A 271,238-nucleotide genomic window follows, 5' to 3' on the forward strand; every position below is an offset into this window, starting at 1 on the left:
CAGCATGAAGGAGCAGGTGCCAATGAAATTGGAAGGGACTTCATCATCGTGCTCTCGCCTATCAAGTCCCCTCACGTCATTTCATGAAAAATAAATGGGTGCATTTAAAAACTGGTGAGCCGTTCTTTGACCTCCATGTTTCCTGTTCTGATTGTCTTTGTGTGTGTGTGTGTGTGTGTGTGTGTGTGTGTGTGTGGTGTGTGTGTGTGTGTGTGTGTGTGCGTGCGCTAGGGAGACAATGTGTGTGTGTGTGTGGCTATGTGAGGACACAATGGTGAGCAGTATGGATCAGTATTAAGCTGAAAAACTGGTGGGCCAGCTGCCATCGCTGCATTACGGGCTCTTCAATCTCTCGGTGTGGTCACAAGACAAGGTCAGAGGTTCTCTGGTGTGTCCCCCACCCCCAGAGCGTGTGAATGATGGACCCCTCGTGCCCAGCCAGTTTTAGCAGTGGATTACTGTTTCAAAGAGCTGATACACTGCAGCTTTTTCATCTCAATGTGGGGTGGAAGGTGAGGCTTTAAAATGAAGTTTGACTGGTTTATGAGCTCCGTGTTGTACAGTTACGAAGTGCGGTAAGTACCAGAATCTCTGCATGAGTGTGTCCAGATCCTCTGCCTGCCTTCCTTCTCTCCATTATCACGACAAGCCCGCTGGACGCCTCTGATCTCTGTTTTGGTCCAATCATCAAAAACCTGAAGTATTTAGGTCAGACTTTAGCCTAGCAAAGAGACAAGAGGAGAAAAATAACTGTGAGAAAAATAGAAAGTACACATACCATTAATGCCCTCTGTTCAGAGAGTCTCTCAAAGCAAAAACACCGCCAGATGCAGCCGCACAGCAGACAAAAAGCAGGCTAGTTATTTGTCCTAAAATCTTTGTGCTGTGATGTTATAATGTGTGTTTTTTTTTGTGTAGTGCATGTGGGGCCTTTGTATGTTTTTTTTGGTGTCTTGCTCACTCCTCTGTGTTAAGATGTAAGTCTAGTCTTAATCTCCTTGTAGCTGAGTATCAGGCTGGTGCTAAGACATTGATTGGGCTTCCTCCTTAATTGATACCACTGGAGGACCGCCCGCCAGGGAAATGTGGTTTCTGTGTGTGTGTGTGTGTGTGTGTGTGTGTGTGTGTATGTGTGTGTGTGTGTGTGTGTATGTGGAGTTTCTGGTGTTTTAGAAGCTAGAAGCGAATTCCCCGGTGACCTCGATGAAACAGAGCGCTCACCTATCCTTATCGAATCCTAATCTTGAAATACATGTGCACACCAGTGAGTAAGATGGCTTCTTATCCAACATCGTTAGGGCTCCAGATAGGGTTTCAGGACAAGCCAATGAGTACAGCAGCCCAGCATGATAACTTGGCACAAGAAATTGTATGAGTGTCATCATTAATTCCTCCAAACACTCACACACTTACACATATTGCACCCTTATAACAAGTGGTAAATAAATAGAAAAAACAAGTTTCACAGTAAGGTGTAATGTCCACACATGCCACCAGAATACCTTAACTGGCAGTTAGCACTGATTCTACAAGTACACTATATCCTTGTAATAATAACTTTATTAGTTATTATTACAATGTGATAATAACTGACAATAGAGTTACAAAATGCTTTGCAGTTCAGATTAAAGCTTCACGTTGAAGATAAATGAACATGTAAAAAAAATACTAACTATTCTAACTATGTGTTTTCTTTTTATTGTTCTTTGTTTTTAATTGCAGTGCTTTTCTTGTAACGTGTATGCTTTTTTGTTTCCAGTTTGGAATGTGGTGCTTTTTGGCTATTGTAAAGACTTTTGAGACTCTAGTGGGTTAAAAGTGTTGTATAAGTAAACAATGCATGCTTGCTTTCTATGGATGGGTACATTCCTATCCCGGAAGACTTCACTCCCATCAGGATAGGAATGTTTCATCAAAGGACGAAGGTGAAACTGTTCCTTCTAAAGGCATGAACACACCACCAAAATGTCCACACAACACGACAAAGATGACCAATCCCCTCCCTGCAGGGGTGAAGTGACTGTTAGCATTCACCTTTAATTTGTAACCCATTTGCATTTATGTTATCACACACAGGCTTCTCCTTTAAAATCAAGTATTGAGTAATTAGATTTATGTGTATAAAAAAAGAATAATTAATTTGCAGCTTTACTCCTTGTCCATGAACTCAGCAGTATAGATTGAATTGCACACATTCAGTCTATACATTGCTGAAAGTATTTTCCCCAATGAATTATGGATGTTATTTGAAAATGTTCAGTGTTCTTAAATGTCATCATTAAGCAGAACAAGGAGCAGCATCGCCAGCTCATATCCACAGAGGAGAGCGAAAATGTGTTTTTGTCTCTGCAGAGTTTGTGTGCGTGTGAAGAAAAAGATAAAAGATCCAGATCTATTCTATAGCTTGCATTATTCCTTTGTGTATTTGTGAGTCAGAGGGAGGAGGGTGGGGGGAGGAGAGACAATTCTTATGTGCATTGGAGGCAGCCAGAAGCTAGTGTGTATCTAAAGGCGTTCAGAGCAGGGATGATCAGAGGTTGCGAGCCCAACACATTCATCAGGGCTCTCCACAGGGACAGAAGTTAAGGCATGCCACTGAGACGAATAAAAATGCTGCGGACCAAAAAGAAATGAAATAATTTATTCCAGGAATGGAGTGGAGGGGATTTGGAGACAAGTGTGTGTGGAAGGGGAAGGGCAAGGGAATGGATTAAGGCTGCGTTCAGTGTCTGCATGAGATAGAGGCTAGCGCTGTGGCCCTGCACTTTTTCCTATTCCACACACTGCTCTGAAAGGAAATTCAATTGCCACTTTCCCTCACTTTCTGCTGGGTTTGTGGGACAGAGAGAAAGGGAGAGAGGGATGGACTCAATGACTGAATGCAAAGTAAAAGCACGCATATAGAGTAATTTGCAAGGTGGGGGAATTTACAGAAAGATGAAAAGGCATCTCGAGCTTTATTAAAGACATGACAATGCTCTATGGCCCTTGCACATTACTCTACCAAACCCCTTCTCCAGTGTTTGTTTATCGCATGTAACCAGCCCCCCATCATGCAATTTTACGCTCAATTTTATAGCATATACTCTCACCAGTACTATACAATTTAGTGGTTTCTTAACAACTGTTGAATGCAGCACTGTGTGGAAATTTCAGCTTATTCCCTGTGGCTCAAGATCTGTTTGTTTAATGACATCTATGCCAGATGGAGGAACTTACCAGTCACACTGAGAGAAAACAACAGAACTGGATATTTAAGAAGAAAGAAAAATAAAGCAACAAAAACAATAAAACTGAATGTGAATTGGTGAACAAGGCAAAGAAAATATTTTACCAGAGGATCAGCCCTCAAATACTGCAAGGTGTTTGAGGGCTGATCCTCTGTCATGTGGCCTGCATGAACATGCCAAATTCAATTTCAGGTAGAGTATACTGCCAGTCTAAACCACTCCTCTGAGACACTAAGCCTTCTCACTACTCCTCAATCTCTCACTGCTTGTGGTATTCCCCCATCTTGGATATACATTATGGCATGCCTATGTTTCAGTAGAAATAACTGTCTTGCTGCAGAACATATCAAAGATATCCAAACCTGTAGTCTATGTAATAAACTGCAGTTTGAATTAGCTGAGGTTAGATTCCAGTCATTTATTTGCCTGTGTGTCTGCAAGTGCTGAAAGGAGGTTGGGTTGTTAACGTCCTCCTTCTGGCATTGATTAAACCCCCAAAAACTCATTACATATTCTTTTCCATAAAATTATCCTTTCACGGGGGTGGTTGTGGCTCAGGTGGTCAAGCACGTTGTCCACTAATACTAGGGTTAGCGTTTTGGTCCCTGACCATTGGGAGGCACTGGCTTGTGTTAGTGTGTGGGGGGGGAGTGTGAATGGGTAAATGAGAAATATATTTTAAAGAGCTATAAAAGCATGGCTTATTCACAATTTAAAAAGCTTTAATTGCAACAATAATCTTTTGCTTCATGAAGTATAGTGTGTCTATATTATGGCAGCCTCTGTTTCTGCATTGTAAAGCTCCACGGTTGTGTGGTGTGCAGTTTTAAAGTGCTTTGTAAAACCTAGTTAAGGTTATAAAGAGCTACAGCAGAGCTGAAATTGAAAAAAAAAAATACATAGACGTTATGAGCTCTGGAGCTGACTAATGGCCACTAATAATACATTGCTTGTGCTGAAAAGTTCATTCTGCAGGTTAATACTGATTCACTAGCTTTGTTACAAGTGAAACCTGAGGCGGACTGAATTGGATGCAAACCCCTGAGACTGAAAAAGGATGCAGTGTGAAAAATTTGCAGTTCCCAGAGTAACCGCTCGAGGCTGGCTCCAAAAGCAGGTGCAGATCTGATATCTCCTCTTCGTGTTGTTCCCACATCATTTTAATAATGTTGGTCCAGGATTAATATTGCAACTGAAAAGTCACATTGTTGTGATGTCATAGCTTTGAAATGTGGAGGACAAAGAAAAAAATGCCTTTGCTTATATAAAACTCAGTTCTGGAACAAATGGTAAGTATTTAGGTGTTTTCTTCATTCTTTTATAAAATATAATAAATATATTATACTAACTTAGGTTTGCTGTTATTATTAGCTAAATTTTGGTTACCCGTGTTGGTTTGCTAGTGATTGTTTTTTATAGCAATAGCTAATTGGCTAATGCTAACTCAATGGTCAGACAATATCACTGGTCAGTAGCAATGCTGATCTTGGACGAGCTTTATTAAGATGATGGGTATATTAGATCAGATTTGTCATTTTGTCCTGCAGTTTTTGGGTTATCCTCGGGGGAAATTTTAGACGCAGTTCTATTTTTTGGTTTTCCTTTAAAATAGTTTTTCACGGGCCAAAATGAGCATTCCACCTAATGTCAACAATATTGCTAGCATTAGCTGATAACGTACCAGCTCTAACCTCTTACTCCTGCTTTCACAAAGAACACAATGGCTGTGGAGAAATACGTCAGCCAATTGTCAGCTTAATATAATGCAATTTCATTAGTGAGAGTTTGGTGATGGCATGTTCACTAAAGCTTTTACTTTTACTTTTGGCTGCTGCCTTCTCACAACAGGTCGCCATAGCAGGTAGTTTCAGCTTACTCAGACATCCTACCCGATGCAACCCATAAGGTGATTTGTGTCACCGGCTGGTATTGAACCAGCAACCTTTTGCTTGCTAAGTAGATGTACATGACTACATGAGTTTACATAATTCTCTAACTGTTCTAAAATTCACGGTTGTGTATCCTAGCTGTCACAGGGTGAAAGAAAGGGTGCTCCCTGGGCAGGTTACAGAACAGGGAGCGAGTCATTCAAACTCACATTTACACCTGCAGACATTTCATCACAACTAGGGTTGCCAACTCCCTGAAAAATAAATAAGGGACACCTCGTGGCCAGGGCCGGGCAACCCAGTTGTCTTCACCCTTCCCAGTGTGGTAGCTCTTTTTTTTGTGTGTGAAATTATTTTTTTAACCATTTGACTTGAATTTGATTTAAGCAGATGCATATTCTTTGTGATATGACCATATGGGAAACAAATGATCATTTAGCCATTTATTTTTAGCTCAAAATGACAACATTAACACAGTAAAACAGGTCTCTTTCTTAAACAGAAGCCTGTCATGCTTAACTTTTGAGAATATAAGTAAATCTTTCTTTAAAAGAACTCTGCCCTGCTTAACTTAAAATTATATAAATTAATAGAAAGCAATACAACAAAAATATTCTTGTAACAGTGCACATATAGTGCATTTAGTACAATTGGCTTCAGTTGAGGTATTATTTCAGCTTTTCTAATGCTAATCAGCTGCTCCTGTTTGTAAACCCGCTTGTTCCCATGATTACGCATCATAACTCATCATCATTATTAATCTATGTATTACTTTTATGTATTAGTGATCTATTTGTTGTAATCATCTATCCTTGCAGTTGTTTATTACACAAAATAAATTATATTATCACACTTCTGGCCACATAGCGCTGATATTCACTGCACATGCCCATATTAACCTTAACCAGAGGGTTTAAAAAATAAACCAGTGTTTACATACCATATCTGCTTCTGCCGTGGCCTGGTGGACAAAAAAATGGTTAAGGGTTCCCCGAGCTTTCACGCCCCTCATGTTCTTCATGTGCCCACCACTAGAAGCATGCCTATGGAAAAAGTGCGCCGGCACACAGTGCAGTGCGCTTTATAGGTGTTATCGTGCATGTTCCCAGCCCAGTGGTTTCCTTTTCCCATTCCTCCCTGTATTTATTCTTATTGTATTCTAATTTTTGCGTCATAACTTTTGCACTGTCCACTTCCTGCTGTGACAAAACAAATTTCCCACGTGTGGGACTAATAAAGCTTATCTTATCTTATCTTTCGCAGCCTTTTTTTCTTTCTCTGGGCGAACAAACATTGCTGCTCTAATGCTGGGCTTACACTGTGCGATTTTTGGCCCATTTTGAGACGATTTATGAGTCGTGCGACCGATTTGGTGATCGGCCCGATTTTGGCCTTCATCGTGCGTCGTGTAGTATACGTGGGGTAACGAGAAGCGATTAACACCTCGAGCAGCTCCCGATCATCAATCGCTCGTGAGCCGCTCACACTGCTCACGCGCAAACAGGTAAACGTCGGTGAAAAAGATGGAGCAGCTCGGCTGTGCGGCGTGTGATCTGGACACAAGCGATGGAGGCACAACTTGTAGAACTTTGGAAAGCTCATCCGAGCCTTTTCGATGTGGCCTCACAAAATGATCACGACCACAACAACCGTGAAAATAGTTGGATTTACATTGCTGCTTAATCACAGCTGCCTGATCAATGTTTTTCATTAGCAATTTAGCAAAGTTGATGGTGGTGTGCGTGTCTGTGTGAGTGAAAGACAGAGGGAGAGCGAGCGACAGATTTTCTGTTATAACCTTCATGTTATGGAGGCACAGTGTGAGCACTCAGGTCGCATCAGAGCATCGGGCCGTATAGTGTGAGACCTGCATCGTGACCTACCAACTTCTAACCCCTGCGAGTCAATCGTGCAGTTTGAGCAGGAGCTGAATAACGTGACTGAAAAAATCGCACAGTGTCTGCCCAGCTTTAGGTGTACTGTCGTCCGAGACTTGCACCGCCGTGTCGGCGTTTGTTTCCCTGTTGGCCATGCTTCTTGTTGTGGTCATCTGTTGTCTTCCGGTATTTTCTCCGTAAGCGACCTTTCCTCGACCAATGAGATGAGCGGTAATCTGAATTGTCATACTCGAATTGTCATAAGTGTGCTGTCAGCTCATTGGTCACAAAGCAGGAGAGGGGCTGGGAATTGTGTTTTCAAACAAAGCGTTAATTCCATTAAAAGTTATAGACTACTTTTGATTCTCACTGGATTACGGGACAAAGTGCGTCCCTTATTAGCTCAATACGGGACGTGTACTTTTGTTTCTAAATACGGGACGATTCCGTTTTTTAAGGGACGGTTGGCAACCCTAATCACAACCCCCTGTTAACCTAACGTGCACATCTTTGGACAAGGGGAGGAAGCCGGAGTACCCAAAGAGGACCCAAACAGGCAAACTCCACACAAACGCCAGCCGGATTCCAGATTTGAACCAGGAACGCTCTTGCTGGGAGGCAACAGTACTAACCGTTGCACAACTGGGCTTCCCCGTAACATAACTCACCCCTAATGTTTTTTTATTAAAAATACTAATTGGTAAAAATTATGTTATAATATTCAAACAATTCACCACCTGGCACACACGTGAATTATTTTCTCCAATCCATGTTTCTCCCTGCTTTCACTTGGAACTAGGAAATCAAATTCATTTCCTAGAAATCTTGTAATCCCTAAATGACAAATCTTACAGAACTGGCTTGGCGACAAATTTCTTGCCAGTGGAAAGTAAAAACAACTCTTGTATGAACACGCTCCTTGTGGGTAGGAAGAATCTTAAGTAGAGTTTGTTAGGCTTATTGTGTTGGCTGTTAATCTGCAGGCCAGCCATGTTTGTTTATCACTTGTCTTCTGGGTTGGATTTTCAATAAAACAGCCACAGATGTTGGATCTTCCTAACAGCACATAAATGCAAAACAGTGGTATTCAGATGCAGTGCTTACTTATCTAGTATAATTACCATACTCAAATACTACATTAACAAGTCCTCGATTGAAAATGTTTTAAAAAAGCATCATGACAGTGGCATGTGTGAAATATTAAATGTAAAAGTACTCAGTGAAGGAAATATACAAAAAACAAACAAGCATATTAATGCATAAAAAAATAAAGTGTCAAATGCTGACAGCTGGAGTCATGCACGCGTTCTGGCATGAAAAATGGTGATATGATGACAACATTTCCAATTAATATTTTGCCATTCATTTAAGGAATTAATACCCGAATCTTTTTTTTAACATATGCTATTAGTTTATTAAAAACAGAAGCAAATGTGAGAACATCTTTGGAGAAAATAATCTTAAATGATAACTCTTATTCACCTTTACAATATTTCATCGGGCATTCAGTCACCATTTCTGATGTTACCACTAAATAAACAGTGCAATGCAAAAGTCTTGCAAAAATTGATCCAACCCTCATTTATTTATATCTTGCTAGGAAAATGGAAAACGGATGTTGCAATCTACTGAAATGTGCAAACATCCATGGAAATACAGAATTTAAGGCAAAAACAAATTTTGTACAATACTAACGAGTTGAAAGTCAATATTTGGTGTGACCGTCTTTATTCTCCAACACAGCCTGAACTCCTTCAGGCAGCTTTCTTATAATTTCTTTAATTAGTCTTCAGGAATAGTTTTTCAGGCTTCCTGAAGGACATTCAAAACTCATTTTTGGATGTTTGCTGCCTTTTCTTCCATTATAGGTCAACATGATGCCTCAATAAGGTTGAGGTCTGGGCTTTGGGGAGACAAGTCCATGACTGATAGTGCTCCACTGTTTGTGTTTGGCATTATTTTCACGTCATTTTCATTACCAATTAGACACTTTCCAGATGGTATTGCCTGATGGGTCAGCATCTGATGCTACTTTTCTGTGTTCATAATTCAATCAGTTTTAACAAGATCTCCAACACCAGTGGCTGAAAAGCAGCTCCAAACCATGACTGAGCCTCCACCGTGTTTCACAGATGGCTGTAGACACTCACTGCTGCACCTCTGTCATGACCTTTGTACATATTGATGACAGTTTGAACCATCACTTTTTGATTTTCAACTCAGTTCTTGTGTAGTTTGGCATACCTCAGTGTTTTCTCCCTGTTTGCCTTCCTTAAAAACGGCTCCTTTACAGCCACCTTTCCCTTCCACTGAGACCATTTGTCATGAGGCTTCAGTGAACAGTAGCTGGATCAACTGAAGGATCAGATGCTTCTCTCAGCTCCTGTGTCAGGTCTTTGCTGGATTTTTTTTACACTATTTCTTAAGGACGTTACTTTGCAGTACTACTACTATAGATACAGGCCTGCTAATTCTTTTGTTCTCTACTCGTCTAATTTCCTGATATTTTCCTAATATTTTAAGGGCATGATATGCCAAGTTCAGCAAATAGCTCTCTTGAAACCACTTTGTTGGTACAAAGTATTATTTTATGCCTGTCAAACAGTCTTATTTTCAGCATTTTCTATAGATTTGACCATTATTAAGTCTAATCTAATCTATGACTGAATGATTCATAGGTTAGTGTTAAGTGGTTTAAAAAACAGGATTGGACTGAAAAGTGACCAAGGTTTGAAAGACCTTCATAAAGCCTGGAGAACTACTCAAGACCACTTTAACTATGTACAGGAAAGTCTGGCTCCTTAGAAGCAAGATAAAAAGAGATAAAGGGGAGCTCGAGACTTTTGCACAGCACTACATTTAGTAAATCTCTAGCTTAGAAGAAAAATTTTTCTAAAAATTTAAAGACTTTTGTGTCATGGTGGAAATATACATTTCAAATAATGTGTTTATGCACATCTATGCACAGCTTGACGTTTGTAGTTATTTCTATCCCATAACAGTTCTGTATATTATTCCGTACTTCGACTTTTTGCAAATGAAAACAGACAGCATACTGATGACTTAATAAAATGCACTGTGTTAAATTAATTACCCAACAGAATATAAAGAAATATATATTAGCTTCTCATTAGCAAACAACAGGAAAATGCTGCTCACACTTTAATTACATAAGTGATGATGTAATGTGTAATACATAGTAAGGCACTTTAAATGCGTTTTTAGCACTGGATCTTTGATATTTTACATCTGTTTTGTCACAATATGTTTTATTTATGCAATAAATACATAAACTAGTATTTTTTATGTTGTATCAGGAAAACTTTGCCTAATTAAGGACCCAAATACTTCCTTCACCACAGATGTTTTTAAACTGATAAACTGTAGACATGGACAGAAACAGAAAGAACACAATACATATAAGGTGGGACAACAAGTAAGAACTGACTTACTGGGTTGTGTCTGATGTGTGCACGTGAGCATTTCTGTGTACATGCTTGCGCCCCACAGTATTTGACAAGGAGTCTCATCTGAGGGAGGAGGAAGAAGGGACAAGAAAATAAGTAAGCTGGTACTATTACTGCCATCTTTGTCATCTCCATCATAATTACAAATGACCTTGTCACGTCAGTCGGGGGAGGAAGTACGTCAGCCACCAGCAGAAACGGTTAACCATGCCTGGTGAACAATAGCTCTTGAGTTGTCTTTATCTCTTAAGATAATCACCATTGGTATGTTTCCTGTTCTTTTACTGACATATTTTACATGTATATAGCCTCGCAACTGCTAGATGACCGACAAAAGATATTCTGTTTTTGTGGCTCAGGTGGTAGTTTGATCCCTGGCTCCTTCAGCCTTTGTGTTGTTTTATCCTTGAACAAGATACACTAAATCTAATGAATCTTGAAGGTTTAAAAGTGCTTAGGCAAAGAAAAAAAACACGTTTTTGTTAAGGAGTGAATGAGCCTTGTAGTAAGAAAGCACGTTAAAAGCTTAAATTGAGTAGAAAAGCACTGTGTAAGAGTCCATTTTCTTTATTTTTTACATCAAAGCAGCTGACCCATGGATTCACAATAGTTTGGGTTTCCTAATCGGACAGATTGATAATCAATTGTTATGGGAAGAGCCTGACCTAGTGGGTTTGATCCATTTCAAACCTCTAAAGAGGTTTGTAAAATGTTTTTACCATTATGAAAGTAAGAAATGTCCATTTTTAAATAGTTTTTGAAGAAAACAAATAGAATTTAAGGAGGAATCTTGTCATGGAGTCCACCATACTGAAGGCAATTTCATCCTTGCTCTTCTCTGCATCTGTACACAAACTATATGTGTATTTGTTTGTGTTTTTGCAAGAGAGAGAGACTGTAAGAGAACGAGGGAGAGAAAACCTTACTGTTTGATTGTTAGCTCAGAGCTAAACAGATGCGTAAATAGAGATAGGAGAACCTAGTCACATCAGATTACAGCAAACAGCAAAAATCAAACTGTCTCTCACACTCTCACTCTCCAGCACACAAACACACATATGCAGTCAAAACAAACAGACATCAGCAAAGCAATGTGCCTCGATTGTGCATCCAGCCTTTATTCGTCACAAGCGGAGAATGTGTTCCTATACTGTAACTATCCAGTGAACACATTCAGAAAGCGTGGGTCTTTGTTTGCTACAGAAGCATGCCGACGCGCATTGAGGAATAAATACAGTGATGATGCATACCATCACATGCCTCATAAACCCTAATGTTACCACTCGAACATCTCCGTAGACCCCAGGCAAAACGGAGAGCCCACCACAGGGACAGGGGGAAAGAGCGAGAGAGAGAGGAGCGCACGAGCGAGCTGTGATGATGAATTGATTGATGAATGCAAATGAAGATGAATGCATGTGGCAAATACAGATAACAAGAGGAATATGAAGAGCACAGCAGCTGGTTCACCTCCCCCCCCCCCCCGTAGCAGAAAATAGGAATAGCTGATATGTATCTAGCCTATTAATACCATGACAGTGACAGTGAACGCACCACTAAACCAGATATGGCTCTCTTATCGCAAATCGTATGGCCTAGGAACAGTGGCCACCAGTCTTTCTATACCATCTGGAGCCTAATCACTGGGATGGGACAAACAGATCAGCTTCATCGCCTAACATCCTAACCTTTATTGCCATATGGAACGTGCCCTTAAACTGACTACACATCAGTGTGCATGTAGATTAACGAGCAGTGGTTTATGTTCCTAATTGTTTGTCCCCAGCGCAGCATCGCTCCATCACAAAACATACCGAGTGGAAACAACGTGGTGGGCACTGGTGTGCGTGGAGGTGGACTGCGCATGCTTGTGTTTGTGGACTTAGCTTTATGATATCAGCAGATGTCTCACAGAAGTATCTGTCAGTATTTGCAGATTAATCAGTTAGTAATCACCATAAGTGGGAAGATAATAAATAAAACTAACTTAATTGCCATCCAGGTAATTTGGATGAACATGTGTCTCTTTTCCTAATTTTACGTGTAGAAAATCAGCTTCTTCACCACCAAAATAAAAATCGAATTTTTCTTTTATTTCAACAGCAGCGAAATTAGTTTTGTGTTTATTTCCCAAATTTTTATCTCTGAGTTTTCTGTCTCGGTGTCAAGAGGTAATGTTTTTCCTAATGAAGTTTAGTCTGTGTGAAAACATTTTGCAGCTCCTAATGACGACACAGCTTCTGGAAATAGATTCTGTCTCAACATTTTTCTTTCGCTCTCTTTTTTAAAATGTTGTGATTAACAAAAAATAGATTTTTCTGTTTGGAATATTTTTGGATTTTTTTTTTTTTTGGAACTTACATCTTGAGATAATAAAAAAACACTTTACCAACAAAATCTTTTTTTCATGCACATTTGTGATGATGACTGTGTGATGCAGTATCTTTAAGACTGATTGCTCAAAGTCTGATAAAGGACTTTGAGCCTCTAGACATTTGTCTGAGTCTGCATCTGCACAACTGCAGTTTGTGTGCACACAGATAATTTTCAAATTGATGATGACTCAATTGGAAGCGAGGAGTACCTTCATTTACTAAGCTGCAATACTCGAATACATCAATACAAAGAGACTCCTTCTCTCTTTCTGTGGTTTCTTTTACATGCATGTCTACTTTTTTCCCCACAATCTCAAAGTCTGCTGGAAAGGTTAAACTCCTATCACAGCACCATTTCCAGAGCGATCTGAGACTAACTATTGATTAATGCTGATTTGACATTACACACAGATGAGGACAACACCACCTTCTACATTTAACAAATTAATTTTTGGGAGAGAGAGGACTGTAAATAAAAGAGGGAGTAATTTAGTTTATTATTTACCCCACTGTTTCATTTGCATTTCTCTTTGCAAACGGTTGTGAAAAGTTACTTTAATATAAATGTGTAATTTCAGCTCTCAGGCCTAACTCGGCTGCAGCGTTATGATCCTACTGCATGCGTCTTGATCCTCCGCAAGCCGCTCACACATGGTCGCTGACATGCTACTGTAGTAAATTTCTCATTCACATGCACGCTTGCGCACGCGCGCACACACATTTAAACACACACTCCATGCAATGCAAAGACGCACCAGGCAGGATGACACTCACATGTGGATCCACAAACGCTGGTGTGGCGCCTCCGTTTTGCTTGGAGAAGCAGAAAGAGGCGATAGGAGGCAGGAGGGAGGGGGAAAAAAAGGCAGGACGGCGAGGGAGGGATGCAGGGAGGCAGCCGGTGATGGATGGATGGAGGGAGGGAGAGAGGGAGGGGAAATGCGGAGGGACGCAAGGGAGGTGGCGATGGTGGTGGTGGGGCAATGAGAGGGCTGAGTGGTTCTAGTAAATATTTATATTGCATTATGATACGCGCGACAGTGAAAGAGGGAGACGGGGAAGGCAGAGAAAGGGGGGATATATAGAGCGTCCATCCCTTTATTAATTTTATTCCGGACCGCTAAGTTTAGCATTCAACACGTGTCGCCAGTGATGGAGAGAGGGAGGGAGGGGGGGAGAAATCGAGAGAGAAAGGGGGGAGAGAGAGAGGTTGACGGTTGCTAGGTGACGGGGCGCATATACTGAATTTTAACAAAAGATCGGGGAAAGAGGGAGAGCTGGAGAGGGAGAGAGAGAGAGAGGAGAGGAGAGAGGGAGGGAGAGGAAAAGAGAGAGATCGGAGAAATTGAATACATGTAGAACATATATATATTTAGATATATATTTTCACAGCGCGCGTGTCTGTGTGTGTGTGAGTGTGTGTGTGAGTGTGTGAGTGTGTGTGTGTGGCGGCGGCGGCGGCGGCGAGAGGGGGACACCCGCAAAACGGATACCTCAAAAAGGAAGGATGTGAAAAAGGATGGAGGGACCCAGGAAAAGAGGGGGGACAGGCTGCTGAAAAACAGTAAGTACATTTATTTTAATGATATTTGCAATGCGGAGGCATCTTTTCTTTTTCTTTTTTTTTCGCTGCTTCACTCCACGCACACAGACTCTGTGCTGCTGCTTAGATTAATTGCGGCTCGGGCAGTGAGAGGGTGCTACGCGTCATTGAGACGGGGATAGCGGGCTCGGGTGTCGGCATGTCGGGTGCGGACGCCGGTGATGGAGAGATGGATGGATGGATGGAGATGTGGAAACGGCCGGCGCACCGGGGCTTTGACCCCTCTGTCATTGCTGCGCCTGAGAACTCACAAGCACCTTAACGCATATGTTCCTTACAGCAGATGGGATAGGTAGTCTAATGACACACACAGACACACACGCACACACAGTTTACCGGTAGTTCAATTAATCATATGGACTAAACCTTTAGGCTATGATTTTGTCTGCCAGGAAATTTCTGTGCATTATTAATAAAGACAGAGTTTGGGTTCCGTTTAAGTCTTCAAACACCGGCGCTGGCTGCAGTTTCCCCCTCACTTTGCTGCGGATGTATTAATTGAGGCGATCATATCTGTTGATGCTCATTTTGTCGGGCTGCGTGGTCAGTGTCAGTGCGTGCTTGTGTTTGTGTGTGAGTGAGCGCGTCTGCTCGCTCGTCTTGCACAGCTATAGCGCTAAGCCCGCAAGATTGCCGATCAGTTTTGCCTCTTGATCTATTTATATCCCGATACGCTGAATATTTGGGCGTATGGCAGCGCGCAGTTATCCCTCTGTTGCCACCGAGGAATCTTCCCCCAACAGGCTGACTTGCCTCAAACATTCTCAGACAGCTGGAACAGGCGGTTTTTTCCTCTCTCTCTGCTTTTTTTTTTTTCTTTCTTTGCCCAGCTGCGTAAAGGAGTATGTGAGAGATTTCACTCTGTATGTACATTTTCTGCACCTCTTTGGGTGCCCAAATAACTTTTGTTTTTGCCTTATGGTACTTTAATAGAGTGAATAACAGGCACAACCAACACCATCATCATCATCATCGGTCATTTTCTAGAAAAAAAAATAGGCCTTGGCCCAAAGAGACCACCAATGGAGAAGCTCATGCTGTTGACCTGTAAAACGGAGAGGCACAGTGTTGCTTCTATTACAGATTTGCTGCAGTGTTTGAGAGTGGCAATGCATTGTGAGGCCAACATTTATCCAGATGGAAATTGGAATTAATGTGTTTGTTTTCCCCTGTTTCTGTGGGGTGTTTGGTCTCCCCCCCCCCCCCGCCGCCCTCACCCCTTCACTCTCTCAGCTGAATTCTGTAGCTGATATCCATTTCAATCAGCTCTTTCACCCACAGGTGACGTGCTCGGTACAGTTTATCACTTTGCCTCACAAACCCTGTGAAATCTACGCACAGGCGTACTGCAGCAGTGTGCTGCCTGCACTGCTGCCCGTAAAGTGTTGCTTTCAGTGTCAGTAGAGCCCCCCTTCTCTGACGATCTGTCGTACAGTTGCCCAGAGAGAGCTGTACTGTACCAGCTGTGAGTAGGGGCAGGCAGGAGGGGAGGGAACGAGGATGAGAGAGACAGCAGGTGTGGAGGGGCAGAGAGAGGAAGACAAGGATGAGAGGTGTGAGGACAAGGGGGAGGGGGGTGGAGGAGGGATGTGAGCGGGAGAACTGGGCGAGAGATTGGGAAGGCAGGAAAACGAGGTGGAGAGTAAGAGAAGGAGTTGGTTGGAACTGAATCTCGGGGGGGGGGGGGGGGGGTGTAGTTGGAAAAGCACATGAGAAGAGATGAGGAGAAGCAATAGAGTCAACATTTGTGTGCTTGTTTTCTTCAGCCCATGCTCTTCATCAATTTCATCTCATTGATTCTTAGCTTAGCTCAGTCCCTGCTTCGTTTGTCTCCCCCCAGTCCCCCGTTCCCTATCGCCTCCATCCTTTCCATCAAAACTCTCACCTCTGCAACCTGTAACTTCCGCTGCAAGGTTTCCTGTTCCTTTTCCCCCCTTCCTTCTGCCCGCCCTTATATCATTTGCTCAACGCAACGTTAGTGGATGGTTTCCTCAATTCTGCCGCCCACCCAAACCCCTCTCCCAGCGTCTGCACACGTGGCACCCAGTGTTCTTTTTAAGGTAAAGCTCGTTAGCACAGAACATCAATTAGTCTTTAACGAGATCAGAGGCCGCTGTTTTGGAGCGATTACTGTACTCTCCTCTCTCAGTCTTCTCCTTTGGACACTTCTTTGGGTTGTATTGATAAACGTGTTGCATATTCACTTTGGCCTGCAGCAGTGCAGCTCAGAATTTAATACATGTGGTTGGGAGTGGGCTGTGAGATGTCCTTTTTTGATGAATTATCTGACTGTCTTGTGCTATTTTCATTTGAAAACCCTTCGTTGGCTTACTCACAGCAATAAATAAATCAAACTCATTAAGGACAAATCTGTATTTTCCTAAGATAACACCTCTGACTGGTGCTCATTAAACAAATCCATATAATTTCAGGAAAGAATGCCCTCCATTGAAATCAGCAGGGAACACAATTTATCAAACTGACTCTTCTCTACAGTTTAAATTGATCTAAAGTGTAAAATTGGATACTACAGTCGTCAAGCTTTTAATGCCTAAAATCACTTAAAACATTTTTTTTATTAATGATACAGGTGTTTAGAAATTAAATGATGTTCTGTTATGGCTTAAAAAAGAAACTGCCACTCAACACAAGACTTACAACTAAAAGTAAATTTAATAAATCTGAATCTTTTCAGGAAGTGCCATTGTGAAATTCTGCATAGTTATAGCTGAGATAATAAATTAACTGCCTGCACAAAAAATAATAAGACATCTTAAAATTTCTATCATTTTAGACCTTTTAAAGCAAAAACACATTTTTAAAAAATCCAAAATGTTCTCGCTTCAGCTTGTCCAGTGTCTTTTCTTCCTTCATTGAAATTCTGGGTATTTAAAGACAGTAACACACGTCACACTGGACAGGGAAGTTTATAAATCGTTAATGAAGGAGTCAGGCTTCATTAATGAAGCTACAAATAGGTACATTTAGTAGAGGATGCTTATTTATGGTTTTATTTCTAGCAAAATTTTTACATTTCCATTTAAAATCAGGAAAAAAGAGGAGTATAGTAGTAATTCTAATATATTCAAATTTAATCTGCGTCTGCTAATCAGATTTAACAAAACAACCTTTTTGGTAAAATCAGTGCAGGTACCTCAAATTTCTGCTGATTAGCTCCGTTACAGCTGCCAAGCTATCAGTGACAACTCAACCAATCTACTAGTAATTAGCTATACAAGTAACATTATGATGCACTTGATTGTGACAAGTGTGAGGAAAAAAACAAAAATCATCTGGTTAACCATGTTTTAGAGAGCGACGTCTCCCAGAATAAGGTATTTGGATAAACGTGTAAATGAATTAGTAGCTGTTGATGGAAGTGGTGCAAATATAGCTTTCAATATGATTTAAAATAACTGGAAAATCCAATACAGTAGTACAGTATCAAATCCTTTATGCTGATAGAGCTACATTTAGTAGAGTGACTTCAGAGGTGCATTCAAATACCTGGACTATATCACCTGTATAGTCACCTAACAAACAGATGGGAAGTAGAATCAAATGGACAGGTGGACAGGCTGGCTGACAGACACACTGATAAACAAAATCACACAGACACACACAAAACTGAGGGACATTTAGCGTGCACTCCTTGCACAGTGTTGTCTAACAGGTGTGTGCACACACTCAAGCAGGCATGCACACACACACAAACCTGAGCCAGAGCCCCGCGGCTTGTTTTGGGAATACAAGTCTGGAGGCAGAAAGCAGGCACACAGCTTCACATGGCTGCATGCAATACACAGGCACACAAACTCTCAAAAAGTACATTCAGGGAGAGACCCATGGGTATGCAGTCAGACACACACGCACACACACACACCAAAGCATACCCCAGAAATACACACAAAAGGAATACTGGCACTCAAACAGACACAAACACACAGTTTTGGATGAGAGAGGACCTTGGCCACGAGATGCGCACATTTATACACTGTATATATACACTTGTGTGCACACTGCATTGAGACACATGCGCACACACTGACAGACACAAAGAGGAAAGGCAGGACGAAGAAAAGTAATGAAAGAAAATAAAGAGATGTGCAGGAATGTTTTGCGGAGCGCAGCGTTTTGCAGCAATGTGGTGCGGTCCTTCATGATGATGGATGGGGCAGGAAATGACAGCATAAGTGGTTATTAAAAAGAGGAAATGGGGGCATTTATAAAAAACTACGTTAGGCTGTGTCTGCAGTCCATGTCTCAAGTCATCCCGAGCTATTGTGTCATGCCTTCGGATCTGTGAGTCTTCCCCGAGCTGCATGCGGAGCGAGCTTTGTTAAAACTCAATGTCATTCTCCTTTCAAAGAACTCAGGAGCTGGCATTTATAGTAGACTTTGTACAGTGTGCGATTTACAAGGTGCAGGTCCCAGGTGCGAAGTCAAACTTGTTTTATTGTCTTATCACTTCATATAAAAATAGCTTTGCACTATTTTTATGTTAAGTTTGAATGTGAAATTCCTCCATAAACAGGTGCCAACCATACAGCTGCTGAAAATGCAAATATGTGTGTTTGCACCTGAGTGGAATTTGCACAGTGTGTTATCTACAGTACAACAAGGAGGGGAAGACAAGGAAGGAAGAGGGAATGTCAGCGCAGAGATGGAGAAAAGGCTCTGATGAAGATAGTTTGATGTTGCTGTGCTGTTTTAATGTGCCTCATCTCTGCATAAATAGCTCCAGCTTCTAAAACTGGCCTTGTGATTTGAGACAGTTCTACAGACTCTCTCCTGCTTTTTTTTTCGTTTTTTTGACACTGAAAAGAGTGAAATGTACAACGTGCACAGATGCTGTTAGCCTAACTCAGGATTACAATTAATTTGTTTTCATTTCAGGTTGCGATTTTTCATTATTCCTCCCGAATATTTTCTCACATCGAAGTCCTCTTTAGTCTATCTCTAAAGGTAATTAGGACCGAATGCCTTCTATTCAATTATGTAATTGCAATTTGAATCTGATGTGTCAAACGAGCCAATAAACCACCGTGTCCTTAAGCTACCCTTGTTCGGACTCATCAGGGCGATTGTTATTTGATCTGTCCTGTGGTGAACTGTGGCATATACTCTATAAAAGACTGCAGCTTTGGGAAAAGAGGGACACTTGTTCACACATTTTGCATGGAGCAGTATAGGAGACGGAAAGGAAATCAATTCTTGGCACTATATGCTCCATGTCATCTACACCCAAATATTAAGTCAGCTTTTTGCAGCTCCTATCATGAACTGTCCGGGGCAATGTCACTTTGTGAAGACTAGTTTTTGTGAGTATGTGTGTGGATCAGTGTTCACTGTTATGCTGTCGTTAGCTTTTAATTTGACTCAGTATCATCACTGACTCGACAAAGATGAATCATCAGTCATATGTTAGTCATGCCATAATGGTGGAAAAAGTGGGTAATGCGATTTTTATTAGAACCTTTCCACTCAGACCAGATGAATCACATTAAGACTAGTTTTTCTTTTTCTTGTTTGATTGATTGATTGGTAATTTATTTCAACATGTGAACAATATACAAGTACATTTAGAAAAGAAATGAGAGAAAAAAAAATATACTATACAAATTACATACAAAAAAACATTCTGATTAATTTACATGTTGAAAGGGAGTGGGAAGAAGTATACACTTATTTAATCCCACCCCTGTCCCATAAATTATCAGTGAATATTTAGTCAGCTTCCTTACTGATATAATTTGTAATAAAAATAGTGAACAGATTTCTGATATACTATATACTATAATATCATGTAACCAGTATGTAACAAAATATATAAACAATGGGCAAATCAGAAGATTTCAGGAACGACAGGAGCCCAGAGGATGGGTAACCACAATGAAAACACAACTGCAAATGATGAAGCAATAGTTCAACTGTATTTGAAATTTGTGCACTGTATTGCCTTTACAATAACAACCAAAATTGTGTGTGCGCGCACAGATACCCAAAATAAAAAAGAAAAGAATGTTAGACCCGGGTCTTTTAAAGTGTCAATAGGATCCAGATCAGGCCTGTTTGGTGATCTGGTGAGTTATTGGTGTGAGTTCAGTCCACGATCGATGTATGGTTTGCACTGTTTTGTCCTACCACAGTTCAGGCAACCAGACTTCAAGATTCAATTCCAAATGGGCTGTGGCTCGCCATCCATTGCAATGGAAAATTATTCCTCTTCTGCGGATTTCCACAAAGTCTGTAATCCAATGTTCTCCGAGGAGTCTCGGCTCCTTTCTCCAACTCAAAAAACCTGACCTAAGAGTGAGGTCAGAATTACTTCAAATGAACACGGTTCACACTTAACTAACACTTCTGTTTAAAGTATAAATCATGAACAAAATGTGTTTCAATTTCTAATGTTGTACAACTAATCAAATTCTAAACGTTTTCATTACATGGCAATGTAGCTATCACCAATCATTAAAGCAATTCACACTGCTCATTAAAAGCAGCAAACTCAATATACTCTGCTCACGGTCAAGTAACAACAGTGATGAATAAAAGTAACACAATAAAACATTTCAATACAACAGATAGACATACTGTTTTTTCCTTAACCTAACAACAGCTAATAAGTTCTCAACTAACACTTAACAACGGGAGTGAGCGTTTAGCACACTCGCTAGCTACTTGCATAGTACCGTCACCATTAGCGTTTGTTTTTTGAAGCGAACAACATTAACATTTCAGGATGCCGATCAGCGGCTATAACAGTTTCGTTACTCACCAGTGCAAAGCACTTCGTATTCATAAAACTAGCTTCGGCTATCCAAATCTGGCGGCTAATCAAGCAGACACCAACAGCTTCGCTGTTTCAACAGCTACCACGTTTTCCCCACAGGTACTGCTATGGCGCGTGTGGTCTAAGCAGCCTTAGCAGCGCAACCAAACATGAAAAACAAGGCGGGACAAACAATCCCATTGGTTGGACTGCATTTGTATCCAGGTCAAAAAATAACCTTTGAGAAACAAAATAAATCAATAAATAACACAAATAATGCAATTCCATACAAAATAATTTGGATTTTTTCTTTAGAGTCTCTCTCCAATCATGAGTGCTTTTAACTGAACAAAATAAAACACCTTTAATAATAATTACAATAAACAGTCTCTAATTCCATCTGTTTGCCACTGGGCTACACTCTCCCCTCCTAAATTCATGCAAGTCCCTTTGCATGGGAGATGGCTGTGACCTCACCACTTGAGAGAGTGGCTCCTGGTAAGTTCCAACCTCCTTACTCTCTTGCAAAGCATCAGTAAAAGCTAAGCTCAAGCCTTGGAATAAGGATTGCACAATAGATATCAGTGGATTACCCAACTGGGTGTACTGCAGTCTTTCTGGCGGACCTCTATTCCTCACTGAACGTCGAAGAGTGTCCGTTTTATCACCTTCCACGCTCTGTTGTGAATCTTCTTTGTTAAAGGCCTCAGGCTCACTGTCAGAGTCTTCTCTGCTTAGAAGAACATCTCCCTGAAAGGTGGATGTGTCTGCTAAGTCATTTCCACTTCCAGGTACATCAGCAGCTGAGCGTTTTTCACTCACGGCATCCAAGGCAGTATCCTCCAAAATGATTTCTGCATTTCCATGAGACAAGTCTTCTTTGACTACCGTATCATTAACAGCTAAGCAGTCTTCAGTTAAATTTATCTGTGCTGCCTCACCATCATCGGTGTCAGGGGATGATTTTGGAATCTCGTACAATGTGGTGAATCGAATGGTTTCTCTGGGACGCCTCTCACGAAACCAAACGGTATCCTCCTCTGTCTCAGAAGGTTCAGTCTCATCATACTGTTTAGCTGATTGCCGTGTTACAGGCTTGCGTGTGGAGTTTGTCATAACAGGCTTCTCCTTAGTGGGTGTGACAAAACCACAAGGGAGTAGGAGATCTCGATGGACAGTTCGCCAAGGAGCGTCTCTGTTCTCAGGTTTTATTGTGTAAACTGGGAGATCTCCCGCCTGCTTTACCACCACATAAACATCTGACTCCCACTTATCAGCAAGCTTATGTTTCCCTCTTAGGCGTACAGCACGCACTAAAACTCTGTCTCCTTCTTCCAATTTAGAAGCGGTTACACGCAAGTCAAATCTGGTCTTATTCTTGTCAGCAATTTTTGCTGCGTTTTGTGCCGCGATCCTGTAACTCTCTTCCAGACGTGACTTCAAACTTTGCACATATTGCGAATGTGACTTGTAGCCGTCGTCTCTGAGGGGAAGACCAAAAGCCAGGTCAATGGGCAATCTGGGTTTACGGCCATACATTAATTCATAAGGTGAGTACCCTGTAACGTCGTTCTTTGTACAATTGTACGCATGAACCAATGGTTTCACAAAGCTATGCCACTGTGATTTGTCCTTGTTTTCCAATGTGCCAAGCATGCTCAACAGCGTCCTATTAAAACGCTCTACAGGGTTTCCCCTAGGATGGTAGGGCGTAGTACGAATCTTGTGAACACCCAGGATGTTGCATAGTTCTTTGATGATGTGTGACTCAAAGTCAGGCCCTTGGTCACTATGCAAACGTTCAGGAATGCCGTAATGGACAATGAAATTATCCCACAGGCACTTGGCAACTGTTTGAGCTTTCTGATTGTGAGTTGGGACGGCAATGGCATACTTAGTAAAGTGGTCTGTAAGTATGAGGACGTCCTTAATATTGCTCCTATCAGGCTCAATGGACAAAAAGTCCATACAAACAAGCTCAAGAGGTCTGGTGGACTTTATGGTGACCAAAGGAGCAGCTTTTTCAGGAAGGGATTTTCTCAGAACACAGCGATCACAGGTTTTAACCTTTTTCTCAACATCTGCAGCCATCCTTGGCCAGTAAAACCTTGTTCTCACCAGGTCGAGAGTGCGTTCAATCCCTAAGTGGCCCATATCATCATGGAGGCTATGGAGGACTGTGTCTCGAAACTGCTCTGGAAGAACAAGTTGCCAGGTTACACAACCTCCATCTTGTCGTGTTCGGTACAGTATTTGATTGTGTAGCTCAAGGCGACTGAATTCTCTGATTAGTAAGGGAATATCGGGCAGTTGCTTTCTAACGGTGGGTGGAACCTTGTCCCCAGTCTCGAGTTGAGCTATAATTTCCCTCAAACACGGGTCAGCTCGTTGTTCTGCCCTTAGCTGCTCTACTGGCATATGGGGAATAACTGGTAACCCACCACACTGATCTTCATTCACAAACTCATCTGGTATAGCAGATACAGACATGGCCAAAGAGTCTACCAGGGTGAAAGCACAATCCATCTCTTTGTTTTCACTTGGGCTACAGCCAATGAGGTGCCTCTCACAGATAGCTGGGACCACGTCTGGGCCAAGAGTGACTCCTTGACCAGACAGATGTGTTTCAGTGAACCGCTGTATACGTTCCTGCTCTTTTTGTGAAACTGTGTCATTGAGCAGTTCTCCATGTGGTCGTCTTGAAAGACCGTCTGCATCAGAATTTAACTTTCCAGCTCTGTACTGAAGCTGGAAGTTAAACGTGGAGAGTGCTGCTAGCCAACGATAGCTCATTGCATCCAACTTGGCTGTAGACAGAACATATGTTAAGGGATTGCTGTCAGTTACAACCATGAATTGGCTACCATAGAGGTAATCAGAAAATTTTTCTGTAACTGCCCACTTGAGAGCTAAAAACTCTAGTTTGTGGGCAGGGTAGCGAGACTCACTCTTGGACAAACCTCGGCTAGCATATGCTATTACTCTCATCTGCCCCTCCTGCTCCTGATACAAAGCAGCACCCAACCCCATAGTGCTGGCATCCGTATGGAGAGTGTAGGGCAACTTGGGGTCAGCAAAACCCAAGATCGGAGCAGTAGTTAGCTTTTCAATGATCGCTCGGAAAGCTTGTTCACACTCTGGAGTCCATCGCTCACCAAAGGGTTTTTTCGGATCATGATACTGAGGAGTGTTAGCTTTGGGCTTGGTACCTTTGCGAAGGGGTGGGTAACCTGAGGTCAGATTGGTGAGGGGCTTCACTAGGTTAGAATAGCTTTTAATGAAGCGTCTGTAATACCCTGCAAAACCAAGAAAAGACCTCAGTTCTTTCAGATCAGTAGGCACTGGCCAAGTTTGCAGAGCCTTCACTTTTTCAGGGTCAGTCTCCACCCCATTACGAGACACAACATGTCCCAAGTACCTCACTGATGTCTGAAAAAAATTTACATTTCTCAGGGGATAATTTCAACCCGTACTCTTTCAGACGGTTGAGAACTTTGATCAGTCGGGTCTCATGTTCTTCCAGCGTTTTAGAGAAAACAATGATGTCATCAAGGAAGACAAGAACCTCCTTCAGGTTCATATCCCCCATGCATTTCTCCATGAGACGCTGAAATGTGCTTGGAGCGTTCGTAATGCCCTGCGGCATACGGTTAAACTCCCAAAATCCAATGGGACAAACGAAAGCTGTCTTCGGTTTGTCAGCCTCTTCAACCTCAATCTGGTAGTAACCAGATTTTAAGTCGAGGACAGAAAACCACTGGGAACCAGTCAGCGTGGAGAAAGTCTCCTCCAAGTTTGGGAGTGCATAAGCATCCTTCACTGTTTGCAGATTGAGCTTCCTGTAATCAACACAGAGACGCACATCCCCATTCTTCTTCCTCACCACCACTATGGGAGAAGAGAAGGGTGATGTGGACTCCCTGATCACACCTGCCTGTTGAAGTTCTAGCAAGTGCTTTCGGACAGCTTCCAGATCATTTGGGTGTATGGGGCGTGCCCTGTGCTTAAATGGAGTCTCATCAGATAGCTTGATTTGGTGTTTTACCTGATTAGTTCTCCCAAAGTCAATGTCATTTTGCGCGAAGACCTCCGGCATATTGGCAAGTTTTTGTGCTACTCTCTCTCTCCACTCAGCACTTATGGGTGAGTCCTCGAAGTTGAAGTTGAGGCCTAGCTTCTGCTTGGTGCTAGAATCTGGTGTCACCACACAATGCTCATGTGAGAGAACACGATGAAATGCACTGATTTCCCCAATCACACACTTCTGGGGAATAACAACATCATGATCCAGCTCATTAGTCATTACGACTGGCACTTTATATGGCGCTTTCTGGGGCAAGTCAATGAGGCAAGGTTTAACTAACACCCCACCTGGCAGTGCTGACAAGGAGGGATGTTCTAAGAGGACAGATTTCTCAGTGGTATGACTGTTTACATCAATGAACCCCTCTAACACTACGGTTTGTCCTGCTGGAACTAGCTGGGGGTCTTTTCCGAGCGAGGTGACCAGACCAAGGCGGTTATCCTTGCACTGCCTGTGTCGCAGCCCCAAAATCTTTAGCACTGCTTTGTAACCATATTGTGATGGTTCATACTCTTCAGGACAGGTATCACGATGGAGTTCGTAAAGTAGATCTAGTGTGTTAGTACCTATCAAAACTAGTGGCTGGGGGACTGTACGAACATCTGGAACCACCAATGCTAGTGTGGGGACTTCAACCTCAGCACCTAAAAACTCTTTGGGGAATACAACATTAATCTCAATGTAGCCTAGATAAGGCACAGATTGGCCATTGGCTCCTTCAACCTCCAAAAGCTCAAAGAGAGGCCGGATCTCATGTTGTGACAGGTTCTGATTGTAAAACGACTGGGGAACAGTGGTGACTTGAGAGCCTGTATCCATTAAGCAGCTAACACAATTGCCCTCTATTTGAACCTGTGCTGTAGTTTTCGCCCCTATTAAACCTTTGGGTAATTTGAAATTACCACGCTCAGCATTCAATGTTAACATGGCACCCTTCTTAGTGGTCACTTTAGGCTTCTTATCAGCGGGACGTGTTTGACCCGTTGCAGTCCCCATCTGTCCCACGACAGGGACTGAATTCAGTTTAACGAAGGTGTGTTTCGGTGTTGGCTTTCCCATAACTGCTGACGGATTCTCAGTTCCTTTCTTTTAGCAGCTACCAGGGCAGGATTTGGATCTGACTCACAGGTGGCCACAATATGACCATCCTCCCCACAACGGAAACAGTACCACGGTTTTGGCTTTACAGTTAAAGCGCTGTGTGGAGGGGGCCCTGGTTCAGTCTTTGCATGGTCAGGTTTTTTAGTTTCATCTTTCTGCATGTGTTCTTTCTTAGAAGCAGTGGGTTTTCTTTGTTTCATGAGTGCTGTCAATTGACTCTTCAAGTCAGCAACTTGCTTCTTTAACTTACTTAGGTCACTTGATTCAGATTCAGCTTGTGTTTCGCTTGTTTCCTGAACACTCTGTCTATGGGAGACAACCTTAGGTTTGGTAGTACCAAGGTGCCGTTTCATTCTACTAGTTTTTGTTTCTTGCCTACTTTCTGCAGTACGCAGCAGCAACAAAAGCTCAGCGAGTGATGGGGGTTGTCGATCCTTAAGTTCTAGCTGCAAGACAGCAAGCAAGTCATGATTCCAACAACCCCTGTAAAATTGTTTCAGGAGGTGTTTGTCGACCTCTTGTGGCTGTACACCTCCCCTGCGTACAGTACGGTTCAATGCCACCTGCAGGCGATGCAGGTAAGCTGAGGGTTTTTCTCCAGGATCTTGCAACGTGTTCATGAACCTCACCAACAATTCCTCCCCATCCTCAACTGTGCCAAAGGCAGATTCCAATAATTGCAGGTAGGTAGATGGTGGCGCTTCAGGTCCAAGATGTCGAACTACATCTGAAGCAGGAATGAGGAGGCTCTCGAGAATTTTATGAGTCTTCTCCAAGTCAGAAACAGAAGTGTCCTCCATCATTAAATCAACATGAGAGCGCCAAGTATCATAATCAGCTTCATTATATGGCCGGGGAATCTTCCCAGAAAAAGCTCTCAGTCTCAAGGTGGAATGGGTACGTGACATCTTATCATCACTCTTTACAATGTGTTCAACCACAATTCTCTGTACGTCTGGTGGGTTAAGCTCACCAGGATTTACAGTCAGGGATCTCTTGGTTCCAGAGCTTAAAGTCGGTGTGCGATATTCATCATCAGCGTGGCCAAGCTTAGGACAGACTGAAATACCAGCTGATTCAATAAAAGTAGCAGGGGTCTGGCTGGGCCTGTCAGTATGATCAACTTCCTCTATTTCAACCTCAGTACTGAGTGCAACACTTTCTTCGGCGACACCCACAGACTTTTCAATTTTTGTCATCACCTCTCTCAGTACCTCTTCAAAATCTTTCCCACTTAGCTTGGCTATTCCTCGCAGTTCACTCAGGTAAGTATCTGTGACACTCCCCCCAACTCTCTGGGAATAAACATCTGTCAAAGCATGTACAGAAAATACTACATCAGGATTGGCAGCTGAGGGGTGGACATAGGGCAACAAGGGTCCTAATGTTTGCACTGCTACTCCTGAGTTATACTCCACTATCTGATCCTTGTTGAATTCAGATACTTGATCATCAATGGTGAGGACCCTACTAATAGAGCCGTACTGCTTTAAGAACTCAAAAATCTCTTCATCCTTTTCTGATCCTGTTACCCCACGCACTATGACAGCATTTGGGACCTTAATACCTAATTTTTCAACAAAATCCATCTTTTGGTGCGACAGACGGTCTTACCAAAAGCTCAATCACACAAAATATGCTTCACTATCGTCACCCATTAATTCAAGGCTCCTGGCTGGCTCGCCACTTTTACACTGTAACCAGTATGTAACAAAATATATAAACAATGGGCAAATCAGAAGATTTCAGGAACGACAGGAGCCCAGAGGATGGGTAACCACAATGAAAACACAACTGCAAATGATGAAGCAATAGTTCAACTGTATTTGAAATTTGTGCACTGTATTGCCTTTACAATAACAACCAAAATTGTGTGTGCGCGCACAGATACCCAAAATAAAAAAGAAAAGAATGTTAGACCCGGGTCTTTTAAAGTGTCAATAGGATCCAGATCAGGCCTGTTTGGTGATCTGGTGAGTTATTGGTGTGAGTTCAGTCCACGATCGATGTATGGTTTGCACTGTTTTGTCCTACCACAGTTCAGGCAACCAGACTTCAAGATTCAATTCCAAATGGGCTGTGGCTCGCCATCCATTGCAATGGAAAATTATTCCTCTTCTGCGGATTTCCACAAAGTCTGTAATCCAATGTTCTCCGAGGAGTCTCGGCTCCTTTCTCCAACTCAAAAAACCTGACCTAAGAGTGAGGTCAGAATTACTTCAAATGAACACGGTTCACACTTAACTAACACTTCTGTTTAAAGTATAAATCATGAACAAAATGTGTTTCAATTTCTAATGTTGTACAACTAATCAAATTCTAAACGTTTTCATTACATGGCAATGTAGCTATCACCAATCATTAAAGCAATTCACACTGCTCATTAAAAGCAGCAAACTCAATATACTCTGCTCACGGTCAAGTAACAACAGTGATGAATAAAAGTAACACAATAAAACATTTCAATACAACAGATAGACATACTGTTTTTTCCTTAACCTAACAACAGCTAATAAGTTCTCAACTAACACTTAACAACGGGAGTGAGCGTTTAGCACACTCGCTAGCTACTTGCATAGTACCGTCACCATTAGCGTTTGTTTTTTGAAGCGAACAACATTAACATTTCAGGATGCCGATCAGCGGCTATAACAGTTTCGTTACTCACCAGTGCAAAGCACTTCGTATTCATAAAACTAGCTTCGGCTATCCAAATCTGGCGGCTAATCAAGCAGACACCAACAGCTTCGCTGTTTCAACAGCTACCACGTTTTCCCCACAGGTACTGCTATGGCGCGTGTGGTCTAAGCAGCCTTAGCAGCGCAACCAAACATGAAAAACAAGGCGGGACAAACAATCCCATTGGTTGGACTGCATTTGTATCCAGGTCAAAAAATAACCTTTGAGAAACAAAATAAATCAATAAATAACACAAATAATGCAATTCCATACAAAATAATTTGGATTTTTTCTTTAGAGTCTCTCTCCAATCATGAGTGCTTTTAACTGAACAAAATAAAACACCTTTAATAATAATTACAATAAACAGTCTCTAATTCCATCTGTTTGCCACTGGGCTACAATCACATCATGAATTTTTTGTTTGTTTGTTTTTAAATAGAGACATTCACTTAATTTAAATATTTTCCTTTTCTTTATAGATCGAGAAGATCATATTTTTATAACTCTTTTTGAACAGTTTTATGTTTGGACATTGCTTTAATTCCATATTCAGTTTGTTCCATAGTTTCACTCCTTGAACAGAAACACAAAAGCCTTTTCTTGTAGTACGTACCTTCATTGTTTTGAAGTTACAAAAACCCCTTAAATTATAACTTCCTTCTTTCAAAAAAAACATACTCTGAATATTACCTGGCAGTTCTTTATTTTTTGCTTTGAATAGAATTTGTGCTGTTTGGAATTTCACTATATTGTCAATTTTCAATATTTCAGACTGCAAAAATAGTGAGTTTGTATGTTCCCTATAACCTGCATTGTGGATGATTCGAATTGCTTTCTTTTGAAGAGTAAAAAGTGAATGTAATGTGGTTTTATAGTTATTGCCCCAGACCTCTGCACAATAGCTTAAGTATGGTGAAACCAGTGAACAGTAGAGAATATGAAGTGATGTTCTGTCGAATACCTGTTTTGCCTTGTTTAGTACTGCAATGCTTCGTGATACTTTGGAATGAATATATCTTACGTGAGCTCTCCAGTTAAGTTTTTCATCTATTATTACCCCCAGAAATTTATTTTCACTGACTCTTTCAATATCAACACCATTTATTTGAATCTTTGCATTTGTATTTAAACTACTATTTCCAAATAACATAAGTTTAGATTTATTCAAATTTAATGATAATTTGTTTTTATCAAGCCAGAACTTCACTTTACTTATTTCATTAGTCATATCCTCCAATAAATTCTGCAGATCATCACCAGAGCAAAAAATGTTTGTATCGTCAGCAAAGAGAACCATTTTTAATACTTTGGACACTTTACAGATGTCGTTAATGTACAAGTTGAAGAATTTTGGACCCAAAACTGACCCTTGGGGTACACCACAAGCAATGTCCATACATAAGGAGCAACCACCATTTATTTTCACAAACTGCTTTCTGTCACTTAAATAACTCCGGACCCAATCTAAAACTACCCCTCTGACACCATAACGTTCCAGTTTTCTTATTAATATATCATGATCTATAGTGTCAAATGCCTTTGTCAAGTCTATGAATAACCCAGCCACATATTGCTTTTTGTCTATTGAATCTAATAGTGCCGATGATGTTGATCTGCTTGATCTGAATCCGTACTGACTCTCAGTGAGTAGTTTATGTTTATCTATAAATTTTTCCAGTCTGTTTTTAAACAGTTTTTCAAGAACTTTTGAGAATTGAGGTAGTAAAGAGACAGGCCTGTAGTTTGTGAAATGGTGTTTGTTTCCAGATTTGTATAGAGGTATAACTTTTGCTATTTTCATTCTGTCTGGAAATCGACCAGTTTGAAATGATAAATTACAGATGTATGTAAATGGTTTTATAATAGCCTCAATGACTCTTTTAACCACTATCATATCAATATCATTACAATCCAAAGATTTGTGATTTTTACATTTTTTGACAATTTCAAGAATTTCATTTTCATCAACGGCTGTGAGAAACATAGAATATGGATTTCTGTCAATCAGTGTATCGGGTTTTTCCTGTGCTTTCCCAGGATGAGTGATTGTTCTTGCTAAATTTGGTCCAGCAGTTACAAAGAATTCATTGAGACTATTTGCCACAACATCCATATTGTATTCTTCATGGTCATTACAAATGAAATACTTGGGATAGTTCTTTTGTCCAGTCCCACATTTTATAACACTGTTCAGGATTTCCCATAATCTTTTATTATTATTTCTATTTATATCTAATTGCTTCTTATAGTATTCCTTTTTACTAAATCTAAGTATATTAGTTAACCTATTTTTATATCTTTTGTATCTGATTTCAGCATCTTTAGTTCTCGTTCTTAAGAACTCTCTGTATAGAGCATTTTTCTTTATACATGCATTTTGCAGACCTTTTGTTATCCATGGACAGTCCCTATATTTCTGTTTCCTACTATATTGCTTTATTGGACAGTTGGTATTGTACAGTAATGTAAATATTCTAAGGAATTTATTATAAGCACTATTAACGTCCTGTTCCTGATATACTTCACCCCAGTTTTCCTTCAATAAATCTTTTTTAAATGCATTCATTCTTTCTTCTGTTCTTACTCGTCTGTACTCTTTTTTACTGTCCATTTTATTGATCTTGTAATTCCTATCATAGATTGTAAAAATTGGAAGATGGTCACTTATGTCGTTAATCAGGAGTCCACTTACAGTCTTATTTTCAATGTCATTTGCAAAAATGTTGTCTATGAGAGTTGCACAATGTGATGTAATCCTGGTAGGTCTAGTAATTTTAGGGAATAGATTCATACAGTGCATTGTGTTTATAAATTCCTCAGTGGTTTTATGTTTATTTGGGTTTAGCAAATCAATATTGAAGTCTCCACAAATGAAAACTTTTTTGCGAGCTATTTCAATAAATGTTTCTTCTATCCAGTCTTTAAATGTCTCAATACTACTACCTGGAGCTCTGTATATACAGCTAATGATTACATTTTTACTTTTTTCTTTACAAATTTCAACTGTAATACATTCTAGTACATTATCAATCACCATCGTCATCTTTTCCACCACATTAAATTTCAAGGATTTGTCCACATACAAGGCCACTCCTCCTCCTCCTTTGTTTCGCCTAGTTATAAATGTGAATTCATAACCCTCCAGTTCAAAGTCTGTTCCTTTTTCCATATTGATCCAAGTTTCTGATAAGGCAATGACACTAAATGGATGTGAAAACTGGTTAAGATATTCTTTGATATGACTAAAATTAGCATAGAGACTTCTACAGTTGTGATAAAACACACTTTCACGTGAATGCTGTTTTAACACCTAGAGGGTGTTGAAGACACTCCCCAGTGGCAGTGGCCTCCTCCAGAAGGATAAAGTGCTCTGCCACAACACTAAGGGTCAGAGTTACTAAATTGGGCAACATAGCGCAATCCCCAAATAGCACTGATAGATGTGGTTAGCTTTACAGGTTATTCACAAATGTTGTCCTGTTTTCTAATCAGACGTGCGGTCAATTAATTTCAATACCAAAAATAAGCTTTAACTATTGGTGCAATTAGGGTCATCCGCACAAACCTCTGAGTTCCCACCTTTTACACACAATCTTGTCACTGCGCTCTCTTTATAATACAGAGAGTGCTTCTTTTTGTATATCTGGCACTCAGAGTGGTCAGGATTGTTGTGAGGAACATGTTGAAGAGCCCAAGGCACTAACCCGAACTCCAAACTCTCCAAATACCCAATCTGATCAAGCATCAGTGGGATGTGCCATCTCTGGGTCCCATCTTTCAGTTGTGTTTTGCTGGCATGATAAAAACCTGCATGATATTGGCTGAAACTTTATTGTTGTGGGTTAATGGTGTTATTTATTTACATGTAAATTAGGCCCTGTCACACAGGTCTTGAGAGTCACACAGATCACTAGGAAAAAATGTATATTCCCTGACTGTTTGGTGAATAATTGCTGAAAGCTGATGGCAGTCACTGTGAAATCGATTGCTGAAGCCAAACGCCCAGTCGCTAGGTGAAACTGGTCAGAAAGAAGAATATGGTGCACCACAGAAAACATCACTGCGATCGCTTTGCTCACTTGCAGGTTGCTCGTACTTTGCAAAGTCCGAGCTGACTTCCAAGCTACTCATCGAGTGCTTGTGCAAAGTGAGACGTAAACTGCAAATGAAGACTATTTGCTTTCTAAGTCAACGTTGTGCCTTTTGAAACATGTCGGTTGCAGCAAAAGGGGTTGCCTTTCACTTTTGCAAGCTTTACCTGCACGGTGAGTGATTGCAGACAAGTCGCACTGTGCACATGATGGGCTGCTGTGGCAGAGACCAAAGCCACCACAGGGAAGTTTTTTCCTTCTTGGGGTTTTTTCTCCTCTAATAACAAAAGCACAGCTGTCAGAAATTTTTGATATCTCATGACATGAACCGTTTTCTCACTGCTTATAATTGCATTCTGTAAACGATAATATGAAATCTGCTGAAAAAGCTGTGGCCATCTCAGCCCACTGAGCACATCTCTGATGAGATACCACAGCTTCATATGTCAGGATTTTAAAAAAATGGAGAAGACAGACATTTCATATTTGTTACTGTGAAGCAAACATCATAGCATTAGTGAACTCCAAGGGTGAAGAGAACACAGCGGGGCTCTGACATCCCCTTCACTAACCTCTCACCACCTCTTATTATTGAAAATCACCCTGAGTCCTGATTCAGGCTTCTGCGGTAGGTAGGCAGGTAACTTTTGCAGTTAGTGAGGTTTGGTTAATTGGTGATTCTAAACTGGTCATAGGTTTGAATGCGGGTGTGAATGGATGTGTGTCTCTCTGAGTTGCGACAGACCGGTGATCTGTCCAGGGTGTACCCTGCCTCTCGCCCAGTGGCAGCTAGGATAGGCTCCAGGCCCCCTGTGACCATGATAAGGATAAGCGGAAGAGAAGGGATAGATGGATGGATTCCGGTGTTGGGTTCAGAGGGGTTTGCGGTTACGTCGTAGGTTGCGGCATAGATTTCCCACTGAAGCTATAAATCAGACCCTGAAAACGTTTGCTGGTCTCGATCTTTATATTCTTCTCCCCTTGCTGGTTAGGGTTGCTCTGTCTGCGTCGGAGTACATTTCCTGATCCACCAATGTTCAGACGATAGGCTGACAGAAGTGTTGCTAACACCTTTGGTTATGAGCGTGGGTGGAGCCAGATGTGCTGTGAATGCAGCTCAGACCTGCATCCAATATTGTTACGCGGCTTCAAATTCATGCAGAAGGAATCCAGCTTGATTCAGCAACATTTGGCACCTTCCTTGGAATGAGACGAGCTTAATATTTCTCCCACTTTAAATTTTCCTAAACATTTGGACGCCTGTGTAAGTGTCACAGACGAGCTATACACAGTCACCCGTACGTGCAAACCTTGAGCACGCTCGCCTGCTTGTGCAACTGTGTGCGTTGGCACTTGCCTGTGTGTGACCTTGTACAAAGACACAATAGTTATCAGTGAAGGTTTCCCACACCGGTTTAATCTGTTTATCCCCAGAATAAGATTGTGAATCATTACTATGCAGAGCCAGGTGCTTTTTTCTGCTGTGAGTCTTGAGCAGCTTCCTAGTTTGTAGTTGTTAAAGAATGTTTCACCTTACAGGTCCTGAAGGGCTGCTGTGTCGGCTGCTTTTCATCTTGCTCTTTTAATTAGTGACTGATTTAGATCTGGCTAGGTGATCCCAGTGTCTGGCCAATCAATGAGGGAATTAATGGAAGCAAAGCAACAGTGTGGCTTTGCGACTACTGGTTCGAGTTAGAGTGGGAAAATAATCTGTTTAGCTTCAATCCTTAAAAACGTGGTATTTGTTCAATGCTTTAATGCGATGCCACTAAATGGCGAATATTCCGAGGCTTATGTCGACTGCCTCATCACGTATGCTGTGACTCCTCCATCCATTTTGTTCCTAATTTCAGTCTCAGTGCTTGTTAAAAACATCAATCAGTCAAGCATTTCATTCATGAATGTACAGTATGTTATGTAAATGCTCAGTATGAATGCATTTTTATTATTAGATGCATTGATAGTGCTCTAATATTGAAGCTATTTTCCCTAGACCGAAAGCCCTCGGAGTTTCTGGATGCAGGTTGTGCAGTGAGAATTTATTCCTTTTAAAAACAAACGTAATAAGATAATCCCCCAGGCTGTGCGTTGTAAGCACATCTTAAGAGATTTGAGGGGGGGGGGAGGAACTACAAAAACAATTTATATGTACATTAGAAGGAGTAAATTATATGATATCATAGTCAACCTGGGAAAAGAAGGGAGGGCCAGGCACCAGCACTGCAGTCCTTTGCTGCCTTTTGTGTTGGGAAAATGAAATACCTTTGCTCCTTTTACCAGCATTAGCACTGGACATATAAGCTATGTAGTCTCCCTACAAAACCATTTTTCATTCATTCAAGTAAAGCTAGTATAGGCCATTTAGACTTATTGAAATAATGCTTTGTAAGGTACAAATTCCAGCTGCAAGCTCCCCAGACGCTGGCCTTTCCACATGAAAGTTTATGACCTCGCTGGTATTTATGTCTGAAAACTCATGAGAGTAGTAGATCATTTGTTGCCGATGTTTACTGAATGGATGTGTTGGTTGTGAGTTTGAGGGAGGGAGAAGATAAAATAGAGAATAGAGAATATTTCTGTTCATCATTCATACACAAATTGATTTTGTTTATGCAGACTGTGCAGCTCAAAGCACTCTGTGTGTGAGCTTGAAATGCCCCGAGGATTAAATGAATGACGGGGTTAAAAGATAACACATACACACACACACACACACACACACAAGATAGTTGTGTTTTCATCACTTCTTAGGACATAGCACTGACTTATTTGCTGTACATGTACCCTTAACCTAAACCTAAGTACTACTTGGACAAAACATAATTCTTAAACTAAGGATTTATGTTAGGAGGACATGCTTTTTATCCCGAAAAGTGAGGCAGGATCTTCAAAATATGACCATGTAAACAGATTTATGTGCCTGTAGCTTGACTTATAATACACACACACACACACACACACACACACACACACACACACACACACACACACACACACACACACACACACACACACACACACACACACACAAAACCAAAGAGAGAGAGGGGGAAAGCAAGAGAGTGTGGATAATTTAAGATGCCTAGGCTTTATTACAGAGAAAAATTAAAGGCCATGAATTTTATCAGCTGATTTTTCCTCTCAGGTTACGTGAGTTCATTTTTTTCTGAGCATTACAGCAATTACCCGGCATGTGCAGGTTCATAATAAGCAAAATCAAAAGGCATTCTCCACTTAGGTAATTATACACTCTGTCCTGAATGGTGCGAGTTAGAAAGATGAGATGTGGATAATGTCAAATATTTCAATAATGATCATCCGTAATGGATGTGATTTTCCCGTCACTGCTTTGTGTGTCTGGTGTGCCAGAAACCACAGAGACATTTTCCTTTTTGTTAAAAAACGAGGTCAGTGAATTGTTAGTGCAACACTGAGGCAGGGTCCAAGGTCAGCTTCATCTCATTTCCATCAATCCATAGAGGGACGAGAAACAAGGAGTGTTCTCCCATTCAAGTAATGAAAGTTATCCCCTCAATGTACAGAAGTGGAGCCCAATTAATTGACACTGTCTCTTGGCAGGAGAGTTTAATCCGAAACGTAAAAAAAAAGAAGAAGAAAAAAGCCTGAATTAAAGGCAAGATCCTCTGAACCTCGGAGTGAGGTGCATTTTGTACGACCACATGGAAGCTTGAAATGTCAGAATAAAATGCCGTCTTGCTGTGAAGAAACATCAAAGTGAGATGTCAAGGTGACTGTTTCATTTTGTTCTTCCAAAGGGTTACGAAATATGAAAAGGACATGTGGAGACTACCTGCCAGAAACAAATGTTTGGCATGAAGAGCCAAGGGGAGATTTTGCTTTCCCATCTCACATAGTGCTGCAGCTTATATGAAATAATATCATATACAGTATATAAATTTGCATTTTGTGGGAAGACAAAGTAGAGCGGCGGCCTTGAGACTTAATATCGAAGAGTTTCTTTTTATTTGATAAAGAGGCAAACTCGATTTATTTCGCATCTTCTATATCACCTAACCTTAAATTTAAACAATCCATATGCAAAGCTGTCTCATAACAGAAGCAACATATTGTGATTTGTCTTTCCTCTTTGAGGACCTGCTGAGCTGATAGATGCCTGTGTGATTTTTTTTCCTTGAATGGCTTATGATAGTCACAGCTCTGCAAGTCCAAGCAGGGCAGCTGTGGCTGCAGCAAGCTTTACTACTGCTGTTTACAGCCATGCAGTAGAAACACACAGAGCACTGTACGCCCTACTGCTGCACGCTGAGCTTCTTGTCGATCACTCTGCACACTATGCACAATGGGAACAAGAGCCGCTCGCCTGCCTGGTGGCTCTTCTACTCGACAGGGATCAAAGAGAAAGAGAGCGATAGGGACGGAGAGAAATGGGAGAGAGGAAGTAAGTGAGGGAGGGAGGGGAGGAAGCAGAGAGTGAAAGAAGCGCAGGACAAAGACGTGCGTGAAGGGAAAGAATGGGGAGCGATAGAGGAAAACAGAGGGAAAGGAGAGAGGGCAGGAGAGTCGGTTACAGTGGCATGCTGCAGAGTGAGGTGGTAGAGAGACTGAATGAATGAATGAATGAATGAATGAATGAGAGGATGAATGAACGAGTAAAACACCAAAAAATCCAAACGTGACTTAGTGAGACAGACTGAGTGAGGGAGTGTGTGTGTGTGTGTGTGTGTGTGTTAAGTGAGAGTGCATGAGTGAGTGGATGAACAAGTGCAGCAGGACAGAGAGGGAGGGGGGAAGGGAAAGAGAGAGAGAGAGAGGGTGCGATATTGGGAAGGGGGGAAAGAGAGGGAGAGAGGATCTGTTCCGTCAGAGAGGACACACTCCAGTGGCTGTGATTGAAGTATGGGCCAATTAACACGAGGAGCATTGAGCTCCAGCTGCACTCTTCTCTTCATTCCTCCGCTCCCACACACTGCCATATTATCCCCCACAACACACACACACATTGATACACTCACATATATGCACACTATGGACACCACACTGTGCTGGCACTTTATCTTATCTTTTAGTACAGTAGAGCTATGTACCAAAGAAAATTATTGAGGCTACACATGGCCGTTTTCTCAAGTACACTGTCGGGCTTAAATGTGGACAAATGAAAAAAAAGGAGATGAATTGAGTCTTCATCTTCATGAATGTGTGTTTCTTAACCTAGGCACTTAGAGCGAGAAGCTGCAATCTCTTCTAATAGAGTATAGCACAGTATTTATTAGATTGCATATATTTCAGATATGTTTTCTTGTGTGTGTTGGCTGTGGAAAATGGCCTAAGCTGATTCAGTGCAGCTCGTGCCACAGGCAGCTGAGAGCAGGTCCATTACTCTGCGTGACAGCAAGGAATGAGCAGCAGAGCCTCATTGTGGGCTAAACACAACGCTGAACACCGCACTTCCGCAACTCCACACTGCACAAACTCCAGACTACTCAAACTCCCATCCCCGCTCACGTTTCCCAGCAGATCCGATGCAGCGCGCGGTCTGGCACGCTGCCTCCATTGGAGTTCAGTGTGAAAGGGGCTCTGAGAAGTGTGGATGCCAGCAACTGACATCTACCCAAGAGCTCCCCACCTCTCTCAGGACGTGCTCTTCTACAGTCACCGCAGGCGCTCGAGCATACAGGAGAAGGGGGAGTAGGTGATCTTAAACATTGTGATTGTTTCCCTACCATCGCACTGACACCAAGAATCAATTTCATTTTTGTGTTCAGAGGCTATACAAGTTTTTTGGTCCCTTTAGCTTTGGCAGGAGTAATATAGGCTTCGCTGTTCTCCTTTATAGAAGGATGTACTGTACCTTCAAAGCTGATTTGCCTTCCGCTGCACAAAGCTGCAAACCTATTTTGATATTTCACAGACCAGGGAGAGAGTTTTCGCATAAGCTGCACATACACTCGCCATTAATTCCTATAAGTAATGATTTGAAATGGCAGCAAGCGCATTATGCAGAGTAAATCAAATGTTTAAGCAGAAATATGATAAGATGTGTTTTGATTGTGAAGTACTGGCTGGCAATTTTGGAAGAGAAAGACGAGACTGGCTTGCCTGTGTGAATGTTTTCTCTCTCATCTTCTTGATTAGCTGTCTCTGTCGGCCTAAGAATATGCTCTGCTCTTAAGTACCCGGTAAATATTCCTGAAGGTGTTTTTAGTTTGCTTCTAAGAGTCACTGGCATGTACGCTGGCTGTCTATGGTGCTGTAAATGCCACTTTCTTTGTTTAAAAAGACAAACTAAACAGCCTCAGCAGAAAAAAATTATAATAATTAAACTGTAGCTACAGTAAGCGGCTTATTACAAGATTGATTGACAAACGGAGAGATCAACACTGCACAGTGCACATAGTTTTAATGGAGCCGCTGATGTAATGATTTAGAGAGCTTATAATGATTGAGGGGCCGTGATGAATTTAAAGTTGTGGTTAGGTAAAAAAATAAAAAATAAAAAAAATCAAAGGAAGCACTTTTCCATAAATTCAGATTTTCCGTTACATATTTATTGCATCTGCAGATGACAGACAAGGTCCAGGCAGTTCACCTAATAACGCACACGTGTTTAAGAAACGACTCTACAATAATAGATAACTTGCCTTTAATGACTTTCAGTAAGAAACAGAAATCTATACACCTTTTGATTAAGTGATCCCACGTAAAGCAATCCCTGGATTGTGGGCAGCCTCTTGCCAAGTACATTTGGAGTATCCAGCGCTTGTCTGGAGGAAGCTCCAGGGGACTGAAGAGGATGGTTTTTAAAATTAGGGGGGGCATACTAAAATGGAAGAGAATAAAAAGCATTTTAACTAAAGATTAATTTACGTTAGAAAATCAAATGGAACTGTAATCTCTCACTCGTTCTCTCCCACTCCTTCTCATTCCTCGTGTGTGTGTTAAATGTAAGCCTGCTTTTTTTATTCAGTCTGCAAAATTTCACAGATCGTAGGAAAATAATGAACTTATAGTAAGATATATTTAAATGAGGATTTATTTATAATTAACTTTATTGAAGCACGCCCCAGTGAGATGTTGCAATTTGCACTTTTGATAACGGGCAGAGTGTGCTGTAAGAAATGTGGATGCTGAATGTAGTAATGCGCTGTTCGCGCTTCCAGCGAGGCTCACCGAAGGTGGAATAGCACACACTGGTTGTGCAGTGCAACGTAAACACCTCGTGAGACTGAAATACGGTGACAGCCCTAACAGTTATTGGCTGTGAGCTCGGCACCGTAGAATACATCTTCTCCAAATGAAATGATGTACTGTATTCCTGCAGTTCCATCTCTGGCGTTCTCATTTTCTACCTTTCTGCCCGTCTCCGTATGTCCTTTCCTACCGCAGCTTCCTTACATCAAAAAACACAGAAACCAAACCAAAAAAAGAGGAAAAAAACCCAACAAAGCCCTGTTTTCCTACCTCTCCTCTTCATTATTAGCTCCTCCTTTTCCCTTTCTTCTACTAACAAGTTTGTCTCCCCCTATCTCTCCACATCTCCATCTCTTTTTCTCACCCATTTCTATCAGCCTCCCTTATTCACCCTCTCATCCCACTCTCGCTCTCTCTCATTCTTCCTTTTTCTCTCTACTTCCCCACCACACACACCCTGTCACTCAAAACAGAAGGTTTGGCAGTACATTTGCCTAGGCCAGACACGTATACACATCCCAGTGATCAATATTTCTTTTCCTGCTACTCTCCCCTGTCATATTTTACACCACCTCCAACCTCCCCACCCACCTTCGCCCTCCCCTCTCCCCCGCCACCGTGTGGCCTGCTCCTCCACACAGTCTCTCGCTCAGTACATCCTAAGTCATATGCTCCGAATATTTACAGTACTTTTCATTCCTATTCATTGCACAGCTCTCTCTTGTGGCTGCTCCCTATCTTGCATTCCTCCGGTCCTTCTTTTTCTTCACTGCTGTCTTTTTTTATCCAAAAGACTGATCAGGGTCAAAGAATCGGCAGACTGTGACAAAGAGAGGCGAGTCGGATGAAGACAGAGCAAACAACATAGAGGGGAGGATAGGCCAAACAGAGGCACAGAGAGTTACTGTAGAGAGAAGATTATGTCAGAAGGCCCCTGCTAATCAATGCAACTGTGCCTGGTACCTGAAGCCATGAAAAACTGGGAGAAGAGACGGGAATGTAAAAACGGCAGAGCACAAGAGAGTGGGCTGAAAGTGAGGAGGACGTGGGGAAAGGGATGGAGGAGGGAGGGAAGGAGGGCAGCTGGCACCAGGAGCAAATTGAAAATGATTTGCTGTGTTTTTTCTCTTTTTTTTAGTGAGAGTGTGCGTGTGTGCACATATTAACCCTGCTATCTCCCAGGTAGTCATTATCTTTCTGTGTGGCTGTTTGCGTGGATGTGAGCGCGTACAGCCATGCATACTGCATTAACCCTCATATCTCTCTATCATTAAGGTGCTCTACAGGCGCAGTGCTGCTATGAATTTATCTCAGGAATGTTTGTGTGGCTTCAAACGCTTGCATGCTTGTGTATGCGCGTGGACGCGGTTGCGCGTGAGGGCGAGTGTGTTTACAGTTATCTTAATTGTTGTTATCATTCATGCAGCACAATAACCACCTCCGCCCCAATCTTTGTCTCTGTCTGCTATTAACTCTCTCTCCCTCTCACCCACCTTTTCTCTAACGGCCAGTTTCTATTTTTCCTCTTATTGTTTCTCCTCAGCCTGCAGCCTAAATAGCACCCATTTCATCTTCTCTCTGTCTTCCTTTCTTCTCCGTCCTTCATTGTTTTGTTTTTTTTTCTTATCCTGCATCTTTCGTCCAGTATTTTCTTCAACCAAGACTAACTTTCATTACCTCATGATTGGATTCAGAATTTGTTTCCCAGTTGACTGTATGAAGTCTCTGATCACTTTCTCTCTCTTTTTCTCCCCCGTTCTTTCTTCTACAACTCTTACTTAGTGTGTCCTTCTTACCCTCTTCTTTTCTTCAGTTTTTCTTTATTCTCTAATTTGATTTGATGTCCTCTGTATTGGACATGATAGAAAAGTCTAACTTAATGTCTTCGCTCTTGCTTTTTTCCTTCTTCTTCACCTCCCTTTTTTTCTTCTCCTTGCTGTCTCTCTTTCTTTCAGGCACCCTCTCTTAGTGCGATATATATCTGCCTCCCCCCCTCGGCAGGTTGCCATGGTCGCCATACCTACTCTCTCTCTCCTATTGGTCCTGGCAGAGTGGGCAGGTCTGGTGGACGCCTCCCCCCACCTCCTGCTCCGGCCGAGTCCGCGGGAGCGTGATGCAGGGGCCATGATGAACTTCAACATCGCCGTGATCCACGCCGGTGCGACAGTGCAGGCGGAGGCGGCGGTGGCGGGGCCTGGGGGAAGGGTGCTCTATCCCGGCTTTGGCCGGGTCTACGGCTCCCTGGGGGAGAGCGTGGTCACCCAGTGGGGCTCTGCTAACGTCATCTGGCTACAGGTTAGACACTGTCTCCTCTATCTAGTGCTTGTTCAGCTTTACTTGAAGGAGGGGAATAACAATGACGATCCATTATTCATAATCACTCATTATTTTAGCTGAATAGGCAGCACATTGCTGCTGTGTGTATAGGCCCTGCTGAATGAGCAGGGAGCTCTGCTCCTTGACCACAACTTGTATGAGGAGCCAGACATGCCATGAATACTACAGACACCTTCTTTGTGACTAAGGCAAAGTCAAGACACACTGACCCACTCTCTTTTTCTCTCTGTCTGTCTTCGTTCCTCCCTTCATCTTGCAGGTGAATGACAGTAGTCCTAAGACAGTACTGTCCCAGCTGTGTGAGCTGCTGGCGGCGCGGCCCCTGCAGGGTCTGGTTTATGAAGAGGAGAGGCCCCCTCGCACAGCTTGGGGACCTTTGGCCCCCATGCTGGAGTTTGTCTCTGCACAAACAGGACTGCCCATAGTGGCTGTAGGAGGGGGAGCGGGGCTGGGGAGGATGCCACAGGTAGGAGGAGGGAGGTTGTAATTGGGGTAGGTGAGGAGGTGTTTGCGACTTGAGTGTGTGTGAGATGAAGTTAGGAGAGAATTAAAAAAATATATATATATATGTATGTATACAAGAGGCCAGTGTCCCAGATTGTGTAGCTGCAATTGTGAGAAAAAGCAGGTAAAACAATCTTAGTATGATGTGTCGCACACTGAAGCATCTCGGATTGACGGGATTTTTAATGGACTATAAAGGGAAAACTGCTATCCCCATAACAACAATGTCACAACTTTGCACATCCTGTTTGTGAAGAAAAGGTGCCAGGGAAGTGCCTGCGGGATGGAGGGCAAGCTGAAGGTCAGGGTCACTGATCTGCAGAAACTTTACAGTGTTTGATCTGTAAATGGCACCAACTGGGGCTATTGCTATGCCTGTGATGTTTTGGGGAGGGAAGCAGTGAGTAGACACGAGTGTGTATGTCAGTGAGTAAGGATGTGTCTGCAGACTGTACATTTTTTTTGAATTACATGATTGTGTATGCATCAGAGAAAACTAGTGCCAAATTTCATCACCAAACAAGGGGGGGAAGAAATAAAAAGCAGTGCATTTGTGCTTACAAATAACTGTTTTAACCATTTACTCTTGAGGAATTAAATTGTAGCACTTTGATGAACTTCCTTTGAAGCTGTACCCTCGCCTAATCCTCATTCCCTCCCACCTCCTGCACAGACTTTTTAGAAACACTCCCTTCTGGATGTCATAGGAGAATTCGTGCAACAATCCAAGCTGTTTTAGCCCTGCGGCGGAGCGATTGCTGCTGCTCTGTAACAACTACAAGCCCCGTGATGCCTCGATGTTGTGCATAAAGATGGAGCAGTCCAGGGCATTGTAGTTCTTTTTAGTGAAAATGTTGTTTGTTAGTTACTCATGCTAGTGCAGCTACAGTTTAGACACAGAGGGGGAATTTTAAAGTGAGATTTTTAACCACATCTGCCACTATCTTCCCCAAATTAGGAATCAGGTTCCGTCTTTCTCCAGTTCAGCTCCTCTACCGCACTCCAATTAGAAGTCATCTTTGAGGTGTTGGAGGAGTACGACTGGACCTCCTTTTCCGTGGTGTCCACGCGCCACCACGGCTACCGGGATTTCCTGTCTGTGGTGGAGGGCCTAACGGACGGCTCGTTCATCGGATGGGAGAAGAAGAGCGTGGTGATCCTGAACGTGACCGACGACCCTGGGGGGGCACGCACACGCAGGCTGCTGAAGGAGAACGAGGCGCAGGTGAGACAGGGGGGAGGGAGGAGGGAGAGGGGGAGGAAAGGGGAGGAAGTGCTGCAACTATCATTGGGGGCCCCCCTTTCTGACAGGTGGCTTCCCAGCTTTTTCCTTCCTTCTTCATCTCTCCCTCTGTCCCTTCACGTCTCTCTCTCCCCTCTCTCCTCTATCCCTCTGTTCTTCTCTTCCCCTCCCGTCTTGCCAAAGCATAAAGAGTTCATCGGTACAACGAAAAACCACGAGTCGGTCTGACTTTGCCGACTGGCTTTTGTGTAGCATTGTATGTTCTGTGGTGATGCGGAGCGCTGAAGAAATCCAGCACTTATCATACAGTTTTCACCCGTTTTCCTTTTAAGAAGCTTTAAGGTTAAAAAAGTTGCCAAATGTCTTATGTCGTGTTCTTTTTTTTTGGTGTTTTCGGCCTGTCATACTCGTTACTGTATGAATAGAAACTGGATTGTAAAAAAAAAAAGAAGATAAACAGGACTGTTCATCGTCTTAAAAAAACAATATTTAGCCGCACAGAATGAGTTTGTAATGAGCGATCAGTTAGTGCGCAGCTGCTTGTTGGAAGAAAATGACCGTAACCGATTTTCTTTTTTTCCTTTTTCTAATTCATAATTCATCCATTAACAAGCTGATGCTACACAATTGCTTCCCATTATGTAACTCTCACTCTCTTTATTTTGGCTTAAACTTAAACTGGCTTTAACTTAAAATATCCAAATATTACAAGAAAATCAATCAATTCTAAAGCTTATGCTTCAAATTTTCTTTGACTTATTAATCTTGACCAGGATGATTTGTGGTTTTGCTTTGTACTTCTGACACGTTTCATTCCTTTGTACTGTATGCTTGCCCCTTCTTACCTTCTTTCATACATCCACTTTCATCACACTGTCTTTCACTCACATTTTTTTATACCACCAACCTCTCTTAAGCCCCCTTTTAACCCCCATGATCCTCCTGTTCAGATTTGTTACTAATGTCCGTGTTCTTATGCCTACCCCACCTCCCCTTCAAAGCTCCCTTTCTCCCTCTCTGCCTCCCCTCCTGTGCTTCTTTGCCTGGAGACAAGCTCAGTCTCCTCTGCCGCTTTGCTTTTCACCCCCATCTCTGTATGGCTACCACTCATTCAGTTGCACATCCCTCCTGCTGCACGTCTTCCTGGCCACAGACTCTGCTTACCGTTGGCTCGGTTTAGTCTGGGTCTCAATGTCATCGCTAATGTCCCAGAATGGCTACTGCAGCTCTGCGTGTGTGTGTGTGCGCGTGTGCATTTGTGTCTGTAAGTGTGTGCATGTGTATTGGATTCCTTAGGCTCCACTCAGCTGGTGTCACTGTTAATCTAACATACCGCCTGCGGCGAGTTGCCTATACGGAGAGCTTGCTTTTTAACCTTGCTTTTCATGACAGCTCCCTTGTTTTAGCTTTTCTCTATTGCTAATAAATGCTCGTGATTGGCTAGTGATGTATGTGTTTGCATTGCGTGCTCTCTTCTCTCTCTCTCTCTCTCTCTCTTTCTCTGCGCTACATTTATGATAATGTCTTCCACATTGTAGATGGCCCCTTGCAGGTCTGGGTCAATTTCAGCTCGGCTCTCTCGCTGTCTTTCATTTGTCCCATTCCTCTTCTAGCTTCTGCTTTGTCAGTGTTTCTTCTGCTCCTTCTGTCTTCATCTCGCTCTTTTTGTCTGTTTTGTGTTTCTCATCCTCATTTCCTATCTTTAGATATTGTGTGTCTTTTTTTAACAGCTGATTTCATCCTTCCTTCTCAATTAAGTCTCCCAATCTCTGTCTTCCACCCTCTGTCTCCCTCCTCCTCCTCCTCCTCTGTCACTCTCATTCCCTGCCTAATTCACTGGAGGTTTATTGGCATACGGGCAGGATTGTTTTGCCAAGCCATTACAGTTCAAAATTCAATGAAGGCGCAATTCTCAAAATGTGCTTTCAGTCTGTTTCCCTGACACCCCCTCCTATTGCATGAAAGAGTTGTCTTTCTCTTTTTTGCCCTTCAATTCTGCTTTGTCTCTTTTTTTCAAGCTGTAGTTTTATTTTTGGTTTCCTCATTTATTCTAAACACTTCACTTCTTTTTTGGTATTTGCCCTCACCTTCTTTCTCTGACTTCCTGCTTCCAGATGCTACTTCCTCTCTCCACTTCCTTCTCTCTCCAGTTTCCCAGTAACCCCTTAAAAACCCTGTCAATTTCAACCCTCCTTACCTCAGCATTTGCAGCAGGGCGCTCATCCCATGTCACTTCTGTCTAGCTTTAATATTTTTTTCTCTCTTTCTTCCCAGCCCCACTCAATCATCCAAACCCTTCTTTCACAAACATCTCTTATCTCTCCAGGCACTGATTTCACCAAAATATCATCCTTTGCTTTTCTTCTCTAACCCTCCTTCCCCCCTTTTTGATCTCCAAGGACTGACTATTCTCTGACTATCCTCCTCATCCGCTCACTTTGCCCTGGTTGTCTCCCGTTGTCTTTCTCTATCCTGTTTTTTAATAACATGTCAGAGCTTAACCTCTTCCCCCTTGTTTTCCCTCAGGTGTGTTTGGACTTTAACCGCCACCCCTCCTCCTCCTCCTCTTCTAGATCCCCACCTCTTCCTTGCCGCTTCTCTGCTCCACCGCTTAGAGTTGTTTGATTTTTTTTCCTTTCCTTGTTTTACTTCTGTTTTTATTAACCATAAATGTAACTTGTTTCATTAGGCCTAAGCTCATCAAGCACTGACCTTTACTGCTACGCACCTCTTAGCACACATCACATGCTGCCCTGCAGTCTTCCCTCTTTTTAGAGCGCCTGCATCCCTCTTGAAGTCTAACACCCGACTTCCATGCACCTTATCACATCAGCTTACAGCTATCGCTCCTCTTACCTCATCCAGCATCCTTGTTATTTGCTGATATGGCCTTTTTATCAAACCTCCTCCCCTCCCATTCAGGTACACCTCTTCTCCGGCTCTATCTTTCTCCCCTTACTTCTCCCACCCTCTGTCTCTCTCCACGTCTCCCCTTTCCCCTCCTTATCTCACTAGTGTGTATGTGTGTGTGTGTCTCCCCTCGTCCCTGTTCCCTCCCTGCCTTCCTGCTGTCCTCCAGGTACGTTTGCTGTACTGCTCCCAGGAGGAGGCTGAGCTGGTTTTCCGAGCTGCCTGGGCCGCAGGTCAAGCCGGAGCCTCGCACATGTGGTTTGCTGTGGGACCAGCCCTCTCCGGTTTGGGCATGGAAAACCTGCCCCGGGCTTTATTTGCTGTACGGCCTCAGGGCTGGAGGGACGAGCCCCGCCGAAGGATCGCTCGCGGTGTGTCGGTGCTGACTCATGGGGCAGTGGCAATGCGAAAGGAATACGGAACCACGGGCGGGCCAAACTTTGTCACCAACTGCATGACGGATGCCAATCAGACCCAGAGGCTGCGAGGCAGGATGAGGTGAGAGAGATATCGGGGAAAGAGTGAAGCTCTAGAGAAATGAGGAGGGAAGGAGGAGAAATATTAGGTTGGAGGGTAAAACACAGCTGGCAAGCTCCAGACAAAATCTTTGAAATAGGAAGGAACAGAAATAGAGATGGAACATGGTTTAGTCTATGAAAGGAGGTCTGGTTCTTCGCCAGAATGAGCTGGAAGATATATGGGTGGAGCTGGTAAATTCAGTGTCAGAGAGCAGGCACAAAAGGGATATCTGAATTTGGAGCTGGCTATCATCCATGCAAAATAGATGTTGTTGGTGCGTGTAGTTGTGAGTTGGCGAAATTACCACAGCATCTGTAGCAAGCAGACCATGTCTCATGTATATTAATGAACTAGCTTTAATATATTCCTCGTAGGCTGTACAAACGCACAAGCAGCACACTCTTAACAGGTATCTCAGGTGGCTGTGGTTACCCCGGTTCATATATAACACCAGTCATTCTCACTCTATGTGCACATTGAACACAATATTGTATGGAGAGAGTACTCTAAGTAGTTTTCAAACATGAAATTGATTAGTTTATTTGCTGTAATTTTTTTGTAAATGATCCTCAGCACAAACGGTGAGGCAATTATTGGGAAATGATTAATGGATTCTCCTCTGTTTGTTTATAAATTATGTCTAGGAACAGAGCAGAAAGATGTTTTCGTTTCTATTTTTTTTGCACTGCTACCTGCTGTTCACTGTCTGCAACTACAAGCTGCTGTTCCATATGAAGCTTTCTGTCATGCATTACAGAAAAAAAAAAGAAAAGCTCTCATATTTTGTGTTTTGAAGCCAGCAAGATGACATAAGGAGACAATTAGAAAGCCTGTCCTGCGTGATTACCAGACAAACTATAGAGCCCGCAGCCGATGCCGAGAGCAGCAGTTGTTTGACTTCAAAGATCCTGACAATTCTGTGTGTCTGATCATTCGTCTGTACATTTGATTAACAGACAAGCCCTGACTGTCACCACAGAGGATCTGTGATTTAGTTTCAAGTGAGAGCAGGGCAGGCATTCTGTTGCATCAAACACAAGTGACGTTTCTTTTCTCCTCATATCTTTAAGATGAATGTTAATTCATTCGCTGATATTATGCGCTTTCTGTCCTCTCCCCTTCTGCCGCTCTTCAATGCAGATATTTCAGCAACATCACGCTTGGTGGTCGAGATTACTCTTTTAATAGTGACGGTTACCTGGCCAACCCCTTCCTGGACGTCATCTCGTGGACACCTGGACGTGGATGGGAAGATGTAAGGACATGACATAACTTCTTTGAATCTTTTATTTGCAGATTTATTGAGGTGTAAAAGGATAATTAGTTTTTTGTTGACAGTCTTGAGACTACAAGTAGGGAACAAAACAAAAGCTCTTAGCTGCTGACCCCCAGAGCAACCTTTTTTTGCTGATTTGAGCAAAATGAATAATATCTCTACAGTATGCGAGCAAGTAGAAGAGATTCATGTTCGAGTAATAGGCACATAAACTTGACAGTGAAGATATGCAGGTCACAAAGGTGCATGCTCATGTGAAGTTCAGGATTTCGCTGTTGGTGCCTCAGGAGAGAGAAGCTGGCTGCTGCTGCTGACCATCTGACTGCGCTTTGTGAATGTGCACACTTGCTGTACTCTGCCTGTTTGGTTAATGCTGCTTATTCAGTTCATTTCATGGTTACAGTGCATTCACGTAATACCACAAACAAGATTGCACACACACACACACGCACGAACGGACACACTTATTACTCTGTAATGATCGGAGCATTGACAAACATCTAATCATCCTCAAGTTTGATGATTATAATTTTTTGAATTCACCTATTAAGCAAAACATGCACGCTCTCCAGCTTCTAAAATGAAATTTCCTGCTTTTTTATATATATATATATCACTTTAAACTGAACATTTCTCATGTTTTTTTGTTTGGTTTTCTTTGGTTTGACCAATAAGCAACAATGGCCTCCCCCCATGACCACAGGGAGGCCATATTATTTGATAATTTTACTGAAATTGCTTCAAAAGGCACCAATAGAGCTCCAGTTTAGCGACTTGAATTAGCTGTTTTGAAGTTGTTGGAAAGGGGCATGGAAACATAGCGCCATGGGAGTTTATGAGGATTGACTTGAGTGGCCGCTGGTGGCAAAGGTTTTATTCTTGGACTCTAAAGGAGCAGTGTTGCATGATTCATGTTTCAAAATAATCCCTATTTATCTTCAACATGGTCTGCAGTCCCACAGTTCATCCACTGTCTGAAACAAGCTGCTTTAGCTCCCTTTCCTTTAAGCCATCGTTCTGTTTGCCCCATAAAGAACAGACACTGATGAGCACCACCTCGTTCACTTGCTGGTGTGTCGGCTCGGGAAACAAACTGTAAACCTACCAAAAAATACCAATTCCATTCCACAAAAAACTGTAACTTTGCAAATCCGTTCCCAGCTGTTAGTTTATATTTGAGCATGAATCTAATGAAAATTAAGATTGGACTGCAGCAAAAACATTTCAGTATTTAATCATGAGCTCCTTTTTTGGAATAAATAAATGGACTCACCTGACACTTTATTAGTTACATCTTTCTGGTGCCAGGTGTGTTGGCTCTTGAACTGTTTTAATACTTTGTGGCATAGATTCATCAAAGTGCTGGAACCATTTCTCTGAGATTTTGCTTCATGTTATGATGATGTTGCTGCAGATTGGATGTGCATTCATGAGCTCACATTCCTATTGGATTGAGATCGTCATATTCAAGAATCTACTTTGGAGATTATTTAAGCTTTGGGACGTAGCTTGTTATCAGAAGATGGGCACACTGTGCTCCCCATGGTCAGCAACAATACTCAGGTAGGCTGTGGTGTTTAAATGATCCTCAGTTGGCGTCCAACCCTTGCCAAGAGAGTATCCCCTATATTCTCACACCACCAAAGGCCTGAACCATTGGTACAAGGCAGGATGGGTCCAATGCTTTCATGTTGTTTATGCCAAATTGTGACGCTACCACCCAAACGTGGCAATCAAAACTCATCAGAGCAGTCTTCTATTGTCTAATTTTGATGAGAATGTGTAAATTGTAGCGTCACTTTCCTGTTGTTAGCTGACAGGAGTGGTCTTCTGCTGCTGTAGCCCATCTGCTCCAAGGTTCAGTCTGTTGTATCTTCAGATGTGCTGTTCTGCATATTTTGGTTGTAGCAAGTAGGTACTTGAGTTACTGTTGCCTTCCTATTAGCCCGAAGCAGTTTGGCCATTCTCCTCTGACCTCTGGCATCAACGAGGTATTTTCACCCAGAGAACTGCTGCTCACTGGATATATTTTCTCTTTTTTTGGACTATTCTCTGTAAACCCTAGAGATGTTTGTGTGGGAAATCCCAGTAGATGAGCAGTTTCTGCTCACCAGCCTTTCTGGCACCAACAACCATGACACATTCAAAGTCACTCAAGTCACTTTTCTTCCTCATTCTGATGCTTAGTTTAAATTCCAGCAGGTCGTCTCGACCATGCCTACGTCCCTAAATGCACTGAGATACTGTCATGTGATTGGCTGATTAGATATTTGCAGGAGTTGTTGAGCTAGTGTACCCTAATAAAGTGGATAGTGAGTGTATGTAGCTGATGACTGATGTTTCTATGTGTCTGCATACGATCATACTTGAGATTGAACATTTTTATACACGTAGTAACAGCTGCAATTATAGAATTATCAGAATTATAAGGTTCAGTAAAGCTACACTGAAATATTCCCATTGTTTTTACAGAAAGTATATTAACAGGCTATTCAGTATGATCATTAAGATCAACATTTCAGTGATATGTTAATTATATCTCGCCATTCTCACTCACTATTCCCCTAGATGAAACGCTTTGTCTTTTATCTTTAATGAAGCTAAAATCCAGCTGTATACTGAGCTTTGTGAACAAACAAAGCTCAGTATACAGTCTGTGCAACTTTTGTCTGTTGATGGCCTTAAAAAAAGAAACGACATCTTAAGTTAAATGTAAAGTATTCTAGCTGATGAATTATTTTTTTTTATTTATTTATTTTTTTTGCTTAACCTCCAAAACTCATGAGTACTTCAGAGTGGTGAACAAACTTTTCAAGTTAGACTAGAACTGTGTGCCCGACAGGAGTGTAATTAAAATATCCTCAATCTTTAATGTCATCCAGGTCCTAGAGTAGAAGAAATTGACTGTTTAGAGCAATCCTAATAGTGTTTATATATGTGTAAATTTATATATGTATAAGAGAAAATAAGTAGAACTATAAGAGAATTTTATTCAAATGAAAATGCAGTTAAACATGTTTATTTACTTTATTCTTTGTCCATTCACAGAAATCGATTTCTTGATGTTGTTTAGACTAATAGTTGCTGATTTGTTTTTTTTTTTTTCTAAAATAAAGTGAAAATCAGACTTAAATAGTCCTGAAGGTTTCTGGGCTTCATCTGCATCTGATTGTAGCCTCACCATTGTTTTGTGTGCACATCTACCGAGCACCTGTACGCCTGGCGTGTCATGCATATTCTATAAAACAGCATTTGTTCAGGAATCCTTAATACGAAGCCTTGTCACCTGTTGGGGATGTTTTCCCTTTAATGCGCTGGGATTTTCCCCTCGTCAGTGTCAGAGGAGAGAGAGCGAGGCTCATTTTCACACACACACACACCTGCCTTTCTTTCCCACACTGCACATGCATAAAGACACAAAAATCTCAGAACATTAATTCTGCGACTGGATTCAATTCTGCACAAATACAAACAGCAATGCACCAACATACGCTTACACACAACCGCAAATACACACATTGGTGTTTCTCAGCCTCCTGCTGGTTTTAACAGCCCACCAGAGTCCAGTCTCAGCATGTCGTAACATGCTGACTCCTGCCATATCCCTCAAATCCCTTTCAATTAGAAGCTCCTGCGCTGGTCCTTCGACTCTGTGCAAACGCAGGGTGCGAAACTCGCCCACATACACACATGCTTAGAGCTCACATGCAGACATCTACATATGTGCACACAAATGAGAGAGCATAGAGTATGCCTACACCCTTCTTGCACAATCCTTATTACACACACACACACACCCTCAATAAGGATAAGACGCCTGCATCTGCCTATTATGCACATCCACGCTGTTGGCTCTCCCTGAATATTTAATGTTCTCTTTACAATGACTGCACCATTACCTAGAGCATGGGAGCACCCAGCTTAGTACGCTGAAACACTGCAGACTAGTACTGAAGGTTGTCCAGCTTTTGCGCGGCTCGTTTCACATATGAGAAAAGCACAGAGAGACAGATTACTAGAATGAACCTTTATTAATGACAATCAGAACTGCTAAAGAAGAAGGTTTGAGTTTAAAGTGGCTCCCAGTTCCCGAACTTATGAATATATTCAGCAATTTTCATTTTTTACGTTTTTTGGCTGGTCTTTTTCGGACATTTGCGCTTTTGCCTTTTGGGGATGTTTCTTGTAGAAAGTAATGTGTTCTCCCATAAGCTTTGTCTGTTTTCTCTGCGTTTCCTGAGTGTGTTTTGATTGAACGTCTGCTGTGGAGCCTTGGTCGAAGTGCTGTCGAAATACAGTCATTGTTGTCACCGCCTCCTCTTCTCTGCCAGTGCTCGCATTATACAGACAGGAAGGCGGCACAAAGCTGTCAAACTTTACAGTACTGGCCTGCTAAAGCACTCACATTTTCATTTCTTATCTTTTTTTATGTGACTGTGTGTGTGTGTGTGTGTGTGTGTGTGTGTGTGTGTGTGTGTGTGTGTGTGCGCGCGCGCGCGCGTGTGTATGTGTGTGCATTTAACGGCATATCTTCTTGTTTGTGCATGTGTTTACAGTTTCCATGTGCACTTTCTATTATGTTGTGTCTTTTTCACTTGTCACGACACTGTGATGTGACTTTTATTGGGTGATCACGCCGAGAATTGTCAAGAGAGGCCGGTAGAGGAAGTTTCACAAATAAACTCACTGTTCCTGGGTGTGGTTCATCCTTGTGCTGCTTAAGAAGTGTGAATATCCCAGGCACCCAGGCAGAGGCATCCAGTCCATCCCGGCTGCATTGCTATAAATAATGCTAAGAGAAGGAGACAACGATGATACTAGTGAAAAGATGCTTGATAGACATTTTCAGGTCGATAGAGGACAGAACAATCTGGTCTCATAGCTTCATGTAAGATTATCAAAACAAAAATAAAATGTTAGGGCCAGTTTTTTTTTTAAATTAAAAAAAGTCAAATGAAAGCATAACTTTGGCTCCAGGCTGTTAAATGTCCAAAATGTCTATGGATTTAAGCTCAGCACAGTTAGCCCCATCTCAGTAAAGCCCTCCTTCTATTTGAAACTTAATGGCACCTCTGATTGAAGTCAAGTTTTTAACCTTGTTCATATGGTGTTTTATTTAGTCATTCATTTATTTTTGGTAGTCGGATCATGAGTAAAATAAATAAATAAAAAATCCAGTCAGAGTTGAGGCTGGACATGCAACAAACCGATCGAAACCAGTCCTGTGAACTTGCTGCATCTGGCTAATTTATCAGAGCAAAGTTTGTATAACATCAGAAAGACACTATATTAACTGATAAATGACATCGTGAAGGGTGATACTGTTTAAGGGCATGTGTGAGTCTTCTGCTCACCACAAGTGTCTCACCTGTCCTCCTCCTATGCTCTGCTTTACAAACAGACAACAGACACACAAGGAATGTAGCAGAGAAAAGACAGGTGAAGTAAGGATAACGTTACTTAAGTCGTCAACAAGCTTCCCAAGAAGAGTTAATCCATCAAAATGCTTTATTTGTGATTGCAAACTTGTTTAGTTTTAACACTAAGCCTTAGCATCATGTAGTGTACTCCTGGAACTGGATGCAAACCTTGGTTTTGTCTTTCCTCTGAAACACAGAAACAACATGTGCTTTGGACATCCTGATTTATAAATTAAGCACATTTTACTCTACTAAACAACTCTAACAAAAAATGGACTTTGGCTGTGTAAACCACGATGTATTTAATAAGAGAATTTGTAAGGCAGATGCAGAGGGTGAGTGGAGAGGGTCTGCAGGCAGTTAGCTGAGGAATGATGTTAATTAAATAAGTTAAAAGCACAGAGTTGCATCTAAGGCATTTTAAGACATGAAGGCTTTATTTTCAGGGGGGAAATGAAATTTGTCATTTTAATGAACAGAGGTGAGTTTTGGCAGATTTAATCAATGCCAGGAGATGGATTTTAATTGGTTCATTCTACTCAGAACCATTACCATGAATAATGTTCTTATTTAGTTTAATGTCTGATTTGACAAACATATGTGAGTAACAGCTGCACCCTTTGCACAACCACAGATTGGCCACATGACAGTGAATATTAAAGGCTCGGTTTTCTAAAACAGAGTGAGTAAGCGCAGCATCCAAGTTATTAACAGTAAATATGATTACAGCCTTTTACAAAGTGCTACCTTTATGACCCCCTTTAAGATTCAGTTTTTATTGAGACTGTCAAACAGATCTTCATTGTAGCTGCAATCATCTGGTGCCACTATTTTGTGTGGTTGCTGCATTGGATTGTTTTTTCTGTCTTTTTTTTTTTCTATTTATGTAATACAAGGATTTCAGAAAACATCCAAGCCAACAAAAACTACAGATATAAGTGTATTTAATAAACATGTCTCTGTTGAAGGGCTTTCTGAGATCGTTTTTATGCTCTGCCCTTTGGTTGTGATAGGTACTCTATTACTTCATACAAGCATACATACAGTTAGGTCCATAATTTGTTGGACAGAGATAACTTCTGCAAACCACAGCAGTGGATCCAGCCATCGATATGTGATGGAAGTGGAGACTTTGAGCTTTAATTCAAGGGGTTTTTGTGAAGAACACTGGGCAGAGTGGACCCAATCGCAGGACTTAGAGTGGTGAACTCGAGTGCATTTATTAACAGTGAAATAACTGTGATACATACAGATAGTGATCAGCAAGTTCTCTATAGAACTTGGCTGCCAGCATGCAGTTGAGTCCTATAGAGTCTTGCTAATGACCTACTAATTTTATTCAGGTGTGTTGCAGCAGGGACACGTTTAAAAGTTTCAGGACACCAGCCCTCGAGGACTGGAGTTTGACACCCCTGATATAGAGGCTTCTGAGGACAACGCTGGGAGAGCGTTGCCCATAGTGAGACTCTGAAGCGAATGTTTGAAAGAGACATTCTGGTTTTTATTCCAGTCTATGTTTGGGTTATGGCATCTCGACCAGGTGTGACTAACTTCGAGAGGAGTGAGAGGGGCCTCAAGAAGACAGACAAAGTTGTTTTGAGTTGTTGCCAGAGAGAATGAGAGGATGATTTAAGATGATTTCTGCTGGAAACATGAGCCTGAACATGAGGTAGGGTTGAGCCATTTCACTGCTCGCTCGCCAGTATCCCTACTACTACTTGCGAGCGTGGTCTTTTGGGCACACAGGACAGGCATAAATGAAATGTCCTTTCACTCCAAAATAAAGGCACTCGCCAGCTGAGAGCTGTTCTGTGAGGGAGAGTCGGCCTGTGCAAGTTGCACGGGTTGTTCCTCATTGTTTTCACTAACACTCCATTCCTGGCAGCAGGTGCGTTCAGCCAGAGGCAAACCGCAATGAGTCCCGTCCATGAACACAGACACAGAAACTCAAGCACGAGGAGAAACAGGAGGACTGAGGGGGACAGTTTTACAAACATTTTGCATTAATTTTTTAGCAGTTACAGCCATTTTTATATAAAATGAATTGTTGACTGTTTTTAATACTTGGGGAAAAAACCCAGTAGATTCTCAACATTTTTATCAAAACTCTATAGTAAGTGTTCACATAAAATTATATTTGTAGTACCACCTGTGCCTTTAGACACTTTTATAATGAACTAGTCTCTTTCAATAGTAGTTCTCACAAACTACTGAATGTAAAGGCGCCATCTTGTTAAAACACAGCTAGAGTTCAGCTTCTTGCTGTAAAAAAAAACTTTTTTTTTTACAAACCTCTCTACCACATGTGCTCAACTGTTGACCTGCAGAAGAAGAACGCCACCTACGTTACTGTTACTGTGCCGCGTGCATAATTGTGAGCATTTATTTTAGTCTGGAGGTAAATATTATAAACTTCAGATAGCGTATTATTTCTTTCTTTTAAAAAAATTATTTTTTAAATGGCATATTATTTCTAAGCCCCTCAGCCAATACTTATTTTTGACCAACATTTCAGTATGATTTTTTGTTGTGTTTGTGTTTGTTTTTTAAATATTAAGGTGCTCTAAAAACCACTGCTGAGAAAAGACATGCAGAAACTATTTTACTGTGAATTAGTCTGTGTGTGGAAATGTGACCATTTGGTCCTAAAACACTGCAGTCCGCTCTGCTCACTGTTAAAAACAACGTGGCTGTGTGTGTGTACCAATATGTGCACCTCAATGTGCGTAACTTGTACTGGGATTCTTCCTCTGTGATCAAGTTACCAGTATGATTGAGGATGACAAATATATGGGACTGGGATCTAATAATAATTTGCAGTTAATTATGCCTCAATGAATAGTCCCAATTTTTTGCCCTCTAAAAGAGAACAACAAATACATGGACAGCCACAAAAACATCTCTGTTCAGTTGGAAAATCAACACTGCCCCCCTTTAGTAAATACCAGCAGCAGCTTTTTAAACAGCTGTAGCGCAGACCATTATTAAATCTCGTCTTAAACTGCATAAACAGTATTTTCTGAATGAGAAGTCCTTTCCATGCCCCTCCTCAAGCCAGCTAGACATCAGAGAGATATCTCGGGAAAGTCCAGGAAAGAAGCAAAGCAGACCAATAACTGGAAGTTAATAACAATTCATGATCTGACAGGAATGAAACTCGGTCGTGAATTTCAGAGAAAGGTACAGCCACAGTGTTCAGTCAGACACTGAAAACTTCACAGTGCTACTGGGAAACGTCCACAGGTGCATAAAACACAGCCTAACAGAAATACTCTGAATTTCTAATGCAGATTATATGCACATGGACACACATAAATTTATAAAGTAAATGGGAAAGAGAGTGAGTCTAACAAAGTTCTCTGAAATATTTTGTTACTTGTTAAGGTTGATTCAACCCTCCTGGCCAATCAGAATCCAGACTTAATTTGAGATAACTCATGAATGAACTGGAATACTGCCATCTTACACCTCTTGCTTCTCTGCCAAGGTCACACATTTTTATCAGCCTTTCAACCAGATGCCCAGATACAAGATTAAAATCAGCCCTTGCTTCCAACTTTCTTGCAGATCGGTGAAAAAGACAACCCCAGAAATGGGCCTGAAAAAAGCCTTAAAGATAGCAGCGGTTTGAGCCAAATTATCTTCTGAGATTAGTGAACATTCTGTTTCCAAAAATGGTTACACAAACTGATTCTGTTACACATTTGGAAAACGCTCGTTTGAATTACTTGAAACATTAATCCAAGTTAATTTAGCTATTACTTTCTAACAAGTCTTGAGACAATGTGAATATGACCTGTCTAAGTTTTTTCTAATGCTTTTTAATCTATATGGGAAAGATTACGTGCTTATTTATCATTACAACTAAAGGTCTTTTGCACTAGAGTACTGCACTTCCTCTAATGTTTCTCTTGTCTGTTCCCCTAGGTAGGCTGGTGGGAGAATGGCGTGCTGAGGTTACGGTACCCAGCCTGGTCCCGCTACGGGCCATTCCTTAAACCACCCGATGATGCCCAGCACCTGCGTGTTGTCACACTGGAAGAAAGGCCATTTGTCATTGTAGAGCTTGCAGACCCTGCATCTGGAACCTGCATCCGTGACTCAGTTCCCTGCAGACGACCCCTTAATGCCAGGTTTGAAAGCCTTGAAAGGAAGAGGGAGAAATGTAAAAGAAATAACTCACGTATTTTTTTATGTATGTGATGTGATTATCTTTTCCATACCTTATTTTTGGACACTTTCATTTCAAAGATGGTGGTACTTTGGGAAAAGAAATAACGGAGGGTAATCTAATTGAAAGGAGTACTAGAGACTGCTTTATTTACTAGTGTTTGGAATGGAGTTCCTAAGCTCTCATGATGCCATCCAATTGAGGTGACATCAGTCACCTATCAAAACTGTGGTCTCTTCACTCCCTGGCCGTAATCAATAACAGACTGCTCTCCAGAGGATCAGTGGAATGACTCAGGGGTCTGGAATCAGATATGACCACAGTGGAGCTTTATGGTTCATCAGCTTCTGAAGGAATGACAGCACCTATCCTGCACAGGTCGATCAAACCTGTCAACAAGTGCTTGGCCACAGTACTCCGTTTTTGTGACCATATCCAACTGTCTTCCTTTCCTTTCCTTACCTTTCCTTAAAGATTTTCACCTTTAAAGTTTTACTATGATTATTTTTTGCTATTATCTTTTACTCTCTATGCTGTGTCTTTTTCATAGTGCCATCCATGAGGGTGTGGCTCCAATGAAGCAGTGCTGCAAGGGTTTCTGCATTGACATCCTCAAGAGATTGGCCAAAATAGTCGGCTTCACCTACGATCTTTACTTAGTGACCAATGGGAAACATGGGAAGAAAATTGATGGGGTTTGGAACGGCATGATTGGAGAGGCAAGTCTTTGTGAGTGTGTGTGTCTGTAAGCCCGTGGAAGCTCCCGGTTCTGCCTGTCTGCCTTTGTGAGCAATGTGTTCTCAATGTCGCTCCCGTATCACTTGTGCATGTGTGAAAAGGGTGTATGTGTGTGTGTGTGTGTGCCTCTGCATATTTGAGTTGCATTTTCGGTCAAGTAGTAGCATTCCTCAGTGTGTGGTCTCGCGTCCTGGGTGACCAGTTAAACGCTAAGTGTCACATCAATCGCTGTGAGAGTTATGGCCACTTAACCACTGCTAGCAATCAGACAGCTGTCATTTATTACACACTGCAGCAGGCGTGCACACACACACACACACACACACAAAACAGAACGCATACTGTATTAGAGAGAAAATAACTCACGGTTAAACAAATTAGAAGGACAAGCATAATGTGTAACACATGCAGTGAGCTCACTCTCCTACAAACGCGTCCCGACAGTGTGTTATCTGCAGAGACACATCCTTAGTCACAAACGCGCACACACAAACACACACTCTGTCAGATACCCCCTAGCTGGTAGTCCTTGATATTTTCGTGGTAATATAGTTCATCATCCACCATCAAGTAAAGATACAGAGATGCTGGCAAGAAAATGAAAAAAAAAAAAAAAGAAGCATGCACAGACAGACAGAAAAGCATGCACACATCCTCACACACCAGCCGAGATCGATACGGGAGCTGCTGTTTCATTGAAGCGCCCTGCTGTTTCTATCTTTGTCCCAGAGGGAACTTGCCAAACGCCAGTTGTCACAGGTTCCAAAACAGTTCCACTGCGCTCTCCTGCTCTATCATTTATAACTTGAGCCCGTCTGTCGAATCTATTTTTTACATGCAAAAGGGCAAGCGAATTTTGTTTTCTCAAACTAATGTCTGTCTTTTGATCAGATGTTCCAAAGCCGGCCATTCTTTGATCAGGTAATCCAGAGACTTGGCAAAGTTGAGAGGAGGGTGCTTTGCTTTCCACTTCGCTTCATTTTTCTGCTGATTTGCTCTGAAGAGCGAATGTGCCATGTCTAATGTAGATTAACATTTCACTCATACAATCAGCGGACACAGCGGTTTTCAGGTTTTTGCTAGATGGTGGCAGGGTTGAGAAGCGTCCTAACTCATTTTGTATGCTAAAGGGATGCTGAAGAGACACGTGTTCAGTATTTGTACAAGACCGAGTTTCTCATGCAGGCAAGTTTAATGATGTACAAAGGGTCAAGGTGTGACTTGTCAGCACCTTACCTGAAAACCTTCTGGACCGAAAAGGATGGGCTTTGTCTAGCTGTAACAGGTACACGATTTACTCATAATTACAGCCGATTTATTTCTTAGCGGTGCTGTTTGTCCCCCTTTAGGTGGTGTACAAGCGGGCGGATATGGCCATTGGCTCGCTGACTATCAATGAGGAGAGGTCAGAAGTTGTGGATTTCTCCGTGCCCTTTGTGGAGACGGGGATCAGTGTCATGGTCTCCCGTAGCAATGGGACTGTATCGCCATCAGCTTTCTTAGGTAAGAGGCTGTGTTTGTGGGCGGCGTGTAGCTGATGTACAGAATCTAATCTAATTGTGGAGCGCTGAGTTTGCATAACACGCCCCAGCCTTTGGTTGCTAGTTCTTTACATCAAGATTAGCCATTAGTTTTTCTTAGGTTCACGTCTTCTTAACTTTTACTTTCACTCCGTCAGCAGACTCCAGGCTCCAGCGGGAGAATAGTGTTATGGGCCTATAGACTGCATTGAGATGATTGTAAAAAAAAAAAAGAAGAAGAAGAAAGAGAAGAGAGTGTGTTTATGGGCTTTTGGAGAATATATTTGCTCCAGTGGTTTTTATTTCTCTGCATATATAGTCTCCATTATGGGCTAGATTTATGAAACATTCTTGTTTCTTATACTGATAATGACAGTTACAGTAATTTAATAATGCAATAAGAGTACAAAAAAGTGCATGTTTTTGTTTTTTTCCACAGAGCCCTACAGTCCAGCGGTGTGGGTGATGATGTTTGTCATGTGCCTGACCGTCGTGGCTGTGACTGTCTTTATTTTTGAGTTCTTCAGCCCCGTAGGCTACAACCGCAGTCTCCAGACCGGCAAGAGTGAGTGATGAGTCCAAGCTGTCTGTGTTTAATGCATCTCTGTGAAGTCCATCACTGTTGCCAAATGGATCAAAAGAAGAAACATTAAACACACTCCTGGAAAACTGGTTCAAAAAAAAAAAAAAAATCTTAGTCACAATGATCTTATGAAAGCATCTGATTGTTTTTTTTTGTTTTTCGCTGTCTCGTTAGTTAGCTGTTGCATTAGATGGGGAAAAAATCGATGTGTATTTTGAATCAGCTGCCATGAATCTTTAGCTGTGAGTGTAGCAAAGAGGAAATTATACCTACAGTATACTGAACTCCTTCCAAGTATTCTCAATACCGAAGAAGCCATTTATTATTCAGCAGCATAGTTTGTACCCCTGTGATATTCAGTATGCCTGATGCCTTGGTCCAATACCCAGCCTGGCTCGCCTCTTTTACTGCATGATTGCTGTGTTCTACATAAATTTACTCCTCTGTCATCCTCCCATATATCCCTCTTATTCACTCTCGCCTCTCTTCTTCCTGCCTCCTTTATTCCCGCTGTGTAAAGGCAGGAGTGTTTGAGTCCTTTTGAATAGTGTTTTTGCACCAGGTGGTTTGTTTGATCGTGTAGCAAATGAATTGATATCTGCCATCTACGTAACGTATAGGCGCCACCTTATGAGGTTTGTTGTCAAAAGAAAATCTGCAAGGTTTCCTTTTTCATATGCTCCGAGGCTGTTTTTCATTCAGACGCGTTTAATCTGAGTCAGCCACGTCATTTACAGATGCCTGTGAATACACTTGTTCTGAGTACTGGCTGGATCACTTCCTAGAAGTAAATATAGTGTTACAACTGCTCTTTTTAAACTGAAAGATCTTCTTTTTAATTTCTTCTTTTCTTCCTTATCTTTCTGGACAGAGGCTGGAGGGTCTACTTTCACTATAGGAAAGTCTGTCTGGCTTTTGTGGGCCATTGTCTTTAACAACTCTGTGCCAGTGGAGAACCCAAGAGGAACCACAAGCAAGATCATGGTGCTGATTTGGGCCTTCTTTGCTGTCATTTTTCTGGCCTCCTACACTGCTAACCTGGCTGCCTTCATGATCCAGGAGGAGTACATTGACACAGTGTCAGGCCTCTCGGACAAGAAGGTACTTCATGGCTTGAATACTGATTAAGCAGAAAAAGCAGAAGGAGAATTAAAGTCTTAGAGTGAGCTAAATCCCATGCATTTGAATGTTAAATTGATTAAAGCACAGGAATTTAGAAATGAATAAAATCTCATTTAACAGAACTCAATTACCACAGTTCTCGAATACTTAAAAGACAGTCCTAAATACTAATTTAAGTCCACAGACTGCTCTCTTTTCAAAGATTTGACTGTGCATGGAGTGTTGTAAGTTAGTCTGGAGAGTGGACAGAAATAGGTCAGACAGATTGGTGCACAGCCTGGTGTGTCTCATGCCCCTTCCGTCTCCCTCCCTCGTCTCCCTTTGCTCTGCTAGTTTCAGCATCCCGAGGAGCAGTATCCACCTCTGAAGTTTGGCACGGTGCCCAACGGTAGCACAGAAAAAAACATCCGCTCCAACTACCCAGACATGCACCAGTACATGGGAAAATACAACCAGAAAGGAGTGGAGGATGCCATACTGAACCTCAAAACCGGGTCTGTCTGCCATGAACCTTTACCTTTGTCTTACTCCACTCCTCTCTCACTCCTTCATCCATCCGTAACTGCCTATCTAAATAGAGTAGCAGGGACTTTGGGTAAAAGGAGGTGCGCAGCCTGTCCATCACAGGGTTAACGTGGAACGACACATCCACACCTGCAGCCAATTAAAAATCACTCACATGCTTGTCTTTGGGCTGTAAAAGGAAACCAGAGTACCTTAAGATACCCCACTCAACAAGCAGACTGGAACCCAGAGCCTTCGTTTTGTGAAGTGACATCCACTGGGCCAACATGCCACCTGGTTTGCACATGCGCTCATTTTTGTAAAATGTCCTCAAATTTAACATAAAATCATTTGCCTAAGACTTTAAGGGGACAACAGATAAATCAATATATATTATTACATATCAAAGCAAGTATACAGTGCTCTGAAAAAGGTTTTGCCCGCTTTTTTCTTTTTGTATATTTGTCACACTACATATTTGAGATCATCAGACAAAGTTTAATATGGGCAAAGACAACCCGAGTCGATGCAAAATTCAGTTTTTGAATAAAGATTTAATTTCTTAAGTGATTTTTCAGCCTACCTCATTTTGTCAGAGAGGCTGAACTTAAAGGATTTCTTGATTCAACAGGTCTAGCAGTTATCAGGCCTGGGTGTGGCTAGTGAAATCCAATCCAGCTTTCTAAATATGTGGTTAATCACAGCTATTTTTATAATTTAACAAGGGAGGAAATTACTTTTCCACAGAAGCTCAGGCAGGTTTGAATCACTTTTTTCTCCGATTCAAAAAAGCACTGTGTCACAATCTAAAGAAACAGCTGGGAAACAAAGTCACTGACATCTATCAGTCTGTAAAGGATTGCACCACCATTTCTAACCACTGCGAACCACAGTGAGAGCCATTATCCACAAATGGAGAAAACCTGGAATGGTGGTAAAGCTTCAATGGTGAAAAATGGCATCTGTGTGAGAGATCCTAGCAAAAACTACTGTTTGAAAAATATTCTGTGGACTGATGAAGAAAAAGTTAAACTTTCTGGAAGGCTTGTATCCTGTTACATCTGGTGTAAAACTAACACAGCATTTCATAAAAAGAACATCACACCAACATTCAGGCATGGTGGTGGGAGTGTGATGGTCTGAGGCTGCTTTGTTGCTTCAGGACGACTTGCTGTCATTGAAAGAACCACAAAATCCTGAAGGAAAATATAAGGCACACTTAGATTATGCAGCAGGAGAATAATGGGAAACACACTAGCAAATCAACCTCTGAATACCTCAGAAAAAGGTTTTGTTGTGGCCCAGTCAAAGTCCAGACTTAAATCAGATTGAGATGCTTTGGCACAACCTTAAATCCTTCCAGTGTGGCTGAATGAAAACACTTCTATAAAGAAGAGTGGGCCAACGTTCCTCCACAGTGAAGTGAAAGACTCATTGCCAGTTATCGCAAACTCTTGATTGCATTTCTTGCTGCCAAAGGTGGCACAACCAGTTATCAGGTTTAGGACGCAATTACTTTTTCACACAGGGCCAGGTAGACTTGGATGGCTTTTTTCCCTTAATAAATGAAAACCTCCATTTTGTGTTTATTCAGGTTATCTTTGTCTAATGTGATATTGTGCTAAATATTGTCTAAAATTAAAATGAGTTGGATGCTCTGAAACATTTAAATATGCTAAATATGCAAAAAATAAGCAAAGATGAAGGGGGTAAATACTTGCCCGGTATACTTAACTTGATTTTCTCGATCTTTTTCACTGCACTTAGATTAAGCTTAGATATATATTATATAATGAAAATATTCTACCACATGGGATATTCAGCAGCTGTTGTTTATCTTTAAATCTCACAAAAAAAAAAAGGCCAAATCAGTTTGTTTCCTCAAGACGATAAAAAACAAACCAAGCTTTTTTTTCTCCAATTAGTGAAATCTTTTAGTTAATGTTATGTCAGGATCATAGAAAGCATGGAAGGCAGGAGACCAGCAGCAAGATCCTTTACAGAGCAAAACAGGCATCAGTAGCCATGGATGACATTTATTAATTCAGAATGTCACGAGTGGCATGAAATGGAGGAGGTGGTTTGCAAAGTGGTTTGCAGAGAAAGCAGCACTTCTGTGCAGGTTGAAGCATCTCAGATAGCGTGTCCCAAATTTGCCAGTGAGATGTGCAGCAGGCCAAACAGCTGTGCTATCAGCTGATGGGAGTTTGAGCTGGAATCAGTGGCCTGCGTTTGCATAAATGCAGGTTCCTCCTTGACCTGGGAAGCTGCAGTTGACATTCAACAAATCCGTGTGTTTGAAACGCCTCTGGCACGTTTGTTTGCGTCGGACGGAATGGAAATAGTTGCAGCAATGAACGACAGCAGATGTGGCCCGCTGTCACTGTTTGCTCCGGGTTTTTAATGTTCTCAGTCTCACACCAGCAGGCCATCACACACTCATTCTTTTCAACTCCAGCTAACGTTTCACATCTTTTGTCACACTTCATGCTTTCCCGCAAAGAGTCTCTCACCTTTACTCTTTCCCTTTCTCTCTCCACCTTTGCCGCTATCTCCACCCACGCACGCAGTGCAAACAGCATTTCCCTCTTCAGTTTCTAGTAGAATCTCTATCACCCGTCATGTGTTGGATAATCCCAGTTTACTTTATCCTAAGCTTCTGTCACCCCCCTCCCCCATCAGCCCCCACTGAATCTTGCCTTGACACCACAATTATAACTCAGTGTTAACATGCAAAAGAATGAGGAACACCTGCTTTTCTCCAGCAGCTTTCTCTTCTGCTCCTCGGTACTTATCTTTCCCTTCTCCTCTTCATCTGCCCTCCTATGTCGCCATGTCTTTTCTTCCTCCTCCTTTTTTTCTTTTGGTCCATTCTTTCCCCTCCCAGTGTGCTTTCTCAGTGTGTCTGTATTTAAACTTTATAATCCTCATCACTCTCTAGCTCTATCCCATGTCTTTTCCCCCCTGAAGTGTGTAAATCTCTCCCCCCTCTCTCTCACTCCCTGTCACAACGCTCTCCGCACCGTATAAATCCCCATCCTCCTCGTCCCCTCCGCTGCCTCCACCACCATCCCGCTCCCTCTTACCCACACATCTTTTCCTGATCTCTGCCTTATTTTATTCTCCTTGTGTTTTCACTCTTTCCGCCGAACCTGCTTTACTATTCCACTCTTCTTCCCTTTTCTTGTCATGATTTAACTTTTTATGCCCTCTCTATCATTCTGTGCGCCTGTCTGCTATATATTTTTGCACCCTAACTCCCTTCCCAGGTACATTGCGGCGCTATACCTTTATATCCCCTCTCTTGCCTCAGTCAGTCTCTCCATCCCTTTGCTCTTGTCTCCCATTAAATGATGAATGAATTCTCCCTTCATCCCTTTACAGGAAACTGGATGCCTTTATTTATGACGCTGCAGTACTGAACTATATGGCTCGGAAGGACGAAGGTTGTAAGGTGAGGACTTTTTACTCACACGTATGTGCATGCGGCATGCATTCACCTCGGTGGGTTTCTCAAGTTCTGCTCGTTGTCCTCTCTTTCAAGGTGATGACCATAGGCTCGGGGAAGGTTTTTGCCACCACAGGCTACGGTATCGCCCTGCACAAAAACTCACGCTGGAAACGTCCTCTTGACCTGGCCCTGCTGCAGCTGGTGGGAGATGGTGAGGACTGTGAGGAGGGGAGGGGTTCAGATGAAAATAATTAGGACAATGCAGGAGCAAAGAGAAGGTTACAGTAAAAATGAAAAGGATAGAGAAACGAGCCACAGAGTAGCACAAGAGTGTGGGGTGGATGGAGGACCCAGGGGGTAGATGAATGAGAGGATGTGGAGTGGTGGACGGGGGGAGTGTAAGGTGTGTGGAGAGGCTGAAGGCTCTAAGGTGTTTTGATTGTGACACAGGGAATAAGAGTGCGTAGGAGAGGGCCGATGGCACTTTTAAAGAGGTTTGCACATCTCTTTATTGGCCAGAGGAGAGGAGGAGAAACAACAGAGCAAGAAGAAAATTGTTTTGTTTGTTTGTTTCTTAGCAAAAATGACTTGATTGTGTTGATGTCTGCCTCCCCCACTGTCTCGCTACTCTCGTACAAACCTGTCTGAATTTCTCTGGCTTTCCTTTTCTCCCTGTTTGAAAAGCTAACAGAAAAAAAAAAGATTTACTTGTGTGAGTCACTGTTGTAAAAAAAAAAAGAAAAAAGAAAGTCACAACTTGTGTGGTGGTGACAGATTTATACCTATTGCAGATTAGCTGAAACTGACATACAAAGTGAGGAAGTGTGGCAAAAAAGTGAAAAGAAACACCTGAAAATGCTCTGAATAGGAAAGTAAAACGAGGTATAAAAAACAACTATCATTAAATAGAGATGTTATTAGTGCGCTTTGTCTACTTTACACACTCGTGATTAGCACATGAGAATCTGTTTTTAGTCGTCGGTACACTAATGCTTGATTGTCATTTTACACAGTCCGCCACACACGTTTATTGTCTCAGTCGGATGCCGCTTGTTTGGCTTTTTCTCGTGTTTTAAATCAGCTTTGCTTATGGCGTGGCGGACAAAGCCCTTTAGCTGTTTCTGGCATGCAGACGCTTTAGCTGCTTACACACTGATAATGCCAATTTGGTGCCAAGATCTATTAAATAAGACTGGCGTCTGGAGCTGAATAGCTGGACCTGGAAAAGGATGCGAGTGTGTGTGTGTGTGTGTGTGTTAGCTAGAAAAATAGGGAGCCCAGACAGCCTTGACATGCAGTGTTTGTCATTTCTTTTAATTCTTGATAGATTTCCTTGTCCTTGCTTATGTTCATTGTAGCACAAACCCTTAACAGCTGTGCACGCTGGATGGATCTAGTTACAGGGTGGTGTTGAATGTTGAGAATTGTAGTTGTAGGAAGGCATTATTGGAGTGGATTACTAAGGAAGAGGATTAGTTTGTTTGGATGCGGAGAGCAGCAGGGGGTGGGGGGTTGGGGGGCTCGCATTCAGCGTGCCCTCAAAGGCTGCATCTCAACAATCGCCCTGCGGCTCAAGGACTCAGCGTCGCACCTTCAGCGGGGCTAAGTCGTGTCACAGTGTTACATCATTATTGTACCATGCTGTGTTTGAGTGCTATCATTTTTTTTTTACAACTGAATTAGAGGATAGCAGAGCACCCGAGATACTTTCCACTGCTTTCTCCAATGTGAGCACATTGTTCTCCTTGTTGTCACCTCTTGTGATTCATACCACAGCTTTAAGAGCTGGTCCATTGATCTCACTACAACGTTTTTTCGTGATAAATCAAAACTGCTGAGTAACAAGATTTCCCTTTCCCCTTCTTATCAGATCCACTCCTGTATTTTGCATAGTATCATGATTTTGATTCTAATAATATATTATTCAGTGAGTAGATATTAAAAATGTGAGAAGCTGGGTTTTTAGCTCTTGGCTGGCAGATTTTTAATTTTTTTCCCCCCCAGAAATCTTGCAATGAATGCAGAGAGGTTTGTCGTGTTGCGATAAAAGCATGGGATTGTACGGGTCATGGTTTGCTGCTCAACAGCTGTGGAGCTCAGTGTCTCTGGACATGTCTGGCATGATGCCCCATCTGGCACAGTGCAAAATGCAAATGTACACTTGCACATTTACATATGCACACTCGCCCACACACTTAGACACACACACACAAATACGTTTTTCTCTTATTAAATAATGTCTTTGTGGTGCGCTGCCAGCTCCGTGTTTGCGGTCTCGCCAGCTCTACCTGACCTGACCTGCCAGAAACGACATAGGTAGAGTGGGTTTGACACACCTGTCAGATTTGGCAGACCTGAGCTGGCTGTGACTTAGAGGCAGAGACAACCGCCATCATAAAGGTCTAAGGGAGAGAAGAAACATGCACATTGAAAAAAGAGTCCAATTCATGAGGGAGACGAAGAAGCACAAGATGAATCACTCGGAGTCAAATGGCAGCGGAGCCAGGAAATGAGAGCGAGAGATCGGAGAAAGCATTCAGCTGAGACTTGTGAAGTACAGGACACTTGTGGGACTACCTGTTTATCTGCACCCTCAAGTAAGATATTTGATGTTTCCAAATCGGGCTCCTGTTTGGACACACAACTGCCACTGAAGGTCAATAATTCCAATGAATTCTCCACAGTGGGGACTACATTATAGAGTTAAAAACAGACATTGTGTCTAAAAAAGTGTGAGCATAAGATAAGACAGTGAGTTGTTACCTTAAACTGCCAGCGGGCTGCAGTAGCAGTGTGTCCATCTGTTGATGTAGCTGGACGCTACGGCCTGTTGGCTGATGATGTTCTACAGGAGACACATTAACCAGTTCACACAGATGACTGCATCAGCTTCATCTAAGCTACGCGAGCAGGGCTAATGATGGCACAAATGAAAAGGCAAAAGGTTGAGTTTTCGAAGAGAAGTGCAGTGTTACGACTAGATGTGTGACTTGTCAGCTTTTAAACTCTGCTCTTGCTTTTCATTTGAAATAGTTCAGAGAGTGCAGTGTGCAGTGAAGGCAACTTCATACCTGGTTATCGCAGCACTGCTCATCGGGCCGTTGTTATTAGTGCGACAGAAAGCTCTCATTATGACTTCTGTTAGTCATGATATAACTCTAACATGAATCATGCGCCGCATCTTGTAAATGATCAGCACTATGGTTACACCAGTAACCCCTGTAGCCAGTCACACATTTAGCCTGGAAACTCAGATTTGTTAAGAAAAGATATAGTTATGGGTAAAAAGTTGGTTCTCGGTTGGTTATTAGATGGGGATCTTAAAACCCCCAGAGCTTACCACCTGGGTGAGAATCCTGACCATCCCTCCAGCACAATTAACTGATTATGATCTTCTCTCCCCATCTCTGCCATTTTCTATCAAATCTCTCTCTTCACATTTTTCCTCTTTTTCTCTCCTCCCATCCTCTTCAAGCTGAGGAGCGTTCCACTGTTTGTCATGATGACACAATCTCACACAGCCCTCCATCTCTGTTTTCCTTCTTGCAGCCCTCTCTAACTCTGTCTGTCTCATTCTCCCTGACACGTTCGTGGACGGAGAGAGAATGCCATTCCTCCTCTCTCTTTCTAAGGCTCCCTCATTACCGCTCTTACACTTTTCCATGCTCGCTCAACCTATCCAGCCATCTCACTGTGGCTCCTGGTCTCTCTTCTCTTCTCCTCATTTACTCTGGGTTACAATGTTGAGATTAGGTTGTCGATGCCATTTTGCTTCTCAGTGCTTCTTCATTGTTTTGGACCCTCTCCCCCTCTCTGTCTCAGTCCCCTTTCTCTTTGTTGTTTTGGACTCTGTTCTTTGTATTGCTGACCTCTGACCTTGAAGTGTCACCTTGGATAATGGGCAAAAAACAAGCCTACAGACCTGTACTTCAGTGCTTATCTATCTATCTATCTATCTATCTATCTATCTATCTATCTATCTATCTATCTATCTATCTATCTATCTATCTATCTATCTATCTATCTATCTATCTATCTATCTATCTATCTATCTATCTATCTATCTATCTATCTATCTATCTATCTATCTGTCTATCTGTCTATCTGTCTGTCTGTCTGTCTCCTTAAACTAACTAAAATCCTATTGTCTCTTTCCCTTCATTCCCTCTACTTTCACTCGCTACCCCCCTTCTCTTCTATCCTTTATCCTCATCCTTCCCTTCCAGATGAGATTGAGATGCTGGAGCGCCTCTGGCTGTCAGGTATCTGCCATAATGACAAAATTGAGGTGATGAGCAGTAAACTGGACATTGACAACATGGCTGGGGTCTTCTACATGCTGCTGGTGGCTATGGGCCTCAGCCTGCTGGTGTTTGCCTGGGAACACTTAGTGTACTGGAAGCTGCGCCACTGCATGGCCACTAGTTCTGGAAAATTGGACTTTCTCTTGGCAATCAGCAGGGTAAGTGTTTTCCCCTTCGTGTGTTGGATTTTTTCTTAATGTGCAAACATGTTAAATTTCTCACTGTTTTGAAGACATTCTGGCTGTCAATGTGTTTTATGTCCATGTGTCGACGGCCATTTTCACCCTGAAAACCTCTTTTTGTGCTAAATCTGGCAACATGATGGTAGACAGAAGGCTGTGCTTGTCACCATCTGAACACACATGTGTAAGCATGATCCTGTGTGTGACCTTTCCTGTTACTAAGCGTGAGTGTTAGAAATTGTGAGCTTTGGGGTCATTTCAATTCCCCTCTGTCAATTCAGGAGATTAATTGAAATTCAATTCTGCTCACATACTGGATATCCTCTTCCTCTGACAGTGACCTTGACAGAAACAACCGACTCCATGTATGTAATTATTGTAGCTTCACTGACAAATTATCCATTTCCCACTACTGTGGTCTCAGTTTATGCATTTATGAATGCATTTTATTAACCGTGCTGCGCACAGCTGTACTTATAAATAGTAATGAATGTAAAACTGAAAACGGCAAATTTGCATTTCTTTAAAACACCGTAAGTTTATGGATAGCGTTTTATTCTTACGCGCTCCATTCTTATTCTGTTCTGCTCTTCCTCGCTCCTTCATTATCTTTAATGTAAGCTACATATACAGTAAAATACTGTGCCTTTTGTAACTTTTGTAGCTGTCACTTTTAGGGGGTTTAGTCAAACAGTTTGCAATGTAAACTGCCATCGTTCTTGAGGTCCTCACCCACAGGAGCATTTCCAGGATTTTAGAGTAAAGCAGCAAAAGCAAATTAGAATATTTAATCAGAAATAAAATCAGTGTAGCAAATTGGCACAGAAAACACTGGGCATGATTTTCAGACTGCACCCCTGTGTGCAATTACAGATTTGTTAAGTGAAAAGTGATGATGCACAAGTTTTAAAATATAATTTTGTGTTAGATAATTGTTTTGCAAAATGTGGGAAAAAGTATTAAGACTTTTATTAATAAAAGTTATAATCCTACTTAAGTTTTATAATCAAAATATATCGAAAGTACTGAAAGTAGTAAAGCTCATTATGTAGAATGGCACTTTTCAGATTACTACATATGTATCTATATATGTATTACTGGATCACATTTATTGATCATTTATGTGTGTATATATCTCACTGATTTTCCAACTGCTGATGATTTTAATTACTTTTATATATGATTGAACTTACTTAATATGGCTGATGTAAAATTGCAATTGATTTGCAAAATAATAAGAAACTAAAGGTTTAAAATAAATGATATGAACTACAAAGTAAACTATTTGGATCCAAAATATAGTAGAGTAAAAGCAGAAAGTAGCATAACATAGAAATAGTTAAGTACAATTACAATAAACCTTTAGTAAAGTACTTGAGCAAATGTAGTCATTTCCATTCTGCCTGGATCTGTCCATGCTGTTATCCAGTGGTGTTGGGCATTATAAGATTAACAGCACTCTAGTCAAGTGACATTGGAGGGGAGCTTTATTGCTTGTTACACCCCGGCCTAGGCAACCAGAGTGCAACACAAAAAAAAAGTAAAAATAAAGAAAAAAAAAACACACAAAAAACCCCCACTAAAGCTCACCACCAAAATCCCAAAACGAAAGTATCGACAAATCTATTTACAGCTATTTACAACAAACTATTTATTTACAACAAAACACCAAACTATTTACAACACGGGGGAGATCGCGACCATGACACACTGAAACACAAGGCTTAAATACATAGAAGGGGCAATCAGGGAATGGACAACAGGAGGGAAACACAGCTGGGGCAAATTAGACCTGACGAGACAGGGAAACGTAAACTGAAAACACTAAGATAACACAGACTTTCAAAGTAAAACAGGAAACACATAACAGTCACGCCAAAAGCAACACACCGACAACACCAAAACGTAACAGTTCCCCCCACCCAAAAATCAAACATTTAACACCAAGTGAAAAGTTTTGATCCAGACAGACGAAGCCGATGAAGGCTGGAGCGGTCCCACTGACCCTCCAGCGAAGGCGGATGAAGGCTGGAGCGGTCCCACGGACCCTCCAGCGACGACAAAGGCTGGGGCGGTCCCACGGACCCTCCCCTCAGCGAAGGCAGACGAAGCTGATGAAGGCTGGAGCGGTCCCACTGACCCTCCAGCAGACGACGAAGGCTGGAGCGGTCCCTCGGACCCTCCAGCGAAGGCGGATGAAGGCTGGAGCGGTCCCACGGACCCTCCAGCGACGACAAAGGCTGGGGTGGTCCCACGGACCCTCCCCTCAGCGAAGGCAGACGAAGCTGATGAAGGCTGGAGCAGTCCCACTGACCCTCCAGCAGACGACGAAGGCTGGAGCAGTCCCACGGACCCTCCAGCGAAGGCGGATGAAGGCTGGAGCGGTCCCACGGACCCTCCAGCGACGACAAAGGCTGGGGCGGTCCCACGGACCATCCAGCAGAAGGCAATCCCGGACGAGCCCCCATATGTTACACCCCGGCCTAGGCAACCGGAGTGCAACACAAAAAAAAGTAAAAATAAAGAAAAAAAAACACACAAAAAACCCCCACTAAAGCTCACCACCAAAATCCCAAAACGAAAGTATCGACAAATCTATTTACAGCTATTTACAACAAACTATTTATTTACAACAAAACACCAAACTATTTACAACACGGGGGAGATCGCGACCATGACACACTGAAACACAAGGCTTAAATACATAGAAGGGGCAATCAGGGAATGGACAACAGGAGGGAAACACAGCTGGGGCAAATTAGACCTGACGAGACAGGGAAACGTAAACTGAAAACACTAAGATAACACAGACTTTCAAAGTAAAACAGGAAACACATAACAGTCACGCCAAAAGCAACACACCGACAACACCAAAACGTAACATGCTATTATAGCGGCATGATAAGACACTGAAAAGAAGCAATGTAAAAGTGGAATGCAGAGCGTGGATGTAAACGCTGAAGTGGGTTATGGGACAGGCTACCCCCAGGAGGCTTTTGTGACAGCCATGGTGGAGAAATGGAACGCTCACTTGATCAATGAGCTGCTAAGCTACCAGCTGTTAGCTATTGGAATGTTAGCCAAGCTTTCTGGTGAAATTCACAGTTAACAGTTTAACATATTTTTGCGGTGTTGTGGCAAGCATGTTGGTACAATAAGAATTGAGAAATAGCTTATCTGGGTGTTGAATGGAATGCTAATTAGCCATGTGGAGCTGTGGCGTTTAATACCTGATTAAAGCATTGCTAATCTAGTGACAGCTTAAATGTTTAAAGATGCTTCAGGTGAGGAGGTATGAAACAAACCGTGAATTTAAAAAACTGTTACATCCCTAATATACTTACATTTATTCCCTCTTCAAAGCAAGATTTAATTAATTATGTCCTGATATTTATTTGGGAGAATACATTTGATTCTTTAGCCTTTTAAGTGACTAGTTTTGTATTTGTTCTCTCTTTGTCTTAGGGCATGTACAGCTGCTGTAGCTTTGAGGATGAAACAGCAACAGGTGGAGCTAAAAGTCTGCCAACGCATCACCACACAGCAATGGTTACAGTTCCGTCACAGTCACATGTTGTCTCAACGTCTTTGACCAACCCAGCAATTGCAATGGCGCAACAGCAGCAACAACCGCAACCGCAGCAACCGCAGCCCGTGTACAAAACACCTCTACCGGGCTCTCCTCCCACCGTGGTGCATTCTGGGACAGCACTGGGTCCAGCTAACACACCGATAGCTGGTGCGCCCCTACCTTGCTCCACCTTCCTGCCACGACCAGACCGCAGACTGGCTGTGGTGGATCGTTGGAGGCTGCCCAAATCTGCTACAGCCACCAACCCAATGGCTGTAAGGGGGGGTATCAGTGACATGGGACCCTTTGCTCAGAAAGTCCCACCAAACTGGGCTTCCACTGCTGGAGGGGCTGGGGGACTTGATGGTTATAAGCGTTACTATGGTCCCATTGACCCTGAGGGACTGGGGCCCTGCATGGAGCAGCAGGCAGGGTCCCAGACCCCCAAGACTATGCCCAGGGGCCACCCTCAGCCCCCTCCAGCCAGTGTGGCCTTCTACTCAGAGAAGGGCATCGACCATGGGGTGGGGAAGAAGGTGGTAGGAGGTGGCAGCGGGGGTCAGGGGAAAGGGGCTGTTAAACCTCTGGGCACTCCCAGACTGCCTCCTAAGAGTCAGGCACCTCTACCTCCTACACCCCCGCTGCCACACCCCTCCCCCCCTCTCCCCTCATCCTTCTTGAGGAAACGAAGGCCCAAGAAGCCCAAAGAGTCCGGGGGGCCACTATATGAGAACATTCTGCCCCTAGGGCGGAGGGGAGGAGCACGAGATGGTGTGAGGGAGGGAGTAGGGAGGAGGGCACGCCCCCTCTCTCCCCCACTCTCACTTCCTGTACCGGTACCCCTCAGCCCCTCCTATACCCCTCCTTCTCCCTCTGCATCCTTGCACTATACATCCTCGTCCTCTTCGTCAACCACATCATCCACATCCACGTCGTCATCTGCCTCATCTTCTCGCTCCACCTCTCCTACTTACTCTTACAGCTCCTCCAGGAGCACACGGGACAGAACTGGAGGAATAGATGGAGAGGATGATGATGACGATGAGGAGCTGACAGAAGAGTCAAGCCTCCTCCTTGGGAGGGGAAGAGAGAGGGAGCGCTCAATCATCCGGCCTCGTTCTCTCAGTCACGGCCGCCTGCCACCACCCATACCCCCCAGGAAACCACGCACGTCCTGGGGTGACAGAGAAAGGGAACGAGGGAGAGAAAGAGGTGGGAGCCAACTGTCTCAGCTCCAAGAGTGGTGGGCAAGCTGGAGTGAGAGAGAGAGGAGTGGAGCAGGTGGAGATGCTGAGCGGCAAAAAAGGGAAAAGAAGAGAAGAAAAGAGAAGGAAAAGGAGAAGAAGAAAAAGAAAAAGAACAAAAAGAGGAAAAAGCGAGAAGAAAGGGAAAGAGAGCGAGAGAGAGAAAGGAAGCGTAGAAAAGTAAAAAAGAGGAAGAAGAAGGCCCTTAAAACAAAGAAAAGGAAGAAATCAACAGGGGGAAAGCGGTCTGAGACAGAGGAGGGTGATATAGAGGCAGACAGGGAAGGAGAGGCAGAGGGAGAGAGGGAAGGAGGAATACAAGACTACTCTTCATTTTCTGCGCAGTATCGGAGCACATTTGGGGAAAAGGGGCGCGATTCATGGGAAGGAGATAGGGAGAGATGTAGAAGAGAAGGAGGAGATGAGGGCAATGGCAGGGAAGAGGAGGACAGTGGAAGAAGCAGGGATAGGCGCCCTAAATCCTCACACTCTCATTCAAGGCATCGTACACCCAGTAAGCGCTATCCTAACCTGAACAAGCTCCCTGCGTCCGTCAAATTTTGGGTAAATGGAAGAGGAGGTGACTCTAATGCTCCTCCAATATCCCTCCATCCGCTTCTTCCGTCCTCTAAGCGGCGAAGAAGTGGGGGGATGGATAGAGATGATAGCGGCAGGCTTGGAGAACGGCGTCCTTTGTTAATGTGTTATGAAAAAGAGAAAGCACACACAAGAGAAGGGCTATCCTTCCATGAGTGGGACTCTGAAGACGACGATGATGATGATGAGGAGGAGGAGGAAGAGGAGGAGAGGGATAGAGTGAGGGAACGGGTGGAGGGCAGGGGAAGGAGGGCAGGTAGGGGGGCCGTCTCTGAGTCAGAGAGGGACAGGGCCAGGGCAGAGGACAGTTACTCAGATGAGGGCTCGTCGGGGGAGTTTGGCCGTTTTGAAAGATACTGGGAGGGAGGTTCAGGGGGAAGTGTCACTGGGATAGGGGGCATAGGAGGAGGAGGCTGGTTCTTTGGTACCTACCCCTCCAGAGAGAAAGGGGGCAGTGTCAACAGTCGAGATGATTCATTACTAGGAACTAGAGCAGAAGGCTGGATTGGAGCTGATTTCTGGGGATCGGGACCAGGTGTTGGTTGGGGTTCTGGGGGAGGGAGTGGGGGTTTGGGTTCGCAGTGGCCACCACCTCCAGCAGCCTTCCCTCCACCTCGACGATACTGGTCTATGGACAAAATTCCTGTGAAGGGTGAGAAAAAGTGGAAGAGTGGAGGAGGGAAGAACAAGGGACGATCTAGGGAAAGGGAGGAAGAAGCGCCACGGGCGACCATGTGTTCCTGTAGCCTTTACCCCCAACCCCATCCTTATCCACATCCCCACAGCCGCTCACACACCTCCCATTCCAAGAGAGGATCCACAGCACTTTCCCATAGCCAGGAAGAGCTTCTCCCCCACTGCCACAGCTTCAGCGGTGTCTCTCGTCCTAAGCCGCTGCCCCCCAAACCCGATTCCAGCCAGGCCAAATCAGGCAGCCAATCTAACCTCAGCCTTAGCACACAGCCCACAGACCATCCGCCTCAGCCCTCACCGTCACCACCACAGCAGCCGTCCATGTCTCCCACGTCCCTCCCGATGCCCATCCCACCTCCACCCTCCTCATCCTCTGTCTCGCCACCAGCAGGGGTAGGGATGGAAGGCCAGGCCCAGGCTCCGGCTTCAGCCAGTGCCAAACTCCAATATCAGAGACTGCGCTCTGTGCCACAGCCACGGAGGTTCTACTCTCCCCACCTGCCACTCAAAGCCAAGAGCCTGTGCTCACGTCGAGGGTCGGCCCACTTCTCTAGCCTGGAGAGCGAGGTATGACAGGGGGAGAGGAGAGAGGGAGACGTGAGAGCGAGCACCACTGCTGTTGAGAACCGTGGTGCCATGGCAGCTGGAGCCAGGGATGACGTCGGAGATATGGCTGCCCAGGTGACCACAGGTAATCAATTAGCAACTACCACTGCTGGAGCTGATACGGACAGTAGCTCTATTGTTAACACGAGCCAGTGTGAGAGCAACACTGCTGCCACCCGCTCCATTGTACACGTTCTAGTGAGGGCGACAGTGAGACGCCATACCAGGGTGAGCTATGTGCGCCTGGATGGTTCCCACGATGATGATGAGAGTGAAGGCGAGGCTGCATCTCCGGGGACAGCAGCCCCAGAACTTCTTCTCTGCTCAGAAATGAGCTTTGTGATGTCATCTTCGGTTCTCCTCCCCTCCCCGAGTCACAACTGTGGATAACAGTAGTCTCCAACCTGTGAGTAATGATGTCATGTTTGTACACACACACACACGCACGAACACACACACATACACAGATAAAATGCTCAAAACGTCTCCCTCCCTCTGGCTTTGAGAACACACCTCGGTGGGATGAGGAAAGACCCACCTTCTCCAAAAAGATGCCAGAATAGTTGTTGTGTCTGGCTTCCTCTCCTGTCTGGCTTTTGGCTTTTGAACTGGACTGGAGGACTGCTTGTCATGTGTTGGAGAGACCACTCCTTCCTCTTCCCTTTTGTAAATCAGATGATATGAAAAGCAATGCAGTCACCTCTCTCATGCACTGTCTGCCTGATCACCTTTCACTGGGCAGTGAGGACAGTGCTACTTATTTGCCCTTTGACCTCATGACACCATCAGACCCATCTAGCTCTACCCCAGGACCATCTACGTGATGTCATGTTTTACTAGAAACCCTTTTAACCAATCAGAGAGAAAAGGAACAACTTCTCCTCTTCCCTGTTGGAGCTTGTAATGCTTGAACACAGTTGAGTATCAGCATATTTGAATAACAAACTGGAGATCAAAAAGAGAAATAACAATAAGAACAAAAAAGACATGTAGCAGATTTTCTTTCATGTCTGTCTTTTCTTTTCTTATTCAGACTTTTCTCCCCATGCCCTCTTTTTTATTCTATCAATATCTGATTGTGTTAGTGTTTTAATAAAGAGGAGGCTGGATGTGGCTAGTGTTGGAAGTGGGAATGATTCAACAGCTGTGCCAAATTTAAGTGAAGAGCTTTTAAGTAAAATTGGTTTGCAAGTTATCCGTCTTCACAGATGAAATCCCATTTTTTATTTCCACATGCAAACTGCGCATAATTCACCCTCATGGAAGTGGATCAAGAGGATGATTGGTGCAATATCTGTAATTGGCACTAGATGGCTGCATAATATTCAAATAAGCTTATGAGACAATTGTGCAGGAGGCAGGAGTTGGAAGCAGGAGTTGTAAGTACATGATACGGAGGAAGGGTTGTTTAGCTATAAACTTTATTACTTTTATGAAAGTGGCCAGTCAGGATTTATTCTGAGGAGCCGAGGAGAGTTAAAAAAAAAAGTGCAGTGCATTGGAAAAAGCTCTCTTAGGATGTGATTTTATGTTGCTACTCTATTGTACCTTGGCAGAGTTTGTAGGTGATGGATTATAAGAAGCACAATTCCTCATTATATATTTTTTTCAAACACGTGTGCCACACTTGTGCATGCACAATCTCCAGGTACCATATTTTGTTGGTGTAACTATTCACTTAATGTTGAAGTCATGTTGCTATAACGGAGAATAAAATCCACTGTAACCAGTGTTTAAGTACCACGACACTTGTGCTGAGGAAACTGCCCGCTGTGGCTGTTTCCTTTTGGCAAACAAGACTGAACGATATATATACTGTGAACGTTTTGAGGTGCACCTACACTAGCTGACACTTCACTGAATGCAGTCAGTGATAACTCGCGTTATCAAGATTATCAGATGACTGTTTGACTCTGAGCAATATTCCCACCTCCAATGTGACATGGATGCAATAGCACATCTTTTTGCATCGGACACATTCAAGTTTTAACTCTATTTTAAAATGTTCCATTCGTTCAATTATTTTCTTATCGGTAAGACAAATTTCATCTAACCTGGTCAGATACGATTGTGATCAGGTCTGTACGTCCAAAGCACCAGGCTGTAGCTGACCAGTATGACTATTTAAAAAATGTGTTTCAGAGAGGGTAGTGTTGTGTAGCATTGCACCTTCTGTGAGCTGTGCAAAAAGCCATCTACTGTGTAAACTGTGCCAATAATGCAGTGCATAGACTCTGTATTTTCATAATCCACCTCATCTCTCACGCTAAGACCAGCCACAGCCCAGCTCTTCTTCTGTCGTAGTTGAATGTAGCTTTGACATGATGTAGCAAAAGAACACCTACTTTTAGACTTTGTAGCTTTTCGTTTTGTTTTTCTTTTTTTGGATGCTGTTGATAAGGGTTAGAAGGAGGGAGGGGGTTGACCTGCTATGTCATGGGCTGTGCGTTGTGTTTGTGCATGTCGTCACAGATCGAAGGGTTAGTCGACCTTCTTGTATCCCCCTTTTTAACTCCTTTGCCTTGCAGTGAGGCCAGACTGTACCTTTTATCTGCACATGGATTGCTTTTTTTCTAAGTCTGCGTGGGGCAATTTTTAAAAACAATCTGTCGCTGTTTTTAGAGAAATGCTTTTGCCGTTTCCCATTCTTTGGAAAGCCCCGGAATCATTGCATGTTTAGCTGAATGAAACCTCAAAGATTTGTGGTGGGAGGGTTGTGTAGTTCAGTTTTAGCTAATGCTTAGGACCCAGGACAGCCACCTTTCAGTGAGATAGCAAGCTCGCTCTACTCTGCACCCCAACAGTGGAAAACACGTCAACAGTGCGACTGCTTCCTGCACACTAGAACAAGGTTCTTTCCAACCAATCAACAGGGTTTAAACCTGGTATGTCATTGAGCATTATTGATTTCTATTGAGGCGCTAATACTTAAGTCTGTGACTGCATGAACAGAAGTGACTCTTAAAAACCCTCTGGCTTATTTTGTTTTACTTATTTTATTTTATGCTGAGAAAAAAAAGAATATATTAAAAATATACTATGTTTTTGAGAATGTACCATGTTATACTGTGATTTAACTGAGATATTTTATTGTATTCAATTATCATTTGAATTCTATCATTTATCTATAAAGAAATATATATGTACAAATAAATATATACATATATATACATACAGGTATATATATATATTAGTTAAGTTTGGTATATTTGGAGGAAGTGTTAGATGAAATAGTTTTAAATGTTTTAGCTTTGTAGCGATCCTAGACACTGAAATCATTTTTGAATTTTGATTCCTCCTATATGACTGTGAAGACATTAGTGCCTGTGACAAAAAAGACAAGTAAAAGTCGAAACTCTCTATTCATCTGTATCTACTATAGCTATCAGTCTGTCACTCCTCTACAGTACTACCTAACATGACTTTTTTGGCATTCGCTGCTTTTACACATCAGTATGTTTCTCCCACACAGTCTGCTGTCTCTTTTGCTTTTTACTGCTCTCCTCTGCAGTTCCTTCTCCTGTTTTTTATTAACAAGCTATGAACACTCTCCACCTCTCCTCTTTTAAAGCCGCATCTCATGGTGATCACATCTCTTTGTTAATTAACCCATCCATTGACCTTTGTTTTTGTTTCCTTTGATCACCTTCTTGTTTTTTTTTTTTGTTAAATCAGCTCATTACTCTGTCTCTCACTTAGCAAAAAACAGAGACCAGTAGATACTGTGTTCTTGCTCCTTTTGACTGATTGTTGATGATGATGATCAATTAATTGATTGATAAAAAATAATTAATGAACAATGTTGCTATTACTGATGTGACTGAAGTGTGTATCTGACGACCACACCACTGTAGTGAGTCTGGGCTGTACCACACCACCAGGGAGCAAATGGGGCCACAGTTGCTATGGTGTTGCCATGGCATTTTCATGGCGTTGCCATGGTGTCCTCTGCACCGCCACCACCTGGTGCCTGCTGGGTAATATAGCATAATGTCCTTCACTTTCCCCAAAGTAATGGTCATAGTTCCGCTGTGCTTCCCTCTGCATAGCTTAAGACCTTAAGATATAGGACTTGGAATATTTAAAAAGGGGCAGCATGGTGGTGACATGTCTGCTGTTAATGCTGATCTAGACTGGACTGGTTTGGCTCGAAATGGCTATGAGTGTCAATACTGAGTTGATCACCTAATCTTTAAATCATCTGTGTGTGCTGCTCAGCATGTTCTCCCTTCACCTTCATATCACTTATAGCCTGAAACCAGTCGGGATCCAGATGTGGCTCCACACTGCAAGCCTCGGTGCTCAGTTTGAATTTCTTGTTCACATCTGCCATTTCTTCTTCTTTTTTTTCTTCTTTTTTTGCTTGTTTAAATTAGTTTTTGACCCCTGTATGAATAACCTGCATGGTAGAAAGAACAAATCCAAGGGCATTACAAGCAGAATGTTGCTGTAAATATAGAGACCATTGAACACAGCGATTAGAGCATCGTTAATAGGCTGATGAGCAGTGGAAGCTAGCAAATTTGTGAGCAGATGTTAACAAGGGCTAGGATGAGAAGAAAGAGACTTCTCAGTTCTGACATTTTTGATGCAGCGCCACTTCTGTAAAAAGAAGTGTGTGGAAGCTAGAAAAATGCACCATGCCAAGAAGGGGCAGGTGCTAGGTTGAAAACAGGCATACAGCAAAGGAAAAAAATCAACAGCTTGCACACTGCAGGGCTCCAGTTTTACCTATTTATTGCACCACAAAGAATGCCACATTTCCAACCACTGCTTTTCATCAGAACTCTTCAGCAGTGGTGCTTAAATGTCACATTCTTTGTGATGCAATAAATAGGTAAAAATGGAGCCCTGCCGTGTTTCTTTCCTTGCAAGTGCAGTTGAAGCCAGCAATGGTGGGATTATGAGGTGAATAGCCTCAGTGAAACAGATTTGGTCAAAAAAAAATTAAGGATATTTTTTTTTGATAAACTATATAGCAGTGTACCTCCATCCCAACACAGTGAAGTAGAAAAGTGTGTCATTTCAAATTCACTGTTCAGACTGAGTAAAAGTAAAAATCAGATTTGTATCCAATTTAGCAAAACGCGGAGTGGTCAAAATTAGAATTGAAAAGATAGGACTGCATGCAAGTTGTGCAGACACACACGCACACACGAGCACACACACACACACATACACAAATCCACACACAAATCAGATCTAAATCTGAGCAGAAAAACAACAAAGATCAGAACACCTTTGCCTGCAGTCTGAATGTAGCCTTTGTCTGCAATTTCATATTCCTGATTTAAAAGGTTTTTGTGTTATGGTGACATATATGCACGTGTATCATGTGCATAAATGATCAAAAGCATTATTTCGAAATTTTCCTGTTCCCGCTTCACTCAAGCAACAATCTTCATCTTCTCCTAACCCTCACTGCAAATGAATCATTGCCTCAAGTAGTCTGATGATGTCACACAGGTAGATGTCTGGCTTTGAAAACGCTCAACACACACTAACACACCCTGTAACTTATTTCTTAAAAGTGTCTTTTTTGCAAATTTAGCTACCCTGTGGAGGTTAAGTACATTCACAATGACTGTTCTGCTTGTTTTAAGCTGTCGGTCTCTTGAGTTTTCTGTATAGCCCTGCACTCTGCTTTGCTCTCTAATCCTTCAATTCTTGTGTTGAATAGCCAAGTTCAATTTGTTTTACTTGCTCTTCCTTTGATTTACCCCGCTGGCTTAATCTGCTTTGATTAATCAGATTTTCCGTTTGTTCAAAATGCATGCATTCAACAGTCCAGTCCAGCCTAGTACAGTGTGCTGTAGTGCCTGAGTTTGTAAGAGATCTTGGTGCAGCCTCAAGCTTATTCCCTCTGTCTATTGGCCCGTGACCTGGGAACTAATACGTGTGGCGCTCCAGAATTCAAACAGGGTCCTCATTGGCTGAATCGGCCATGAATTATATCACGGAAATACCGGAGTGTCACACGTTAACACTCGTCAGGTCTAGGGTCTGCATGTCGCTCTGTGAAAAGCTTATCCTACCACAGTGACAGGGCACATATACCCACAGCAGCCAGTGCGTGTGTGTGTGTGTGCATGTGTGTGTTTTCGACATTGTACAAGGCCCAGTTTTGCTCTAGTAACCTTGCCAACACTACAGGCCTACTTATGGGTTGCTAAGGCGGGTTGCTAGTTGGGTGATGTCGCTCCTAGCCCAGACTGGTCTGGTCTATGCCCTAATTTAAACGTGTTAGTTTATTTGACATTGTCTGTCTGGGGTGGGGCTGGAGGGTCAGTGCTGCACTTACTTCCTGAGAATTGCTTCATAAAATATGATTCTCTTTAATTAATGCCAGTGGTGCTGTGTTTCCTTCCAATTCTGTTGTCTCGAATGCGCTCATAAATAAGGGCCGCTGAGATTGTGTTTGTGGAGCGTGGCATGTCTGTGTGAGTGTGTTTTAGCTTGTGACAGTATTTTCCATACAAGCTATTACTCAGTCAGAACTCCTTCAAAGTAAATTTATGGAGAGCTCAAAGAGTAGTTTCTTTGGCATTCTATCAGGCTGTCCTGCCAGAGTGTGCGTGCGTGTGTTTGTATATGTGTGTGTGTGCATGTGCATGCTCTGTAGCATATTTTTCCTCAGAGTTTTCTCAGCTCCTGTCAGACTTCTGCTTTGATCTGGCCAGAGTTGACCTAACATAATCCACTTCTTTTGCCCTCAAAAAGAGGAACACACCTAACACACTGCCTTAACCCACAACTTCAGGCTACAGAGTACAAATCAGAGCCGCCTGACCAGCTCAGGACCTGCTAAAACACACAAACAAATGTGTTTTCGATGATCAGAATAGAATTTCACACACAACAGACCTTTTCCCTAATGTAAATTTCTAGGATGTCAGCTGTAGACTCTTGTAGCATGTTTGTATTGGAAGACCACTGTTTAAACTGCATGGACTGAAGTCATTATCACGAATAGTGAATATAGAAAACACAAAGTTATATGAAACTGACTTTGAAATTGTCATCATCACCATTTCTTAAAAATCTCTTATCTAGTTGCCACTGCTGAAAATATATTAAAAGATATGGCACAGCCAAGCGAGAAAAAAACATCTAAATATTACCTGACACATGATATTCGATAAGAGCGTTGAGGGGGTCTTAAATATGTTTTGTTCAGCTCCCCGTGCGCCTGTGATCTCCTAATTAGCCGTGCTTTGTTAGTGTGATGGGCTAATGGCTAATTGCATTGTGAGGCCTCTGTGTGTACATGCAGTAATGACTTAACGCTCTAATAAGATTGAGTTACAGGCAGTTGGATCATTGTGTCCCCAAGCACTGATCTGAGGTCAGTGTTATGCTTTTCTCTCTAATGACTATGATGGGAGAGTAGATGGGGATAAACTGTTCCATGATCTCCCATGTGATACTTCTATCAATTGCATTGTGTCTCATCATTTATCTTAGAGTCGTGTGCAGTTGGATGCCAGCAGTGATGTAGTTTCCCACTGAGCGCTTTTGTGAATGTCAAATACGGGAATACAAATTTTATTTGATTAAGTATACATTATATTAAGTGCATGCTGCTCAACTCTGCTTTTCTCTGGAAGTTTTATAGTAAAAACAGTAGTGTGCAAAAGTCTTGAGCCACTCCTAATCTCTTTATATTTGCCTTCCAAGGAGCCAGATTTTCTTGTAATTTTTAAAAGTGCAAGGGTTCAAGTCTTTCTGGAGTTCTGTCAAAGTTTTTCTTTTGACATTGGCTGCTTTTTTTTTCTTCTTAATTTCAGTCCAGTCTTTCTGTCTGACCATTTTCATTGGAATGTTTTTTGGTTAAACCACGACACTGACCTATGAACAGTGTTGGGGAGTAACAGAATACATGCACCGGCGTTACGTATTTAAAATACAGAATATGAGTAACTGTATTCTGTTACAGTTACCGTTTAAAAAGGTGGTATTCAGAATACAGTTACTTTGTTGAAATAAATGGATTACACGGCGGTTTATTCCTGTTTCATATGTTAGGCTGTGCCCTCTCTATTTTTGGTAATTTCACGCCGTTGGAAACCCAAGTAAAACACGCACTAAGAGGCTCTAATGTCTGTGTCTCAATCTCGCGGCCCATGTCACCTCTACTTGCGGCCCGCATAATGACGTGACGAAATATTTGTAAAAATTATTATTCAAAAAATGATTTAATATGAAGGCAATAGGCAGAGTCTTACAGGCATAGCCCTAAAGAATGTAGCTTCATGGGCAGTGTAGCCCAGTTGTAAGTGAGCTATTAAGACTCGACTGTATACACTTTGTTCGTGTTTTTCTCCGAAACAGTAAATTTCGTTGGAGCAGCCTTTCAACGCCTCTCTCTGTCTCTCACTAGCAAAGTTGACCCAGACAGCAGAGCAAAGCTAGTTTTCGGCTACGAGCCCAACACCAACCCAACGTATTAGTCAGAGGTCCCTTTACTACAGTTCGGAGCCAGGGACCTGTTTTCTATACGAGATCACTGCAAAAATTGCAGCCTTACCTAATGTCCACCCTACTGTTACTCATTTTATATTAAGAATTAAAAATCTAGTTGGTATTGGTATCCGGTTGTTCAGTCTGACGTCACTAGCCGTGTCTGGACCTAAACTCCGCTGCAGGTCCATATATCAAACGATCACTATGGCATTACTGAGAGTTGAAAAACTGTCTAAAGTCTTTCATCTTTAATAAAATGATCAGCGTTCTGCTCTACCAGGTGTAACAATTGAATTTAACATCCAGGCATCCATGAAAACGGAATTTATGACATTTAACGGAGTTAGAAGTTAGCAGGGAGTTAGCTCGCTAATTTTCTATCTAAATACAATATAGCATGTCCTGACTGCTGGGTTTTGGAAACAAATTAAAACGTACAGCTCTGTTATCATTTCCAACATAAATGAAGACAGAAAACTAAACAGCAGTGACGTTTGTAGGGTTACTGAAGTTGGGCTAGCTGGTATTTAATGATGTGCTACGTGACCGCTAGCGACACAGCTATGTTAGCATAATATAAACAAGCTAACTTTTTTTCCACTCGATAAAAGTTAACGTGAGTATTCTCGGTGGTCAGGAACAAATGTAATCGCATGGCAGGATGCTGTAAAAGGACCAAACTTCAGCCAGGAGAACAACTGAGATAATCCATCCATAATATGAGGTTAGTCATTCATATACTGCTGCATGGGCTGGGCTGTAGTTACATCCTAAGATTTTAAAAACTGAGCTTAAATAAATGATTAGCGGTAATAAAAGCCGAGGGAGGTCAACAGTGATCACTGACTGTTTTAGGAGCTTTTTGAGATTAAATAAAAGAAAATACATAACATTAAACATGTTAACAACACAAAAGCCATATTAAACGCAGACTACTTTAGGCCCGGAAGTAGGATTCGTCACGTCATCACTTAACAATCGGATGGCAAGTATTCTTCAGTAATCACACAGCAATAGTACATTCATGTAGTTGTAAAAAAGTAAACCAAAATATTCAGAATACGTTACTGTCATTGAGTAACGTAAAGGAATACATTACAAAATACATTTGAGGGCATGTCTTCTGTAATCTGTAGTGGAATACATTTTAAAAGTTCCCAACACTGCGTATGAATTATTCAAGCCTGTAAAAGGCACCTAACTCAAGGATGTGTTGTGTCTACACATAAGAGACAACACCTAATTTGTTCCCATTTCTTTCGTTAAATCAATGAACACTGAAAAGATAGCAGAGTTAAACAGGCAGAAAAATAGTAATTTTGTATCAGCAAGGTGATTTCCAGAGAGAAAAAACTGAAAAAACTGAGGAAAATGTAAAAGGAAACTGAAAAGTAGAGTACAAAAGATGTGGCAGGCCTAAGACTATCTACAGTAGATGAACAGTGTCTGAACGTCATGTCTGCAAGAAAGGAAAATAATAAAGAAGTGGACTGAAAATGTGTGACAACAAGTCTTATGGAGCGATGAATCCAAATGAGAAATTTCTGGTTTCCTTATCGTCTGTATATAGGAGGTACAACTGTGAGTATCTACAGACATCTGTAAAACAGTGGTGTTGGAGATCTTGTCAAAATTGATGGGATGATGAACGCAGAAAAGTACCATCAGATTTTGATCCACCATGCAATACCATTTATAAAGCTTCTGATTGGCAGCGTCTTCATTTTTCAGTAGGACAGTGATCCTAAAGACACGGCCAATGCTTTACGAGCATAGCTGGATAGAAAAACACACAGTGGAACTATCAGTCATGGATTGGTCTCCCTAGAGCACACCCCCCCCCCCCCCCCCCACACACACACACACACACACCCTTAAAATTATTGAAGCAGTGCGAAATCAATTTGACAGAGAACCAAACAAAAGGCAGCCAAGTTTCGAAGAACAGTTTTTAATTTTGTTTAAGAATCCTGGAGAACTATTCCTGAAGACTGCTTAAAGAAATTACAAGAAAGATGCCTAAGACAGTTCAGGCTGTGATGAAGAATAAAGGTAATAATTTGAAGTACTTGCTTTCAAGCTTGTTGGGCTCCATTTTTAAAAAGCATAATGTCTCCTTTCATTGCTTTGCAGATGACCTAAAGATATATTTGCCTATAAAACCAACAGCCATGTTTCTATTCAGACACTAGTAAACAGTCGCAGAGATGTACAATCCTGGTTGGAGATAAACTTCTTTAATCTGAACAAAAGAAAAACAGAAATTGTATTTGGGTAACCCGACCTCTTAGATGGATATGACAGCGCCATCGGTCTTTTAGCTTTTTTGCAAAGAAACTTGGTGTGAGTTGACAGTGCTTTAAAATTTGATGTTAAGACAAGTTTCTTTCAACTAAGGCTTCTCAGTAAGGTGAAGGTCTGCCTCCTGCCACATGACTTTGAGAGATCACACTATAATTTACTTTTTGTCTAAACTATTGTAACACTTTATATGTTGGCTCTGATATGTCCTTACTTTGTCGCCTGCAAGCTGTTCAAAATACAACAGCTGGCCTTTCGACTGGAAAGACATGGTGTGATCACATCACACGTATACTGGGCTCCTTACACTGGCTTCCAGTCCATTCCAGTTTTATTACTTGTTTTTAAGAGTCTTAATGGTTTGGAGCCACCTTACTTAACAGAACTTTTGAAATCCTACCAGAGTACCAGAGTACCAAGGTTAAACTAGCTGCTCCCAGTCTCTCAGTCATTTTAAAACTCTTTTAAAAACGTATTTGTTGCTTTCAGGTCTAGTTGAGCATAATACCCTGGCTTTGATTATCCAATCAGTCTTATTTACTTGTTTTATTCGGTTTTTTAGTTTATTTTTATTTTTAATTTAGTAACTGTTTTCTATGGTGTACGTTTTGTATATTTTGCACTTTGGTCAACGAAGGTTGTTTAAAACATGCTATATAAATAAAGTTTCTTTGACTTGACTTATAAACTCTGTTTTTGCCTTATATACTGCTTATGTTTCAATAGATAATCGGACCTATTTCACGTTTTCCTCGCAAAATATAAAGAAATGAGAAGTGGCTCAAGAATTTTGCGCAGTACTGTAGTTTGGGTTAATCTGCTGAAGAATAACTAAACCCAACCCAACCCCCAATTTTCCCATCTTCTCCTCCACACACCACCACCCTAGCGCACCCAACCTCAGGTATTCAAACACATACAGTATGATGACACACACATTGATGAAGGGTGTGCGGGAATTGAAGGAGTGTTCTGCGTCCCTGCTGAGGTGCAGCAGATTGATCCTGTACTGATCTGCCACCGGCTCCCTGGGGATTTGTAACGCATGTCTGCAGCGCAGGGCTTAACACTCGCTCGCTCTCTTTCTGTCTTTGTCGCTATCATTCTGCCTCTGTCTAGCGTTGTGTCTTGCTAAGCAGTGCAGTGGCTCCATGCTCCTACACCTCTCCAATCTCCATCTTTCTCACTATTCTGCCAGTAACAGGTTTCCTTCATCTTGTGTTTTGATCTTCTTTTGATTCTGTTTCCTCCGACTGACTCCGTCATTTCATTTATATTCTGCTTTCTCTAGTTTATCCCTTCCTTAAAATATTTCTAACCAGTGTGTTCCTGCACTATTTGATTGAATTCCTACATTGTTTCTTCTAATCTTTTATTGTCTGTTGCACATGCCATATGCATTTTTGTATAATTATACATATTGATATGTATACATTATTATATAATTTCTTATCTTCTTTTTGTCTTTATATCTATATCCATGCGTATCTCACACACTTCACTCAGACAGCATATGTGGAAAGAGTGCTCTGTTTCTTTTTTATCATGTATGCTCCGCCACAGGGTTCTACAACTCATCAGCTTGATCTCTGAAGTTGAAAAAACATCCAAGCATCCTTTCATCTTGCTCTTTTTTTCCCCAGCTACACAGCCAATTTCTCGCTTCTTCCACACGAGCCACACCGAGCTACATCCGGGGACAAATGGGCTAACTGACCCACAGCTAAAACCAATGTTTGTTTATGTGTGTGACAGAGAGTAAGAGAGAGACAACATGTGCACAAATGTGTGTTTGTATGTTTGCACTTCCTTTATTTTGGCCATCCCAAGCAGTGTTTGTTGCAATCTGTGGCTATTTGATTAGTTTTAATGGTAATGAGAACAGAGGGTGTTTACACAATAATGCACATGCAATTTTTTATGCAAATTTTCTCATTTATTCGCATCTCTGCGGATAGTCCGTCTCAAACCATTAGAGTAAACCACAGCAACGTGTATTTTCTGTTGTTCTGCATTGTGCTCATGCTGACACAGATTACCCAAGATGATGTTTTTTGTTTGTTTTTTTTTCTCAATGAAGTGCTTGTTCTAAGAATAGTCCAAAAAAACGGCCATCACAATGGCAGATTGCTGGAGGTGATGTGTTAAAAGCCTCTTTTTAGTTCAGCCTACTATCCCGAAGTTATAGATATTATATTTACATAAAGATAAAACAGAGGAGAGCAGGGTAGTACATTTGAGTAGCCTTAAGAGAATATGAGGCTTTAAAAAAAACACTGAATGAATCATCTTGTTTAAAAAAAGTAATTTTCTATGAATGAACTGAACAATTAATAGAATAATCATTTCAGCTCTAATCTGAGCGCCGGCGCTGTTCACCCTATTTAAATTGTATTTTCTTGATTCGTCTCTAAAGTCAGTGTTTCAGTGCTGACAGTCCTTAAGAGGGAGCATTCACATCAACAGCAATGCAAGTTTGCTGTCTTGTGCAGCTAGTATGTGTGCAACAACATTAACACCGCATCTAGGACACAATAATTATTCGTATTACATCCTTATTTGCCACTGCTTGTGTGTGTGTGTGTGTGTGTGTGTGCGTAGTGCCGCCTGCCCAAAGGGAATTCATCCTAGAAAACTGGGATGAAGATTAAGATATCCTCAGACTTTACCTTGTTCTCCACATGCCTCATTATCCAATCGCCCCTCTTACCCTCAAACCCCTGCCCTCCTGCTTTCATCCTTCCCCTTGAGCGCATTTTGTTCACAACCTTCTTTTCCTCCTTGTAGCAGTAAGGAAGGTTTTGCAGCCCAAAAGCTGAGGCTTTGAGTTCTTGTTAGTTTTTTTTTCTTTTGCACATACCCAGTGGAGACAAGGTCTGCCAATGGTGAATGTTTTATATATCAAAATTAAAAAATGGTCAAGGTAGAAAGAAGTTTAAAGTTCACAAAGTCCTTATTTTAAAGTAATGGTATAATACATAACTACAGGTATATGAAAGAAGTTCATCATACAGATGTCTGTACCGCTCAGTATTCCCAACAAAACAGCTACAAGAAAAGTGAACTTACATTTACGCGAATGCTCATGTTCCTCTGTTGCTGTTGGATGTGTAAATAAAAAACTATTAGTTAACACAATCAGACATCAGGGTCAAGCTCACTGCCTGAGTGTTTCTAAAAGTTTCTAAAACATTTGTAAATCATATGCATTTATACAATCATTCAAGTTAAGCAAGAGCCATTACATATGGTTTCCCTCTGCATATGGTAATGCACAGTTACACATCAGTGGAAAGCATTATGCTGAAGCAGCATGCTAGAATGTGCTAAAACAAAATAGGAAAGCAGTTTGTTGCGCTACAGGCATACAAAGGAAAAACAGTGGTTGGTTGGAGATTAAAAAATCTAGTTACCTTTAAAAATGGCTTCTGCAAAGATGTGGACCAGGTCGGCCACCACTCACGTCTTCAGAAGTGATTTTAGTGCATCAGGACAGATTAAATGGCAATGAGATTATTAACTATTTTATAAACTATGATTATAAATTAGATGGCAATTTTTTTGCAAAGCAGTGGTTGCAGTCAGTTTTGTAAATATTTAGAGACAGGTTGGATCCCATCAGGCAGCCTCTGCACACACCTTGCAATTGAGAATAATCACCCAGAAGTTAAGGGTCTTGCACGTTCAGTCTCCGGGCAACTGCTGCAAATACTTGCAAACAGTCACTGAATGTCAAAAGATTCTGTGCAATCATCAGGCAACCACATTTTTCTCAGTCATAAGGAGGTCCTGTCCCATTTTTACTCTAGTGGGCCCGAGACATTAGTGTTGTATTTAAATCGATGGATAGATTCTTTGTATCTGAGAAATGAAGCCAGTGTGCAAAAGCCAACCTTGCATTCTTTTTAGCTTCCTAGCTGAGGACTTGTAGGTGGTCTGGATACTCCTTTGAGCATCATTTTTTGTATATGCAGTTGTAGTAGTCTGAGAGTCAGTAGGACGTACTCAGCATTTGAAATTGGTCCAGTGAGAACAGGAACAGTGCTCTGGTGGTGTCGCCTCAGTGTAACCGTGGTGACCAAGGAGCTGTCAGACAAGACTCAAACTTCTGGTTTAAGGCTGTGCAGTTGTGCCATCCACCACCCCCTTCTAACGTGGGCATAGACTGTAGGTTTTCTTTCTTCCTCACATGTAAAAAGGAAACTACAGGGAAAATGACACTAAGTGGAAATATGACTAGAAGCATTCCCTGACCACACATCAGCTTGTGATAAGATGGAAGAGAGCATGTGTTAGCAGATGGCAACTCCTGTGATTTCTAAAAAGTCTAATTGTATAGAAGTCTACGGCTCACTTGATTTAATAGGTCAGTAAACACGTTCCTATTACAGTTATGGTTTCAGATGCTAGTTTAAAGTCTTTTTTAATACACCATGAGGTTCATTTTCTAAGTTATGGCCGTATTTAGAGGAAAATAAAAAAGAAGGATTTGCTTTAGGGCAAGGCATACTTTATGAGTGTGCAGTCTTCTCAGCTCCTTGGTCATATCCACCCCACACTTGCTTATTTGGTTTCAAAACACCAAGATGGTGAACGCCTGAAATTCAATATTTCAAAATGGGATCCCACAGCTTGAGTCCATCTTTAATCAAGCTATGACAGAGACAGACTTCCTGGAACTACACCGGTTCAGCAGAGTTGTAATGAAAATCATAACTTGTAAACGACTGCACAAAGTGATGTAATATTAAAGACATTAATACCTGACACCTCTTACACGCTTAGATGTTTGATTTGCTCAAATGCCTCTGTTTAGGCGTGCGGTTTTCCACTTTGCAGCATTTCACATTGCACTGAGAGTCAGGTCAGGAGTAAAACAAATATGGAGAGCAGGCTTATTTGTTTCAGGACTGAGAGTTTTGTAGGCCATGTTGACAGACCCTAATCGCCTGCCAAATGTCTCATCTGACTGGCGTGGAGGTTTGTTGCTCTCTTTGAAAAACACAGCGGACCACACTTCATTAAAAAAGCAAATAGAAGCCAATACTGGCAAACAGAGCCAATTTGATTCTGAAGAGACAAATTTAACAGGCAGATATGATTACCTCAGACACCACTTCTCCCCTGATTCCACAAACAACAGTTAGGCAAGTCAATTTACCTTAATTTCATTGGAGAAAGCCAGCCAGCCAGCAAGGTTGAAGTCGGTGCTTGATACGACTGAGCACTCGTTAGATGATAATGGATGCATGTAATTGGTAAAGTGCTGATTGCTCCCCCCTCAAAAAGATTCTATCGGAGGAGAATTTTCTGTTTCATTAAGCCATGGTCAGAAATAATGAGATGGCCATCTGTAGACTGTGAGAGAAAAAGAGTGAGTAGGGACTAGTGGTTGGTCATAACTGAGACAGGTTTTTTGTGGTGTCTTCAGCCTTCTGTTTTTTTCCATTGTCAGATATATTTTTCCTTTTGGCTTCAGTTCTTTCTGTGTCTATAGCATTTCCCTTTGCTGTTAATCATGCAGGCCGAATCAGTGTGTTTTGCACACTTCCACGTGTATATGTCTTTTTGGTTTACAGCCTTAATGCATCATTGGCTGGCTGCACACCAGCTCACTTTTATGGCCCGGGATCAAACACGCACACATGCTTCAATGGGCATGCAAAAGCACACTGATACAGACACTTTTAGAGCCATAAGTGCTTACTCATCATGCCGCATGGAGAGAACGCATTGGGAGCCATTTATGTTTTGTTTTCCAATGCATTTATTACTGAAGAGTGCATGGTCTGCTGCTTATATTTTTGTGCCCCTGTGTCTTTCTCTCACTGCGCAAGGACATCTTTCTCATTTAGTTGTGACAACAGAACAAGAACATGACTCATCCAAGATAAGACCAATGAAGACTGGGAGTCTTATGGGCCAGAAAATGAAGACAGCAAAGGCAGTTCTATAGAGAAAAAGCAAAGGAAAGCCCCCTCCCTATCATTTCCAATCAGCTGCTGGTTCTGCATGACTAATGCTGAAATGACATATATCATTGTCAGATAGGGCATGTTCACACAGCTGTTATTTTTTTTCACCAAAAATGACTGACTCTAACACACACGCACACCTTATGCACGCTAGCTCACTATTATCTTGCTGGCTGACACCATTTTGCTCTCTAACAATCTTGCTAATTATAATTGTTAATTAATTCTCTGCCAGTGTCCTCATCAGGAGACTAATAACCTACATTTCCATTAATTAGACCTTCAACCCTTCGCTCCCTCTCTCAGTCTCTCTGTCCCACTCCAATCCACCCCTCCATCCTCTGCCTCTGATCCTGCCTGCTGCTCTCTTCTCCCAGGATCATCCGTGGACCACACATGGCCTGCACACATACATGCACACATAAACTGTGATTAATTGTGTCTGTGTGCGCTTGCATTAGTAGCATTGTGATGACAAACGTTTGTTCTTGCTGTCGCTTCATGAGCTTTCAACCTGTGAAAGGGATTGTGATTTTAAAGTTAAACTAATGAATTATGAAAATGTGTTTATTTACTTCTGAGTGACAGTCAGGTGTAAAGATCATTGCAATCTCTCATGAATGACTTCTAAATATAGCCTGGCTCTTGTTGACATCTCAGCACATCCAAAGATCATAATGAGCATTGCACTGCTAACCATGGCACGTAGTCTCCAAAAACAGCGGCATCATTCTTACACTATGATTGCTGCATGAATGCTATTTACAAAGACTTGCTGAGAGCTCAGTAGTGCAGATTGGTAGCTTTTGTTACTGTCTAAGCCACAGGTGTCGAACTCCAGGCCTCAAGGGCCGGTGTCCTGGAGGTTTTAGATGTGTCCTTGATCCAACACAGCTGATTTAAATGGCTAAATTACCTCTTCAACATGTCTTGATGTTCTCCAGAGGCCTGGTAATGAACTAATCATGTGATTCAGGTGTGTTAACCCAGGGTGAGATCTAAAACCTGCAGGACACCGGCCCTCGAGGCCTGGAGTTCGACACCCCTGGTCTAAGCACAGTAAGAAGGTCCTGGGTTTAAATCCAGTCTGGGTCTTAGTCTTGATCCCTGACTTTGTGTGGGTTCTCTCTGGTTACTCTGCCCTTCTCCCACTGTCTGAGCATGGCTGGTGGTTACCCACTGTTTTGTCTTTTTGGAAAGCTAACCAGCTCTTTGTTCCAGCTCCATATTTGCTAAACGGACATGAGATGTCATTGTTCTCATCTGGCAAGAAAGTGAAAAGGCACATTTGCAAATATCTTATATTCTAGTCTTACTTTTATAAGTAGAGGCCATTTATCTGAATTTGACGTGCTGGAGCACACCCTGGCCCTTCTGGGCTGTGGTATAGACAAATCACCCCTTCTGGTCATTTGTCTATAAATTTGTTCCCCTTCTTTTTGAGGTTATAAAGCTCTCTCAAAGGTATCAGGGGATCTACCAGGCCCATAGCAGCCACCGCCAATCCATAATGATCTCTGGCCTAGGTTGTTTATTCATTATCAAGAAATTTGTATATGAAGCTCTTGGAGGGGCAGGAGCGTGTGTGGTGCAGTGATCAGCCTAGCAAGAAGGTCCTGTGTTCAAATCTTGATTGAATGTGAGTGTGAATGGTTGTCTGTCTCTATGTGTTAGCGCGTCTACCGTTTGGCACAGGGCAAACACTCCTTTTTCCTTATGACATCTGGGATAGGCTCCAGCCCAACTGCAACCCTAAATTGGATAAGCAGAAGAAAATGGATGGATGCTTCTACTACAAATCTGGAAGCATTTAGTTCTTTGGACTCTTACCGGGTCTCAATAAATATGTGTCCCTATAGAAAAGGTAAGAAGCTACTGCTCGGCTGTGTATGCAGCAATAGGTTGCATCTGCTGTTGTAGTTTGGACTGTAAGGCTTTGTGTTTTTATGGGCCATGTGTGTCTCACTATCTGCCTGTCCTTTGAATGCCCACAAACTGTAGAGGCGGCAGACAAAAAGTCCCACTCTCATGGAGACTACTCTTCCCATCAGGCTTAGCTGACCTGGTTTCAGTGCAGAGCGGAGCAGTGTTACTATATCGCCACTCTACTCCTGATCTCAGAACGCTGATGTGAAAAGCCCGAAACTGAGCCGTAGCAGCATGGACTAACAGGGTTGTTTGTTTTGCAGGCCTGTTGATCCTTCAGTCAGCTGGATCGGCAGCAAACTTGAGTTTGTTTCCACTTTTAGCTACGCTCAGCCATTTCTCAGAAGCTCTGCGTTTTTCTTTCAGACTGAATCCTCTCTCTCCATCTGGCACAAGAGGAAGTGAGAGACAGTTGGCACTTGCTTGTCCATACTGTATTTGTGGTGCTAAAATGGCATGTTCTACCTCATCCGTCCTCCTTCCTCTACCTCCCTCACCCTCTCCTGAGAGAAGTAACCCAGATTTCAAAATGAATCGCCGCCTATTCCCCTCAATCTTTCTCCTCTCTCTCTCTCTCTCTCTCTCTCTCTCTCTCCGTATTTCTGTTTTTACTTCCACTCTCTCCTTTTCTCTTTCTCTCGTCCTCCTCCTAGTAAAAACCGAATCAATCTTGGAAAGAGAATACCACCTCTCTATCTCGTCCTCCTCCTCACCCTGCCTCTGGGTTAACGGATATATATCACTTCACTTCTCTATATTTGGTTCCTAGAAAGCTTGAGTCTCTCAAAACGCTTGTTGCTTACCCATTTTTCATTTTTACATTTTTCTTTTCATTTTTTTCTTTTTTTGGGGCTGTTTTTCCCCTGCTAGCCACTGCTTTTTCTTCCCCCTGTTCTCTTTTTCCTGAGGTGACCAGCTACAGGTGTGACACCTTAGCCTTTCATTTGAAGTGAGCCAGACAGAGAGGAGGAGGAGAACACGAGGAGAAAGACATCTTCAGCTCAAAACTTTCCTCCAAAATTGTCCCAAATTCAGGTATTAAGTCTTTATTATCTTTTCCGTGTGAGTCTGTACAACATTTATTTCTTCTTGTCATTATTCTACTCATTACTGAGCCCTGTGCCATTTTTCTTACCGTCCACTTTCACGCCTTTGATTGATTTGCTCCTGCTTCTTTGCTGAGACACAAACATTTCATCACATTTCTTTTATGGTATGGGTTTTCGCTGTGGGCTTATTTATTTATTCATTAAATCTCTGTTGGTGTTTCATTTATCATTTAGTAGCGTGCAACTCTTGCACCACAATCTCTCCAGCTAATATTGCCGTTTTGCACTTTTTCCAGCGCATCTCATTCCCTATAGACATGTACATATTATTCTGGTCCAAACTTTTCTTCAGAAATGGGACTAATTGCTAAAAAAGGCAGGCAGGAAGATGAGGAGAAACCAGACTCTAATATTGGAGCAGCTGGTGGGGGTGTTGTTGACATGGCAACAGAAGTACAGTTGACATAACGACCAGGGGGTAGGAAGGGAAGGGGGGTAGTCATAGCTGCGAGGGACATGGATATGCATGGGTAGCATGGGCAGGCAGTATGTGGGACGCAGCGAGTTGCACTAATCGTTTAGCGTCTCTTAAGAGACTCCTGTCTCAGCATGTGAATTAACCTCCCTGTCTCCTTCATTATATCTCTTCTTTCTCTTTCAATCTCTACCTGCCACTTTCCCTGTGCTCCCTCTTTCGCGCTGCACTTCCGGCCCATTCATCCCTTCTCGATCTTTCTCCTCATCGCGTCACTCTTTCACCGCTCCCTACCCTACATCCCATGTGCCATTAATACAACTTCTGACCCATTACACTTTTCATCCATCGTCCTCCTCCCGCTCCTCCTCCTTGTCCTTGCTTCCTCCTCTCCGCCCTCTCCTCTGTTCTATTCAAGGTCTTCTGCTCAAAGCAAAGCCTTCGTTACTAACACTCATCATCCAATCCCCCTTACCTTTTCATCTTTTTACCGCATCCTCCAGGCATCATGTCTACCCCAGTCTCCCCGTCCCCCTCGCTCTCCCCACTGACACTGGCCTCCCCTACATCTGCAACCTCCCCCAGTGCCTCCCCTCTGCCCTCGCCTCTCTCCCCTCCACCCAGGGTGCCCGTGTTTCAGAGGAAGGGAGCGCTCAAACACAAAAGGATTGTCGAAGTGAAAGACCACCAGTTTACAGCACGCTTCTTCAAACAGCCCACCTTCTGCAGTCATTGCACCGACTTCATATGGTAACACACGTACACACAGACTCACACACAGCTACACAGAAACCACCCCAACTGTTCAAACACCACCTCCTCAGGCATCCCACCACTCCACGTAGTGCTGACTTTCACTGCTTTTTTTTCTTTTCTCTTTCTTTCACCCTTTCCAGCTGCCTGCTGGAGAGACTGCCCACACTGACCTGCTCTGATCACATAACCTCACCTCCACACTGCCGCCCACATAATCCAGGCGTTACTTTAGGAACTCACACACGCCGATGCATTGATTTATATACTGAAAAAACACACACAAACAAGAACTTAATTAGAATATGAACTTTAGCCTGACTGCATTAAAACAGACAGGCACCAACCCTGAAGTAATTTAATTTTTTAGTAATAATTAACTTTCTTTTTTTAAAGGGGTACTCTTTAGTTTCATAAATCTGAAGGACTCATAAGGGATGGACTGAAGAATCTGAGATATCCACAATAATAATGCAGGAGTAGAAAACATTCAGTCTGAAATTCAGACTGAGACTTCAAAAGGGTTAATGTTTCAGACTTCTGCAGTCTCCTCCTGAGAGGCAAAACACATCATAGGATTGTTTTCACAGAGTTAGTAGTATGCTTTTTAATGAGTAAACTAAACCAAGCAGTAAAATACAGTAAAAAGCAGTAAAATACAGTAAAAAGCAGTAAAAATTCTAAAATGCAGTCGGTTTGGCACTGATAGAGTTTTACCATGTTTACTATCTGCTGTAATTGCTCCAGATGGTGCTGGACTGCATTTGGAGATTTGAGATTAATGTTACAGAAACTCTGACATTAATCTCAGAAACACCTAAATCCCAAACTGGGATTTGGTGTAAGTATTTAAGGTTTTAAGTATCTAGAAGTACATATAAGTATTTACAGGTGACTTTAATAACTTAAAATATTAGATTACCTTTAAAAAAAAAACCTGAGAGTAAAATAACATACCAGTGCTTATCATCATTTATAACATTTATGCGCGTATACATGAATTTAGAATCAGATTTGACTTCTTTATGATCAGACGACACCCTGTGAGCGCGACCACTGAAGGCGCAGTAGTCTGTGTTTATCGTTGTGAGTGTAAGGGGCTGTGTGTTTGAACATATGGTGGGAGTGTATGTTGGATGCAGGGCGCTGTACGTGCCAGCAGCCTCTGGGTATCTTTCAGGACATTTCTCCAACTGGCTGCTGTCTTGGCAGTGGTAGCAGCTCTTAGATGAGGTTGAAAACTCTCTTATTTTGCACAAGATGTCAGAGCAGACGCTTTCAATCACGGTGTTAGAGGCCCCGGGGAGATTGTTAGATTAATTAAAGACTAAGGCAAGATTGTTCTAATTTGTAAATGTAAATATCTTGTTTATTAAGTCAAGGTCTTAAAGAGGAGTGGGTTGTACCTGTTTTGGCTCCTTTGGGTAATAACTAAGCTAAACTGTCTGAAAACATTAAAAAAGTGAAATTGCTTCGTGTCACAGTCCAGTCTTAGCATACTAACAAGGATCATAGTTTTTAAAATATTTGTTATGATACTTAAACCTTTTAACATCTACCAAGCTGCTGGTCACCTGCTTACTGTTAGGGTCAGATGGTATTATCCATATACTAAACAAGTGGATTATTTAAGGAAACATTGCATATATAGTGTCATTTTGGTCCTGTGTTTATTTTTTGTTTTGTTTTTTATTCTTTTACAAGCTTTTCCACTTGTGTGTGCCAAGTGGGACAAAAAAAACCCTATCTATAAATAGACTGGATCCTAACCTAATCCTTATCCTAACCAGAGCACCTGGTGGATGTTAGGAGGCTGAAGAAGGCTGAATTGTGATTTGGCATAGATGGAGATCAGATTTGCTGGTCATAACATCACCATCAAGTGTCTCAATAAGCCATAATAGTGAGCCACATCAGAATGGTCTGAAATTAAAGCATCCGTATTGTCAAGGTAGAGACAAGTCTCCAGTGTGTCACAGAGCTAACAACAGGACACACAATTTCATGCTCACATTAGCATCTGGAGCCAAATTAGAATCACCGGTTAACCTAACATGCATGTCTTTGGGCTGTGGGAGGAAGCCAGCAAACTTGGAAAGAATCCACACAGGCACATGCATCCTCACAGAAAGGCCCCAGCCAGTCATCGGGTTCAATCTCGGGCACTTCTTGCTGTGAGATAACAGTGCTAACCACTGCACCGCTGTGCCACCAACTGCAGCATCCATCCATCTAGTTATCCAATAAGGGATTGCAGTTGGGCTGGAGCCTATCCAAGCTGTCATAGGGCGGGAGTTGGGGGGGGGGGGGGGGGTACACCCTGGACAGCTCGCCAATCTATTGCCAGGCTCACACAGAGAGGCAGACAACCATTCACGCTCACAGTCACACCTATGGCCAATTTAGAATTACCAGTTAACACCTAACAAGCATGTCTTTGGACTGTGCCAGAGTACCCGAAGGGAACCCATGCGAGCACGGGGAGAACATGCAAACTCCACCCATAAAGGCCCCAGCCGGCTGATGGATTCGAATCCAGGACCTGCTCGCTGTGAGGGGACGGTGCTAATTACCATCAGAGAGAGTGTCATAGATTCTCTATCTGCAGCAGCAAAATTCATTTGTTTATTATGTGTTTGTTCTATTGTCACATGTCAAAGTGTGTTTTTTGATAAAGAGCTTTCTCAAAAAAAAGCTCCAAGAGGGGTTAGTCTGATGTTTTTATAGAAGCATTTTATTCAATTGCATGTGTTTGGTAGATTTTTTTCACATCATTAATTCAAAATGCAGTTATCCCCTACATTAAATTCTCTGTGATATCTGGCCAGAAAGCAGCTCTGTGAATCCTCACCATATCTGGTTCTCTAATGCTCTCTGCTGGTCAAAAAGCAGAACTGGTCGGATGCATTTGGTGCTGCAGACACGGACTTCTGTTGAGTGCCTATCAAGGATCAGATTACCCTCAGCAACCCTTTCTTTAATTATTACTCAGCCAGATGGTGAACTGATTGTAGATCAGTGATTATGGTCAGTTTCCTATGAACCCCTGAGCCTTTCCGGTATGACTGTAGAGGAGCTGTCGAGGTCTCTCGTTTGCCTGCCTTTCTAAGTCTTCTAATCAAAACTTGATCCACAACAGGCAAGCTGCTGAGTGGACTGTTTAGTCAATCAATGACTTAATTATTCAATTAAAGCTTTAAGGAGACCATGGAAGCTAGCCAACATTGCAGAAGCATTGTATTGGTGTGTGTGCGTGTAAGTGTTTGACCTGGTCAGCGGTGAGGCTTTGAAAGGAAAAGCACTCAAACTTCACACATAATGACTTAGTATAACAAGTTGTTGGTGTTTTTTTGTCTTTTTATGAGACAATTTGTTCTCCACTAGAGTCTGCATTCCTGTCTTTATACAGTGCAGAGTAACGCAACAGCAATATCTCATTCTCCAAAGCTAAATATTTCACCTTAAGGAGGACTGCAGAAAATTGTTTTTGTATCTTAATCCATGTGTCTTTTTCACACAGGGGCATTGGGAAACAGGGATTCCAATGTCAAGGTAGAGATAAACCTAGCATTATTGCCTTTCCTTGCAGCGTTAATCTTCTCTGATGTATTTTTTGTCCTGCAAAGCAGATTCATTCTGAGATGTTTGCTTTCTCTAGTTTGCAGTTTTGTGGTCCACAAAAGATGTCACGAGTTTGTGACCTTCACGTGCCCCGGCTCTGTGACCGCCCCCAGACCAGATGTGAGCTGACATATCTTTTCCCTTCTTATTTTCGGTTTTTGTGAAGATTTGCATCGTCATCATCATTTTTCAACATCCTTTGATGACAGTAGCATGTGTGCGTGAGTCAGCCATCAGTCCATGCATCTTTCTCATCATGCAGCCTGTTTCCATCCATGACGTCTGCACTCATGTCGTGCAGTCCTAGAAGGCATCTGAAATGCTGGGAGTGGGAGATAGGGTGTGGGGGAGACACAGGTGGAGGGCAGGATGGACTGATAAGAGTGAGAATTAGAGGGGGGAGAAAGAGAGCGAGAGCCACAGACTGCTCAGTCTTCTTCTGTGTGGCATTTTGAGGATTTCAGGGAGATTTGTCTTTCACTCACATTTTTTTTCTACCAGCTAAATAAACTGCCTGAGAATTGAGGTCAATGAGAAAATGTGTGTGTGTGTGTGTGTGCATGTGTGAGAGATCGAAAATGGATGAGACAGTGAAAGAACACACAGAGGGAAAGAGAAGAAACAGGGTGACAGTTTTTAAATAGCGACTCAGTGCGACAAGGGAGGGAAAACAGTTTGGGAGAAGGTGGTGTATGAAGCGTGGCGGTGGGGTGGTCTGATGAGCTGAAGAGAGATAAAAATGATTCATCCCTCTGTGCACAGTATATACACGCTCACACACACGCAGACACTGTGTGTCCTCTCCGAGTGGAGAGATCTAATTGGCTTGTCCACGAATGCCCCACTCATCTTCTCTCCGCTAATCACGCTCTGCACGTGTGTGTGTGTGTGTGTGTGTGTGTCTGTGTGTGTGTTCCACAATCATCGTATGTATGTGTGTGTGAGAGAGAACGAGTTCTCAGCGCAGATTGTTTTTCTGTTTTATTTCAGGACCTGAAGAGTCGACACACATTTAAGATCCACACGTACTCCAGCCCTACATTTTGTGACCACTGTGGCTCGTTGCTGTATGGCCTCATACACCAGGGCATGAAATGTACCAGTGAGTTTCACTCCACTCTATGAGATACATAAATCTACGTGCTTCGAGCCTTTATTAGCTATTATGCTCAGATGAATATCACTCCACATATGCACATTGCTGAAACTCACATCTGGAGAAGACTTCCAGCTATTATTATCATTAATCTTTTTTTCTTTTCTTTTTTTTTTGGCTAAGATAAAGGAATAGTTAGTCACTAAAAAAAGAAAAGAAAAAGCGCTTGTTCACTTTCTTGCTGAGAATTAGATGAAGAGTTTGGAAACTAGTGGAGAGTCCAGGAGGCTTCTATACCCCGTGAAGAATGTCTGGCACATACCAACCAATAATTTCAGAACTTGCTCACATAAATGTTCTTGTTTTTTGAAAGCTAGTGAAGCCCACAACCACTATTCCTCATCTCATCTTTTTAATTATTATGCTTAATAAAGCTAGTGGATTTAGACTGATTACAACTAATTACTCCACATGTATCCAGCGCATGTCTGTGTTCACACTTTGTCTTTTGTGCGTCTTTGTGTGGTGAGGCTGTGACATGAACGTCCATCGGCGATGCGAGACCAGCGTCCCCAGTCTGTGTGGCCAGGATCACACAGAGAAGAGAGGGAGAATCCATCTGACCATCAGAGGAGAAAAGGAGGACGTCTTTGTCACAGGTGGGAGGACCCGCTGGATTCAACCAATTTAAACAAAAAGCAGGCTTCTGCAGGAAATGTAAGGTTTCTCTTCTTTCCTTTTATTGTTTCACTGCTGTTTCAGTGCGGGAGGCTCGTAACTTGATGCCCATGGACCCAAATGGCTTGTCAGACCCGTATGTTAAACTGAAATTGATTCCAGACCCAAAGAGCCACAGCAAACAGAAGACTAAGACCATCCGCTCAACACTCAATCCCGTCTGGAATGAGAGCTTCACCTTGTGAGTCCTTGCAAACTTTAGGGTGGAAAATTTACAGGGTTCTGCCACAAACGTTGCTATATGTAAAATCGGATTACTCAGCGGCGTTAACCTTTACTTTCTTATAGGTACATCTTTGATATCCAGGGGAAATAAGACATTTCAGCAAAGGTCACACTGAAAAGGGATGATTTCGTTCTATGCTTTGTGTTTCATCATGTATCAAATTGTCACAAGTGTGTGTTTGACTCCTCAGCTCCGTGCGTGGTCACCAGTGGGACAGGCGTCTGTCTGTGGAGATATGGGACTGGGACCGGACGTCTAGGAACGATTTCATGGGAGCGCTGTCGTTTGGCGTGAGTGAGATCTTCAGGCGTCCAATCAGTGGTTGGTTCAAACTGCTGGCCCAAGATGAGGGAGAGTACTACAACATTCCTGTGCCAGACCCGGACCTGCAGGTAGGCAGCAGGCTGCTTTATATGGACATAAAGCCATCAGATGGGCTCAAGGTGAACAAAAAGCAAGTGACGGGATATTTATACCTGTATTCACCAGGAAGTGGAGCAACCCTTTATTTTGTGCCATGCCTTTGACCATTCATCCTTAGACCTTGGCATAGCTTTTATCAGCTTATAATTACCTACATCTAACAAACAGCAGCTGCCACAGCTCATACTGGGTCAGCGTCTGTCCTGCTGAACTATCCCGTTTCCTACAGTTCTATCTAAGGAAGAAAAAAAAAACTTGGAAGATTAATGCCGGTGTTATTGCTAAATAATTAGATAATAAATTATACTGAGTGCCCTTTCTTCTCTGTTGCACTCTGCATCCACCAGGGTGCAGAATTGTGCTGCCTGACTGCAGTCCAAAACTGGGGGGTAGGAGGGAGTTTGAGGTTTGTCTTGGGTTCCTGTTTTATGGATCTGTGTGGGTGTGTGTCGTTTATCTCTCGAACATCCCATTTTATTTCTCCAGGAGCCTCAGCCAGATGCTACTACACCTTCTTTGCCTCAAGCGATGCCTTCCCCGCTGTCTGAACCATTTCCCGTGGCCCTGTCCCCGACCCTCATTCCCTCCTGTCCCCCTGTCCACACTCCGGGCCCTGGCAAAGTTAAAATGGGCATCCACGATTTCAACTTCCTCATGGTTCTTGGAAAAGGCAGCTTTGGCAAGGTAAACGAAATGCCATCTTTTCTTTTGTACACACAATCATCACCTCTTATCCAGCAACTGTGAATGATATCAAAGAGACCATTCATGCTGGAAACAACAAAGATTATTCCTGGATTTAAATCCTTTCTTCTATCGATGGACTTGACCTTCAAGTGGCATTTCATGCAGCAGCTCCCAGGCACAGGAAACCAGAATTTCTTTGAAAAAAATAATAAATTACCCTTTCTTACGAACATACTCACTGTCTTTACTTCTGCTGCCAAATGATTCATTTAACCCTTTGCTGCTTTTGTGTTGTCAGCAGTCGTGAGCTTCCCACATGCTACACAGGCAGTCATCCTGGAGGTGTTCATTTCAAGGGAGCCTTTGCTCTCCATTTTCTCTTTAATTCCCCAGTAGATGAGACATAATGAAGAGAGAGGAGTTTTGAGTCCTTCTTCCTCTTCTGAAATCCCCCTGTGCTGTTTCATAACTATCAGAGGAGAGTCTACAGAGGACAGGAGAAATAGACTCGACTTACGTAAGATGTGAGGAGAGAGGAAAAAAAAAAAAAAAAGGACCCAAGAAAGGAGAGACAGACCCCGGGGCTGCTGAGTGAGGGAAAGTGAGAAGGAGACAGACAGAGATAGAGGGAAGAGAGAAGGATTACTGTGCTGCAGAAAGTGACAAAATGACCAAAAAGGAAATGGGATAACAAGAGCGGCAAATAGAAAAAGTACATGCTACTAAGATTTGTAATATTCTGCAGGGTGATGAGTCCTATTTTTATGTGAGTTGGTTTAAAACCACGACACAGAGCAGGAGACACGATCACAGATGGTAGGATTTCTCCTGCTGACTGGCAGTTCATCAATAGCCCTGCACACACACACACAGAGGGAGTGATCTTAGCGTAGTCGCACTGTTTTATATATATATTTTTAAAAACGGTGTAATTTTCAGTGCTATTCACCTCCACTTGAAAGTAAAATGAGATCCTTAATTTCCACTCGCCTCTATTACAGCTCAGCACTGAGGGCTGATCATTTCTAACAGTGTTGTTGTCAGCATTTTCCATATTTATTGACCATATTTATCTCAGTGAAACCTGGATCACGTGGCACTCATTGTGGAAAATTATAGCATCATTAGCACTCAGAGCTATCCACGAGCAGCCAGTTTAATAGGAGTGAGAAAATGTGTTTTTAATGTCTGATTAAAACACGAGAGCAAGCTTTTAGGGCTTTCCCTGTCCACTCGAGACATTAATGTCTCGAAACCCTCAGGCCTGTTTCAACTTTAATTAAACTTTACATTGAGTTATTTCATCATACATGTACATTACCAAACTTGCTGTTATCCATTCTGAAGTTATAACTTTTTCTTTTCCTCTTGCACTATATATGCCTTTTATTCATTTTACACGGGCGCTGGTTTATTTAAACAGTGGAACTAGTTTTCTCCTGCGACCAGTGCACCTCATCACTGCTAACACAATAACCTAAAAAACACTCAGACCTGACTGCAGTACAGCACGTCACATGCATGGCTGTCTTTGGAGCGAGAAGAGTTGCATTGGGGATTTTTTTTAAGTCTGAGAGGACTTTATGCCAAAGTTATAGTCATTTTTTTAAAGCTGCTCCTGGTTTGCTGCTGTTGTGTTATCCGTTCAGAAATGTTCAAAGGTGACTTTGGAATTTTGGGGAAATTGTGTTTTCTCGACTCTCTAACATTTCAACCCGAAAGCCAGTCCTGTGTTTTCTGTAAACATTTTGTTTATTTATGGGTTTTGAAGACATACGGTAGCTGCTTTGCAGACTTTTGGGATTCACGCTTGTCTCCTTGTTTCTTCAGAAACTTTCTCTTCTCTTCCCGCTCCTGCACAGGTGCTGCTGGCAGAGGAGCGAGGCAGCGAGCGTCTGTTTGCCATAAAAGTGCTGAAGAAAGACGTTCTCTTCCAGGACGAGGACACGGAGAGCGCTCTAGTAGAGAGGAGGGTTCTGGCGCTCCTTTCTCGTCCTCACTTCCTCACGTCCCTCTACTGCGCCTTCCAGACTGAGGTGTGTGGGTATCTGGGTTCCCAAATGATCTATCTAAATTTCATTAAATTGGCCATAAAGCTGCCTGACACTTTGGCTGCATCGTCCTCCCAGGAGTTGTTTCGGTCCAGGTTGGGCGAATTCCGATTAATAAATGAAATAATTAGCTTGCTTTCTTTAACAAGGTCCTCGGTCCTGAAGGAGGTATTTTAACAGATTGCTTTTTAATTTGGACAAGAGGTGCTTATGCATGAGGAGCTTGCGCATGTGTGTGTGTGTGTTTTTGCTTCTGCAGGACCGACTGTATTACGTGATGGAATATGTCAACGGAGGAGACCTGATGTTTCACATTCAGATAGTTGGGAAGTTCAAAGAGCCTCACGCAGCGTATGTAGTCAAAAAGCTCCTTTAATCACCGTCCTTATCTACACAAAGTCTCATTTCCTGCCTTTTTGTTCTGTGCTCTCTTACATACACACTCGTCCCTTAGCTTTGTTCATTATACCTGGTGACTCATAAAAAGTCATCAACTCAAGTGCCAGCCCTTTTCTCTTCCCCGACTTTCTCCTCCCACTAATCTTATCGTATCATCTACATTCTCCCTCCCCCTGGCTGTTCTTCTAATCAATAATCTTTGATCAATCATCTAAAACAAATTTTTGCCCTGTTGCTCATTTCCATCTCTCTTTCTTCATTTTCCTGCCTTTCATCTCTTTGGTTGCTTCTCCCTTTCATCACCCTCTCCAGCGCCATTCCCTCTCTCCTAACCTCTTGTCATCATCCTCTTTTGAATTAGCTGATTCTCTGTCCCTCCTTCTCCTCCTCCTCTCTCCCTCCAGGTTTTATGCGGCAGAGATAGCGGTCGGCCTCTTCTTCCTCCACAGCAAAGGCATCATCTACAGGTAAAGAAGTGGGCTGCTTCATAACGTGGCCTGGTTTGCCCGTGTTCACTTCAGTCTGCGTTCGGCACAGACACGACACAGATTTATCATGTCTCTTGTAGCTAATGACTGTTATAAAGATGGTATCTATCAAAGTGATTCATACCTGTGTGGCGTTTCTCCCCTCTCAGGGATCTAAAGCTGGATAATGTGCTGCTCGACAGCGAGGGCCACATAAAGATAGCAGACTTTGGGATGTGCAGGGAGGGCATGTTCGAGGGCGACACCACACGTACCTTCTGCGGCACTCCTGACTACATCGCCCCTGAGGTACCGTGACCGCTGCCCTCACGCTATTGTCCACAGTCACTCCTGATATTTCCCTCATTTGTTCCTTATTTTCCCTCATTTTCCCTCATTTCACCCCTCTTAGTTTGCTTGACCTGTTCTGCATTGCCGCGAGACGCCGAGTTGCTTCGCTGCAGCTCCCCCTCGTCTCTTCTGTCCTCTCTGACCTTGTCAGCAGTTTGTGAATAATTAACTTCACATGATTCAGTAAGCAGTGGTGTGTGATTGTACTATGAGAGTGTTGCATAGAAGTCACTACTGTCCTTCAGAGACATTGTTTTACGAGCATAGCGCCGCTTTCTCACAGCCGCTGACAGGTTTAACTTGCATGTAAAGTCTTTATTTAAAAATAGTTAAACAAACCACTACAATGGGTAGCTTGCCCTTGCTCATACAGTTATAAATTTTGCCAACTTTACTTTTTAGTACATTTCCAGAAAATGTAGTGAGGTTTATTTCATGTTATTATGGGATTTCAGCAGTCTGTAAAATTAAGTAGGTTTTTATTTAAAGTTATGGTTAATGAGTTGAAGGAAGCAAACAAAGAAGTGTTTGTGTTGAGCTGCGGTGGAGCACTTAAAAAATGATTCTTTGCCCTCATAAACATGAAAGATGAAAGGTTGTTAAGTAATGAATAATTAAGGAAAATATCCTTGGTATAAAATGAGTGTATACCAATAAAATACATTTCTTTTGACCAGATTCCATTGAAGTTAATGTTCCACATTGTACCTATGCAATAGTATTACATTGAGAATTTACATGTAATCACATTACTTCAAGTCAGCAGTTTATTTTTCTGAATGATAGGAAAAGGGTGGCAAAAAGCTCGGCTATTATCTGTATTTTTTTTTAAAGTAGAGAAATCCGTTTCATCGGTCAGTATAAATTTGTAACAAAGAAATCCTGTTTCAGTTTTCACGTGCGCCACTGTCTGTGGTTGAAGACGGAGCTGAAATTGTGTGAACATAATGAGATGAAGCACCAAAAGACTAAAAGGGATGTCACTAATGTCAGTGCAAATATCAGCCGCAGTGAAATAATGAAAAAGCAAAGGTGGTTTTGCTTGACGTTCTTTTGATATGTAAACCATAACTGTCTGCCTGTATAATGTTTACCTTACAAATTGTTGGAAATGCGTATGTGCCCCTTACCGTGTGAAGTGATCTTAAACAATTTACTTCAGAGAAGGCGTGAAGGCGCATCTCGGTCGGTGGACTCGTAGCTGAGTGATACGGGGGGGGGGGGGAGAGAAAGTGGGGAAGCGACTGTTGTGTGCGTCTTTGATATTGTAAACCTTGCTGTGGAACCCCTGGGTATTGACTCTGTTATGTAAACACCCATTGATTCTCCTGTGTCTGCCATTTTGGAAGAGTTGCAATATATTTCCCCAGAGGCTGGGGATTGTTCCCTCGTGCCCCTCTGCACAGCACACCACCACCTCCCCCTCCTGGCATCCACACACACGCGCGCACGTATCGGGGAAACAAACAAACAAACAAACACACAAGCTTGTGAACACAAGTGCAAATCCAAATCCGTGTGTTGATTATTTCTGAGCTCATTCACACATGAACCCTCCCTTACGCCGCACTTTATCCTTTCGCTTCTCTCTGTTTTTCACCCCTGCTGTTTCTTGTAGCTGCATATCATCCAAGCAGCCAGCTGCCTCTCTCTTCCTATCGCTGCACTGCCATTCTTCCCCATTTATATCTTCTCATACATTCTCCATCCTTTTTCCCTCCCCCAGATTGTGGCCTATCAGCCCTATAATAAAGCAGTGGACTGGTGGTCTTATGGAGTGCTGCTGTATGAAATGCTGGCAGGACAGGTAACACTCAGCTTAATCCTAACAATAGCGTGCACAGACACTTTAAGCCCCCAGTACTCGTCCTTTGTAATCACTTCAAAAGACTTTCAAAGAACTTTAATTTCATTATATTCGTTATCAATTTGCCCACAGGTCTGTGCTTAAACTCTTCCGCTCTCTCCCTCACTCTCTTTTCCTTTAAGCCGCCATTTGATGGCATTGACGAGGAGGAGCTGTTTCAGTCCATCATGGAGCAGAGTGTCTCATACCCAAAAAGTCTCTCTCGGGAGGCTGTAGCTATCTGCAAGGGAGTGAGTTCAATCCTCGTTTCTCATATTAACTTTTAACACACGGGCAATTAAGATAAAAGTTCATGTACTGTAAATCAGGAAATGAAATAACTCTTTACTCGTGCAAGATTGTATTCGGTCGCCTAAAGGAATAGTTTTTGGAACTATGTTAATTTGCTTCTTTACAAAGAGCTGGACCGACACCACTTTTACAACTGCCTGTTAGATATCAGGCTGGAGGCAACCAACTTTACTCTTCAGCGCAAAACTTTTTATTTTTACACTACAGTGTTTTTATCCATGTTTTGGACAGTTGAGTTTTATTACTCACAAATAGTGAGTAAGAACTGTTTTGTTTTTTTTCCGGTTGTTTATGCATAGCTAAGTGGCTGCTGGCTGTAGCTTCATAATTGGTGTACAGATAGCAGAATCTTAATGATCTTCATCTCTCTGCAAGAAGCAAACAAGCATAATTCCCAAAAAATGTCAAGGTTTTTCAAAGTGATAGTGCAATAAAAATCCATTCGTTGGCAAGACAACAAAGGAATTGGATTACAGTACATGATTCCAAAATAAAGCAAAGCTTATCATGCACACCGACTGCTCTAACCGAGGCAGATCATAAACAGAAGTCATTTATTGTATCACATTATTATCCCAGCCTAGTCGCTTTTTCTCACATTTCTCCCCTCATTTCCTCCTCTCTTGACTCAGCTCCTGACAAAGCACCCGGCCAAGCGCCTGGGTGAAGGAGAAGATGCAGAGAGGGAGATCAGAGAGCATCCGTTCTTCCGCTGGATTGACTGGGACCGTCTGGAGAGACTGGAAATCCCGCCACCTTTCAAACCCAGAACTGTCAGTTCAGTTAAACAGATGAACCACATGTTCCTTCTTTCTTCCTCCTCCTCCTCTCTTTCTTCTCTTCTCTGCCTCTCTGAGGACACTTATAGGGAATTGGAGCTGTCACTTTCTTCCATCTGTCTCCTTTTTCTCTGACTCCCACATTGTCCCTCGTTTCCCTGCGTGTTTCCTCCACATTTGCCTTGGCCTTTTCATTCCCTCTTCCTCTCTCTGTCTCTTCCTCTCTCCCCTTCACATCCCCTCTATTTCCTCATTTATCACCTCTTTGGGTTCTTAGATAGGCTTTAAGAGCTCAGGAACAGACAGTTCAGTCATAACAGACAAGACCTTCTGACCTTGGGGTCTTGCCTACTCCTCCCATATGCAAATGTATGTCATCATTAGCCTGCCACTTGCCAAAGTGCCGGCGCACTGGCCGTTTGTGAGGTGTGCCTTGAGTGAGCCGAGTATGCTCAGGGGTTAGAGGCCAGGCCCATTAGCCAAATGAGATTCATATCATTCGGCAGAACGGCTGTCATATGCTGTTAGGCATCTGGGGAGGATATGTGATCAGCTTTCTTCCTGTGTGCTTCTGTAGTGAGATAAAAGGAGGTCTCAGTGAGGAAAAAACGTGGGGGTGGATTCTTTTTATAGTTTAACATTTTTAATAAACTATTTTTGTTCCGGGGGGAGGGATTTTGTAAAGTTTATTGTGGATGCAATATCATGCATGCATGAAGATGTGCCCCAATCTCAGTCTTGTGTGTACATACCTTCTCTTCTTCTTCATCGCCAGGGTGGGAAAAAAGGTGAGAACTTTGACAAGTTCTTCACAGCTGCTCAAACGGCGCTCACCCCCTCGGACCCGGATATACTCGCAGCCATGAACCAGGAAGACTTCGAAGGCTTCTCCTTCATCAACCCAGACTTTGCTCCGTCACCGCTCACCGCTGTTTGAAAACGGCTCCCAAATCTGCTCCAGCCGCCGTTCCAAGTCTAGCCAGATGATCCTGTTATCCTTCCGATTGTAGTTTTATAGCAGAGAATTTGAACGTGAGAGCTAGCAGCGAGTATTACACCTCTCATAACCAAATTCAGACGTTTACATGAAAATGCCAAGACACCTCGATTTTCGGGCACTCTCTTTGATGCATGTCTATTAACTCACTCATCACACAATGTGTATCAACACTGCAAACATAGTCAGTACTATGGACTGCCATCTTAGACTTTTTTTATAAGACTTAACTTGATCTAAAGGTACTGTAGTATGAACGTGAGAAAAATAATCTCTATGCATGCAGATAGTTTTTATAGCACTAGACTATCCAAGGCAGATACTTTACTTTCCTTTCCTTTAAGTAAAGTAGTCATATGTTGTGCACACGTGTAATTTACCAGTTATATTTCACCAGTCAGGGTTTCATTCATGCAGCTACAATGACCACACAGTATGTAAAAGCAGGACATCTCACCATTTTGATGCCAATTCCACCTTAGCACTTTGTATTGTCCATTGCAAGTACTCAGCATCAACAGCACTTAAATGTTTCTTTCTGACTACCTACAGTATCTCACTCTGGGGTTTTTTGTGCTCTCTATTTTGGATAAATGACATGTTGACTATGAAGCAAATTGAGCGGGGAGCCATTTTTAGATATTTGTGTATTTTATAAGAGAGGCGTCCTGTGGAAGCGCTTAGTCAGACTCCTCTGACCTGGCTCGACCTCAAGGTTTAACGACTTCAGATGACCCACTGAGATGTTTAAACAATGCAGTTATCACAATGTGACAGTTAGGGTGGACCACAGCTCTGCTCCACCCACCCAGGCTCACACTGTGTGGTGTGTAATGTCACTGGAAGGGAGTCCTCATTTGACATTCACAGTTTATCTGCATTATTATTATTTTTTTATTCTTGAGCACGCTATGGAATATGGCCTATCTGCATTGCAACTACAAATATCCTATTACTCCAAGTAAACATTACAGTTTTATCAATAAAAGCCTCTTTTTAATGTCTTTCCCAGACGAGAGGCTTGTTAGCTTGCACAGGTACATATACTTATGATTTTAATGGTGTATGCCGTAAAGCTTTTTGCTGTGTAATGATGTGCTCACAGTATTGATTAGGAGTAATTAAAAGTGAGGCTCACTGGGACTGTTCAATACATGGAAAAATAACAGCAGTGCTGTCATTAAGCCCTATCTGAGCAGAGCAGGTGGCTGCAAACTTGCTGTGCAAAAATCTCATCCCCGTGCTCTTATCTAATGAACCAGCTGGTCATTTTACACATAAATATGCTTTATTTCTTTGATTCTTTTTTTCATGTACAGTTTTGCTTTACATCTGTTTGCCTGTTATTTTAGATCCGATTGAGCCGAAGTCAGATGTCAGTGCACACAATCCCTCAGTACGATAATTACAATAGATGACGATCAATAGTGCAATAGATCATTGATAGATCATGTATCTGATAGGTTTTGTTTTTATGTGCTGGAAAAAGAAAATAAAGTTGATGGGAAAAAATGATGAAACAGCACCAGTGAAGTGTCTCTTTCTGTGATGGCGTGCGAAGCTGCTGACAAACAAACACGCACGGCCTCTCGCTTTGTCTTCACTACGAGCCTGCCTCCCTGTCACGCTCCTCCCCGCACTTTCACACATACTCACGCTCAAAAGTGCAATCCCTGGCATGTGAACACACTCACGCACGGAGAAGATGCTGACCCCTCTGTTCAGTGGGCTACTGTAGCTGTTGAACCAGCAAAAACACCTCTCAGGCATCTCCCTCCGTGCCCTCCTCCTCTGAAGCAGCCCCCCCCCCCCGGCCCCTCCAGCATCACCATGATGGGACTAATATCCCTGTGGAGATCTGAGTTATAACAAGTTGACCTTCACATTAAAATCTCATCAACTTCCCATCTCCCTGTCTACTTCCCTCCCTTCTCTATCTGCCCTTCATCTCTGTTCCCCTCTGTTTGTCTTTTCTGTCAGTTCTGCACTGTAAATGCTTTACTGCATCGTTGTACATCATTCTTCAATAATCACCTGTCCAAATTTATTGTGTTGCTTGTATCTCTTTGAAATACTCCTGTTGCTGGCTGTTGATATGTGTAGCTTGTCTTCTCCCGGCCTCTACATCAGTATTATGATCTGATTTACACTTATACAGTATTTTCTATGCTAATGGTGTTCAGGCAGTGGATATGTAGGAGTATAATTTTGAGTGGACTATATCATATAAAAGCATATTTTAATGAAAAAAAACCTTCTTGATCTTTGTGTTGATTTATTTCTTTATTTTAAAAAAAGCCATTGTTCATACTTGCTTACGTTAAAGTGACTTTAATCTGAATATACCTGAGGTAGATATGTTTGTAATGACAGATAAACCTTCTTAATTGTCTGGGATATGTTTCTAATCTGCAGTGCAGACCTGAAGAGTGTCAAACAGAAAATAAAGCACGTAATGACACTTTTCCTCATCAGCCTGTTTCTTTTACATCTAAAGCTGATTCTTAACTTCCATCACAATCTTTTCTCTAGCACTGACAGCATCAGCCTTGGTGTAACTGAACCACCAGCGCTCAGTGGTTGGAGTTGTATGTGCAGTCCATCATTCACTGTCACTCTGACACGATATCATCCCCCTCCTTCGCCACTGCCTCCTCTGCTTCTATCTCTATCCTTCGTCGCTCCTATCGCGCCTCAGTCTCTTATTCTCGCCCCCCTTAATCTCTCACTCTCGTTCTCGCTCGTGCCCTGAGGTCAGAGTGTGCTGTAGACTATTGATATCGTTGCTAAAAATATATGAATCCTCCACCAGCCAGCTAAAAATAGAGTAAGGGACACAGACCACAGGAGACAAAGAAGGAGGGGACAGGAGGAGAACGTGAAGGAGAGGTTACTACACGTTTTTCTGATATTCATCAGTACTGTGGGGTTGAATGAAAGTCCTTATTCAGTCATTAGTTATCTACTGTGCGATACTGAGGGTAGGTAATCTATCGTTTGTGTTTATTTTCAAAACTCCACACAGCAAATGTGTGAAATTTGGAGTTTTTCACCCTTTCCATCCCTAAAGATACTCACTAATGAGTCCTCAACTTTTTTCGTTCAGCTTCTCTTGGCTGGAAAACGTTATATTTATTATATAGTGATATATAATATTGTATATTACTGTTCATCGTGTGAGAAAATTATTGCAAATGTTTACCACATGGACGTTATTTATTCCCTTAAAATCATTTTAAAAGATGTGACATCAAGTAATTTATAGAAACTGTATGCTCATGGCAGCTTCTGTGAAGGTTGCTGGGACAGTTTCAAAGAGTTTTAAAGAGTGAGTACAAAAGCAAGTATTAAAAAAAAAAGCCTATATTATTTTCTTTAAATGTGACAACACATCCAGAAAAATTGATGTTAAAAAGGATGAGTGAGTATTACTATACAACAGTTTATACAGTGAAGTGCGATATGACATCACTCCACTCCACCTCTCTCTCTCACACACACATACTCACATATACTCTCTCTCTTTCTCTCTCACTCTCTCTCCCTTCGACACTTTTACCCCCCTGCTCCCGATACAGTATGTCTCTTTGGTAACCAAAGTAGCTTCCTGAACCGATCCACCGCAGTGCCTGGGACAGACGGAGTGAAAGAGAGAGTGAGGAATTTTAGAGGATGGGTAAGGGGGCTTAAGGGAAAACACACAGAGGAGAGAAGAAGACAGGGAGAGAGAGAGAGAGTAAGAAGGAAAGGGGAAAAAGGAGAGAAGAGAGTGAGAGGAGAGACAAAACCCCAGCAAGCCTCCCTGGTGTGAGGTTTCTTGGCTTACTGACGTGTGCGCACGACTCTCGTGGCACGGTGAGTATTTCCCCCTCTCATTGAATACCTGCATTTATGCGTCTTTTCGTAGGAATTATAATCATGACTCCCCGTTTTGTTTCGTCTTTTTAACCCGACTTAAAATGTACGTGCCTGTGTGACAGCTGTGAAAAGAGCTGAATTCATAAGTCGTGTTAGCGTAAAGATAGCCGCTCGTGCTCCAGTGAGAGCGCACGCGAGGTGGTGGTGGGGGGCAAAAAATGTTCTTACCTGACAGCTAAGTCGTTGAGCAGCTCTATTTATTTTACCCATTCCGGTTTTTCAACGTGAGTCGCTCACATGTTCCCTGCTCTGTGTTTATCATCTCAAAACTCCGCGTGTGAGTGCGTGTGACAGCTGCGGGGGTGGGGGGCTAAACAAACCCGTATAGATGCTCGTGTGACTGCCTCACTCAGTACTAGGGTGTTCTTTTGCGGGTACGTGAGAGTATAGTGGCAGTGTTTATCTATCCGCTTTGCACCGTGAAAAAAAGAGAAAGAAATGATGCGAGTGGATTGTCAGAGTGTGTCTGCGCAGAAACCACGAGCAAAACCTTCTACTGAGTCATGGTATCCACGTTTAGTTCCCGTGAAGTCTTTTATTTCCTAATGAGTGGTTTCATTGATTTCTCCAGGGCTGACAACCAGTGCACACCTTTTAATTCGGGGTACGCGCACTCCCGTCGTGCGCGTCCATGTCGAGTACTCCTTCCATTTTTTGGGCCAAGGTCTTTTCTCGTGTTAACCTATATCTTCTCGATACACTCCTTCTGTGCCTGTCTTTAAAAGATCTCTCCACACGTAGTTCGTCCCCATCTTCTCTTCTTTCTGCTGCTTTTGCTTTCGTTTTATTTAAGCTGGGTTGTTTCTTTCACATCCTCTCCTCTTTTCCATCACTGCCTCTTTCTTTCTTGGTGTCTCTTTCCTGAGAGGCTTACAGGTGATGTCAGTCTGCAGATTGTGACAGATTGGAGTGAATTAAACCTTTTGTCCCCTTTGTGGCTCCTATCTAACCAATTCAATTGGCTCATTGCTTTCAGGATGAAGGAGCTGAGGGGCTGTGTCAGAGCACTAAAATGGGATTGTTATCACAAATCTAACAGGAAACTGATTTTTTTTCTCCTTTGCTCTTTTTTTCAAACTCAAACCCAATCTTAAGTCTGAGTGCTTATTTCTTCAAAAGCCACAGCAGCCCTTTAGAAGATTTCTGGCACAATAAATCAGTGCTTTTAATTTTTAATCCCAATCTCTTACGAGCCAGCAGGTCGTATTTTTGTTGTTGTTCTTGGATTTCAGTGTGTTTCTATGACGTTGTGCTCAAAAACAGGGTGCTGTCCGTGGTGCTGAACAAGTCTGAAAACAGGGTGCTGTCCGTGGTGCTGAACAAGCCTAGGAGAGCAACTCGGGCACATCAACTCGTTTGTGCAATTTTGCAACTCCACTTTGATTCACACTCGTTTCTGACCACTCTGGCATTTCCTCCAACAAGTTGGGAAGTGTGATTATTTCTTCGTGAGCCCACTCCTCTGTGTCCTCTGATCTTATCTTTATACCTCATCGGTCTATCCCTCCAATCATGCTGTGTCATTTCACGGAGTTGTTTTTGAGTTCACGGTGACCCTGCCTTGAACTCTTTAACTTAAACTTTTCAGCACCAGTCGACTGTTACTGTGGCAGCGGGAGCTGAAATTGGCCTGCCGTGTGATTTAGACCCCCCAGTTAAAGAAGGAAAGTTAAGACCAGGGCAGCAGGAAACTCATGTGCAGCTTAAGCCCATGCAAATCCTCAGTTGTTCCCTTGTGTGGCAGATGACAGTGCCAATTTGTATCCTGCCCTTTATGTATCTTGTAAGTTTTCCTTTTAATCTTAGTGGCTTTCCATCTTTCATGTGTTTGTCTGACTGGACTTTTTGTGGTTGTGGTTCCTCACTTCTGTCTGCCCCATTAGTAATGCAATCCTTACTTCATCTGCTTCTTTCATCCTTTCAGATGCCCAAACTTGTCATTTCTCAGACTATTTCTCTAATGTGTACCCTCTACCATCACCCAGTTCTGTTCTTACACATCATTATTGTGCCTAGCGCACAAAAGAAACTCTATTCATCCCTGCTGCTGCATAGAAACTGAGGGAACTTAGTGGTCACATCTCCCACAATGGGTGTCCAGATAAGACGAGACCAGGCTTAATCTTTAAGAGTTTGTTCCCCAGTAGACTACTTTTTTTTGTAACCAGACTTCTCAAAGACTCAAAGGTTTGTCATACAAAGAGAGAGCAGAATAATAAAGTGGTTCTCATGTTTTAGTCATTATTTGACATTAAAGTTTCTGTTGTCACAGCCGTCGGAGGTGCACGATAAATGGCCCACGCTGTTAAATTAATTTGCGACCCTGAGCGTTACTTTTTTAAGTCATTATTTTATGCAGATGTATTGTCGTATGTTTAATAGGTGTGAATAATTGATTTGCAGTTTCTGTGCAGCAAAAAGGGGGTCAGGATTTACAAGGGGTGATGCAAGAAACTGTGGAGATTTTTATTAATGACCGTGAAACAGTGTAGTGTGAGTTCAAATAAGAGCTCAGAGCAGCAGTGATATGCTGAGGAAAGGCTCAAGCGCACATTTTTCAAACCTTAAAGCAACGTGTTACATCAGCTGAAGAACATGGATGATTCCACTCCCGTCCTCTACTGAAAGAACAAGAGGTTGAAGCTTGAGTTGTTGTTTAAAGAAGTTCTTTTGCTTTCTTTCCAAGCTCCTTAGATTGCCATGACCTGGATGACTGAGAACCTACCCAAATGAGTTGCTACATGTTTACCAAAATTAGATGGTGTAAGGGTGAAAAAGGGGCAGCACGGCAGCACGGTGGTTAGCACTGTTGCCGCACCGCAAGAAGGTCCTGAGTTCAATTCCACCATCAGGCCGGGGTCTTTCTGTGTGGAGTTTGTATGTTCTCCCGGTGTCTGCGTGGGTTCCCTCCGGGTACTCCGGCTTCCTCCCACCGTCCAAAGACATGCAGCTTGTGGGGATAGGTTCATTGGATAATCCAAATTGCCACTAGGTGTGAATGGTTGTCTGTCCCTGTGTGTTGGCCCTGCGACAGACTGGCGACCTGTCAGGGTGTACCCCGCCTCTCGCCCTATGACAGCTGGGATTGGCTCCAGCACCCCCTGCGACCCTGAAAAGGATAAGCGGAAGCGAATGGATGGATGGATGGTAAGGGTGAAAAACCATCCATGGTGTGGTGAAAATCAACTCTGGTCTCAAGCAAGCTAAGGGTTATATTTTAAAGTGGCTACTTAATTCTAGAGCGCAATGGTTAGCACTGTTGCCTCACAGCAAGAAGGTACTGGGTTCAAATCCACCATCTGGGCCAGGGCCTTTCTGTGTGGAGTTCGCATGTTCTCTCTGGCTTCCTTCCACAGTTCAAAAGCATGCAGTTAGTGGGGTTGGGTTAATTAGTGATTATAAATAGGTGGAATGGTTTTCTGTGACCTGTCCAGGGTGTACCCTGCCTCTCCCACAATGGCAGCCCCACGACACTGAATTGGATAAGCAGAAGAGGATGGATGGATGGATGGATTACTTATTCTACCTATAGCCCACAGTTTCGATGAACACAGCCCTGAAAAATGATGTTTCCTTAGTAAGCACTAGGACACTAAAGTAGTTTTTAGTGGCTTATGTCAGATTGCAGTGCTTATTTAATGCTTCTATTACACTGTCAGGTTTTATTTATTTCATCTTAATTGCTGCACACACTGCAAGAATGTGAAAATCACAAACTAAAAAAGTGTGCAGCTGCTGATAAATGCAAGTCATTCCAGACACATCTCCAGCATCTAAGTGATTTCAAATGTTGACAGTTGGACCTAATTAGCCGTCTAAAGCTAGAGAAACATATTTTTCTAAGGAGTGTTAAGAATGTTTAAAGATTATATGATCATACATAGGGAAATGTGTAAAGAAATGCAAACACCATGATTAGTTAGTGGGAGTGTCTGCAGGTGATCACCACACACTATGCAGCTCAAAAAACCTGTGTTAATAAGGTAAGGGAAAAACCAGGGTGAAGACCGTCTGGCAGACACTCACGTCTGCTCATTAGGCTCATTAAGCTCGTTAGGCATGTTGTGCATCATAGTACCTGAAAGCTGTTCTCTCTTCTCTTCCTTCATCTGGATTTAAAGAGATTTTTAGCAGGAAAAGCAAAGGGGGGCAAGTATAAGATTTTGAAAAGTGAAAGGAACGTCAGCCTGATGTCCTCCACTTTTGCAAACACTGCAGTGAATACAAATCAAAGGAAAATATTCAAACTCTCAGGCTGACAAGTCATCTTCATTATTGTAATAAACCTCACAATATAGCTATAACAAATTACAGTAAGCATCAGCCTTCTCTGTGTTTCGCATGCCTCCATTACTTATGAAGCTGATGACACTGAACAAGGTTCCAAATTAAGCAGAGGCTACACAGACACAGAAACTCTTGAATCTATACAGACAGCATGTTCAAGTCTTTCCCGGTCAACCAGAATTAAGTCACAGAAAGACCATGTGTGAGTCACGTAAGACCTCAACTCTCCTTCCTAATCTGTGTATCTGTTTTTCTGCTTTTTTTTTTTTAGTCCTTTCATAATTTTATTTGTGAATTCATCATTCGTTTTGTTGGCTCCTCTCTAACCTTAAACAGGATTGGTTGCCAGTGAATGTGTCACTAACTCTTCTTTAGCAATAACAAGGCAGGACAGGAGGATAGCCTGTAGCTCTTTTTCCCCATGTGAGCGTGTCACATGTCTGTCTCAGAGTTTCCCGTCTCTAATGACCTCCCCTTAGTGAGCCCTTCCATATCTACCTATATTTCTGTCTGCAGTTTTGATGTGCCTCTCTCATCCTGCCTTCCAGATGAGTACGTGTAGCAGCCGTGCGTTAACCATCCTGTCCACAGTGTTCGGCGCCTGCGGACTGTTGCTGGTCGGGGTGGCTGTGTCCACGGACTATTGGCTCATAATGGTGGAGGGAATCATCCTACAGCAGAACCAGAGCCAGGAGGTGAAGATGGCGCTCCATTCAGGCCTCTGGAGAGTTTGCTTTGTGGCTGGTAGGAAGATACAGCACATGTATATATATATATGCAAAGAATGACTGAATTCATATTTGATCATCACGCAGTGACAAACACACAGAAAGAGCAACAGAGTGAGAGAGCAGAAATCAGAGAAAAGACAGCTAGCAACCTTCCGGCCTTTGGAATCATAGCTGTCACAAAACATGATCGTTACCTGTGAGCAGGACTGCAGAGACCCACATGCTCTTTTGATTTTAGTGTGTTTCTTCATGCACCACTGACTTTGATCCTTGACCAACCCCAACATTTTCCACCTTTTGTGGTTGCTCACAGGATCAGAAAATGGGAGATGTGTTGCATCAGAGTATTTCACCGAGCCCGATATAGAGATCACCACTGAAAACACTGCGAACATCCTGAGTGAGTAAAACACAGCAGCGGCATTACACTTCATCTACTGTGTGAGAGCCTGCGGCGGTGTCCCCCTGCTGACTGTTTGAGGGTACTGATGTTTGAGTGCAGCAGTTCATCAGTGTTAAAATTCATCAGCAGGTTCTGTAAGTTGACAAGTTTGAGAAAAAGAAATCCAAAGATGTTGAATTTAGAAAAATTATTCATCCAGTGATTCAAAGGTTTTATTTTTTCATGGTAAAGACTTTGCATGAGGTATAATGTGTTTTGTGTTAAACCCTTCAGATTGCAGTAGATTACCAATGAATTAGTAAATTCAGTGATTTAACTCCATAATCTATTAGATATTTCACTACAAATTTTATTTATATAGCACGTATTAAGTGTAGGACTGTGTTAATAAAAAGGTTTTGAGTCTGTTTTTGAATGTACGCACAGACAATGTATCCACACTAACTGAAAGCACCCTTTGTGGACTGAGATCTGACTCTGAAAACGTAAAACATTTGAGCCTGGTGACCTCAGTGGTCTGTCTGGGTTGTAGAGAGTGAGTGATTATATTTTTGTATATCTGCAATTGCTGTAATGCCATTTATTTATATATTGTTGTCAGAAGTCAGAAAGAAGAAAATTACAAGGAATTAGAGGGGGGGAAATGACAAATTCCTGTTGTCTCCAAGTAGAAATGTTTGTGTTTTACAAGTTTTATAGGACTTTCCTCGTAGACGTGACCCCATTGTAAAAAAAAAAAAAAGTTTATTCAATTCATGCTCAATTCATCTAGGATGAGACATAAGTCTTATGAAACATGCAAGACATAAAAAAATAATGTAATTTAACTCTTTTAAGGCCAAGATTATCATCTCCTCTCTCCCCAGTTTAAGGTCACATCCTAAAACGTGCATTTAACACTGTGACCTCTCCTTCCTCCAGAGATGGTGCGTACGGCCACGCCCTTCCCGATGGTGTCGCTGCTCTTTGTCTTCACTGCCTTCGTCATCAGTAACATCGGACACATCCGACCTCAGCGCACCATCCTGGCCTTTGTGTCCGGCATCTTCTTCATCCTCTCAGGTGGGACCCATTACTCATGTCCTGCTGTTACTGCTCCCTCACTCTGTGATTGATTACAGCGTCCTGGTGTGTCCTGTGTCACACATGCAGACACTCCATCACAGCTCTATTTCTGGTCTGTGATGCAGGTGTGGGGAGTGTCAATAGAAAAGGTCAATGGATTTGCTTTGAATGTTCCCGCTGGGTTTTTCATTTGACTTTGTCTCGTATAAACTTTATTAACTTGTTAATTAGGAGTAGCTCTTCCTCCATATTTTAGTGGCATATTTTTAAAAGAGTGTTAAAAAAAATTGCAAAAACCTTTGAATATTTCTTAAGCAGCTTAAGCAGGTTTTTCAGCAGCATTTTCTTCATTAGTGCAGCCGGTCTTGTTGAACAGCAGATGGCGGTAATGCTCCCGTTTCTGGTGCTCAGCCTGATCGTCAGTGGCCACATTGGAGCTTGTGTTCTCTGGCGGTTCTTTCTCCTAACACGCACTTTTGAGGAGGAAGCGTGACTGCAGAGCTCAGAGGAGTATCACGCAGAGTCTGATATGATGACTTCGACATGCCATTTCAGAGTATACGAGGTAATAAATGTTATGTAATGAAGGTTACATAATGTTTATAGCCTCTGCTGGAGTGTCACAGTGTTTTACTTTATGCTTTATTTTGATAATAGGGTGATAATAAGGTGCAAGTGTATCAAATTGCTTACATACTCTGCTGCACTAAGCCTCTCTGTGCCTTCCTCCTGCCTTCCCTACTACACACCCCTCTCAACCCTCCCTCCCCAGCCCCTCTCCTTCCTCCTATTCCTTTCCTCACCCCTTCATTCAAAGGATATTATTTCTGAGTCATTGTTGCTGCAGTGGTGTGTGCGGAAGGATGTTCCACTGGCATCTCTGACGCTGTAGTCTGGTAAATATTGTAGTTTGTATTGGCAGGCTGGGTGCAATGGCACCCTGTTCTGGTTAACATAACAGTATTCAGCGCAGGAAATAAAAAAACAGCATGGGGCCACAGATGTTTAATCTTGGTTAGAGGCTCTCCCGCTCTCTCTGTTACTCGCTTTCCCTCCCTCTCTTTTTCTGTTTATCTCTTCCCCCAACAAACACACCACAGATGAGCTGCACGCCTCCTTGCACCATTTACCTTCATGTTTGCTTCCCCTTTGTCTCACACTCAACACTTCTTCTTTTCCTGCCTCTGACTGTGCACGTGCCTGTGTGTTCCTTTGGATTTTCAGGCATTAACTCAGATAAAGATGTACTTCTGCTGCAGGATTGACAGCAGCACGGTTTCTGCATTTCCCACGCGTTTCAAATTTAAGTCAACAACGAAACCAGGCCATTCACGTAGAGGGCATAAGCACTTGACAGCCCTGTAGTGCACTTGAATGTTGCGGTGAAATATTCATATTCGCTGCTTACAGCATGATGCTGTCTTTGAATATTGATACTGTGATGTTGGCCATATGTTGCATCTCATAATTTTAACATAGCCAAAGTAAGGTGGAGGGCAGGTAAGTGTTCCTGGAAAAGAGAGGTTTAAATGTTGTATGGGATGCTTCTGGCTGATTCCAGATCATCCGTTCACGTTTGAAAGGCACTTCTGTTTCCAGTACAGTGAATATACTGAATTTTTCACTATAACATATTCAAGTTTTCACAGCATGCTGCATCAATTCTGACTGCATGACTTTAATTAGCATGCTATGTTAGAGGAGCAGAATTATTCTCTTTCTTTTGTTACATTTTAAGTGGGTTTTTTTCAGGGTTTCTTCTTCTTCTGCCTTAAGATAAATAGCAAGTAACTGTTAACTGTTTAATAAAGAGAAATATCCTTACATACACCTAATCAGAAACAGCAGTCATTATAAGAGAACCTTATAATACTTAAATTATAATTTTCCTCCCAGTAATTCATTTTCCCACCTTTCATACCCTGACATGCTGCCAGTCTGTCTTAGTGAATTAAGTTATTAATTAAGTTGTGCTAGCATAATAAGACATTTTTATAATGAAGATTTATTATTATGTATTTATTTATTTGCCTGATGAGGATATGAATGACATACAGTATGCCAGCATGTTCATTCATCCACTCATATATTAAAAAGAATGTGGCTTTCCTTGTAATGTGTTGCAATCCTCACATCATAAAAACTAAAGGATTTGAAACTTTTTTACAGGATTATGTTTGAGGTGGTTAAAGGTGTGTTAAGCACTTGGTTATAGAAACACTGGTGTTATGGTTAAACCTGGAAAAACACAAAGGTGGTGTGACAGGTTACGTTGATATATCCTGATATATCCTTTTTAAATCAAATTGTCACAAAAGTGCTTTTGAATCCTGAACCTAGTTACATGTTAACTGCATGTTAAAATCATTTGCCGCTGAAAGTAATCCACAGTGACAGTATGCTCTATTTTATTTCTTTTTATTTTATTTTTTGCAAAAAGAATCTTATTTTTTAAAAAGACTGTTTTCATTGTAAAAGGAAAAATGTTCAAAGGTCTTTGTGAATAACTGATATGAAATTTCTCGTCTGTCTCTCTGGTGTCTTTTCCATTTCTCGATCAGTGTAAGTATTTTGAAAGCTAATTAGCTGGCCTGGCCCCTCCCCATCTTTCTCTTTCACTCTGCACACATTGGTGTGGCTGTCTGGATCACTTTTGTATGTGACTTTCTTTCTTACGCTCAGTGTCATTGTTAATGTGCTGTGTGCAGGCCTCAGTCTGGTGGTGGGGCTGGTGCTCTACATCTCCAGTATTAATGACGAGGTGATGAACCGTCCCAGAGAGCCTGAGCAGTTCTTCAATTACCACTACGGCTGGTCCTTTGCCTTCGCTGCCTCTTCCTTCTTACTCAAAGAGGTCAGTCGAGGCTCTGTGTGTGCTAGTTAGAAAATTTGGGAAAGAGAGTGAGAGGCCCTTTTCAGACATGAAAACGTGAAGCTGCTTCATCTTTTTGTTAAAGCACAGCATTTTGTCATTCAGACATGGTTCGCTTATACAATATTTTCCTCACTGCTTCATTAAAATATTCCCACTGCATCAGGGGCATCTCCAGATTCCCATTCCTGTGTTAGGTGTCTGCCTCAGAGTATCAGAGTGTGCAAAAGCACTATATTGCCAAAAGTATTCACTCACCCATCCAAATCAATGAATTCAGGTGTTCTTTCCTTTGTACACCTGTGGCCACTTCCATGCCACCTTTACAAGTGCGAGCGTGAAATTTCCTCGTGGCTAACGGTCAGCTGTTAGTGGTTTTATAACAAAGTGGAAATGAGTGGGACTGACAGCATTTTAACTATGAAGTGATAAGCCACGTAAAATCACAAAGCAGGGTCAGCAGATGCTGATTCTTTTAGATTAGCTCGAGAACAGTGCATAGAGAGCTTCATGGAATGGGTTTTTATGGACACCCAGCTGCATCCAAGCCTTACATCACCAACCACAAAGTAAAGCGTCACGTGCAGCGCTGTAAAGCACGCTGTCACTGGACTATAGAGCAGTGGAGATGTGTTCTCTGGAGTGACGAATCTTCTCTTCTCCATCTGGCAATCTGATGGACGAGTCTGGGTTTGGCAGTTGCCAGGAGACCAGTAGTTTTTGAGTATAGGGGATTATGGGGGATTCTAGTGTGGGGTTGTTGTTCAGGTCTGGGCTCAGCCCCTTATTTCCAGTGATAGGAAATCTTAATGCTTCAGCATACAAAGACATTTTAGACAATTTCATGCTCCCAACATTGTGGGAACACTTTCGGAACGGTCCTGTTCCAACATGACTGAGCACCAGTGCATAAAGGAAGGTCCATAAAGACGTGGATTAGCCCTGACCTTAACCCGACAGAACATCTTTGGGATGAATTAGAAGGGAAACTTGAGCGAGGCCTTCTCATCCAACGTTAGTGTCTGATGTCACAAATGCCCTTCTGAAAGAATTGTCAAAAATTTCTGTAAACACACTCCTAAACCTTGTGGAAAGCATTCCCAGAAGAGAAGAAGCTGTTAGTGATTATTTCCAAACCTCGACCATTATCAGTTCTGTTGTTAGTAATATATTGTGTCTATATTACATATTGTGCTGGTGGTGCAGGGGTTAGGTCTGTCAGCCTCACAGCAGATGTTGGTTTGAATCTTGTGGTGGGCGGGGGACTCCCTGTGTGGAGTTTGCATGTCCTCCCTGTCTCTTCATTGGTTTCCTCATGCTACTACAGTTCTAAGATTCTGGATAAAGCAGATAAAGTGCTTAAGTTGCATTGATTAAAGCATTTTATGAACATGTGTTTAAAAGTGATTTGTACTCTAATGCACTGTAGAAATTTGGGTGGCTGTAGCTCAGGTGGTGAAGCAGGTTACCTAGTAATTGGAAGGTTGGTGGTTCAATTCCAATCTGCATGCCAACTATCGTTGGGCCAAATGCATCCATCAGAGTGTGAATGTTAGATAGAAAAATATTAAGAGCATTGAAAAAAGTGTATCAGAACACAACAGACTTGAAGATCACTTCTAACCAAATTTTCAACACAATCCTTATTTTTGAAAGACATTTATGTTTTCCCATAGTCTCTATGACTCCTTCTTATTGTGCCATTCCTCTTAAAAATATATATATCCTAGAAACACACCTACACTAATCAATTACGTTTGCTTCACATCTGTCGAAAAACATTGCCAGTATTGACTGTTGTGAAGTATAACAACACTTTTGAACACAACAATTTAAAGTGTCCTATCAACACTTTGTTGTTGTTTCCACTAGTGTAACTAAGAGCAGGATCTCTGCAGCTGAGAGAAAGCTGCGATACACCGCTGGCACACAGGCTTCAAGAGAAAGACTTTTCTTGTCTCTTGTGGATTTAGAATAGCAAAAATGCATCATGCCAAATGTCCCCATGTTAGGAGTTTAACAGCTCACAAAGTAACAGAAGACACACGTGAAGTTGTAATATTGTGCCTGCTTTCCTGTAATGTGACTGGAGGTAGTTCAAACTTGTGCTGCTTAAAAATTGACAAGCCAGCATTAAGAAAAAGTGACCATGAAGCTGATGCTGTAATATATGAGAGATGTCTGACAGGGGCTATAGTGTGTGCTTGAGTGTCTGATTGCACACGTGCAACACAGTTTGTATGGTGCAGGTACTCCCTGCTGAGTGTGATGATCTGTATTCTGAAGGTAATGTGAGGTATTAGTGGTTATGATGCAGAACAGCAGGGTTTCCGTACAGCTGTGCTCATGTGTGAATTCGTGCATGGTGCAGTTTCACGTGAGTCCTCATCTTCACATATCCCTTCCTTCTCTCCTTCCTCCTCCCCGTCCTGCAGCTTCCTCTCTCCTGTCATCAGTGGCCCTGCTCTTAATGTGCTGCAGTGGCTGATTCAGTGTAAACTAACTGTCTCCTCTGATTTTTCCCTCGTCTTTTCTTTTCTCCGGACTCCTTGTTGGCTATTGTTTTACCTTTAAATTTATTTTATACATTCTTCTTCATGTCTCCTTTTATTAGTCATTTATAATCACATCCCACACACCTACTCGTTACTGTTTCTTTGAAATGTTGTCTCTGAACAAAATACGCACTGTCACATATAATCTAATCTCGCTCATCTCTTTAGGGGGCCGGTGTGATGTCAGTCTATCTGTTCATGAAACGTTATGCAGAAGAAGAGATGTACCGCCCCCACCCTGCGCTCTACCGCCCCCGCTTGTCTGAGAGCAGCGACTATAGCGGCCAGTTCCTCCAACCAGACTCCTCCTGGCCCCCACCAAAACGTGGACGCAGCACCTCTGAGGCCTCCAGCGACATCTCCATCCAGCTTAACCAGACTCCGCCAGCCCCATCAAAAAGCAACCTCCAAGCGGTTGGTCCAGGCAGCCCACCTTCTGGCTCTTCTTCCGCAGGAAGCTACCAGATGCCCCCACAGCCTACCGGTTATCCCTCCACACACACCCTGCCCAGGTCTCACTCCTCACATCCCCAGGGCCAGGCTCTTCCAATGGCCATGCCTCCATCACCCGTACCTCCCCCTCATTATCACACACACGTGCACATGAGCGCTTCCCCCTGTTAGGAATAAGGAGCTTCAGGAAGGAAAGTAGACTCTTCATAATCATGTACATTTATATGTGATGACAGTAAATGTTGAGCTTGAATTGCAGATCATGTCAGAGGAAGTGGAAGGAGACCAAATATATTTTCAAATGTTAGTTTTGGAGCAAATATGAACTGAGATCAAAGGCAGTTTTGGAGATTGAGCGGGAAGCTTTAACAAAAACTGTGGACTGAGAGAAACAAATAGGACAAAACATGGAAGAAGGGAGAAATAAATGGGAGGAAAAAGTGATTCCTAGAAAGACATAGAAGGTTAAGCTGAGTTACAGAGGAGATACCAGCGAGGGAGAGTGAGGCAGACAGAGCGTGGGGCTGCGGTATAATACGGAGATACTGCAGTGCTGCAGGAAATTTGTATGCACTTGGAAATGTACAATGCAAAACACTCTTCACAAAGAGAGAATGCACATAGCTTTTTTTTTTTAACATACATATACTATGCCGATACATGAACTATGTACATTTTTACCAAATGGCAAATGCAGTTAAATATTCTATTGTCTTCTCTGAATTTAGTAAATCATCAATTCAGTTTCACAACTCACACTGTCAAGTTAGAGTGATCAATATCATGAATTAAAAATAGTTTTAAAAAGAAGTTAAGTAATGCTGAATTGAGAAAACTGTGTATGGATATCGTGTGAAAATAAAAAAAACACAGAAATTGATGATGCAATGAAATATCGTCAGGAGAAATCAACTTACTGTTTTACATCTTTGTATAAGATACAAATTTCTAACTTGCTGTATATAATTGCTCACGGGGGTGTCTGTAGTAAACTGTAAATGAAGCTTTGGCACAAATTACATCAATGAAAGGTCTGACTCATTCTGCTTTGGAGGAAGACTCTGCAACAGGCACACCACAGTCAACAACACGCCCTCAGGATGCAGGCATGCTGGTTTGAAGGAGGAACCACCCAACAATGATACAGGCGGCTGATGCCCTCTACTGGCCACTGTCCTGCACTGACCCCGGTATCAGCCATGGGTCTGGTTCACTACTTTAATGCACTCTTCCTGCTTCCCTGACCTCCACTGTGTGTCTATGGCTGGTGCAGCACAGATGACAAAGTTACACTCATGTAAGGAATGTATGACGATGATGAGACGAGTGTTTGTGAACGATACAAATCAGGAGTGACACATAACTTTAAAGAATGATTAGAAAGATTTTAAAAGCTTTGTAGCTGTAAATGTCTATCTGGAAAAAGTCACAACTAAGTATTAATTGCATTTTTACTTGCTGCTTAACGAACAGCGGCACACACCATTAAAGGCAACATTTAATTTAACATTTTATTATTGCAGCTTGTTTGGCAGGCATTTGTGACAGCATTAGTACAAAGTTTTTAGAATATCTGAAATAATGTGAAAAACTAAAAAATATAACGTTGAGCTCTTTCTGTGTGTTGATGAGTCTCTGAGTGATCCCTGTGTCTATGAAATGCCGACAAATGACGATTAAAAATTTGTTATAATTTTTCATTGCAGTTCCAGAGTTTTCAACACATTCAGCTTGCTCTCAGGCAGGGAACATAAAATCCTCACATAATGATGCAGATTTTTTTCCAGTAATAATTAACATGATTTATAGATTTTAATAGTTGCAGATTAATTTTCTGTTAATAAACTACGGATAAACAGACTTCAGCATCTCTCTCTGGGATGGATTCCCTGTACCAGCAGACATAGGAGGCTCTTCTGTAAGATGTTTGTAGCCACACGTGATTATTTTGTGGTGGTTTTGAAATGTAGTGAGGTGCTTTCTCAGACGGTCTAGAACAGGGGTGTCCAAAATAAGGCCCGGGGGCCAGAATCTTCCCAGAAAAGAGTCCAGTTGTGAAGAAGGATACACATTTTGGATTTTTAACTGTGCTTTCATAAGTTTTACAACTTTTCCTTCCCCTTGGCTATTCATAAAACACTAATAGATAAACATTTAAGTGACAGAAAAGTTTACACTTTTCCACTTACTAAAGAAATGTCTGTTTTGTTTTTTGTTTTTTACATTGGATCCACAGTAAAAAACAACAACAACAACTGTTTTATAATTACAGGACAGTGGGAAATGAGCTACTAGAACTTTTTCAGTAATTTTACACATCTATTTCTGACAATTTTAGCACAAAGAGTCATGCTGACCGATTTCTTTCATTTATTGCAGCTTCATTTCTTTATCACGTAGAAGAATTGAGACACGTTGTTGAAAGTGCACTTCTTTTTCTTATATCAAGATAGCGATTAAAGGCATAGTTAAACTTCTTCACACTGACAGAAAGGGGTGTTTCACTGGTCCGGCCCATGATGTACAATGAGTTTGACATCCCTGCTCTAGAAGTTGAACGCTTGTTAAATGATGCAGTATCACAAAACCCAGAGCAAGGCAAGAAGAACCTGCACATCAGAAACATAATTCTTTCCTCTATAATAGACACATTTGCTGTTTGTTTTAAGGTGCATCTCTCACAGCGAGACATCCCTATAATAATAGTGTATATGGGCTCATTATAAAGATCACTGTGATGCTGGAGATAGGGAAACACACTGATGTCCTTCACTGCATGAGTGGGATGAAAATTATAGCTCACAGCTCACAAGTATAAAGTGAGATCATTGTGATGTCATGTTTCACCTACATGCAGGGTTATACACTCCCCTGCTTTTTCTTTAAGCACTTGCACACATTGGAATTGAGATGACACCCAGTGTACCTGCAGCTGTCTTTGTTGATTGTGCTGTTGCAGTTAAGGGGTCAAGTGCCTTGCTCAGGCACACCTCAACAGTAGCTGTTAAAGTTTTTTTCTCCAGCCAGTTAAAGTGTGCTTCACTAAATGACTTTGGAGCAGCTGAAAATAACTTTCCCTTTTAATTCTCAGAAGTATTTAATAATACTTTTATAACTCCTAAACTCCTTTCATCTCTGCAACTCTTTGTTTTTCCATCTCTATCCCTAGCCTCATGATTCGTTTGCCTCATGATTATATAAAAGAGTGTAGCTGTGCTTGCTTCTGCGGAACAGCCTGATCTTCATCCACATTACCAGCTTTCTAAAATAAAAAATGGGCAAAAGAATCCTTTTTTTAGTGTTTCAAAGATACTAATGCTGTCTAATCTGGTGCTATATGATGCAGAAGAAAGTCACTGCTTTTAAAAAGTTGGTCTCTGACACTCACTTTGCTCTGCTGTACAACACTTTTGTACAAAACTTTTAATGTGGGTTGATTGTGCTCTGTTTGCACTTCTGTTGTTAGATGTTCAAAATGTTGCCATTTCATTTTAATTATTTTATATATTATAGCACTACTACTACTACTACAATATTGTAGTCATGTGATTAGACATTGTCCTGGCTTCTGGCTGCTCTCTTTGATTGAGGGAACCTGCAAGTGGATGGATGCTGTACTGCAATGAATCACTGGGTGTTAACTAGACTCCCTCCTCAGTCATAGCACGCCAGCACAGCCTGAGGGCAACAATTGATCAGAGTGTTGTATGGGTGTGTGTGTGTGTGTGTGTGTGTGTGTGTGTGTGTGTGTGTGCGTGCGTGTGTGTGTGTGTGTGTGTGTGTGTGTGTGTGTGTGTGTGTGTGTGTGTGTGTGTGTGTGTGTGTGTGTGTGTGGCTGCATTTGCTGGCATGTGTACTTGTGTTTATCACAGTGAGACTTGAAAAAAAGGATAAGAATTAACAGTGAGAGATATAAAAAAATTTTTTTTACTTATTCCTGTCTCCAAAAGCAGGGATGTCTGTGCTGAACACTGTGTCTTTTAAAAGTGTGTCACAATAAGACAGAAATGCCAGTTTTTGGTGAAGGTCACAAAGGAAGTACAAAAAAGGAGGGCGTTGTGTAGGTGAACTAATAATACGTACAGTGCAACAGCCTCGTTGTGGTTTATGACCAAGCTGTAACTCATATCAATCTTTAGAAAAAAAATTAACACACATATTTCTGACTGAAACCATTATTAATTAAAAATGAAGCGCAAGATGCTAAACATGTGCATAGATGCATAGGAGGTGCAGCATGCCTGGTTTGACATCAGAAAGTCAAACATCCACAGTCAATACAACTAAAACAATGTGTAAACTCTGCTGTGTGATCATCTGGACTGAGGGTTTCCTGTGTGCGAGCGCCTCTCCTGATGAATGAAGCCCGACTGTAGCTGCAAACAAGTGAGATTAAACCGTGGCCTGTGCTTGTTTGGACACTTTTCTGCAATAGTGTACTTTACACCGTGAGCGTGTGTTGACTTCTGTTTTCCCCTGCCTTTTGTTTGTGTGTGTACATACAAAGTTTCATGTGTGTGTGTGTGTGTGTGTGTTGAGTGGATCTCTCTTTTCACCATCACCATTACTGCATGAAAGACCTGTCAGTCTGTATTAGGTTCTGCCTCTTCCCCTCTGTGTGTGCGTGCGTGCGTGCGTGCGTGTGTGTGTGTGCGTGTGTGTGTGTGTGTGTGTGTGTGTGTGTGTGTGTGTGTGTGTGTGTGTGTGTGGGAGAGAGAGAGGGGGGGGGAGGGAAAGGTTGAACTAGGCAGTAAAGCCATTTTAAAGCTATTGAAGGTCATTGTTCGCTCACTCTGTTTTATGCGCACTAAATGCTGTGTGAGGTCAGCAGCTCTGGCTTCATTTTTATAGATCTGCGCGTGAAATAATCCGATCTATACCATCAGCAGTGAGATCCCACACCAGCTGTGTAATTTCCCCAGATGATTTGATCATTTTACCACTAATATTACAGCGCTACTGCTGAATTTCCGTTTTTGCTGATATTGCTGATACACTGATATTAACCTGTGGATGTTTGATTCCGTCTTATAACCCCCCCCCCCCCCCCCCCCTCTCTCTCTCTCTCTCTTACTCCTCCCCCTCCTCCTCTCTCCCTCTCTCTGCAGGGCTGCGCTTGTGCTCCATTTCCCAGAACTACCAGCGCGGCCCTCATCATCAGCATCATCACTACAGAGGAAAAGTGTCCCACTGGCGCTCCATCAAGTCGCTCTCCAGCAAAGGAAAAAAGAAATATCGACATCAATAACGCTCGCGCACTTACGAGCTGGTCATAATAGGCTACTTACGAGCGCGCAACCATGAGCGTGTGGCACACGCTCCAATAAGCACATCCAGACCAATTCCCTCAATATAAGAGGGGGGTGAGGGGGGTCATGCCTTCGTAGTGATCTCGTAGCACAACATAGGCTACTGTGGGAGATTTCATCTTGTGTCGACGATCCAACCTCATTCACATTTAGCGTGGAGTTTTAGTGTGATGCGACAAGTTGCTCGCGCCGCGCGCAGTGTGGAAGAAATCGATGGAGGAGCAGACAGGCGGGCGAGCGCTCATCCAACCGGAGGGGAGGGGGAGACGCATTCTCCCCGAGTACACACAAGCAGCGGCCACATCCACTGTAGACAAATCCGTGTTCAGTGACGTGTTTTGTACTAGCCTTTTTTTAATATATACACACTGAACCATTTTCCACCTCAGACTTAAATTTAACCGGGACCTGAGACTTCACTCTTTTTTTTCTTTTTGCTCCTAAATTCATGATTTTTAATCACCCCTTTCGATTTAATTATTTATTTTGTTGCCTCGATAGACCCGTTATTTAGCGCCGTCCACCTCCTCTCTCCTGTTCCCTCCATCCCCTTCTCTCTCTGGGAGTGCAAGGCGCTGCGAAGCTCGGAAATTTAAAAAAAAAAAAGAGAGAGAAAGGGAGCCTGCAGGTAAGACCGCCGTAAGCTTCTTTAAAATGATTATAATTGCATTGAGACACTGTTGTTTTGACTTTGCAGCTTAATGAATGACAGTTCATCCAGGCTCATTTTCATAGCACATTGATTTGTTTCACGTTGCCTGCAACTTAACACACTACTGACAGTGTTGATATCGTAATTCCAGAAAAGAATAATAATATTTCTCAGACTTCCACCACTCCTCTCCATCTCCCTCTCTCTCTCTCTCTCTGATTAAATGCTGAATGATAATATTCCCACCTATTTTGCGCGGGCCTATAATTAGCGACCGCAACGTCTATTATGCAAATGATCATTTTAATAGCTCGTTTTTAAGCTCTGCCTGCATTCACGCCGCAGCAGTGGAGACTAAAATATCTGCTGCGTTCGCTGACATGATCGGCCGCTTCCCCCAGGATGGAGAGTTATTTCAGCGTGTGCGAATGCGAGTCTCGGTGTGTCATTCGTGTCCCAGTCCGCTGAGTTTTCTCTGTACTGGTCTCTCGATGCTAGGCGTCCATTTTCCACCGTGCAGCCTATGCAGGCAGGGTGATGTGTGTAGCGTACTCTGTTAACAAATGCACCGCAGTCCGCATCACTATAAGTCAGCTCTGCACGCTCTCGGCCCCGTGGCTCTGAGCTCGTATGTGTCTCATCAGTGTGTTATGCACCGCTTTGGAGTGCAGGGCCAGCATCTCATCTTGGCTCCATGTTGAACCTGGGCCACATCATTGCATCAGACGCGTATTTTTTTCCATTATTTTCCACAGTCTTCTCTCACTGAACAACCTGTGCAGCTTCGACAGATCCAGAGGTAAAGGGCACCGAACACCTGGCACGCGATCAGCCATTCAGTATTCATCACAGCTCACATCATGTCATTGCTAAAGGAGGACTGAAACGTCTTGAATTGGAAATTATGTAGGAGTGTGCACTGCAGTATTCAGGAGTTTCTGTGCACTGTCAGCAAACAGCACAGTGACTTATACCTGTCTTCATTGTGCCTGCAGCCCATGGCAGGTTACAGCTCTGAGTGTTTTCTCAGAAATTTTCATTATTCAATGAGAAATACGCTGTTGTGCTAGCCTACAGTGTTGATGACTGTAGCACAAGTTTATACCCACTAAGCTCAGCTTCTCACTGAGTGCTGCATCTATTCCGTTTGGGGACCAGCCTTTGGTTTTAAAAAGCCAGCATAAATGACCGTCAGCGCTCTGCTTTTACACTGTTCATTTATACCCTTGTTTTGTTTTGTTTTCTGTCACTTGATGTTACAAGTTTGCTGTTGAACTTTTCCTTTGTGATCATGCCAAATGCGATTGCCACTGGGTGGCAGCTGAACTGAAATATTTGTGCATTTCTTAAATATTATCAGCAATGAGATAATGGATGAGAGCCTAAAGTTGTTCATTTCTTAACTACACCTCAAATCATTAATTAACTGCGTGTAATTCTGCGAAAATGCATGCAGTTACTGTTTGCGCTATAACTTCAGTTGTGTGACTTAATGACAGTGCAAGTGCAAGTTTCATGTTACACACTGCACACCGAAAGGGCCTAAAAGGTTCGGTTATGTCTGATGAGAAATCAAAGGTGTCGTTTTTGTATCACGCTGCTGCCATTTGCCGCCCACCTCTTTATCAGCTATCAGTGATTCTTTCATTAAGTGATCTTGGCCCTGTCACACCCCATCAGTTCCTCCGCCTCCCACGTGCTAAACACCGTCTGTGCCGTGTGTGTGATGTACGTGTGGCCTTGATGATCGTCTCTGTGGACTTTGGATCACTTTCAAAACCCCTGAGTTGGCTCTAAGATCTGCTTTTTACACTCTAAGGTGACTCACTGCAGTCAATACTGATGCGTAGCCCAAACAGGCTGTAGGTGTGATTTAACGCTGGCCAAATTATAATCATCTAATGCTCAAGCGGTCCACAACAATCGGAAAGGATCTCTAACTTTTGACTGTTTCCACTCGTTTACCTGTCTCGCTTAAATTTCACTCCTGGTTGGTCTCTTTCTCTCTCTATATCTCGCTTTCTCCCTTTGAGGAGAAGTAATTCTGCAATGATCATCACATCTGTCATGTAGCTGTTGTTCAGAGGATCAATGCCTTTGCTGCAATTTTCTTGATGGTCTGAGATTTCACACTGTTCATTCCTCTCTTTAGTGCAGGAGGAAGCCCAGTGCTGTACAAGAGCCACAAATGCCTCAGTTTGAAATACAGCCCCTTAACAATCTAATGTTCATTCACATTACTGCATAACTTTTCATCTCTACCCTATTAGTAAAAAGAAACTCCTGCATATTTAAAGAAAAAGTCTAAACTTACACTTGTAGCAAGTCTTGCAGTATTGGGAAAGCTTACATTCAATACACAACACTGCTTATAACTCCAGTGAGCAGAGGCTTTTATCCAAAGCATTCTAAATGACTCCGTTCTCAGTGGCTATGACCCATGCATCAATTAACCCAGAGCTTTGGTGTTTTTAAGTGCTTTGTTTAAGCTTGTATAGCCTAAGAGCAGGGTTGTAAGAGCCTGTGATTGAACCGTGTTGTGTCAGTGATATGCTGTTAGCTGACCTGTCCGTGTGTGCAGGAGCATGCAGCATAAAAACACGACAGAAACCGTGTTAGCATGTCTGATAGGCCAGCACAAGGCTGTAGATACAGGTTGCAGCACCTGTAACTAAATCCCACAAACAGATTACAAAACGGTGTAGGTGTGAGTGAGAGTCTTAGTTGTTTATATTAGAATATTGAAGCTGCTCGCACATGAAATAGATTATGTGACTCAGAGTAGGTGCAGACATATCACTCTACTATTAGGCCTATGAGTAAATAAATGAATGACTATCTGCTAAACATCTGTTTGAGATTAGCTGAGTGATTAACAGAGCAGACCCCAGGTCCACAAGAGTTTGCTCATTTACATTTGTCATCAACTCTTTTCCCTATTTATTTATGAAACGATCCAGAAATTATCTAGTATGCAGATCTTGAGAAAACTCTGCTCAACAGTTTCTTAAATAGGCTTATGTGTATTCTCATAAACCTAGGGATGTCACAGGAACCAAGCGTCCTAGTGTATCATTACACACTGAAGAAAAATGACACCCACAAGTGCAGGAAAAACCACACTCGGAAAAGCAAAACCTCATGATGGTGACTGGTGTAGCTGCCACGAGGCAGTAAGAGTCGGGTTTGAATGTACTTTGTGTTGTTACCCTGAATTCCTAGTTTTTTGATACAGCTGGCATTACCATTGTAATCAACTGAAAGGTTTGCAATGGGTAATGTTAAATGTACAGAGGAGGTCAGGATAAGGTACAACAGTGAGTGTCTACAGCCATGTGTAAAACATGCTGGAGACTCTGTCATGTTTGTGGCTGCACTTCAGTCATTGGTGTTGGGGATCTTGTCAGAATTGATCAAATTGGGAAGGAAGAAAAGTACCATCAGATTCTGATCCACCATGCAGTACCATCTGGAAAGCATCTGATTGATAACAGCTTCATTTCTTAGTATGACGATGATCCCAAACACACTGCCAGTGCACTAAAAACATAGCCGGATAGAAAAACCCACAGTTGAACACTGTCAGTAATGGATTGGTCTCCCTTGGAGCCAAACCATGATTGTTAGTCCAGGACTGATCCATAGTAAACTCAACATTAGTGAACCAGTCTGGGATCATCTTGACAGAGAACAGAACAAAAGGCAGCCAAAATCCGAAGAAGTGCTTTGAATGTCCTTCAAGAATCCCAGAGAACTATTTCTGAAGACTACTCAAAGAAATGACAGGAACGCTTGCTTAAGAGAGTTCAGGCAGTTGAAAAATAAAGGTGGTCATACCAAATATTGACTTTCAAAGTCGTTAGAATTGTACGAACTGTTTTTGGCTTACATGCTTTATTTACATTTATGTTTGCAAGTGTTTTATTAAATCGCTGCACTTCTTCCCATTTTAATTGCAAAATGTAAAGATACAATTGGTGGCTTTTTCTGGCAATAGGCGTGTTTGGAATCCCAACACAGTCAGCTGATCCAAGCAGAGGTGGACAGAGCGTAGACGAGTAAATAAATCACCAAACATAACAAATGTTCAGGAAATCAGTTTATGTTTCACATGTCTGAAAGAAAATCTGAATATCATATTTTTAAACAACTGGCCGAGATCTATCAACGAAAAACGTATTAATTATAACATTTATCATTTTTTTAAATCTTTCTTTGTTTTTCAGTTTATACAAAAATAAAAAACACCCATAACATCACTGCATCAACCTAAGAAATAATGAAGATGATGCGGCAAGTGTTTAACTTAGTATCTTTAGTTACATATTTAGATATGCTACATATGTTGATATTCTGTTTAGTGGGGTTGGGGACTCATTTTTACCTTCTCATTAATGAAGATTTCATGCATTTCTTACACGATGCATAAGTGGTGATAAATTCTGGATAGTACTGGAGTTTGTGTGGCTGTAATATACACATTCCCCTTTGCCATAAATCTGAGCATCCCGGACCTAACACCCTCACAGTGATGCCTTCACCTGGTGGCCTGTTTGTCAGACAGTTAAAACATCTTTAAATCACCTGCTTGGGCTTTAGGTAAGTTTGATATTTTGTTAACAGGAACCAAATCATAAAGAAAACAGGCACCACATTTGAACTACTCATTTATGGTGAAACCTATTAATTATTGTTACTTTATTTGTATTTAAGTGCATTTCTTTGAACATAAATTATAAATCAACTGGAAAAAAATGAAATAAATAATAAATAAATGTGAACTGAACTAAATATGCCACAGCATGACATTGTGTATTTAGACTTTAAGGGAGGTGCAAAAGTGAAGAGGGAGAGGGATTCAAAAACAGAATGAAGTACAATAATCAATCACTCACTCTGCAGGTGGGGGGAGAGATATAGCAGAGGTGGAGAATGAACTCAACCTGGGTGTCTATTGTCCTGTGTAGTTTGGGAGATGATTGGATGATGGGGTGGGTGCAGTTTTCTCTGGGATGGAGTCGGGTGGGCTGCCCCGGACTCTGTGGGGCTGGGCGGTGCTGCTGCTGCGGGCCCCGGTCCAGATGGGCCTGGGCCCCCTTGCCCTGGTGGGTTCCAGATTGTGAGGTTGCTTGCCCCTCCCTTTCTTCCCTCCCCATCCTCAGCTGCCTCCCTATTCCCGCTCTACCACACCCACCCACACACGCAGGGCTTGGGGTGCAGGTATGTCACCAGGGTGCAGGGGGGGCACTCCCCCTCTGTCCCCTTCTGGCCGCCTGTGCCTCAATTATATTCTGCAACCTAGACATCCACATTACTCACACTCTCACATAACACATACATATAGGGCCTTGGGGGTGGGCACGTTTTACAGCATCCAGAGGATGGTCGGTGTACTCCAACCCACCTCTGGCGCTGGTGCCCTACCCTCAATTTTAAATGCATTTAGACACTAAGGGTTTTCGGGAAGAGCCGTGCTGCTCTCTGAGAGGAAGCTAGTACCATGCTCTCCTGAGTTTTAAATGCACTTTAGAACAGCACACAGCAACACTACATATGAGCGGGCGTAGGGAGGTTTGAGGTCTTCACTCACCCCGGTTCTGTTAGCCGTCAGGGCTGGGGGGCTGGGAGGAGGTGCTGGCCGTCAGACTGGGGTCTCGGATGCGGGGCCTCCCTGCTACTGCAGATAAGGAGGTGGTCCGCTTGCCTCCACCCCAGAGAGAAGGGTTACATCTCCTGGGTCTAGGTGCGGCTTGCCCCTCTGAGGGCGGGGGTACCTGGACCTGGGATATAGAGTATGTTTGGGGAGTGCGACTGTCTGTGCAGTGTCAATTTGTGTCTGTCTACACGTTGGGTGAGTGCCGAGTATTTGGTTGTGCATATGGGGTGGGAATGCACGTCTGTGTCCGCGTGTGCCTGTTCGTCTATGTCTATATGTCAGGTTGATGTCTGGGTACATCTCAGGCCCTCTAAAGTACGGAGGCCTATCTCCCCTCACCACACTCCCTGCCGGTGGCTGATGCCCTCAGACGTTGGTGTGTTGGTGGTCCTTGTCGTCTGGGGCTGGGCGCTCATGTATGTACCGGCTCACTCCTGGTGGCCGATTGGCAGGGCCTGGCGCCTGTGGCCCGGCTGGGCCCCTTCCGGGGGGTGGGGTGCCCTCAGGCCTCTGGGCCTGAAGCTCGGCCCTCTTTGCCACAGCTGGCTGCCGGCAGAGCCCGTGGGCACGCCACTGCAACCCCCTCTGGCCTCTGCTCCGTAGCTGCGGGGTGACCTCTCCTTTGGGGCTCTACTCAGCTCTTCCCAGGAGGGTGGCACAATATCGTTTATTATTTAGTATCTACTGTTATCTACTGTTAGCTAGTTTATTGTGATGGTGCTGTTTTTTTTATTATGTTGCTCTTTGTTGTTTGCTTTCTCTTCTGTTTTTTTTCTCCATACAGGTGATCCAGGTGTTTTGTTTTGGGGTTTTTTCTTTCTCCCCCCCCCCCCCCCCCTTCTCACCGTCTCTTCTCCCCTTTGGTTTTCTTTCTCTCCCTCTCTTTCTTTCATTCTTTCTCCCTGTCCTATCCCCCAGTCATGTCTGTCCCGTTTGTAGCAACTGAAAATAAAATAAATTCATAATTATAATAAAGGTCAATCAAATGGACCAATATGGCAAGGCCATGATGATCCACTTGGTAAAATAAATCCGCTTGGCATCTTTCTTGGCCTAAAGACAACAATTCTGATGGCTAAAGATCCAAACGGGACACAAAAAAACAAAAAAAAACCAATAATCATTTCATCTCAATTCTCTCATTTTATTAATCATTTGAAGCCAAATGGTAATTAAAATTAAATTAACGAGACAGTCGTATAATGTATGAATCAGTAATGAAAATCTGTTGCAGGCCTAATTTAACTGCTGATCACCCATTACTGGAAGATATCTCCCTGGTTAAACTGGATAGGCACTTGTTTGAGTTTCCCAAAGTCTTGTTGACTAAACTCTGTATTAGAGCAGTAATAAAATAATTATAATCCCCAGTTTTTCTATCTTTACAACGGCCAGCTTTCTTCTTGAGTTATTTGCAAGCTTGTTTCCTGGTTAATTTGTTTCTCCCCTGCTGCACTTACATAACAGGATAACTCACTCTTTTATGTATAATAACTATAAATTTAAAGGGCAATTTTGTGTTAGAATTGCTGTCAGAAAGCGGTTTAATCTGTGAAGACTGGAATATTTAAAGTTCATGGTTGCAAGTGTCCATGTGTTTATTAAGCATGGATTCACGGGTTCATGAGCATCCAGTCATTCAGAGACACTTTATTTTGAGAGCCTCTTAAACCAAGGTGTTACTGCCACTGCCTCCTCAGGCACTTCTGCTCAGACAGGCAAAGCCTTGGTCACATGGAGTCAGAGGATCTTAGCAGACTCTTCACGAGGGCTTAATGGCAGTTCAGCTACACTTTAAAGTACCTTTTAAAGATGACCTATTTTATGCATTTGTTGTCATCATTTTGACAGTTGTGGGTGTTAAAGGCCGCATATGTGCTTGGTTCGTTTGCATGTGGATTTCTTCCTATTTTTCTTTTTCTTTTCCTGTGCATTCGCGAGTGTGTTTCTGCATGTGAGCGTGCAAAGATGTAAATGTGCGCCTGCCAGATGTGGGAGCTCAGCAATGAGCTCAGGTGTGTAGCTCTTTCTCATGATTAAGGGGAAAAATCACTGCGGCTACCAAAAGTCACTGCTCTGAATATTTGTGCATGTTTTCCTAATGTTCACTGCCGCCATCAGCACCTCAGAATAGAATACTCGGCTTGTATTTTTAGATCTGCCATCATAAGTAGGCCTAGTGCATGTTTTTGGTCAAGCACTCACTTTTGGTCAAGCACTCACTGTTAGCTTATGTCATTTTCAATAACTACAGTCCCGATTCTGGTCCTGTGGAGACCAGACATAATTCTTCTTTCCATGTGATACCCTTGTGTGTGTGTGTGTGTGTGTGTGTGTGTGTGTGTGTGTGTGTGTGTGTGTGTGTGTGTGTGTGTGTGTGTGTGTGTGTAGATGCTGCACTGAAAACTTCCACACTCGCCCATGCAGGACCACTGCCTTTCACATGTGTGGAAAAACTTATTACGGCTGTCATCATTTATTCAACAAGCAGTTTGGTAGCTGATTTATGCAATGAATAGCTAATGGAGCAGCTGCTACAAAATTCAAATCTCCTGTGTGATTTATGGCTGTGTTATTAGCGCCACAACTCATTGGGCATGCTTGTATTTCATACAAGCAAGGTGGCCTGCCTTGCTGGGAATGAGTCACGCAGGTAGATCTGATTATATCTGAAGTTTTTTTTTTAGGCAAGTGAGAGCCTGGTTCTGTAATGGTCCCTGCAGCCGCTTGCTTCCAAAGCCTTTGTTTCTGCAGTAAGTCCAGCTACAGCTAATTGCCCCTAGCTAGCAACATACAATGAAGGCATCACTGTGAGGGTGTTAGGTCCGGGATGCTCAGATTTATGGCAAAGGGGAATGTGTATATTACATCCACACAAACTCCAGTACTATCCAGAATTTATCACCACTCCTGCAATCATTTGCTATTACGACCAGTGTGAACATTATTGCCGAGAAGAGTGGCTCTGAACCCACTATTTCATAATGTAAAAAAGGTGATGCTGCAGTGCACTCTTATGACATCGTCAGGCTTGCAACAGTTTAAAAAAGGATCAGAATTGAGCTACAGGTACTATCTTATTTATTTCTCACATTCTTCATCCTTCAACCTGGCACCTGCATTAAGCACGGTACACAATGGCCGCTGACAGTGTGTATTTGAGATTCAGGTCTGCTATGTTAGTTGTGGTTAATGTTGCTTTGATCTGCTAGCCTCAAGCAGGGGTGAGGAGAGAGTTAGAGGTCTGGCTAAGCTCACCTCTTTCATATTCAAACTCCCCCCTCCTCCTTTTTTTGTATTCCTCAGCTCAGATCAGCACTGAGTCAAGTGAAATCGCTTGTCAGATCTTGCGCAGCCCCCTTGGGAGCCACAGAGGGCATTTGTACAGATTTCTGCACATATGCAGTAGTACCCCACAGGACCTGCAAACAGAACTAAATGTGTAAAATCTTTTGTCCACATTAACGTTTGAACTAATCACTGTGACGCAACTATTGAAATAATACTGCCACTGTTAATTATCCACTATTTCCTCAGGGTGCAGTTAGAAAATCTTGGCCTTTAGAAGTCATCTACTCTTCAACCAAAAAACATATACAGACTTTCTATATATGCCACAAGGCACTTGAGTGCATTGTGGCCTAAACTTGAGTGCACTCCACCTGTGAGCCCTCCTGGCCTAAATGAATTATAAACAGACATTAAGCTTGCATTGGTGCATCATAAATCATTTTAACCTTGTTATCTTACACAGAAATGATAACAACAGACCTGTCCATATCTTAATAAAATACACAAAATCCTTCTGCCTGCCTGTCTGTCTGCGAACTTCTACCAAGTCAGAAGTTGAGCAGCCAAACTTGGCACACAGGTACATCATAGACTCCTCAAGGTTCTTCTATATCTATATCATGTGTTACTATAATTTTATTCCAATAACATTTAAGAATTTTGATCCACAAAACCTGAAGTAAACATGATATGTTATGACATCAACGTGTTTTCTGCCAACCACCTAACAATGTAGTAGAATTGCAGAGCATACACTACTCCAACATGTGCTCATTACATTCCAAATCTGTATCTCTAAATATCCAGAGCAACAACACATCTGACATTTCCTATCATGATATAAATTTTACTTTTTGATGAGAGAGAATACTTTACATCCAGCTTGGTGTAGGTGGACTGCTGCTGTTGCTGACAGCTGTTGCCCACTGCAAGTATTCCAAAGAGCAATTATGGGACAAACTATATTAAAATACGTTAATTCTTGATTTACAGAACATCCTGTTACTGAAAATGTAGCCTACGGTTTTTAGAATACATACTTTGTTGGTTGTTGCCTCGTTGCCCTGTGATTGGAATGTTGTCTCTTTGATTTTTTATTTTATTTTATGAAATGCAGTCATGCGGACAGTTTGTAAAGGTTAAGTAAGTTAGACTTAGAAATCTCGTTTAGGTTGGGTAAGTTCAAAGTAGTAAAGATGCCCAGTTTGTTGCAGATGGTGTATTCTTTCAGTAACACTTTGCAATACGGCTCGTTACTACGGGTTTAATTTTCCTGCAATAAAAAGGGAGTTCGATGGATTTTATTCAAAATTACATTGTAATTATATTTACATGAAAATATATAAAGGCATTACACAAGAATAAGAGGGTAACAAGTCAAACAAACCAGAAATTATATTGCAAGTAAATGTATGTAGTGCATAAGTAATTGTAAGTACTGGATAATTTCCCAGTAATGTAGACAAAGATGTACAATAAACAAACAATATTTTCCCATCTTACATTTTGGGGCAAGGTCCATATTATGTAGTGACTTCATCTTTCCTAACTTCCAGCTATTTTGCAAGGAGAGTGACACAAATTATACTGTATGTAATTTTAAGTAATGTGTGTTTACCTTTGAGCAAATGCAATATTTTCCCATTTTATGTCGGGAATACACCATATTATGGAGTGACTTAACTTTACCTTTTACGTCTTTATTTTTTTTACATCATTATTTAATATTCATTTAGCTAATGTGCATGATGAATTTTGTGTTATGCAGCTGTCCTTTTTTACTTACACTGTTCTTAAAATTACTTCAAATACAATGTGTGTCTCCTTTCTTATAAAATACCCAGAAGTTAAGCCACTTTATAATACTGAAAAGTCTTATTCTTTCCCCATCTCGCATCGTAATTATGCTGATGTATTACCACACTTAAAATAACTTAAGCTTACAGTATAATTTGTATTTCTTTTCCTGCAAAATACCTGCATGTGTTGTTACGTATGCAGTACTTAAAATGACTTACGCACTACTGAAATTTACCTACAATATAATTTTTTCTTGGTTTCCTGTAAAAAGCTGACTGAGCCCCTTAATCTAGTTTACTACCTTTAAGTTTGTCCATCTAAACATTATTACAATGTTATTTACATGGAACAGCAAAATACATGGAAATTCCATTTAATTACAGAAGAATTATGTCTTTGGTTGCAGGCTGTATTATAAAGTGTTACCGTTCTTTCTGCTGCAAAAATGGGTTAACTCTGGCATGTAACTGATGTCCCACTTGTGTCAGTAACACAGTAGATCATCGAGTGTATGGATCGGCCAATCAGCAGTCAAGAGTACAACCCCAGTGCTTGCAAGATTAACAACACTGTCAGTTGCAAATGTCTGCTGACAAAAGACTCTGCAGAGCTCAACACTGACCACTAGGGGGTGGATGCTGTAGCCTCAAAATTATATCATGATATTTGCAATAATGGTATTTATCACTAATGATAATGATATTTATGATGATATAGAAAAGCAATACTGATTACATGATATATTAATGATTGCAGTTTGCAATACAGCAATATGTATTAGTGTAAACAAAACAAAAGATATATTCCATTGATGAAAGACTGCCTAAATCAAACTGTGAATCTGTTGCTGCAAAGTTTCAGCAGCACCACCAGAGTTATAGTCAAACAGTAGCATGTAGCCAGTTCACAGAGCTCAGGTAGTGTTTTCAGTGGAGAAGTAAAAGTGTTAACATAACTGTTTAACACTTTAACAGTAACTAACCTTGTAAGGCTTCAGGAGCCGCACAATATTGTCACATAATATAACTGAAAAAAAAATTTCAGCCTGGGATGTTACATCTTGGGTCAAGGTTTTTAAAGCTGTTTAAGACCATCACCATATAATGTCATCAATATTTCCCATCCACTGTTTGCTCTTTCTGTCATTTGGAGTGCAACTAACCAGAGTTACAGAGATTAATTATTTACTCTGTGGTTTGTTAGGATCTTCTTCTCACATGCCATCATAGCCTGCTTATGCTCGACATTGTGTTTTTGCCTCAAGTGTTGAAACAAGTTTGTTGTTTCCATCTTTAACAAACAGTTTTGGGGGGAAAAGTATTGGAAAATATCTTGCAAATTGTTGAAGTAGTGCTTGGTTATGATTACTACCTTTTTAGGTAGAAATGATCATTCTGCCTAAAAAGAAAGGCTGGTGTGGTGCACAAGGGCGTGTAAATGCATGCCATCCCTATATTTAAATTATATTGTTATATGACACTTTTATTTTACGTAAAAGTTTATACCGGTATTTTTACAGACAATAGAAATTCCACTTTTATAAGTTCTCCATTTCCACAAGTGAACTTGCTGTTTGTACCTTCCTTACACTGAAAAAAGCTCTGTAAAGTTACAATATAACGTACCATTGTGTTTTTTCTGTATTTTCTAACCAGACATTGAATTTTTTAAAAAAGATAATACTGGTTGTCAGTTGTATCGTGACCATAAAAAAAATATTTGGATCAAAAAAGAAGAAAAACAAAGCAAAAAAAAAACTTTAAAGGACCGAACTTAATTATTTTAATGGTGAAGGAACTACTCCTTAAATAACCAACTGTGAGTCTCTAATTCCATAGCAGTTGAATTGACTCCTTTTCATTATCGTAGGGTTTGTGATTAATGTGATTAATAATAGTGTTGTATAATAACAGTACGTAGGTTTTTTTTGTCAATAATCAGGCCGTAAAGTAATATAGCCTGGTTATGGTACAGTGCTTCGCTCCTGAATGCAATCACCGCTCTGATGGTTTTTGAGGTTTTGTGATCAATAAGTGACATGATGCTACAGGGTTTAAACATTTCCACAGTAACAGCAACTCCCATCAGTCAGAGATTATATCAGTTTAGGATTGTAGGTAGAGTAGTTCTTTTCTGCAACATTTCAAATTAAATGCATTTTTGTCAAAGATTGTTAACATAATACGGACTTGTTGTTTCCACAGGAGCACAAAGCATTGTGGTGTCATAGCTTATAATAAGTCTACTTTGCATGGTTACAGCAGTATGGCTCATTATCAAAATGCCAAAGTGGGGTTTCATAGAGCAACAAAATCCCTGCATGGAGGAGGTTTTTGGTAGAGACAGTGTTATTGCAGTCTCTTTTTTTATTGTTTTACCTGATACAACCTAGCCTAAATCAGTATATGTTTCCCCAAAATACAAAGTCTTCTCATTTTAAACTGCAAAAGAAGCATGTCATGTTCACATACCCTTTTAACTACACCATAAAGACTTTTTAAAAAAAAGCAAGACTCCTGTTAGCCTAAAGAAAAGTTACAATGCCTTCTCCCTTATCTGACCTTGAACCCCTTTAATATTTTTTGTGCAGCTCTTTAATTTTTTTTCATGGCCTCTTGTTCTTTCACGCTCTCTTGCTCTAGCTTCTGTGCCATTCTCTTCTTTCCCCTCTTTCTTAATTATTGCTGGAAAATAGAAATTACAGATAATTAAATGACAATTATGATCTCCGCCCACGCAGGGGAGTTTTTACTCGGGAGACTAACTTTGTAGGTTATTCTTAAGGTCATTCATTACATGGAGTCAAAGACTATACACACACACACATACACGTACACACAGATTAGATACTGTATTTTTACGCCTTGGAGATAGTGTAATCCCTTCTAGAAATGTATTTTCCACAGGGAGAGGCAGCATGTTGATAGGGTTGGAAGGTCATACGGCACACTCACACACACACACAATCACTTTCGCTTGTTTGCTTACACATATTCAACCACAGTGTATAAATAATAAGCCACACTGTGGTGGTGTCATTTGACAGTTTACATAATAAGATGCCTGAAAGCAGAGATACAAGGCTAACTGTCTAACCAAAGGGAGCTGAGGGGAACATTGCTGGGATTCAATAAGATTGGACTAGACCCATCCTCAGAAGCACTGGAGAGGAAATGTGCACACACACACACACACACCGTTTCTCCTTCCATGTCTCTTTTTCTGTCTCTGAGGCAGCTCTGTTTTGGGCCTCACAATGCAAACAGGATGTAACCTATTTTGATCACGGTGCCATATTGCATCATCAAATATTAACAGACTTGACTGCACTGCATTATGTCTGCTAAATAATGTTTGCTGAATAATGTGTGCTGCTTCATCCTACCCTCGTGTTTGTTTCAAAACCCATCATACAAAGACGCTGAGAAAAGGAAATACTTCCTGTGCCCTCGGTAACGGATGCCGTTTAGTCTTTATTCATGTGTATTTATGAGCGTGCGTGTGTGTGTGACCCAGAGCATCTGTGTTGCTGTGGTCACACATTTATCTATTGATAAAGCTTTAGCACGCTCGTCCTTCTGCCCCGGCCTCAGAGTCAACACGCCGTTAGTGTCTTGAAATATCTGCCTTATTTCTGCCTCTTTCTTTCCCATCTCTGCCCCTTTCTCCCTCTGTCTCCCCCCACCACCCCCCTCGCTCGATGCTGATCCAGACTTTGGAATTCAATGTTGCTATGGTAACAATGTCGGGTTGGTCCTCCCTGCCTCCCCCTCTTGCTCCTCTTATTCAGAGTAGATGCAGTTTCCTTGCTCTGGATTCATTCTCTCTTTAACCTTTAAAGCTGTCCCTCCTGTGACTACACTTTCTGTAAACAGTGTTAAAACACACAACAGAGCAGAGCTGAAAATGGAAAAACTAATTTGGCCATAACCCTAAGCATGGAAAATAAATCATAACTCATGTCATACACTTCACTTCCATTAATTTACAAACCGTCGACATTCCTGAATGCCACACAGGTCTGTTAGGCAGCAGTCGAGCTAAATGCTAACATCAGCATGCCTCACGGTGTAGCGATGGGATTTCCGGCTCTTTCGGCTCGGCTCACTAAAAAGAGCCGGTTCTTTCGGCTCCGAACCGGCTCTTCGGGTTATTTTGTTGCTTTAATTAATTTATTATTACCAATAATATAAAATTATGCACAAAATGAATTACTAATGTAAAAAAAAAAGTGGTTTAATTTATATATGTTTATATATAAATATATGTGGTGGCCCCTAGACCTAGAGACAAAGCACGTACAAACTCCAAAACACATTTCTAGCGTTAACTGAACTTCCAAAACAGAGCTACCTAGATCACTTAAATTACACAATTGAAGGCATATGTGTATTGTTTGTGTATTTATACACAAGCACACATATATAATCAAATAATTTAAAAAAATGTTCATTTACCTGTTACTACCACACACCAAATCCGGTCGTTGGTACTTGCTGGCTTGTGTAGCCACTAGGTAACAAAAACTCAACACTGCGCCTAGCATCCTGGAGCACTTCTTTTGTCTTTTGTACGTGTTTTGGAGTTTTTATGTTCTTCTGAGTTTTTACGTGTTTTGGAGTTTGTACGTGCTTCAGAGTTCGTACGTGTTTTGAAGTTTGTATGGGCTTTGTCTCGAGGGGCCATCGTAGATATACTTTTATTTATTCACTCCACATAAAATGCAATAAATAAATCATATAATACAAAAAACAACTATTTATATTTCAACTTTTAATTATTTAAAATTTCAGCTTTTTCCTTTTAAACAAATTTAAAGTGAAACAACACAAAACACTGCAAACCACAACACAATTAAATATAAATTAAAATATGAAAACAAAAAGAAGATGCACATTCTCTGTCATATGGGCCTGCATGAATAAACTTTCTGAATCCTTTAGCATCTGCAACTGAAAATAGTTGTGGATGATTACTATACCTTTCTAATGTGAGGTTGTTGTCCCTGGCTCTCTTTCTCTGCCTCTCCCTCCCGCTCTGTTCCTGTGCTACTGCAAGTGTAACTACTGCCCCTCCCCCTCTTCCCAGCGCAAAGCACAAGGCTCACGTGCGGAGTGAAGCGGAAAAAAGTGCGAGAGAGGGTGAGAGAAAGAAAAAAAACACCACAGCTCGCGATAAGGAGCCGGCTCGCGTCATTCACGTCAAAGATCCGGCTCTTTGCGACGACACATCACTATCACGGTGACAGTGTGCCGATTTCAAGTACATAAAATGTTGTTTCACCATTTTTAATTTCAGATTCAATAACCAAGGTTGGAGTGCTAATTTATCCATGAATGCTAACAAGTAAATGGCCTGTATTTGTATAGGACCCAAAGCGCTTTACACTACATTCAGTCATTCACACACACTGGCGATGGCAAGCTACATTGTAGCCACAGCTACCCTTGGGCGCACTGACAGAGGCGAGGCTGCAGGACACTAGCACCACCGGGCCCACTGACCACCACCAGTAGGCAACAGGTGAGGTGTCTTGCCCAAGGACACAACGACCAAGACTGTCGGAGCTGGGGCTCGAACTGGCAACCTTCCGAATACAGGACAAACTGCCAACTCTTGAGCCATGATCGCCCCAAGCTTAGCTAGCTGAGTGCATATCACATACACCTGCTAACTGTGATGTGTAATTAAATAAACATAAGACATTCACTCACCAAAGGGGATGCACAGAATTTTTGGGAGGTCCATTAGTACAATTAAATATATAAAAGGCCAAACTGTAAAGAGGTCAAGCTCAGTGAATTAAAAACAAATTGGTGAATCCCAGCAGAAGAAGCTAGCAGTTAGCATTGGCTAGTTAAGGCAGCCATGGCGCTAATAAATAAACTTTAAGCCTGAATAGACTGAATAAACAGGTGAGCTGAATACTTTGTTGATGTTAGAGGTCAGAATAGAATGGCCAGACCACTTCAGGATAATAGGAAGGCAGCCAAAGTTCAAACTGTTGCCTTCCACTTGTTACAAGCACGGTATACAGAAGAGCATTTCTGATAACACAACATCTCAAACCTTCAAGAAAATGTGCTACAACAGCTGAAGACCACACCAAGTGCCATTCATGTCAGCTAAGAACATGAAACTGAGGCTACAAATCCCACAGGCTCATCAAAATTAGACAGTAGAAGATTAGAAAAACATTGCTGCAACATTCAGAAGGTAAGGTGAGAATTTGACATTAGCAGTGTGAAAGTATAAATAGTAAATTAAGTGGTTCTTGTAGACCACCCTTCTGTTCTACTCAAAGTGCTTTATACAACATGGCACATTCACTCATTCATACAAGTATTGTTTGCTACACATAAGTGCGTTCTATCTAACATACTCCATGGAAGACATGGGAGAGCCACTTGGGGTTCAGTATCTTTCCCAAGGATACTGAGACATGCAGACTGGAGACCAGAGGAGCCAGGGATCGAAACACCAACCTTCCGATTGGCCTCCTGAGCTACAGCCACCCACTGATAAATTATTAAGTATTAATGGTTCAGGCTGCTGCTGGTGGTGGGATAATGTTGTGGGGGATATTTTCTTGGCACACACCAGCTTTAAGAAGGTCCAACCCATTACTCTCGAGATGGACCTTACAAATAGGCTGGTGAATGTATAACGTTGTTGTAGAGCTGTGCATTTGAGGAACTGCATGTTTCTATTTCAATCCACAGAGGTTGCGACTTGGTTCCAAGCAAATATTGAGCATATTATAAATCTTACTTGGGATAACTTAAATTAATTCATAATAACTTAAAGAATTTTATGGAAGTCTTCCCAAATGACCACATGCCAACAGAAATATCATTTTCCTCAAATATAAGGATATGAAGGATACCCTAGCCCTAACCCTACTGTTGAGCTGGCAAAATGAAATTTTAATTTAAGGAAAGTAATGTAATGTGCCACATTTACTTTTTTCATAATATGTCGTTGACCCAAAAATCACAGCAACAATAAGAGTCCATTTACTAATTTAGTCCTAATTTATACAGCTCTTTGTTATCCATGATACCAGCTAAAAAGTCTTATAGATGCACATGTGAAAAGAAGTTAAATACAACAATGGCTCATGTCAACCGTTACGTAATAGCCCTCATCTGCAGAGTCATGACTTAATATTTACTGCTGTACATAAATTTAATACAGTGCAATATATTTCTGTCTTTGTTCATGTGCAGCATCAGAGCAGTGACCATGGACTTCTATCTGCAAGTTTCCTGCTAACAGCAGACGAGCAGAGGGCGGGACAACCGTCCACAACTTCCACCAGCACCAACTTTCCAGTGAGTCGAAAAGAAAGAGAGAGAAAGAGACAGAGGCAAGAGAGAGGACAAGAGCAAGAAGGAGAGAGGAGAGCGGGTGAACACAGTCGATGGATGCTGTCCGGATCGAGGGGACAGCACGTTCTTCACTGACGAGGAAAAGAAAGATTTCAAAATTGAGTCGAAGGATAGAAACTCGCCGTCAGGTAGGTCTCACTTTGTCACTCTCTGCACCGTCAGGTTTAGCACATTTGTGTCTGTGAAAAGGAAACTTTTAACACAACAGAAATATCTGTGGAGGTAACTCTGCGATACTGAGACAACCTTCTGTCTTTCACACTTGCCTGGTTCAATGTGAAAGGCTGTAAGTGAATTATGTAATGTGTGAGTGTATACATGGATGTTTGTATGTAAGAGGTTCACCAACATTGCCTCTGTAATAGAAGTAGGTGCAAGGTGATCCCATGTTTCATCTGCTGTGTGTGTGTGTGTGTGTGTGTGTGTGTGTGTGTGTGTGTGTGTGTGTGTGTGTGTGTGCATCGAGCCCTGCTGATACCGAGGGGGAGAACATTGTCAGGGTCATGAATATGGAGTAGACTGAGTTTGGGAGGGTGAGATCTGTTGTGCTTCACATCAATTCTGTCTTGTTAAGCAGAGTCAGCAGAGTCATCAAACTCTCCTCCAAGGACACATCATAGAGCCACTTATGCACCTCCCACATCCGCCTACACCTCGCGCTCATCTTTTCTCATCGCCTCCCTCTCTCCCTCCCACCGGTGCCCCTCGCCTCCTGCTCCTCATCATCTCACCTTGTTTGTTTGCTGTCTTTTTTAATAAACTGCACTTTGTTAAGTTCTTCCTTGTTCTCCTACTCTTCGATAAATGCTTTTTATTTGCACTCCTGATGCCCACTCTCTCCAACTTCTCACTCACCTCTTCCTCCACTTTCTGGTTTCCCTTAAAGGCATGGTGTGTGAGAAGGGGATCCAGATCCTTCTCACCACCGTGGGGGCATTCGCTGCCTTCGGCCTGATGACGGTGGCAATAGGCACGGACTACTGGCTGTACTCCCGTGCCCTCATCTGCAACAGCACAGCCAACGTGACCCAGGATGACCCTCATAATAAGGACAAGAAGGACCCTGGTGCTCTCACCCACTCCGGTCTATGGAGAATATGCTGCTTGGAAGGTAACAAAAGAGCTTTCATCGACAGGAATCTGTGTGCGGGATTTGGACTTAAGTAGACGCATGTTTGAAAAAGTTTGAAGTTTATAGCTACTTTCTGGATCTTTAGGTTCATATTCAACTGAGAGATATAATAGAGTTGCAGGGTGGAAGGGCACTCACAGTATTGTGTGACTTTAAGTTATGGTCGTGGCGGTTTCAGACTGGATGCTGTGCAGGCAGCAGATGAATTGAACCACTGTTTAAATCACATTAATCACTGCACGCAGTAATTTTGATACTCTGTTTATTATACTGTATTTATTGGCTCTTTTTTTAATTTTCTATATTCAAATATTTAACCTTCAAGCTGGTGGCCTGAAACCCGCTCCTGAGGTCCAACGAGACAATCGTATCTCATTGAAATGTTAAAGCTTATAAATGGGAGTACATTTCCCATTATTCAGTCACATATTTTTAATAGTATGCATTGTTCTTCTGTTAAATGGGATCAGAGTCTAACAGCAAGAACCTCTCACTTGACTTTAGAAAAACTTTGTTCAGGAGGGCGCAGCACTGCAGCAGCACCAACATACACATTTCATTTGTATTTGGTCGACCGTGCCACAGGGCCAAAAAAAACAATTTTGCATAATTGCAATATAATTACGTGATACTGAAGCGTAATCCTCATCCAAAATAATCCATTAATCATTGTCTGTGATTCAGGATGCATTCATTCAAGTCAATTGCTGAAACAAAAGCCTCTGTTCACCCATCGGCTTCTCATTTCAAGTGGCGGAAGATACAGAATCTGGCAGCAACCATCTCTCAATCTTCACTTCTTGTGTCACTGCAACACAAGCTGCTAATTCATTATACATTACACTGCCTGCCTGACACTCTACAGTAAAAGCTGGGATGGAGTTAACAGTGAAGAAGCAAAGGGGTGGTGTGAGTTTGCGATCTGTGCCTTTGCTCACATGCAGACTGAGGTAAAAGCTTTTTTTTGTCTCCGGGAAAACCGCTTGGCTCTCTTTATAAAGCATCCCTGGCCCATCCTGGGCTTGGTCATTGTACAAAGCTAATTTGTCCTCATCTCTAAGCTTCCTGATAGCAAAGCAGCCAATTAGAGATAAGCTCTAGCCCTTGCAGCTCTGCTGCAGTGCACCCCCACCCACTCTTTCCCTCACCGCTCTCTCTCTCAGTTTTTTCCACTTGCTATCCCTCTGCCTTCCTCCCCCAAACATTTTTACATTTCATCTTTCACTGGTTTGTCCTCATCTTTGCCTCCTTGTAGTTTCCTCTCGTTTTCAGCCTTTTCTGCTGCAGTAAAGCTGACAGAGTCTTGGCGTGGCTTAGAGGTCAAGTATCCTTGATGTCTGTGGAGTATTCAGCCAAGATAGATGCTCAGTAGTTGTGCAGTGATGCAGTGAGGTGTAGAAGGGGTGGAAATGCAGGACATGCTAGCTCCAAAAGATTTATGCCTGCAGGTGGGTGGCACATTGTGCTGTGGATATAGACGTGTCCTGTCCTCTTCTCCCCTCTGCAGACTCATTCAAGGTGGGGTTGCACTGACTTACCAGTCAATGAAGATTTTATCTGTCTGTGTGACTTTTTGTTAGATAATTCCACAAATGTGTGAGCCCGATACTGAACATGTCAGCTGCCAGAGTCACTTAGCACAGCTGTGTTTGAGGTCATGTAGTGAGATAATATTGGAAGCACATTCACATACACTCATTGAATACTTTATTCAGTTGCCCCTTTTGTCTTCAGAGCTACCTTAATTATTTCCTGGCACAAATTCAACAAGGTGCTGGAAATGTTCCTCTGAAATGTTGCTCCATATTGGAATGACAGCGTCACACAGCTGATGGGAATCCATGAAATGAATTGAGAGATGTATATATTGGTTGTAATGAGGTTTATTACACGAAGCAGTCCTCTGTCCTCTCATATCAATGAAGCATTTTCACCTAAAGAACTGCTGCACATTGGATGTTTTCTGTTTTTAAGACAATTCTCTGTAAATCCTAGAGATGATTGTGTAGGAAAATCCCAGCAGATCAGCAGTTTCTGAAATACTGACTAGCCTATTTGGCTACTGAAACGTTTTATTCACTCTCTCTGCCTCTTAGGGCAGCAGACCACATGAACCAGTGTTTCTAAAACTAACTCTTACATTTATATAAGACTATAGATATAGAATACTCTAAGAACGTGTGTGCATAAGGTGGTATTTTCACAGTCCTGGATTTGTGGTTTAATAAAGGACGATGGAAAATGCCAACATAGACTAATGCAGGGTTTCAAAAATGCCTGATCCATGTGGCTCATCCAGTATTTCCCTCCCATTGTACCACCATCTGTTTCTTTACAGACCTACCTGTGGAAATGTAGGAGCACTGAGAGACCATCTCACCCCACATCTGTTCGTCTCTCCCTCAGTCTGTGTCTCTTAATTTCATCACTCCACCTTTCTCAAAATCCATCCACCAACAACAGTGGTGGGCTGTCATCATCGTTCCGTGCGTCCCTCCGTTCGTCTGTCTGTCTACATTCAAGACCCCGCCGGGTAGTTATCGGTCTGCCTGTGTGTCTGCTTGTATGTATTTACGTTGTGCCTGTGCGTTCACTGTGTTTGTGACATTACTAACATAAGCTGTAATTACAACGAGAGTCATTAACCTCGATGATGTTCCTAAACAATATACCCAAATTTACCATTCAGCGCATTTGCTTGGATTCATTTTCAAATCACGGTACAACATTTTCCAGGTCAATCAGTCTTTTCATCAAGAAGATAGAAACTGTTCTCATAAGGCTTCAGCTTTGAGTTGTTGCCTTTTGTTGAGTCTGGTCACCATTTTTCTTCTTGTCTGTCTCAGGAGTGAAGAGAGGAGTGTGCTCTCAGATTAACCACTTCCCAGAGGATGCAGACTTTGACCATGATGGGGCAGAGTACGTCCTACGTAAGTTATTACCTGAAGTGCCAGATGTGGGTGATGTAGAGGGGGAACAAAAAAACAACCTGAAAACAAATTAAGAGCAAAGTATAAAATGATGCCTTGATGCTTTAAACTTGGCGTTTTATTGCTCATTCTCTCAATCACATTAAGAAATAAACACGTGACAAGGTTTACAAAGCCATGAGAGAAGGGGTGCCCTAGTTCATGCTCAATGCCCTGCAGACATGTCTTTCTGCACTGATATGATGCATGTGTGCCCGTGCATACGTAAAGAAAAGCTTGTGCTCTGTTTACAATGTTGCAGAGGCATTTTGCTGGCATTTAGGTGGCATTTTCTCTCCTGTGGCCTAGTTGTCCTAGATGAGAGAGGCGTGTTAATGTGTGTGTGTGTGTGTGTGTGTGTGTGTGTGTGTGTGTGTGTGTGTGTGTGTGTGTGTGTGTGTGTGTGTGTGTGGTTGGCAGACCTCCTGAAAGGACCGGGGGCCACATGGGAAGGGTTTGATTCAGTTGGGTGCCTAGAACTGAGTAATTAATTTCCTCAAAAAAGTATTCTGTGTATTTTATTTAAAGCAAATTTCAACATATTTAATTATTTCATAGCATTTTTACCCATTTTTCTCACATTTTCTAAGCCTTGGTTAACAAGGACATAGAATGTTTTTCTCCACCTGTCACTACAGTAGGAGCACAGAAACAGGTTGGCTATAATTTCTTCCTTGTAATCCTTATAGGGAAATATGCTTCTTACAGTTTCAATGTTAGATGATCATATTAAGCATAGCGAAAGAAATCCCAGTGAGCCAAAAGGTCAGGGGTCAGACAGCACTAAACGCTTGGTTTCCAATGGGTTTTCTACTCTTGTGTCGAGTTGATGTCAGCTCAGAACGATTTTCCTTATATTTCTTATTTTAACATGGCTTAGGTTACCATGCCATACCACTTTATTTATAAAGCACTACAGTGCTGATCAAAGTGCTGCACAATAACAGCAAACATAAAAGACCAAAGGGTAAAAGTTAGAGAACACACTGGGTCAAAGGCCATGGCGTAAAAATGTGTCTGTAAACAAGAGTTAAAAACAGCAAGTGAAGGAGACTGCCTGAAGTGCGATGGCAAATTGTTCCACATACATGGAGCCGCAGCTGTGAAAGCTCTATCGTCTTTGAGTTTGTGTTGCATCTTTGTAACAAGCGAAGTCGTCTGGTCTGCTAACCTGAGAGAACGAGACGGGATGTAAGGATGTAACAGCGCACACAGCTGAAACGGGGGAAACAACCACTTAGAGAATTAAAAACAAATAAAAGGATTTTAAAGTGGATTTGTAAAGCCAGTGTAGAGAAACTAAAATTGGAGTGTTATTGGTTGCACCAGATAAAAATCTAGTGTTCTGCACCAGTTGTAGGAGGTGCAAAGGAGCGTGAAGTCAAGCTAATTCCTATGAAAAGTGCATTGCAGTAATCGAGATGAGACGTAATAAAAGCATGTATTAATGTTTCAAGGTTTGCATATGGACAGGAGAGGCTTGATTTGTGACAGCAGCCTCAAGTGGAAAAGGCAGGAATTAGACACTGTGTTCCCATGAGGATCGAACTATAGAGAATGATTCATTTTCACACCTAAATTAGTGATAATGAATTTCTTATATAAGGTCAAGAAGAAAATGTGACACAGGAGGTGCATTTGGTGCCACTGGAACAACATAACTTCTGTCTTGCTCTCATTAAAATTTGGAAAATTTAATCAATAAGCCAGTTAAGGAAAGGCTGGACAGGACATGCACCAATGTGTTTCACTATAAAAATAAACTTGACAGTCATAACAGTTAAAGCAAATATTATGTGTCTGGAAAATAGTGCCAAGTGGGTACAAAGAGAAAGATGGAGGTCCAAAAATGGAGCCTTGTGGTACTTTTTTCAGACAGAGAATAAATGTTTTCTTTAAATGTGAAAGTGCTACAAATGAGCATAAAAGATTTAGTCCTAGTTGTCGTAGTGCCAGGATGCACAATAAACACTCTCTGAGCACCTACTTTGTCAAAAACACATCAGAAGAGCAATTTGTAAATTTGCCTGCAGCACAGGCACAACAATTGCATGCTGATTTAATGAAGAAGCCAATCACAGTTGCAACAATGATCTTATTTTTTGTATAGGGTTTTTCTAACAGACCTATTTCAGAATAAAATGCTTGTGATACTCTGTTAGAAAACCTATGACATAATTGACTGTTCTGTCCTGTATACAAGAGCTAAATAACTTGTGCTTATTTAGGTAATTTGATTATATTACACAAACTTTATCAAAAGCAAGTTTTGATCTGGTGAAAATCTTCTATTCATTAAGTTTCTTGATGTCATGTTGCACAGTAATAGCTTTTTGCTTGTTTCATTTACTCTTCATCTTCCATTCTTTTAGGGGTAGTCAGGGCTTCCAACATCTTCCCCATCCTTAGTGCCATCCTTCTGCTGATGGGAGGAGTTTGCATTGCTGCTAGTCGTTTCTATAAAAGCAAAAGGAATATTATCCTGGGGGCAGGGATCCTCTTCGTGGCTGCAGGTAAGTGAGGACTGTTTTACGTAACTCTGTATGTAGCTCAGTATCTGTGCTTGTGTGCACATGTCTTCATGTATTTATCTACACTGCTATAAAAAAATTACAGGAACACATTTTTATAGTAGTGCCAAGTCAGTTACACCTCTGGGATATTGATCTGGTCGGTTAAGTAGCAGAGGGGGTTGTTAATCAGTTTCATCTCTTTTGGAGTTAATGAAATTAACACGGATGCACTAGAGGGACAACAGTGAGACAATCCCCTAGAGAGGAAATTACATTTTTCCCTCCTTATTTTTCCTGACTGTTTTTTCACTAGTTTTGCATTTTGCTAGGGTCAAAAATGACCTACAGCAGGCCTCTAGTGTGAATGTGCCTGACCAAATAATCAAAAACAGGCTTCGTGAGGGTGGCCTCGGGGCCTGACATTGTCTAGTGGGCCCTGTCCTCACTGTTCAGCGCTGTGGAGCCCGATTTGGTTAGCATTTGACATAGAATACTAGAATTTGCAGGTCCATCATGGGCACCATGTGCTTTTCATAGATCAGACCAGATTCACCCTAAACACATGAGAGATGTGAAAGGGTCTGGAGAAGAACGTTATGCTGCCTGTAATAGCATTCAGCATGACTGTTTTGGTGGTGGATCAGTGATGGTCTGGGGAGGCGTATCCATGGAGGGATGCAAGGACCTCTACAAGCTAGGCAACAGCACCCTGACTGCCATTGGGTATCAGGATATAGTCCTTGGGTCCACTGTCAGGCCATATGCTGGTGCAGTGGGTCCTGGGATCGTCCTGGTACATGACAATGCTCATCTGCTGAGAGCATGGAGGCAGTTCCTGGAGGATGAAGGAATTGATACCATTAACTGGCTCCCACCATCACTTGATCTAAATCCGGTAGATTTAATGTGTGTGACATTCTGTTTCAGTCCTGCATCATTTTTTCACTTTGGTTTTGCAGTGTCTTTGAATTCAGCTCTCTGTAGGATGACAATTTTCTTTTCCTTGAAATGATGTAGGATCCGTTTGTACCTATTGCATTACCCAGTCCATATCAGTGTAGATATCCTGCATTTTTTTCCATTGAGATCTGATTGTTTTTAAATGGTTGTTATACCTTTTTTTAGCAGGGTAGATGTGTGAACAGTGTTCTGGAGAATATCATGTGGCACAACAGTTTCTATGCTTTGTTTGGGGGTGCCTGTCGCTGCCAAATTAATGGCTACCTGTTGTTTTTATTAACAAATGTCAGACAAATTTATGTATTAGCACTGTATGCAGGCCCATGTTTGTGTACATCTTTTATAAATACCGTATTTCTGTGCTGTCGCAGGTCTGAGCAACATAATTGGTGTGATTGTCTACATCTCGGCTGCGCTGGGGGACATTTCTCCGAAGAAGGATGAAGATAAGAAATGGCAGTACTCCTATGGTTGGTCCTTTTACTTTGGAGGCCTTTCCTTCATTATGGCTGAAATGGTGGGGGTGCTGGCTGTCAACATCTACATCGAGAAGAACAAGGAGCTCCGCTGCCGTTCTCGCACCGACATTTTCAAAAGTACCACGCACGCCATGCTCCGCCTGCCCAGCTACCGCTTCCGCCGCCGCTCTCGCTCCTCATCCCGTTCGACTGACCCTTCCCGCTCCCGAGACCCCTCGCCTGTGGGGGGAGGTGGAGGAAAGAACTTCGGGCTGCCCCCCTCTGCACTACTTTCCCAGGGCCCCATTTCAGTGTCCACTCTACCCAACCCGCACTCTCGCTCCCACACAGCCCTGGCTGGAGGAGACATCTCCCTGTACACGTTGTCCCGTGACCCCAAGTTGGGAGGGTTGCCGCCCATGTATGGAACGGTGGACAGGGCCACGCTCTACCAGCTCCACAACTGTTTTCCAAAGGATGGAGGCGTAGGGGGAGGGGGGGTGATGATGAGCGGCACTCTCCCATCACTCAAGTCCCACAACCCTTCCAATTCTTCCAACTCCAATCCACCAATTCCCAACTCTGTGGGCTCTGGCCCTCCGCCCTTCACCTCATCCACAGTCGACAGGGAGCGAGGGATGGGGACTCTGGACAGGCTGAAGGGAGACAGGGAGAGCAACTCTAACACCCTCAATAGAAAAACAACACCTGTGTAGAGGAAGGGTATTAGAGGGGTAGGTGAGGAGGGAGGAGGATGGGTAGTAAAGAAAGAGGGAAGCCAGAAAGGAGCACTGCAGGCTCAACAGGAGGTAGAAACACAGGCAGAAACACAGGAGGTAGAAACACAGGTAAAACGCTACATCTCTCCCTCCATGTTCACTGTTATTTAGTCTACTCAATCTCACTGAGGATAAAAAGAAGAGTAATAACAGAGCGATAATAACAACAACAATGAACTTTCACAATAAAACTATTTTGATATTTTAATGTGCTAGAAATGATTTATTTTGTTAATGATCAAACGCAATTAACCTTGGGCTATTATGAAAATGTTTCACATAATTTTTGTGCAATATTACCGCTAATTTAACCAGGCCATCATTGATGTAAAATTGTTGTTGTGATTATTCTTAGAGTTATTACAGGCTAGCTGTATGTGCAAACACTATAATTTAGAATGAAATTTTAATTTTCACATTTTCTTTTCCTTTATGACTTTTACTGTGAATCTCTTCCATGCAGAGCCACTGGGACTAACAGTGAGCTGTAATATGTCAGTGTCCAGCATGAGTGTGCACAATAACGTGGGAGAATGAGAGCCTGTATAATTATTTTTTCTTTTTTAACCCAAATGTTGTATGATTTTCATTTATATGATGAAGTCAGATGTGAATACTGTAAATTGTCTTCCAATATTGATACTGAAAGAAATGCAACAATAATGTGAGTGACTGCGACAGCTCACCAACTTCATTGTTATTATGAGTCTGAGTTTTCTATGGGCCTCTGTTAGTCTTATTTCCATTCTAATCAGTGTGAACAGTAGTAATTGTAGCTCTAGTCGTGTTGAAGATGTTTGTTCTTGGGCATTAACAGAACCTCTGCTCAGACGTAGCAGGAAAAAAAAAAGAGACATAGAATTACACATTTGTACAGAATCAGGTGAAGGTTGCTGCCTGAGGAGAAAAACAAAACAAAAAAAAGCAGATTTTTTTCTATGAAAAGTCCCAAAGTGACACATGCAAATCATCATTTTCAGTGGCAAAAAAGAAAAACACTCTGTATATGTGGGTTAAAGGGTTTAAAAAAGATACCTGTACATTGTAATTATGCATACATATATTTGTAACGTCTATAGACATGTTTCTCGGGACCACTGTTCAAAATGGGTATGCATTTTGGAACGAGCCGGTTTGGCTTAAGTGTTTTGCTCCCAGTGCCGTCCCTGGACTCTTGTCGGGTGGTTTCAACCGCCAACCCTGGCCCGCCATATCTGCCCATTTACGGCCACACGATCAGTGTTTTCCCTACTTTATCACCAATGGCGGCTTCACCACAGACAACCCCTTAAGCTCCCCAAAGATTCCTTTCACTGTGCTTCCCCAGTAACTCCTGAGTCTGAACTCTGCGCTGTTTATGTGGATGAGAATGTAGACACATGTAACACCCAGCCATCCCACCCTCTTCCAAACTGTCCCGAGTGACTGCAGATCTAGGTGGAAACTGTGGATTCACCTGCTACGTGGTATAATGAAGAAACAAAAACAATGACCAGATGCTTCCAGATTATTTTCATTTCGTTGATTTCATTTCAGAAAAAGAAAAAAATGTGATTAAAAATGCACACAGATAGCATTTATGTGGGCAATATGAATAGTATGTAGTTGAGAATAGATATATCTAGATAAATGATTATGGTTTATCTAAATGTGTGATAAACTTAAAACACTGTATTGCACGAAGTTTATAAAAAAAAACAATAACAGAAATATTTACAGAGTGCTGTCTTTTTTTTCCTTTTTTTGTTGTTCAGTAGAACCTCCAAATTGACTGAAAAAAAAAGGTGGAATATTCTGGTTTTTTACCCGAGTAAATGAAGCAATACAATATTTTACAAATACTGCACTAAAAAAAAGTCCTGCAGTTAATTTGTGTTTCATGTTCTTTCTCCTGTTGTTGCGCTACAGTAGAAGGCTGTGAAAAAACACAGTTGAATCATAAAGATTCAGATTTAATTCCGTTCATATTCAGTGCATATTCATATATAAAATTATTTAGTTTATTTTAATTTGTTATGGTGGTTGACAAAAACAAGTTAATTAGGCATTAACTTGATAGACACTTTATTATGTTGTCAACTCAAGTATCTAATCAGCCAGTCACATGGCAGAAATTCAGTGCATTTAGGCATACAGATATCAGCGAGACAACCTGCTGAAGTTCAAATCGAGCTTCAGAATGGGGAAGAAAGGCAATTTAAGTAACTTTGAAAGTGGCATGGTTGCTGTTGTCAGTCTGTTTCAGAAAATGCTGATCTACTGGGATTTTCCCACACAACCACCTCTAGGGTTTACAGAGAATGGTCTGCAGGTATGCAGGTGAAAGGTATGCAGAGGAGCATCTCTGAACATGCATCATGCCAAACCTTGAAGCAGATGGGCAACAGTAGCTAAACGCAGCACTGAGTATGACTCCTGTCAGTTAAGACTCTCCAGTCCATATAAGTGGATCAAAAAGTTATAAAAACAACAACAACAAGAGTTCCCTATAGACAACTTACACCGTGACCTGCAATTTGGCAGAGGTCATGGACCTTATACCTGAGAGCAATCATCAACTTCTGTTTCAGACTCACCTAAATATTGTGCGGAGGATAACTGCTGATTATGAAAGCTGGGGTGCTGGGTGAGACCAAGTGGTTTTCAGTTGTTCTGAGTTGAGTCTGCAGATTTCAAGATTAGTAGTGAGACTATGTTCATCTTTTCTTTTTCTTTTCCTTTTCTTGGGCTCACCATTGTGAATTCAGCCCCCAGGGACAGGCTGTAAAGATGGAGTTCTGCTGTAACGTCTTAGGGAGAATATTCCACCTTCTTAACTGTAGGGCATACGAGTGTGACACCTCGTGCTGGCTCAGAGTGCACTAAAAAGCGCAAAATTTCTTGGCTAGACAAACACAACCTTTTTTATTTATTTATTTATTTTATTCTTCTTGCCTGTCCCGTTTGGCTCTTTTGCCATCAGAATTATTGTCTAAAGGCAAAGAAAGATGCCCAACGGATTTACTTTACCAAATTGACCATCCCAGCCTTGCCGTAATGGTCCATTTGATTCACCTTTTATTGTTTATTTTATTTTCACTTGCTGAATACGGGACAGACTTGACTGGCGGAAAGAAGGGGGAGAAAGAAAGAGGGAAAGAGAAACAGCTGAGAAGAGGGACGGGGAAGAAGGGCAAAAAACAAAAACCAACAGAATGGGCAGAAAAAAATGCATATATCAATCACCTGGATCACCTGTTGAGAAAGAAAAAAGAAAACAAGCAGAAGAGAACAAGAGTAATAGAATAAACAACATCACAATGATATATGGGAATATGACAGTAAATACTAAATATTAAACATTATTGTGCAGCACATAACATCAACAGAACACAGTGTGCTTTGAGGTAGGAGCCAAAAAGGGTGTAGTTTGTGGGTGTGATCACCCATGTGTACACCTGTGAGCATGGATGCGCTTGTTTTTTTAAAAGGTTCCTTCATGTAATGATCTGCTAGAGGGTGTGGGGGGGCCACAGCCCCGTCCTCCAGGGCATGAAGCAGGTATGGAGGAGATCAAGACTCCAGACATCCAGAGGCCCCCAGAACACAAGAGACCAAGGAAGACCAACAGAGGGGCAGCCGTGCCACTGTCCCACTCAGAGTGCACTAAAAAGCGCAAAATTTCTTGGCTAGACAAACACAACCTTTGCTCACCACCAGATTTGGCTCCTTGCAACTTCATCCACTTCCCAAAAAGGAAAATCAAGTTGAAGGATCCCCATTTTGACACATTGGAAGAAATCCAGCACCCACTGCAGAGAAACAAGTGCCAAGAGACACAGTGGTACTTGTAAGGAACAATCTAAAAACAGAATGCTGCTGAAAACCACCCAGAAGTGCACCAAACTATGACCTTGAAAGTGAGATCTGCAAGTCTAGTTCATGACTGAGAATGGACTTCTCAGTTAACTAGAAGATCCTTTTTTGCACTTAATACTTTGAAATAAGCGAATATTTGCATAATTTAAAAAAAAAATATTTTTTCAATTACAGCTAAGGAGAGCAATTGATTTTTCTGCTCACTCTGCAAGTGACAAAATGGTAAAATGCCAAAGCTTGGCCAGTTACATTGTTGCAGAGTTGAAGTTAGTACTTCACCGTATCATTAGAGAGCTAAAAAATTAAGGAGAACCCAGCTTTCATCTCTACACCATCATGACTGTCACCGAGCTCCAAGTGTTGTGCGACAGTTTGGCACGTTACATCACATGCCTCCATTGAACGTGTCTTGAAGCCAGTAGTCTGAACACGATGTGAGCATATTCAACTGTTTGGTCAAGAGACCATTTCACAAACTCTGATCCATATCAAAGTAATCTAAAAAAAGTGCCATGAGATAAGGTATTTACAACAAAATTTACTTAAAGCATCAAAACTAAAGGTACTCATGATGGCCTCTGTCACTTTTATGTTATGAAATAGTTGGATTATTATCATACTGCGATTGTGATGGACATTCTGACAGATGAGGTCAGACAGGAGTCTCTGAGGACTGTGATGTTTGCAGATGACAATGTGATTTGAAGTAGGAGTAGGGACCAGGTGGAAGAGAACCTGGTGACGCGGAGGTATGCTCAAGAGAGAAGAAGAATGAAATTTAGTAGAAGTAAGACTACATGCGTGTGAATGAGAGCTAGACAGAAAAGGTAAAGTTGCAAGGAGATGTAGTGAAGGTGGAGGTGAGTTTAAATACCATGCAAAGCAGCATATAGAGCACAAAAAAAAGGTGAAGAAGAGGGTGTAAGCAGGGTGGAGTGGATGGAAACGGGTGTCAGGGTGGTTAGTGGCAGAATTATAGCAGCAAGAGTGAAAGTTTATAAAACAGTATTAAGACCTGCTATGATCTATGTTTTGAAGACAGTGGCACTGACCAAAAGACAGGAAACTCGAGGTGGCAGATTTGAAGATGTTAAGATTTTCACTAAGCGTGACCAGAATGGCCAGGATTAGAAATGAGAAAATCAGAGGGAGCAGTTAGGTTGAGTAGTTGACAAGTTAGACACGCAAAGTTAGGATGGTTTGGAAATGTTCACATAAGGAATAGTGGATAAATTGGACAAAAGATGTTTAAGATAGAGCTTCTAGGCAGGAAGAAAACAGGAAGACCACAGAGAAGATTTATGGATGTGTTGTGAAGGATATGAAGAGTGTTGGTATGACAGGGGAGGATGCTAGGGATAGGCTGAGATGGAGGCAGGTGAGACCCCTCAAGTGAGCAGCCGAAAGACGAAGAAGAAGGATTATTATCGTCATCCTTTAACTAACATACAGGCGCAATTTTAATGCTGCAGTTTAATCTGCTAAAGCCAGATTTAACTGTTTGACGTATTCGAGCAATCGTTGCATTATTTTCCATAAATATTTGGTAGAGTAGAATTTTAAAGTGAGTGCAGTACATTACAGCAACTGTGATATTTCACCACTTGTCAATAACACACACAGTTTGTCATAAACACTGCTCTTAGTAGTTACTGTGGCTCAAGGACTCTTAGCTAATGTTTTGTTTGCTGTGATCCTAAAACGATTTCAACCTTCCCTGTCAGTCTTGAGGCTCCTAATATTTGCAAATATATGGATAGTGCCAGATGGGTGGTACTTGCCAGAGAAGATAATGAGAAGAGCAACTGAAAGTTAATTCACTGAGCCCTACCTCCAAATAACTTTTTTCCGCCTCATAGGGCCATCTGGTACCTCATGCACGTTTTTTGCATGAACGATTACAAAATACTGTAAAGGTGTGCTTCGGTCACTACTCTCCTCAGAGGGATGCAGAGGAGTGGCAGCTCAAAGACTCCCATTACTGACAAGAGATGATACTCCAGATGCATTAGAACAGGAGGAAGCAGTGACATCCTTGACAAGGGGCCTGAGAATCCTAGAAGTGCTCCAGCACCCTGAGGATTAGTGAGTGTCTTTCCCTGCATATTATCATACTTACTGCAACGTAGCTGCAGTCACAATAAGGATGACTGTGATGAAACATTTAAGGTGAGGGACTGCCAAAGCAAACAAATCTACTGCACAAGCACCATTAACAGTTTATCATATATATCATATAGATACATATATATTTATATATACAATCAATAATGACAGCCCTTCATCATTTCATGCTCTTTTACTTGTCACATTCAGTCTACAGGTCCATCATAAAGAATTCCAGGAAGCATTTCTCCATTTACAAACACGTAACAAGTGCCTACGAACCACTTTTCATGCAGTCTCAGTAGAACTATTAAACAGCTATATATACAACCCGGATAGTGTGTCATGTGGATTCAGTTTCTGCCCACTGGGGAGGTAAAAACATGTGAGTCTACATGCACACATGCATGCATGGGAATGTATGTGACTGCCAGGATGTCAAGTAGTCTCTAGAGAGATGAGTGTGAAGATTTGTTATTTCTGAGATAATCAGTCGGTTTTTGGATGGAGCAAAAAACTCGGGTGGCATGCTGGCGGTGACGCAGTGAGGTCGGGGTGGCAGAACGAGACGGGGAGGCCGCATAGGTATGAGGATAGGGGTACATAGTTAAAATTCAAGTATTAAGTTTCCCAACCTCTGCAGTGAAATGCATTGCGATGAGCTCTGGCCTAATTATAGAGGAGTGGAGTCTGGGGGAGGGGGGTGTTTGGCAGAGGGGTTAAGAGTCACTCTGCAAAGGGGTGAAAATGGGTGAATGTCAAATTGGAGGGCAGACATGGTGTCGTGCCAGCAGAACAAAGGAAGGCAGCTATTTTATGTCAAATCGTTTTAATAATAACCAATAGTGGTGCCATATACTGAGCACAGTTTACATACTGTAAACCAATGTTTCCTGTTTGAGACGTTAGCATCCTATGACAAAAATAAATTGTATTTACTGCATTGCACATAGAGTGATTAGAGACAACACCACAAGCATTGACCATTCATAAAGCACAAAACAAATCCTTTTATATACAGAGGACGCATGCCCACATACTTCTCTGATATCAACATAGTGTTTCATCTGTTTCATTCAACTTACATTCATCTGCTACACTGAAGCAGCATTTACACAAGTGTAAAACACAGGTAATAAAATAAATAGTAATACATAAAATATTAAGATTTAAAAAGCTTAACAGAATTTCCTGCATGTACATGTAATCATATAACATGTACATGATATAATTACTAGCGCTATCAAAACAAAGCATTTGCTACTGTTTAATGTTGATATATGTCAATTTAAGCATGATATAAATAGAAATAAAAAATAACAATATTAAGCAGCCTGATTCCAAAGTTTTCACTTGTTTATTTATAATTCGAACAGATTAAAGTCCAAATTTGGTTTTGCTATTGCATTATTTTGTGTCACATTCTTCCAAGAACAGCAAGCGGAGATTAGAAAGTCAGTTGACATTAGTAGGCATGAGAAATGAGTGAGTGTGTAGATCAACAAAACATTTTCCCCTTATCTTAAATTATTGTTATACCAGTCTAGGTCATGTAAACGTTCTAACTTGTATCATGATCTAACCTAACTGTGCCCTCATCAAACTTAAACTATGGTGTAATGTAATGAATTCTTCAAATGCACAGCTAAATATTGTAATTTTGCCAATAGTCACATCAGAAAACATTAGTATGAGAAGAGTTTCTCCAGGGCATGGACTACACTGTATATTCTAATTTAACTGTGTTTTTAGGGAGAGGTGAGCTTTCATACAAAGCAGACTATGAACATTTTCAAACCTCAAAAAAAAGTCTTAGCAATTAAAAAGAAAAGCATCTGCACGACTTATCCCAGTATAAAGGTTGGGTTTATATGTTTGTACAGCTACAGGCGGACTAACAAACCTATTTGTGACACAGGTTTGAGTAAATACTAAAAAAGTCAGCAGTAGCCCCGTCAGTCATTCGATTTTATGCTAAAATGAACAAAAGCACTTCGTTGCAAAATCTACCTCTGCAGGCCATGCTGTGTTGTGTATGTGTTGTTGACTCCCTTTCATAAATTTAAGACCAAGTTAGTATGGCTTCTCTGGCAAAACCAATGCCAAGAGCAAGCTTGACATCACAGCTGTCAGAAATCAATTTCTCCTTCCTCATAAGCAAAGACGTCGTGAATACTGTGTGCAGCATCGGAGGGCTAGGTGTCGCTGTTCTTGTGTGGAAAACATTTCTGCCATGGGCTGAAAGGAAGAGCGAGAATGATGAAGAGGACGCCTCCAAAAATAAGAATGCCTCCCGCTGAGCCCACGCAGGCCACAGACCAGGACAGTTCATGGTGTAAAGGTATGGAGTGGTCACTGGACAGTAAGGCCAGCACAGACTGGTGGAATATGAGGACAGAGAGCAGGACCAGTACACCTGCATGAGAAGATAAAAAAGTAACAGTAACATTTAAAAGTTCAATCAGCAGTTACAATCCTTAAAATACTCATGAAAATATTGTCCTAGCATGACTAAAAAAAGAGTCACATCCCACCTGATAGGATGAAGCAGAAGGAGGCTGGCTTAAGAAAGAATTGCACTCCTTTGCTGAGCGACATGGCGATGCATATGGAGCCCATCACCATCATGGTCAGACTCAAAAGGGCCAAGACAGCTGCTGCTAGATTCAGACCTGTGAGGGAGAGCAGCGAGAAATAACAAAATATAAAGCGCAGATGTTCAGAAGTGCATGCAGAAAGAAATCTGCAGCACAAAAGATGGAGGAATTATTGTGAGGTCTGGAAACTAGTTATGTTACACCACCTCACACATGTTTGATTCCTCTGGGATTTTGGTTAAATCTGGATTTTTGTTAAAGAACAAAAATGATGTCATCTGTGCTCCTTCCTGTACTGGCTCTGCTTAAAACAGATTTTCCTGGCATTCCAAACCTGAACAGGTGCGACCCCAAAAAATAGCCTGTGCCAATTGTGCTGTTTTTGTTTTGTTTTTTTGATTCTCCAACACGTAGATATTATTTCATTAATAAAAGCATTGCAGATAACAGGAATGGTCATAGTTGGTCAATTCCTTCCGTCAGAGTAACGAGTAACATCACAGACTAGCCACCTCTTATTATCATTTTTATTCTCTTTTTAAACAAATAAATAAAATCATATAAATATGTAACTCTACATACTTGTGAGTAATTTCAACAGAATTTCTGTTATTACTGTAGCCCAGTTGCAGTACTTTCGTAGCCCACCCCGGTCAACACTTTAGGAATCTATGCTTTGAAAAATTGCCACAAAGTTAGCATAAACCGTAAACGCAGTACAAAATAGATATGCTAGCTTCCTGGTAGCTCAGAACCTAAAATGTACTTTTCTGTAATAACCAGCAGGGGGCGACTCGACTCTTCTGGATGCAAGAAGATTTGTGGTTGTGCCTATGGGTAAATGACCATCAGCTTCCTTTCCTATTTGACCTCTGTAAAAAAATTACTGAAACGTTTATGGGCTCACTCACTAGTTTCGGGTCATATTGAGTAAAAACTAAGTACATTTTGTAAATTAAGGTCACTGTTAAAGTCAGAAAGGGTTAGATGGGATATGCTCATTGGCTAATGACTTATGATTGAGAAGTGGTATACCCTTACTTATTTTTCACAGGACTGTGCATATCTGTTGGTGTGATTATGTCAAGTCTACTGTGCAGCCACTGACAGCAAATCTTTCCCACAGCTCATATGTCAAATGCCGCCTTCTCTTTAACCATATCAGCAAGCAAATTTTCAAAACAGCCTCTGCTCACAACTTACGACCAAAAGATAAAAATGACTGATGTTTGCTGTGATGTAAGTAGCCTATTAATTCTCATCCAGCTTATCTCCAAACTACACTGAAACCAGTGGCTCCCTGGGCAGCACAGCAAACACATTAATCAGTCTGATAGCTTATGGCTTGCTTTGGAAAAGGGGTGGCAGTGGAAGTTAATGGTCTAAAACATGCAAAAACCACCAGTACGGTCCTGTGAGCACCGCAGTGAGCATCTTTATTGAAAGAAGAAGCTGCTGGTGTAACTGCTAATGTGTATGTCCAGGGGAAGGTGTAACATCTCACTCTTCTTAGTTGTCTTCTTGAATATGACTGCATTCTCCCCAGAGGTGAAGAATTTGAAGTAAGTACAGTTGGATTCTGTGGGCATAAAGAAGAGATCAGACAAAGAAACACACGTGCACCCACGCGCTCGCGCTCGCACACGCACTTACACACTCACTCTCCTATGGACGACTTCTTGTCTTCTCTGATGTGCCTACTATGCATCCATGCACTCTGTCCTTCCAGGCATCATTCCTATTTATATCGAGCATTAGCTGGAATACCCAGAGACACACACCTCTTCGCACACAAACACACACACATACGCACACTCCAGCACTGCACATATGGTGCCGCCAAAGAGGGTGAGAGACAGCAAAACACTAAGGGTGGATGGCAGAGGGGAGAAATAGTGGTAGACAGAGAGAAGGGGCAGATGGAGGCTAATGAAGGGACATGGCTACAGAAGACGGGAAGAGGATGTGCCGGGTGAAAAAGAAGGAGGAAGATGCGAGAAATATGGATACAGGCTCAGAGGATGAGAGCGGTGAAAAGGAGGAGTGAGTTGCTGGCAGATGGAAGGGTGGTGAGTGAAGGGAAAGAGAGAGGGTAGCCGCAGATGGAGAAGGAGGTGAGACGAGCGAGCAGGAGATGTCAAGAGGGGGGGGAAACACAGGGGGGTTAGTTAATACTGCATTAGTTATACACTCTCACTCGGTCCCTGCCTGTCCCCCCTCGTTTCCCCTTCTCTATATTTAGACAAAAACTGTGAAGTAGTCAGATTCCGTTTGGCTTCACAAGTGCATAGTGATGACTTTCACCCACTGAGAATTATGTGCTCCAAGATGACCACGTGCATGTGCACACACACACACACACACACACACACACACACACACACACACACACACACACACACACATATTCTGACATCCTTCCTCACCACACAAATATAGCTGTGGCTGAGGGCATTTGCAAACATTTTTTAATGAAGCAGACCGTCCATTTGTCAACCATACTGATTTTGTAACACATTATGCTATCACAGTCAACTGGTTTTGCTCCCACTACCCCCGCTGAGACTGTAATTATTGAGCCGCCATGTTTCTCTCCAGCAGGCAGCGAAGATGGATAGCTGGTGTCGGGATGACAGACACGGCATCGTCAGGCCGCACTTTGAGCGGGACGGGAGCCAGAGGCATGTAAACAGGGATGTGAAATGGGGAACCATAGATGGCAAAAACATTTGTTTTCCTGCAAACATGATGAGCCCACGGCCATCTGTGACAGGCGGCGTGGGCCAACAGTGTTGGGACGTGTGATGAAGATTGTCAGAAGCATACTGGCTTCTCTCAAACACCAACAGAGCATCTTGGAATCATATCTGCCAGCTCGAAGCAGTCAAAAAGGCACAAAAGATAAATTAGCAAAGGATAGATAAATAATCCTTGAAAACTGGATCATTAAGTTGTGTCTCTGAAATTTAAAGAGACTTTGTGATTTCTTCAGACCGCTGCTGGGTCCTGGCAGAATCCACGAGACATGTGTGATTCCAGGAGCAAGTCTTTCTCCTCCAGTACCTGCCTCTTTCCATCTCCAGACTCACTTTTCAGACAGAAATAGGTCATTGTGCAGATAATCGGCGCACTCCGGAGAACATAACCATGGTCAAGTTGAATAAAGTGCTTTTAGAAAGAACCTGTCACTACTCTAAACATGAATGTCCGTCAGCACAATAAACCTCTGGTTTGCCCCTTTATCACCTGTCTGCACTCTTGGTAAAACAGGAGATGATTCGATGCTTAGTCAGGAGAAAATCTTAATATTAATAATGCCCTGTTACACAGATCATGTTATGACTGCCAACAAATATGCTGTATATTGTATCTGCATGCTGCTGTGTGTTGGTCCAGCAGGATCCAAACTGATAAAGCACCACTGTGTTTATGCACTTGAATGCATTTTCACGCTTTATACTTTTTAATGATTCAATTTGCACATTATCTGTAGGATGACCTAGATACATACTGTATCTACACAAGCGGCTTCAGATACCCAACTCTCATTATTCCTTTGCAAATCCACACAAGTGTACATACACACAAGGAATACATTTATTTTTAAATCTATATCAAAACTCAGAAAAATGTTGCTCAGAAAAATGAAGACTGTTCGCGTTGGATGCAAATGACTTTTTTAAACAAAGTGGCAACAGAGCTTTTTTCAGCCTCTTATGAGTTCAGATACAAAGACCTACAAATGTATTCCCAGGGGGCATACATTATGTCAGCTATGACAGCTCACTCTTATTTTACAACATTTGTCATGGCACAGAAAACCTACAGTGATTAAGGGTGATGTCAGCAACTTCTTTCCACAAACAGTCTCTGACCCCTTGCTGTTAATCCACTTTGATACCGATACACATACTGTAACATGGTGGCAGCTTCAATTCAGACTTGCAAGGAAAGCAGACAGGGAGTTAAACACAAAATAGTCCCTGCAGAAACTCACCAGCTCATCTTGTGCAGATCAAACAGATTTACACAAATTCACACAGACACACACACACACACCACTCTGAGGTCTCACCTCCAGGTAGATCAGCAGGACCACAGCTTGTCCTCTCTGGGTCTATTTCATCCACCCGTAAGGTGCGGATGCAGCCCTTCCAAAGGCCGTAATGGGCCAGCTGGCAGGTCTGGTTGCCGCTGAAATTCTTTGGTTGGGCCAGCTCCACCCAAAACTCTGTCCCCATGCCGAGCACCGTGAGGGTCACACCGACGATAGAGACAAAGAAAGCCAGCTTGATCTTTCCCTCCTGGCTGTCGCTCAACTTGTGGATCCGCCTCTGTCCTCTACCACCTTTCATTCCAGCCAAACCTCCACTCTGTCCTGCCACCCCTGTGCGACCCTCCTCATCCTGTTGTACAAAGAAGTTGGACCACATACTGATCTAAAGTGGCCAGAACCGAAGAAGTACAGGGGATGGGACGGGACACCTCAAATGAAGATTAGAGAAGCAGATAATAGATGAAAAGTGTTTTAATTAGAATCAAATAATGAGATGTTTTAGGTTCGGAAGGCGAAAGTTTGCAAGAGAGCTATCAGTTGTCCTGTGATGGACGGGAAAATTGAGCAAAAGCAGTGAGAAGATCAAGTAAAAATAAATGGGCTGGACATAAGAGATATGAATAGAACTACTGTGAAGTGGAGAGGGGGGCAGATGAAGTGAGGTAATGACAAAATGGGATAGATGGAGGCAAGGACCAGGAGAGCTGTCTGTCTGTTTTCCGTCCAGGCTTCTGAAAAAGAGAGATGAAACAGGAAGATGAAAGAGTAGCCAGCATATGCTTCACCAGAGCAAAATCCTTTCATCACCAGCGTAATATTTAATTTCCAACAGCTTTATCAGCATCTACAGTATTCCCTCCCTAAAAGCCATATGAAATGCTCTCAGCCAACAATAGATAAGCCATATGGCAGATTTTGCAGGAGATGTAGAAACAATTCGACTGGAAGAGCTACTGGAGTAGGTTTGTGCAAGGTCAAGGTGAGAGATAACACCGTAGTGTCACACCGGACCACCCAGCTTCCAATTTCCCAGATGAGTTGACAACCCATCGTCTCTCTGAGCAGGTACACTATCTCTGGCTTAGACACAGATCCCCTTTGATCTGAGGGGATAATGGATTGCCACAAATACCTCTCAGGCTGCATTACTTATACCAGGAAAACTGGGAATATGTAGCAGCGGCTGTGCACTTGCACATGTGTGCTTCAGCACGAGTTTGGTCCCAGCTTACAGAGACTTTCAACTGTGAGCGAGGGACCTTTGGAGCGATTTAAACAAAGTGAGTGACGGGGCACAACGGTGTCGATGGTCTGCACGAGAGGTGATAATTCAATCCTGAACCCTCTGACAGAGAGAGGGGGCTATAGTAATTAACTCTGCTGTGAGGTCCAACAGGTCACAGAGTGGAGGCGAGAGGCCTGGCCAGTTAGGAAAGCAGCACCAGCAGGCCACGCACAGTTGGCGAATCACCTAATTCAGAGCTTTGGGCTGACAGCATCAGAGGTTTTATTTAGGCAACATGTGCAAAGTCTCACCGCAAAGCCTTTGTCTTTGATACTTTGTAGTATGTGAGGAGACATAATAATAAACATAATAAACATGTAACAAAAAACATTTCATTGTCATTTAGTCGTGCTGCGTGTCGTCTGCCCCGCAATAATCACAATAATAACAATTCAGTAAGAGCAGACAGCATTTACACAGAGCATGAGAAGATGGTTCTGCAATGTCAATAAACAATAATATCAGCTTATCAACAAGCACTAAGTGACAGTTGGGGTAAAAATCATTTTATAGCTAACAAAAGGCAGATACATACGTGTGACTAGTGAACAAAAGGTATGGAATAGCAACCGTGCATTAAAATAACCCTCCAACATTAACTGTAATAAAGGACATCAATACTGCAGCTGCTGACAGCCAAATTAGTGGTCATAGAATTACAAACCTTGATCACATTACATTCATATTAACCACAGTGTGATCAGACGGCTCAGAGGAGCCAAGCTGCTCTCAGGGTGGGCGACACAAACAAGTGCTTACTTTGCAGTAAGTGAAGGATTATCCTTAGCAGGGTATATAGAGCATGTATACAAAGTTATATACTATAATGCAACGAAAACTTTGGTGCAGTAGCCTAAATTCTAAAGCGTCTGAACACAGGATATAACTTCATGCTGCATTTTCTGTCGTGAAAATTAGAAATTCTCTCTACTGCTTGACCGGTGACAGCCACCGCCACCTGTGTGACACGTGGGCGTAAGAAAGCAACAGCTGGCTAATGCACTTGATTGAAAAGAAGAATAAATCTGACCTGTGTCGTGTGTGTTGTTCAGCTCGAGAGGAAGAGAAGCATGAAACTTAATAGAGGGGGGAGAGCAGTGATGTGAGAGTGAGTGTGAGAGAGAGAGAGTGAGAGAGAGAGAGAGAGAGAGAGAGAGAGAGAGAGAGAGAGGAAAGGGGTGGGAGAGAGGAACGTAAGAGTTATGGAAAGTGAGTGTAAAGGAGTAGAGGTGGGGGATGTGAAGGGGGTTGGAGTCTGGTTGGTTAATGCTGTTGCCCATTAAATGCATGTGCATCTGTGTGTGTGTGTGGGTGGGTGTGTGTCTGGTGTTTGGCCCCCAGACTGTGCTTACACCTCACGTTTAATCTCAACAGCATCCAGCTCATGCTCCATAAATGTTTCAAATTTTAAATCAGCAAGGAAAGTTGCTGCAGGGTGGTCCGCTCACATGATGACAAGCCTGCCAGCATGATAAAAAACATCTCTGTATCTGCGACAGCCTTGCTGTTTGTGTGTGTGTGTGCGTCTATTTCGGACAGCCACCTGTTAATGACATTAAGTAAGAGTGAAGGAGGAGTCTGTGTTTATATGAGAGGGACCAGAACAGCATTTTACAGCAACACAATACACTGTGAAGAGGTGAAAATCTAACAGAGAGACAGATTGAAAGTGTACTCGGGGTTTAAAAAGAGCCACAGCATGCAGGGACGCATATAGAAGGGGAAAAAAAGACGTATGAGAACAGGAGATAAAAGGGGAGTAAAAACTGTAAGGGAATGCTGAAGTCTGAGGCAGCTGCCGAAATGGACAACACTGGCTGAAATGAAGCGGTACAGAGAGGAAAATGAGAATGTGCAGCCCCCATTTCATTCCTCACTGAACAAGGTCCAGGGAGACTTCAGAGGCTCAGGCTGATCTTGTGGAAAGCTTTTCTCGTGGCCCATCCCTGCTTGGCCGTTCCACAGTTTAGGTTACATACGTGGCACAGCGAGAGAGAGAGAGAGGGAGGGAGGCCAAACCCTGCAGCCAGCAACACTAAGGGAGGGCGGGGATGGGTGGGGGATGCAAACCGAGAGTGAGTCGGGGACAGAAACACATAACAGGAGACAATTGCAGAAAAGGGACAAAGTAGGCCGCAGGCTGTGACAGGGAAATAAACACCTGGAATGTCCAAAAAAGTCAAACTCTGCTTCTCTTTTCCTTTTTTTAGTCTGCAGACGGCCTCTTCAGACAGAGGTCACATGCTAAATGCGTGACATCCATGATAGATTAATTAATGTGGAGGACAGCTATCTGTTTTAAGGCACACATGTGTGCCAATTCTTTAAAATCGCTTCCTCTAATTACACACACCACCACTGCTCATCCATCATATAAGATAGATCCAAAGTGTCCACAGGCAGTTGGAGGCCATCAATATTCTACATTATGCTGATATGAACAGTCTTGTTCATATGTCTTGTAGTGCCCCTGTCAGCAGTGCTGATTTATGCTTGTACTGTACGCTCATGTATGCACTCATGCGCATGCCGTTCACACTTATGATTACAGCTACAGAAAATTCTTAGTTTCATGCTGCTAAGTAGTACTGACTAAGAGTATTTGCCCACTTGAAGCATCTGATGATTTTCCTACTACGAACAATCCTGCAAAAAGCTTTAAAACTCAATAATGAACTTGATAAAACAAAAAAAGGGACTGCAGAAGTATCCTGAGTATCCGGTAAGGGAAAGGGGGGACTTTTATATCTGTTCACCTGCTGGTTAACACAAATATATAATCAACCAATCACATGGCCAGTGAGCGGTAGTTCTCTGGGTGTCTCTGCGTTGTTGATGCCAGAGGTCAGAGGAGAACTGCCAGACTGTTTCGACCTGACAGGAAGGCAACAGTAAGTCAGATAAGTTCCCGTTACAATCAACATATGCAGAAAAGCATTTCTGATGGAACAACAGATCGGACCTTGAAGCAAATTCAATGTACCACTGTGTCACATAAAGAGATACAGGTTCCTTCTATTAGGTAGTAAATTGTTGTTAATCAATCTAATTTTTGAACAGATCAACGAGTAACTGATCTGATACGATGCTCTATGATATCTTCCTGGAGAAAAAGACACATTTTTATTAACAGCAGCTGTCAAGGCAGATGCCACTGAGACAGCAAAAGATAAACTGACCTTTTGGTATACGCCTGGAGATCACTGAGAGCGATGTGGACAGTTAGGAAAAAACCCTCAATCTTTTCAGGGGTAAGACTTAATAACTAGATTAAAGTAAAAAATTAATGTTCAGTCATACTGCTGGATGGCTTTTATTAAGATATATTAATGTATGTGTCTTGGTACACATTAACAGCTATACACCAAATCTATATGTGCACTTAAACTTTTAATAAGTGGTGCTGAAAGGTCTCGAGAGCCTTTTAACACCACAAGGGCAGGGTAGTTTCTCTTTTCCAGCATGCAAAGGATTTGTTTGACGTCACTCTTTCGACTGACCAATGCTGGGAACAATGGGAAAGTGCAAGAAAGTCAATGAAGTTATAAGAAGGAGAACTGCAGATTTAGAGAAGTTGTGAAGGTCTCTTGAAGCTATTTCCAAAAAAACATTCCAAGATCATCCATTATTTTAAACATGTAAATGTAAGTACAAGTAATTCAGGTATATCAGCACATTTCCACGGTCCAAATTCTTCATCTTCACCTCGAATCAACAGCAAGATGGCTGAAACTTGGACACTGTTGGGTCAATAATCAAAAGCATGTTCAGGAACAACCCGAACAAAAGCAAACCAAAAGTGGTTTTGAAAAGCAGGCTAACATTAGCTAATGCTAAACTAAGCCATGCTAATGGACTTACCAAAGCCCTGAACTCAACCCTATTGTATATTTGTGTATTTATGCTTAAAAGGTGTCTGTGCCAGGAAACCAACCAATTTTAATGAACTCTACCAATTCTGCCAAGTAGAGTAGTAAAATATCCAACCACAAAATGCGAGAAGCTTGTTGATGGATGTTGATGGAATTTACTAATAGACCAAATATTAATATGATGGATGTATATATCTGATGCCGTATATTCCCACCCGGGAAAAAGAACAGTTCAAAGTGGTCATTAAAAGCCCATAATTACCATAACATTGATGAATGAATGTATGTAAACTACAACTATAAATTCCCAAATTTCATCACCACCATTACCTTATACATTAATTCATGCATCCTGGGATAAGCTGCCTGCAGTCTTTGTGCAGTTTACATGTTCTGTTTAGTAACAGTTATGTTACTCTGTAGATTCATATTTTAAAGTTCCAGTTTCCTGCCCATTGACCCTTTTCTAAATGATAAACACTACAAATATGGCTTGTCTGCATTGCATTAATGTTTGATCTCTTCTATTGCAAATCATTGACATTTTTACACAGGTGGAAGAACATCAACAGGACACATTTCTACTAATGTTTTTGACATGTACGTATTATTAAGTTCTTTCTTGTGAGGTGTTTACTTCGTCTAACCTCCTGTGGATTAAATACAAACTGGATCATGTACTCAATGTGTCCATTCTATTCCACTGTTGCACTCTCCCACTGCTGCAGTGTTCTATCTTTTTGAATGAAGATCAATGGGGATGCACTGCCTAGAATGACAATGACCATCACCAGAGTCTTGCATCCGCCACTAGAGGGAGATAATGTATTAACAAGCCTTTACTGCAGCGTTAGGCCTGGGGAGGGCATACAATGCACTTGAGAGAGGGCTGCCAATAACATTCAGCGGCTTTCATGACAGACAGCCATCTCTAAAAGACTCAGGGTCAGCTCTCCATTTTTGCTCCAGTGGACATGGTTTCAACTGCATGAGAGAGCTGCTGATTTACCTTTGTCCTGAGGGAACTACTGGGTAGTGAGTGTTGCATCAGAGGCCCTGCTGCTGCTGGGTTTTGTGCAGTGAGGTGCAGCGATGCAGATAGAGATGGGTAGTATAGAGCTGACACAGGACATTATTGCATGACAGAGTGTAGTTGCTTTCCTGTAACCATTTTACATGAAATCCAGGCTGAATAAGACAATCCAGCTTTTGCTCTGCCTTACTCTTTGTACCTTGTGAGATGCAGAAAAATAAATGGGTTAATTGGAAGAACATAAATGACTTGGCTCAAAATAAGCCTGAATCTATCATCAAGATTGACATGATTCAGTTGGATTTTTTATATATATGAAAACTATATGCTCACGGTCACTTTATTAAGTACACCTGTTCTAATCACTCATGGCAGCAACTCAATGCATTTAAAGCTTGAGAACGTGGTCAGGATGACCTGCTGAAGTTGAAGCTGAGCATCAGAGGAATGGGAAGACAGGCAATCAGTCACTTGTTACAAGCGAGCTATGCAGAAGAGCATTTGTCAATGCAAAACACACAGAACGATGAAGCAGAAAAGCTATAGCAGCCGAAGAGCATGCTCCTCTCTGTTAGCTAAAAACAGGAAAATGAGGCTACAATTTACACCTAGATTGAACAATAGAAGACTGGAAAAACATTGTCTCGTCTGGATTTCTACTTCAACATTCGTTTGGTAGGATCAGAATTGGGCTTAAACATAAAAAAGATCCGGTCTTGTACAAGAGGTTCAGGCTGTCTGGGTGTGGTGTAATAGTGTGGGGATATTTTCTTGGCATACTTTGGACCCCTTAGAAGCAACTGAGCTTCAATTAAATGCCACAGTATTCCCAAATATTGTTGTCCATCCCTTTATATCTATTCACTTTTGATGACTTCTTCCAGCAGGTTGACACACCATGTCACAAAGCTCAAATCATCACAAACTGGCTGCTTGAACGCAACTATCAGGTCAGTATGAATCAAAATCTCTGAAGAATGCTTCAAGCATCTTGTTGAATCTATACCATGAAGAACTGAGGCAGTTGTGGCCCCTGTGTGTGACCAATGTTTATACTACTCTTACGTAAAAGTCAGTCTAGTGACTGTGAAATAGCACCATCATTTGGACATTACCAATAACTACAGTTTGATTAATTATGCTATCAGGTCAGTAAAGCTGACTGTAGCTCCAGTCTACTCCATCTCCATTATTAACTGTGCTACGGTGTGGTGAATGGATGTGGGCGTGCACAGGAAAAGGAAGCACAAAGGGAAGAAAAGCAGTCATGTAAATTCATGTTTTAATCAACATTTGAAAACAAACTGGACAAATGAAAGACTGCTTCTGCTTTTATAAACTATGTGTGGCTTTTAGGTTTTAAATCATTTAAGAAATCACATTTTTTTCCAGAGAAAAAGAAACTAAAAGACACTTAAAAAAAAAGAAAAGAAAAGCAGATTTTCAGAAAGTAAGGAGTAACATCTCTAAAGTGTTATCACTGACACAGTCTCTCTTTCAGCGCTGTAAAGCAAACCAAAGGATCAAATGAAAGCACAGTCTCAAGCCCATACAGTTTGAACATGTGGTCCTCAGAGGATACAGGGCAGAAGATGAGGGAGATGAGCGATAAGCAGATTGTGTCTACGTACACAGGGACTGTTTTCTATCAACCCAACAGCTGACCTCAGATTTAGTGAAATTACCAAATAGTTCAACAGCAGAAAAATGACTAACAGTGAACACTAAAATTTAAAAATCAGGTTACTTTATTTGTTTTCCCTAAATAATCTCCTCAAAGCCCCCAAATTTCTGAAGGAGATTGTAGTATTAGTTTTACTTTTAACTCTGATTTTAATTTTTTGAAAGACACATCTGGCATTTTGTGATTTTAGTTTCACTCTGCAGTACAACATGAGTCGTGGGTATTAGTCTCATGTTTATTTGGTCTTGTCAGAGGTGAGACGCTGCACAAACAAACAACTGGGTCCAACACATCTTACATCCCAAATCTGCTGGGAAACAAGGAAAAATGTGAGCTGGCTGAAGGACAAGACAGTAACATACATGAATATATAGACATCATTGGTAGAGGGGTAAGCCATATTTCTTTCAATAGCAAATTGACATGTAATAACATTAAGGCTTGTTGGTAAGGAAGAAATATATATCCCCCCATGAAATCCCCTCCCAATCTGTCTTTATTGTCTCTTAAACTAAATCAGGGCTGAACTGCTGAGACGAAACAATCTCACCTTTAAAATGCTGTTCACAAAAGATGGACGTGACAAAAGTTGCAAAAATTTGAACAAAAACAAGAAAGCGCATAATTAAAAAAAAAAAAATTCTCTTTTTTTTTGCAGTTTGTGTTATTCTAAGGGACTGAATGCAGGGTGATATTACAGCTGAAATCAGTGAAGCTACACACAGTATCAGAACAATTACAGTTGACATTCAGATAGAGTCCAATCAGACAACAGATTTTCTAGAGATCATCCTGAAGGGTGGGGGGCAGCAGTCTGATGAAAATGAAGGAACATAAGGAAAGGACAGAGTCCAGACAGGGGGTGGAGGAAAAAAATAATAATAAGAGTGTTCTTTTGCCTTTCTAATGATGACAGAAAAGCTGAAGTGGATGTTACAACTACTGTGTATCTACACTGGATGGTCAAATGAAAATGCCCTCCCATCTTCCTCTCCATCTCCCCAAAACCTCCCTGTCACATTTTTTTTTTTACCCCCCAACCAGAATCTTCCAGTAAGTGCCCTACCGCGGCTCCTTCCTAATGTACTTAAAACAGGCTAACTCCATTTAAATACAAACCTTAAAGTGTGGCACCCCCCCTCCCACCCAGAAATGACATCCCTGTCTCACAAAGTATAAAAAATGTTCGCCCAACCCCTGGACCTATTATTACACACTTTTTTTTTCTCAAAAATCTTTAACTTGCCCACCCACCCAGCTACACCACTAGCAACCAAACCTAGCCCCCTTTTATTATGTACTGAAAACAAACCCCATAAATTCTCCTCCTCCATTTCCAATTCTGTCTTAACTGCTGAATATTTCGTGAAGATCTCCAATGATAATCTGGATATCACCACTGCCAAACAAATAATACTCCCAGATCGACCTGCAACGTTGCGCTACACACACACAAAATAAAAAAAAAAAATCACTTTGGGGGCTGATTTGGAAACTGGCAGTGCACACCCTCCCCATTCCCCTCTTCTCGTCATGCGCCCTCTACCAGAAATCCCGGCGGTGATAGGCGTCTGGATCGCAGTATTTGGTCACCACCACCCTGTTGGCAAACTTCCTGCCTGTCAGCCCCTGCATGGCCTTCTGGGAGTCAAAAACTGATGTGAACTCCACAAAGATCTGAAATTTTTTTAAAAAGATTAAAAAAAAAAATTTAAAAAAAAAGCAGTGAGGGCTTGTAACATCTCACAGCATTGTTTACCACAAGTCAAATGTAAACGGCTCCTACCTTGCCGGTTCCAGGCACTTCCAGGCCATCGACAGGTCGAGGTATCTCAATGCTTTTAACTTGGCCGTACTTGCTGCACTCATCCCTGACGTCCTCCACAATCTCCTCGTACTCTTCGTCATCCAACAGCTCTTCAGGGGCCACCATGTTCATCAGGCACAACACCTCCGTGGGCAGACCGCCCATCTGAGTCACGGAGCTGTTCAGACCTGGCACCTGCAGCGTCACTGGAGTCTGGTTTATACTCGACTGGAAGGAGACACACAAAGGTTAGATGAGGCATTTTATAGCACAGCTTTCTCTACATTTTACAGTAAACTGTATAAAGCCAACAATTTAATATTCTTTACATCCATTTTCACAGCTAAAAAAACAAAACAAAACAAAAAAAAAACAAAAAAAAACAAAACTACTGGCCACTGCCACCCACCAGACAAACAATCTCAGTCCAGCTTAAACTCAGTTTGGTCTCCAATCACCGTTTTCGTAAGTGTGGTTGCAGCTTTAACCCTAGGTAGTGTCGGCTGCTGGTTCATAAAATATTGAGAAAATGTGTTTTCGGGTGAACACGTTTTAACTGATTTCATGCAGAGCTTCAGTCAGCAGTATTTCATTGGCCATAGCCGATTAGTAATAAATACGATCTGTTTCATATTTTATTATTATTGTACCGTATCCAATTGAATCCGAATGGATGTACTACACAGAGATTAGTTCAGGCAGTGATAAGGAAAGTGCTGCTACATGCATTTTTCCTGCTTTTATTATAAAATAATAATTATAAAATAATAATAAAAGCAGGGGGAGGCAACTAAAAATGTACTACATTTAGATGTGCACTTGTAAATGGTTAAATTTAAGAGTAACTTCATGAATTGCTGGAGAAGAGTGGCCAAACAATCTTTATGCATTTTACACTCTCTAAAAGAGCATCGATCCTCCCACCACCCGCTGTCATCTGTCCAGCTCCTGGACACTTACCAGAGTTGCGTTCTTCGATCCCACACTGGCTCTTTGCACCAGAAGCTTCTTGTCTCCCAGCTGCATGCCGTTCAGTCCAGCAATAGCCTATAATGACATAACAACGTTGAAAACCATGCCTTCAAAAACTCATACTACAGAGATAGCATTGTATATTCTGTTGGACTGGTTACCTGGTCATTAAGGTTGACATCAACATATTCACAAAAGGCATATCCTTTGGATAGGCCTGTGGCGCTGTCCTTCACCAGGTTAAAAGCCTTCAGAGGGCCAAATGACGTCAACAGCTCTTTCACCTAGCACACATGATGCATAAAGGTCACTGCAAGGCATTTCCAATGGTTTCCAACAGGTCTCATGAACACCAGACACTCCCAACATGACACCACTGTTCAAGATGTGTTACTGGGTAACATGACAGCAAACATAAAAAGAATAACACAATGCTCCTTCTCTTTCGCTTCTTCCAACAGTAAGTATAGTGTCTCTATGTTTCAATACTAGTGGAAATTATATGCCGATGTATGCACATTTTTTTTTCAGAAAAGCACAAGAAAGAACAGAGTACACTCTGGGGTTCTTTAACCTTTAGTCATGTGAGAAATACAGGACTCAAAGTATAACAGAATGCAATGTAGTGTTGTTTGGGCCATTTTGCAAGGTGAGTGTGTAAGTGTATTGTGCAGAACAATTGATACTGAATAAGCTGTACTGCACTTATAAGAAAATATGAGCTGTTTAAGGCACAAACACTGACCTGGTCATCATTCAGGTAGTTAGGCAAGCCACCAATGAAGAGCTTGTGAGCAGAGTCTGGGACTACTGTGGACACCACACCTGCAGGAGCAGCAACAGACAGAAACATTAATGGAGAAATTGAGTTCACACAGATTACAATTTGCTGAGAATTGTGCCAGAAGTAATTAGAGTTAAAAACCATTAATTGTCTGTATACCAGGCACATAGACACTGGGGTTCTCGCTCATGCCGGGCAGGGGCTGGTAATCGTGGGGACGGCGAATCTTAAGACTCTGGCCTTGAAAGATGATGCCATCAAAGGCCATTGCCTGTGTTGTTTCATCCACAGAACGGAACTACACAAGACAAAAGATGGCTGACTTCAAAACTGCGTATTTTAATAAGGTTTTAGTATTATACCAAGAGAGAACAATCAGTGTTCATGGGAAAATTGACTCACCTCAAGGAAGGCAAAGTTCTTATCCTGATTGATCTGTACTGCAAGAACGGGATTGCCGGGGGCCTGAGTAAGACCACCCAAACGCATCTGGGCATTAAAGAAGTCCATCATTGACTCCTAAACATAAGGGAGGGGAAAAAATAATAGATTGTGTTAATTTGCACAATAACAACCAAACACAAGTATAAATTACTGCAGGATGTTTATAGGGCAGGAGCCAAAGTCAAATGCTGTCCTGTTACTCACCTCTGTGATACCAAAGGGGATATTGCCCACATAGAGCCGACGAGCCTGTCGGGTCATCTGGCTACCCACTACAGGTACTGGGGTTGGAGTAACAGCCAGGCCATCTGGAGTCATGGTCGGCAGGAGGGCTGTAGCTGGGATCTGGCCTGCAGCTGGAGCGTGAAGACAGGAAATATTTAACAACCTCATTCTGTTGTTTCAATAAAGCCATGTGGCAGATTAATACGCACATAAACGTGGAACTATTATGCTCATTTCTATTCTTCATATTTTGCATTTTTGGACTCCATTAATCATTTTTCATCTTAAGCTGGGCCTTGGTATAGCCCCTTAGTTCTACTATGTTTCTGTTAAGGGTGAAAACGAGTAATTTTACACACACTGACTATGTTTAAAATATGATGGGAAAATAAGGAAGAGCATAATAGATCCACTTTAAAGGTGTCTTTCATTCAAGTAAGGCAGAATCAAATATTGTAGTAAACATATAAATAGATGAGACGAGAAGGAAAATGGATGGTTACCTTGCATGGCTTTGTACTGCATGGGAGTGATGTGTTCAAAACCAGGTGGAGGGACATCCCAGTACTTCTTCACCTTCTTCTTCTTCTCACGGTGGGGAGAACGGCTGTTTGAGGAACACACAATCATCATGTAACATATCTCTCATTAGCTCACACTGGACTACTACAGGAAACGATGGTTTGATTTCAGAAATGAACAAAACAGACTACATTTCAATCACAACACTGTAAAACTCATGTTAAAGATGATAAAAGGGATAGAAAACCCTCATCCAGGCAGTTATTTACATACTAAACGGTAGACAGAATCTAAGAAGATAATTAAAATCCAGTTGCTGCAGTAATGCACAAACCAGCTTTGTGTTAGTTTGCTGTATTACCTTCCAGCATTGTCCTGGGGGAAGCTGGATGGTGAGCTGAAATGACATCGGAAGGGTTTCACATTTCTCTCAAATAATAAACACATTAACCAACATTTCCACTTGACAAAATTAGAGCTTCCATTTTGAATACAAGTCAGTCACTAAGTGAGCCTCACAGCTGGCACGAATTCAAACTATTAATGAGGCAATGAAAGCATAAATTACATCGTTAAAAATTGAGGAGCCAGATATTACATCTTTTTAACTACTCACACTGCATATCTGCAAGTAACGCGTTTTATACTGGTACCGAGAAAGAAAAGAGTCAAGCAGCAGTCAAGCAAAGAGGTCACATTCACAGCCAATAAGAAGCAGGAAACTGGAAAACTTTGCAGAAGTCCGCAAGAGAGTGAACATAATGAAGCAGTCACAAAGGAGATGTGTGACTTCAAATGAGAAGTTATTGTATATAAATGCAATCCAAAGGTGAAAGTGAAGGAAAGACTGGCTAATCGTGAGCATAAACACATACGGTTATGTGTTGCCCCGTCAACAGGCAAGCTTTCATCTCTTTGGTATCAAAGATGATGTTCTTAGAAGAACGGACAATTTTCCCACAGCAAGAAGCTTAACGAGATTTGATCAAAGACTGCAGATCAGGCTTGTCACGAGAAAAAGTGGGAGCACATTTCAGAGACACCCGATATTATGCAACTTCAGAGTGAATATGCAAATAATCTACGTTTCAGAAAAGATTCTTTCTGGAGTTTTATTAATAGACCTGAAATTCTTTTTAAAAAACAGTTTTGACTCTTGATATTCTGCATGATGAGTTCCACAGTCGACAGGAAGTGGCAGAAGCTCATTGCCTAAGCTAGTTTTTAGTTCTGATTAATGTGTTTAAGTGCATTTGTTGTCCTGAACAGCAACACAATATGCTATTAAGACAGAAAAACCAAACAAACAAACAAAAGAAAAAGAACAGATGACAGCAAAAGCCAGGAAGGAGAGGGCTGCATTTTGCAAACATAACAAATTTTTATAGTGTCAGTTTTTTGTGCGCATGTGCTTGAGTTTGGAATTTGCAGCCACCTACTGTGCGGCACGATGTCAGTGCAAAGTCGAGGGTGTTTAGACAAGCTGGTGTTTCAACACATTTGTATTGCATATATATAGGGCAATTTAAAACTTCAAAAATTTAGTGTTTACATGTTTGTGAGATCCAAGTTTACTTGGACTCACAAGTAGCTTTCATCATTGTACTAAGAAGGTGTCCAGAGGTTAATATAATCTGATCTATTCTTTGCAGATGCTTTATTTTCGGCCAGTGTGATGACTATACAATGTACACTACATTCCAGTATAGTGGGGCGATTCTTGATGCAACACAGTAGCTTTGACTGCTTGTTGGCCCAGATGTGGTACTAACCTGCGTCTGTGTCTCCGCTCCTTACTGTCTCCACGGCGGTCTCTGCTGCGTCTGTCCCTGTCTCTGCTCCTCCTCTTCCTCTCTCTGCTGCGACTGCGGGACGAGGACCGACGGTGGTGGCGGTTCTCTTTGTCCCTTTCAGCTGTAGGAATTAAATATTAAGTGTTTAATAACTCGCATGACTGCACATAAATGGGATACATAGCTAGCTGGGGATATACACCAATTAGCCACAGCATTAAAACCAGTGAGAGGTGACACTTAACACTGATCATCTTGTGGATGTTTAATTGAAATGTACAATCCACATCCAACTACACCTCGTTCCCACTGCCTTGCACTCCTAGATAGCAAAAGAAAAAAAAAAACTGCAAGGGCCATGAAGAATGGCTCAAAGGATTAACACAGCCTCAAAACTGCATCATAACAATTTGAAAGAGTATTTGTAGGATCCATTCAGACAAGCTGGATACAGAATATCCACTCACAACCTACAAGACCCAAAAAGATCCACTGCTCCCTGTCTATGGTTGAACAAAAAGCCCATGTCCATAGGCCACAAGGTATTTCTGAAGCCCTATGGAGACCACACAATATTAGTCCTGTGTACCGTATGGGTGTACACATAGCTTAATTTACAGATTGGTAAAATAAACCAAATAAACTTTACATAGACATAAGACCATAAGCCTTGTAGTGCTATACAGCAGGATATTTGAAATTATAAGGAAATGCTAAAGTGGTTACGTTAGCATTTTATAAATAAATACTGGTTATGGTAGCATTTTAAAAACAAGACCACAGCTTTTATAGATTAATAACGTGAATAACAGCTCGTAGAATTTAATAAACCCCATCCACTACACGGATGCAGCTCATAGTGTGCGTGTATCTATACAAATCTACCTTGAAAACAGTCTGTGTCGGATAAGTTTTTTTTTAACTGGTACAGTTACTGGTTGTGTGTCGAAAAGTTAGAGGCAATAATCTAGTAGTAATAGTAATCTGGATTAGAAACGTTCAGTGCACGCAACAGCTGCAAAGAATGAATGCTAGCTGCACCAATTATTCAGTCAGCTGGTCTTGACTCATGATATAAACTTACAATGCTTTAAAGAAACAGTAACCTTTATTTAGTTTGTATTTGGTTACCGGTAAACTTACAGAAAAGTCGGAAAAATGCTCATCCAACAGAATAAAATGACGAGCAATATTCCCGTAAAACTGTAGGCTAGTAATTTGCTAATACTGTTCCAGTAAATAGACATGGCCACAGTAGGATACACTGATGGCGGCCTGTACAAACAAAGGCACCATTGGCGTTTCTAAATGCTGATGCAAAAAGAAAAAGTGATTTACCTTGTTTGTTTTCAGATAACTGTCTTTCGAATTCGTCGAAGTCCGACATCTCTCTGCTGAAGCCTGCTACGCTTTCGGAGATTGCGTTGCTCAGTTGGCGGTGGCTAGCTTAAGCTAGCAACAAAGTGAACAACACTTTTAAAAACAAGTGTCTTGCAGATGCAGCTCCGGAAAGTTAGCCTCGACTAGTAGCTTACCTAACGACAGATTTATCGAAAATGTTTAACTAGAACATATATTAGCGGCAAAGTATTTGTTTACAACGTAACAGCAGAATCATTGATAAAGAAAACGTGTTCGCATGGGTTAGCCTGCTAACGTTAGCTAACTAGCTTGTAGCAAAGTCCAGAAGAATAGTGGGCCCGTGGCTCCTAGCTAGCTACCAACGCCGAATGAATGAGCTTCTTTTCGGAGCCCAAAGCGGATCCGGGGAGTTAATGATCCACGGGAGCCAGTTGTTCGGCTTTACAAGACAAATATATGCGCTTTCAAATATTTCGAAGCTAGAGAAAACAATTAAGACTTCGGTATGCCCGCTTTTTTTGCTCCGTCTCCCTGGAGCTCCGTGACACAGGAAGTTGATGAATGCCTTGTTTCCGGTGAGTGAGAAAGAAGAGACGCTCCGGTGTCCGTTTTCGCTTGTTTTTTATTCTTTTCCCATCAGAGTTAATTTATCTGCTAAGGACATGCTGAGTCCCAAAGTGTCAAAGTTTTATTTTGTAGTTCAAGTGAAGATGAAACCTTTAACTTAAACTGCTTTTTTTTTTTTTTTTTTTACTTCTTCCTTAGGGGTCGCCACAGGCCTCCATATCACTCTCTCTTCTTACCTTCAACATCAGCCCAACACTTGAAATAATCCCACCCACACTCTGAACCCATCTGTCACTCCTACTGCAAACCTGACTGCTGTCTTGTCTTCTGGCTCAGGGCCTGGACAACTTGCTGTAATTACTGAAATCATGAATTCTACCAAAAAATCCTGAAGCAAAACATTCTGTCCATAAGTTGTGGCCTGAGGCTTACTTGGGTTATGGAGCAGGGCAATGATCTGAAACACACCAGTAAGTCCACCTCTAAAAAAGTTTTGGAGTGGCCTATTTAAAGTCTGGATTTAAATGTGATTGAGATGCTTTGGTATGACCTTAAACAAGTCATTTCTGCTGCAAAACTTTCCAAGGTGTCTGAATTAAAACAATTTGGCAAACAACAGTGGGCCAAAATTCCTCCACAGCGATGTGAATGAGTCAGTGCCAGTTATTGCAAACACTTGATTGCAGTTCTTTTTTCCCCTTAATAAATGAAATGTTGTATTTACTTGGGTTGTCTTTGGCTAGTATTAAAACATTTTTAATGATCTAAAACACGCAAGTCTGACAAATGTGCAAAAAACTAAGAACCGAAGAAGAGGGAAACACTTTTTCACAGCACTGTGAGCTTTGACAATCACACTCACCCGTTTTCACCCATTTAAACATCAATTTGGAACTTTTTGGACTGACATGTTGGACAGTATCAAAGCAGTAAAAATGAGGAAATATCTTTGGAAAAATTATCCTCCATCCCTTCAGTCAAATCTCTGAGACATAGAAGCTGGTCTGGTATCTGGTGGTACCACAATAACTTACTAAGACATTTTATCACCTATTTATTGTAACCTGACGTCTCCTCACATCTTACCCAGCACCAGCAATGCAACAAATCCATTAAAGTAGAAATAAAATTAGAAGTTCGCACTACTTATCAGAAATGAAATCTTTTAATTAGTATTATGTTTTAACAGTAGAGTTCATGAGTCATAAACAGTGGAGCTGTGCAATTTTACAGACAAATAAATCTACATTTTCGTATGAAATCTATGCTGTAATGAATTCTGAGTCTTACTATACATTAGGTGAATAATACGTTACATTATTTAAACACTGCACACTGGTATGACCTTTAAAAGGCTCTGCAGCAGATTCACTGTCTGCTCTTTAGCTCCACAACCAAACACTAAAATGGCTTGAGTTCCACAAATTGGAGTACTTATCACTGTTAGGAAAACAGGTTATTGAGATATGAGGTCACAGTATTCCACTGTAACTTAGTCTGTTTTATTCTAACAGAACTTACTGTCTCACTTCACTGGAACACACACTATACATTACTGTACATTATAGTCAATGTGTGTGCCACTTTGAAATGTAAAAGATCCCTATAAACTACAGCTCACTGAAGATCTCTTTAACATGCACTTGCAGCGGCATCGAGAAAGCATTGAGAAGGAATAAAACATCTTTTGTCATCATGAGAAAGCTGCTTTTGCTAAAGTTGTAAGTGACACTGTAAAAATGTTTCACAATTTTTCACAAGGAACCAAAAGTTACACAATGTTACAGAAAACCAGTATAGTAATAATCATTTTAAAGGCTCCAAAACCGTATTTTACAAAAATGTGTTAGTGTCACAATGCATTACAGAAGCCTCGGTATCAGAAGCATAAGAAATGACATCTACTGTAATTTAGTGCAGGTCATGTACAAAAAAGGATTAGTGCACTCCTCAGTGAAACAACAGAGTAATGCAGACACAAGAGCAGCTGGAAGTCATATTACTATTATTACTAACCCTTAAGCAACCAAGATATTTTAATGACTAACATGACAGAGTGGTCATTTATGACCCTATTATTGATGTTTACCATACCTAAGCGGTTTAGATATTCTAATTTGTTCCAAGGTCAGATCCACCAAAGCTTTATGCCATAGTTGGCTGGTTTAGAAGGAATGCATTGCCTGAAACTCCACCTGCCTCTGAAATCTACCAAGTGTTCATTCATGCTGCAAAATGATCTTGACAGTAAAACACTGAACCCGTAACCTCTAGCTGATTCAGATTTTGTAAACAGAAAAGGAAACAACAGTGCAGCTCTGCACAATAAAGGCTGAGCCCTAAATGAGGTAAGCTAAAGACGCTCATTTAAGTACTGAAAAAAGCAGTCTCCTCTATAATCCTGGTAAAGACACATTGTTTTTCACCAAATCTGGATCACACAGACATACCCTCCTGGCCTCAACAACAGAAGCGTGTTTTTTTTCTTTCTGTCTGCAGCAGGCACCCCACATCCTCAATACCCACTGCAGTGAAGATTTGTCGAAGGACAAACAACAAACGTGTAGGATGTTTGTAAAAGTAACACGTGAAGGGTTTGTCCCAGGTTACATGGCCACAACCAGATTGCTGAGATAGCAAAATAATAATAAATAATAACAATAAAATGATCTTAATATTGTTTCTTGGGAGTGAGCTAGCCAGCAGAACCTAACTGCCTTTCCTTTTACTACTCAAACCACAGTTGTTGTTTAGAGAGATCTCCCATTATTCTCTCTTTCTTTCCTTAGTGTCTGAACCTGTAGGAGATGGGCAGAAGCAGGTTATTCTTCTTCAGGGCTTGGACTCTGTTAAGTGTCTCTTCATCCAGGGCAGTGTAGCAGCGCCGGGCATAATCCAGCAGCTTCTCCTTGGATGGATCGAACTCCCCCACCTCTGCCACCTTCTCTGGGGCGACTAGCAGCAGCTCAGCAATGGGCGTGGTAGACGCCACTGTGTTGCGGTCAACGCCATGAATTTGGAAGGCTTTGGACATATTTTTTAGTCGCTGGTATGTAAGTAGGATCTTCTTGTAACGGAAAAGCACTCCAGCAGCATCTTTCACTGAAGAAGAAAAACACACAGGTGAGTCAGCTACAATCTCATGAGCATTGTGGTAACTCATGACCATAGTATGTAAAAGACAGATTAAACAGCCAGGATGTAACACAGCGGTTTGTGAAATACTATTTTTAACCATTAACTTGACATTTTTGTGGCCAGATGTCACAAATCTGACTGAGAAAGAGAGGGCAGTGCACACTCACACCACAGGTAGCGACTTGTACGTCAAAAGGCATCCACACACTAAATCATAACTACATTTTATCATCTATTGTATTTTAAATGGGACCACATTTTACAGAATTAACCTAATGCTGTATTAAACAAGATTAGAAACTAACGATTGAAACTATCAGCTCATCAGGAATCAAGTGTATTCTTTTTATGGGTTAAATTTTTTCAACCAGGAGTTGCAGCCTGCTGGTCATTAGAAAGAACACAGGTTTAAGACACCCAGTATCGTAGTCCCTCGGTCTTGGACCCAAGGCTTTTGTGATTTGCTATCAGTTTTGTGATTTGTTGCACTTCATGTTGTGTGTTTTGTTGTTTTAATCACCTCTTGGTTTCAGTTAGTTTGCTCCTGCTCTGCTCTGTCTTTATGTTTTGTTAATCAGTCAACAACACCCAAAAGCCATGTCCAGCTTTTATATACAGTCAGTATTAAGGACACTGCAATGTTGAGATTTTCCCTTCCTCACCTCTTTGTCGCTCTCTTGGAGGTCTGAAGACCCGCCTTCTTTTTAACTGTCTGTTGCTGTTAATGGCGTCTGACATCACATCTTCCCCTGATATCATTTCCTCCTCCTCAATGTATCTATCCTGCTCAAGATACTCATCTGATTCTCCCAATAGTGAAAGGGAATCTGACGAGACAAAAATGTTCTATTTAACTAAACCCAATAGTTAAAAGACAACATGTATAAAGCACTGATTGCATTCAGTTAATTACGGTGATTCAAAGCTTTATGCCGTGTCATGTATATTACCTGGACCTACGTTGCTATGCCCACTCATTTCATTCATGGATGACCTTGCAGCACTGCTACTGTTGCCACTGCTGCCACTGGCTGTACTGGAAGTACTATGGCTATGGCCTTGCAGAATGGCTTGGGATTGTGTGGAGTTGAAGAGAGCATTCATAGATGCAAGCTGATTGGTCAATGGACTGGACACGTGGTTTTTCGAAGTCACCATAGTTGGAGGACCAGGCCTTCGCTGCATAAAGTGACGTGAGGGGAAATGCTGAGAGTCGGTCTTCTGTTGTTCTACAAAAAGAAGGAAACCTGAGAATCTGCAAGCTAAGCCCAAATATATGAAATAAAGTATAACATTAACAGGCTGTTTGGGTATGTCTAATTATGACTTTTCAAATTTTTACCAGCAGGACGATCTTCCTCTCTTCTTGCCCTCCAGTTAAATCGTCTTGATTCATATCCTTAAGAGAAAAAAATAACAAGAGATAAAAAATTATTTTTGATTCTAATAGACTTGCTAAAAAATCAGTTTCTCGTTGACCAACTAACATTAATGAACCCATCTTCTCCCCCAGTGACAGATAGGATAGCTGCCAGTCCCCTACATGGATTAACCACGGGTAAAACTGTTGGATGTGTTATTAACTCACACCTGCCCCCTGTCCTCACCATTACTGTATTGGCTCTGACTCTGCTCCTGTCCATGGCTCTTTGTGGAAAAGATGAAGCGGTCCAGCTGGCAACGGAGAAAGTCCCTCTCCTCTTCCAAGTCCTCAATTCTTTTCTGAAGCCAAGAGTTTTTCTCTAGAGAGATCTGCAGCTGGGTCCGCAGGTTGGTGATCACCATGTAGGAATTGTTGACTGGAGATGGTCCAGCAGATGACGGTGACTCTGAAGAGTATCGATGGATAGTTAGTCTGGCCAATAACTAATAATGCACATCAACAGATTGTGTGTATGGAATTAAGTTATTGTAGAGTAGATTTAAAGTATTGATGCGGATGTTCACCATCAAAATTTTGATCACTCTGGTTAAAAAATCCCTGCTGCTCAAAGTTGCCCTCCTCATAGGGGATGGAAATTTCATAGGCGTCCTCATTTTTTGGCGCTGAGAAGAGACAACGTAAACAAATTAATTATCATGCTTGACCCAAAGACAGGACGGCCATATGTGCTGGGACCACTTCGAAATCTTACTCTGCAGGTGGAGTGAGCCTGCGTGGCTCTTGGATGTGGACGCAGCATCATTCCTGTTTCCGTCCTCCATCTCACACCACAGACAAACCTTTGCTTGGTGCACAGTTTAAAAGGTGTCTTCAGTGACTTTGTTACATTTAGCGATGATGTGCTCACATTTATCTAAACAGCTACAGCTCACCGGAAACCTTTCACAACGTGGGGGTGTTGTGCTTTATGCATACGCAGTGAGCCTACAAAGCATAGCTAATTTTATCACACAGCTCTCTCCCATGCAATTAGAAATTAAAACAGTGAAACTGATTGTATTACTCAAACATAAGTTTGTAGCGCCCTGCTACGGCGCTCAGAAGAGAGCCCTATGTTAGCGTCCTGTAATATTAGCACAAAAAATTAGCTACAATATAAAATTACAATCCATTTCTTTCTGCACCCTCAAGTTTAATGATTTCACTCTCACATTGTTAAAATCCCCGAGTTACGAATATCATCTGCAGAAACTGTTACATACCACTTTATGTTTGTAATAACTTAGTCTTGCACATGTAATAAGACGTTATAACTCCGTCATATCTCCATTTCACCAGTTCGTCGGCTAGCTAACAAGCTAACAATAACAATTATCGGGGGGTTTTTTTCTACCGAGACTCTGACGTCACTTCCGGATGACCGCCCGCTGCAGATACTTTTATTTTAGGAAAAGTGTTGGGGTTTTTTGAACGACGGTATTTAATGCGTGTGTATAGTTAAATATATAAGTAAATATAAATGTTTAGGTATATTTATATAAAATGTATATATTATTTGAAGATATTTGGGAAACCTTTTACTTTTAAACTCATGTTTCTTGACAAAATGTTACTTGTAAAAAAACAAAAATAAAATACCGTAACTTCCACTCACTTGTTTCGAAACATTTCATTGTTTTTCCTCTGGTGTAGGAAAACTACAGGACAGGTTGAACAGGTGACGAGGTGTCAGGTTTCAGCTTTGTCTACTGGTCGCTTCTGACAAACTGTATGCGGAAGGACAACAAAAGCGTAGAAACATTTGACTTTTAAGTACTCAACAACGTAGAAGGGGGTAAGTGTTCTGTTTTGAGTTTGTGTGTTTTTTGTTTGGTAAAATGTTTTTTTTTAGCTCATGTAAACAGTAAAATCTATTTGTAAAAGGCGTTAAAGGCGCATCCACAGGTGTTATAAGTGTGGCATGGCCGGTGTAAACAGTGCTATCAACATTACTCCCATTTTTACACACACACACACATATATATATATATACACACACACATTTTTTTATATTGTTAGCTTCTTTTAAAATTCTTTTTAGGTAGAGATGTGTGAAAATCAATAACATTAATGGATTGGATTTATATAGCGCTTTTCAAGGCATCCAAAGCGCTTTACAATGCCACTATTCATTCACTCTCACATTCACACACTGGTGGAGGCAGCTACGGTTGTAGCCACAGCTGCCCTGGGGCAGACTGACAGAAGCGAGGCTGCCATATCGCGCCATCGGCCCCTCTGGCCAACACCAGTAGGCAAGTAGGGTAAAGTGTCTTGCCCAAGGACACAACGACCAGGACAAAGAGCCCGGGCATCGAACCGGCGATCTTCCGGTTACCGATACGCTTCCCAACCCCCTGAGCCACGGTCGCCCCAATAATATGTTGTAAATATGACTTTGTTTAAATATTTTATGTATCTATTTTTAACAATGGAGTCAAAAGATATAAAAGCTGATATGTTAAAGGAACAAGCTTCCCTCCCTCTCTCTTTCAGTGCAGTAATGGCACCGAAGTATGATGGGTTGTCCCACTGTAAGCTGGCTCTGGTGTTTGCTGTGCTGATGGACCTGCTCGGTGTGATATCCCTGCTGCTGGGGGTCTTTGCCCCACTGGAGATCAAAGGTCAAGACTTTGGGGATCTGCTGGTGTACTCGGGAGCTCTGCTGGTGCTGTTTTCCCTAGCAGGCTGGGTCATGTGGTACAGTGGAAACATTGAGGGTCTAACCTCCAAAATAGAGCTTGGTGGAGTTGTGGGTGGAGCTGTGGACAGACTTGCCCGCAACCTGAGTCGCAGGATACGGCTGCCCAGGACCCAAAGCAGTCCATCGTAGGTAGAGAAGCCTCACTGGACCAAAGACTAACTGACTTGGGCTGTCCTTATTTAGGCAGCAGGCCAGACTGCCTGAGGCAAAGGAGTGTCATTACTGTTTGACTCTTTACAAATACTTCCTTTGCTGACACCACCTCATTTACTTAAAAACGATCTGTTGTGCTATTTTCTATAAGGAAAACTATGTTTGTTTCATCTTTACCTGATATATAAAAGGAATAATTTATAGAGGTTGAAGACATGAATCTGCAACATTGTCTCACAGTGCTAATTGAAAATTATTCATTCATTTACTTGTGTCATATTGCTGGACCAGATTATGGCAGCAGAATCACTCAAAGCTAAGGATTGTACATTATTGTTATTAAAATGCCTTCAGCTGTTAATCATATTTGCACAAGGTTGAGTCAAAACATAATTTCAAAGAAGGATACAGAGCCGCTACGACATCAACATGTGTGCACAAACTGCATATAAATACTGCAAAGGACATTTGAAAGATTTTATCTCCCTTATTTTACAAGGAAAACAAGAACAGAAATCCAAACATAACTGAAATTAAAAGAATTGCATAACATCCAAAGGAAGACGTCAAGCAAACAGCCAATTGAGAAAATAAAACATTTTTAACAACAGCTTCTGAAGTTGTTCCTTTAAGCGAGGGGATATCGGATATATTTTCAATACAGACACCTCAAGCACTGTGAACAGGTAGAAATTGAGTTAACACTCATGGCAGGAATACCCAAAAAATATACATCACAAAAGATGGAGCTTTAATAAGACAATAAAATGTCTGATTGTGTTTATGGTGCGAGACCAAAAATCTGTCTCCAGTTCACAATTAACAACAAAGTATGTACACAGCAGCTACGAGAGAAGCCACATCACCAGCTTATATGTTTTTGATGCATGCACGACTCCTCTCTACATTTTTTTCCCCACCAAGCAAAGGAAAAATGTATAATTCAGTTGACAGTCAGCAATACTGCATTGATTTTTAGGGCAAAGGTATTGATCTATTAACCACCAGGGAGCTGAATTACTGACCAGTTATACAGCAGTGATATAAAATGAGATGAAGGCACACGGGAAGGTTTATATATATATATATATATATATATATATATATATATATATATATATATATATATATATATATATATATATATATATATATATATATATATATATATATATATAAAAATATAAATGAGGTAAACAAGTATGATTCATATCTTTAAATGGTATTTTATTGCTACCACACTAAGATGTTGGTTCATTCAGTTCCACGAAAGACCCGTTTCAATGCTTTGTTGAGTCTGCTCCATCTTCATCATAGGTGAGAAGCATGGAACAGTTACCTCCTTTCCATCAATGCAGTGCTGGTGCTGAGGGAACAAGAGAGCTGCCAGAATTCCAGCAGGTTTAAACCTGGGATAAGTTGGGATAAACTGAGTCAGAAGAATTTCTTGCATTAGTCCCTCTCACACTCTCACACAGCTGCTGACATCAGTGGTTCAAACTTCAGGTACAGAAATATATTTAGTTGGTGTTGCTTCTAGATTGGGTACCAGCACTGCGCTGAGGGAAAGGACGTGTGAGATGAAAAAGCTCAGAGTGCAGGGTTAGGCACAGGTGGTGTGGGAGTCTGCCAGATGATCATGTGACTACGTTCAGATCGCTGTGGCGTGGCTTGGGACACCTCTTCCGAGTCATCGCTTGCATCATCTCCTGGAAACAAAGAGGACTTTGTCAGCCTTTAAATAGACCAAGTAGTGCACAAATGATGCAATGGATGAGACAGACTTAAGTACAGTTTTATTATTCTTCAGCTTACCAATTCGAAAGTTGATGTAGCCCTCTCCTCCACTGAGGATAAGCTGAGCAGTAGTGACATGGCTGCTGCCAGGATTGGTGATCAAACAACCTGACAGGCACAAACATTTTTTTGTGGTCACTCAAACACAAAAAATAACATGCATGTGCAATCTGAAGCGTCTCACTTAATTGTTAAGAAGTTACATGTAATGCCTATCTAACTCTTACCGGGTGCAGCAATGATGAATCTGACAACTTGTCTATGTCCATGGTAACACAGCTGGGCAGATGCAGTGGAGCAATAAGGGATGGAAACATCCTCTGAAGCTGCAGAGAGTTCGTAATATGGTTAATAGTATATAGAGACCATTTATGGCCAAATAACTTTAAGTTCCAGGCATTATTAAGCTAAACATACTTATGGACAAAGGGATGGAGAAAATGGCACCACCTCCTGTGCCCACCCACAAACGGCCACAGATAACAGTGAGAGAGGAGATCTGGAGAGGTGAGAGTGTCAGGAAGGGCTGGCCTGTGGAGAGAGAGAGAAAACTGGTTAGCAAAGCTGTGAGATTAAAGTTAAAGTGGTCGGTTACAAAACAAAATGTATGTAAAACAAAAATAATGAATAAAATATACACACAGTACTCTGCATCCCTTATTGCTTTATATTTTCTTCAGAAAATGGGGAAAAGGGGCATCAATCTATTGAAACGTACATACATGGAAATATTGTACATAAGGCAAAAAAGTGTACAAGCTTCAAAGTCAATATTTGGTGTGACCACCTTATATGGCGACAAATTACAAGAAAGCTTCTAAGAGAGTTCATTACTACATAGGACCTGTTGCCACTGACTTTCAGTTCAGTTTATGTGTAATTTGGCACATTTAGCCTTTCAAATAGCCAATGTCAAAAGAGAAATATCTTCAGAAAGCCTTCAGAAAAACTATTGCTCAAGACTGATTAAAAAAGTACAACAAAGTCTGGCTCTTTGGAAGCAAAATTTAAAGAGATGTATTACTTTTTTTTCCCAGTTACCAAATAAGAAATGATAGTAATAAATGTTCCCATTACTGTAGTCCATCAAATGATTTTTTTGCTCTAGTAGCTGCTCAGTAACAACACTTAAGTCATACATGCAGGTATATGTATTGTAAGAAAAACAAAAAAAAAAAAACAACAAACAAAAACGGTTCGACTACCTAATGTTTTAGTGACCAAAGCTGCAAAGTCAACTTCCTGTAGTGGCCGTCCTGTGGACCAGTCAAACAGCCTGAGGATTGGGTCCAGTCGGCAGGAAGTCCAAACCCCACTTCCACCAGCGCACAGAAAGCGAACCTGCTGTTCACTGCGCTCAGAGACTGAGAATGTTTGCTATAAAGTAGGATAAGGAATAAAGAGAGTGAGTTAAAGATATGGTAAGAATGAGACACAATAAACAATAATAGGTATCATTTCCTCTGTTTCTTACCTCCACCTTCTTGCTTTCAGTGTCTACCACGTAGATTTTGTTCCAGTATCCCACCCACAAGCGGCCGCCTTTTGCAAGGCAACAACGAATGGGCTGCACAGGATTTGATCCAAGAGGCATCAAAGAGTGTGACTGCAGATTCCAGCCATCTATTAATCACATGACTCATTGCATCATTATTCATTTCACTCACTTATGCAAATCAAACAAAATGAAGAAATTAATTAGCCGAGACAGCTGGATGTAAGTTTGAAACAAATCCATTACCTGTACTGTGTGAGAAAAAAGCCAAAGTCCCATCACCTAAACCAGCAATGACCTGACCCTGTGAATACCTGTGAGAGCGAGTCAACACAAAGTAGATCGTTTTCAATTCTGCTTAGAGACTTCAAGGTAACTCATCTCGTGTTACAACATCCAAATGCAAATGGACAGAACTCACGTGAGAGAATGAACACTCTCAGAGAGGGATACAGACCGCAGACAGAGGCTTCTGCCAGCAGAGGCCAAATGCACCAGTATACTGTGAGAGAAGGACAATGGGAGAAAGGAGCCAAGGGAAGAAGAGGCAGTCTGTGATAAACTAACAGACAAAAAAGTCTTTTAATTGTTTAGATGATATTTACTGTCGTAAACTGCTTATTCAGCTGGCACTACCTTCCTTCCTGAGTTCCAATCCACACAGTTCCTGCAGTGTTACCTTAAATAACAAGACAGACAGGCCCTGTCAGAGCTAAGTAAGCAATGTTGATTTCCAAGCGTTTCCAGTAAAACAGCACAGTAACAGGGGATAATAGAAGTACAGAATACACTCGACAAGTCATCTGTGGGCAGCTGCTGCAGCCCATTGTACCAGCACTGACCTATGGGAGGCACAGCACAGATGCAGAGGGCAGGAGCTGTGGGAGGGAGGCTGAACTGATCCAGAACTGTGTTGGAGCGTGCTGGATCAATCACTGTAATATCACTGCAGGAGGCAGGGCCAGAAACTACCCACACAGAACACTGGCAGAAAAGGGGTGGATATGAAGTTTGAAAAGATGAATGGCATGAACCAATTTGTGCCTCGACAAGTGTTAGTCATGGTTGGGTGATCATAATTAGAGGATGACTGTAGCTGCTTCTTAACTAGGATTATGACAAACTTACTGTGGCTTCGCCAGAGATCTCAGATGGGACTGCGACTGCACACTTAAGCTGAAGGGAACAGAAGTAGCTTTGAATTCATGGTTAAAAACAAAAAACATCTTGTGCATTAAACAGTGCTGTGCAAAAGTTTTGAGCCACCCTTAATTTCTTTACATTTTGCAAGGAAACTGGGTAGTAGTCTTCAGGAATAGTTCTCCAGGCATATTGAAGGACCTTCAAGGCTCTTCTTTAGATGACAGCTGCCTTTTCTTCTGTTCTCTGTCAAGATGATCCCATGCACCCCTTCAATAATGTTGTGGCCCGGGCTCTGGTGAGGCCAATGTGTATGTTTGGGACCATGGTCATGTTGAAAAATGAAGGTATTGCCAATTAGACACTTTCCAGATCGTATGACATGGTGGATCAAAATCTTGTGGTACTTTTCTGGGTTCATATTTCCATCCATTTTTTTTAAAAAAAAGGTCCCCGAAACCACTGAGTGACATCCAGTGGGGTAGTTCAAGACTTCTGCACAGAAAATAAGCCTCCTTTGAGTGACATTTACCTTGGCAGTCGATTCTTTGTGATCCAGCAGTCTGAGCTGCATTAGAACAGGCACGTCTTTAGGCTCTGGTACTGGTTCACTGGAGTCCTACAGTAATTAACAATATTTTTACCGGAGTATTGCTTGTATAGTGATCTGCACAGTAAATATCCATATTGTGCAAAAAAAAGTCTTGAATGAAAGCCAGACATTATTTTATTTTATTTTTTTTTTATTGGTATAGTTACTATTTTCATTGTTTTAGTATTTTAACTATATAGACTCAATAACAGCAACAGGAAGCTTTTTATTCCACTGTTTCCTATTTATTCTCTATAGCACGTCACTATTTATTGGTATATAGAAATGTGGTTCTACTACCTGTGTGTTTGCTAGTGGCAGGCTCCAGCCATGTAACTGCCGCTTTCCCAGAGTTCCCCAAATCTGGGAGCGAATTTCTCTGTAGATTTCCCTCTTCCTGACACGTGGTGAAAGAGCAGCAGGAGAAGCAGACCTAGACAAAATGATTCTGGCATTTATCAGCTTCACATTAAATATGTTTTATTTTTTTAAGTGAAATACATAGAGCCACGGTAGGACAAAGAGCCTTCACTGTTAGTATCTTGCATTTCATTTACTTAATAATTTGGAAAGTGGAAAGAAGTACCCGAGGCCGGTGCAAGAGTTTGGACACTCCTGTTTCAGTACTTAGTGACCTCTCCTGTGGCCAAGGCAAACACTTGTTGTATATAAATAGAAAGTGTCTATTTATGATTTTCATCCAATGTTTCCAGCTTATCGCTTAAAATTCTGAGATATTCTTAGGCTGTCTTGTGAAGCGTGCTTATGAATTTCCCACAGATATAAAGGGAACGGATAATTTTTCATGTCTGATTCTTATTTCACTTGCATTAGCAAGTAGCTGAACCCCAACCGTGAATGAAAAATATTTATTGACAATGAGGTAATCAGCTAGGCCAGACTCTGTAGTTCAGAGAAGACCTCACTCAGATCCAATCTCTATTTTTCTCACTTGCATTTTGTCTAAATCTTTGCACACAACTGCTGAAAAACACATAAGCAGGAGTAACTTATTAAGAGACAGATGCTTACTCAGCCTGAGTTCGACTGATGGTTGGTGGTTGTGGAGAGCCCAGAGCAGTGCGACTGAGTGATGGGGAAGGTCGCAGAGCTGATATGGAAGCAGGAGGTGAAACTAATGGTTCCTTGGACCGGCCAAAGAAGCGGTTGAATCTTTAATTGAAGAAAAAATGAACAATTCTAAGTATTTTAACCATGAACAAATATACACTTCTTAATTTCAGCCCACCTAATGCCAGCTGCATTTAGTAACACCACAACACCAAAACATTTGTCCGTCTCCTGCATTTTAACTGACGCCTTTTCACTTTTATGTAATGGTTCTCATCTCGTGTTGTTTTCTGCACTTCTTGGCAACTGCTAGCTGAATGCTCAGCCAATGTGACTGCACAGCTGCAATGATGATCCTGGACTAACACTGTTATGAAGATGTCAGCTCAGATATCAGATCATGCGGCTTGCACCACCCACCTCTGTTTGGGTTATAAGAGCTTCAACATCATCTTAAGGTACAGGAGGATGGGTGTGTAACAAGTCGTAAATTATTTTCAAAGACAGATTTACTTACTTTCTCCAAACACTTGACCTTCTTTCTTCTGAAAATCTCTCCTCCTTTGTTGCTCTAAAGAAAAAGTAATAGATGAGGTTGGAGGCAAAGATTTGAGCCACTGATGTTACACGAGTTGTTGTAATCACACAACAGATTCTCAAATGTAACAATTTTTTAAATCTTCAAGAAAGGCACAAAAGTTACCTGAGTGTCTGACTGCGTCTAACCGCCTCCTGCAGTTCAAACAGACGCTGCTTATACTGGTTCTTCTCCATGACCACGCGAGCCATTTCAGAACGGGAAAAGTTACGCATGGATGCTGGCTGAGACACCTGAAGGGGAAAATAAATTAATCCATCAAACCATCTATGAGCAGCTAGAAAGGCAGTGAAGACTACACCTACAGATAGTACATCACAGCTTACATCAGAATCCTCAGACTGACAAGTTTCCAGTTCTTTCCGAAGTCTGTAAAATAAAGGGCGAGATTATTGTCAGAACGTGTATGTAATAACAACAATGAACAGGTTATTTATTGAACAGCTGAATGATCCTCTTCACCTCTTAGTTTCCTCCTCCTTCTCCTTCACCCGCCCCTCCAATCGGGAGAGTGTTTCCCGAAGAGTTTCCACTTCCAGTTTAAGAGCTGACCGCTCATCTGTCAGCTCCACTACCCGAGATATCAAAGTCTTACGAGCAGTTTCAACCAATTCACTGAGAAAAAGGAAGTATAGCATCAGATATAAAACTCAGAATTATGGTGGAAAAGAAAAACAGTGGTTAATCAGATTAGATAATACAAAGCTTTCTGTTGGTATTTGGCGAAGTAAGAAATCCAAGTGTTTGGAAACTCCCCATGTCCTCAACAAATCACAATAGACTAGTCATAGAAAATAAACTGAGGACTCACTGGGTGACTTTCAGTTCCTCATACTGAGAAAGAATCTCCTCAGACTGGTCTACGCTGCCTAAAAACACACACAAAAAAATTAAACTGCGTGAATGCACATGCAAACAGACAAGTACTGAAATTAATACATTTCTAACCTGTATTAAGGACTATTTAACCTGCATTCATGTTTAAGAAGAAATCAGGACATGAGATTTTGTAGAATAGGAAAAGGGGAAGTAAAACTTTGTAAAACACATACTTGAACTTAATATAAGTAGAGTATAAATAGTCTCCCAACAGAGCCTGATTATTTTTGGATACCAACTTTCTGTCACTTCTTTTGCCTCGGATCACTTTGTGTTTCAAAGAAGCAGCAAAGATTCTATGTTTGTGACATTTATTTCTTTAAAACTCAAAAAAGCAACTCAGGAATGCAGATCTTAACAAAAAAAACAAACTTGCATTTACCTCTGACACTGGCCCCTCGGTCTACACTCTCCACATAATCGCGGCTCAGCTCAGACAGTTCAGAGAATACAGAGTCAGTGTTGCGGAGCTCCCACTCTATACTATCCTCGTCCTCTACCTCCTCTCCCTCATCCTTTTTGTCCGCCTCTTCTCCTTTTTCTTCTTCTACTTTGCTCTGCCCCAACTCATTCATCTCGTCCTTGAAGCTGGTCTCCAGCTCACCTTTTAAAGGTTCTTCAGTGTCAGGTTTAACTGGGGTGCTGAAAAATTTGGAGGTGGTTGATACAATATGTGTGCGTGCAGATGAATTCAAGTAAATGTTGGCTTAGTTAATAAATATAAAGCTGAAATAAATCAGTTAATGCTTTCAGGTTAGTACCTTGCATTTACACAGCCATTAAAATGTACCAACTCAGGAGTGGAGTTTATGATGTCAATGACAAACTGATTTGTGGAAGGCTTTGCAGCTTTATCGACCTGTTTTTCTTTCTTGGCCATGAGATCTTCCAAACAGGGGGGACCAGACTTTGAATGTGGTCTTTTAATCATCTGTAAAAGAAAAAAAACAAAACAAAACAGAACACGTAAGCTACATCTTTGGCAAAATCTCGAATTAGAAATTTGGAAGATGGTCATTTTAGGTGCAAAGCCATTTACCTTTTCAGTAACACTGGGTTCTGGCAAGACCTGATGTGACGGAAAGTCAGCATTCCTGGAACGCACATGATTCCTAAACGCAACAACTCAGTTTATGCTTTTTTAAATCCTCTTATTTTTCACCATGTTCTTGCAACGGTGTTTCTAAAATATATCCTGTGACTTTAAAAAAAAAAAAATTTCTAGTTAATAATCTTTTACTAATCACTTTCCACAAATATTGCATTTAACAACAATAAAGGTAGAGAATTTGCGAGTATCTTGCCAAATGCAACTAAAAAGCTGAAGTTAACGCTACAAAGTAGCTTCAGGTTTTCATTTTCAGTCACATGTGGTATACACTGTACTTGATATCCCTTTCAAACAAAGAAATACCACCAACCTGCTGTCAGAAATGCCAGAAGCATTCAACATTTAGTTTAATATTACAACAGGCTGAGAGTTTTTCATTTTGCGCATGGCTACAACACGATTCACAATAAGGCTGCTGCTACTTAAAGTCTTCCTGTGTGATACTTTATGCAGAATAGCAAATGTGTTTTAGCATAATGTTGAAAAGAACCTTAAAGGAGAATCTCTTTCAGACTCCTTCCTCTTTTCCAAAAGTTCCCGATATGTCAGGGCCAACTAAAAAAAAAAGAAAAGAAAAGAACATCAGCTACATGTAAGAAACCTGACGACTTAAGAATAAGACAGTGGTTACTGAGCATACGCATGGAGGTTAACCAAAAATATCTGACCTTGTTGTGGGTATTTCTCAGTGCGCTCAGTTCTCTACTGAGATTTGCCTTCTGTTCCTCCAAGGCCACCACTGCAAGAAAACAGAAGGCATGTAAGAACAGAATACAGTCTAGACACCTAAAACTAGACTTGAGTTGCTCTTTGGCATTTATTCCTGATACACACCAGTAAGCCACAACTTTTAAACCACTGACATTTGAAGTGAAAATTGTGCTCTGTGGGAAAACTTTGCACCTTCACATTTATTTTTGTGTAATGTGATTTATTTCAGGGCAATGTCCTCTACTAAAGAAATTGTCTCGAAATGGCTAGAGAAACACAGAAAGAAGGGACTGGTGTGGCCTTTAAACCTCCCAAATCCTGAATACAAGCCTATTCCATTGTGCAAACCATATTCAAATGTCCATCAATCCACCTTCTTTAGTTTATCCAATTCAGAGTCATAAGGGGGAGGGGGTGCAGCCTATTCCTTCTGTCATGGGGTGAGAGGCAAGATAAACCCTGTATAAGTCACCAGTCTGTCACAGGGGTCACATATAGAGACAAACAACTATTCAAACACCTACGGGCAATTTCAAATCAGCATTTAAGCTAACATGCGTATCTTTGGACTGTGGGAGGAACCCAGAACACCTGGAGAGAATCCACAGAGTCACAGGAAGAACTTGCAGGCTGCACCACCATGTCACCCCTGGATGGCAAACCCACACAATCTGCTGCCAACCTCATTGTGCGTGACTCTTTGTACACAGCAAAGACAGGATAAACTCAAAAGAAAAAACAGAAATGAAACCAAACAACTAAACGTCCTGGAGAAAACTGTGCATGAGAGCCCCACAAACCCGATTAACATGTTAAAATTATAACCCCCGAGTAGTCATTACTGCATTGTTACTGCATGAATCTAAGACTTTATTTTGATCTCAATACGCCTGTACAGTTGTGCTGCTGTCATGTTGACAGTATCTGTCCACAGACATATGAACACCAGCTAAAAATCCTCAAATTGCCTTTGCAGTAGCTTCTACTGCAGTAGAGGTTTCCAGAAACATATTTTATCAACAGAGACCGACGTACAGGGTCAAAACAATACCAGTGACATTACTGTTGCTGGTAAATATTCAAATACGCACACTGATCAGCTTGTTGTCTTGCTTTCTTCTCTAGATCTCTCTCTCGCCGTTCTCGCTCCTTTTCCCTGCCCCTCATGGCTCTCCTCTCCTGTTCAATTTGGTCATCCAACTCAAGATACCTCTTAAGAAAAGAAAAAGACTTGAACAGTGAAATGCCTGCTTTTACAATAAAACCTGCAATAGCACACCTTCACAGTATCATGACTCACCTCTTGACTTTCTTTCCTCAGTGTTTTCTCTGCATGATATCGCTCGAGCAGCTCTTCTCGTTCAGCTTTCTCCCTCTCAGCCTCTTCCTCCCTGTCTCTCAGCTGTGCTTTGCAGCTGGCCAGGCCCTCCAGTACCCACACAAATATGGGTACCAGAGACTCCACCACGCTTTCACCATGGATCTCAATAACAGTCTGTGATAGAGTAAAGCAGCAGAGAGAGAAAACAGGTATCTGTGACCACATGTAAATAATATTTCCACCCAGATCAACATAACATATTGTTCTCATTCTTACCTGTAATTCTGAATACAGCTTTCCTGCCTCTTCACTCACAATGTTTGGGTCCGGCTCCACCTCCCCGGTCCCACAAAGCACTCTCTCACTGTACTCCATCAGCCAAAGATTTTTTTTCTTTTTTTTTCGCTACCTCTGCTGCAACACAGTTGCCAAAAGCTCAAAACCAAAAGCAAACAGATCTGTGAGTCGATGGTGTGTTACAGTTTCTCACTAACAACTCGTTTGTCTAGGTTCTTAACCTTTCTCCCAACACTAGCACCTCCCATTCTCCACATGTTCATTCATACAGCAGCATCCTCGAAGACTTCACTTTCTATAGAGGTTTATCTGATGTCTGGAGGTGTTTTAGAGTCCATCCTGCAGAAAAAAGGAAGGAAAAGGTCATGTCACTTTCTTTAGAGATGATTTAACTGGAAGTGCACTGTCAGCTGTTTTGGCCATTTTCCCTTTTCAGCATTACTATAACCTTGGAAGTGACACAACACAATCATTTGGTTTTCTTGTATTCCGGTATGATTCTTTGAACTTTTTTGAGACCATGAAGCAGGCTATTAGGTTTTGATCAATTAAATATTAAAAGAAATAAGAAAAGGAAGCTATTTCCTGGTTTTGGTGTATTTTCTATTTTTAAACGCTTTGTTTTGCACTTTTACTCAGCTAAAACGTCTGCTTTCACACCAAATAAATTGATCTTAATCTATAATAGTTTCCCCAGTAGTTCAACCTTGGGATCAATAATAATTAAAAAAAAAAACCCTTATAAATCACAACTAAACTATAGATACCTAATGTGATGTTGTCGGTTTCCTTGGTTTTCCAGGCTATAGCACAAGACACAACTATGTTCTGTGAACTAGCAAATAGAGCGAAGAATCACATACTTCATATTTGACTTTAAAGTCGAGTTGTGTGCTTCAAACTGCTGACATTTCACCTCAGTACGGTGAGGCTTTCTGTTAATTATTTATATGGATCTAATGAAGATAATACCATAGCATGCAGACCAAGTGACCTCCTGTGTGTGTGTTTTTAAAAGCTCCACAAATAGCACCAACTAAGCAAACATGACAGACTATGACAGCGATAGGTTTTATTATTCGACTCCTTACTCTAATTATTAATACTCTCGGTAAGCATTACTAGACCTAACAGACTCGAATCGGCATACTGTATAAATAAGTAAGAAGCCTGACAGTGGACACCTTGAGAGTTCGTTAGCAGTAGGTTCACAAAGTTGAAATCTAGCCAAAAATAAAGCCGTGTTTCTTCAGTTGTTCGGCTGCCGTTTTACAAACTTACCTTAGCGCCTGACTTCCTCACAACTTTCATTTTACTGCCCCAAAATAAGGAAACTCCAGCCGTCTTTTTCTTCGGGACGATATCAATTACACATAAACGAGTTTAAAGAAGGGGGTGTTGCTCGAATTTGACGTGCGCAGACATGTCCTCAGATTGACCAATGCGAGCGCTGTAACTGTTTGCTCTAACCAATGGACGGTTAAATGGGCGGGACATTGTTAGTTTTGTTTTCGAGAGGAGGAAAAAAAAACGGTTTCCTGAAACTTGAGCGACGACACGTGACCAAGGAGTTTGCAGCGGACTGTCAGGTGATCTGAGGAAAGCACGTTCGAATCCGAAACCTGTCGAAATACCTTACATTCCTGAGAACAGCTCAATCTCTTTTCCCATGTTGCCACAAGTGGTTGGAACAGTTTACCGCAATGTTTGTGAGCGAATCATTAAAATAAAAACATTACAGATGTGATGTCAAATTAAAAAGTCGAAAGAGATGAAGTGTCTTTAAGGGATATTTGTGCAGGGATCTCTTTCCTAGTGAGATGGGGAAAAACAATCATGCAAACGTGTTTAATATTACACCGACGAAACTAAAGTAAAACTACTGCAAACTTGCAAAAGCTAGAATTGTCTTAGGATAAAGTACAGTTAGTTTTCCTTCCACTAGATGGCGATATTCTAAAAAAAAAGACAAAAAAAGAATAATAATTCAAATACTTAATATTTAAGGAAAATGTGCTTAACCTGAATGTATATCAATCGGGTACAGTTAATTGGACTCGATTTTATTAAATGTAACTTTAAACATTGTTCTTGTGTAACAAAACTAAAGGGAAAATGAAGGTAAATCAGTTAAGTCAGTATTTTGGGCAGTATTGGTCCCTCAGTACATTTCATGTTCATTGTATGTGGTTAGAGCTTTGTTATGTTTGTTTGTTTTGCTGTTTTTGTTTTCTCACAACTTTTTTACATTTGCTTTTACAAGCATAAAAGAACATTACACTTCCTCAGTGTCAATGAAAATAAGCTACGGAAACAAAAACAAAGCCTTTCGGAGTTTTGTCCTTCCTTTTTTTATTTTTGTAAAGTATTATACTATACCTGGATGATCATGAATCCTATCTGCAGGATGTCCATCATGCAGCTACCTTCACTTTAAAATGCCTGCTCCATGAACCTTAACAGGTAAATGATATTTTACAAGGTAAATTCAGCAAAAAATTAACAATACATTTAAACTCTCACGTTAGACAGTCACAGAAACCTAATATCCGAAGTCCTGTCCCTCTTTTTGTCAGAAGATAGTCAGAGTGTTACTATACAAACATTTTTAATTGTGCTAGCCTCCTAGCTAGCTCTACAGGATTAAAATAATTAGTTGAATAATTCATCAAATTGCAAATTTTAGAGTTGACTAAAACAAAATGACTATGTGACTTTGTGTTCCATGAAATTCCCACGATATGGTCATTTTCTTTGACTAAATAAAATATTGATAAAAACAACCTGAATTGCATTGTTGGATATCAAGTATTTCATTGCTTTTGTTTATTTTTTAATGTTATTTGTGATATTAAATTAATTTTCTAAACTTTGTTTTGCACTTTATTAAGTTAGCTTAACTGTCCCTGTCTAGCTAACTTCTGTAGGTCTTACTGGTGATATAGTTTCTCTTTCACTTTTTTTTTCCTTTTCAGGTCAGTGAGCAGCAAAGACATATGGGCACATCACATGAGAAGCACAGGTCTGAAATATAACATTTATTTTGTACTTTATTTATTCTCGTTACAGTAGCCAAAACATTAAACATAACCTACAACAAAAAATTACAAATCAAGCAGGAAAGCTCAATAAAATCAAATATGATCTGACCAAAAATACAAAATGAAGGACCCCAGTGAACACAAATCTTAGAAAAATAATATACAATTTAAAATTATATTTAGTATTTTATTGTCACACACACTCCTGAGACTCCCAAAAAAGAATTAACAACTTTTTTTTCTGTGTATTAGTAACTCCAGTGCTTTTTATAGTCTACCTTACTTCTGTTGGTCTGCACTTTTATGAATCATGCTCACTGTGATTTGTAAATTTGTCTGGTTACTAGTAACTTTAACTAAACCCTCAAATGACATTTGTGGTGCTTAAAGTTAAAAAAAAAATCATAAAAGGCAAAATACTAAGGATAATGTAGCTCAGGATAATCCCCATATCTGATCCTAAAAGATACGTAGACAGGAAGGTCTCTGTTATCCCAGCAACATTGTGAAAGGCTTTGGGTTATCCTCACTAACCAGTGTTTCTATAAAGATGTCGTCCTGCTGAGTTTTTAATATCAAGTTTGGGTGCAAATACAAAACCTAAAAGGTATCTGCATGCATGGGACCCACTAGGTTAAAATGAGCAATGTCCTGTATTCTGTTGTAATAAAACCCTGTCTCTCTCTTCCTTTTTTTGATTCTCTCACATTTTACCCAGTCCAATTATTGCATTCTGTTTATGCTCTGTGCACACATTACAAGCTGCAGGAGTGAAAAAAAAAAACCATTACAAGGAAAATAATTAGTGGGATTAAACATTTATATTCCTAATTTTAATTAAGTGTAAGTAGCACAATGTGCATAATGTAGTCGAATAGTGTTACATTATTGGCTTATTATTATTAATGTGACATGAACCACTGCTCAAGACGAAACTCATTTTCACTGCTTTTTTTTTAGATTTACAAAGCAACAAGTCATAAGCATAAGCAATAACATATGTTGATCATTAAGAAGAACTTTGCCAGCCTACACGGCTCAATTAGAATACAAAACTACAATATTAGTGTGTAAAATTTTAATGACTGTAAGTTGAAATAAAATGCCTCAAAACTGAATAACTGCATTTCTACATTATTTAGATTAAAGATACCTAATAAGTAGTGGTACAGAGTTGGGTTGGAATGGTGATAATTTATTTCTAAAAGATCAGAGATCTTTTTTCCTTAATGTCTGTCATTAAACACTGTTTATACTGTGACTTTTTTTATTACCCTACCACTCTCTACAAGAACTTCTTTCCCATGCTGTCTCACTTCTTTTGTCATCTGTCTTTTTCTCTTGGTTAGGAGGTGAATTGTTGCCACACCCACCACCACCACAAAACTGAGGGCCAGTATCACAAGCCCCAGTCCCAGCAAATGAGAGGTTCCCCCTTTATAGAAGTTCAGCTGGTCCCACAGCCCCACAGCCAGGCAGCTGAAGCCGATGAGAGTTCCCCAAAATCCAAAAGCTAGCATGCAGGATCCACAAGACAGTTCAACGCCTCCAGTAACCACAGTGACGCCCGCCACTGACACAACTCCTCCTGGTAAGGTCACGGTTTCCGATTTAGACCCGTATCTCACAGTAGAGGTGACATCTGATAAAGTTGAAGGATCAAGGGTTTCCATTTTGGACGCCATGGTCTGTTTTTATTGCTTGGTAGATGGCCAAGAGGGCTTTTTACATGTAGCTTCTTCTCTCTTCTTTCTACGATATCACACATAGTCTTGATTAGAAAACCCCCCACTTTGCTTTCATGTCTGGTATCAGTTATGCAGCTTCAAGTTTAAAATAAATCATCCCAAGCTGTCGGTATAAACTTTGTATAATTATATACTGTGTCAAATTCCCATCAGTGTGTTTGAGCTTTCCTTGAAATAACTGAACCTGTTTAGGCAGGCAACCAGAAGAAAACGTCCAAAGCTTATAGGATCTGTATTTTATAATGATAGCCATACATATTATACACATTTCATGAAAAAGCCTTAACTGATGACCGATGTGTATTTTGTGGCTGTAAAGTATAATATGCATCGATCAATTCACTGCAGGCTCAGTGAATTAAATGTAAACTAGCTCAGTACACACTTTTTTAAAGATTGGACATTGTTTTAATCTGATAATCGAAACAACCTTTCACACACGCGTTTGTCACGTCAGGTTTTCTACCAGTATTTGTAACTGTAACTCTTTACTTTTTTAATTGAGTGGACCTGAATATTAGGATATAAAAGCTTTTTATTCTAGAAAGCCAAATGAATTGTTAATATTTGTAATTTTAGACAGCCAAAAAAGTCCATTTTTTTCTCTTTTTTTACATTTTAAGTGTAACATTTCTTACCTCAGTCTTGATCCAGGAGCTTAGACGTCAGAGGAAACTTTATAAAAGTGAAGGTCCTTAAATAAAGTCTTAAAGTAAGTATCTTTTAAATATGAAACTCTCTATGATTAGACACTAAAGGCACTCCTGACTTCTCTCTGGACAGTGGGTGTAGAAATGGGTGCCAGCGGCAAAGTGCTTTTCTGAAATACATCACCTACTCGAGGCCTTGCAAAATTGTGGACGCAATCATCAAGACTTCCGTCACAGCATGTTTGTTCCCCTCTTTCCTTGTGTTTAGTAGGAAGCTGTCGTCTGTCATTACGCGTCATTATGAGCCATTACCAGATATTTATCTGGAAACAACTCCCTTCCTCCTTTCCTCTTGCTTTCAGTCTTAAGATTTGAGTTGCGTCCCACCAAGGCACTGTTTGGACTAAGATTTTTTTTTTTTTTCTTTAAACGTTTTCCTGTTTGGCATTCCTATTTCTCGAATTATTTTCTCAGTGCTCTTACATCTCAAACTTTATACTCGTACTCAACTTTGAAATGTTATTGGGGAATTTCAATCCTGAGCCTGTCTATATTAAAACAGAACTATAGGTCAACACAAATTCAAGTTATAAACGATTAACTTCAAGACAACCTTGTTTCAGAGATCTGTTACCAAATGTAGATAGTAATTAATAAGGCTGATCCTTCATTGACACATTAAGTGTTGCAGATTTATAGAATACGTCAGTACTGACGTTTCACAGGTCAGTGCTGTAACACATGCGACACTTGATACAGCCCATTAATACCATATAATGCTGCCAAGTAGGAGGTTGTCACTGACCTAATTGTGGATATTTATAGTCATGTTATTTTCTGATACAAATAAACCTTCGAGTTTTCATTGTTTATGTTACTGTATGTGCATGTGTTCCTGCCTGTGAAAGAAATACAGATTTAATGTTGCAAAGCAATGTTAAAACTTCTTTATTAAGTTCTGACAGAATCCTAATTAATCTAAGATGCCAAACGCCCATGTTACCGATATTTTTACGCACTCTCTCCCCCAAGTGGAAAAACATCTCAAGAGTAGCTACAAATCCTTGCTCGTTCTGGCTCTAGCAATTAGCCCAAACAAGAGTAGAGATCACATGTCAGGGATTGTTCTGTAGAGAAGGGGTAATTCAGTTGACCGTCACCCTTATAGGATGAAGACGGGGGTAATTGGCTATTCTCTGGCTTGTGTAGGAGAGGGCGGGGCTTGACTAATCCAGTTAGCAAATTATAGTTTAAACCTAAAAAATGAATTATTGATTATCATACAGGGAAATACATGTCCTAAATACGATAAGTGCATGCTGCTTTCATCTCTGGTGTTTATGTGTGTTTCTTATACGTGTGCATAACTCATGAAGTCTCCTTTACACATGCTATGTTGGTCTGAAACAACACCTAAGACAATCAAGATAATACTTTCGCTCTAATTAAAGTAGACACAAAGTAAACAGACTAATGACGTAAATGTGGCAGCCAAAGTGTCATGAAGTGAGTTTGTTATACTGATAATACCTGATAGCCTCCAATGAGAACATAGCTGTTGGCAATGAATATGGAAACGACAAGAAAAAGTAAATTGGAGCTGAGTTACAAGAGACTAGACAGAAAAGAGTTTCTATCAGAAAAAAATTCAAGTGAAGTCATCAGTGTGTGTTTTGTTAGTGTGCAGTTCAGTAAGCCTTTAAAACATGAAAGTACCTTATGGCGGAGAAAAGAGAATGTAAGTCATGTCCGCAACTATTAATGTTGAGATTAAAGAAATTCATACAGTCAAAAAAACATGTAAAAAAACAAAACAAAGTTTAGCTAGGTAATATAAACCTAAACTAGTGACTCAAAGGAAAGCAGTACTGTAGGACAGGAAGGAGGACGTGCACAGAGGATATTAAGGGCGCAGGTGGGATTGGACGTAGACGTGGGTTGCTGGGGGAGTTAAAATTGCCTGGACAGATGGTGGAGTGGCTTTCAGTGCTCAATCAAACCTATTGAAGGTCATAACTAAAACAGCAGACAGAATTTTCTGAAACCCACCTGAAGCTTTGTTCACAGTTTGCTAGAAAGCACCTACTCACTTTTTGGTGAGTTTACCGAAGTAACGTTTGGCTCCCAGAGTGAACTGTAACTTACAGTTGGATGCACTAAAGTTCTGTTTATCGGTTCATATTCAGCAATTTAGTACTAGTAAATTAGTGAGTACAAGACTAACAGGGACAAATTGATTGCCAGAGTTCATAAGTAATTTAGCAGGGGTATAAACGTACACTAGAGCTTTCCGGAATTTTCAAACAGACAATAGATAAAATTAGGATCTGGGGTTGCAATTTGGTCAAATGCTCATCCACCTTAAATCCCGCATTAACAGACTTAACCTAGTCAACTCGTGTAGGATGTGCTTTCCCCGCCCGCCTATATCTTTCACTGTCTTACTGTCGAGAGAGACACTCGGTTCCTCAGCCATCATCTGCTCACACAACACACTGGTAAGGTTTCTGCACATTTTGCACATTTTAACAAGCAAGTTGTTATTAATTTAAAGTTAAGTGAATTATATCACAATTCAAAATTATATTTCAGATTTCTGCTTGGTTTTTGACATCGAGAGAAGACATCAAGCCAGTAAGCAATAATAGTTTGGAAAAAGAAGAGTCATTTGACACCAGAGAAGAAAGCCTATCAAGTGGCATATCCCAGCCAAGCAGTTTAACACATTGCAAAGATATTAAAAAGAAACTACAATGGGAAATGCAACCAGTAGCGCGATATCAAAGGAGATCCTGGAGGACCTGAAGCTCACCACAAAATTTACTGAGCAAGAAATCTCCCAGTGGTACGAGAACTTTCAGAAGCAGTGTCCATCAGGACGCATCTCACCAGGGGAGTTTGAGGAAATCTATGAGCGCTTCTTCCCTGACAGTGATCCTAAGAGCTACGCAAGGCATGTGTTTCGCTCCTTTGACACCAACGATGACGGCACCTTAGACTTCAAGGAGTACATCATTGCACTACATATGACCTCCACTGGGAGGACAACCCGAAAACTGGAGTGGGCCTTCTCCCTGTTTGATGTAGACAAGAACGGATACATCACCAAGGCAGAAGTGAAAGAAATATGCCAGGTGAGCGTGGTTCAGTTTATAAAAGCGACATTGATGAATGGATGAGTGGCTTTAATGGTTCTAGTGTGACAGCAAGCAGTTAATGTTAACTCATATCCCGTCAGAAAGAGATTCATTTTAAACATTGATCTTTTTTTCTTATTCTGGTTTTTATTAATCCCCAAGCCCCCAAAAACCTAAAGTGTTATTTTTCTTTCACTATAACAACTTTGTAAATCAGAAGTTCAAGCTATTCTCTCAGCCGTGGTTTCAGTGAGGAGGGAACGGAGATGTCCGATTAAATTTATTGGATTAACTGACATAAGGCAACATAACGCAAAACCTTACATTAATGCCTGTTATTGAATCTAATGTTTTTGCTTTTTTTCTATGTTTAACTGGTTTAACTCTGTAACATTAGGTCAACTAGCATTATTAATGGATTATTTTGTTAGGTTATCTCCTTATTTTGTCCACGTTCTGCAAAATCCATTAAAGCTGTGTTGCTGTTAACTAAGAATTTACTATTCTTCTCATGGTATGTAGGTCTCAGTCTTAATTGGCAGCCCTATTAGCCAGTCTATTTGAGCCTAAAACTCCTGATAATCTTGGCGATTACAGGTTTAGCCTGCAGACAATATAGGGAGCCCTACTCCTGAGCAGAGCTACTCTTAAGTTCCACTCCTAAACAAGAGTATACTCATCATCTCGATTCTAATCCACGGCTGTTTTACTTGTGAGACTGCCACTGTGGACTGAAGACTGTACTATAATAAATGTTATGAAACTTATGGAGGTTTTACACTTTTCTATATTCTCTCTTCAGACAAATGATATGGAATTGTAAGCGGTTTAGACAGATGAGCCAAGAATCCAGCTGGCATTGTAATGGGATTGAATTCCTGGCCAACTGGCTTGAGTCCATAAGCACCATGTTTACAGCACACTGCATAAAATAGCTGCATTTTAAAGCCCCGATAGCAGTTCAAAAACTTACTATAAGATGAGATTCTTTCCGGTCTGTAAAACACTGAGGTAGAGGTCGACAAATACAAATTTACTGTGTGGTAAAAGGATACACCGCCTCCATTTTCCAGAAAGTATTCTTATGTAATGTATAAATAATATGTTAAATTAGAAAACATAAGTGAAAAAGGTGGAAATGCCTCAAAACCAGCCCGCAAGTACACTGTTCTGACATGTTAGACAAATCCTTAAAGACTGCAAGTGTGATTTATTTTAAGGAAACCAGCTGCTTAATTTTATTTTTATGACTTCACAACCTTGATGTCTGTCAGCGTAGATCACAGTCTGAAGTCTAAACTGTACTGACCATAACATCAGAGCAGGGGCGAGATTGAGGGATAGTCCAGGGAAAAGAGATGACATCTTGGTGTTTGGCCTGTGGCCTGAGTCTTGGCACTAATCCATGTTAATCTAGGTGTCTTAAATGTGGGAGATGAGTGCTCCCTCTCTAAGTGGGACACAAACTTAAAGGCACAAGACATTAATAAATTAACTGAAGAAGGCTGTTAGCATCCTCAGTTTTACTAGTGCTTACATATTCTTTGGTCAGTATCCATCTGCTTTATGTACTGTGCTGGTGATGAGAAAAATCATGCAGCATTACTTTCCATCTTATACCCAACCCCCTCTCAGGCCTTGTTTAAGCTGATCCCCAAAGAGGACCTCAGCAAACTACCAGATGATGAGAACACACCCGAGAAGAGAGCCACCAAGCTGTGGGGCTGCTTTGAAAAGAAAGACAATGGTAGGACGTGTAGTGGTAGTGCTTCTGCTCAGAGGGAGATAATATCAATGGAAGCCTCTGCTACCTTTCTTTAGCTGATGTTCCAGCATCCTGTGGGGGAGATTACATTTTACAATCAGCTGTTTGGCTTAACAGTAATACAAGGATTAATCCACCTGGGGGCAAGTCTCCACTTACAGGATCACTTGTGTCACGCAAGCTTTATTACAAATCATTGGCCCAAAAACATCTTAAGTTATACATCACATGCTACTGTGTACCAAGCACACGAGATAAGAACATGTTGTTTAGATAACAATAATCCATCCTCGTGTTATCTCACTTTCCTGGCTTGTTTTGTACTTATACGTTTCTCGTCTTAACTCCTTATTTTTTCCTCCCTTCACAGATCGACTGGCTGAAGGAGAGTTCATTACAGGAGTGATCGAAAATGAGAACGCAATGCGTCTGATCCATTACGAACCAATAAAACATTAAATCCCTTCTCATTCCTACGTTTCTCCTCTTGGACCCCTTTTCAGTTTTTATTAAACTATTTTTCTTTTTTTAAAAACCCACTTTTCCCTCTTCTTTCTCTCTCCGTATCAGATGTTTTCTCCGTCCTCTTCCTTAAATTCTCGGCCCCTCTGTAAATAAGCATTCCTACAGTTTCTGTACATTTGTGTGTTACACATACTTATACACATTAAGTATCATACTTAATTATTAGCTTGTTATGCTTTTCTTGTTTTTTAGAAATTTGAAATGTCCTCCAGTATTGTAATTTACTCACTTGTACAAAAAAATTAAAGATTTTATCATTCATCTGGGCTTTGGAAATCTATTTATCTTATCTCTCCTGGAAAACAATTAAATCTCCTTTGACCTAGAAACATACTGCATATTAAAATGCTGGTAGTTGATAAAATTTTCACTTTAGGTTTTACTTTTTCAGTTGTATTAATCCCTGACAGTAAATCCAGGATTACCTCAAATGTATAACCTACAAAAATTAAAGGTAAATTTAACTACTTGTTTTTGACTTTTGTAAAAAAAACAAAACAAAAAAACCTCAGTACTTATACAATTTTATCTCAAACATAGTATATGACAGGAGCTAAATGCAGTTTTTTAGAGCGTTGTTTTCCTGAAACTGGTGTCTCGGTGTTGCAGATATTAGTGTGTGCAGGCAATTCTTTCCAACTTTCATCCTGACCCCCCCACATGCTGCTCCCCTCTTGCTTCACTCTCCTCCCTCTATTCCTCCTCCCTTCCATCCAACTCGGGATTACTGGTTTACACATAATCTTCTGTTCAACATCAGAGAGCAGACTTTTCAAAATCTCTGTAATCTTTCCATCTCTATGGGTTTGTCTGTGCATCTCCAGAGAGGCTGTGCTTGTGGTAGCTTCTGCTATACATGAATTGCATTAAAAAATTTTGTCTCTCAAAAGTTTCTGACCAAAGAAGTTTAAAAAAGGAAACATGTTTATGAGCAGCATGTTTCTCTATAGAACGTGCTGTTCTTTCAGGAATACACGCATCGTCCTCTGAAACGAACTGATCGCTAAGATGATGCTTTTCAAGTTAATATATAAACAATAGAATAGAGGAAGCATTTCTTTCCATTTGCAAACAAAGTCATACATTTCTTTCCTACTATGAGGCACTGAGAAATACCCAGAAAAATGCAGGCTTGCATGTGAACGAGATACATACACAGATACATACGTTGTAGGCTTAGCGTTTTGATATGTGTGGATTTCTTTGGACCTTGAGCCCAATCAGTACATCCCATGTTCACAGAGAGTCAAAGTGGACGACGAGAAAGAAAGGATGTGTCTGCTTACATTGACCTTCTCCACCTTAGTTAAAGTGTCTTTCCTTTTCAGATTTTCAGCCCTTTCAGTTGATACGTGTTACTGATTCGCTAACAAGGTGAATCAACTCGGTCCATGGCTTCCCCCATCTCATCCATCTCTCTCTCACAGTCCTCACACCCCTCAGGGCCACAGCCTCCTACTAAAACCAAAGTTGGTACATCCCCATTTCCCACTCCGACTACGCTGCCATTTGGAGCCCACGCCACATCAATCATCCCATCTGGACATTGCAATAGGCCACTGACAGAGTAGAGCCCTCCCCCTGGGACCACCTCGTCATAGGATGGAGCGTGAGTGGTGGCTCTGGCTTCCTCTAAACGTAGTCTCTGTCTGCGGCGAAGCTCGATGATGGTCTTTGTGTATGAGTTGAGCGTGACGACAGCAGCTCCCATGCAGCAGCTGAAGGACACCCAGGCGAGACTAGGAGCAGGGAATTTAACATAGTTAGGAGATGAGAAATATCAAGCTTGTAGTGAAACATTAAGTCCCGACGAAAGCTTAAATCATATCTGGCACCTACGCAAATGACCAGCCGTAGTCCCAGGATTGAGGCCTCCAGTCCTTGGGGCCCACAATTACTGTCATCTGAAACACTGTGGTGAACATCATATGTGCCACCATCCCAAGAAGACCTACACAGGAGGTGAAACAGACAAACTTAATCCAACATAAACCGGAAAGATCAGAGGAACATGCAATAAAATAGATATATCTGAATATGCACACGCGGGTTACAAAATAATGTAAAAGTGAGCATTAGACTGAGTCTGACCTGATAACACAGTGCAGATAGCTGCATAGGCATTGATTTTTAGTGAGTGCATCTCTTTATGGGAACACAAGACTTCCAGCCACATGAGTAAGAACCCCATTCCCAGCAGACCGATGTATGTAAACTCAGAAACAACTGACAGCCAGAGCACACCTGCAACATGTCAACAACAGTGTGAGCACACTGTCACAAGCTAACTTTTAATCAAATGGCAACATGGCAATATTAAGGCAGGAGACTGTTAAGCAGTTCACATCTCACCTTGAGTTTCTCCTGGAGTTAAGTCTATAAAGCTGCGACACTTCTCCCCTGCCAACAAAACGTCATGATTTAAGGATAAAGTTTTGTAGTTGAAAGTGAAAAACATCAGCTTTGATTAACAATCCAAGTTGAAACCAAACGGCAACCAAAAAAATGAACTGCCCAGGTGTGCCTCTTACCATCACTGTGTTTTTCACAGCTTTCCCAGAAGCCCGTGTGGAAGTATCTAAAAGCAAACTTGTCTTCGCCCGTCTCCCATATGTAGTGGACAGCGTTGGCCAGCTGCCTTTGTCTGATCTTAGCCAGCTCCTCTCTCCTGGCTGGAGATAGCGTGCGGTTGTATGGGTTCTGAGTGGGACTCTCTGAGAGGGTGACAGTGGAAAAAAGCAAATTTAAGGTTCGGTTCTGCACCTGCTCATTCTTAATGTGGTCAGAGTATAATCCAGCCTTCACTAGGGGTACGTTCTGTCTCCATGTAGTTTCTCACCATATGATGCAAACATTTAACAAATTCAGGAAATGTTGTTGGTGAGGCGTGAGTATTAACAGCGGATCCACTGACTGTCAAACACACAATGCAAGAAAAGGCAGTGAGAACATATAAATGACGAGGGAGTTAGACAGCAGAATAGCGGGTATCAAATTGAGGGGTAAGCATGTAAAAGTATGTGTCGTTAAAAAGAGAATGGTTAGGGGTAAACACAAAAGTCCTGCAAGTCTGCTAATTATACCAGTGCCTCAAAATCAGCAAGCCTCTGTGTACATGCAGTCTTGTCAGTGTTCACTATGATGTGCCAAACACGTCCTGAGGTTTAGAAGCATAAGGGAGAGTTAAATGGACGCACTGTACATAGTAAAAATGAAATATTTCTGTGTGAGTTCACAAAGCACGTGTAGTGTCAAAGATGATTGTTATATGCAATAAGAGCTGTCAACAACGAAACCTTTAGAAATAACCTCACACCCCACAGATTAATACTAAGCCATAACTGAGTACACTGTGGAACAAAGGTATTGGGGGGAAAGGAGATTAAAAGCAAGGACAATTGCTTTCTAACAGTTCAGTGTCAGAAAGCCTCATCCACTTTATTGTGTAAGCCGATCCAGCACCGCAAACAATCTCAGTGTGCCTGAGGAGCAGATTTGAATTCTCTAGATACTGTTTAACTTAGGATAGAAGCATAGCCTCAAAAAGCACCTAGGCATGAAGGTTCAATCTTAAACTTTAAAAACGTGGTTTCACATAACAGTGTTACCTAAGACTCCACCTGTTGAGCTTTTTTCCTTTCAGCAGAGCTTTCTTTTCAGCAAACTTCCCCCAGATGGAGTTTACTTCAGATGAAGCAGATGGAGTTTGCTTCAAGCAGAGCTGCCTCCATCTGCTTTACATGAAGTGTTCCTGAACACTGAGAACCAGAGAGAAGCTCCAGAAAAAATTAAAATTTTTTTGACAAATCTGTCTAATCAAATCAAATCTTATCTATTGTCTATAAATGATAGAAATCCCTAATTAAATCCTATTTTATTGTATTGCGTTGGCGATTATACAACCTACTGCAATAAAACGCAATGAAAGACAGCATGTTTGCTTTTGAAGGTGTATCATAAGGCTGTGGCTATGATTGGCTGTACCTTTCTACTTACAGTTAAGACTTTCAAATCATCCCAGGCTCTTCAAGTGGCTAAATGCCAAGATAATATCACAACTGTTTACACAAGAATGAATCCAAGAATTTTTGCTGTTACAAGCAAATTGTGACATGTCTGTGAACGTGATGCAGCAGACTCTGGATTAGTCACCAGTGTATTTTCCCAACTTCTGTGCAGCACAGAAGTCGACTCCGATTTGATTGTTTGCTTTTTCTTTTAGTCCAAGTCAAAACCTGATGTTCTTAAATACTCCTAAACACTACTATGAAGCATAAGCCTTTCCACATGGTTCCACATTTCATGGAATGTCTAAAGGTCAAAGGACGATGCACTTTGACACTGAATTTCTGCTGACGCCCTAAAGATTTAGTGATGCTATTTCAAAACTATACTATAAAATATGATGACTCACAGATCATAAAAGCATAAGTCTTAATAAACAGGTACACGATAAAAGGTTAAAGGTTACCAAAAAGCAATGCGATGAAAAAAATATTTGTCCCGTACTGATTTCTTTTTTCTTTTCTTTTTTTTTTTGCATTTTGGTCACACTTACATGTTTCATCGAACAAATAATAACATTAGACTAAGATAACCTGAGCAAATAAAAATGGATACAGTTTTTAATTGATGATTTAATTTATTAAAGGGAAAAAGCTATCCAAACCTACCTGCCCTTATGTGGAAAAAGTAATTGTGCCCTAAATCAAATAACTAGTTGTGTAACCCTTGGCAACGAAAACTGCAATCATCATTTGCCACGATTGAATTTTGAACTTTGACTAGGCCACTTCAAAACTTTTATTTTGTTTTGGGGTTTTTGGAGCCATTACTGATATGTTTTATTGTCCTGCTGCATAAGCAAAAATTCAAACTGATGGCCGGACATTCTCCTTTAGGACTTTCTAATAAAGAGCAGAATTTATTGTCCCATCAGTTACACCAAACCGTCCAGGTCCTGAAGCAGCAAAGCAATCCCAGACCATCACACTACCACCACCACGTCTGACTGTTGGTGTGATGTTCTATTTATGAAATGCTGTGTTAGTTTTACTCCACATGTAACAGGATTCAAACCTTCAAAAAAGTCCCAGCATTGTCTCATTAGTTCACATCAGCTCATTAGTTCTCGGGGCTCATCTAAAGTTTTTCTTTGCCGAATGAGAGATGAGTGTTTTTTTGGTCAGCAGGAGGTTTTCTCCGTGGAACTTGGAACTAACACTGACCTTAACTGAGAGACGTGAGGCCTGCAGTTCTTTAGATGTCGTTCTAGGTTCTTTTGTGACCTCTACAATGAGTCGCTGATGTGCTCTTGGAGTAATTTTAGTAAGCTGGCCACTCCTGGGAAGCTTCACCACTGTTCCAAGTGTTCTCCATTTGTGGATAATGATCTCACTGTAGTTCACTGGCACTCCAAAGCCTTAGAAATTGCTTTGTAACCCTTTCTAGACTGATAGATGTCAATGTGTTGGCTTTTGAGATCTTTTAGCCTTCTTCACTTTATTGACAGGAGCTATTTAAATGATCTCTTGATTCAGGTTTTGATAGCTTTTAACAAGTGAAATTAGCATCTGAAAACGGCATTGTGTTTACTCTGGTTATCTTTGTATAATATATTAAAGTTTGTCTGATCTGAGATATTTAAGTTTAACAAATATCCAAACAACTAAGAAATCGGGAAGGGAGTAAACTCCTTTTGACGATGACACTGTAAGTGTATGTACAATACATTAACAGTAAATAAATACAGAACTCCTTTGGATATGTTGAGTTTCCTACCTGTGGTGTAAGGCTCACTGTTGTTTTGACCACAGTTCTTCATTTTGACAGGCGACAGGCAGAGGGGCTTGACCACCTTGTGAGTGCCCTCACACCAGTAGGAGGTGCAGAGAGCCAGGATAGAGAGGGCCAGAGCCAAAGAGGTCAAGGTGAGGGAGAGCAGGGAGCGAGAGCGACGGGACATGCGTTCCAGCATGGCCACGCGGGAGAAGATGGAGGTACGGGTGGGGTCAGATATAGAGAGAGGAAGGTCAAAGTAAGACAAACAGGGGACAGAACGGGACAAGGCACACGCGAATAGCAGGACAGAAGGTATGAAAACAGCCACAGATGGAGCTGAGAGGGTGGGACAGATGCTTTGTGGGGGTTTTAAGAGGTTATGGGCGGCCAGGTTTAAAAAGAAAACAAATAAAAACGTGATGTAACAGTAAAGAAAGAAGATAAGAAAACAGATGGGGAACGATATTGTAAAGTCAGTGGGATTAATAGAAAGGAAGATAAAGAAAGAGAGAGAGCAGGGAGCACGACAAGATGCTCTGATTTTGATACACGTGGGAAAGAGGGACAGAAGGAACAAAAAAATGAACAAGAGGAGATTTAGGTGGATGATTTGGGCACAGTGGGAGAGAACCGAGGGATTCCAGGATATTACTCTTTGTTGCCCTGACTTCTTCAGTATGAGGAGCGATTGATTCCTGCGGGAACAGATACAGACATGCGTCCTCTGAAATCAACACTCGAAGCCCTTTTTTCCTGTATTAGATCAATTCAACTGTATCAAAAAAGCATCTACAAATACTAGAATTTATTAATAAAACTTGTATGTCTAAAGAGGACATCAAAATAGATTCCTGAACTTATTATTTTGCAAAAAAAGTTAAATGAAATTGAGAGCAAGTGAGCATAAAAAAGAAAACAGAGGGTAAAAGGAAATTGCCCATATAATGAAATCTAGCTTTACACTGTCAATCACTGCCTGAAGTCACATAAGTCCTCCAGCTGTTTAAAGGGGGGTTGTGAAAGGCTGAGTAATGTGTACTTTCCTGTGACCCCGGCTAACATCTCTGTGCTTCCTGATTAACGCACTCAAGCCCGAGCCTGCCGCTCATTATAAACTGTGGGCCTTAAGTGGAAGGCATGATGCAGGGGAGCAAAACACTAGATTACTTTTTTGATGAAATTATAGATAAGCCAGAGATCTAAATGAAATTTTACACGTAATCCCTGGAAATCTGCTTTAATCTGTTTTTGTTAGGTGTGTTTTAGTGTGAAGTACACTTTGACCATGTCTGCTGCCAATCTTTCTCTCATGCAATGTCCCCCTGTCAGCTCACAGCCCCTGAAACATAACACAGATTAAATCAGGTGAATGTAGCACATCACTCATCCCTTAGCATGGTTTCTGTCATCTGTACTGCTGGAAATAAAACTCCATCAGTATGATAATACGCTTAATGACCATTGGAGTGTTACTGAGGCAGTTAAAGCCAATGCTCAGCAGAGATAAGGCTTTCCTAAATACTTGCATTGCGTTTATTCTCAGATGTACATTATGTCCTTTCAGAACTGCACATCTTTTAAGCACTGTTTGTTTAGATTACCGCTCAGTGCGTCACACCATCACAGAGATGCCAGTTTAATTCATTCAGCACTGAAACAATTACCCCACAAAGCACCTTGATAATCTGTGTGAAAGTCCAGCTTGCTCAATTTTTGCAGACGTCCATCCAAAATAGCTCGTTCAGTTTTCGTTCACAAATGACAGATTTAATTGAACACTCAGTGTAATAACGACGTTTTTTTGCTATGTGTAAATATTAAAGAAATTATGTTTTTGCGATTGCTGATGAAGAATCCACAAATGACTTCAGAACAAATTATTTTTAAATAAGTAAAATACCTACCAGACTTTGTTCTCGCCCTCTGTAGTCTTTCATGTCCATCATAAAACATATTTCACTGCCTTGCAGTGAACTTACATTGTGGTTTTTCTCTGCCTTCTTGATAAGCCCTTAATCAAAAAGCTCGTTCATAACTTTAGTTCAGCTGCTCCATCTTGAATACCCTCTCTGTTGCTACTCTCTTCATCTTTTCTCTGTGCATCAGCTTTCCTTCTCCAGTGTGAGCATCAGTGGCCCTTACCTCTCCGGCTGCAAGCCCCGTGTAATCCTCCTCCGATGGAGATGCGAACCAATGGAGTGACTGCATGTCTGTCTCCAAGCCACTCTACTCCCTTTACTGTCTTTCTTGGTAATTTATGACACAAACCCACCCTGAATCATGTAATCCCTCTAAGTCCATCTGTTACTATAGTGCCCCCTCTCTTCCCGTGTCTGTCCCTTTTCAGCGGTGGCCTTCACTAACCCTCCCTAAACTTTAAGCAGCAGTTTAAGTTCCACTGCATTACAGCTCTATTTTATTATTTTTATTAACATTATAGTACCTTATGTACATTTCCCCAGATTAGCAACAGAACAAAAAACAAGAACAGTGTCAAGACTTTTATGATATACACAATAATTTATTTACAGTGTATTTACAAAAAAACCTGTAAGACAGCAAACAGCAAAGGGGAAAGACAACACTATGTTGTCGTGTTTTGAAGTTAAGGATGGGGATAGGAGGGAAAATGTAGTTGTAGAAAGCAGCTAACCCCAGGCTTGAGATTTACAATAATGTAGAATCAGCTTGCCATCACTTCCAAAACACTGAAAGACAAAAAGACGGGAATACAAACGTTGAAGTTAAACTGTCAAACACAGGAGTGAGCTGTCAACAAAGTCTAAAATCAGTGTTAACTGCTGTTGTGACATCAGAAAGGACCTTTTAACTAGATATTGATCTAGCAGTGAGAGCAGAGAGGTGATCAGCCAACCACTGATCTAGACTTTGACGTTTTTACTGTTACTTGTTAAGACATTTACCAGTGCTCAAGGATTTAAGATTATGTCACAGAAGGCTTGTCTCTTATTGCACCCTCTGCTGGTAGAAGCTCTGCATGACCTGTCCAGTCACACAGGCTGAACCTGCAGAAACAGTTAGGTCTAGAAGTTTCATACGTTTTTGGACATTGACCGTTTTCTCCCCTCTGTTAATTTTGCATCTATACTCCACCACAGTGGATTTTAAATCAAGAAAACAAGATGTGATTGAAGTGCAGATGTCCAGCATTAGTTTAAGGGGTTCAACAGAAGTTTTCATTAACTGCCTAGGAACCACAATGATTTTTATACAAAGACTTCCAGAGTAATCACCAGGTGAAGCAGGTTCCCTTGTTATTTAACAACAAATTAAGTAGATAAAAGATCTGGAGTTATTTCCAAGTGTTGAACATGCATTTGGCAGCTTTAACTGGAACTCTCGATAAGATGTCCAAACAGTAGTTTCATGCAAGTAAAGGAACCTTCATTAGGCTGGAAAAACAAAGTAATGCCATCAGAGAGACAGCAAAAAATTTTAGGAGTGGTTAAGTTAACAATCTGGCTCATTCTTAAACAGGGAGGAATCTGGTCAGGCAACACCAAATGGCCTGAAAAAACACAGACAACAACTCAAGTGGATAAAGCAGTAGCATTGTTCAGGTCCACAAGCAAGAGACCGTTTCATGAATAGAAATATAGAGGCTTTACAATAACATGTAAACCCCTCAAGAACAAGAAGGTCTGATTAGATTCATTTGTATCAGAACAATGGGAAGAGAAAAGTATGGAGAAGGAAAGAACAGCTCACGAAGCATATGACATTATCTGGTGGAGGAAATGCCAGTGGAAGCTGGGCACTGGTGTTTACTGATGATGTCACTGCTGGTAGAAGGAGCAGGACAAATTGTGAAGTGTGCAGGGTTACACTCTCTGCTCAGAGTCAGCTAAATGCTTCAAAACTGTGCAGACAGCACTTCACAGTCCAAATGGATAATGACCCAAAACGTACTGCAAAAGCGACTCAAGAGTTTCTCACGGCCAAGAAATTAGATATACTTCAATAGCCATGTCAGTGGCCTCATGTCAACCTGATAGAGCAGATTTTCAGTTATTGGTTGTGGAGAGAACCACAATGAAGCAGCAACTGGCTGCAGTAAAGGTCAAAACGCTTAAGAGAGGAAACGCAGCATTTAGTGAGGTCTCTGGGTTCTAGAGCTCAGGCAGTCTCTGACTACAAAGGATTTTCTTTCAATTACTAAAAACAATACTTATATTTAAAATGATGTTCATTTGTCCAATTAATTTTGCACCTCTGAAAATGGATTCTGTATTAAAAAAACAACAAAAACAAAAAGAAAAAAACTCTTGAGTTAAAGCTGAAAGTCTGCACTTTAGTCACATTTTGATGGTTTGAGTTAAAAATTAATTGAGCTGATGTACAGAGGCAAAAAGAAGTGTCCAAAGAAGTTTGGACCCAGTTAAATACTTGCCTAACACTAGTGCTACTGATGTAATATTTCAGTGAAGACCAACTCAGTCTGTAACTCCAGACTGTGCGCTATTAAATTAATAAAACAACAGGGAACATAATGTTGTTGATAAACTGTATGTCTGTGTGTGCTGCCCCATTTAAAACTACACTCACATCAAAGAGGACCCCTACTTCTTGATCCGGTGAGGGGGCAAAAGACTGGTTAACATAGATGAACTGAGAAAAGAAAAAAAAGATTTAGTTTTCATAATTGGTTTTTAAATCATGTCCATTATAAGACTTCAAAAATTAACAAGCTGGTAGAAAAAAATGTCATGCTTACTAGTTGTTCATTGGCATCAAGCTTGAGGAAGCGAGATATGAATTGTGAAAGAGACTGTACTGTTCTCCCCCTGTCCACTGCCCACTTCTTTGTTTTCATTATAGGAGTGTCTCCCACTGCCTTCAACAGCACATCGACTATAAAAATGAAGAAAACAAAACTGAAAGTTATTCAACATTGTTGCAACGCCAACTGGCACAGGCAAATCTCAACTTGAATTTACAGTGGAATTTCTGGGAAGGTGCAGTCACTGATGCATAGACACTACATTATACCATGGTGGAAAAACAAAAACACTGTAAAGGCAAACCCTCATCCCAAGTAAACATCTACCTATGCAACTAAGCCAGTGCTGCACAGAGTTCAAAAATGTTACTGTAATATTTTCCCCCAATAGTGTTTTGGTGAAATATCAAACACTCCCCTGTGGAAATTTTAATTTCATATTGCTCTAGGTGTTGTTATTTTTTGTGATGTGTTTAATGTGGAATGTGCATAATAACCGCCTTTAACTTCTTGTCTTCGTGTGCTTTCACATCAGCTTTTCTGAAGGGCAGAACCCCCCCCCCCAAAAAAAACCCCAAACAGTGCCTAAGCTTAAACATAACCTCTAATAGTAATATAAACAACATTCAACACCCAGATCTAATTCAATTACTAAAATCTAGTTATAAGTTACTATGACCTCATTCATTTGTTTCATTAAATTTTAGGCAGGGTATTGCAAAATTGAAATTAGATGTCTGGCTACATACAGACTAAGCTGTCTCTTTACCTCATTTTAATTTAAATTTCTGTTGTGGTATTTGTGCAAATTAGTCCTGCAAAACTACGCAGGTTAAGTGAGTTATTATCTTTACTTTTCTTATTTTCTTTACTCTTGAATGTTTCCAGTGCAGTAGGTCTCAAAAATGAAAAATATGCATATATTTAACGTTATTTCCGTAGTTATAATTGATATAACATCTGCAAACTCCTAATTTTGTTCATTAGACTGTCTACTCATATTTCTGGTAAATCCAGCAGGAAGGTTGAAGGAAAGTAGTATTTTCTTCCCTTTTGTGACTAAGAAGTTCATGTTAAAAAGTATTATAGTCATTTTATTTTGCATTAGCTATATATCATTCAAAAATAGTTGCTGTTTGTCTCTTATTACCTATTATTATTACTTTCATTAGTATGTTCTTAGTATGGAACTTTGAACTGCTTGAATTGTTTTTTGTAGAACAAGGAAATATTCAGATCTTTTTAGATCAGTCCCAAACTACAGATATTGACTGACTTTTATGGCAAGAGAGGCCAGTGAAAACATCTGGCTTATCTTTTATAGTTTTTCGATGTTCAAACATCGCCTAAGTGAGTATCCTGGGAGTGGATTGATGGACAATTTATTAAAACAAATATATCTTTAAAAGTATTTGATTTATGAAGCTAATATTTTAACAGCAGTGGTTTGTATATATATGAAAACTTTGGAGCTTAACATTTTTAGGCAAATGGAGACAGTTGAGCAGCAAATGTAAAAAAAAATTATGAATTGAGATGGAATGTTCTATTTTTAGTGGTATGTTCAAAGTAATCGCACATCGGGAGCCAACAGAAAAAGTTATGTTTTTAGAGGTCATATTATAAAGTGATATCAATCTTTCAAAGCCTTTTAATTTCCCCTTTGTGTAGATCAGAAGATCAGTAGTAGCTGTTGTTATTCCTTTTGCAGTCCAGGATTCGACTCTATAAACTATTTTATTAGGTTTAAACTCACAGTCGTAGGCACACCATGCAAGTTTTATATATTCTAGTTTATGTTCTCTTCTTAACATATCCCAGATTTTCAGCTCCATGGATTTTGTGACATTTTAAGAGATTTGAGCCAAGTGTAGCTCCTTAAGATCCTTGTTGCATTTGCACGCAGAATATGTTGCTATTGAGACGACTGGTTAGTATATTTGATCAAATATGGCAAAACAGAGACTTTCTGTGAACTATGTAACATATAAGAATACAAAATACATGTAATGTTTATTAGCATTAGCTTCAGCTGTTCCCCAAACCGGCAGTACCACTTGCTAGAAAACGACGCGCTTATTGGCTGAAGAGAGAACATGCTTCCACCCTAGTGGCCGACTTTCACTGTCAATCATATTGTACGTCACACATCCGGATGTGTTTTCTTTAGCATTAGCAACAGTCATCAGAAACACAATTGTTTTCCCGTAACTGAGAAGTTATTTTCCGCTCTCTTACTTTTCTTCTTCTCGTCATTTGTCGTCGAGTCGTCTGACGGCGGCTGTGTTTCTTCTTTCTGCGTCTCTGTTGGGGACTCTGCAGTGTCAGACATCTTTGGTTCACCACTCCGGGTTACTTTATGGTTTCCAACCACCTCAACATTTGCTCAGCAGCGGCGGCTATTGGCGCAAAAGAAGCGTCAATCTCTACAGCTCGCAATACTATTGGTCAATAATCGCTCCCAGGAAGGCAGCGCCTGTCAAAGAAAGGCTGAAGCCGAAGTTGAACTCCGTGGTCTTCTTAGCTTCGTGCTAGGTTAGTTTTTATTTTTTACATCCGACTATAGATGCTAATATATTAACTCTTTAATAACAAATATACTTATTTATTATTAGTTAATATGATTACATATACGCAATTTTGTCTGCAATATTAAATTCGGTCGTTCTTTTTTCTATTACAAGTAAGACATGTAAATATTTTATTTGGTTTACACAGGCGACGTCACATGGGAAATAATACTTTAACCTGACAGTTAAAGTTTCTGCAGTCCCCTTCAGCCTGTTACCCACTACTCTCTACCTCACCTCTGGACTATTAAAGCAACAAGAGTAAGTGACATTTCTTATGCTTTAATTCGCTAAAACGAGCCATGATCTTAGCAAATTCCTTTGAGTCTAGCTGTTTTTGAGTTGTCACTGGTGCCTTTGTTATCAAAACAGTGCAATATCAAAGAAGGAAATAATGTCCTACAAGGAAGAAAACGCACCATTTTAGACTCATGCTGACAGGTTAGCTAGAGTCTACGATTGTCCAAATAATGGTTAAAGACTGCAACAAGCAGCTGTGCTACAGTTGTAAGCTATAAAACTTATAAAGTTTCACCTTTATAAATTTTACTTCAAATCTCTCTGATGATAGTACAAGATGGTATTAAATCTACCTGAATGCCTTCTGTGACCTTGCTCTTGTAGTGGCAAACATTGGCAGGCTCTCCACCAAGGATGCAGTGCTTTTCCTGTGCGATATGCAGGAGAAGTTCAGACCCAACATCTTCCAGTTCACCAACATTGTCAGCAATGCAGCCAGACTGCTCCAGGTTGGTTCTCCTCATCAGCACAGTTGTCGAGGATGAATAATTTGGAGAGTCTGAATCAGATTTGCCAGGTTTCTCCTCTTCTCTGACAGGCCAGTCGTATCCTGGGCATCCCCCCCATTTTGACAGAGCAATATCCTAAAGGTCTTGGGCCCACAGTACCAGAGCTGGGAGCTGAGGACCTAAAGGCCCATGCTAAAACTTCATTCACCATGATGATAGAGGAGGTGCAGAAGGAGCTGGAGGCCCTGGGGAACCCCAAACAAGCCATACTGTGTGGAATAGAGGCTCACGCCTGTATCGCTGTAAGACACAAATGGGATTCAGCATCTGCGCCGTTAAAACGAAACAAAATCTTTCCATTGACTTGGGTATTTTGAATAGAGTGACATTCAGTATCTGTTATTCTGAGCATACAATTATTCAATGAGGCACCAACTCTTTCATATTTTTCAAATGTATATTTTATATGCGAAGCATAGTTGTAGTTATCAGGAGACAATTATATGGAGACGTTAGTCTTCAACTGGATTCTCTAACATGCACAAACAATGCATGTCACATCAGTATGTGTCTTATCAGTTGTTCCACAAAAGAAGCAACAAGCAGTTTATCTGTGACCTGCAGAAATGACATAAATATAATAATTTAAGGTGCACTTGGATGCATGCAAGATATTGTATCTTTATAATGTCGGCTAAGTGTTAAGTTTTAATCACAAAAACAGAGTGGTGGAGGTAATGATGTTAGGTGATTATTAATTTATTACACTGTCATTAAGTAACATAAATATGTAATTTTGTAACTGTGTTTGACTGAGTTTGCAGTTTTAGTTGACAAATAGAAAACTTTCCTCCTTGTCTTTTGCTCAGTGCACAGCTTTTGATCTGCTCGAGAAGGGGATAGAGGTTCATATTGTAGCTGACGCCGTGTCATCCAGAAGGTATCGGTGTATTTGAACAGTATTTTTTCATTGCAGTAAGAGATGTCACACACACGGAATGAGTGTGCCTTGGGGAAGTTACATGTGCACTTTACTATAACGTTTTCACTTCCCTCCTCAGCCAAACGGATCGTTTGTTTGCTCTGTCACGACTGAAACAGAGCGGAGCATACCTCACCACCACAGAGGCTGTTCTGCTGCAGCTGGTTCAAGATGCCAAACACCCCAACTTCAAGGAGGTACCTGCTACAGATGCTTCCTGTCGCCCTCCTGACTCAGTATTGTTTAGCTTAGTTTATTCAGTCAACACATATTAGATTCCATAAACAGTTGGTGGTCAATGTACAAAACAGACACTGAACAGGCTTAACCCCCTAAAGAAAACCAAACAAAAAAATGAGCAAAATACACATTTCTGTGTTTATATCATCATTATTAAAGTAATTACACAATAACTACAATATTAACACAAATTCCTTTAATTTTTTTTTAATCCTTTTCTTTGGTGAGAAAAAAGAAATACACTTCAATCTGTTGCCAGTAAACCTAATTAGTTGCAAAATGTTCCTCCAGCTGTTTTAATTCCAACCCTTTGTTTTCCCTCATCCCAGCTTTTTGGAGACAGTTTGCTATCATCAAATTCAAAATTACTTTATTCTTTTCTTGCAGTGATACAGCATGTCAGTTTAAATGTTTGATGATGTCTATGCTCAGACATGCATAAGATAATGTTTTGGCATTCAGGGGCTGAATAAAAAAAAAAAAAGGGAAAATTCAAACAGAGCTAAACATTAAAGTCACACAAAACAGACAAAAAACACAAACAAAAACCAGGTGCAACAGAAATGGCCCATGCACGCTCTCCCCCACTCTCTCACACACACAAACACACACACAATAAGCTGTTGTGAGTGGTAATAATTTGCGACTTATCCCCACTGACCTTTTGTTGTAAAGGGTGCAGCAATCAGACACCTGTTTTTGCGCGTGTGAACATGCCAAAATTTATACGATTACATGGCTAACCCATGTCGTAAACTGTGTTGACAGATTCAGAAGCTTCTGGCGCATCCGTCTCCTGACACCGGCCTCCTTGCTTTCTTCAGCGCTCTGTAAAGAGACCCATGTCCTACCATTGTGTCCCACTGTAAAGAGCTGTACCAATAAAGCGATGCTGCTACTTTAAATCTGCTCTGTGTGTGTTTGTGTATATGAATCAGACCCTTGTACCTTGCATAACAGCTTGGACTTGTCTTAGTGGAAAATTCAGGTGCATTATCTGTAACCAGAACCTGACAGGCAGAGAAAAGGCTGGTGAAAGAGTAAAGAGGTGGAACCAGCTCCCAGAGGCGGTGCATAGAGTGATATCACGCAGGAGGAGGAGTGAGTGACGTAATTCTGGTAAACCAGAAAGGGAGGGGAAGCAAAGAGAGGGAGGGAGAGCGAAAAAGGAAGCTGTCGGATAAGTTTTTTGTGTGTATATTTCTCCAAAGTTACACAAACTTTCACTAGCCGAAGGTATGACTGCAGCCCTGCGGGGACCGACATGCTGAGGACAGAGACCTGAAGGAGAGGACGTACAGCAGTTTGTTAGCAGCTGTGCACAGCTGATGACAACATAAGCCATTAACACTTCTGAAGGCCTTGGGCCTCGAGTGACCATACAGAGGTAAGTAAGTCATTCTTCCTTCTCAGAAAACAACACAAGTAGTTGGAATTGGCAAACATATGTACCTATAGTCATGCTATGGCTTTGCTGGTGAGTGGAAAGTTTCCCGAGCAGCACAAAGTGTCTTCTGTCTGAACTTACTGGTGTGTAATAGACGCTAGTTGGGAAGTACAGGAACAGGACTGCTGACACAGTTACAGGCAGAGGGAAATCCTCTGTGGGAGTGCTCAGTGTTTTGACTGCCTACTATATTCAGAGTAAGCAAAATGTAAAAAGACTTGTTGATCCAGTACTTTCTCTTCTGATCCTTCAGAGCCTGGACTGAGAAAAAAACAAAACAAACTAAAACTGAAAAATGTCCTCTGACTTGGACTCCAGTCTTACCAGTATTGACTGGTTGCCCCAGCTGGGAATCAGCAGCCTGCGCTCTGGGAAAGCGAGAGGAGGAGGAGGGGAGAAGGAGAAGAAAAAAGACAGAGGGAGGGAGAAAGGAGACTTTCTACCCTCAGTGCCGGACCCCTCCCCTTCTAACTGTAAAGGGAAACCCCCTCACAGCTATGCTACTCTAATCGCCATGGCAATAGCCGCTGCACCTGAGAGGAAACTGAGTTTAAATGACATTTACACCTGGATCAGTGACACTTTCCCCTACTACAGCCGGGCGGGCCGCGGATGGAAAGTAAGCTACAACATATTATCAGTGTGGGCGAGCAGTAATAATATGTCACTAAAGTGTAGTCAGTGTAACATCTGCTTTACTGGACATTCCTGACACATGTCATTCCCAACAGAATTCCATTCGACACAATCTGTCCCTTAATAAATGCTTCAGGAAAGTTCCTCGACCGCAGAACGACCCTGGCAAGGTGAGTTACTTCTACCTACTGTTGGAGTTTTCATCATTTGAGATTGATGACTGTTTAAAAAAAAGAGCATGAGTTCACAAACCTGTGGTGTCTTTCCAGGGTTCCTATTGGACAATGGATGGACCTTCAGACGGACATCAAGTGAGGGCACCTAAACGTTCCTATCCTGAAGAGGACGAGGAGAGAGAGGATGTATGTTTTTGGTTTTCGGGGTGTTTTTTTGTGACAAACCTTTATTCTCCACCTGTCAAATACATAATGAGACCACATAAAGTGCAAACACAGATGTAAATTATAGCCCATTAACGCTTAAAACTCTTAACCAAACCTCAAGCATGTGGCAGATTATTAAAACCGCCACATTTTTCTAATTATGCCATTATTTGCAATGTGTGAGAACATTAAGATGGACTAAGATATCAGTTTTGGTATGGCTACGTCCTATGAAAAGAAGTGTACCAATGTGCTTCCCCGGGTCTTTAAAAGTTCAGCTTCCGGGCCCCTCCCCAGTGGAGCCAACTCCCAGTTTGGATTTAGGAGACAAACAGCATCTCTAGTTTTAAGATTAGACTGAGCAAACTTTCTTTTTTGATAAAAGCTGAGAGCTAAAAGGGAGTTGGTTTTTTTTTTTTGAAAGGAGGTAATTTCTGGCTGTAGTGGAGGTGCTCAGTCTTATTTAACATTTAATATATATATTAGCCTGCAGGATATTGACAACTTTTTTTTTGTTGCTGTTGAAAGTATTTATGCTGTGCTGTTACAGGTTCCTCAACTGCAGGAACTAAAAGCAGAGACGGGGCTCTCTCCTCGTCAGCCTCAATCAGCTTCACACACAGACCAACAGCTCTTTAACTCAGAGTCACTTGGAGGCATCCAGCAGCAGTCACCACAGTCTGCCTCCCTCTCTCCTCCCCCATGCAAAGTACAGTCACTTTCTCACTCCTTTTATAAGGTTTACTTTAATTAAACAACACCTTGCTCTTCATAACACCTTATTCTTATCTTTACAGCAACCATCTCCCTACATGCCCACCTCTGTCTCCAGTCTCCCTGTCCCTCATCCATCCGTCTCGCCATCAGCGGTGCTCCCACCTGCAGCCCCTATGTCATCCATCACTTCTTTCCCACCTTCTCACCCACCTGGCCCCACTTTCTCCATCCCCCCTGCTTCTGCTACACCTCTGGCTCCTGCCAACATGTCTACAGCGTCTCCAGCTGCTCCCTCCTTCTCTGACGCTGCGCTGTCTTTTCCTGTGACTTCAGACCCTGTGTCTGTTCCCGCTTTCTCCTGCGCGCCTGATCCGACAGCTGTTCCCATTTGCATCGTCTCGGGACCCAATCACTCATCCGAACTGACTGTCCCATCATCAGCCGTCGCCCCTCCCGTCGTTTCAGTAAACCCCCCTACTGATCCCTTGCTGCGTTTCACCTTTGACGAGCTCAACTTACCTGATCTGTATGCGTCTTTCAAGTCTCTGTTCAGGACAGTGCGCGAGAGGGGAGGCTCGCAGTGTAAGTGGCATGTGTGTATCTGTGTTTTGACTCTGTACAGTTTAGATTCTGCATAGATGGATTAAAGGAATTGCCTCTTTTCTTTCCAGCGGATATAGTTCCCCTGGTGATCCCAAATAATGACATTACCCCACTTCACACTCCAACTCTGCTACCCATGTCCCCCCATCCTGCAACCGCACAAATTGCACCACCTGCATTGGCTGCACCAGCTGCACATCCTGCCGACACTGAGCGCATTTCACAATTAAGTAAGTCTCATGTGACTTTCTCAAACCAGAAATGCATAAACTGTATAAAAGTTCAATGCTTCTAAAGTTGCCTTCTTGCCTTCCACTTGTAGCGGTGCCAGCTGACTGGTTCAGTAACCCAGATTCTCTGAAGGAGAGTTTCCGCATTGCCAGCAACTTAGACTGGGCAAACATAGACCTCACTGGTCACCCAGGTCTGTTTTGTTCTTGTTTAAATGGGCACATTAATCAATCATCAGGGTTCATAGATCTGTGGAGTTTAGAGTCGTGAGGACATGGGTAAAAATGTTTAATCAGCCAGTTAATAGAGTGTTTGGAATTCAGTCATTTTGATCATTAATTCATCATTTAATTTAATCATTATTATTATTATTATTTATTTAGTCTTTTCTGGTTTCACCTTTATCTTTGTCACATGTAACACTGAAGTATTTAGTTTTGTATTTTGGAGTGATGGCTACATAAAGCGAGCAGTTAGAAGATTTCACAGCAGGCCTGTAAAAAGGAGATTAGGCAATTTTTCAGAAATGATCAGCTGATTAGTAAAAGTAATTATTGTCCTAGATTACAGTCCTCTTTCACTGCGACCATTTACATGAAATAGTGGTTAAACACAGACATGTTTCAGTGCTACGTACATTGGCAGGAAAACAAAAGATTGCAAAGAGTCCTCTGAAAAACCATGCACACATTTACAACTTCCATAGGATAAATATCATCCCTACACTTTTAATCAAATACACTTGATTAACTGATCCTAATCAAACATTCAGTCAATCTCACAAACTTCCAAGAAGTGGATGTCCCAGCAAATCTCCCCCCCCCCCCCCAGGTGCAAGACTCAAGAACTCTGAGAACTACATCTCAGGCTCTACTGGCCTCAGGATGTTAAATGTTAAAGTTCACGGCTGTAAAATCTGAAAAACACTGAACAAGTATGGCTTGTTTAGAAGAGCTGCCAGGAGAAAGAGTCTTCCCTCTAAAAAGAACATGACAACTCAGCTTATGAATGAAGAACCAAGGTTCAGTCAGACTTCAACCTGACTGAAAGGCTGTTTCATGTTAAATGGCTGCTGTGAAAAATGGCTGTCTGCAGACTGTGTGCAAGTTATTATTAAGCCAAGAAACAAGAGTTGTCGTAGCTATATTCCTCCAGTGTTTTTATTGTCATTTGGGCGGCCTGACTCTTTAGAAGTTAGACAAGCACATCATGCACACTAAACAATCAATCCAATCCATTGAAAGCTTTTCTGTATTTTGTAAAGAAAGGCCTGTGATGTTTCATATTGTTCTTAAAAAGCCACAGACTGGACCTTCGTGCTCTGATCTGCTGTTTCATTTTATATTTGCAGACCTTGTTCAGAGCATGAGACAGGCAGAGCTCTGCGACTGGGCTCTGGACCCGGCGGTCTTCACTTCCCTCTGCGACTCTCTGAACCGCTTCTTCACTCAGAAAGGCATGATCACCCCTGGGAATAACTCCCCTGTAGCCCCTGGTGCCCCTCAACCCTTACCAGCCTTTAACTTCAACCCACCCCCTACCCTCTCCAGCCTCACTCAGCCCTCACCCCTTCCCTACTCTTCAATAGCTCCCCCTGCCAATGGTGCACAACCACCGCGGCGGGCTCTGCCCATGCAGGGACCAGGTCTTCAGAGACCACAGCTAACACAGCCTGCAAGCACAGCCGGTGAGACCTGGACTTAAAAACATATTTTCTTCTTTACTTTTATGAAATAAGACAGGATGGGTTCATATTTTCCCCAAGCCTGTTTTAGAATAATCTTCCAGATCAGTGACATGTTTCTGCTATGAGAGCTATTTATGGAAACACTGAATTAAAAACAGTTTTTCTCCTAAGATTGAACAGAAATTGTTATAAATCTGGACAGCAGGTTTTGTCTGTTTAAAAGAAGTTGTTTAGATAGAAAAATATGATTTGACATTCTCTCACTTCCTTCTTGTTATATACTCAGTCCATGTGTCCTCTTTTTTTTTCCTTCTCAGCTGGGATTCATCCTCAGCCGATGACGCCACGACAGCGTCCCCCACTAAAGAATCTGCACAGCAACAGTGAGGAGATCCAGGACGACTTTGACTGGGACTCTCTGATTGTTTGACCCTCTCGCTCTGTGTGGAAACCCCAAAATGTTTTTGAGAAAATACTCTACTCTTTGCAGAAGCTGTCTCACTCTGTTGTACATGTTTAAAGCTTCTCTGACAGCAAGTATGGGATCGAGTTTGTCACATATGACTGAATGCCCCCCGAGGTTCAAATAGTTATTTTTTCAATATTACTCAAATTCATATGCTGTAATACTGTTTGTTTAGCATATCCTATGTAGGTAGTTGGGAGGCTGGTGTCTATTGGATTGTAAAACACAGAACTGTGTAAAGGTCTTGAGCCTCACCTCATCTTTTTATGTTTTTCTTCCAAGGAGCCAGGCGTTTGTAAAAGTGCTCCTGAGCAGTAGTTCTCCAAGATTTCTGAAGGTCTTTCAGAGCTTTTCTTTGGACATTGGCTGCTTTTTTTTTGTTTTTGATAACTCGTTTTCAGCCAAGTCCTTGTACCTGACCATTTTCAGAGGAATGTTTTTTTTGTTTTTGGTTTAGCTACTTAACACTGACCTTTAAATCATTAAAAAGACACCAAACTCAAGGGATGAACCAGTGTTGCCTACACATAACTTATAAAGAACTCAATTTAAGTTGCATCTTTAGGCTCTTTGTTACTTGCTGCCTGTCACAGATAGGGATGGGTATCGTTTAGGTTTTATCCGATACCAGTGCCAAACCGGTACTTTTGAAACAGTGCCGGTGCTTAAACGGTGCTCAAACCGGTGCTTAAAGAATGGAGAACACAAAATTGGTCCGAAAACCTCTCATGTTCAGCTGTTTTTTTGTAAAAAGATATCAATGTTAGCCTTTTCTGCAGCTATGGGGCCTATATGCTATCACTCTTGGTTGGAAGCAGTGCTTAAACAATGGAAAAAACACAAACTTTGTCCAAAACCTCTCATGTTTAGCTGTTTTCCACTTTTTCTTTGGTTATTTTAGCCTTTTTGGCCACGGTGAAGGGAGTATCTGCCAGAGGTGTGGACTCGAGTCACATGACTTGGACTCGAGTCAGACTCAAGTCATTAATTTTATGACTTTAGACTTGACTTGAAAAAATGTTCTAAGACTTGTGACTTGACTTGGACTTTTACACCAATGACTTGGGACTTGAATTGGACTTGAACCGGTTTACTTGAAAAGACTTGATATTTCACCCCAAATATAAAATTTAACATGCATATTATATAGAGATTGAAAATGTGACGTCATTCACGGATAGAACCGCAAAGGATTCTGGGAACTCGTGGCAAGCGGTACTAGCGCACGCAGGCTTTCAATTAAAATCAGTTATACAGCGATAAAAAGAAACACAAAAATGTCAAGAAGCTGTTGTATTATTAACTGCAATAGCCGGTCGCATGACAGCCACGGGAAGCCGACGGGTAAAGAGATCGGTTGTTATCGGATTATGTCGTTGAAGAGAAATTGTTCAAGCCATGTTTCCGAAGTAACAAAGAGGCGACTGGATTGCAGCCATTCAAAGACAAAATATAACGTCCCAGAACACTCCAGCTCACAGGTTAGTCTGCTCCAAGCATTTACACAAAGGTCAGTCTGCTGTTGTAGTTAATACGTCATTTTCATAACATAATTGGTGATATAGGTTACAAGCAAGTCTGGCGCTGAACAGAAATGGTCGCGCTATGCTCCTTTGTTTATTGTGCATAAATAGTGAATTGTCCTGACACAATATTGCGTTTCGCTTCTGTTATTATGGTACACTGACAAAAACATATACTTTTATTCACAGGATAAAACAGGTTTTTTGTATCACTAATTGCACAGTAGGATTACAGCATACAATATTATTGTCACTGCTACATTTCTGTGATGCTACCAAAAATTATTTCCACTACTAATTAATTACCGTTGAGCTCAAAGGTCCTATTAATAAACGGTTAACGAATGTGTATTTATGAAGACGATTTGTGAGACTGGTAAACTTATGATACGTACGATGGTCTTTCGTTCTACACGGTGCATTTCAAGGTCCTGCACCCATCCGTCGGTAAACTGTACCTGGGCTTGTTGCAGTGACCTGAAGTTACTAAACTTCATGAGTGTATGCACTCACACCAAGAAGCGTATAATTATAAATATGCATATAAATATGCTAAGATGAGATAGCTGACTTCATCTAACTAGCAAATGTTGTCCAGGCTACGTTGGTGATGCAGTTTTTTTTAATGTGTATGATATTTTTGTCATGTGATTTTAAAGCCAGTCCTACAACCGCATCCAAGAATAACATGCAGCTTATCTCAGAACTGTCGGTGAAAATTATTCTTGGAGCTAGGTTTAATTGAGCTGCATTTTAAAGAGGTGCAATTTCACAATTTGTGTATATTTTCTAAGTTCACTATTTTGTCATGTGTTGAGAAAAACACAGATTTAAAAATTACATGGTCTAATATTTACATTTAGCATAAAACTGCAACATGCTTTTTTTCGGGTTTTTTTAAAGACTCGAAATGACTTGAAATTCAAAATTTCAGACTTGTGACTTTACTTGGACTTACTTGAGACTTGACTTGAGACTTGAGGATAAAGACTTGAGACTTACTTGAGACTTGCAAAACAATGACTTGGTCCCACCTCTGGTATCTGCCATCAAAAAAAGAGGACAGCCGCATGTAGCTATGATGATGTTTGCTAGTTCACCTTACATGCATTAATGTAATAACGTGGTTAACCTACTCAGCGTAAATTACACACGAACAACATTAAGCTACTCACGCAGAGAAGAACGGCTGCTGCTGCCATCATCATCCGTCATCATTTCTGCTACACTGGCAGGGCTAGGGGCCAGGACTCTCCTCTTCGGGTTTTTGGGGGATGTTGCTAACTCCGGGTCCGATAACAGGCACCACACCCGCAGTAGATGTGCTCGGTGTGAGGTCTGGCAGCAAGCTATCAAATACGGCACATTTCTCGGCTTTTAAAAAAAACGCTATGCGTCGCCAGGTGTCTCATCAGATTTGAGGTGTTACCTCCTTTGCACAGTATCACAGTATCAGCTTAAAGCACTTGTTGCAGGCTGCTGAGTTTGCATCTTTTGCTGTGAAGTACAGCCAGACTTTTGACCGCTTCGCCTTGGGCATTTTTAATCTGTAGCTCTGCTCTAAAATAACGTACGTACCTGGGCCCGCCTACTATCCTTGACATCTCAGGGGGGGAAAAGCACCGAAATGTGCGCTGCTTTTCGGTCTGGTTACTACTAGTACCGTTTATGTCAGAACTGGTGCCATCATGGCACCGAATACCGGTACCCATCCCTAGTCACAGAGCTATTTTACTACTTGGCATGGTGTGTTCTTAAAGAAATCTGAGGAAACTGGACAAAAGAAAGAAGTAGCAAGCCTAAAAAATGGTGGATGATGGATGGTATCTGAAAAGTCATATCCTTAAAAAACAGGCGAAAATCCAGCAAAGACCTGACACAGAGATACATGACTTCAGCTGATCCATCCAAGAATAGGGATGGGTATGGTTTAGGTTTTATCCGATACCAGTACCAAACCGGTACTTTTGAAACGCCGGTGCTTAAACCAGTGCTTAAAGAATGGAGAACACACACTTTGTCCAAAAACCTCTCATGTTCAGCTGTTTTTTTGTAAAAAGATAACAATGTTAGCCTTTTCTGCAGCTATAGGGGATTTATGGCATCACTCTTGGCTGGAAGCAGTGCTTAAACAATGGAAAAAACAAACTTTGTCCAAAAACCTCTCATGTTTAACTGTTTTCCACTTTTTCTTTGGTCATTTTAGCCTTTTTGGCCACGGTGAAGGGAGTATCTGCCATCAAACAAGAAGACAGCCGCATGTAACTACGACGGTGTTTGCTAGTTCACCTTACATGCATTAATGCACTCATTTCCCATCTTCCTACTCAAATAATGAAACAAGATTTTAGTCACATTGGAAGAACGAAAAAGCAAAAGACATTTCGTGTTTTTGTTTTATTTCATAAATTTCTTCTGATTTTTTTCCATTTTACTTTTCAAATGTGAATGTTCACAGTCAACACCACACAAAATTCCACCTTACCCGATAAAAGAGATATTCTTCTTGTTGATATAAAATAACAATAAATTCATCAAACTAAATTAAAAGAACAGCATGAAAAGCATATTGTCGAGTCCCAGTTTTATCTCCTTCCATTTGCTGAAATAATTGTCTTTTTTTGTTTATTTCTTATTTTTAAAGAAGCATCAGTTGCCGTCCCTCTCCAAAGGAAAGGGGGATGAAACACAAGGACAGTGCTGCTCTAGGACACCTGCATGCCAGGAATCCCATATGAAATGTGTGATTAAGAAAAACTGCTTTTAATTACTGAAAAGAAGAGTGTGAAATATGATTGGCAGGGAAAAAACAAAACAAAAAAAAACAAAGGTGACCCTTACAACACCTCATTTGAAATCCCCACATCACATATTATTACAACTTCCAAAAGCAAAAATAATCAATGTGGATTCTTCCTTTCTGAGTCACTGAAATGAGATTGGACACGGGGGGAAAAAAAAAAAAAATGGAGACAGACACATACAAAGACATGAACATTTGAACAATTGCGTACTTGCACACTCAAAAATGAGCATTTGTGTTCTCATTCGCACTTTGCCACACACACACACACACACACACACACACACACACTCACTCTTTCAACGAACATCACTCCCTCCCTCCCCCCATTGGATCACAGATGTCAGAGCTCTTTAGGTTTTCTACAGTAACCAGGAAGAAGCAGAATAGGGAAAAAAGGGGGGGGAAAAGGCATTTGATCTAGATGGCATCATCACACAATCCTCCTTGTTTATTTGTTCCCAAAAAGTTGGAAAAAATAAATTACATTTACCATTAAATTAAAAGTGAAACAATTTGACCACATTGTGCCTGAAATGTTAATGCAGGTTGTTCAGCCCGTATCTCAGTCTACAGTTCATTAAAAATAGCTCTTCATGCACTCGTTTCATTTCAGTGATTCAGTGTTTGTCTTCATCCTAGAGGGAGAGAAGAGGAAGAGGCAGGTACAACAGTTTCTTTGTCCAGTTTGTTAGTGGCTGTCTCCTCATCCTCCCTCTCTCCCAGTGCAGTAATGTTAGAATAGAGACACTACTGAAAAAGCCTCGAGGTATCACAGACTTACCTTCATTTCAAGACAGGACTGAAAGGACCAAAAATGAAAAACAAAAACAAATACATGAAGTACGATACAGAACAGAATTAAAACAAAATAAATAGATCTCTATTTCCCACCCGTAAAATAACCCGTGAAATGAAAGGACTAAATAAACGAAATAATTATTCTGAAATGAAATAATGCTTTCAAAAAAGGAAAAGATGAAACATTTTTTTGATTTCGTTTTTTTTTGTTTGTTTGTTTTCTTTAAATATAGAGATGTAGACATTTTTCTTTTTGGACACAAATTGCATTGGTGAGGGGGGGGGGGGTGACTGAAGGGGGCAGCAGGTATGACAGAGGAGGCTGAAAGGTGAGCCAAGTAGTGGTGACACTTCCTCAAAGAAGAAATGGGTTGGTGCTTGTGCCCGTCGTTCCTCCACCTCCCACTGATCCTCCAGCACCCATCACCCCTCCTGGTCCTGTGGGCCCACCCAAAATCAGCTGAGGAGGTGGTGCGACTCCGGGTCCCATCAGACCTGAGCCTGGGGGTGCCATTGGGGAGAGCCCGCTGTACGGCATGCTCATGGGGCTGGGCTGCATCATGCCCAGGCCCATTCCCGGAGCCCCCATTCCCATACTCATTGGCACCATGCCCATTCCTGGTTGCACCATGCCCAGCATGGGATTGGGAGGCACAGGACTGGTGCGGAGGCCGCTAAGGCCGAGTGAGGAGGGCTGAGGTGAGATGGAGGTCATAGGAGGAGCCACCCCAAAAGGGTTGGATGATGCAGGTGTTGGAGAAACCCCCCTACTGGAAATGGTACTGCCCGGAGTCACTGCCATGCCAGTAGCAGGAGATGAACCTGGGACAGAAGAAACACGTACACGGGATAAATCAAAGTTCACTCGTCTAACACATTTTTAATTTAATGTTATTATTAACATTGGCACAGTTTAATGTGGAGCTGGAGGCTGTGGAGTTGTATTAAACATGCAGACGATCTGTTAACGTAGTCTGATATCAGAATGGTTAAATTACAAATACAGCTTTCTAAAGGCTGACGGCAGCTGTCATATTTTACATGGAAGGAACAACTTGCAGCAGACAGAGTGAGTCTAAAGGGGGGCAGGGGTGTACTAGACCATATTCATTACAAGGCTTTCATAACATTTTTCAGATTGAAAGTGAAATGATATAAAAAAAATATTATTTAGATTGCATTAATATTTAAAAAAAAATAAAAAATAAAAGTTTTTTTCATGAGCCATTAAACTGACCCGAGGGTTGTTAGGTTGGTCAGTGAATTATTGTTAATATTAATTAACGTCTATACCAGGGGTCGGCAACCCTGGGCACGCTTGCCAGCTGGGTTAACTGATGGCATGGCCATAAGTGGACTGGCCATCGGGATACCGGACATTTGCTTGATGGGTCAATGGTAATTTTTCATTTTTATGGGCCGATTATTATTATTTTTTTGTAACAGCATAAACAATGAATGGTGGTGGATTGGCCAGATGCTGGCCGATGTGTAAAAATAACTCAGTTGTTTGGTGGTTGCTGTGGCAGAGGATCCACAGAGGCCAGCAGGTGGATGAGCGAAAGGGGAAGCAGGAGGAGGAGAGACCCGAGGCGGCCGCCGGTCCGAGTGTCAGGTGAACTGAACTTCCGATAAGAAGTTATGACCTGCAGTCTATCTGGGTCAGATATAAACCAAGTTTAGGTGTAGTTTATTTTCGTTGGGCTTACTTTTTACCGTCAGTTACAATAACTCATACTGCGTACTAGCTAGCATGACTGAGTTTCTATACAGCTGGGTGGGTGCTATGATGTTACTGATAGTGAACTTTATTTTATTCATAAGGTTAGTTAGTAGAGAAAAACAGAATCGTCTCGTATTCAGAGAAAATATTACACGTTTCATATGGAGCTGAAAAGAAACAAAGTTTGTCCCGTAAAGACACAAAGCTGGAGTTATTCTGGGTCTATACGCTGCACAGCTGCCTCTTCTCTCATTCTCTCCCCCTCCCTCTCCTGTTGCTACTCCAATCATGAAACTGATCAGTGATCAGCTTTTCTCTCGTTTGTTTTTTGTCCCAGTCCAGCCCTGGGCACGACATGCAGTGAATTAATCTGAGAAGGTGCATTCAAATAAATGGCCGGGCCAGCGGTGCACATCGCAAATTAGCTCACATAGACACAGTAGTTGTGCCGCTTCTTATTGATGGTATCTTAGCTAACAACCCCAACTACCAGATTCAACTTGTAATTGGCTAAAAATAACGTAGCCTACCGGTGAGAGGGACGTTGCTAGCTTTCCACATTCTGACACTTCAAAAGCTTCAGGAGCTGTCTGCTCAGCGCAGCATCAGCACCATGGAAATACATGGCTACCTCCGTAGACTTGAGACAGAATTCACAATAGGTTTTCTGGACTTTCAGGTGTATGGACCAATGTTTTCTTTTCTGATCAAACCAGAAAGCTTTAATGAGCAGCTGGATTTGTCTCGCATTAACTGGCTGAGTTAATGCCAGTTAATGCAACATTGAAATGCAGCTGATTGAGCTGGAAAGCTTGACTCTGTGGGGGTCAAAGTTTGCAGAACTACGAACGCAGCTGGAATCCACAGCTGTGCGTGTTCATGGAACTTGCATTTTCACCTGCTGGACATCACTACCTGACAGGTTTAACTGTCTTCAGAACATTGCAGAGGTCTTATTGACAGATTTTGGCTCTACATACTGTATCTGTGTGAGCAGATTTTCTCTCACACGAATAGTGTCCTCAGGTAGCCGTCTGAATGCTGGACACTCGGAGACCTGTGTCTCTGAGTGGGAGACCAGAAATCACATTAACATGTGTGTCTCTGCATTAACAAACATGCCATATTGGCCCAGTTAATTTTTCTTATCATTGTTGTGAGGAGACCATAAATAGCATTTGCATTTCTGTTGTACAGTTCATTTGCTGTTATGAAGTTCTTGTTATGGATAAAAAGTGTCTGTTTTTTGTTTCAAAATAGCTGATAACTATTCGCTGATAGCTGCCAACATCTACAAACAAATATAATTTTACAAAGTGGTTCTATATAGTGTGAAACTGTTAATATAGAGCGTTATTAAATTTATTGCTAATGCAATCATATGGCACATTGACTTCTGAGGAAAGTTTAGACGGCACACATCATCAGAAAGGTTGCCTACCCCTGGTCTATATCATAACATCATCCTTATTAACATCAGAAAGCCTTTAAGACATAGTAAAGATACATTTTTACTGGCTTAGTTCACATAGCCAGATATATTAAGATATATATGCAATGATCTTTCACAGTATTTGAGATTATTATATATTTTTTGCAATTAAGAAAATGTTTTCTTTAAAAAAAACCAAACAAACTAAATGTGAATATGGCACGCACATACAATTAAAAGGGTTGCGTTTTGTCTTTGCTTTGCTAACAGACGTTTTATGGAATTAATTTTTAATACATTGCACTTTCTAAAAGAGCAGTTCATTCTGAAACTTCTGTGTTTTTTGCCATTATTGTCTGTGTTTGGTCGGTAACGATGTGTGGATTGTGATTAAGAAGAAGTTTCTCGTTATCGAATCAGAAAATGCCACAAACGTTATTTGTAAACCACAATAATGAATAAAAGAATGGAGACAGTTTGACATCTCCGAGTTAAAATCTCGCAGAGAAGATTAAATCAATTTTCGCCATGTTAACCTAGAAGTTTTAAAATTTTAGCAAACAAAAAAGCAAAACAATATTTTGGACTTCAGCCTGGTTTCTGCATGTTGATCAGATATTATGATATTGTGACATGTGCATGAAAGTGAGGCAAATGCAAAAAAAATAAATAAATAAAAATGAAGAGACGGGAGCTGAATTAGTAAACTGATCGACCAAATTAATCAGAAACCACTGTGATAATCATTTTACATCTTCATTTTGTTTTTATTTCCCTGACAAGCATGTTTTAAATTCATTTTTCATCTTTCAAATAAAATACTCATATTTTGTTTCAGTCCCACAAAATAAAGGTGGAAACGCAAACATTTGCTCTTACATTTTACTTTTACAGTTACTCAAATTTTTATTTTACATTTAAACAAATAAGTTATATATTTTCTACTGATTTATTAACTCAATGATTTTCTTTCCTTTTTCAATTTCTGTAAATGCTTCCATAGGCTGATAAAAGGTACGCCCCTAAAGTTTGCAAAGCCCCATTACACAGCAGTTTCATGTTAATGTCAGTCATTTTCATATAAATGCTTACAGAAATTCATGAATATTCCAGGCTCTCCCTAAATACGAGTCACAGGAATTCAGCGAGACTGAATTTGTCTTTCTGGACACAAAACGTCGAGCTCATGAAGTTCAGCTGTAACTAACCTGTGTTCTGAAGGAAGGGGTTGTGTGCTGATGAGGACGAGATAGAGGGAGGCGGTGGCTGTTTGGGTTTGGGTTTAGACGGCACCAGAGAATCGAGATCCACCAGTGCTGCGTTGGGGCCCAGGAAGGACTCGGGAGTCTTCCGAACAGGAAGTGAAGAACCAAGAGAGGACAGGTCAAAGGGTACCGGTGAGCCTGTGCTGTCAGCGCCTGCTCCTGAAGATCCTAGTTGCTCTGGATCTCCTAAGCGAGGTAATGAGGAGCAGAAAGAGTAAATCAGACTCTTAAAAACGCACTCATAACAGCAAAAAACAATATCCGAGTACATACTCACACAAAGGAGGATGAAATGTTAGACAGGACAGCTGCTGAGTGCATGCATTTGGAAATTTGTGTGCAAAATATGTCAATTCTGTTTACAATTTTGCACCAGAACCCGAGCATGTGAGAGTTCACGTAGTTTTAAGTGTCAATGTACCTGTGCCGTTAGTGTGTTTGGCGGAGCCACTCCAGATGTCAGAGGTGATAGGGTCAGAGGCAGGGACAGGCCCGTCCTTTGCCCAGGGGTCTACTGGCCCCCCGGAGGAGGAAGTGCTGGGAGGCAATGGAGGACCCCAGGGGTCAGCACTGGGGGGGGTCACAGCTACAGGGGAGGGAAGGACACGCAAGGGAGGGGAGGGTTAACACAACACCTTACAGGTACAACTCACAATAAGGCGGGGACAGGAAGCTGGGCTGGGCAACAACAGAGGTGTTTCTCTCTCCTCAACCTCTCCATTGTTAACTTTCCAGGAGGACTGATGCAACTGACAGCCACATTACTTACTCCTAAAGATAATCTGAAACTTATCGGAGGTAAAGGAGAGATAAGAAGCAACCTTATACATTTAAAAAAATAAATAAATAAATAATAGATAAATAACTGAAAAAGGCATACAGAGGGCAAGAGAAGAGAAAGCTCTGGTTGAGACAGCCACAGTCAGTCCTGAGTAAAAACAAGAGGATAAAAATCCCTGGTTTAGACACAGAGGGGGAATGGCATGCTTGCTTTCATCACTACAAAGAGAAAGCATGTATAGACGGATGAAAAGATCAGCTATGACAGCATGGTGACATGTATGAGGGGAAATGCAACCGTGGAGTGAAGGGGAGAAAAAGTCTCCACATCCTCTTTCACCCACAGAGACAAGGTTCTGTTTTAATCACCAGCAACAAGTACAGTCCCACCCACCTGACTGCCGACAGAGGTCAAACATGACCACGGGTCGAAGATCCTTACCTGAGCTTCCCCAGGGGTCGACGTTGTTTACTTTGTTGGACGATTCACCCCATGGATCTGGAGGAGGAGCTATAACAGGCGGAGCTCCCCCACCCCAAGGATCAGAGCTTGTAGGGGATGTGGGTGATGCTACCCCCCATGGATCTGTGGTGGCTGTGCCCCACGGGCCCGAGGCGGCAGAGGCAGAAACTGTGGGTAGAGGTGAGGGCCCGGCGGAGCTCACGACAGGAGCAGCAGGGGTCCCCCAGGGGTCCACAGCACTCAGCTCCATCAGAGCGCTCTGTACAAGAGAACATTTAATGAATTAATGCTTGCACAGCTGATGGACATCATTACACACGGTTCACTATGCCAGCACATTTATCATTTTCTATCAGTCTTATTAGCCTGTTCTCTCTCTCGGGCATTCATCAATAGTGCTGATGAGATGTAAAACCACAGAAGGAGAATTGTTGGCATCTCTCCTCTGTCAGCACCAACTTTTCTTTCGCTGTTTTTTGCACATTTTAAAAATTATTTATTACTTGAGTTGGGACTTAAATGAAAGTGATTTCAATCTTTGTTTCAAAAGTTTAGTTTTCCAAATAGTTTAGGGAAGTAAGCCTTAACCAAACTGCTCACTGTGTGGGCGGTTAAAGGCCTTCTTCCTCTCCATTGTTTTTGCAGAGGCTTCCATTTTTCTTATGCGTGTTTGGTCTTTTTAAGCAACTATTTTACATGAATAAAATTGGGATAATCTCAAATGTTGGCTTGTATGAACCAAGGATCAGGGGAGTAGAACCTCAGGTGACATTCTGAGGTTAGATAATAGTGTTCTGATAAAGGAGAAAATTGAAAATTAGAAATATTAATTAATTTATTATTAAAAATAATAATAGCTGTTAGTTATGCTTTGAAGACCATCTGCAGTCTCAACAAAGATGCCTTTTTGGTGGAAAATTCTGGCAACGGCTGAACTGATTTTTATTACTGTAGAGGAGAAAAAAACTGAATGAAAGCACAAAGGTATCTCACATTTCAGAGAATGATTAATGTGTCTTAAGCTCTGAAACTTGAAAGACCTGAAGGGTTGTGTAACACTGAGGAGTAGCTTTGGACCCAAAGCTTTCTTACGAACGAGCGGATTATTGCATCAGTCATGATAAAATCTACGCACTGTGCGTTTTATGGAGCACAATGTGTCTCCCCAGTACAATGAAAACATTGTGTGTTTCCAAGCTTCATGCAAATTTGAATCCTTAGCAACACTGCTTACACATGAAGTCAAATAAGACACCTGATAATGCTTTCATGTACCATCTGCTTTTTTCTTTTTGCTGAACAGTCCATCTGTATTTTACCAACACTTTTAGTATCTGAAAGTTTTCACTTCAAGTCAAGTCACACTTTGTTAATCAGACACACAGCTAACAAAGCTGAATTTACTCATGGAGACACACACAGACCCAAGTAAAGCAGATGATCCAATGCAGCTTATCTATATTCATTAAAACAAAACAAAAACACCCACCTCTTCTGGTTTTGGTTTCTCCCTCTTGCTCTCCTCAATAGCCATCTGCAGTCTCAGGTCATCACCTCTGCGCAGCCGCTCCTCCTGCCAATCACAAACACACAATTATATCCATCAGCAAACTCCAAAAACGCACCACAGGCACAGATTCATTAAATCCACACTGAAGGTCAGTATGAGCGAAAGAGGAAACCCTAACCTTTAATCATGATTCAAAGGCAAAAGATAAGGCTGTTCACACAATGTGTGTGAAGAGCTTGTAATTTTTACACAGCTTAACACAATTTAGATTACAAGCGCTGTCACGCGGCATCCTAAAACTGAAGACGGTGGCAGGAAGATGTCTTAGACATGGGTAGGCAAAACGGCTCCTGAGAGGGAGGATACAGGTGCAAAAGCAGCTGTGGTTCGTTTGTTTGCTATCAAATGCTGCCATGGTGAATACTCCAACTGCTGTGTGGGTTTTAACTGCCTGCACCAACAATGGTATCAGTTCGGTAGCTGCGCACAGCAGAGCTTCTTTATCACCTGAAGGACAAAACTTTTATAGTAGAAATAGAAAGCCTTTTATATGAAATCAATAACAATTAATTTCAGCTCAGATGGAGATCTTGAACATCAACTTAAGATCCTGCCTATTGCCACCTTTATTCTAACACATTTCACTGAGGACTGACAGCATAACACAGACTTATCTGCAAGACAACAGATCGTCTTTAATGCCAGTAAGCAACATTAACATTAAATCTGAAAGGCTAAACTAGTCTAGTTTTACAGTAAGTGCAGGACTGCAAACACTTGATGCAGACAAACAAGGTTAGCACTCAGTAAACACAGAAACAGGAAGTTACAACAGCAGGAGGGTGTTAGAGGTTAGGAAAGAAATGTTTCAAATCAAGACTAGGGTTAAGTGCATGCTATCAGAGACGGCAATGAGAAAGAAAGAATAATCAATACTTGCAAGCCACTCATTGTTAATAAATTATGGCAAATATTTGCAAGTGACATGCAAATTCTAGATGGCAGATGATTAATTTGTTAGGTGCACGTTTTTCTTGCAGTTTTAACACATCTTGATGAGGTTCTGAAAAGCGCCTCTTAGGATGCGACTTTTTAAACTGAATTACTGCAACAGGATTACTGCAAATACGAGCATTAATTCATTTTTTCTTGATCGATCAATACTTGACATTTGCTTGAGAAATTCCATTTGACAGAAAGACAGATAGTTGATGACTGGCTCTCCAGCCAGCTGGACACACTCTCTGCCCCTGACCTGTTGGTGAATCTCTTTGCTGAGTGTGAGTGCATAGCGGAGCTCTGCATCCTCCAGAGGGTCCGTGCTATTCTGGGGGAGTTCAGGGGTTAAATGGTGAGAGCAAAGCTAGGTGTGCTGCATGTACATTATTTGTAAAGCCTTTGTGTACATAAGTGACGTGTACATTAGACTGACTGCAAACTTATCTGAAGTAAAGGACCAGTAAGCTTAGCTCAACAGGTCTACTTGGTGTTACCTGCTCTGCCTCTTCTTTACTCATAGCCAAAGCCAGCTGGAGCTGCAGATCTTCTTCTCCAGAGCTCTGTGGCCAAGCCTGCTCACTATCAGCACCCCCAGAGTGTGAGCCCAGCGACAGGCTGCCCCCCAGGCTGGGTGCTGAGGGGGCTGAGGAGGCTAAAGTGGAGATAAATATGCACAGAAGGGACCAAACCCTCTTATAAATACTGCAACTGTGACCACTGGATCAGTCTGTTAACTACTTAGAGTAGGTGTCTCACCACTGGAGGTCTGTGCCATCTTCTCTTTGGTTTTCAGGGCGTGGATCCTCTCCTCTCTTAGTCTCTCTTCATCTTTTAACAGCGTCACCAACTGTTTGGCTTTCTCTCGAACATTCACACCCTGGAAAAACAAAGCGAACCACTGTTAATTTAATACATATCATAAAACAGATACAAAATCAAGTATAAAAGCAGTTACTTACACAGCATACTGTATTGATTTAAAAAATGTTTTAACTCAAGCAAAGCTCATTTATCAACAACCAATAAAACTTTTATGGCTGGCTTTGTGTAGTTGCACAACAGGTCAGAGACACCTAGTCAAACATGCTGCTTGTAGTTTAGTCAAGGACGTTTTACAGAGTGCGCCTGCATTCCACAAACGTGGACTTTAATCACCACTGACTTCTCCTTTCCATTCAGCTTTGAATGCATGGGTGTGTCTGTGTACCTGGTCTTTGCCATCTCGGTCTATGTACTGGAAATCCTTGAGGGTCTGGACTGCGTAAATGTTCTCTCGGCACTGCTGGGCAACACGTTCTGAACCAGTTTTGATCAGGTACTCCATAAGAGTCATAGCCTAGAGAAAATGGAGAGAACTGTAAATTTTCAAATACAAAAATTCCCAAAAAGAAAATAAACATCTTACACACAAAAATAAAAACAAATATTTGAGCTTTCGGTTTTTAAATCCCGCACATAATTACTGACCATCTCTGTACTACAGACTAGAGATGGCACGATACCACTTTTTTATGTCCGATACCGATATCATAAATTTGGATATCTGCCGATACCGATATGAATCCGATATAGTGTTTTTTAATCAACAAAACTGTTTTTTAAAATATCTTGCTGCATTTTGCAAGTCTGCAAGTTCATACTCAAGTTTAAAACAACAACTACACTAAAGCTATTCTGTTATACCTGTATACAAAAAAAATATTTCATAGTTCAGCAATACTGATCAATCTAATAAACTTAAACCTACACCATCCTCACTATTCTGGTATTTTAAAGAGTACTTAGCGTAAATATTAAGCAACCTAACTAATAGGGTTCCAACTCCCAGCAACAACAAAAATAAAAAAATAAAAAATAGGGATCCACCCCTCACGCTCCACCTCATGATGCTTAATCAACGTAATCAACCTTAATTTGATGAAGTGTGAAAAAAAATGCACAGAAATCAATTATTTTTCAAGAAATATTAAATAGATTCAACATCTTTCTTCAACAAAATTGCAGACTGCACAGATGGTACCTTCCCAAAGGAAAAAGTACTATAGCTTACTAGGGTATATATATTAGACTTAATAGTCACTATATACAGTAATTGACTTTATTCATTTTACATCAAATTAAAACTTTGGGTGTCAAATAATTATTTATTAAAAGCTAGACATTTTAAATGAGAATAAGAAAGAAAAGTATGTCTTTGTGCCCCCTTTTCCCTGTTAATGCCCTATCGGCCCCCCTGGCTAAACTTTGCTAGATCCGCCCCTGCACAGTTACCAGCGTCAGCTACGTAGAAAAAGATCCTCAAGTAGAAAGTAATATTAAATAAATTCTAACAACAGCTTATCAAGCTTAAACGTGCTGCTGTTGTTCAGCCGCTGGTTTCCTCTTTCTGGTGCAAAGTGGGCCAAAAACAAACAAGACAGACGGACTCGCGACAGAAAAGCCGATCAGCTGATCATTAAGCAGTTTCACGATTGAAGTAGCAGCCGGAGAGCGAGAGGCAGTCGCTCGTTAAGCTTAACGCAGGAATGCTTTACATTCAGAGATGGACTTACACACTTGCTTTACTTCTCTCGGGGATAACTTTGTCGGAGATGAAATGCCAGGTTGCTAGCGAAGCTCCACATGCTATCCAGACCACCGACAGGTCCCGCATGCCACAGCCGCTCTATCACGTGATGCATACTGCTCCAAGTGCTAACGTTCTGAGGCGAGTTACGGCGTGTTGCAAGTTTTGTGAGGTGCTTTCGTGATATTTAATGGATCGGATTACATTTTTTATTTTTCTCCGATATCCGATCCAGTAATTTAGGTCAGTATCGGACCGATACCGATACGTAATATCGGATCGGTCCATCTCTACTACAGACATAACTACGCCATGGATTCCCATCCAAAGCCCCAAACCTTTTTAGGTGGCAATTATTCCCTGCTGCAGACACTCAGACATTGCGGATAAGTAGTTATTCCTGGAAAACTTTTTTTAAAGGGCACATAGGTAGTGCACTCTTTGGTAATGTCCTGTAAACAAACCTGCGCAGTCATAAAAAAAGAAAAAAGAAAAAGAAAAGAAAACAGAACTGCACACAGCTTCAAGCAAAATGTCTGATGGGAGACTTTTTGTTGCTTGGACCCAAGCAGCGCACTTGCAGACACTGAAACTACAAAACATCTAAGGGTGATGTGTCTACCAAGCAGTTTTTTAAAGACTATGGCTGTGCAATTAGGTGAACCTTAATTTCGGTTTCCACGACTTATTAACACAAGCTGATTCTGATAGAAAGATTATTATGCTGCACTCTGTTTTGGACATTCCTTTCCTTTACTGTAACCTCTATATAAAAGTCCACATTTACTTCCAGCCAGGCAGCAGATTTAGTTTGGTTCACATTTATTTCTTTATTTAGTTTTTCAGTTGAATTAAAGTTAATGGAAATACACTTGTATAAAAGACATCATTCTTCTTTTACGTTTAGTCAGTCGATTTTTGCAAAACCAAAAATTAATTGTAATCTTACTATTTAATACAATAATTGTGACTATGAATTCTCCTATAATTGAGGCACTTTCCTTCCAAAGGTCTGTAAGAATTGTGCCATATTTTTACACATTTCAAAAAGGCTGCGTTCGCCACTGTCAGCTTTTACCAAGGCACCTAATGAAGGAGGGGTGGCATAAATACTATGTCAACCAATAGTCACAGTGGTGCTCTGTGTGTGTAAATACCACGAGATTAGTATGAAAATAATACTTGCAGGAACATTTTGGGTCTCTCGGTTAAGCAAAAAGACAGAAATATGCAGAAAAAAAAAAAAAAGGTTGCACACTGCAAAGTCCCAGATTCGCCCTTTTTATTAAACCAGATATCTGATGAACTGTTCCAAACAACTTACTTTTAAATATTCACAATTTAAGTAGCATGCTTTATTTCCTTTGGATGAAATAATGAGATAATGATATGCTATATTTTGGAGTTTTCCCATTGTGTTTACGGTCTTGTGTTTAATCTGTATTGTTATTCCCCAACTTCACTTCTGGACTCACAAACCTTGTACACATGTCTCCAATTCTTGCCGTGGTCATTGAGGCGCTTCCACACCATGCTCATGATTTCCGAGAAGGCCACGACATTGTAGGTAAGATCAGCGATCTCTGACATAAGGGAGCTGCTGGGGCCCCATGGGTCATTCGACGTTGCCTCCCTAACCTGGACACAAGAACACACAAAAGGGATAAACCATTAATTATTCCACTCAAACCGACTGAGATGGGAATTATTTCAGACATTACTTTGTGACATGTTGGTGCACAGTGTTCTGAGTAACAAAATAAATTCAATCAGATCACAAGCTGCAGAGAATAATGAATGGGTACGATATGATTAGATTAGCTCATTCTCTACATAACAAGGGGAAGAGTGAGGAGGTTCTCCAAAGAAATATTAGATTATCGGAATCCGCATAATCTCATCATCTGTGTGGCAGAGATGCATTTGCTACACTTAAGTCCTAGATACAAAATGGGAATGTGTGCAGAAAATGAAACAGAAGAAGAAAAGCCAGCTAAGAAGCCAAGAGACAACCTTGATTTCAGCCTCTGAATAGTTGTGGACGATGTTCTTTACTTGTCGCCGTAGCGATGAGGTCGACATGGCAACGGTCTGGCCACTGAGCTCTGTTGAAATCTGAACAGCAGATGGGCAAGACGAAATGTAAAGTATAGTTAGTACAATACAAATAATACAAGTTTATTTCCAGCGCACACAAATCAACAAGACTTACAACCAATAAAACAACCAGCAAGAAAGACGATGAAGACTTGAAATACTCGTAAGGAAGTGTGCGTATACAAGAGTCTGAAAGAAAGAGCAGCAGACTTTAAGAAGAACAATCAGTGAGTGGAAGATGGCATTGGTAACCCAAATCAGCATCAAACGAGGAATAAAGACAATATCATGCACACCTGTTACACAAGACTGATGCAGGAAAAGGGTCTCTCCTCTTGGTATATTGCCGTTCCTCTATCTTGGCTGCCACTCATTCATGGAGTGCTTTGTCTCGGTTTGTCTGTTTCTTCCCGTGGCAACATTGGGTCCCAAAACCACAGACTAAGGGGGATGAAAACTAGGGAGCAGGATTGAGATTAATGTAAGTGTAAATGCATTGTGACTTGGATACTTCTGCTACAGCACAGCAAGCAGCCTTAAACTTAATCTGTCACTAAATCTAAAGTAACCATTTATAAAAATTTTAAAAAACAAAAGGACAAAGGAGATATTCAGCAACAAATATCACATGATCTGTTGCTGATCCACACATGCTTCACAGAGACACAACTTATCAGTTACAAGCTTTTTCTCTTATTAGAGCAAACAGCTTAAAAATAGGAATGCAGTCATTTTAAATATGACCATTTGACTGAAAGCTAATACAGGTTGTCTTTTTATTTACTTGTCAAGTGAAGAGAAACATTACAATCTAACTATAAATAATTATTCAGTGAGTTTTAAAGTCTGTTTTCTCTTCTTTACATCTTCTTTGAAGATTTACCCCAGGCCAAACTGATAAATAATGTTTACTGACAATGTTAAATTCCATCTTTAGAAGCAAAAAATAAAAGTAATCAGTAAAAAGAGCAAGAAAGCGTGAATGAAAACAAAGTAAATTTATGACAGAAATGTAGCAGTGAATTTAACTGGATGCGATTTTACAGAAAAAGATGGCGTTCACACTTTCAGGCAAACCATTTTGGCTCCTCAACCTTGATTCCTTAACAAAGTCAATAATTTAGTTTTCACATCTAAACATCTAGGCAACTTCCAGCTTCACACCAGACTAAATTTATACAAGAGTTGCACTAAGATAAATATTTTAGAAGGGATCCGTTTACTTAACTTCAGGTACTCTAATCATTACACTGCCACAAACTTTAATCTTGAACCCATATTTGCAGGCCTCAAGAGCAGAACCACGGATTATTAAAAACAACATATCATCAACCAGTGCTGACACTAATCAGAGACAGAGTCACGTATGGATGTCAAGAAAATGACACGCATGGTTAAAACAAACTATAAACTTGAGACGGATTTTAAATGAGTATTTTAATTCGAAGAGATTGATACCCACAAGTGTGGGAAACCTTATGGTGCAATAACGTATAGTTTCTGTTTTGCAACACCACTGACAGTTCCTGAATTTGGTCTAAGAAAAAAAAACAAAAAACCATGGACTTATTCTGTTTGCTGATGGAGAAAGAAAAAAGGCACGCAGAATGATTTTTGTGGATCAACAGCACATCCCTCACTACCTGCTGAGCTTTTTTTAGTATCCGATTGCTCACGCATCAGGTTGAAACACTGTTGCTGACCAGATGCAAGCTCTCACTGCCACAATCTGCATTTTCCTTGCGTAACAGATGCTACCTCAGCTTGTGCCACAAAAATACAGTCAGGTCCATAAGTATTTGGACACCGACAGAAGCACTGAAGGGGCTAGCTACACTTTTCTGATGTGAACAGAGGCAAAATTACAAAAACTATCACTCTCAAAACACTTATGGATCTAACTGAATAAAGGCAATAAAACAGATCAAAATAAAGGAAGCACATTGTCTTTCCTTTATAATATAATAAATATCAAATTTTCCCCACCCACTGTATGAGGACCTTCCCCCAGGTGGCAAACCAGCACTGGCAAGAAACATTGCCGCTCTTTCCGTTTCTCCAGATTCAAGCAGATCCTTCTTCATACTGAACCAATAAAGTAAAGAAACTGACTTCTACAAACAGCATGCTGGTTACAAACTTGAGATTAGTTAAAGAACGAAAGAAAAATAAGATTTTAGCTCTGACTGCTTGTTACTTATTAAAATAAGTTGTAACTTGCAGTAATAAATCAACCTGCTGACAATGTTTAAACCAGTGGTTCCCAAATAGTGTGGCTGGATAAAAAAAAATGATTACTGTAACTGCACAAGAAGTAACCAATGAAATTCAAATGTACTACATTAGTTGACATGAAATGACCTGATTGAGAGTGAGGAGGATCAAATTTGCACAGTGGTAAAACTGATCACTTTTTTGTATAGAGAAAAACACATACAACCACTTCAAGATCAAGAACTGTTAGGAGGAAAAAAAAAATACAAAAAAATATACTTTTTTATAGCTTCAGCTGGACTGGGATGTTAATAGGCCTTTATTTTCTGTAAGGTATTAACAAATGTGAACGCTGTGCCACACAAGCAAGACACACCTGAAAACCAGATCTTGAGAGAAACTCCGACTACTAAGTTACATGTTTGTGGAGCTTACTGGAGACCAAAAAAAAAAAAAAAAAAAAAAAAAAAAAAAATTGTAGGTGTCACACTTAAAAGTGCTTTCATCTGACACAACAGCTAAAACAGTCATTCACACCATTTTAGCTGACATAAAGGCTAGTTTCTGCAGATATAAACACTGGTATAAAGTTTGAAAACTGCTGGGTCATTCCATCACAAAACAAAGTGGGCCTTCTGCTCGAACATCGCAGATATCCCTAAAAATGAGATGGTCCAAAGTTTGGATTTATATTAATATATGAAATACTTCTCTAGCTTACACTTTGAAATTTGGGACCATGTTTGAATGAGCATACCTCAGCAAATATTAAAGATAAATACCTGAAATTTACTATATCAAATGATGAATCGGGATCTGTAATTTCAGACAAATACAGAGTATTTTCTAACTAAAATATGGAGGGGGAAAATGAAAGCCATCTTGTAAATTCCCATGTTTATTCACATACTGATAAAAAAAAAAAAAAAAAAAAAAATCACATTGCAAAAGCCAACTATTAATAATTTCTGAGTGATATATAATTTTATTTCACAATTACACAAAATGAAATGTGTAGAATATTGTTTTGACATGAAATTCTTAGTTAATTCATAATCCAAATATAGTAAATTTATAGTTTCCAGAGTTTCAACTGAGAAAATTTTGTTAAATACATGCACGTTCTTAATTTTCAAGACCTACTGCCCTGTATGACTCAGGTTAGGTTTAAAATATACAAAGAATATTAAAAATGCAGTGAAAATGTACAAAAAAAGACAGGCACATCGGACAAGGTTGAGCAGAAAATGTTCTTAACAATTGGATGATTTAGGATGGTTTGGCCCCAGTGTCACGTTCAAAAATGCCTTCATCTGACCACACAGCTAAAACTGTCATTCACACCATTTCAGCTGTGTGAAAACCATTCGATTACACATTTTAAATGGATTTTAAATGGCACAAACTTAAAGCCTTTAGTTTGGATACTATATGAAAAACATAACCGTTCCAAAGATCATTAAGTGTTTTACATGAGCCTGACAGCTATAAGGGGTTCAGATTTGTAGGTCAGATAAACATGAGAGCATGTTGCATAACTGAACAGAAAGCAACCATTGCAAAAGTCAGTTCAGAGACTCCTGAAGCCCAGTGCCAAAGTTCAGACACGCCAGCTAATCCGTGATAACCATGATAAGTGACATAACATACCTTTTATATAGCTCCTCTTCTCGGATATCGTCAGTCTGAAGCCACACTGAAGGGAAAAAGATCCCCCACAAAGTTTCATCAGAAGCACTACAGTACACACTTTATCAGCCTCAAGCGCCAAAAATACACAGATCTCTCACTTATATCACATACAGAACAAGCGATAAACGATCTGCTGTAGCGTTTATTTACTCATAACTCACGTCACAGGAAGCTGCTCTATATGAAGGATGGATTGTATGGTTGAAGCCAACTAAAAAAGGCGAAAAGCAGGCATAAGTGTTAACTGATTTATTCCTCCTATCACTCATATCCAGCTAACACTGCACAGCCTCCCGAAGACGTGACCCCCACCCAGATAACGTTAACGACCCTGCCAGGCAGATGCTGAGCTCCCTGTCACACCTATTAAGATAGCAGGCTAACTAAATGACATGTTAGCAACCAAACTGTCATCTAACGTTTTTCTAGCTGCAAGCAAACGATAATGCCCGCTGTAAAATGGCACACACGGGTATTAAGCGAACATTTTTATGTCGCAGAGGCTTAATTTATCGACTAAAGCTGAGCACCAAACTCTCTTATTCCCAGCTAAGCTAATCGAAACTGTTTGCGATCACTTTGCTATCAAAAAGTCTGGGTGTAGTACTAACAGGTGCACGGAGGGGTTTAGTTAGGCACAAAAAAGCGGGGTAACTAAACAGAACGAGTCGCTCCTGTCCCAGCGGTGAATTACCCCAAAATCGATAAAAAGGTGAAGGTTACCTGCCACTTTGACTGATAAAAGAAATCACTTTGCTGCTGTTGCTGTTCGGACACATTAGCCAGCTAGCCTGGTAGCAGTTAGCTGTTGCTAGTTCGCTACATGACTGACAGACCGTATGAGCTCCAGCTTCACGTCCTGCTTTGGGACACTACTGAATACACGCATTCAAGAGTCGAAAAAGGCTGACAACCCGGCACAATAAATATCTAAAATAAATGTCTACTGACCCTGCTGTAGCTTGAATGTACGAGGAGATGGCCGAATTTCCGCTTCCGTTCTCGCCTACAGGAAAGACCGCACCCCCTGTAGCTTTGTTTTCCTGTGATGGTAGTAGGAGACTCATGAATTATTAATTGAGATGAAATGAAAGTCTCAAATAAAGAGACATCGAAATGATTGTTTATTACCGTTTAATACGTAATACGGGGTACGTTTTTACATCTGAGATAAATTTCCTCTTTAATATTCATTTTGTGTCAAAGGGAAGAACTCACATCCTCTTTTTTGTCATTATTTTTGATTTGGGAGACGTTTGTTCCACGTTTTCCAGACTTCTCAGAGATTAAAAAAAAAAGATTTTGTGTGGCTAATAGAAAAGAAAACTGTTTGATACTATACAAGGTGTCTCTCTGGTTTCATTTTTAAAAATCCTAGATGAGGAACTCGTTTTACTATTGGCAAGAAAATGGAGAACTTGCCCCTGATTTTATATTTTTACATTGTGATAGGAGGTTTAATATTAGACAAAGATTACCCAAAGAAACACAAAATGCAGTTTTTAAATGATGATTTCATTCATTAGGGTAATCCAAACCTAGCTGGCCCCTCCTCAGTAAAGGAACTGTTAATTAATGTGAACAACATTTTTTTTAGAAAGCACAGTTCAGTTTCTTTAGCTGTCTCCAGGACTGATTATTGCCAGCCTGTTGATTCGAGAAATCACTTAAATCGTTCCTGTCTGACCAAGTGAAATAGGCTAAAAGATCCCAAAAAGGAAAGCTTCACACCACAACCTAAAGAAATAGCTGAGAAACACAGTCATCAACATCAATCAGTCTGGAAAGAGTTACAAAGCCATTTCTAAGACTTTGGGACTCCAGTGAACCATGGTGAGAGCCATTATCTACAAATGGAAAAAAAAAAGTGGAATAGTGGTGAAGCTTTCCAGGAGTGGTCAGCCAACCAAAATTAGTCTAAGAGCACATTAATGACTCACTCAAGATGTCACAAAAGAAGTAAAACTAACAAAGCATTTCATAAAAGAACATCATACCATCATTCAAACATGGTCGTTTTAATGTGATGGTCTGGGGCTGCTTTTCTGGTTCAGGGCCTGGGCGACTCGCCATAATTGATGGAACCATGAATTCTGCTCTCTACCAGAAAATCCTGAAGGAGAACATCCAGCCATTAATTTATACCCTGAAACTCAAAGTGAATTTGGGTTATGCACCAGGACAAAGCTCCGAAACACACCAGCAAGCCTACCTCTGACGCAAGAAAATAAAGGTTTTAGAGTGGCCTAGACAAAGTCCAGATTTAAATCACATCGAGATGCTTTGACCTGACCATAAACAATTCATTCATGCTTGAAAACCCCTCTACTGTGGCTGACTTAAAACAATTCTGAGACGATAAATGGTCCAAAATTCTTCTACAGTGATGTGAAAGATTCATTGCCGGTTATTGAAAATGACTGATTGCAGTTCTTCCTGCCAAGGGTGGCCCAACCCTTAGCTTTAAGGGGCAATAATTTTTTTCACATAGGGGCAGATAGGTTTGGATAGCTTTTTTTGCCCTTAATAAACCAAACCATCATTTAAAAAATGCATTTTATATTTGCTCGGGATATTGTTATCTAATGTTAAAATTTGTTAAACAAGGACTCTGGCCAAAATAACATCTCTGATGGACAGAGTCTCCCACCCCATGCATGTAAATGTTGCTGAACTGCAGAGCTCCTTCAGTGAGAGACTGCTGCATCCTAGATGCATGAAGGAGCGTTTCCGCAGGTCCTTCCTCCCTGCAGCTGTCAGACTGTACAATCAGAACGGCTCCCAACAAACACAGATGTTTACATCTGCGCTGTAACTGCAATAATTTAATCAACCGATTTGCACTACAACCTGGTTTGCCTCTTATCTGTAGTTATTTTTATTTAATTTAATAACTGTACAGTACTCTGTTTATAGCAACCATTGTCAATATGTTAAATTGTGTATGTTTCTGTCCTGTGTACTGTTTGTTTGTATATGTGTCTTTCTGGCTGCTGTTACAACCAAATTTCCCCTTGTGGGACAATTAAAGGATTATTCTATTCTATTCTATTCTATTCTATTCTTGTTTGACGATTTTGAAACATGTAAGTAAACTGTAAAACCTAATATTGTGCTTAATTAAAAACATTAAGTAGACTGAACTCAGTTTTTGTCAGCTTGTTAGAATTCAGTTTAAGTTACCAGCAGCTTTTGTTAAAAAAAAAAAAGCTGATTAATAACTCTAACTTTATTTGAATTGGCTTAAATTAGGAAAATTTAAGCTGGAAATTTTGCTTTTCAGTGGTGCAATGTAACTAAGTTAATTTACTCTGTGCTGTACTTAAGTAGGTTACATCTCACAGGCAGCTTACTTTACTTGAGTGTCTGGCCTTTTATGCCTCTCTCTATTGCTGCCTCTCTATGGATATTTTATATTTTACTTCATTATCTGACAGTTTATACTACTGTTGGAATTTTGTATGTAAAACATACAAATAAGTCACCCAACTAAAATCATTAATTATTAATTAGTTCATATATTTTTGATCGTTTTTTCTTGTTGACCTATTTTTTTTTTTTTTGTAGTTTGTTATGTTTTTGTTTCTAGATAAAAAAACAAAGAAGTAGATTGAGAGAGTGTATCTCAGGTCAATACAAATGCCCTCATAATTAAAAAACAAACAAACATATGAAATGGTCATTTTATTTTTGTTTTAATGGTCATTTTATTTTGCGTGATTGGTGGTGCCTGTTTTGTGGTGGTAATCCCAGAAGGGAGCCATCAAGCTGAAGGAGGAGTCCTATTGGGCTTGGTCAGCCATCAAGTGGTGGTCTCCAGCTGGCAATGGAGCAGTTCACAGCTGAGTGTGAAGTGTCGGGAATGAGAAGGCCTGGACTGAGAAACAAACTATCCTTAGAACTATTACAATATACCAAGCTTCTGTGTTTAAATGCAAAACAAATATGTTGTTTGAGCTACAGACTGCACTTATGGCTGAACAATAAATACATTTTATATTTATTAATGTTACTTGCAGTACAAAGTTATGGGAAGCCTAAGTTTAGTTTCAGAATAATTATATCTGAGACCTTGTTTTATTGTAAGGTTATTCAAGTTTAAAAATGTGTAAAAATAAATATAACATTTCAATTTGATAATATTTAAATAACTCAAGCTACAATGGTTGCAGTATACTTGTTTGTTGTTCAGCAGAATGGTGTCCAGCATGTTGGCTGAAATACTGTTTTTGCATTTAAAAATAAAAGTTGGGCTGATTTTAATTGCATTACAAGAAGTGTTTTTAATTATGCTTACATACAACAACACTTAATATGAACACCGTATAAGAAATTTCTTAAGCTCCAGGATGATAAAACATAATTTGTTTAGTTTAGTTTAGTTACACTCAGTTTTTATGAAAGCAAAATTTAAAGTTCTCACAAATTGTGATTTAATTTAGTTGATTTTTGTCAGTGGATAAATATTTAGTATTGCTCACTCAGAAAACTCAAGTTATACAGGAGAGGTGGAGGAAGATCTCAGCCTGGGTGTTTATTGTCTTATGTAGTCTGGAAGATGAGTGGATGGTGGGGTGGGTGCAGTTTTCTCTGTGGTGGGGTTGGGTGGACTGTCCACTGCCCACTGGGCCCCGGTCTGGATGGGCCTGGGCCCCCTTTCCCTGGCGGAGTATGGGGGTGCCTACTGGGGTCAGCGGGGGAGCTGGCCCCAGGGAGGGGTCACTTGCCCCTCCCTTCCTTCCCTCCCCATCTCCAGCTGCCTCCCCCTTCCCGCTCCACCACATCCACCCACACATGCAGGACCTTGGAGTAGGGGTATGTCACCAGGGTGCAGAGGAGGCTCGCCCCCCCCCTGTCCCCTTCTGGCTGCCTCTGCCTCAATTTTATCCCACAACTTAGACATTCACATTACTCACACTCTCATTACACATACATATAGGATCTTGGGGGTGGGCACGATACACGGAGTCCAAAGTACCATCAAGGTGTACACCCCACCCATGGCATCGTTGCCCACCTCTCAAAGTTAAATACACGTAGACATTGAGGGCTAGCGGGAGGGACCATGCGCTTACCTGCTGCTCTCTGGCAGGTAGCTCCATGCCCTCCTGGGTTTTAAATGCACCTTAGAACACACATGCATCAACACTACAATGAGCGGGTGGAGGGAGGTTTGGAGTCTTCTCTCACCCCCATTCTCTGCGGCCTGCTGGAGCGGGGGGGCTAGGAGGAGGAGTTGGCCGTCCGACTGCGGTCTGGAGTGTGGGGCCTCCCTGCTGCTGCGGAGTCGGGGCGGTCTGCCTCCCCCCACCGCAGGGAAAAGGGTAACACCACCTGGGTCTGGGTGCAGTTCCCCCCTCCAGGGGCAAGGGTACCTAGACCCGGTTCGTAGAGTACGCTTGGGGAGTGTGATCGTGTGTACAGCGTCTCTTTATGTCTGTCTCCACGTTGGTTGAGTGTGGAGTAAGTGCATATGAGAGCATGAGGGTGGGAATGGATGTTTGTATATGTGTGTGCCTGTATGTCTGTGTCTATATGTCAGGTTGGGTGTCAGGCGCCACCTCTCTGGGGACATCTCAGGCCCTCCAAGGTTTGGAGGCCTATCTCCCCCTACCACCACTTCCCCTGCCAGTGGCGGACTCCCTCAGACATCGGTGCGTTGGTGGTTCTTTGTGTCCGGGGATGGGCGTCCAGGTACACACCGGCTCACTCCTTGGCGGCCGCTTATCGGGGCCTGGAGCCTGGGGCTCGCTCGGGCCACTTCGGAGGTGGGGTGCCCCCGGCCTCTCAGCCTGGGGCTCGGTCACTCAGGCACAGCTGGCTGCCGGCGGAGCTCACGGGCGCGTCACTGCAACTCCCCCTGGCTTCTGCTCCGCGGCTGCTGAGTGAGCCCTCATCTGGGACTCTCCTCAGCTCTTTCTGGGACAGTGGCGCAGCTGCCCCTCTGTTGGTCTTCCTTGGTCTCTTGTGTTCTGAGGGCCTCTGGATGTCTGGAGTTTTGATCTCCTCCATACCTACTTCATGCCCTGGAGGACGGGCTGTGGCCCCCCCACACCCTCAGGCAGATCATTACATGAAGGAACCTTTTAAAAAAAACCAAAAAAACAAGCGCGTCCATGCTCACAGGTGTACACACGGGTGATCACACCCACAAACTACACCCTTTTTGGCTCCTACCTCAAAGCACACTGTGTTCTGTTGATCTTATGTGCTGCACAATAATGTTTAATATTTAGTATTTACTGTCATATTCCCATATATCATTGTGATGCTGTTTATTCTATTACTCTTGTTCTCTTCTGCTTGTTTTCTTTTTTCTTTCTCAGCAGGTGATCCAGGTGATTGATATATGCATTTTTTCCCCTTTTTTTTTCTCTGCCCGTTCTGTTGGTTTTTGTCTTTTGCCCTTCTCCCCCGTCCCTCTTCTCAGCTGTTTCTCTTTCCCTCTTTCTTTCTCCCCTTCTTTCCCCCAGTCAAGTCTGTCCCGTATTCAGTAAGTGAAAATAAAATAAACAATAAAAGGTGAATCAAATGGACCATTACGGCAAGGCTGGGATGGTCAATTTGGTAAAGTAAATCCGTTGGGCATCTTCCTTTGCCTTTAGACAACAATTCTGATGGCAAAAGAGCCAAACGGGACAGGCAAAAAAAAAAGAAAAAAAGAAAAAAAAAGAAAACTCAAGTTATTTTTAGTACTGTGTACCCACAATGAACAAGTTGTCCTGCCTTAGTTATCTTAAGTAAGCTTTACTACTTTTTTTTTTAAGTTCTGGAAACGAATTTGATTTTATGGTGTATTAAAAAAAATAAGCACAAAAAAAATCAGGAAAGGAACAAATTATTTATTTATTTAACAGCGCATCATTTAAGTAAAATTCCAAAGACTCTATTTTGATGTTGTGTTTAACTGAAGCTTCTTGTCAGAGTGAGAAGACCCATAAGCACACTGATGATGTGAAAAATATTGAGAAATATTTGAGCAGGAAGTATTTCACTTCTTAATGAATGAAAACATGAAAAGTGACACCATAAATTGAGTAAATCTTAAGATTTAACGTGCAGCAACAATTTCTGCCCAAAACTGCAATGACCCTCACCGTCCACAGAGAGGCATCCTCGAACTATCTGGTGTGACACCAGACCAGCGTTGCCTTCCCTGGGACCATGAAAAATACCCCGCAAGCCTCTTGGATCAGAACAACAGCTGGCATGCATGTGTGTTACAAGTTCCCCTTTAATCCTTCATCTCTTTATCCCTTTATCTTTCCCTTCTCTCCAGGGAGGAGGGGATTGAAGAAAACATTGCAGCGTGACTCAAGCAAACTATATGACTGTAATGTAATGTTACTCTGCTTTGGAAACACTAATCTTATGAGGACAAGCAAAATGCCGGCGATTATAACAAGTATAAATTATTCTGACAGGTGTCGTTCCACTATTATGTCACACTGAAACTTTATTTAGTATTTCCTCTGTGCCCACTCCCCCAAGAGGAGAGGATTGTTACTTTGTTTTAAAAGAAAGACCTGGACTCAGCCTGAGGAGGGGCTTTTGAAGAGGAGGAATCAAACAAACTAACACCGAAGCTCTCACGAGATGCTCTTTTGAAAGTCTGTGCTGTCACTTTCTGGATGTAAATAACATTCATCACTGTGGTTTCTTGTCTGACAAATGAACTCTCAGATCTGTTTCTGTTCATTTTATGTCTAGTTATTTATTTATTACTAAAAAAACCCGTTTTTTTTCTGAGTAGGTATTTGTTTGTAGGCTCAACCCTGCAACATTGTGTACGTATCAGGTCCTTTTGTCACAATCACTTGAATTAATAATTTATCATCATGCTAAAATTGCCTTTTGTATTAGTCTGTATAAGTTTGTTTTGTTGGCCTCTTTTGAGCTCCTGGCTAT

The 271,238-nt window shown here is 41.5% G+C and overlaps 17 protein-coding genes and 1 long non-coding RNA gene across 34 annotated transcripts; 8 read left to right on the top strand and 10 right to left on the bottom strand.

The window, feature by feature from the left end:
• Positions 1 to 14,154: 14,154 nt before the first annotated feature.
• grin2db (glutamate receptor, ionotropic, N-methyl D-aspartate 2D, b) lies at positions 14,155 to 78,182 on the top strand. Its single transcript, XM_085471530.1, has 16 exons — positions 14,155 to 14,402; positions 42,297 to 42,636; positions 42,938 to 43,144; positions 44,141 to 44,407; positions 47,505 to 47,833; positions 48,995 to 49,109; positions 58,478 to 58,683; positions 59,272 to 59,440; positions 60,809 to 60,962; positions 61,419 to 61,544; positions 62,434 to 62,663; positions 63,018 to 63,178; positions 66,573 to 66,642; positions 66,733 to 66,850; positions 70,866 to 71,101; positions 74,591 to 78,182. The coding sequence occupies exons 2-16, from the start codon at positions 42,349 to 42,351 to the stop codon at positions 77,801 to 77,803; spliced, it is 5,889 nt and encodes a 1,962-aa protein (XP_085327656.1). The 5' UTR covers positions 14,155 to 14,402; positions 42,297 to 42,348; the 3' UTR covers positions 77,804 to 78,182.
• Positions 20,353 to 22,087, bottom strand: LOC146698748 (uncharacterized). The gene is made up of 2 exons (XR_014922714.1): positions 21,220 to 22,087; positions 20,353 to 20,747 (listed from the first exon to the last, which is right to left on the bottom strand). It is a non-coding gene; the product is annotated as an uncharacterized LOC146698748 (long non-coding RNA).
• LOC146698749 (uncharacterized) lies at positions 24,605 to 29,474 on the bottom strand. The gene is made up of 2 exons (XM_085471529.1): positions 29,067 to 29,474; positions 24,605 to 28,594 (listed from the first exon to the last, which is right to left on the bottom strand). Exon 2 carries the CDS (start codon positions 26,354 to 26,356, stop codon positions 24,605 to 24,607), a length of 1,752 nt encoding a protein of 583 aa, XP_085327655.1. The 5' UTR covers positions 26,357 to 28,594; positions 29,067 to 29,474.
• A 30-nt stretch (positions 78,183 to 78,212) lies between the features above and the next one.
• On the top strand, positions 78,213 to 115,232 carry prkcg (protein kinase C, gamma). Of its 3 annotated transcripts, XM_085471532.1 has the most exons (18): positions 78,213 to 78,242; positions 97,424 to 97,536; positions 98,444 to 98,775; positions 102,299 to 102,330; positions 102,437 to 102,519; positions 103,390 to 103,501; positions 104,026 to 104,154; positions 104,258 to 104,414; positions 104,650 to 104,851; positions 105,369 to 105,566; positions 107,432 to 107,605; positions 107,880 to 107,971; positions 108,424 to 108,486; positions 108,657 to 108,795; positions 110,564 to 110,644; positions 110,827 to 110,934; positions 111,628 to 111,768; positions 112,550 to 115,232. In XM_085471532.1, the coding sequence occupies exons 3-18, from the start codon at positions 98,534 to 98,536 to the stop codon at positions 112,709 to 112,711; spliced, it is 2,115 nt and encodes a 704-aa protein (XP_085327658.1). In that variant the 5' UTR covers positions 78,213 to 78,242; positions 97,424 to 97,536; positions 98,444 to 98,533; the 3' UTR covers positions 112,712 to 115,232. The 3 variants fall into 3 exon arrangements, with proteins under 3 accessions (XP_085327658.1, XP_085327657.1, XP_085327659.1); XM_085471531.1 differs by lacking the exon at positions 78,213 to 78,242 and having other exon boundaries at positions 95,419 to 97,536; XM_085471533.1 differs by lacking the exon at positions 78,213 to 78,242 and having other exon boundaries at positions 95,419 to 97,536; positions 98,529 to 98,775.
• A 1,105-nt stretch (positions 115,233 to 116,337) lies between these two features.
• Positions 116,338 to 130,753, top strand: cacng7b (calcium channel, voltage-dependent, gamma subunit 7b). Of its 2 annotated transcripts, XM_085471535.1 has the most exons (6): positions 116,338 to 116,626; positions 121,525 to 121,720; positions 122,021 to 122,107; positions 123,032 to 123,172; positions 125,884 to 126,029; positions 128,771 to 130,753. In XM_085471535.1, exons 2-6 carry the CDS (start codon positions 121,525 to 121,527, stop codon positions 129,224 to 129,226), a joined length of 1,026 nt encoding a protein of 341 aa, XP_085327661.1. In that variant the 5' UTR covers positions 116,338 to 116,626; the 3' UTR covers positions 129,227 to 130,753. The 2 variants fall into 2 exon arrangements, with proteins under 2 accessions (XP_085327661.1, XP_085327660.1); XM_085471534.1 differs by lacking the exon at positions 116,338 to 116,626 and having other exon boundaries at positions 121,283 to 121,720.
• A 3,717-nt stretch (positions 130,754 to 134,470) lies between these two features.
• On the top strand, positions 134,471 to 162,844 carry cacng8b (calcium channel, voltage-dependent, gamma subunit 8b). Of its 2 annotated transcripts, none has more exons than XM_085471536.1 (6): positions 134,471 to 134,992; positions 152,993 to 153,282; positions 154,041 to 154,265; positions 157,133 to 157,216; positions 159,628 to 159,768; positions 161,100 to 162,844. In XM_085471536.1, the coding sequence occupies exons 3-6, from the start codon at positions 154,043 to 154,045 to the stop codon at positions 161,900 to 161,902; spliced, it is 1,251 nt and encodes a 416-aa protein (XP_085327662.1). In that variant the 5' UTR covers positions 134,471 to 134,992; positions 152,993 to 153,282; positions 154,041 to 154,042; the 3' UTR covers positions 161,903 to 162,844. The 2 variants fall into 2 exon arrangements, with proteins under 2 accessions (XP_085327662.1, XP_085327664.1); XM_085471538.1 differs by lacking the exon at positions 134,471 to 134,992 and adding an exon at positions 151,223 to 151,286.
• A 6,075-nt stretch (positions 162,845 to 168,919) lies between these two features.
• Positions 168,920 to 176,975, bottom strand: cacng6b (calcium channel, voltage-dependent, gamma subunit 6b). Its single transcript, XM_085471539.1, has 5 exons — positions 176,899 to 176,975; positions 174,602 to 175,314; positions 172,031 to 172,105; positions 170,464 to 170,601; positions 168,920 to 170,345 (listed from the first exon to the last, which is right to left on the bottom strand). The coding sequence occupies exons 2-5, from the start codon at positions 174,957 to 174,959 to the stop codon at positions 170,125 to 170,127; spliced, it is 792 nt and encodes a 263-aa protein (XP_085327665.1). The 5' UTR covers positions 174,960 to 175,314; positions 176,899 to 176,975; the 3' UTR covers positions 168,920 to 170,124.
• Positions 176,976 to 182,038: 5,063 nt separating this feature from the next.
• On the bottom strand, positions 182,039 to 190,918 carry u2af2a (U2 small nuclear RNA auxiliary factor 2a). Of its 4 annotated transcripts, none has more exons than XM_085471540.1 (12): positions 190,343 to 190,918; positions 188,984 to 189,125; positions 187,573 to 187,608; positions 187,193 to 187,296; positions 186,669 to 186,820; positions 186,423 to 186,539; positions 186,162 to 186,318; positions 185,982 to 186,061; positions 185,398 to 185,520; positions 185,225 to 185,311; positions 184,244 to 184,492; positions 182,039 to 184,134 (listed from the first exon to the last, which is right to left on the bottom strand). In XM_085471540.1, exons 1-12 carry the CDS (start codon positions 190,389 to 190,391, stop codon positions 184,000 to 184,002), a joined length of 1,431 nt encoding a protein of 476 aa, XP_085327666.1. In that variant the 5' UTR covers positions 190,392 to 190,918; the 3' UTR covers positions 182,039 to 183,999. The 4 variants fall into 4 exon arrangements, with proteins under 4 accessions (XP_085327666.1, XP_085327667.1, XP_085327669.1 ...); XM_085471541.1 differs by having other exon boundaries at positions 186,180 to 186,318; positions 190,343 to 190,917; XM_085471543.1 differs by lacking the exon at positions 187,573 to 187,608 and having other exon boundaries at positions 186,180 to 186,318.
• A 1,161-nt stretch (positions 190,919 to 192,079) lies between these two features.
• ccdc106a (coiled-coil domain containing 106a) lies at positions 192,080 to 196,846 on the bottom strand. 2 transcript variants are annotated; one of them, XM_085471545.1, is made up of 8 exons: positions 196,718 to 196,846; positions 196,207 to 196,294; positions 196,019 to 196,117; positions 195,679 to 195,900; positions 195,414 to 195,470; positions 195,022 to 195,300; positions 194,734 to 194,898; positions 192,080 to 194,035 (listed from the first exon to the last, which is right to left on the bottom strand). In XM_085471545.1, exons 2-8 carry the CDS (start codon positions 196,274 to 196,276, stop codon positions 193,719 to 193,721), a joined length of 1,209 nt encoding a protein of 402 aa, XP_085327671.1. In that variant the 5' UTR covers positions 196,277 to 196,294; positions 196,718 to 196,846; the 3' UTR covers positions 192,080 to 193,718. The 2 variants fall into 2 exon arrangements, with proteins under 2 accessions (XP_085327671.1, XP_085327670.1); XM_085471544.1 differs by having other exon boundaries at positions 196,207 to 196,299; positions 196,718 to 196,845.
• Positions 196,847 to 197,144: 298 nt separating this feature from the next.
• On the top strand, positions 197,145 to 199,137 carry LOC146698756 (transmembrane protein 238-like). Of its 2 annotated transcripts, none has more exons than XM_085471547.1 (2): positions 197,145 to 197,289; positions 197,996 to 199,137. In XM_085471547.1, the coding sequence occupies exon 2, from the start codon at positions 197,998 to 198,000 to the stop codon at positions 198,325 to 198,327; it is 330 nt and encodes a 109-aa protein (XP_085327673.1). In that variant the 5' UTR covers positions 197,145 to 197,289; positions 197,996 to 197,997; the 3' UTR covers positions 198,328 to 199,137. The 2 variants fall into 2 exon arrangements, with proteins under 2 accessions (XP_085327673.1, XP_085327672.1); XM_085471546.1 differs by having other exon boundaries at positions 197,148 to 197,289; positions 197,991 to 199,137.
• Positions 199,138 to 199,557: 420 nt separating this feature from the next.
• On the bottom strand, positions 199,558 to 210,909 carry LOC146698757 (C-Jun-amino-terminal kinase-interacting protein 4). 2 transcript variants are annotated; one of them, XM_085471549.1, is made up of 29 exons: positions 210,645 to 210,909; positions 209,585 to 209,702; positions 209,343 to 209,480; positions 209,046 to 209,240; positions 208,837 to 208,957; positions 207,703 to 207,773; positions 207,525 to 207,589; positions 206,963 to 207,035; positions 206,685 to 206,854; positions 206,306 to 206,565; positions 205,856 to 205,913; positions 205,507 to 205,659; positions 205,371 to 205,413; positions 205,150 to 205,277; positions 204,964 to 205,017; positions 204,408 to 204,548; positions 203,676 to 203,808; positions 203,316 to 203,402; positions 202,772 to 202,819; positions 202,486 to 202,627; positions 202,280 to 202,322; positions 202,065 to 202,145; positions 201,890 to 201,957; positions 201,623 to 201,771; positions 201,354 to 201,525; positions 200,566 to 200,679; positions 200,376 to 200,474; positions 200,167 to 200,256; positions 199,558 to 200,060 (listed from the first exon to the last, which is right to left on the bottom strand). In XM_085471549.1, exons 3-29 carry the CDS (start codon positions 209,439 to 209,441, stop codon positions 199,942 to 199,944), a joined length of 2,976 nt encoding a protein of 991 aa, XP_085327675.1. In that variant the 5' UTR covers positions 209,442 to 209,480; positions 209,585 to 209,702; positions 210,645 to 210,909; the 3' UTR covers positions 199,558 to 199,941. The 2 variants fall into 2 exon arrangements, with proteins under 2 accessions (XP_085327675.1, XP_085327674.1); XM_085471548.1 differs by having other exon boundaries at positions 209,343 to 209,702.
• A 1,477-nt stretch (positions 210,910 to 212,386) lies between these two features.
• Positions 212,387 to 215,009, bottom strand: LOC146698758 (uncharacterized). The gene is made up of 2 exons (XM_085471551.1): positions 214,791 to 215,009; positions 212,387 to 214,156 (listed from the first exon to the last, which is right to left on the bottom strand). Exon 2 carries the CDS (start codon positions 214,087 to 214,089, stop codon positions 213,655 to 213,657), a length of 435 nt encoding a protein of 144 aa, XP_085327677.1. The 5' UTR covers positions 214,090 to 214,156; positions 214,791 to 215,009; the 3' UTR covers positions 212,387 to 213,654.
• Positions 215,010 to 217,273: 2,264 nt separating this feature from the next.
• Positions 217,274 to 220,163, top strand: rcvrn2 (recoverin 2). The gene is made up of 3 exons (XM_085471553.1): positions 217,274 to 217,936; positions 219,575 to 219,686; positions 220,075 to 220,163. Exons 1-3 carry the CDS (start codon positions 217,556 to 217,558, stop codon positions 220,161 to 220,163), a joined length of 582 nt encoding a protein of 193 aa, XP_085327679.1. The 5' UTR covers positions 217,274 to 217,555.
• A 93-nt stretch (positions 220,164 to 220,256) lies between these two features.
• Positions 220,257 to 226,789, bottom strand: LOC146698760 (germ cell-specific gene 1-like protein). The gene is made up of 6 exons (XM_085471552.1): positions 226,011 to 226,789; positions 222,761 to 222,943; positions 222,582 to 222,629; positions 222,321 to 222,473; positions 222,069 to 222,180; positions 220,257 to 221,968 (listed from the first exon to the last, which is right to left on the bottom strand). The coding sequence occupies exons 1-6, from the start codon at positions 226,204 to 226,206 to the stop codon at positions 221,596 to 221,598; spliced, it is 1,065 nt and encodes a 354-aa protein (XP_085327678.1). The 5' UTR covers positions 226,207 to 226,789; the 3' UTR covers positions 220,257 to 221,595.
• Positions 226,790 to 228,505: 1,716 nt separating this feature from the next.
• atg12 (ATG12 autophagy related 12 homolog (S. cerevisiae)) lies at positions 228,506 to 233,162 on the bottom strand. Its single transcript, XM_085471565.1, has 4 exons — positions 232,990 to 233,162; positions 230,746 to 230,882; positions 230,577 to 230,639; positions 228,506 to 228,718 (listed from the first exon to the last, which is right to left on the bottom strand). The coding sequence occupies exons 1-4, from the start codon at positions 233,081 to 233,083 to the stop codon at positions 228,659 to 228,661; spliced, it is 354 nt and encodes a 117-aa protein (XP_085327691.1). The 5' UTR covers positions 233,084 to 233,162; the 3' UTR covers positions 228,506 to 228,658.
• A 42-nt stretch (positions 233,163 to 233,204) lies between these two features.
• On the top strand, positions 233,205 to 236,197 carry isoc2 (isochorismatase domain containing 2). Its single transcript, XM_085471564.1, has 7 exons — positions 233,205 to 233,286; positions 233,470 to 233,582; positions 233,946 to 234,070; positions 234,160 to 234,372; positions 234,940 to 235,010; positions 235,132 to 235,249; positions 236,061 to 236,197. Coding segments are annotated over exons 2-7 (594 nt in total). The 5' UTR covers positions 233,205 to 233,286; positions 233,470 to 233,581; the 3' UTR covers positions 236,127 to 236,197.
• A 233-nt stretch (positions 236,198 to 236,430) lies between these two features.
• foxj2 (forkhead box J2) lies at positions 236,431 to 241,969 on the top strand. The gene is made up of 10 exons (XM_085471563.1): positions 236,431 to 236,679; positions 236,993 to 237,358; positions 237,471 to 237,545; positions 237,645 to 237,737; positions 238,309 to 238,467; positions 238,556 to 239,057; positions 239,147 to 239,308; positions 239,401 to 239,502; positions 240,661 to 240,996; positions 241,314 to 241,969. The coding sequence occupies exons 2-10, from the start codon at positions 237,035 to 237,037 to the stop codon at positions 241,424 to 241,426; spliced, it is 1,866 nt and encodes a 621-aa protein (XP_085327689.1). The 5' UTR covers positions 236,431 to 236,679; positions 236,993 to 237,034; the 3' UTR covers positions 241,427 to 241,969.
• A 3,394-nt stretch (positions 241,970 to 245,363) lies between these two features.
• Positions 245,364 to 264,380, bottom strand: epn1a (epsin 1a). Of its 7 annotated transcripts, none has more exons than XM_085471556.1 (15): positions 264,282 to 264,380; positions 263,492 to 263,541; positions 263,289 to 263,334; positions 259,721 to 259,881; positions 259,341 to 259,442; positions 258,807 to 258,965; positions 255,969 to 256,097; positions 255,518 to 255,638; positions 255,256 to 255,413; positions 255,018 to 255,089; positions 253,742 to 253,825; positions 252,232 to 252,511; positions 251,431 to 251,595; positions 250,953 to 251,195; positions 245,364 to 247,411 (listed from the first exon to the last, which is right to left on the bottom strand). In XM_085471556.1, the coding sequence occupies exons 5-15, from the start codon at positions 259,407 to 259,409 to the stop codon at positions 246,945 to 246,947; spliced, it is 1,947 nt and encodes a 648-aa protein (XP_085327682.1). In that variant the 5' UTR covers positions 259,410 to 259,442; positions 259,721 to 259,881; positions 263,289 to 263,334; positions 263,492 to 263,541; positions 264,282 to 264,380; the 3' UTR covers positions 245,364 to 246,944. The 7 variants fall into 7 exon arrangements, with proteins under 7 accessions (XP_085327682.1, XP_085327683.1, XP_085327680.1 ...); XM_085471557.1 differs by lacking the exon at positions 264,282 to 264,380 and adding an exon at positions 264,054 to 264,265; XM_085471554.1 differs by lacking the exon at positions 263,492 to 263,541.
• Between the last annotated feature and the right edge of the window lie 6,858 nt (positions 264,381 to 271,238).

The sequence above is a fragment of the Copadichromis virginalis genome, linkage group LG11 (assembly GCF_057382275.1).
Source record: "Copadichromis virginalis isolate Kocher_CV1m ecotype Utaka linkage group LG11, C_Virginalis_male_GT1.1, whole genome shotgun sequence".
Taxonomy (NCBI): Eukaryota; Metazoa; Chordata; class Actinopteri; order Cichliformes; family Cichlidae; genus Copadichromis; species Copadichromis virginalis.

Bases quoted from the DNA above. Each gene is read 5' to 3' on its own strand.
- LOC146698749 (XM_085471529.1), bottom strand. From the start codon at position 26,356: ATGGGAAAGCCAACACCGAAACACACCTTCGTTAAACTGAATTCAGTC.
- grin2db (XM_085471530.1), top strand. From the start codon at position 42,349: ATGGTCGCCATACCTACTCTCTCTCTCCTATTGGTCCTGGCAGAGTGG. The intron at 60,963-61,418 runs GTAAGAGGCTGT...TTTTTTCCACAG, and splicing joins ATCGCCATCAGCTTTCTTAG to AGCCCTACAGTCCAGCGGTG. The intron at 71,102-74,590 runs GTAAGTGTTTTC...TCTTTGTCTTAG, and splicing joins TTCTCTTGGCAATCAGCAGG to GGCATGTACAGCTGCTGTAG.
- prkcg (XM_085471532.1), top strand. From the start codon at position 98,534: ATGTCTACCCCAGTCTCCCCGTCCCCCTCGCTCTCCCCACTGACACTG. The intron at 110,645-110,826 runs GTAACACTCAGC...TTTTCCTTTAAG, and splicing joins ATGAAATGCTGGCAGGACAG to CCGCCATTTGATGGCATTGA. The intron at 111,769-112,549 runs GTCAGTTCAGTT...CTTCATCGCCAG, and splicing joins CACCTTTCAAACCCAGAACT to GGTGGGAAAAAAGGTGAGAA.
- cacng7b (XM_085471534.1), top strand. From the start codon at position 121,498: ATGTGCCTCTCTCATCCTGCCTTCCAGATGAGTACGTGTAGCAGCCGT. The intron at 123,173-125,883 runs GTGGGACCCATT...TGCTGTGTGCAG, and splicing joins CATCTTCTTCATCCTCTCAG to GCCTCAGTCTGGTGGTGGGG. The intron at 126,030-128,770 runs GTCAGTCGAGGC...TCATCTCTTTAG, and splicing joins CTTCCTTCTTACTCAAAGAG to GGGGCCGGTGTGATGTCAGT.
- cacng8b (XM_085471536.1), top strand. From the start codon at position 154,043: ATGGTGTGTGAGAAGGGGATCCAGATCCTTCTCACCACCGTGGGGGCA. The intron at 157,217-159,627 runs GTAAGTTATTAC...CCATTCTTTTAG, and splicing joins TGGGGCAGAGTACGTCCTAC to GGGTAGTCAGGGCTTCCAAC. The intron at 159,769-161,099 runs GTAAGTGAGGAC...GTGCTGTCGCAG, and splicing joins GATCCTCTTCGTGGCTGCAG to GTCTGAGCAACATAATTGGT.
- cacng6b (XM_085471539.1), bottom strand. From the start codon at position 174,959: ATGTGGTCCAACTTCTTTGTACAACAGGATGAGGAGGGTCGCACAGGG. The intron at 172,106-174,601 runs GTGAGACCTCAG...TTATGCCCACAG, and splicing joins TCCTGCTGATCTACCTGGAG to AATCCAACTGTACTTACTTC. The intron at 170,346-170,463 runs GTGGGATGTGAC...CTTCTCATGCAG, and splicing joins CTTCTGCTTCATCCTATCAG to GTGTACTGGTCCTGCTCTCT.
- u2af2a (XM_085471540.1), bottom strand. From the start codon at position 190,391: ATGTCGGACTTCGACGAATTCGAAAGACAGTTATCTGAAAACAAACAA. The intron at 189,126-190,342 runs GTAAATCACTTT...TAATTCCTACAG, and splicing joins GTTATCTGAAAACAAACAAG to CTGAAAGGGACAAAGAGAAC. The intron at 187,297-187,572 runs GTAATACAGCAA...TTCCTCAAACAG, and splicing joins CCCCAGGACAATGCTGGAAG to CCGTTCTCCCCACCGTGAGA.
- ccdc106a (XM_085471545.1), bottom strand. From the start codon at position 196,276: ATGGAGGACGGAAACAGGAATGATGCTGCGTCCACATCCAAGAGCCAC. The intron at 196,118-196,206 runs GTAAGATTTCGA...GTCTCTTCTCAG, and splicing joins AGGCTCACTCCACCTGCAGA to CGCCAAAAAATGAGGACGCC. The intron at 194,036-194,733 runs GTGAGGAAGGGA...TTTCTTCTTCAG, and splicing joins TCCAAGAGAGCGACAAAGAG to TGAAAGATGCTGCTGGAGTG.
- LOC146698756 (XM_085471547.1), top strand. From the start codon at position 197,998: ATGGCACCGAAGTATGATGGGTTGTCCCACTGTAAGCTGGCTCTGGTG.
- LOC146698757 (XM_085471549.1), bottom strand. From the start codon at position 209,441: ATGGAGTACAGTGAGAGAGTGCTTTGTGGGACCGGGGAGGTGGAGCCG. The intron at 205,278-205,370 runs GTAAGCTGTGAT...TTTCCCCTTCAG, and splicing joins GTCAGTCTGAGGATTCTGAT to GTGTCTCAGCCAGCATCCAT. The intron at 200,061-200,166 runs GTAAGCTGAAGA...CTTTGTTTCCAG, and splicing joins CTACATCAACTTTCGAATTG to GAGATGATGCAAGCGATGAC.
- LOC146698758 (XM_085471551.1), bottom strand. From the start codon at position 214,089: ATGGCGTCCAAAATGGAAACCCTTGATCCTTCAACTTTATCAGATGTC.
- rcvrn2 (XM_085471553.1), top strand. From the start codon at position 217,556: ATGGGAAATGCAACCAGTAGCGCGATATCAAAGGAGATCCTGGAGGAC. The intron at 217,937-219,574 runs GTGAGCGTGGTT...ACCCCCTCTCAG, and splicing joins AAGTGAAAGAAATATGCCAG to GCCTTGTTTAAGCTGATCCC. The intron at 219,687-220,074 runs GTAGGACGTGTA...CTCCCTTCACAG, and splicing joins CTTTGAAAAGAAAGACAATG to ATCGACTGGCTGAAGGAGAG.
- LOC146698760 (XM_085471552.1), bottom strand. From the start codon at position 226,206: ATGCTGGAACGCATGTCCCGTCGCTCTCGCTCCCTGCTCTCCCTCACC. The intron at 222,630-222,760 runs GTAAGAGGCACA...TTTTGTTGGCAG, and splicing joins CTGTGAAAAACACAGTGATG to GGGAGAAGTGTCGCAGCTTT. The intron at 221,969-222,068 runs GTAGGTGCCAGA...CCCTGCTCCTAG, and splicing joins GACTACGGCTGGTCATTTGC to TCTCGCCTGGGTGTCCTTCA.
- atg12 (XM_085471565.1), bottom strand. From the start codon at position 233,083: ATGTCTGACACTGCAGAGTCCCCAACAGAGACGCAGAAAGAAGAAACA. The intron at 230,640-230,745 runs GTAAGCATGACA...TTCTTTTCTCAG, and splicing joins TTGATGCCAATGAACAACTA to TTCATCTATGTTAACCAGTC. The intron at 228,719-230,576 runs GTGAGTGTAGTT...TTTGTCTTTCAG, and splicing joins AAGTAGGGGTCCTCTTTGAT to TGTTTTGGAAGTGATGGCAA.
- isoc2 (XM_085471564.1), top strand. The intron at 235,011-235,131 runs GTATCGGTGTAT...TTCCCTCCTCAG, and splicing joins GACGCCGTGTCATCCAGAAG to CCAAACGGATCGTTTGTTTG. The intron at 235,250-236,060 runs GTACCTGCTACA...CTGTGTTGACAG, and splicing joins AACACCCCAACTTCAAGGAG to ATTCAGAAGCTTCTGGCGCA.
- foxj2 (XM_085471563.1), top strand. From the start codon at position 237,035: ATGTCCTCTGACTTGGACTCCAGTCTTACCAGTATTGACTGGTTGCCC. The intron at 237,359-237,470 runs GTAAGCTACAAC...CATTCCCAACAG, and splicing joins GGGCGGGCCGCGGATGGAAA to AATTCCATTCGACACAATCT. The intron at 237,546-237,644 runs GTGAGTTACTTC...GTGTCTTTCCAG, and splicing joins CGCAGAACGACCCTGGCAAG to GGTTCCTATTGGACAATGGA.
- epn1a (XM_085471559.1), bottom strand. From the start codon at position 259,409: ATGTCGACCTCATCGCTACGGCGACAAGTAAAGAACATCGTCCACAAC. The intron at 255,414-255,517 runs GTGAGACACCTA...TCTCCACTTTAG, and splicing joins GATGGCACAGACCTCCAGTG to CCTCCTCAGCCCCCTCAGCA. The intron at 253,826-255,017 runs GTCAGGGGCAGA...TGTGATTGGCAG, and splicing joins GCAAAGAGATTCACCAACAG to GAGGAGCGGCTGCGCAGAGG.